The sequence below is a fragment of the Meles meles genome, chromosome 3 (genome assembly GCF_922984935.1).
Source record: "Meles meles chromosome 3, mMelMel3.1 paternal haplotype, whole genome shotgun sequence".
NCBI classification, from domain to species: Eukaryota; Metazoa; Chordata; class Mammalia; order Carnivora; family Mustelidae; genus Meles; species Meles meles.
Window position 1 is genome coordinate 44,640,976 of NC_060068.1, and position 253,888 is coordinate 44,894,863.

A 253,888-nucleotide genomic window follows, 5' to 3' on the forward strand; every position below is an offset into this window, starting at 1 on the left:
ATTGAAAAAAGACTTTGAAAAGAACCACCATTCCCTTCCTTATCCGGAATCTAGAGTCTGATTAAGTATCATTGCTAACTTTCACAGTGAAGGATTTGGTTTCAAGTAATAATGAAGGTAAATGGTTGACCAGACAATTAGCAAGAAGTGGGGAATTATGAGAGTGATGTAAATACGAGCTAACTCCTCTTTTTTTTACAATCAGGGCTATGAAGAGAGGTCACAGTCATCTGTAGATGAGGTCCATAAGAGTTGAGACCAAAAAAAATGGGATGTGAGCCACATAAGTAATTCTGAGTTTTCTTTATCCAAATTTGAACAAGAAAAAAAAAAGTTAAATATTTAAATGCAGTAGCTCCAGAATACTATTTCAGCATGTAATCTGGTATATCGAGGATTACTGTGATACTTTACCTTCTGGTTTTCATGTTAAATCTTCGATATCCAAAAGTATTTTAGCCTTTCATTACCTCTCCATGCACACTAGCCAGATTTTAAGTGATGAGTTGTCACACGTGGCTAGTGGCTAGAATACTGGACAGTACAGGTTTGAACAACGCCTGTGGAGATGGGGGCTAAGTCCCAACAGCTGGTTTATTTACAATCTCACAGTCAGTGAAGAATTTGAAGTGAGATAAAAGGTACTAGTAGCTGTTGCTCTCAGGTATGATCTAGGTGCAAGACTTTGCAGCTTAGTTCTTTGCAGATACTGGATACTTGGTATCCACTGTGCATAAATTGTAGCACTGTGTTGCCAGAAGCCACTAAAGACAACAACTTCCTCTTACTGATGAGCAGATCCAGAGCTTGAATCCTTAGGATTGAACTGATTTTTCCTGTTTTCCCTCTGTTAACCATCTGTGAACGTTCATTCTTGAAAATGTGTGATAAGCTTTTCAAGATTCCTGTTCTAATCATTAACATATATAATTCAGGGAAGTCCTCTGGCATACAGAGAAGTCATTTCTTCAAACTATTAATTCAGAAGTGGCTAAGAATAGAAGATTGTACAAAACAGGAAAGTTGTGGCTTGTCTAATCTTTTAACACATGTGAAGAAATTAAAACTGCTCACCTTCCTTTCTCTTGTCACATTAAAAAAAATTCTTTAAGGATTGAATAATTAAAAGTATTTTTTTTAACTAACTGGGTCAAGTGGAAACTTTGTAATTAAAGCCAATTAAGGTGAAGCTGCCTGTTAATACACAGGAAGTTATTTTTTTTTTAATTAAGGCCAGTTAATGGGATAAACTGCTTTAAGAGAGTACTTTGAGAAAAAAGAAGATTCTATTTTAAATTTATATATTATACCTATGTAACTGTTTAATAAAAACTAAAATCAGACAAAATTTAACAAAACTAAACAATAAATTGCCTTATTGCTTCCATAGTCAAGTCTCGAGTTATCTCTTGATTTTAACTTACATTTTCCAGATTTTTATTTCAGATGTTTTCACTATATGTGTGTGTGTGGATTGTATGTGTACATAAATATTTGTGTACATGCATCACAGTAGGCTTTTCTTTTTTTTTTTTTAAAGATTTTTTTTTATTTATTTGACAGAGAGAGATCACAAGTAGGCAGAGAGGCAGGCAGAGAGAGTGAGAGGGAAGCAGGCTCCCTGCCGAGCAGAGAGCCCGATGCGGGACTCGATCCCAGGACCCTGAGATCATGACCTGAGCCGAAGGCAGCGGCTTAAACCACTGAGCCACCCAGGCGCCCCCACAGTAGGCTTTTCAAACAACTTAGGTTCTAAATTTCAGTTAAAAATGTTTCCCTGCCTCCTGTAGTTGAGACATAAAACAAACTTTTTATGCTGTCATTTACATTGCTTGGTACCATTATTTTACCAAGACCAACTGAGTTGATTCTGTTTCTGAAATGTATTCCCTTCTCCTTACTTTTTCTCTCCCAGAGTCCAGATCTTGTGACCAGATACCAGAACTGTCTTAAGTCTCCTAAGAAATACACATTCTTTCACTCCCTGTATACTGTCAGTCCTGCAATCTGCTACTAAAATTACCTTTCTAAAGAATTCTTGCCACAGTACCGTTCACAGAATTCCTCAGTAGAGCCCCCTTACAGACCACAGATACAGCTCCAAATGATAAAAAATCTGGTCTCAAACTACTGCCTGTCCTGGCCTTATTACTCTTTGCTTTAATCACACAATGCTGCTGTCTTGTGTGCATGCTCTAAACTTTCTGGGTCCTTGCTGTTGTTGATGTTACCTTGTCTGAGTTAACCTTTCTCTACCAGCAATCATTTAAATCCTACCCATTCTTTAGACTAAGGCCAAATTTTAAAAGTCCACATCTTCCATATATCCTTTTTAGACTCCTAAGTAGAAGGACTCTAGTAACACCTTGTGCCTTTGAGACTGTACTAAACTGATGGCTCTGTTGCATTATAGCTGACGGTTGTCAGGTCTGTCTGCTTTGATTAGTCTGTGTGCCCCTTGAGGAATGACTATGCCCTTGTTAGTTCTCATTGAACCTACAATGGTACAGTCACAAGATGTGTATAGTGCCGCATCTAGCCCATGAGTTTAAACCCTGGCTCTAGAATCTACGTGATGGACTTTGAGCTCATTTTTCTATAAAAACGTAGTTTCCATCGTCTGTAAGTGGAGAGTACTGATAATACTTGTTCAGGTGCTCCTTAACGGGATTAAGATCATTGATGCGACTTTCTCAGCAGTAGCAAGTGCTTAATAAATACTAGCTATTTCTCCAGTAAGTGTTTACTTAGTATCTCCATCTGAATGAAGTACCTGCATTTTGGTTATTTAGGGCTTCTATAATAAAATGGGTGTGCACTTGACTAGATAAATGGGTTTACCAGAAGGATTTCCTCAAAGAACATTGCCCTTGAGATCTGCTCTTGGAGCCCCGGGGCTGAGAGTTTAGCATGGGGTGGGGGTGGGGGGCGCTCCTAGTTAAAATCAGTTTGTATTCAGCCAAAGTTCAGAACTACAAACGGGTCTTGTCAAGAAATGAGCTAGAGGACTTTAAAGGAGCCTGGGGACAAAGAAGGGTGACAGAAATGTGGGACTTGCTTAGGGAAAGAAGTTTATTTCCACCCACAAGAACTTTGTGGAGAACTTTGTAAGAACTTTGAATATGTTGCAGAATAAAGGAAGTCATAAACAATGAAGAAAAATTATGGAGAATACAAATGTGATCGTAGTTGATGGAACAGGAGTCAGCCAGCCAGGCGTCGGTGAGGGTTTGACCACTCAGTGGAAGAAAGGGGATAGATAGTCCAAGCAAATGGGAGATATAAGTAGGTAAGTTTCATTCAATAAATATTTGTTTAGTCTCTACTTTGTGTCAGGCCCTGAAGCAATGGATTGAGATCAGGAAAATACAAGAAAATTGCCTACAATGATGCCCAGAGTTTGGACTTTGATGACTTCAGATACTGCTGCTTTGTTTAACCGAGATCTTAGATGAGATGTAGGTTTGGGGAAAGTGAAATTCTTTGGGGTGTGTTGTCTTTGAGGTACTTTTGGACATCCAACATGAAAATATGAAAGCAAGTCAGAACTAGATCTTGTATCATCAATATAGAAATGCAAACATGCTGTCCCTTCAAACCATGATTGTTCATGAAAGCAGCGTCAGAGAACAAACAGATTAGTTTGTGAAGGACAAGTCCCGGGTAAAACTAATCTCTCAGGTGAAAATGAAGAAGTCTGGTAGATGGAAAGAGTCTCAGTAAGAAGTAAAGATGTTTATGAACGAAAAGGAAGGGAAGGTTGCATGTATTTGGAAATAAAGACCGAAAGCTCTTTTCTTGGAGAAGTAGGAAATTCAGCCCCCGGGATGCTATCAACAGGAAAGTCAAAGATTGCTGGTCAAGGAAATGGTACTTGTTTGGAAAACAAACGCAGATGAGTAAGAGGGGTAATAACTCAGAGTTGGAGATGATGGATTTACAGGGAAGCCAACCAAAGAAAGTATCCATTTTTTCAACCATGAGGACCTCACACAGATGGTTGGATTCGTTCAGAACTAGGGATTGTTGATGGGGGTGAGAGAAAGTCAAGGGGAAGGGGATTTCAGTATCAGTTTAAAGGACTAGTGAGACAGGCACAAATTGGGAGATACAGATGCGATGATAATGCTAAAAGGAGAAAGAAGGAAACCTAAGTTTCAAAAATGATATCAACTGTTAGTATATTGTCATTAAAGATTTTATTTCTTTATTTGACAGAGATCACAAGTAGGCAGAGAAGCAGGCAAAGAGAGAGGGGGAAGCAGGCTCCCCGCTGAGCAGAGAGCCCAACTCAGGGCTTGATTCCAGGACCCTGAGATGACCTGAGCCAAAGGCAGAGGCTTAACCCACCGAGCCACCCAGGCACCCCGTCTGCTATTTATTTCTAAGTAAATTGCATGTCCTATTTTTTTTTTATTTTATTTATTTGACAGAAATTACAACTAGGCAGAGAGGCAGGCAGAGAGAGAGGAGGAAGCAGGCTCCCTGCGGAGCAGAGAGCCTGATGCAGGACTCAATCCCAGGACTCTGGGATCATGACCTGAGCCAAAGGCAGAGGCTTTAACCCACTGAGCCACCCAGGCGCCCCCCCAGTGGTAATTCTGAGGATTCCCTTTGCTTCTCCCTAGGTTTTACCTCCTGTTCTCAATAGCCCATGCCTTCCTCTTTCTTGATTCAGCCCTCATTTTGGTGGATATACAGAGTATCATGGAAATGGATACGTAGAAACCATACTTCGAGACTTTATTTTAACCTTAATTTTTCAACGATAATTTAACTGAGTATATGTTGAAAATCATTTTCTCTAAAATTTTGAAGACACTGCCTCATTGTCTTCTAGATTCCAGTGTTGCCGTTGAGAATTCCAAAGCCATTCTGTTTTTTTGCGTATAAGCTGTTTCCCACCCCCACACTGCCCACCCCTCTGGAATCTGTAGGATCTTTTATCACCAGTGTTCTGAAATCTTACAGCGACTTGCTGTTGTGTATGTCTGTTTTCATCCAGTGTGGGTGCTTTCAATCTGGAAACATGACATTCAGTTCTGGAAATTTGCTTGAGCTGTTTTGCTCATGATGTCTTCCCTTCTGTATTGATCTTCTCCTTCTGGAAGACCCATCGTGGATATTGGATGTCCTGGACTAGGGCCATTGTTTTTCTTATATTCTGTCCCTGTCATTTTTTCCTACTCTCTGATTGTACTTTTTTGATTTCTGACCATTCCTATTTTTAAGTCCTCTATCGCTCTGAGGATATTAGTGACAGTTTACTTTTAAAATTATTTTCTTTTCTGTGTTTCTGTTTCCTCAAACTTATTTTCCTATTTTGGTCTCTCTTCCATGTTAGGTGGCTTCCTCAGACATCTGTTGATTCTTGGATGTCTCTTCCTGGTTAGCAGTGGGAATTGAAAGCTAATTAGATGGTCTGGGCATAGTCATGGGACCTGTGAAATTTGAGTGTCACTGAAGAGTGATATCATTGGGCTCCTTGTAGGAAACTTCAAATGTGGGTGTCTCCAGATTTTTCCTCGTGGGCTGCTCAGATTGCCCAGAGAATACTTTTCCTGTGTCCTGCCTGGAAGGTAAAGGTACACAGCTGCAAGCCTCTCTACGCTTTCAGCATTCATCATTCCGTATGTGTATCATCATCAAAGCCCAGACCCCAGCTATTTTTGGGTAAAAGTTTTCATGCCCTCATCCAGGCTCTCAACTTCCAGTGCAAAGACTCTCTTTTACCCTCTCTTGAGGACATACCCTCCAGAACAGTGTGGAGCTGGGGAGAGGATTAGGGGATCTTTTGATTCTAGCTTTCCCTCCATCTTCCTTATTTTAGCCAGCTCCCTCCCATTCTAGAGATACCTGTTCTTCCCTGTTCCCCGTTGCTGGGCCTTTTGACTTGTGCTGTGTGAATGAGGTTGGTTTTCAGCTTCCCCATTTAAATTTGGCTTTTTCTTGTTTGCTAAAACAGTTACTTCTCATCCATCTGCTTTCTAGCTTACAAAAATCTTGTTGCTGTTCCCTCTCTTCCTGTTTTCCCTGTTTTAATGGGTTTAAAAAAAAAAAGGAAAAGTTCCTTGTCTTATATTGAGGCTGGAGGAAGAAGTGAAATTAGTCATGGATGTTCAACTTGCTCTCCTAACTCAGAAATCTCTACATGAGGATTTTTAACAGCAACATTATATTCATAGTATAGATACACTAACATTTTTAAATCCATAACATGATAGAATTTGTTTCCAAATTTCTGCCATCAACTTCTTGTAGATACCTTTCCTAACCTGCACATAAAGAACTACTTTTAGAAGTGAAATTTCTTTTTTCTTTCTTTTCTTTTTTTTCTTTCTTTTGTGTTGTCATCGTCATCAACGTCGTCATGGTCATGTTAAATGCTAAAATAATGCAGGACACCTTGTGGCTCAGTCAGTTAAGCATCTGACTTGGTTTCAGCTTAGGTCCGGATCTCCAGGTTGTGAGATGGAGCCCCAGGGCAGTCTACACACTCAGCAGGGAGTCTGAGATGCTTTCCTTTTCCCTCTCAGTCTGCCCTTCTCCTGGCTCATGCGTACTCTCTCTCTGTCTCTAAATATAAACAAATAAAACCTTTACATAAATATTTAAATAAGTTTGTTTTATTTTTTAATTTTTTTTAAGTTTTTACTTAAATTTTTGTTTGTTAACATAGAAGTGAGATTTCTAGACTGACTGTGTGCCTTTGGAACTGTAATAGCTACTGTCAGCTTGTCGTCGTTCTGAGATGGTCCCAGTGTATGGACTTACCAATAGTACTTACTTCCCCACATCCTTCCCAATATTGGAATAACCTTTGAAATTTTGCCAATCTGGAAGTTGCAAAGTGATACCTCATTACTCAATCTGCATTGCCTTACCACCGGATTTGAGCATCTCTGGTGGCTAGCCTCCAGGATAGCTCCATTCAATTCCTGCCTCCTGAGACTTAAGTCACTGTGTAGTCTCTTCCCTCATGGAATGAAGCCAACCTGAGTAACCAGTAGCATGTTACAGAAAAAATGGAGTATGACTTCTGAGGGTAAGCAATAGAAAGTCATGGTGGTCTCTCCCTCGAGCTCGTGCAGATTTCTTGCCTTTGGGGGAAGCCACTCTCCCTGTCTTCAGGACATTTAGAGAGACTGATGGGGAGGTCCAAGTTGCCAGGGATAGGTCTCCCACCAATGACCAACAGTAACTTGACAGGCATGTGAGTGAACCAACTTGAGGCCTAGTAAGTAGAGTCTGAAGATGACTGAGCCTTGGTGGACATTTTGACAACAGCCTAAGCTATTCCCAGATTCCTGACCCACAGAAACTGTGGGAGAGAATAAGTATGTATTGCTTTAAGAAGCTAAATTTGGGGGTAATTTGTTATGTGTTCGTAGATAATTCATGCAGACTTTTGGATTCATTTGCATTCTTCTGGGAAATACCTATTCAAACTGTGTCCATTTCTTATTCTTCCCTTAAAAAAATATGTATTCTTTTATATAAAATACACATTAATCCTTTGTTATACATGTTGAAGTATTTTTCTCATTTTATTAAATGTTTTTTAAACTTAGTGGTCTGTGGTTTACACTGCAGTTGACCTTCGAACAACGTGGGTTTGAACTGTACGGGTCCACTACCATGTGGTTTTTTTTTTTTATATAAATGCAGTACAGTACTGTATGTATATTTTATTTTATGATTGTAACAATATTTTCTCTTCTGTAACTTACTTTATTGTAGGAATACAGTGCATAATACATCTAACATAGAAAGTACGAGTTAGTTGAAGGTTTGTGTACTGGGTAATGCTTCTGGTCAGTTGTAAGCTATTAATAGTAAAGTTTTGGGGGAGTCAAAAGTTATACATGGATTTTCAACTACAAGGCGGAGGGGGTCAGTGCCCAGACCCCACTTTTATTCAAGGGTCAAGTGTAATTTTAAATCCTTATATAGTCTAAAATATCTTTCCATTAATGCCTTTGACATTTTGTATATTGCAATTAGAAGACTTTGTCCACATTAAGGTTTTATAGCTTTAGTTTTTCAGAGATTTTTTACTATATATGGAATTCATTTTTAAAACCTATTTTATTTTTCTTTCAAATGGATAGCCAGTTATCCATAAACTATATATTATACCTTTTATTTAAACACCATTTATTTTTAACATATAATAAAATTTTACAATTTAAACATTTATGAAAACTATGTAAACACCATATATTGAATACTTTTTTTTTTTTTTTTTACCCCCATGAGTTTGAAATAACACAGTTGTTCCATACTATGTTGCCATATATTCAGGTTTATGCTTCTGGACTATTTGGTTCCCTTGGTCATTTGTCTCATTCTGTTCGAGGATCACACCGATTTCATTATAGACTGTCCCTGACTTACAGTGGTTTAACTTGAGATTTTTGGACCTTACAATGCTGCAAAAGCAATTCCCACTGAGTAGAAACTATTCTTTAAGTTTTGAATTTGCCTCTTCTTTCCAGGCTAGTGATATGCCTGCCATCCGGTAGCCTGGGTGACGCCAGACAGCTGCAGGCAATCAGAAGGGTAAACAACTGAAACACTTACAATCATCTTTTTTTTTTTTTTTTTTTTTTACATTCAGTACAATATTCAATAAATTACATGAGATACTCAACACTTGTTTCATAAAACAGGCTTTGTGTTTCATGATTTTGCTCTAATGGTGACTAACAGGAGTGTTCTGAGCATATCTGAGGTTGGCTAAGGTAAGCCATGATGTTCAGTAGGTTGGGCTTATTAAGTCCATTTAAAAAAAATATTTTTAATTGTATTTATTTGACAGAGAGAGAGATCACAAGTAGGCAGAGAGGCAGGCGGGGGGAAGCAGGCTCCCTGCCAAGCAGAGAGCCCGATGCGGGGCTCGATTCCAGGACCCTGGGATCATCACCTGAGCCGAAGGCAGAGGCTTTAACCCACTGAGCCACCTAGGCACCCCTATTAAGTACATTTTTTACTTCATGTTATTTTCAACTTACAATGGGTTTATCGGGACAAAACCCCATCATAAGCCAAGGAAGATCTGTATTATGGCTTTATATATTTTGATGTCATATAAATTATCGCCTCATTCATTTTTCTTCTTGTTCAAACTTGCCCTGACTATTCATTCTTCAAATGAATTTTAGAATCTACTTGTCACTTTTCTTAACCTGATGGGGTTGTAATTGTATTCACTTAATAAATCATGTTGGTGAAAACCCCTACCTTTAAAATATTGATTCTTGAGGTGCCTGGGTGGCTCAGTGGGTTAAGCTTCTGCCTTCGGCTCAGGTGATGATCTCAGGGTCCTGGGATCGAGCCCCACATCGGGCTCTCTGTTCGGCAGGGAGCCTGCTTCCTCCTCTCTCTCTCTGCCTGCCTCTCTGCCTACTTGTGATCTCTCTCTCTCTCTCTGTCAAATAAATAAATAAAATCTTTAAAAAAAAATACTGATTCTTCCCATCCAGGAATGTGATATAGCTATTTTCAGATCTTCTTTTATGTTCCTTAATAAAGTTTTCTAGGTTTCTTCAGAAGGTCTTGAATGTTTGTTGTAAAGTTTATCCTTAGACATTATGAGGTTTAAATGTTAATGAAATCTTTCGGTTTTCCCTGTTATTTTTTAACTGATGAATGTTGGTGTGCAAGAAGCCTGTTTTATAGAAAATATATTGAGTAGTATACATCAATTTAGTATATGACACCTTACAAAACTCTTTTATTAATTCTAATCAATTTTTAGTTGACTCAGTTCTATGTAGATCATTTCATCTACAAACAGCTTTAGTTTTCTGTCTTCCTACCCAGTATCTGTACCTCTTCGGTCTTTTGCTTGTCCTATTTCACAGGTGAGGGGCTCCAGCAAAATGTGAAAGAATAGTTGTGGTAAAGAGGTGCCTGGGTGGCTCAGTTGGTTAAGCATCAGACTCTTGGTTTTGGCTCAGGTCATAATCTCAGGGTGGTGAGATGGAGCCCCGCATTGGGCTCAGTGCAGAGTCTGCTTGAGATTCTGTCCCTCTCCCTCTTCCCCTGTCCCCTGCTCATGCTCAGTCTCTCTCTAGGAAATAAATAAATAAAATATTTTTAAAAAATAGTTGTAATAAAATTATTGGCACTATTATGATCCTTCCTTAGAGGACACTGAGTAGGATATTTGCTTTGGGATTATGGTAGCTAAACTTTATTAAAAGTGTTTCTTGCTATTTCTAGCCTGCTAAGGATTGCTAGGAAGAGGTATACTGATGTACTAATGGTTTTTTAGGATTCACTGAGATATTTATTTTTCTAATGGGGCAATGTTGAGAAATACATGAACAGATGTCCTAATGTTTGGCCATCTTTATGTTCTGGGGATGAATTTATTTGGTCATGATGTATTAGTCTTACAATTGAATGTTGAATATGTAATATACATTCCTGACAGATTTTGCTCTAAACTTCTAATATAGGGGCACCTAGCTGGCTTAGTCATAGAGCATGCAACTTTTGGTCTTGGGGTTGAAAACCAATATAAGTTGGTATTTAGAGCCATTTACCATTAAATTTGCTGAAGTATGTTTGTACCCAATATTAGGTAAATGTGGCATTTTTAGTATAAGGATTTTATACCCAGATTCTAGCAGAATTTTATTATTTTGCTGATGTAAATTTTTTGCTTCTATTAGCAGATACTAACTGTTCAGTGTCTTACAGATGTATTCACCATGTATTTTTATTAAGGTTCTGAGTAGAAATCTAGCTAGCTTGTCGCAGATGGTAGATTCAGTCTAAAAGTTGTATAGGAACAACACGATAATGCATTTGCCACGGTCTCTGTAGCACTGTTCTTTTCTCCCCTTCTTAGGGGTTACTCACAGAACTTGGATAGAAATTTAGCTCTTCTAACTATTAGCTAGCAATTTCATAGTATTTATTTCCTCTGAGCCTCAATGATGCCTCTGTAATCACTGAAATAATAACAGTCCCACTTACGGCTGAGCTGATAGACCCCCCCAGAGCACACCCATACACTGAGAGCTTACAGAGATTTTCAGCAAGGCAAAATTAAAGTACACACTGCTATTCGTAGAATACAACAAATATTGTTATTAATAGTCACATTAATGCATTTAATTATTTATTATGTGATAATAGTAATTTTATGATAATGTAATTAATATTAGTAGAATCCAAAAATTAGTAGAATGCAACAAATAGGCTTCACTTGGACCATCTGTCAAATCTTCATGGATCCACACATTGCTGCCTTTTAAGTTCAAATAGGTGAGCCACGCCAGACAAAAAGATATATGCCAAGCTATCAGCAGGCTTTGGGGAAAGGAAGGTATAGAAAGCATTTTAAAAGCTCAGTTGGGGCAGCTGGGTGGCTCAGTCAGTGAAGCACCTGCCTTCAGCTCAGGTCATGATCCCAGGGTCCTGGGATGGAGCCCTATATCGGGCTCCGGGCTCAGAGGGGAGTCTGCTTCTCCCTTTCCCCTGCCCCTGCTCTCTCCCTGTCTGTCTCTCTCGATCACTCTCTCTAATAAATGAAATCTTTTTAAAAAATTAAAAATAGAAGCTAATCAGCAATGACTAGTGAGAGGACTTTATGATTACATAGTCCTGTGTTACATTACCCACTGAGACTTTTTTTTAAAGACTTTATTTTTAATCTCTGTACACAACATGGGGCTCCAATCCCAAGGTCAAGAGTCATATGCTCCACCTACAGAGCCAGCCAGGCATGCCTAACCACTGAGACTTTAACGAGTTGTTTCAACCAATCTGGAAATTGTTTTTGGCTTCTGCCATCAGCAGCCATTATTATTTTATTTTATTTTTTTAAACTTTAAGACTCACCATTTTTTTATTTAACTTTTTTTTAAAAGTAATCTCTGGGGGCATCTGGGTGGCTCAGTGGGTTAATGCCTCTGCCTTCGGCTCTGGTCATGATGACCATCGAGCCCCGCATTGGGCTCTCTTCTCAGCAGGGAGCCTGCTTCCCTTCCTGTCTCTCTGCCTACTTGTGATCTCTGTCTGGCAAATAAATAAATAAAATCTTAAAAAAAAAAAGTACTCTCTGCACCTAGTGTGGGGCTCAAACTGATGACACTGAGATCGAGAGTTGTGCACTCTTCTGACCAAGCCGGCAGGGAACCTCACCATTAATATTCTAACAATAAAATACAGGAGCACTCCCTCAGTCCTTTTGAGTCCTACTGCAGGTAACACTTCCTCGTGGGGTTATTAGAAAGCTTAGTACTGAAACATGCTTGTAACAGTATCTGCTATAGTAACTGCTGCATTCTACTGTTTGTAAAGATGGAATATTCTAATGCTTCTATAAAGCTTTCAAGAAAAATGTGCAGGCAACAGGCCAAGCAGGGGATTAAAAAAAAATTTTTTTTAAGCTACACGCGGAGCAGAAGAAAAGAGGAAGGGGGGGGTCTGGTCACAGAGCACACAGCTCTCTGCTGAGGCAGGGAGTTCTGAGTGGCAGATCCTGGAGTTGCAAGTGTGTGGGCAAGGAAGATGGGTCTTCAAACAAGGCTAAGGTAAGAAGGCTCTGCAGCTCTGCATCAGGCAAGTTCTTAAAGCAAAGGACGCGATTCCTCCTCTTCTCCAGGACTTAGGGGCTCAGCGTCAACTTTAGAGTTGACCAAGTTGCAATGTCCCCTGGCTCAAGAGCAAACTGAGTTGAAAGGAGCTGTGCGCCTGCAGCCCCAAAGCTCACTGGCCCACAAGTCACCTCCAAGTTTCTGTTCTGCTCCAAGCTCCGACCTAAGGAAGAAACTCAGAAGAGCTTCCAAAGATAACCTCATCAGGTTTCCTCAATTGGGACACTTCATTTTTAGGTTAACTTTCAGGTTATTTGGTCCTGGCCTGACATTTGAAAAGATAAAGAAAAATGGGTCTTAAAAATGAATTCCATAGATAGTGAAAATCTCTGTGAACAACTAAAGCTATAAAACCTTCATGTGGACAAAGTCTTCTAATTACAGTATACAGTTAACAGTTAAAACACGCAGCTAGTCAGAGGCAGCATTTTAAAACTGGAGCCAGAAGCCAGAGTGTGCGTCTCCGGGACCCGCTGACGTTCGGCTTCTGTATTGCAAACACCATGCCCAGCGCCGTCGCCAACTGAGAACGAGACGCCGACCTTGGACTCAAAGGGAAATAGAAAAGTCTTAGTACAAGTTGGAGGGTTCGCTGCTGTTAATGCCAGCCCAGAGTTAAAAGACGAAAATCCTAACCTCGGCAAGAGAATCAAGGCGCTCCATGCTTTTCAGCTCCCCGCCGTCCTGCAAATCGCTCAGGGTAGCTTCTGGCGAAATGCAAACGCAGCGCCCGCCGGCGCCCGAAGGCCAGGGAGCGCCCGGGTGCGGCCCGACCCCGGCGCCTGGCGCGGAGGCGCGCACACCCCTTTTCTGCAGACTCACAGGTTTTCAGGCCCCGCCTCCTCCGGGCCCAGCGCCGCTCCGCCACCCTTGGGCCCCGACCCCCGGGTCCGCAGCCCCGCGCCCTCCGCCGCCGCGCCCCCCGCACCCGCCCCGAGCCCCCCCGGAGCGCGACGCGCGGCGGGGGCGGCGGCGGCGCCTCCGGTCCGCGCGGCGCAGCGCCTGGGTCCCGGGGGCGCAGGGCAGGGAGGCGGGGCGCACGGCCGGGGGCGGAGCTGCGGCCGCGAGCCCGCCCCCCGCTCGCCCTCCGCCGGCCGGCTGGAGCGGCCATGGAGGTCTACATCCCGTCCTTTCGCTACGAGGAGAGCGACCTGGAGCGGGGATACACGGTAGGCGCGAGCCGCGGCCGGACAGGGCCCCCGAGGCGGGACCGCGGCTGCTGAGCGCGGAGGTGCCCCCGGCCGCCGCCGGCCCTGCGCGGGGTGTCCCCTGGCTGCCCTCCCTTCCGCGGGGCCTGAGGCTGGGCTGCGCCCCGGCGCGGTTGTCAGGGAGACGCCCCCCACCCCCCATCTGCCCCTTGCCCGAGCTCGGCGGCCGCGGGCGCCCGGGGCTCCTCCGGTTCGCTCCCTTCCCCCTCCCGGCCCCGCTCCCGGCCTCGGGGCAGCAGCGGCGGGACTCAAGCCCCGGCTCGCCACGCTCGCGGTTCTCCCCGCCGCCCGCCCTCTGCAGCCCGGGGTGGGCTGCGTCCGCGTCTGGCCCAGCTGCCCCCGCTGCCCAGGCAGGAGTGGCCGCGCGGCGCATTGATGTTGGCTTCCAAGTTCTGTGGGCTTCATTCAGATGGAAAACATGCTAATCCAAAAAAATAATAATAATAAAAAATAAAAAAATAAATCATTTGCAGCCCTTTATTAGCCAGAGTGAACACATACGTTGCTTTGAGATGGCTTCCAAAGTTTTTTTTTGTTTTGTTTTGTTTTTTTGTTTTTCCTAGTTCTGGTGGGCCATGAAAGGGCATAATCAGCTACTTACTGCGCACCTGTTCCATACCTATGCCGGATCCCTGAGAACTGAGAAACAGGGCCCCTGATCTCCAGAGTGGAAGACGGGGTCGGGAGGGTGAAGAACAGGGCCTGGGACCTTTGCACGAGTTAGCAAGTAAACTGTAGGCGGTTGGTTTCCCAGTGAACTTAGACACCTTCATCTAGGCAGTTATTGCCAGAGGGAGAAGTGCCTCACCTGGGCTCGACCTCGGAAGAATCGGTTTCCAGTTGTTAAAGACCAGGTAGGCGGAGAAGATTGCAGACGCCAGTCTGGAAGGACTGATGGAACGTTCGCTACGAACTCACGCACTTGCTCAACAGCCGTTCTACTAATTTGGCGGAGTGTTTTAACCTTTCTTTTCTCTAACTATTCGCGGGTTTTGGTGACAGCCTATTTGGAACCTTCTGTGTCTTCATAGGGAGGATTAAATCCCCCTCTCAAGGGAGTTTTTAGAATTAAGAGTGGTGATTGGAAAAAAAAAAAAAAAAACATCCAGGGAGTATGTGGATTTTTAGGATTAAGTAGACCTCTGGGTTCAAGTGTTCAAGTGTCCTAAGAGAAGTACTGAATGCCTTCCTTTGGGGTGGAGACTGGGGCGGGGGGGGGGGCGGGCAGCCGAGCTCTGTTTGGCCATTATTTATATAAGTTTTATATAAATAACTCTTCCCGATGAATTAATAGTTGGTTAAATATTCTGCATCTTCCTTAAACACGGGGGCGGGGGGATTGAACTTAAATTTGAACCTGTGCGAGGCCTTTTCCTTAAAGCCTTGAAACCTTGCTTGTCTTTCACTCGTCCAGGTGTTTCAGTTCCACCCCTCCCCACCCCCAGCAGCAGCAGCCCAGGAGGGCCTGCGGTCTTTGGCGCATTCTTTAGGATCTGAAGATGACAGCCTGCTTGTTTAGTCTTTTGATGGGTTTAGATGAAGGTGGTCTCAGTAGTCCAAACTAAAAGTTACTTACCTCCTCAAATAAGGACTTTGAAGTAGATCAGAATTAAGGCGTTTTGGTCATTACTGGTTATCCTTTTCTTTTTTTTTTTTTTAAAGATTTTATTTATTTATTTGACAGAGAGAGATCACAAGTAGACAGAGAGGCAGGGAGAGAGAGAGAGAGGGAAGCAGGCTCGCCGCTGAGCAGAGAGCCCGATGTGGGACTCGATCCCAGGACCCTGAGATCATGACCTGAGCCGAAGGCAGCGGCTTAACCCACTGAGCCACCCAGGTGCCCTGGTTATCCTTTTCTTACAAGATCTGTGTTTTCCCACACTGTTTTCCAGTATCTTTTGATTACTCGTATTACGACCAGGCGTGTGCCGGCTTGTGACTTAAATTGATTTGGAAGGAGTCCTTTTCTTGGCAACCATGGCAGTCTGGAGATTGCTTATATGATGAAAGTCTGTATGCTTTGTAAAAGCTTATTTTAAAAAAAAAATCCTAAACTCATTTATTTTTTATTTTTTTAAATATTTTTTATTTATTTGACAGAGAGAAATCACAACTAGGAAGAGAGGCAGGCAGAGAGAGAGGAGGAAGCAGGCTCCCTGCGGAGCAGAGAGCCTAATGCGGGGCTCGATCCCAGGACCCTGGGATCATGACCTGAGCCGAAGGCAGAGGCTTAACCCACTGAGCCACCCAGGCGCCCCCCTAAACTCATTTAGATTGGTAACCGTATTATCGAGATACCTCTGCAAGTGATTTTTTTTCCTATGTTAGTCAATGAAGCAGCTGTTGGATACCTTGTTCCCTTTGGGCAGCTGTTTTATAATTGCAGAGCAGAAGACTATACTTTGGGGGATCATTTTTTTGGGGGATCATTACTATAGTTTGTTATAATTGCACAGCAGTTATTCATTTAGTAAATATTAATGAGTGCCTGCTTGGTGTCTGTATTCTAGGTCCTAGGAATTTAATCCTAGGTCCTAGAAATTAAAATAACATTTAATCTTTTTAAAAAACCCTTAGAACTTACAAATATAATCTCAGTTTTCTGAACAAGAAACTTGTGAAATAATGTATACTTCAGAGTAAAAAGCATCTTTTTTCTAAGGTGATTATGTGTATTTAAGAATATGTAAGGAATATTGCCTTAGAGCAAATTCAGTGATTGGAGGCTTATCGTAAAGTGTGGATCTTCCTTGCTTCTAGTCCCATGCCCTCGAAACATAAAACATGGGGTTGCATTCTTAGAGACTTTTCTGTATGCCATGAAAACATATGGGTTTCTTTCTTAGAATAAATTGTAAGATTTGACTATAACTGTCATCCTGCAACATGAATATCTTTCTGTACTGATATGGATAGGTCTGTCTCCTAGCTACTAGCAAGGGGATCTTCCTCATAAGGAACACGCCATCATTTGTTTACCCGGATCTTGTTGCTGGCCACTAACACTTCTAATTTTTAGCAACTGTGTCACATGTTGAAACGAGACATCCCTGTACATGGCCTTTTTTTTTTTTTTTTTTTTAATGCCTACTGCTAGGATTTTTGTAGAGCCTTAACTAGAATTGGTACTTCTGGGCTTTTTAAAGTTTTCATAGGTAATGCTCAGTTGCTACTCAAGAAGTTTATACAAAGTAATGCCCAATGTACAAGGTAATTTACCTTTAAAGAGTGAATTTTTGCCTTTTGAACCCTTAAACATGGACTGTGGGCTTGTGGGATGTCAGGTGTGGGATTGAAAGGTAAAGGGATGTTGCTCCTGTTCTTAGAATTCTCAGCCAGCAGAGGCAAGGGAGGGACAGGCTAGGGTGCCCTGGTGTTATCTGGCAATCTTGAGGAAGAAGAGGGCATTTCTGCACTGCCTTGAGGTCATGTGTGGTGTGGGGTTGGGGGTTGCTTAGGAATGCTGACTTTTGAAATCTGGCTAGGTTTTTGCTGGCACTGTGACTTCTAGAAGGAGGAAGTGTAACACAAAATCTCATCTCAGGGGAAAGGCGTTTTAAACTCATCCCAGATTCATCAGAACTAAAAAAGAAAGAAAGGTAAGGGGGGAATCCTTCTAAATCATCTTAATTTATAAAGAACCAGGAAAGGATCTGCTACTGAAATTCACATGAACTCAGATGTACTTCATGGGAAGGTTATTCTCTACCTGCCCTCTGTCCCCATAGCTTAGATGTTTACCTGTTTTCCAGCTACGCTCTAAACTCCTTGAGACTAGCACAGTGGTGGTTTCTATGGCTGTACTCCAGCACAAGGGTCTATCGCATAGTAAGAATTCAGCACTTGTGTGATGAATAAATAGTGAATGCATGAGTCTTCTAATAGGAGAAGGAAACCCAAAGAGCAGTGATTATGAAGCATGAAGCAGCTCGGTGGGTGGAAAGGGGTCAGGGTGCGGACTGGAGTTTCCAGTATTAGAAAGGATTGTGCAGGGGACACTTGACAGAGGGAGGTGGAGAGAGATCAGCTCGCCAGCCTGAAGAGCTGGAAGGGAGTATGGACTTCAGCCCCAGACACTGGGTTTGAGGAAGGAAGTAACATGATGAGCTTTGTATTTAGAAAGATGACCCTGGAGTTTTAATCATTTAAGGGATGGTAGCAGAAGGAGAGAGAAGGTGTGAGCTGGAACTAAGGCAACTCTGAAAGGAAGATGACAAGAATCTCCAGGAATGTGACTCCCTTGGGTGCAGGTGCCCTTGGCTGACACAGAGCTGAAGCAAGGGGGAGATTTCATGTGGGGACCTGTTGTGTTTTTCGTGATTGGTAAGACTGTTTGATTTTGAAGCTCAGGATAGAGGTCTGGGCTAGGAATATGGCTCTAGAGGGTCATTCAGCACAGAGGATGAGAAAAGCATAGCAGTTAATGCTATTCCCAGGAGGAGAATGTAGAGTGGAGAAAGATGATGGACTTAAGGTAAAATCCCACAATTTGCCTGAGCAAAGAATTCTCAGCACTGCGTCCTGAGAGAGAGGAGAGAAGGATGAAGGACGAAGGACGGGCAGGGATGAAAAGTGGGAAGACAGAGAATGGTAGATGCTTTACAGGAAGGGACGGGCTGGATGTAGCTGAGTGGTCTTGTAAGGTGACGATGGAGAACAGTCCATTGGATGTGAGAGTAAGCAGGTCTGGGGTGTGAATATAGGCTAGTATTTTCTACCTAGGTTGCAACAGAAAAGTTTGAATGTATTAGATTTCATTATTTTATAGCTGTAAAAATCAAGGCATTGAATTAGATGGTTTTTCAAGTTCATTTTAACTGTCTATGGCTGTGTTACGGTTATACTTTTTTCTTGTATTCCGGTCTCTCTGATTTGCTTGATGTATTGTGCTTTTCACTATGTAGGGCAGCTTCATATTTACATGATCATAATACTGAGACATATGCAGAGATCATTGTTTTAATGTTATGGATTAAAATACAAAAATAGAACAATACAAGGAACCATTTACCAATTCCTCATCTTCAGTCTTTCAAATTATTACTTCATTTATCACCCCTTATTCTTCCATTCTTTAGGAATAGTTTGGGGCGCCTGGATGGCTCAGTGGGTAAAAGCCTCTGCCTTCAGCTCAGACCATGATCCTAGAGTCCTGGGATCCAGCCCCACGTCCAGCTCTCTGCTCAGTGGGGAGCCTGCTTCCCCCTCTCTCTCTGCCTGCCTCTCCGCCTACTTGTGATCTCTGTCAAATAAATAAATAAAATCTTTAGAAAAAAAAATTCTGGAATATTTTGAAACAAACCCAGGACATAATTTCACCTGTCACTGTTTCACTTTGAATACTTGACAGGTACAGACTTTTAAAAATATATATAACCAAAATGTCACAAAACTAGCCATACCTTCAGACCATCCCAATTCTCACTTGTTTTTTATTGTTGTTAGCATGACCACAATGTCGACATTTCCTTGGAATTAACAGTGATCTGCAGGAAGTATTTTTACTGCCATTTTGTATTTGTGAGAATGAGAAGTTGAGTAAGGGCACTTGTCTGCCCAGAGTAGCCCTCCTCTGTGCTTTCATTCTCAGAGTGCTCCCATCTGGAGCAAGTTGCAATGAAAAAATTTGTGTATGTGTGTGCTACAGCTAACAGAGGAAGAGAGGGCATTTCTTCAGAGTACCGACCGTTTTCCCCCAGAAGCTCTGAACAAATCCATGCCCTTTCATATCTTGTTGTCCCCAATGGGTTTTTCAACCAATCCTGTTGCCAGGGGAATTCTTTGTCCTGATTGGCTGAGGCTGAGCCGTCTGAACCAATCACCGTGGCATGGACACATTAATTAGATGGGGTTAAAATAATGGGCCTTTCTGGAGCCTGGAGTGAGGTCAGCCTCTTCCTGCCACCTAACCCTGCAGGCACGACAGTGAGACCACAATGTCTGCCACGATATCTTCAAGTCACCCATTATAAGCATCTGTGATGAAGGAGGCCTTTGTGTGACAAGGACATGGCTGCCCCAGGGCTCACTCACGGTAAACTGAGAGCATAAGCAAACATTAAATGTGTGTCGCATAATGAAATCAAGCACGGTTAGTGTATGTTCCTTACCCTTAAGGACAGGAAATACAAGTGTGGAAATATTCTTTTTTTTTTTTTTTTTTAATTTTTATTTATTTATTTGAGAGAGAGACAGAGTGAGAGAGGATGAGAGGGGAGAAGGTCAGAGGGAGAAGCAGACTCCCCATGGAGCTGGCACCCCAATGTGGGACTCGATCCCAGGACTCCGGGATCATGACCTGAGCTGAAGGCAGTTGCTTAACCAACTGAGCCACCCAGGGGCCCCACAAGTGTGGAAATATTCTGAAAATCCTTCTTACTTCATTTATTTGAGAGAGGGGATGAGAAAATGCATGCGTGGGGGCTGTGGCCCCGTGCAAGTAGGGGGAGGGGCAGAGGGAGAGAATCTCAAGCGGACTCCCTACTGAGCTCAGAGCCCCACTAGGGGCTCTCTCTCAGGCCGCATGAGATTAGGACCTGAGCCAAAACCAAGAGTCCCAGGCTTAGCCCACCCAGCCACCCAGGCTCCCGAAGTGTGAAAGTATTCTTGAATATTAGCCAATAGAATGCTCCCTTCACTTAAGAATCAAAATAGGTACAAGAGGATTGAATTTTGCAAGCTCCTTGCTTAGAAATTTAGAGTCAGAAGTAAGTTTGTTTTCACCGAGCAAGAAATACATTGTAATCTTTTTTTAGTAGTTTGCACTTTGCAATTTATGTTTTTTGAAATAAACTTTTAATCGTGCAGTAATTTTAGATTTGCAGTAAAGTTACAAACTTAGTAACTGAGAATTCCTGTATACCCCCCAGCCAGTTTCCCCTGTTGTTTTAACATCATATATTACCATGGAAATGTCAAAACAAGGAAACTAGCATTGGTGCATTACTGTTGACTAAGCTCCAGACTTTATTTGGATTCCACTAATGTCCAATCCAGGATATTGTGTTGCATTTAGTTTTGTCTGTCCTGATGTGAAACTAAGTAGTCCAAATTACAGCACAATGTCTCAAAAATGAGGCAGGAATGGCATTAGAAATAATAAAATTAGAAATAAATGGCATTAGAAATAAATACAGATCAAACCATATTTTGCCTATTTTAGATACTTTATATGTAGCTTTTGCCATTTGACAAAAGCCCCTTAGACTGTTCCACCCATTTATGACAGAGGCTGGCACAGTCTAAGGGCAGAAGCTCAGGTTATAGATTCCTGCTGTCTGTGTTCAAATTGTGCCTCCAACATTTAGCTTGAAGTCTGACTTTGGACAAGCTACTCAATCTCCTATATTTTTTTTTCCTCTCTCAACTGTGAAAAAGGAGAATACTAGTACCTACCTTGTAGAGTGGTTTGGGCATTAAATGACATAATTTTTGCAAAGTGTTAGGAAAGAGGTTTGTGATTTTTTTTTTTTTAAGATTTTATTTATTTATTTGACAGGGAGAGACACAGCAAGAGAGGGGAAACTTGCGGGGGGAGTGGGAGAGGGAGAAGCAGGCTTCCTGTTGACCAGGGAGCCCAATGCGGGGCTCTATCCCTGGACCCTGAGATCATGACCTGAGCTGAAGGCAGACACTTAACGATTGAACCACCCAGGTGTCCCGCGATTTATTCTTATAATTTTGAATAGGACTGCCTTCAAGTTCTTTTTTTTTTTTTTAATATTATTTATTTATTTATTTGACAGATCACAAGTAGGCAGAGAGAGAGGAGAAAGCAGGCTCCGAGCAGAGAGCCTAATGCGGGGCTCAATCCCAGGACCCTGAGATCATGAGATCATGACCTGAGCCTGAAGGCAGAGGCTTTAACCCACTGAGCCCCCCAGGCGCCCCCCCTTTTTAAGCTTTTTAAGTCAGTAATGTAAACAAAGGTCCAGGAGAAATATTCATGCTATACAAAAAAAATTCTTTGCAAATACTTTGAAGTATTTCAGAAGTAATTCACATGGAATCAACTGGTACCCTTATAACAACTTTCATTCAGTTCAGGTTTAGTTTTGTAGCATTATTTACTACCTGTGTGTGTTTTCTTTTTCCTTCAGGATGCTGAAGGCTACTATATTTACGTAAGTGAGTGGTATATATTACAGAGAGCACCGAGACACCTGCTTTTCACCTCCTGCCTTCTCTTCCATCCCCCAGCATCCGTCTAAAACACAGGGCCCATCAGGCTCATACCTTGCATTCTTATGATAGCTTTCCAGGTGTATGTTCAGATTTTTTAAAATAATTTTTGAATAGATTTTATTTATTTGAGAAAGAGAGCATGAGTGGGATGGAGGGGCAGAGGGAGAGGGAGAAGTAGACTGCCCACCAAGCCGGGAGCCCAACATGGGGCTCCATCCCAGGACCCTGAGATCATGACCCAAGATGAAGGCAGAGGCTTCACCGACTGAGTCACCCAGGTGCCCCCACATACTCAGATTTTTAATGGAATTTTCTGTTATTTTGCTTCATATGTGTCTTTATGTTTCAATTTTCTGTTCTCTTGCTCCCCTTCCCTTTTGAAAGTACGTGTTTTTTTACGAAAAAGTCAACATATGGAGAAGTGGAGAGACTGACCCCTTTACTCAGCTTTTAAAATGATGAGCTCTTGGGGCACCTGGGTGGCCCAGTCAGTTGAGCATCTGACTCCTGATTTGGGCTCAGGTCATGGTCTCAATGGAAACCGAATAAGCCACCCAGGCATCCCTCTCTATGTCATTATTAACACCTTTTTCAAGTTCCTTACATTGTATAAAGGTAGAGGCTTGATCATTTTCAGATTTGATTTGCGGTGCTAGCGGCCATTGAAGAACACTGCCTAGATCTTTTCATTCCTTAGTGGTTGCTAAGTATTGATAGTTTAATTTTATCATTCTTTCTTCATTTATTGGCTTGGATACATGTATACAAAGCAACTTGACCTCATAAATTAGTTACTGTGAGGTGTAGTTTTTAATAGGAAAAGCAGAAGGGCCTGATTCTTTCTTTGGTTATTTACTTTTCAAAACAGTGAGTTGGCTTCCTCCAAAGATAATCACAGAAGCTCTTAAAAAAAAAAAAAAAATCAGTAGGGGCACCTGGGTGGCTCAGTGGGTTAAGCCTCTGCCTTTGGCTCAGGTCATGATCCCAGGGTCCTGGGATCAAGTCCCGCATCGGGCTCTCTGCTCCGCAGGGAGCCTGCTTCCTCCTTTCTCTCTCTCTCTCTCTCTCTCTCTCTCTCTCTCTCTGCCTACATGTGATCTCTCTATGTCAAATAAACAAATGAAATCTTAAAAAAAAAATCAGTATTGGGGCACATGGGTGGCTCAGTGGGTTAAGCCTCTGCCTTTGGCTCAGGTCTTGGTCTCAGGGTCCTGGGATCAAGTGCCGCATCAGGCTCTCTGCTCGGCGGGGAGTCTGCTTCCCTTCTCTCTCTGCCTGCTTGTGATCTCTCTCTCTGTTGAATAAATAAATTAAAATCTTTTTTAAAAATCAGTATTGTTAAGGATCTATGGATGTTGGCATAGTTCATGTAGTTGGGGCCCTTGCATTTATTATTCTTAGATAGTTTCTATCCTTCTTCGGCCATTTTCGTATTTGGCATTTTCAAGTTGGGTGCTGTGTCCTTAACATAACCTTAGTTATGCTTGCTTCCCGGCATAACAAGGTACATCTTTTACCTTTTCCACCCCAGATCTGGAATTAGGTTTTTCTCTAAAGATCCCTAGTTGCTTTTAGTGGGAAATGAGAGAGACTCTGATCTACAGACGAGGTACTTGTGAAGATTTTGAGATCTTTTCCATGCTCGGAGTGGAGGAATGTTTCTCTTCAGACCAAATACACGGGTATGTTGAAGACAGCAGGAATTTTTGTCTTGGTCTTTTATTTTCAGCTGTGTCTGTCTCCTGCCTTGAAAATCTCAATACTTTAGATACTGAGATTGATGGAACATTGTCTGATTAGCAGTTTACTTTATCTCCCACCATACCCATCAGTGTGTCTCCATGAGAATACCAGTACTTCCGTCAACAACACGACTACTGAATACAGATTAAAACTTTTTTTTTTTAAAGATTTTATTTATTTATTTGACAGAGAGAAATCACAAGAGAGGCAGGCAGAGAGAGAGGAAGGGAAGCAGGCTCTCCGCTAAGCAGAGAGCCAGATGTGGGACTTGATCCCAGGACCCTGAGATCATGACCTGAGCTGAAGGCAGCGGCTTAACCCACTGAGCCACCCAGGCACCCCAAGATTAAAACTTTTTTTAAGAAGTTCTTTTGTTCTTGGATCCATCCCTCTAGGAGTGGCCAAATGACTTTCAAAATCACTTGGTTTGGTTCTTCCCTGCTTACAACTCCAACGAGCTACCCAGTGTCGTTTTCTTTTGTGTACTTAGGGATTTTTCTAGAAGTTGATTTTGTTTTATATTGTGTGAAGTATATACTGCATTAGGTTTATTTGCTGAAATCTAGCTGCTTTTCATATTCCCTTCATTCTGTTTTCTTCCCTTTCTCTTGATGACCATTAAAAAAAAAAAGTTGTAGTTTATCTTTCTATTAAAAAAATAGAAACAAGGTGCACCTGCCTGCTCAGTCAGAGGAGCGTGCAGTCTTGATCTTGGGGTTGTGAGTTTGAACCCCACCCCACGTTGGGTGTAGTGATTATTTAAATGAAAACTTAAAACAAAAAGAAACAAATACAGGTACATTTGTGCCCTTAGATTAAACAGTAATCTAAAATTAAACAGTAGTATATGAAAATATTTTCTTCGACCTGTTTTTTTTTTTGTTTTGTTTTGTTTTTTTTTTTGGATTTTTTTGACTTTACAGTGCATTATCCTGTGGTTCACTCCCAGGGGCATATATCAAGATTCAGACTCCTTTCCTATAACTTAATTCTTCTGCATTGTTGTCTGCAGTCACTAGGCTTGTGCAACTGGTTCTTGCATTTTTAAAAAAATTTATTTATTTGACAGACAGAGATCACAAGTAGGCAGAGAGGCAGGCAGAGAAGAGGAAGCAGGCTCCCTGCTGAGCAGAGAGCCCGTGGGGCTGGATCCCAGGACCCTGAGATCATGACCTGAGCCAAAGGCAGAGGCTTTAACCCACTGAGCCACCCAGGTGCCCCTGATTCTTGCATTTTTGTCAAGGGTATCTTTAGATTCTTAGCCGTGGGTTAGTGGATCAAAAGGTACATGCATACATGCTTAATTTTGCCAGATATTGTCAGATCCCCTTCCTTTGGGATTGTGCTACTTTGCATTCCCATAGCAGTTTATGAGAGTGTGTATTTCCTCACAAGCTCGCCAACTGAGCATGTTGTCAGGCCTTTGGGTTTGTGCCATTATGATGAGGGGAGCAGTGGTGTCTCCTTGTAGATCCACTGTAATTTGCTAGCTCAGTTCTGATGACTAGCTTTGACATTTTTGAAACATGCTAGTGTCCCTTGTAGTTGTGTTGCGTTGCTTTGCTTTTCTTTTTCCTTTTCTTCTCTTCCCTCCTCCTCCTCCTCCTCCTCCTTTTTCTCCTCCTTCTTTTTTTGAAGTAGGTAGTGGGTATGTGGGTATTTGAAATAAGCGAGTGTCCTCTTGTTGATTTTTATTAAAAAGGCAAATGATGGGGGGGAGGGAGTCAAGATGGTGGAGGAACAGGAGGCTGAGACGACTTCAGGTCGCAGGAGATCAGCTAGACAGTTATCCAACCATTCCGAACACCTACAGATCCAACAGGAGATCGAAGAGAAGAAGAGCGGCAGTTCTAGAAACAGAAAATCGACCACTTTCTGAAAGGAAACAACTGAACTGGAGAATAGTCCTGGAGACCTTGGATACACTATGCCATTCATGGAATAACATTGCTTCCTGATCTTTAAGAGTATGAAAGTATTTTGTAAATTTTGAAACTTCATATTTTTTTTTTCTGCTGACGGAACATCCCCACTGTGCACACCCTGCCCAGGTGACCAAGTGCACCAGTGTGATAAGGATGACCTTTACCTGCCCCGAATTCCCCTTCCTGCCATGCCCTAACTATGACCTAGTACAGTCAAACACACCATTGAAATCTCCTCTTGCCTTTCTCTTGTACTCCACCTGGACCTCCAATAAAGGCACGATGTGGGGGGGGGGGAGGCAAATGACATCGGTTTTCACCTTACAATTCTTTTTTTTTTTTTTTAAGATTTTATTGATTTATTTGACAGGCAGAGATCACAAGTAGGCAGAGAGGCAGGCAGAGAGAGAGGAAGGGAAGCAGGCTGCCCGCTGAGCAGAGAGCCCGATGCAGAGTTCGATCCCAAGACCCTGGGATCATGACCTGAGCTGAAGGCAGAGGCTTTAACCCACTGAGCCACCCAGGCGCCCCTCACCTTACAATTCTTACTCGAAGGAAGAACCAATATGTGAGTGGAGTCCTACCGGCCACCTTTCCTAAATTCTTTGAGTTTAGATGAATTTAGGAGTTTAGAAATCATTTTAGAAACTATTAGCTTCTCTCATTCTTCATCCTCACCCTTCTCTCCACCTTGCTGGTGGATATTCCTCTTACAGTCAAGATTATCTAAGGCAGGTAAAGCAAGCATTCATTCGTGTGATTAAGTCTTACGGGCTTACCTCTCCCAGTCACTATATTGGTATTGTGGGCTCCAGGCTGGCTGACAAGGAGGCTTGCTCTGGAAGGATGAATGGAAGTTGGCCAGTTTGCAAAAGGGAAGAATATTTCATTGATAGCCTACAACTTCAATACTATGATATAAACATTAACAATACTTAAATTCTATGACAGAAAGGCATTACCTCTTATGTTACATGATAAGGTAGAAAGAAAAAGAAAGAAAAAGATATGTCGTGTGTGTGTGTATATATATATGGGGACGCCTGGGTGGCTCAGTGGGTTAAGCCTCTGCCTTCGGCTCGGGTCATGATCTCGGGGTCCTGGGATCGAGCCCCGCATTGGGCTCTCTGCTCAGCGGGGAGCCTGCTTCCTCCTCTCTCTCTGCCTGCCTCTCTGCCTACTTGTGATCGCTCTCTCTGTGTCCCATAAATAAATAAAATCTTTTAAAAAATCATATATATGTTAATAGAGATGCACATAAACATACTAGAGACCAAATAAGGGAATACTTGGGACAATTACAGTCCTCACTTCTGTAACTCGTCACATGGTCAAGGCTGGTATTTATACCTTCCTTCTTTCACTACTTACTGTGTATTCCCTTTGTCTTCAGCAAGTACTTCACCTGGTTCTGGATCTTTTGCCATGTAGGGTGACTCGAGCCATTAGAATCTTTTTTTTTTTTTTAATTTATTTGACAGAGAGAGATCACAAGTAGACAGAGAGGCAAGCAGAGAGAGAGAGAGGGAAGCAGGCTCCCCACTGAACAGAGAGCCCGATGTGGGGCTCGATCCCAGGACCCCGAGATCATGACCTGAGCCGAAGGCAGCGGCTTAACCCACTGAGCCACCCAGGCGCCCCCCATTAGAATCTTTGAATTGGGCTCTGGGAGCTTTCCGTTGACTTTAATCCCAGGGCATCTTACACTAAGAGACACCGTCAGGGGTCTCCTGTGGTGTAGACGATCTTCCTTGCTCCTTCTGTGCTTTGCAGTCCACTTTACCCTTGCTAGTCAGGATCCATCACGCCAGCCAGCATGCTCATTCCCTTTCTAGCTGTGTGGATTCAGAGACACGAGGAGCTGAAAGTGGCCAGGTGACAGTCTTAACTTTGAGTTCAGTGGAATTCCTGCTGTGTCTCCTGGTGGAAGCGTTCATCCTTTTGGAACTAAGACCTTTAGACCAACAGAGCATCAAGTCACAGAGACTGGAAGCAAAAAATTACGCCGGTGGGCCACTAGGGGTAATAGTGAATGATGTCGCTCCCATTTCCACCCCTTGATTACTTGGTCTATGAATTCTGGGTATGGGGACACAGGATCCCCAGCAGCATCAGATCCCCCCAGCAGGTCATGTACCTAGAGTCTACAGAAGGCAGTTTCACCGTTCTGTCAATCCAGCTGCTGGAGGATGGTGGGAAGCTTGGTGAGACCAGGGAATTCCATGTTTGTGGACCCACTGCATCATTTCATTTACCGTGAAGTATCAGAATCAGTGCTGTGTGGAATACCGTGGCAGTGGGAAGGGATTCAGTAAGTCGATGAATGGTCGTTGTAGGGATGTGCATGCAGGGAAGGCAAATCTCTATCCAGAGTACGTGTCTATTCTAGTAACAACAAAACACTGTCCCTTCCACGATGGAAATGGTCCAGTGTAATCCACCTGCTACCAGGTAGCTGGCTAATCACTTCACAGAATGGTGCCATATTGGGGGTTTGGAATCGGTCTCTGCTGTTGGCCGACCGAGCCAACAATCAATGGTGGTCATAGCCAGATGGGCCTCGGTAAGTGGAAATCTGTGTTGTTGAACACCGGCATTACCTACATCCCTCTCACTGTGGTCACTTTGTGAGCCTGCTGGGCGATGACAGGAGTGGCTGGGAAAGAGGCTGACTAGCATCTGCAGAGCAGGTCATCCTATCCACTTGATTAGTGAAATCGCCCTTAACTGCAATCCCTCTTTGATGAGCATTCACATGAGACACAAAGAGCTTCACTTTCTTCTCTTTCTCCTCCTCCTCCTCCTTTTGCCTATTCAGAGAGGTCTACTTACATACCTCATTTTCACCTTTCCCCAGAGCCAATTTTCCAACCATGTTCTTTTCCATTTCCCCAACCATCCACCCAAACCATGGACCATAGCTGGTGCCTTGGTATCTAATCTCATATCTGGCCACTTCTCCTTTTAAGCAAAGTGAACAAGGTACATCGTTTGAAATCTGACCTCAGAGAAGATTTCCATTGACTGTTGTCTTTCACAGCTGTCCCAGAGAGAGAATAGCATGGTACAGGTGCACCCTCACAGTCGATCCAGGTGCGCCCTCACGGGCGGTGCTTGCTTATGTTGCAGACTCATCTGCAAACCAGGTCCAAGTCTTCCCTTCCTCTGTCAGCTAATGCTAGGGAACGCCTCATGAGACCACAGGCACAAGCTGGAGAGAGTAAGTAGTATAGCAGGAGTGGGGACCATAAGCATTTGGGCCACGTCTTTTTTTTTAAAAAATGTAACTTTTTTTTAAAATTTAAGTTCCGTTTTTGCGTATAACACCCGGTTCTCATCATATCACATGCCCTCCTTGATTGGGCCACTTCTTCATGCAACTTACTTGTGCCTTCAGGGCCGGCTTGGGCCCAATCACATGTACAGCAATTCCATTTGGTAACCAAGTGTTGCTGTACCCAGCTGTGTAGTTTGGTGGGTCAGGTCACACCTGGTTCATGATGGGCAGCTCAGGTCACATGATAACTTGATAGTCTCTGGTCAAGTCTCCAGCCCTGCTCAGGTGCAGTAGCCAGCCAAGAACTCTTTCTCAAAAGGAAAGTAGCCGTCCACGGAGGATGGTGGGGCTTTGCTCTGAGGTCCTAAGGACCTGTACTGCCCTGCACCTGTGGAGGCCTGCCAAAGCTTCAGACAATATCGCTATGTGTTTCTGCCACTTCATGCATTATTGGATCTGGTGGATCATAACCCAAGTGGCAAGGCAGCTTGGACCTGTTGAGAGTCTTCTCTTGGTCTGGACCCCACTCGAAAGTCGTAGCTTTTTAGGTCCTTTGGTAAAAAGGTTGGAATAACATACCTGGACCATTTGCCTCCAGAATCAAGAGAACCGCCACATTATGGAGGGCAGTCTGCTTTGCTCCGTCGATAGGTTTAAATATTAATCTCACCCAAAACCACTTCACAGAAACACCCAGAACAACATTTGACCAAATATCTGGCCACCCCACTGTAAAATTCACCATCATACTTCCTTCTAAAATTGCAATCCACACTTCATTCGTCAATAAACCTTGTGGTGTTTTTCTCCCTTTTGTTTTAGTTCAGATGTAGATAACATGAGAAAATATGTTTTTCTATTTTAGTATCCACTGTTTATTGTAAACGAGGTTTAGTCCTCCTTGCAGTTCGAAGTGTTTGTTTTTTTCCTTCAGATGCATGCCCATGGATCTCCGTTTTGCATCTCCATTTTGCAAACGTGATCATAGTGCAGGGAATAAAAGTTTACAGAAAAGGTCTGTTTTCCTTGTTTATTATTAGTGGACAATTAGATCTCGTTGTCAGTAAAAATTGATGGCTGCAGCTTCCAAATTATTGAGCCTGTGCTAATAAATGCAACAGTTGTTCATAATTTGGTGGTAAATGACCTTTAAATGTAGATGTTTACGGAGGCAGTCCTTGGGGAACAATTTAACTTCCAAATGACACCCATGAGTCCTTGTTATCATTTAAATATGCTTCCTTTTGTCAATAACAGAATAACAAATACTGGTTAGATTTCTAATGTTGATTCAGATACCAGGGAACCTGCTGAATAAATTAGTGTACATTTGATTCATATTGACCAAAATTTTTTACATTGCTGTGTTACAGGTCAGGGTGACATGCATTTAAATGCATTGTAGCGCCGAGGTCATGCTTGACTGACAAGAATGCTTACACGGTTTTTAATTAACTTTTAAATATTATCCTAAAATTCCTTCTCAAATACCAACTAAATGATTGGGACCAGGACTGAAATTAACTTAGTAGAGAGAAACCTTATTTTGAAAGTCAATAATCTTGATCTTTCCCATAAAAATTATTCAGTAAATCATTGCTACATTTTTATCTTATGATTTGTGAGGAAATCAGATCTGCTTTTTCCATCGTAGACTCTGAATTCATTATCTGTGCGTTTTCCATGGATAATTTAGCAGAAATAACCCGAGATAGTACTGAAACAAATTTGTGAAATACTCAGCAGTCTTACCTAGTGCAGGAAGTACTTTATCAAAGGAATGCATTTTCTTAGCGCTATGAACTTTTTCACTGATATTGTTATGTATGTGGAAGGAGGATGCTTTGCAGGGCGAAGATGTGAATTAATTTTGTCAGCCACTCATTAGTAGTCCAAAGTAGTATATGTTTTAGGGAAGCTTTAATCAACACCTCATTTGCCCTTTGAGAGAATATCTTCACAATCAATGTTGCTTCTTTTGCACAAAATATTATTGGCTAAAAAGCATTTTGCTATCAGTGTAAAATTTATTTCATGTGTGACCCATGCAGGAAGGTTTACCTAGTTAAAAAGTTTTGAACCAAAATGCACAAAGGTTTTTGTTCTTTTTTTTTTTTTTTTTTAATCATGAAGATCTTTGTAGTTAATCAAAAAGTGTGTTTTGGGAATTTAAGATAACCTTCTGAGCTTCGTTTCTGGGGGAACTGTGTGTAATCAAAAGGCAGCACAGAGCTTCTCTCCCTTAAAACTTTGCATCCATCTGAACTTTTTCATGTAAAGAGAGCTCCCCTCCATGGGCTCCTGGGTGGCTCAGTGGGTTAAGCCTCTGCCTTCAGCTCAGGTCATGATCTCAGGGTCCTGCGATCAAGCCTGCATCGGGCTCTCTGCTTGGCAGAAGGCATGCTTCCCCTTCTGTCTCTCTGCCTGCCTCTCTGCCTACTTGTGATTTCTCTGTCAAGTAAATAGATAAAAATCTTTTAAAAAAGAGAGAGAGAGAGGGAGAGCTCCCATCCAAAGCCAGAAAGGACGTCGTCCCAGCCTGCCTGCAGCTAATGGCATCCGTCCAGCCACAATGTGGTTCCTTAGCCTGGAGCTTTGTCCCTCAGTTTCTTGTACCCAGAACAGCATTAATCCCAGCTTGTCCAGAATGGCAAAAGCAGTAACAGTGTGGAAAATACTAATAAGAGAGACAAAGAAGTGGACATTAGAAAATTGAAAGTGGTGAGAGAATGACAAATGTTGCTTGTGCACAGGGAATGAATCATTTATTGAGTAGTAGGAATGCTTCTGAATGACAGAGGGAGAGAGTCCTGTAACATTCCTCTTAAGTGGGCATGCACTGGGGGCACCTGGGAGGCTCGCTGGGTTAAAGCCTCTGCTCGGGTTGTGATCCCAGGGTCCTGGGATCGAGCCCCACATCAGGCTCTCTGCTCAGCAGGGAGCCTGCTTCCCCTTCTCTCTCTGCCTGCCTCTCTGCCTACTTGTGATCTCTGTGTCAAATAAATAAATTAATTAAATCTTTTTTTTTAAAAAAGTGCGCATGCACTGAAGAAGTGATTGGCGAACGGAAAGGCTTCTGGGTGTCAGCCTGATGCTGAGAGAGGAGGCACGGAGTTGGAGAAAACAGGCTATCAACGTGATAATGCCATTGGTAGATGGTGCTCCTGGTGGATGGGATGTTGGAACTCCATCCAGAAGAGGAGTGGCTTCTGATGCAAATACCCAGCTGCCAAGGCTCTGGTGCTCAGCCCCTGCTGCACGCTAGGGATCATCACAAAGTGCCAGAGTCTGGGTCCCACCCTTGGGGAGTCTGATGGTTCTGGATTATGCATTGAGCATGAGAATTTTGAAAAGGTCCCTCGGTGAGTCTAATGAGCAGGAGCAATAGAGCCCTGCCCTGAAAATGTCCCCAAGATGGTTGTTCAGCTCATTAAGACAGGTTACTTGCCCCAATACATCTTAATCAGATAAGTCATTGGTTCTTGGGAGTGATCAAATATACACATTTTCAGGCTCTGTGCCCAAAGATTCTCATGTCATTGGGGCTTATGTTCTGGGATGGTTTGAAAGCTCTCACGTTGATTTTACTTTGTAGCCCAGCCTGCAAATTATGGAGTAGATGACTTACCCTGTTTTGAAAAAGGCACCGTACAGAGTGCACAGTTAGCATGAGGGAGAATGTCAGTGTTGTTTTAAAGCTTTAAAGGACGAGTTAGTTCACATTCTCATTCAGCAGAAGAGCATTGAGGACCTTGGACCTGAACCATGAACCGCTCTTGAGTCTTTGGAGTCATAAACCAAATGAACTGAGGCTTTTCTTTTTTTTTTTCCAAAGATTTTTTTTTAAGCTGTCTCTACATCCAATGTGGGGCTCAAACCCTGAGATTAGAGTCACATCCTCTACGAACTGAGCTAGCCTCATGTCTAACTTTCCTGACCTCAACTAGTTTGAGCAACTTCTAAAGAGAACAACATTCTAAAGATGGCTTTGGAGCCAGGCAGACCTGGTTCCACATTCTGGGTTTGTTATTCACTAGTGAAGGCACTTGTGCAAGCCATAAACTTCCCTCAGTCTCATTTCCCTAAAATGCTTACTTCATTTTTCTCTCAAGCCTCCCCTGTTCCAGGCACATGGTAGGAAGTCGCCACGTGGACAGCTCTCGTGATTGCTAGTACTTGTAATTAAGTTTTTGCCAGTACAGACTAATACATCGTGATGTATTTTACCTTCCTTTCATCTAATAGGAGAATTTTCCTTTCTCACTTTTGAATAAACTGCACATTGAATTTGCCGCTTTAAATGCATTCTTTTTAAAAGAGTAATATTAAAAAAAATATAAAAAGTAATATCAGCAGATCCTTGCAATGCTTTCACGTTAGGGAGAGATATCTGAAGTGTCCCGTTCACCTCGTCTAGAAGAACACATGAAGGACGCTGATTATGTGATGAAACGACCAATTGTTGAAAACCGCTGTTTCTCCATCACAGAACCTAGGTGACATTCCAGCCTCTCTTCTTTGCTTTAAATGCTTAACAGTGTTCTCAGGTAAAACTTTGAAGTGGTTTTCTACATTCTTCAAATATAAAGTCTTCTCTTAGAAGAGGCCAGACAATCAAACTTCTGTTGGTAAGTGTTTGAGTGTCTGGCGTCAGCTTGGTAATGGAAGTGAGGTCAGTCCCTACCCAGATCCATTCTTGGTGCTTTGCTCTGAGCAGGAAGTAGAACTTTTTCTTTTAAGATTTTACTTATTCATGAGAAAGAGAGAGGGAGAGGGAGAAGCAGACCTCCCACCAAGCAGGGAGCCCCTTGAGGGACTCGGTCTCAGGACTCCAGGATCATGACCTGAGCCAAAGGCAGAAGCTTAGCTGACTGAGCCCCCCAGGCGCCCCAGCAAACAGAACTTTTGTCTTCTCACTCATCCGAGTTTGGCTTGAGGCAGATTCAGGTAAGGCCAGTTTTAACCTGGAGTTTTGTTTTTGAAGTTATGTTTTGGAGTTAGGATTTGCTTCTTGGGTGAGCTCTGGGTCTAGGAAAGTTCTGTGGTGCCCACTGTCTGTGGCCCAGAGTATTCTGAAACGTGCAGCAGGGCAGGTTAGCAGTCTCTTTAACGGGAAGTCGAGTTCTAGTCAATGTGAACTGCCGGGAGCACATTTGAGCACTGGGTACTGTGTGTGGTCTGAAGATGGAACTGCCCAGGAGAGAGCACATTTGAGCACTGGGTACTGTGTGTGGTCTGAAGATGGAACTGCCCAGGAGAGCCAGGCAGAAAGGCCAACGAGGAGCTGTTACGAGGTGGCGGTGGGTGAGGACTGGGGAGAGGCAGTGATGGGGTGTGGGACACAATTTTATCAGTCCTAGTATTTACTTACATTCATTTATCCAGCCAGTGGCTCTTGAAGACGTACAGTCCCCCAAGCCCTGCGGTGGGCCCTAGGGAAGCCATCATCTCCCTCATTTTCTCTCCAAGACCCTCAGGACATTCTGAAACTCTTTCCCAAAGGGATTCTTCCCATTTCTGAACACAGGATACGCAAAAGCTGGAGTAAATGAATCCTCTATTCCTCCATGAGGAGCTGAATGTGTGAATACAGTTCTGTTAATAGGAACACACGGTCAACCTTCGTTTCCTTGTCTTCAGAATGGGCTAACAGGACTGCCTAACCCCGTGGTCACTGCCGAGTGCCCGCAGGGTCATAGCCAAGGTGACATGAAGCGACCCGTGTGAGATGCCCGGCAAGGGGTCCGCCTCCAACGACAGGTAGCTTTTTTTCCTGCAGGCCAGGCACTAACTTACAGTCTGGAAACCTATGTGAAAGACTGGAGGGCGTCTGGGAGAGGGGTCTCTGGACAGCTGTGTGGTACTGGGAGAGCAGGGCTGGAGCTGTAAGTTGGAGAGCTTGTTCAGCCTCAGCGGGTTTTGCTGCATCTGCTGCTGATGCGTACGGCCTCGGAGCCAGCTCTGGTGAACCAGGCAGGAGCTGAGGTGGCCTCTTGGGGAAGCTGTTCTCTGGGAAGGGAAGTGGCATTGTGGTTGAAAAGTGCACCTCAGAGCTGATCACCCCTGATCCCTCCCTAACCCTGTGTTTAATGTCACCGTTGCTCAAATGCTGAGCCTCGACTCCTTAAATAGTACCTGCTTCGTAACCAATAGGGGATGTTGAAGCAAGTGAAATAATAGATGTAAAGCCCTTAACGCGTAGGGTTAGTACTGTAGTACTTCTTGTTGGCATTTATTTCTGAAAACTGAAATCCTTATGTTGGGTTTCTATAGAGAGTTGCCCCAGTGAGGGTTGTGTGGGATTTCTGACTTGAGTACCGCTGAAACTGTCAATTCATCTCCCGTTCCTTTGCTTTTCCACCAAAGCGAAACAGAAACACCAAAAAAATCTGGTAGAAATTTCAGTATGGCAAAGGGATTTGGGATTCATGAATTTGAGTTAGAGTTTGGCCCGTGTTGATTTTTTTTTTTTTTAAGATTTTATTTATTTATTTGCCAGAGAGAGAAAAAGGGAGAGAGCAAGCAGGGGGAGAAGCATGCTCTCCACCGAGCAAGGAGTCTGACTCGGGGCTCGAACCTAGGACCCTGGGATCATTGACGTGAGCTGAAGGCAGATGCTGAACCGACTGATCCACCCAGGCATGCCATGGCCCATGTTGATTTTTTTTTTTTTGCCCATGTTGATTTTATCCATAAAGTGTGTAGAACTGTTTCTTGTGTCCAGTAGACACACTTTATCAAAATTAATTAATGATAGAGTCATAACAGATGAAATATACAGTACATAGAGATGACAGAGGACACCAGGGAGCTCACATATTAAGATTTCATTTTTATTGGGGGAAAAGTACACACCTCTTTTGGCTTGCCCAGGCAAAGAAGTTTTCTCTTTGAATTTTTGCCATCCCTTCCTTGAGGCTTATGCCATCTTCTGGGAGAACCGCAGAGCAGAAGGTGCCTGGGCTTGACCTGACTTCTCACCTTGGCTCCCCTTCTCATGCTTCATTCTCCTTTTCCGTGAGATGGGGGAGTGCTAGCATGGAGAGCCCCGGGGATAAAAGAGGAATGCAGATAATAAATGACAAGCTCCTCGTACAGGGTGAGGCACGGATGGAAAGGTCATTGCTGTTACTGTCCCGGACCTGCAACAGATAGGAGAATGGTGGTTTCTCCTTACAGCAAGCAGAGCATGAGACCGGTCATTTCCTTTTCTCTGGTGGCAGCTCCGTCTCCGGCCTGGGCATCCCTGCTCTACTCCCTGCCACCTGCTCCGGGGCTCGCAAGTCTCATGGGTTTATGCTGCGTGGCGGGGGGAGCTATTGAGCCTGCCAGACCGATTGCACGTGGTGGACTGTGTGCTCTGGAGATTGCTGTGATTCTGGGGCTGTGCAGGGTTTCTCTGGACTGAAGAGCTGGCAGCCCGAGACCGGGATCCCACTGGAGCTGTCTGGGTCCGGAGGGCTCTGGTGTTGCTGGTGCCTGAGTGGTTCTGAGGGGAAGGTCATGCCAGTGCCTGATGGAGGGTGTCCCTAGGTAGCCCAGAAACCAATTCGGGGGTCAGATTTGAAACATCCACCCGGTTCAGTAAGAGTTAACTTAGACGATCAAAGAGAGTTTTCCAGCCTTGTCGTTAAGCTCTAGAGAGGACCTTAACCCAGAAACTCAGTCCGAAGGCTGACCCATGGTACGGTGGATTTGGGAAATTTGACAAAGTGTTCTGCAACCTGAAACCAAAAAGGATTTTATGTTGAAATGGACTTTAGCACTTCTCTTGTTTGATTTGCCCCGTTTTTGCTTCCTTCGGCTGCCCTGGGTCTGTTCAAGAGCAGCTCCGTGTATGACGGAGCCATGTGGGACTGCGAACTTGCCTCTAAACTTCCTGTGTACTGTTTTGTATTGAAGCCTTCATACACAGTTCCACTGGTCTTCTTCAAGTGATGTACAGACTGTTATTAAATGAGTGTGGGTGGACACTGGGTTCTTAAGTTGACTATAGTGCTTCGTCATCATTGCCTTCTTCCTCTGCCTCTTCCTCCTCCTCTTCCTTTTTCTCTTCGGTTTTAAAGCGAGGCTCCATGTGCAATGTGGAGCCCAATGCAGGGCTTGAACTCATGACCCTGAGATCTATACCTGAACAGAGATCAGGAGAGTCAGACACTCAACCACCTGAGCCACCCAGGCGTCCCTGAAAGTATATATTTATTTTACATGTGTGTTTTTTGTGGTTTTTTTTTTTTTTAGGCTTGGAGGTTTTTTTTTTTTTTCTTTTTTTGAAGCAACATTTGCTTTATGTTACAGATGCATTCATTTTTGTTGGCCACTGATAACAGCATCAGGTTATAAAAATGAAGAAATACTCGTCTTTGAAAGCACCATAATGTATTTTGAACTGAACATTTCCTTAATTAATATATTTATCATGTTGTATGATAGTAAATTTTAAGGAAGAGTTCCCTAAGAGATGGATGGGGAATTAGGGATGATCAGTGCCTCATAACCTCTACGCTGTTAGTGTCAACATACAGTGGAAGCAGAGCCTTTCTCTGTTACAAAGAAGGATAATTAACAATGTAACTTACCAGATCAAGTATCTGAATGCCTACTTGGTGCCGGCCACCTGTATGTGGACAAGCTTAGGGCCTGATTCTAGCCCATCAAAGCCTTTGCAGTTAGACACTCGCACCCAAAGACACAGTGTTTATGAGGCAGGAGTGAATGCTTTTTGGTAGCAAATACCAAATAGTAAACTGCGTTGAATGGAGATTTTCAGAATGAGATCAGAGGAGTAAACACCTTCAAGAAATGCTTAAGCTGCATTGTGAAGGTTGAGTAGGACTGAGATAAGCAGCTGGAAAGGATAGGGCTTGAAGGAGCACCACCCCCTTCCACCTGCCCAGTGGGAGAATATAAATGAACATTATATGATGGGGGTTGGGAAGGGAGCCGTGTCCTGTGTGCAGGGGGCGGTTGTGGGAAGAGAATGAACGTCTTTTGGACACATGGGACAGAGCCACATGCAGAAGTCCCCGTGGGTGATTGTTTTTTTCTTCATGCTCCTGGAGGCTAGGCATTGACCAGGGTGGAGGGTGTCCAGATCCCTTCTGCTTCTGATAAGAAGTGGGGAGAAGAGGGAGCATTCTAATCGGAGAAGTATCTGTGTTGTTCTGAAGGGAGAGGTGCAGAGGAGAGAATGTCCATCCCTGGCATCAGACGAGGGTGGGGTCAGAAACTCTGAAATCTGTGCACTTTGTGCAGAAATAAGCAGGACTGCATGGCGCGTTTCTGAAGAGCCAAGCCAGATGGAAGTGAGGCCATCAGGCTGAGCACACTTAGCTTGGAGTGCAGACTGTTTCTAAGGGGGGTTGTTGATGTCCCCTGAGGGGACTGTTGCTGTGGCCTAGGCTAGGCTTGGGGATTGGAGGGAGGGTGGGTGCAGATGACCAGGATGGAGGGCTGGCCTGGGCCAGTGGCGCAGGTTGGACCTGAAGGATTTTGAATAGCATGCCAGTGGGCTTGGGAAACTGTCTGGAACTGGCAGCTAAAAGAAAAGGATAAATGAAAAATAAAATGTAGTGGCCTCTGTCCCACCTCTTCACTCCCCACCCACGCACGCAGCTGAACTGCTCCCCCCTCCCCTCAGTTCCTGGAGGTCCAGGCCATTCCTGTCCCCTGAGGGCCAGAAGCCTCTCCTACTGCCCCTGTCCTGCCCTTGATGAGCTGTGTTTTCCCTTCCAGAACCAGTTCTGGTTTCTCTTACTTCCCCCAGGCAGTGCTGCAATTTTCACTTTTGCCCAGAACCTTTCTTCTTACTTCCTTGTCTTCAAGCCTATAAACCAATGAGCCATGATTCTCAGGGAGAGTCCCCCGGCTTGAGCGTCCTTCTAAGTCCGCCTTTTCCTAGCCGGGAAGGGAGGCGGGACGGAGAGCACACGCAGAAGCAGGGCTGAGCAGGGAGGGTCTGACCAGCACAGCTGCAGTGAGCCACATCTGCCTGGAGCAGGAATTCCCAGATAATGAGAGAACGTCTGCTCTGGAGCAGGGATGGGAGAATGGGGTGGGGAAATGGGTGTCCCTTGGGGATGCCTGGGTGATACTCGTGCATGGAGGCACAGGGTAGGTGAGACCCCTGTGTGCTCAGGGGGTTCCTGAGAGGGCAGAGCACTGGAACCAGGTGGAGAAGGAACCTGTGGGGGTGATGGGGGACCTTGGAGGAGCAGCAGGAACGGAATCCGTCAGGTGAAGGCTTTTTCTCAGAAGAATGCAGTTGGTGTTTCAAGGTCATAAAGAGAGGCAGGGGTATGAGAAAGGAGAAAGGAGAGGGAGGGAGTGGGAACGTCGCTGAGGAGGAGGGGGCAGCTTGTGGAGTTGCTTTTCCTGTCCCGGTACAGATTTTGTGTTGAGGATTCTGCCCATGTCAAGTTTGGGTTTCAGGGATGAGTTTAGAGCAGCATTGTCCAGAAATACGATGTGAGCCACACAAGGGTTGTATATTTTCTCGTAGACGTGTTTTATTTTTTTTTTCTTTTGAAGATTTTATTTGAGAGAGAGAGTGAGCAGGAACAGGGGGAGGGGCAGAGGGAGAGGGAGAAGCAGACTCCCTGCTGAGCAAGGAGCCCTACCTGATGTGGGGGGCCTGATCCCAGGAACCTGGGATCACAACCTGAGCCAAAGACCTTCGCAGCCTCCCAGGCGCCCCCTGGTAGACGTATTTTAAAAAGTAAAAAGAAACAGGTGAAATGAACTGTAGTTCATTTCCAGCAAATCCAAAGTATTATTTCTACATGTCAGCAATATAAAAATTACTGATGAGATATTTTACATTATTTTTTTGTAGTAATTAATTAAATGTGACATGTCTTTTACACGTACCAGAACACCTCTTTGGGACCAGGCACATTTCAGATGCCCAAGGAGAGTGTGTCCCTGCCAGCATATTGGACAAGACAGATTGAGGGACAAAGAGGGTCCAGCTCTCAGCAAAACCTCTAGTGAAGCTGGAATAAAGCTGTCCACTCTGGGGAACTGAAATCTCAAGTTTTAGCTTCTTTAGCTGCTGGTGAGAATTTTTTTTTTTTTTTAATTTTAAGAAAAATGTTGAGCTTGAACTTAAAACCCTAAAATCAAGAGTCGCCTGTTTTATCCACTGAGCCAGCAGGGGCCCCCCTCCCCGCTATCGGTGAGCATGTAATCTCACTGTGATTTGTATGTCCAGTCAACCTGAGTACACTCAAGGCTCTTGATCTCAGCTCAGATGAGGTATATTGTGCCTGTGTTTGACCCGCACACAAGTAGGTGCGCTGTGGAATTGGGAAGCAGTACTGAAGGGGCTTCAATTCCCAGTCCCGGTATTTTCCAGCCATGAGTCACTGCACACCTTAGGTACTTTTCTGTGCTCAGTTCCTGGTCTCTAAAAGTAATAACACAGTAATAACATACCTTATCGGAAATTCTATACCTACGCTAGGGTAGTTGCAAGAATTATATGTGGAGGGCTGACCCAGTTAAGGCTTAACAAATAAATTTCAGAAGAAGAAGTTCAGATTACTTTATCTGAGTCTGTGTTCCTCATCATTATAGATCAAAACCAAAACCAAAAAAAAAAAAAACCCCAAAAAACCCAAAACAAAAATCTTGTGTAGGGACTATAACTTTATGAAGTGTTATTTGAGTTTGGATTTTATTTTATTTTATTTATTTTTAAATGAGCCATTTATTTTTTCATATGATATGAAAAATATGAAAAAATATGATAAAAAAGCTATATTTTTCATATGATACACTTTTTTTTAAAGAGTCCATTCACTTATTATGGAGAGAGAGAGAGCACAAGAAGGAGGCAAGGCAGAGGGAAAGGGAGAAGCAGGCTCCCCGCTGAGCAGGGAGCCCTTTGGGGGACTCTGTCCCAGGACCCTGGGATCACGACCTGAGCCGAAGGAAGAGGCTTTAACCCACTGAGCCACCCAGGTGCCCCTGGGTGATAGGTTCTTTACAGTCTTTCACAAATGGAGTAGCGCTCTTGAATCTGAGACTCTGGGGTTTCGGAGAAGCGTGCCATGGAAACAACGCGGCTTGGTTCTCAGGGCATCCCAGGTTGGAAAAACGTTTTCATTAAGAATATCTGATGGGGGCGCCTAGGTGGCTCAGTGGGTTAAAGCCTCTGCCTTCAGCTCGGGTCGTGATGCCAGGGTCCTGGGATCGAGCCCCACATCAGGCTGTCTGCTCAGGGGGAACCTGCTTCCCCCTCTCTCTCTGCCTGCCTCTCTGCCTACTTGTGATCTCTGTCTGCCAAATAAATGAATAAAATCTTAAAAAAAAGAGAGAGAGAGAGAGAGAGAATATCTGATGGAAAAGGCTGGCAGAATGGAGTTGAGGACGAGGGGAAAGGGAGCGGAGGAATTACTGCAGAAACCTACAGGGCCACGCCACGTGTGCCCTTTATCTGTCAGTCAATGTCCCATTTTTCAGATGAGCTTTTCCAGTAACCGCAGGGCTGGACCACATCCCTACGCGAGGAGGCAGGAGTCTGCCTGCCTGCTTCTGTCCAGCTCAAGCCTTCCACCTGAGCCCACAACTGACTTTTTGCCTCTAAAAAAGTGGAAAATGGGCCTGACAAAAATGTTGAGTCTGCAGAGCCTCGGTTTATTTATCATATCAGGAAAGAACAATGTTTTGTTGTGTTGTGGTCAACATGGAAGCCGACCTTGCTTGTTCACACAAGCTCCACTCCTGGAGATAAGGGGGGCAAAATAATAGAGTACAATGGAAAGAGTGGAGTGCAATTATTTGTAGCTTGTCAAGTGAAGCCCTTTCAAGGCCCGAGTGATTCAGATCTGGGAACTCTGCACAATTCTGCAAGCGAAGCGGCCGGCATCAGAGAGATCTCCCCCGGCCCGCGGACAGCCCTGAAATTGCTTCAGTTTGTCAGCCTCACACAATATCATTTGGTTGCAAATGGGCCTGCCCCCAAAGCCCCGGAACACATTCTTTGGTATCTGACTCTTGGCCTGTGATTCGTCATGTCCCGGCTGCTATCAGTGTCCCGTAATTTTAATAGATTCTGATGGTTTCCTTGTCGAAGGACAAGGTGCGTCTGGTTTGGGCCTCGGATGTGGGAGAGACTCCCGCTGGCTGAAGACTACAGGGGTGTGCACAGAACTGGAGATGCATTTTCTTTCGTTAAGAACTGGTTTTAGGGTGGTGTGATTGGAATTAAAAAAAAAAAAATGATTTCCCCACCCAGTTCAATAGCTGTAAGACCATACTGCATTTTTTTTAAGATTTTATTTTTTTTAAGATTTTATTTATTTATTTGACAGGCAGAGATCACAAGTAGGCAGAGAGAGAGGGGGAAGCAGGCTCCCTGCTGAGCAGAGAGCCCGATGCGGGGCTCGATCCCAAGACCCTGAGATCATGACCTGAGCCGAAGGCAGAGGCTTTAACCCACTGAGCCACCCAGGCGCTCCCATACTGCATGTTTTTATCCATAAAGCGGTTCCCTCGTTAGGAATGGGCAGCCGGCATCCGTCTCGGCATTCAGAAGTCACAGTGTACCTGTGGAAGCCTTTGTACACCATGGTTGCCGGAGCCCCTTGTTCTTCAGAGCGAGGTCCAAGGATGAGCAGGCGGTATCGGGAGCCTGTTGGAAGGCAGGCTCACAGGCCCCCAGGTCAGACCTACCGGAATCTGCGTTCTCATGAGATCCCCGGGGCATGCACATTAAAGTGTGAGAAGATGAGAAATTCAGGCGCAGAGCACAGGCTTTGGAGTCTGAGAGATCTGTGTTTAAAGCCCATCTTTCTGACTTCGTTATATTTGTTTGACTTTCTGTCCATTGTTGGTTCTCATCTGAGAGGGGATTGCATGACCACATGGAGATACATGGAGATAGAAAGATCTTTTCCTATACCTCTCTCATTTTTTTTTTAAGATTTTATTTACTTATTTGAGAGAGAGAGAGCATGAGAGAGAGCACAAGCAGAGGGAGGGAAAAAGGGGAAACAGGCTTCCTGCCGACCAAGGAGCCGGATGCTGGGCTCGATCCCAGGGCCCTGGGATCATGACCTGAGCTGAAGGCAGAGGCTTAACCCACTGAGCCACCCAGGCGTCCACATCTACCTGTTTGTGTATACACAGAGCTTGACATGGGGAAAGTATTCAATAAAGGGAAACAGGTATGATGCTACCTCCCAGAACTTCACCTTAAGAACATGAAACTTTGTCCACTTGTGAAATAATTCACCTGCAGATAGTTTCCACAGTACAGGGATGGTGAATTTTATAGACAAACTGTAGCTGAGTATTGATACATTCGGTGGCCCTCCACACATCATCACGTAACTCGTTAACTTTTGTCCCACAGCCTCATCCCATCGCGATCAGAGTATTTAATAGAGCCATGGACAGTGCCTGCTGCCTGGAGACGGGTAACATGCACCTGCCAGCTCTTGGAGGCTGGGCTCGGTACCATCGCAGCATCCGTGGGTTCTGGTTTTAGAGCCCTCCCCTGGCCATGGAAGAAATTCCTGCCCTTGTCCCCGTGGGCAGTGTTGTGGTCCCACACTGTGTGCTCAGGACTCTCTCTGTTCCCGAAACCCCCTGATTGCCACAGGCACTTTTTCCTAGTTTTGACCTCAGGGGAGAAATACAGAGACAAAAATTAACAGATTTCACGGGACTTTTTTTTTCTTAAAAAACACTCTTTTTCCCTTCTTTCCTCTCTGTTTTTTTTTTCTCATCATAAATCTCTTTTTTAAGATTTTATTTATTTATGCAAGAGAGCGGATGAACAGGGAGAAGGGGAAGAAGCAGGCTCTCTGCTGAGCAGGGAGCCAGATGCGAGGCCGATCCCAGGACCCCAGGATCATGACCTGAGCCTAAGGCAGATGCTTAACCTACTGAGACCCCCAGGCACCCTTTCATGATAAATCTCTTAATATCTGTCTGTAGATGTAAAATTTTCAGCTCACCGACGTATAAAATTAGGAATAACAACATGGAAATTCAATTTGTTGAGCCACTCAAAAATAGGATTTATTTCCATATCTGGAGCAGTTAAGGAATTGGAAGTGGGAGAGTATCTACAGAGAAACGGGGGTGGGCCAGGAACTGGGAAAAGCAGGGCTGAGCAACAGAGGGACGGGAAGTAGGAATAGATGTTGCAGATCAAGGTCAAGGGGAACAGGACAAGGTGAAATGGAGTCCAGAGCCTGGGGATGTATGGGCTGAGAAGAGGAATCAACTCAGCTACTAAGGTTTGTTGGTAAGAATCAACTAGCTCATCAGTTTTTGAAAGATAGGAGGTCACTCCTTCAACACAGGTTCCTCATCTCGCGATTGCATGGGAAGTCTTTTTTTTTTTAATTTTTAATTTTTAAAAAGATTTTATTTATTTATTCATAAGAGACACAGAGAGAAGCAGAGGCAGAGGAAGAAGCAAGCTCCCCGTGGAGCAGAGAGCCCAATATGGGGCTCGATCCCAGGACCCTGGGATCATGACCTGAGCTGAAGGCAGATGCTTTACCGACTGAGCCATCCAGGCGCCCTGCATGGGAAATCTTGCGTGAATGTATGTTTCCACAGAGATCCCAGATTATCAGATCTGTAACGCCAGCTGTAACGCCAAGAAGGTTGAGAGTTTGTCCAAATCACAGGTGCAAATGACCTTCCTGTTAAAGATGTAACTGTTCTCTGAGTTGTATTTCTGTGTATTTAAGGATTTCCTTATTTGATAAGCACTGTTACTAATGTAGTAACACCTTTCTGTATTTGCTCATCGGTTAGTATCTGGCAAAATCTCTGATGTGTCTGAAAATGAACAAGGGGCATATATTCCTGAATATTACATTTTTTTCTTTAGAGATTTTAAGCTATCGTGATTAATGGGTTGCTTTAGTGATGGTTTGCTTCTGCCATTACTCTGTGAACTTCTATTAATGTTTATGCATTGCATTAAAGTGTTAATGCATCCAGTAAGCTTTCAGAACTGTCAGAAATGTATTACTCAGAAATGTCACAGCATTGATTCTTAACGTTCGGACTTCGCTTGGATGGATTGATAAATATTTTCTGTGGTAATGTCATTGGTTCTGGAGAAGAAGCAAATTTAGTGTCAGAGCGTTAATGAACAGTACTTGATTTATTCAGCTGAATATATAAATGTCCGTTTTAACTTATGAAATTAGAGTTCGGATGTGTTAGATAGGAAACACATTTTCTAACTTTTCCTTGGGTTCTTATAGGAATAAGTTGGTGCGGAATGAATTATGGATCGTCTCTCTACTTATTATTGCTCTATCGAATTACCCTCGGTTTTTTCTTTATCTGACAAAACGTATGTCAGACAGTTCCTCTCTCTCCGTCAAGTCTGTATTCAGTAATTACAGCCCCAAGGGCCCTCGACTCACCTTAAACTTAAATAATAAAGGATATGCAGTGGAGACAGTAGAGGTTGTCAGGTGAGGGTTAAAAAGCGGGTTCTGACCGAAAGGGGGTAGGGGAGGTATGAGGTTGAAGAACCCATGTCAAGGAGTTAGGGAGCTGCGTGACTACCAGGAGCCAAGAGCATCTCCCTGCTGAGGGGTCTGTGTTCGAATGGAAGGCCCGGAGTCTCTCTGAATGGAGAGCTTAAGATTTACACCCAGCCTCTCAGAAAAATACATCCACTGCAAAGTGAAATCGGTTTTGCTCTGACCCTTCTGCTACGGACAATGGTAGCAGGTGAGCACACATCTTCTTACAACTGCATTGGTCATTGCAGAAGCATTTCTGCTTGCTCCCTCCGCCCTGGAAAAGGACATATTTGAAATGGGAGTCATATAAACAGTTTAGAAGTGAACAGGTCAAAGAGTTCAGTTTTAAAATAGTTTATTTATTTATTTATTTATTTGACAGAGAGAGAGATCACAAGTAGGCAGAGAGGCAGGCAGAGAGAGAGGAGGAAGCAGGCTCCTTGCTGAGCAGAGAGCCCGATGCGGGGCTTGATCCCAGGACCCTGAGATCTGACCTGAGCTGAAGGCAGAGGCTTTAACCCACTGAGCCACCCAGGCGCCCCGAGTTCAGTTTTTAAAAGGCACAAGCAAAGGGCTGGCTTTGAATAGTGGGAGGATCTCCCTTTGCGAGGAGAAAGAGAAAAGATAAAAGATGCTCCATGGCTGGATGGGGTATGCCAATAGCCAACCCACTGTATTGTGGGGGCTCCCCGTTTTTCTTGGGTGTCACTGCCTTCCTGACTGTCCCCTGCCTCCTCTTCTCAGGCTTATTCTCTGTGTGCCCGCTGGGGCAGACACCTGTTGCTCACAGCCTGGCCCAAGAGTCCACAGCCCCAGACCCCCTCCTGTTCCAGGGTCTTCTGCCTCTGGCCTTTGAGTCCCTTGCCATCTCTCTCCAGTTTTATATCCTTCTGTTTCGTGCATGCTCTGAGAATCATGGTTTTCTCCTTCCCTTCTTTGTAATGCTATTATCTGTGACAGATGTTGGCCTGTTGAGAGTACCCGTTCTTGTTTTCTTTTTTTTTAATTAATTAATTATTTATTTATTTTTAAAAAGATTTTATTTATCCATTTGACAGAGAGAGATCACAAGTAGGCAGAGAGGCAGGCAGAGAGAGTGAGAGGGAAGCAGGCTCCCTGCCGAGCCCGCATCGGGCTCTCTGCTCGACTCGATCCCAGGACCCCGAGACCATGACCCGAGCCAAAGGCAGAGGCCTAAAGCACTGAGCCACCCAGGCGCCCCACCCGTTCTTGTTTTCTACCGTGGGTATGGATTTGTCATTCTAAAATCCATCTCTAATGTCATTTCCAGGAATTCAGGGCAGAGGCGGAGCCCACAGCCTATACGCTCTGAGCCCACCCCTGTAACCCTGTACCAAGCAGGTCCTCCTTCACTTGGTGCCATGACGTTCATGGATGAGCAGGCAGTTGAGGAATCCGTGGCATTTAAGGACGGAGTGTTTGGAGGATTCTGGGTTTGAGCAAAGTAAGAGCAAAGGCGCTGCAGTAGAACTGGGTGTAGGGTGTGCCAGAGGACGGGAAGGGAGGTACTGAGCGAGGGCAGACCACAGAAGTGACAGGAGCGTGGCTGTAGGTAGGAAGAGTACAAGGGGCTGCTGGCCGTTCATAGTGGGTAGCTTAGATTTGATTTAGAGTAGACTGAAGATAGTTAATTGATGACTGACAAGGGGATAGCACTGCTTTTTAATAATAAATTTGCCAACGCCTTTGTAGAAGAAAATCAACGTTGAGTTGATTTCAGTCGACTTATACAGTTCTCCCTTTACTTTGATCACTAACACATTTCCATCTTTTTAATTTGTGTTTTCTGCTCATTAAGCTTCATTCCTGCCCCTTTCGCTCGTCTCCCGTCTCTTACTGGATGGGTAGTTTTCTTTTTCTCTCCTTTACGTGCACCTCCCAGATATTTTGCAAACTATAGGTTTTAGAATATTTAATATTAACAAGTTAACATTTATCCTTTGTCTTATATATTTCCAATAAAATTAAACATTTCCTATTATCGGGGCACCTGGGTGGCTCATTCGGTTGATTTCAGCCCAGGTCGTGATCTGGGGGTCCTGGGATCAAGCCTGCATTGGGCTCCTTGCTCAGCCTGAAGATTCTGTTTCCCTTTGCCCCTACACGCTTCTTTGCTCTCTAAAAGAAATAAATCTTCAAAAGACAAATACCTTATTTTTCTCCTGAGCAAGGGAAGAAACTTCAGCATCCTTAACACCTGCACCCCCCATCCTATTTCCCTTTATATTGCAGGGGGGAGGAGGGAATCTAGAATTTTTGTTCCAATTTTTTTTATGTCTTTCTTTCTCTCTCTTTCTTTCCTTCTCTCTCTCCCTCTCCCTCCTTCCCTTTCTTTCTTTCTTTCTTTCTAGAATTTTATGTATTTGAGAGAGAGAAAGAGAAAAAAAAAAAGTATGAGCTGGGGAGAGGGGCAGAAGGAGAGGGAGAAGCAGGCTCCCCACTGAGCAGAGAGCCCAATGCAGGGTCGAGTGCCCAATGCAGGACTCGACCCCAGGACCCTGAGATCATGACTTGGACTGAAGGCAGAGGCTTAACCGACTGAGCCACCCAGACACCTGTCTGTTCCAATTTTTAAACAAAATTATTTTAACATTTTATCAGTCTCTGTACTCAGTCTTTTTTCTTGCATCCTAGTTTTTCCCTCTGAGTTTACGTTTTATTTGCTGTGAAGTGTAGTTCATTTAATTTTATTTCTGGATGATGCACATTAATAAAACTAAAATAATAAAAAGATGTCTTAATTTTGCTTGTACTCTTGGATGACAGTTTAGTTCCATTCACAAGTCTATTTTATCTGCACCTGGGATATATTCCTTGGTTATCTTTTGCATTTTTGTTGCTGATAAATTCTGCAGTCAGCCTAATTGTCATTTAGCTATAAATCTGATTTTCTCTCTAATGGTGTGTGAGACTTGCTCTTTATCTTTGCCACTCAGCATTTTCCTACAGTATGTCCTAGACAGAATTTATTTTTATATATTCTTCTGAGACTTTGCACTTTTTTCATTCTGAGCATTCATATCTTCATTGAATTCTGGAAAATTTTTTGCCCAGGGGACAACTTTTAGATGTCCATGAGGGCTTCTCAATCTCTCCGTTATGCCCTTTCGTTACTCTCTCAAACTTTTATGTCATTATCTTCCTGGCTGGGATCCGATTTCTCTACGAGGTCTCCCATTCTCTTTTCATTGTTCCCTAATGTGCTGTTAAGCTGATGCACTGAGTTCTTAATTTCAGTGACTACATTTTTCATATCTGGAATTCACATTTGGTCCTTTTTCTTGCTCACCTGTGTATGTTTGGTTTGATGTGCTTTTATTTTTTAATTCCATTGTGCTTTTGTGTCAAAACTTTTTTATCTTTTCTAATGGATATTGTTCCTCCATTTCTTCATTTATCCCGTTAAGCATATTAAGTGTTGTTTAAATTTGGGGGGTTGTTCTTTTATTTGCATTTCCCCCCAGTCATGGTTTGTTGGTTTTCCGCACATGTTTTAGAGTTCAGTCTGCAAACTTACTTGGAGAGAGGGCCCACCTTCCCTTGTACCATCCATGTGTCATGGTTTGGGGGACTCCTGTCCCCTCTGCCCTGCCCTATCATCTTGGTTTCCAGTTCACTCCAGGCTGCTATCATTTAGTGAGAAACAGCGTAGCACAAAAACACGCTAGAGCTTCATTTGTCTGGAGACTGACATTCTGAGTTCAAATCCTGGTACTGGTGATTACTTGTGTATTATCTTAGGGGATATTATTCAACATTTCTGCACCTCAGTTCCTCATCTGTCAAATGAGGGTAATGCTAGTATCCATGTAAAACGGTCCTCTTGAGAGGAGCATCTGACACATAGTATATGCTCACTAAATGGTCTCATGTATTGGAAATATTGGTTATCCAGAGAAAGCCAACAGGATTTTTCCCAGTGGTTTGCTTGACTGCCCCTGTTATCTCCTGCTACCTTAGAGAGCTTTGTTCAAGCTGTAGCTCTGGGTGGTGGTAGTAATTATCTTCAGTTTCAAGCAGTGAGTGATCCTCGTTCCCCTCTTTTCTCATTATGGGCTTTTGATCCCCATTACATCACAGGAAAGGAGCCATCAGCCCCGTGTGCCTTCCTCTGCTCTCGGCATTCAACAAGTCGTAGATCTGAGGGGATCAGTCAGAAAACACTTTTAACTGTATTCTGAAATAATTTCAAGTGTACAAAAAAAGTTGCTGCATAATACAAAGAATGCTTATTTCTGTGTAACCGGATTCATCAGTTTTTTTTTTTTTAAAGATTTTATTTATTTGACAGACAGAAATCACAAGTAAGCAGAGAGGCAGGCACAGAGAGAGGGGGAGGCAGGCTCCCTGCCGAGCAGAGAGCCCGATGCGGGGCCCGATCCCAGGACCCTGGGATCATGACCTGAGCCGAAGGCAGAGGCTTTAACCCACTGAGCCACCCAGGCGCCCCCGGATTCATCAGTTTTTAACGTTCTGCTGCTTTTGCTTTTTCCTTCTTCCCTCTGCCCTCTGCCGTGTGTATGTAATTTATTTTCTGAGCCATTTGAGAGTAGGTTTTGTACATGGTACTTCTTTACCCCCTCCTTATTTTAGTCTGTGTGAGACAAGAATCTTCTCACCACAGTAAAATGGTCAAAACAGGAAATTTAACATTTTGTAGTTTATATCCCAGATTAGTCAGTTGTCCCAATAATGTTCTTTATGGCATTTTTCCCCCTCCTGGTATAGGACCCAGGTGCACATTGCATGTAGTTTGTGAGGTCGTTTAGTACCCTTGAATCTGAGCTGTCATTCTTTCTTTGCCTTCCGTGACACTGGGATTTGGTGTAAAAGATAGGGCACTTATTTCAGACTGTCCTTCAATTTGGCTTTTTCCTGTGGTTCCTGATAGGTAGATTCAGGTCATGGTTTTGGGGCTGGGAAACTCCATTCAGGTTACTGTGTTCTCCTAGGGAATCTCATCCAGAGGTTATCTGCTTGCCTGTAATTTGTGACACTAATTTTGACCCCTTGGTTAGGTTTGGGTGGTTTTCATTGTTGTATATCTACTATTTTTTTCCTTTTGTAATTCGTAAGTTACATTTGGAGAGACACTGTAGGATGATGTAAATACTCTCTTCCTCATTAAATGTTTCCTCCCTGATTCAGCATCCCCTGATGATTCTTGCTAACTTTTTACTGTGAGGCTGGCCAAGTGGATTTTTGAACTCTATCACTCCTTTTCTGTTAAGTTTCACTTCAGAGAGGGCGTTCCCCTCCCCCCCCAGAGAGGATTTTAAAAGCCTGAGTTTACAGCGGGGTCTTGACCATTGAGCCCCCAAGGTGACCCTTTCTTTGACTGTCATTGCTTACTTTTAAGGAAATGAGCCTTAGATTTAATCTTGTTCCTTTTTGTACCTATCAGAGACATTCATTATCAGTTGAAACCTTTATCCCTTCAATAACTTTCTGTAAAAATGAGAAAATAAAATTTAAATAATATAGAAGTTTGTGAAATAAAAACTAAAAGCCTCTTTTCTTCCCCTTCTCTTATTTCTCTGGGGTAATAGTTGGGTATATGCCCTTCCAGATAAACATAGTCATGACATCATCACTATTCTGCAAATTGTTGTGTTTTTTTAAATTAAAAAATTTTTTGAAAGAGTATGAGTGAGAGTGTGAGAATGCAAGGGGGGGGGGGGCATTGGGGAAGGGACTGCAGAGGGACTGATCAGGGAGCCTGATGTGGGGCTCTATCCCAGGACCCTGAGAGCATGGCCTCAGCCGAACGAAGGCAGATGCTTAATAGACTGAACCACCCAGGCACCCCATAAACCGTTTTTTAAATGGAGAATTGATGTATCATGTATCTTGACTTAGATATTATTTCCTGGTTAAAATTGTTCTAGAGTGTTGACTTGAAGAGCTTATTTTTATTTGTTCTAATATTAATATTTTTGTCAAAATACTGATTGGTAGGTAACTTCAAAAACTCTCCAACGCGGGGTACCTGGGTGACTCAGTCGGTTAAGCAACTGCCTTTCATTCAGGTCATGATCTCAGCGTCCTGGGATCTAGTCCTGAGTCGAGCTCCCTGCTGAGTCAGGAGCCTGCTTGCGCCCCCTGCTTGTGCTATTCCCCCCTTCTCTCTCTGCTGCTCCCCCTGCTTGTGCTTCCCCACCCCCTTTCTCTCAAGTAAATAAAAAAAAAAATCTTAAAACAAAACAACTGTCTAAAGCAAAGTGTTAAATTAAAAAAAAAAAAAAAAGGCAAGTTACCAAATGCTGTGCACTGTGCGAGTCTAGTCGTGGGGAAAAGTACTGAATCAGCTTTCTCTCTGCGGGTGCACACACACCAAGTTGACAGTCAGGTTTGCCTCTAGGGAACATATTCTTTTAGGGGAAGGAAAATGTGGGCATTTGAAGGTAGTTTTGTTTGCAGTTTTTGTAGTGGTTATTTATCCATATTTAAAAAAAAAATACAGGGGCATCTGGGTGGCTCAGTTGATTGAGCATCTGACTCTTGGTCTCAGCTCAGGTCATGATCTCGGGGTCGTGATACAGAGCCCCGTGTTGGGCTCCGCGCTCAGCAGAGTCCGCTTGAGAGTCTCTCCTTCTCCCTCCACCCCTCCCCCATTGGTGCGAATGTGCTCTGTCTCTGAAATAAATAAACCTTTAAAAATGTACAGTCCATTTTTTGCAAGTGTAAGTTTGGGATTATTACGTGAAGTTTTCGGTTGTCTCCTCCCACACTTACTGGTATTCCAGCAACAATGCATCTCCCCCAAAAATGCCTCTCATTATTCTGGAAGAGCATTGCACCATACTCAAGTTTGATCACATTACACAGGGTCTGAGTCATCTCTGTATCAACTGATTTTTTTTTTTTTTTTAACACGTGTTGCTTCGTTCGGCAGTGTTATTCTTTGAGTAGCCTTTTTGGGCCAGCCTGGAAAATTGATTCTGTGCCGAAGTGTGTGCTGGGTGTTACATATTGACTTCGGAGCAGACTTGTGCAAGGCAGAGACCGTCCGGTGAGCAAAATGGCCCTTCTGTCGGTGAGATAGGAATGGTAAGTGTCGGAACAGAAGTGGGTCATGAGGTCAGAGGTGTAAGTCCGTGTGCCGTAGTTAGCTAGTTCTTCCAGCAGGCTTCTCTCTGTTTCCCCCCCCAGTGATCAGTTTTGAAAAAACTTCGATTTACAGGACTGTTGAAAGCCAAATACAAGGGGTCCATAGAGTCACTCAAGGTCACCACTTGTCACATTTTGTCACTTGTGTTTTAGGTTTTCTCTGTGCCTCTTTGTCCCTTTTTCCACACACACCCTTTATTTTTCTTGGATGAATCCTTTGAAAGTACTTTCACCCTTAAATTACAACATTTCACTCCTTTGACTTCGCTGGTTACCCCGAGTGATGATCATTGCCGAAGAAGCTACTGTGTTGTTAGTTGCAAAATGGTGGTTTTCTAATTTTATCATTTTTTCCCACATCTGTTATTTGACATTCTTTTGTCAGGAAGAGCTTCTTCTCTTTCTGCTTCCTCACTTGTAACTCTGTAGACTCATGGCTTTTCTTTTTTTTAATTAAAAGTTTTTTCTGGTAATGTTATTACTTTTCTTAATGCTCAAATTGTCGCACATTTGTCCCATGGAAACTCCTTCAGTTTGATTCTTTTTTTTTTTAAGATTTTATTTATTTATTTGATACACAGAGATCACAAGTAGGCAGAGGGGCAGGCAGGGGGGTGAAGAGGGTCCCTGCTGAGCAGAGTCCGATGTGGGCCTCGATTCCAGGACCCTGGGATCATGACCTGAGCCGAAGGCAGAGGCTTTAACCCACTGAGCCACCCAGGCACCCTCTTCAGTTTGATTCTTAATGTCCTTTTGACATGACCCTGTTTGTCTTTGATCAACATTTCTTTCTGTCCAATGAGACATGCAGGTTCAGTACCTACTTTCCCAATTCTGGACTTTTCCAAGAACCCTGCTTCCTTTTAGTAGGGAATGGTATTTAGAACCAAGATCTGGATGCTAAGTGTGCTGTGGTTTATCATTGCTGCTGGATCCTTCCAGTAGGTAGAAATGGGAAAGAGATACATTAAAGTGTGAGTGTATACACATTTTAAATTAGGACTGCATTTTATATATGATTCTTCTTCATATCTAAAAATTGTGGCTTCTTAAGACCAACATTTTTCTAACAGTAAACTTAATAAAATGTAAGGCTTTGATGCAAGTCTTTGTGTCTTATAGACTATTTCCCTTTATGTTTGTGTTGGTACTATTTTTATTAGGTATTTATTATACGTCCTGTGTTTCTCTTTTGTACACGCTCACACATATCCCTAAATCTCTCCACCTCTTGTTATATCTCTGTTCCTTACTTTCCCTTTCATAACAGCTAGTATCATGCTAAGAATGATCTTTCTTCCATGATTATTCAGTCAGTATATCCTGGAAAATACTCCATCTATGTTTGTAAGAAACCTTCTTTATCATGGCTGCATGGTACTTCCTTGTGTGGGGGTACCATATTTGATCCACTCGGTCTCCTATGGTTACGGATTTGGGTTTTGCTCAGTGTTTTGCTCTTACAGATAATGCTTTCATAGCAAATGTGTTAGGAACAACTACTGTGGACAAGGCATTGTCTGAGTACTACTTGGTGACTTTAGTGAAGAGTGGGGTGTGTATTTTCTGCCCTTGAAGTGCTCACAGTCTTAGGGAAGTTGTCCTAAGCGTGCGAGCCAGAGGAATGGGTCATATTTAATAGCTGAATATGACTTAAATGTTCTCAGTAATTTGGAGTCTCTGCCTGCCCATGCTCATAGAAGCAGGATGAAACAGATACATGGGAGTATATCCTATGCTGGAATCCGGCTTCCAAGGAAAAAATAAAAAGAAGCCTTTTTTAAGTAGGCCCCATGGCCAGGGTGGAGCCCAGCATGGGGCTTGAACTCATGACCCTGAAGTCAAGACCTGAGCTGAGATCAAGAGTTGGATGCTTAACTGACTGAGCCACCCAGGCAGTCCTTATAAAGCAGACTTAAAAAAATTTTTTTAAATCTTTTATTAACATATAATGTATTATTAGCCCCAGGGGTAAAGGTCTGTGTTTATATCATTCACTTCTGCAAAATAAAAACAAATATGGTTCCACAACCCATTCATGGTTCTGGGACACTTAGTTACCCTGGGTTTTCAGACGGTTTGTTTGATTGTGTTTTAGAGTCCCCACGTTTAATGCGACCTCCATCAGGATTCCTTTTTCATTCCATTCATTTATTCTATGGTATTGTAGAATATTTAATGTAGGTGTAGAAACCTGTAATGAATATGTTGGCATTGTTATATTCATTGCAAATTATGTACAGTGTGTTATCCGTGTATGATGATTACCATTTTCGGGTTTTGGTATGTGGTTATACCTGAACTATATACATCTGGGTTCAGGACCTTAAAATTGAGCACAGGGATTCATGTGGACTTGATGACCGTTTTCTAGCAGACTTGAGCAGCATTTGGCCTCTCTCTTTTTAAATTCCCCTGCCTTGTTGTGTAGGTTTGTTCTGCCTTGGAAATGCCCATTGACAATATTCCCACCTTGACGTTCATTCTGCAGTGGTCAGCCCCCTAAAACCTGTAGGTAGTCATTTTCCGAGAAAGTTTCCGATGAATACTTACTATATCTAAAGGACAGTTTTGTAAATTTTTAAAATTTGTCTCAAGGATAGCTTACATTTTATTCTAAGTAAGCCCCCCAAAATATCCCGCAAACCCCCCAAGTCCCATATTATGACAAAGCTGAGAGTTTATACAGTTTTTAATAATTGTGCAAGAAATGGTCATCTTTTGTTTCATTGCGTATTAATATGTTTTCCCTGCACTGCTTTCTTGTAATTCTTTTCATAATACTGCCTTGCCTTTATGGTATTTAATCTTTTAAATGGTTTGTGTAATCCTAAATAGGGTATGCTACTCTGCTTTCCATATATCTCCTTTCAAAACATTGCAGACCGTGCTGATTGGTTTTCAGCTTTTAGAATCACTGTAGGGATGAATGCAGACTTGCTGGTGGTGGTAAAATATCAATGTTAAGAATTTCTGAGACGATGAGACAGTAGCTGTGGGTGACAGAGATAAGGAGAAGTACAGGGGCAAGTTTGAAAGTGCTGATGAGTACGTCAGAGTTATTTAAAGTTACAAAAGTAACCATCAGAAGAACTGGAAATAAAATAACTTTCTGATACTGGGGAGGGATAAGCAAAGTGGGAGTAATGTCATGTCATGTCACGTCCTCATCGTTCATATAGGGGTCATTAGATGCTTTTTAAGGTTAACAAATCCAAAAGGAGAACCAGATGCCTCTTGCTCCACCTCCAGAGGTAACTACCAGGGGACCTAAAAGTAGAAACATTTAAAAGTTGCCTCTTGCTGGGGTAAGGAGCTTTTGCTTTCCCTCATGGTGCCCGGTCTACACGCTACACATTTGGTGTGCTACTATGTATACCAATTACTTTACTAAAAAAAAAAACCTAGATATTTATAATAGAAAGGCTCTAAGACAGAAATATACAGACGAGAAAATAACCTAGAGGACAGGTTTAGCTACTAACTTCTCCATGATTAACTTAGTCCATTTTCATTAATTTTAAGTAAAACACGTTTTCCTTGTAACGTGACGTCATCTCTAACTCATGGGATATTTTGCACGCAGGCTTAGAGGCCAAAGAATGTGCTGGTGGCGAGTTCATTGCCATTGAGATCTAGGACTCCGTACTGCTGAGGCAGCTTTTGGCCATCTCATGTCCTGCGCCAGGGTGCAGGCGTCTTTGCGTCCTGGTGACCAGGCACAAAGCCTCGCCTGTGCTGTGTGTTGCGTTAAATGCCCTCACGGAGACACCACCTGTCACTCTGGTAGAGGACACTTCTGTGGAGTGTGTCTCATGAGCACCCCCCAGGTCCTCCCTCTCCTGGTTAGTGTGCTCACGTTGTCGCTGCCACCCTCCCTGTGTCTCTCCAGCCAGCCGAGGACAATCTCCCCTGCCGATTTCAGCCCAGGTGGGGGCTGTTTTCACAATCAATTTCCCTGAGAAACAAAGGGAAAGGCCAAATGCACAAGCAAGAAATGCAGCAGGGTGGAAATGGCTGAGGTTATGAAACACAGCTCTTTGTTTTTAATCTTAGGATAATGAGGTTTTAGGGCTTTGGCACGCATGGTGTCCTTTCCCCTCTCCCTACCCACGACAGATGTGGCTGATTGATCCCAGCACTCATTCTGGTGACTCAGCCTTGGAAAACTTAGCAGTACTGTGGACCGGGTCTAAGTCAATCAGATTTGGCATGGGGGGTGTGTCTCCTGTTGTTAAGATGGTTACATTCTGTCAGCAAGTCGACTTCATGGATCTTCGCCGGCACAAATCCATGGCATTCTGTCTGGTTCCACCGGGTCTACCCTCATATCTTGGTGTCTTTGGGACAGCCACCTGTCCTGTATTCTTGGCAACCTCCTGTCCTGTCCCAAACCCTTCTCTTTCTAAAGATTTTTTTTTAGGATGTTATTTATTTATTTGACAGAGAGAGACATCACAAGTAGGCAGAGAGGCAGGCAGAGAGAGAGGAGGAAGCAGGCGTCCCACCAAGCAGAGAGCCCGATGCGGGGCTCGATCCCAGGACCCTGAGATCACGACCCAAGCCAAAGGCAGAGGCCCAATCCACTGAACCACCCAGGCGCCCCCAAACCCTTCTCTTTCTGTTTTAAAGTTGGACCACCCATAGTTTACCAGATAGTTGATGGGCACTCTACTAACTTGTCCATATTTTTTCTACCTGATTTCTCTTGAGCTTTCCTTATAACCAACACTTCTATAGTCCGGGGGGGGGGGTCTTATAAGTCTGGTCTTGTTTCTGTGATAGACTACAGCTTATTTATAAAAGGACACCGTTTATTTATCATGGACCCCACCTTGTTTATACAGCAGCTAATGCCTCCCAGCTACGACTTTCTTGGTTTATATGATTTTTAAAAAATTATCACGTTATGTGACTGCTCTCAACCAAACATACCGACTTTAGTGAGGTCTGAGGTTTAACTCCAACCACCAAAAATAACTGCTTATGGCTTTTGGAAAATGTGAACTTAATGCTGAAAGAAAGCCTCCAAGTCCTGTGTGTGTCTTTTTCCCGTGGTGCTCAGCAGCCTGAAACCGAACACCAGGAGTGTGGGCTTTCCTGTAGCTTACGTCCATCTTAGTTCGATACAGTGTTTCAGAATACTGTACTTAACTCAGTGTCATTTAATGGGAGACATGTCAACATAGTATCTCGGGGCTCCCTGCGTGTGTGTGACTTTGCAGATCCTGTCTGCCTTGCCTCATCATTATGCCAGTAGGTGTCACTGTGTACATTAAATGGAAATCGAAGATGTCATTGGTGAGAAGTTTCCAAAAGTATCATTACAGGTCTTTCAGAGAGCGCTCAATGCTAAGCAAGAATATATTTTTCCCCTTCCTATTTTTATGTTTGAAAATTGCCCTCTTAGGCTATTTTAAGAAAATATGACCGTGTTCTTTCTTTGCCCCATCCTGCTACCTTACTACCTTGCATACAGGTAAAAAATACCTGTTTGGGATGAATTTGTAAGACTCAGATGACAGTAGATAGCCATATTAATGGAAAAAGTGAAATGTTTTGTACATGTGTGTGTCACTCTTAGAGCTCTATTGCTAAGAACTCTTTTGGCAGGGAAGGGGCCGGATTTCTTCCCTCCAAATATTTGGTCATCACCATATAAGAGTATCCTGTAAATAACTGTGGTGATAAATCTTGTTTGCCACCTGAAGATTTTCTTACCAAGTTATTTTTAATACCGTGCAGATTAATTGGGGTTCTCTTCAGATTTCTTAATTTTTCCATAGCAACAACAACATAAAAAACCTGTTCCCTGATGATGTATCATATAATATTAGTTGAACTTAATTATGTAAACGTTTGAGGCTCTCTTGTTCTTCTACTTATCCCTTCAAAAAAAGAGAAAGTATTTGACTTTGTGTCTTCTGTTGATTTGGAGGGAAAAAAGAAAGATGCTCGTTATTCATTTATAAGTCTTTGATGTTAAGATCAGCAGTATCATAGAATACATTCATTTCAGTCCTACAAATTGAGACTGTACAAGTGTTCTAGAAAGTTCTGCGTGTGAGTGGGGGGGTACGTGGGGGTGTGTGCGTGTATATGCACATGCATGTGTGAATTTACTGGGGTCCGTTGTCAGAAATATTTCACTGTGACTTTTGCATTCTGAAGAAAGTTGGTGTTATGTTCAGGCAGTGCCTTAGAGAAGATTTATGGTGACTCAGGGTACCTGTGTGAAACGTGAAGGCATAGGCGTGTTGCTGGAGTGTCAGTCATAAATTATCTTCAGCCTGATTTCCCCCCTTGTACGTACGACAAATAGAAGTGTGTTCTGTCTGGGAAACAACATGTGTTGGAGAGGTTGTGGAGAAAGGGGAACCCTCTTACACTGTTGGTGGGAATGCAAGTTGGTGCAGCCACTTTGGAGAACAGTGTGGAGATTCCTGAAGAAATTAAAAATAGAGCTTCCCTATGACCCTGCAATTGCACTGCTGGGTATTTACCCCAAAGATACAGATGTAGTGAAAAGAAGAGCCATCTGTACCCCAATGTTTATAGCAGCAATGGCCACGGTCGCCAAACTGTGGAAAGAACCAAGATGCCCTTCAACGGATGAATGGATAAGGAAGATGTGGTCCATATACACGATGGAGTATTATGCCTCCATCAGAAAGGATGAATACCCAACTTTTGTAGCAACATGGACGGGACTGGAAGAGATTATGCTGAGCGAAATAAGTCAAGCAGAGAGAATCAAGTATCATATGGTTTTACTTACTTGTGGAGCATAACAAATAACATGGAGGACATGGGGTGATGGAGAGGAGAAGGGAGTTGTGGGAAATTGGAAGGGGAGATGAACCATGAGAGACTATGGACTCTGAAAGACAACCTGAGGGTTTTGAAGGGGCGGGGGGTGGGAGGTTGGGGAACCAGGTGGAGGGTAATAGGGAGGGCACGTACTGCATGGAGCACTGGGTGTGATGCCAAAACAATGAGTACTGTTACGCTGAAAATAAATAAATAAAAATAAATAAATTAAAAAAAAACAAAATACAAAAAAAAAGTGTGTTCTGTCTGAACGCAAGGGGGAGATTGACTGCTAGACATGATATATATGCATTTAAAAAACAGTGTGGCTTATTCAAGACTCCTGTTCATTTCTAATTTTATAAATTAATAATTAAAGTCCGAGTCTCTGTAGGCAGTGTGGTGCTGGGCAGGGAGCTGTGTCCTGGGGGCAGGGGAGTGGAGCTCAGGCCAGTCTATCAGCGCTCCCCGTTGTCTGTTGATGGGCAGAAAAGGGGAACAAGTGTTGTGAAGGTTAAATGTGGGTTGTGGGACACCTGGGTGGCTCAGTCGGTTAAGCGTCTGCCTTCGGCTCAGGTCATGATCCCAGGGTCCTGGGATGGAGCCACATGTCTGGCTCCTGCTCAGCAGGGAGCCTGCTTCTTCCTCTGACTTTGATACCCCCTGCTTGTTTGCTCTGTCCCTCTCTCTGATAAATAAATGAATAAAATCTTTTAAAAAAAAATGTGGGTTGTAGCTGAATCAATGTTACATCATTTCTTAAAAGACAAAGTGAAATCAAAGTAAATATGAAAAAATATAAACATCTGTTACATCTTGATACTGGGTAGATGTATCTCTTTGTACTGCTTTCTACCCACAGACTGATCTAATCGGTCTGGTTGGGGATGTGGACATTGATCTCTTCCAACCATTCTGCCGGTAACCATTGTGCAGTCAGGAGGGGAAGTGGTTGGTGTCCAGAGCTTCATGTTATTAAGTGGGTAGGCCAGACGTGGTTGACAGGGCCGTTCCCACATCACAGTCCACGATCTGGAGTCGAAGAACCTGTGTTTCCCATCCTTTGGTGAACATCACATATTCTTTGTTGGCGAGAGGCTTGCCATGTATGTACACTGGTGGGGGGCTGTCGGGGCCATTTTTTGAGAGCTTCTTTCTCCTGATGCTCTTGCCCTTGACTTGAAAGCTTTGCTCTTTGCCATTTGCACTGGAATAGCTTTCGCTGCCTGCTGCCAGCCCTCGCCTGGACATCTCTGCCCCACCAGAAGGAGCACAGGCTTCTCTGCTCTCCTGCTGCTAGTGTTCACAACCACCTGGCTGGGAGTCGTGTCACTTTAGAGCTAGGGGAGTAAATCCTTTGCCATCCCTGGCAGCAGAGGTTCTAAGCGGAGGGTGGGTACTAGTTGTACCAGCAGTACCTTGAGGGACCTTGTTTTTGTAGCTGTCATAAAGCGAATGGAAATTTACCATTTGCACCGGAAAAAATGTGTCTGTCCATGATGCTTCTGTTGAATAGTATAAAGTTCCTTCAACACTTACTTGGGCATTGACTCTGCTAGGCGCTTCCTACAGTGATGAAGGAATTCAGTGAGATCTCAGTTTTAAGGACAGCATATTCTCATGGCCGTGTGGGGGTTTCTTACTACCAGTGATTCACTTACAGGTAGAAAAACCATTGGCCTTAGTAGAAGCAGTTTTTAAGTTATGAAATATAAGAACTTTTTCTTTTAAGATTTTTATGTATTTATTTGACACACAGAGAGAGAGATCACAAGCAGGCAGAGCAGCAGGCAGAGAGACAGGGGGAAGCAGGCTCCCCGCTGAGCAGAGAACCCCGATGTGGGGCTCCATCCCAGGACCCTGAGATCATGATCCAAGCTGAAGGCAGAGGCTCAACCCACTGAGCCACCCAGGGACCCCAAAGACCTTCTTTAAAAAATTAAGAGCATGGGGTGCCTGGGTGGCTCAGTCAATTAAGCATCCTACTTGGTTTTGACTCAGGTCATGATCTCAGGGTCATGAGGTTGAGCCCTCATTGGGAATCCATGCTCAGTGGGGAGGAGTCTGGTTGAGACTCTCTTTCTCTGCCCCTCCCCCCTCACATGCACTCTCTCTCTTTCGGGAGATAAATAAATCCATCTTTTAAAAAATTAAGAGTTGAGAACATGCAAATATATGCATTAGAAAGTATGTTCAAATTTCAGTTCTGTGTGGCCATATCGAAATGGGTATTGTGTGGTATTAGAAAATGTAACTGGAGAAAGATAAAATCTTACCTGTCAAAGACCTGAGAGCCATGATTTTATTCCTTTACTAATAAAAGTATTGCTCCTTTATTTTTTTAAAAGATTTTGTTTATTTACTTCTCAGAAAGAGAGAGAGAGAGAGCACGCACATGCTGGGGGGAGGGGGCGGCAAGCCCAGGGAGAAGCAGGCTCCCTGAGCAGGGAGCTGGACATGGGACCCCATCTTAGGACCCCAGGATCATGACTTGAGCTGAAGGCAGACACATAACCAACAGGTATCCCATATTGCTCTTTATTTTGGGGGAAACGATCTAGATATTTTACAAAGACAAAATACTGCTAATATATTTTATGAGGGGTTATACCATGCTACCTAAGTTTTGGGTTGCTTGAAATTGGGCTTGTTTTCTTTTCATTGAGCGAGATTCTCTTAGGTCCTCACTGTGTGCTGTGTACTGTGGGTGACCCTGAGGGGGATGTCAAAGATACATAAAATGCAGTTTCTTTCCCACAGGAATATAGGCGGTTTGAAGAGATTATAGTTGCAACATTGAAAACTAGCGTATGGTTGGGACTAAAATACAAAGAGATAATACACATGGTCTTGGAATTTAGGGAAGACCAGCCTGAGGCAGAGGGGCTGGCGTGGAGTAAGTCGGTGTTTTGGCATTCCGGCCCCATTACCGCCCAAGTCCTGGGCCTCGTCCCTCCTGCTGTGTCTTTCCCATAGTCTTAATCCAAACTCAAGGTTTCCCTGACCTCTGACTCTTTTGACTTGGTCTCCTGTCATTGCTCTTTGGAGTTCATCAATTTATCTTCCAGAATCTTGACCCTCCACCCTTTCCCTTGGAGCGTCTTGGGCTCCTGTTCTATCTGGCCTCAGCCGCTGGAGGTAATGCCAAAGGCCAGCTGAGGCCTGATCCCAGGACCCTGCCCTGTAGTGGCTCATTTGGAATCATCCTGTCCTGTCTTCCTCTCACTCACTGCCTGCCTCTGGATATCTTTTAAGTCTCCCTTCAGGATGTCCTCCATGCATTTCATTATGTCCATTCTCTCTTTATCTCTTCCAAAAACAAACAAACAAAAAATGTTCTTTTGCTTTCTATATCTCTGAGTCTAGGCACCATCATCTGCCTGCTCGGGTGCCGGGTGCCGCATGAAACCGGAGGATAATCATTGTCTCTCCCTCATTTGGGCATTCGGCTGTTGACCAGAAATGTCGATGGCCTCTGGCCCCTGCTTCAGTGTCCTCTGTGCTCTCTCAGAGACAGTGTCTCCTCCGCCTTCTGTAGGGGGCTCTCCTTTGCTTGGTCCCCCCGCTCAATGGTGAAGTTTGAATGTGCCTTTCTGAGTATTTCTGCTGCCTTCTGGCCATCTCCAGTCTGAAGGTCAGACTTGCAGGTCGGGTGAAGAAAAGCCCCTTCCCAGTCTCGTCCCAATCTGACTCTTCCCCCTCCTCTGCCCCAGTCTCCCTCCTTCCGTTCCCTCTCCTAAGACTGTGCCAAGATCCAACTCCTATCAGCTTGTTGATGTCACACAGATAGATCATGTCAGTTCTGGTTCTCCATCTTTGTGCATGTTCCCTAGTCCTGCACTGTCCCTCAACCGCTCCATGGGCCACCTATAGGGCCCATGTGAGCCCTGTATATGGAGAACCATTGTCCAGCTCACAGACTTGCTCCTCTGAATCTCCTGCCTCCCTCCCCCAGGTGGAGTTGGTTGCACTCGCCTCTGTGCTTTTCATGTACCCTGCTTATGTCTCTCTCGTACCAACTCTCGCACTGTTGTGACAATCACTGAACAAGCCTGTCCGCCGCCGGTCTGGGAGCTGGGACCTGCAGACTGCGCTTTATGATCAGTGTACTGGACACCTGCACAGTTCATCCTTGTGGGTTAAGACAAGAGCCACACTGAATGGAATTTTCTTTCTTTGTTTTTGTTTTTGTTTTTAACTATTTTTATTAGCATGTAATGTATTATTAGCCTCAGGGGTACAGGTCTGTGAATCGCCAGGTTTACACACTTCACAGCACTAACCATAGCACGTACCCTCCCCAGTGTCCATAACCCAGCCACCCTCTCCCTAACCCCCTCCCCCCAGCAACCCTCAGTTTGTTTTGTGAGATTAAGAGTCTCTTATGGTTTGTCTCCCTCCCAATCCCATCTTGTTTCATTTATTCCTTTCTTACCCCCCAAACGCCCCACGTTGCCTCTCCACTTCCTCATATCAGGGAGATCATATGATAATTGCCTTTCTCTGATTGACTTATTTTGCTCAGCATAATACCCTCTAGTTCCATCCATATCGCTGCAAATGGCAAGATTTCATTTCTTTTGATGGCTGCATAGTATTCCATTGTGTATATATACCACCTCTTCTTTATCCTGAATAGAATTTTCAAACCCGGGAAATTTTTGTCCATATGTTTAATGTTGAATTTTATTTCTTAATGATCCTTAAATTTTGGTGCACCATAGTGTGTCTGTCCCATGCTCTATAATTAAAAACATAATTTTTCTATGAATCTGTTTAAAGAAAGAATGTTTCTAAATTTTCATACTTTTGATAACCTCCTGCATTTGTGGCATCAGTCGTTTTGGTGGACTATTGTTTATAATTAAAATGCTCCATTTTCTCTACAGGTATGTTCTGGTTTTCTTCTTTTCCTAGGTATACAGTACTTTCCAGTAACTGCATTAAAAGATGTATAAATATAATATATATTAAAATTAAAAACAAGAATTTACTAATATTATATCTAGTTGGTCCTAGAGTTAAATGGTATAGTAGGGACAGGAAATACTATGTTTGGTTTTTGCATCCTTCGTAAATTCTTGAGTTACATGGGTTAAATCTAAAATAGTTTTAACTTTTTAAAAAAAATTTATTTAAGGGGGCGCCTGGGTGGTTCAGTGGTTTAAGCCGCTGCCTTCGGCTCAGGTCATGATCTCAGGGTCCTGGGATCGAGCCCCACATCGGGCTCTCTGCTCGGCAGGGAGCCTGCTTCCCTCTCACTCTCTCTGCCTGCCTCTCTGCCTACTTGTGATCTCTCTCTGTCAAATAAATAAATAAAATCTTTTAAAAAAAATTTAATTAAGTAAGTTTTGTTTCCAGTGTGGGGCTTGAACTCACTCCTCTCAGATCAAGAGTCATATGCTCCTTATGGAGTTAGTCAGATGTCCCAAGTGTAACGAAGTTTTAAAAACTAGAACAAGAAAAGCTTGAGAATGATAGGTTGTGAAAGCACACAATTACCAAATGGAATCATTAAATTCTATCCAATCATTAAAAAAATACGTGTCTGTTTCTTAATTATTTAAGGTTATTACATGTTTTTAAAGGTTTATTTATTTGAGAGAAAGAGAGGGTGCACACTTGAGTCGGGGGAGGGACAGATGGAGAGAAGCTGAAACAGATTGGGTGCTGAGCAAGGAGCTGACCGAGGGCTCAATCCCATGACCCTGAGATCGTGACCTGAGCCAAAATCAAGAGTCTGATGCTTAACTGACTGAGACACGCAGGTGCTCCTTTACTTCTTTGTTTGAGAGAGAGAGAGGGAGGGAGAGCTCAGGGTTGGAGGGTAGGCAGAAGGAGAGAATCTCAGATAGCCTCCCTGCTGAGCACAGAGCCCCACATACAGTTCCCTCCCGCGACCCTGAGATCACAACCTGAGCGGAAACCAAGGATCCAATGCTCAACCAACTGAGCCACCCAGGTGCCCAGGTTATAAAATGTTTACATGCCTTTTTATAAATCTAAAATTATATGCTTCTTGGTTTAAAAAAATGATCTTAAAGTTATACTTTTGTCTCTGTTTTATAGACTCTTAAATTATTAGTGATTTACATAGTCATCAGATAACCCAGCTTCATGTATTTAACCCAGTTCAACATGCTGTTTAAAATGAACTCTGGGGGCACCTGGCTGGCTCAGTGGGTTAAAGCCTCTGCCTTCGGCTTGGGTCATGATCTCAGGGTCTTGGGATCAAGCCCCACATCAGGCTCTCTGCTCAACAGGGAGCCTGCTTCCTTCTCTCTCTCTCTGCCTGCCTCTCTGCCTACTTGTGATCTCTGTCTGTCAAATAAATAAATACATCTTTATTAAAAAAAAATAAATAAATGAACTCTGTAGGGTGCCTGGCTGGCTCCCTTGGAATATCATGCAACTCTTGCCCTCACAGTTATGAGTTCGAGCCCCACGTTGATCATAGAGCTTACTTTAAAAAAAAAAAAAAGAAATGAAATGATATGGAAAACAATACAATACTTTGTGGTCAAGGGAACATAAAAATGCTAAATGTTTTTTCATCGATAGTAAATCTGAGGTTTGTTTTTTGTTTGACTTTGACTTAAACTGCCTGGAGTTTAATTGGAAAAATGCCTCTGCTTTAGCGCTGTGCATATGTTGAAGACATTCCAGTGCCCTGGGCACACTCCCAGTGGCCATCAGCATCTACATCACATCCCCCACCCCTGACTCTCACCAGTCACACAGTCAGCTCCTAGAGGCCTGGGGAAGGTGTTAGCTCCCAGGAGGCATTTTAAGAAAGTGTGGAAGGACAGGGATGTTTCAGTTCAGAAAACTTCTTCCAAGTCCTGAATGTCCTCTGTGGAACTGTATGCTAGGACACACAGTGTATTTATAGCCCCCTTCCAGCCGTATGGGTGTAAAACAGGACAACCGTAGGTGAGTCCAATTTCAGGATTGGTTGGTTTGTTTTAATAGGTAAGAATCCTGACTTTGTCTTGAGGGCATCTGCAAGGACTGGAAAATGGAGGGAGGTGGGGGACTGGCAGGTCGATGCCTTAGTTCCTAATGTTTGGGTTCATGGTGCCAGAAGCCTGTGATTCTAGATCTTCACTGTGTTGGTTAGGGTTTGCCCTGAATCAGCTACTCATTCGGGAGTTTGGTAAATACAGGTACTTCTGGTTAACTGCATCCAAAAATCTTTATAATAGAACATCACAGCTTGGCCCTGGAAACACCTGTTTGGAGATCTGCTCAGGTTTTCTGAGCACAAGTTTACTGTTCTCACTTTCCAGCTCAGATGTTACTCCTGTCTATATGATTATGTGTGTAATTATGGTTTTCAGTTCTGGGACATTCCTTCAGATTTCAAATGTAGATGAATTTCACCTGACCATTCTTTTTTCCTTTTTTTTTTTTAAAAGATTTTATTTATTTATTTGACAGTCAGAGATCACAAGTAGGCAGAGAGGTAGGCAGAGAGAGAGAGGAAGGGAAGCAGGCTCCCCGCTGAGCAGAGAGCCCGACGTGGGGCTCGATCCCAGGACCCTGAGATCATGACCTGAACCGAAGGCAGAGGCTTTAACCCACTGAGCCACTCAGGCACCCCCTCTTTTTTCCTTGTTAAACTCAGACCCGTCATCTGGTCCACGGAGTTGTGGATGTCTCAGGATTAATCATTCAGCCACAATTAAGTAGCTACTCTGTGGGAAGGCCTCTGTTATGCCCTGGCGAGAGAATTGGAGTAACGGTTAAGTGCCAGGGAGTGGACGTGTATATAAAGTCAAGTGCATGTAAGTCAGGGAGTCCCAAAGACAGCATGTATCTATGAAGAGCTCTAAGACCACAGAATGTGCATGGGGTGGCGTTCTTCTGTGTGGTTAGGTGACCACATAACTTACCATCTAAACTGACATACTTTCGGAAGTCAAAAGTGGCAGCATGGATCATTGTGCTGGGTTGGTAGTGGTAAATCTGGGGGGCAGTTGGGATACATGGTCACTCTGCCCACTTATCACCCCACGCCCGGCTTTCCCTGCCTTCCACCATGCTTGCTGTGTCTATAGTCTGTCATCATGCCCCTTACACGGTTATATCCTCCAGTTGTTTTGTACCGTAGTCATTGTGAGTACAGTGAAGCAGATTTGATTTGAGTCCGTTTTTTGTTTCCATTCAGGCTTAGGGCTCAGTGTGCGTGAGGCGAGAGTGTTTGGAAAATAACACGTGGTCTGTGGCTCGGAAGCCCTGAGTTTACACGTGCCCTAAGGCATAAGCTTTGGCGTGGGTGATTGAGAAGGAAGATTTTCTTCTCGTGATCTCACTGTACAGAAAAATGCAGCTGAAGCATTTTATATGGTGTGATTTATGAAATGGCAAAGCTTAGACTATTTCTTGAAAAATCTAGCATGTTTGAAATAAACACACTTAACCCTTTTCTGCTTTTCTGTTGAGTGTTTCTCCTGATGGAAGCTGATACTCTAAGTACAAAGTCAGCTACAGTGGAAAGTCCCTTGTCCAGACCCCTGTAACTTCCCTGCTGGAGGCCTGGCCAGTGCTGGCATTGGTTTGGGCCAGGGATTGGTCGGTGTGTGATCACCCAGCCAGCTCTGCTCTGTGCATGCTGGCCGGGCACTGTGTCTCCAGCCAGGCCTCAGGTCTGAGGGGGGAGGCCCCTGCACAAAGCAGGTCACAGCTTGAATGGAGTGTTACTGGAGCCCAGAGGAGAGCAGTGGCCTTTGTCTGAAAGAAAAAAGAGAAAAGGAAGGGGAGACGGAAAAGAAGAAGGAAGGGAGGGGAAGGAAGAAAGGAAGGAGGAGGAAGGAAGGAAGAAAAAGAAAGGAAAAGAAAAGAAAAGGAAAAAAAAGGGAGAAAGGACGAGAAGGAAGGGAGAGGGGAAAGAAGAGAGAAAGGGAGAAAGGAAAGAGGATGGAAGAAAAAAAAGAGAAAAAGAAAGGAAAGAGGGAGGAAAGAAGAAAGAAAGGGAGAAAGAAAGAGAGAGAAAGGGGAAAGAGAAAGGCCAGAGGGAGGGAGCGTGGTAAAGGGACAACAGGAAGCTGACGCAATGGGTCTGAAGACCCTCCTGTTGCTCAGACTCCATTTTTTTTGTTAGTCTATGGGGTTTTCTGTGCTTTTCTCTTCACTTCTTTCTTTTCTTCCTGTGCTCTATTTCTTGAGTTTCTTCTGCTCTGTATCCTAAGGGGGAAAAAATTTTTTTTTTTTTTTAGAGATTTTATTTATCTGTCAGAGAGAGAGGGAGAGAGCACAAGCCAGGAGAGTGGCAGGCTGAGGGACAAGCAGGCTTTCTGCTGAGCAAGAAGCCCAATTGTGGGACTGCATCCCAGGACCCTGAGATCATGACCTGAGCCAAAGGCAGAGGCTTAACAGACTGAGCCACCCAGGCGCCCCTAAGAAAGTGTTTTTAACTGAAAGTCTCTGAAAGGAGATAGGAAGAGATAGACCATAGTGATTTAACATTTATTAACCACTTTCTTAGGGTCGGATAAGATGGGAGGTACTTTATGTACATGATCTCATTTACTTCTAAAAGCAATTCTCAAAGGTTCATCTGCTCTCAGCATCTCCTTTTATAGAGGAGAGATGAGTGCGGCAGTCCTTGGTGGTTAAACAACTTGGCTAGGGTCACAGAGTTAGTGGGACGGACAGGATTCGAACCTACAGCCAGCCGTGGGCACCTGCCCATTCTTTGTCCTACAGCTGCCTTCCCAGCATTTGGATGCTGCAGGCAGAGAAAAACTGACGCACGGTGAGCTTAAATAATTTACGGTGGACACATGGCCAATAAATGGGAAAGGTGGGATTTGAACCCACGTCTTTGGTCACCAGATCTGTGTTTTAAATCATACTGATTCGTAAGCAAGAAAGTTACTCCTTCTCATGTAACTTTTAATCCTATACCATGTCCTCTAGTCCCCCCCAAAATTCTCCAGAAGCTTTAACTTGGCTTCACTTTCAGCCAGTCTCTCTGTAAGGAAGAGAGTTGGCTTCAGCCTCAGAACGTTCAGCAAGAAACACACTTTAAAAATGAATATTTCTTGGGGCACCTGGGTGGCTCAGTGGATTAAGCCGCTGCCTTCAGCTCAGGTCATGATCTCAGGGTCCTGGGATCGAGCCCCGCATCGGGCTCTCTGCTCCGCGGGGAGCCTGCTTCCTCCTCTCTCTCTGCCTGCCTCTCTGCCTACTTGTGATCTCTCTCTCTGTCAAATAAATAAAATGAAATCTTTAAAAAACAAATGAATATTTCTTGGGGCGCCTGGGTGGCTTAATGGGTTAAAGCCTCTGCCTTTGGCTCAGGTCATGATCCCAGGGTCCTGGGATCGAACCCCACATCTGGCTCTCTGCTCAGCGGGGAGCCTGCTCCCCACCCCCCTCCATCTGCCTCTCTGCCTACTTATGATCTCTGCCTGTCAAATACATAAATATAATCTTAAAGAGTAAAAAAAGAATATTTCTTTTCATACTCACCTTAAAGTTATCTTTATATTTGACTGAACTAGAAAAGCTATTTAAGGAAAAATATTAAGTCCAAAGAGGATACAGATGTGTCCAGGTTGGGAGGTGCGTGGTGTCTGGGAATTCATAATTTGGGAGACCACTCCCAACTCAAAGGAGGAATTAAAAAGGAAAGATAAAGGCCAGACAACTCTCAGGGTGAAATTTTCATTTTTTTCCCCCCTAGAAGTTCGGGAAGACTGGTAATTTTGTCCCTTGTGGTGTTTTCCTTTTTCTGTGTGTATGACAAAATATTGGGAGTTTGGCTTAATGTCCCCTATTCCAGACATGTCCTGATTTAAATGTCACACTCATCTGTCTTCAATGCCAGTAGAAATAGCAGGTAGTTAAAACTGCTCTCTTCAGAACTGAAAGGAAAAATGTGTATGCAGAGGGCCTTAATCGGGTATTTTAATTCTTAGAAATTCCTATATTCTCCGATTTATAAGTTTTAAGTGTTTTTCAAGTTACCCATTTTTGCCCCCAACAGTGTAGCAAGCATCAAAGAAATGCCCATTTAAAAGTTCTTTACCCAGTGGCATAAACGTTTTCAACCAAGCAGTTACAGCTCACTAAGTGGTAATTCCATTTTTCTTTTGGAAAGGACGGCACAATTAGATTTTAGTAAGACTGAGATTTCAGTGTCTCTTGGTGCATTTGTCAGGACAGGTTCACAAGTAGTTTGCAAGTGTTCACGGACAAATCAGCTTAGGAATCCGTTGATACCAGCACAAATAGATTGTCCTCATCACCACGTAGACAAAACAGTCAGGAGATGGGGCTGGGGCCGTAAGTACTAGTGGCAGGATATAATGAAGTTGTATTCCATTAAGCGCTTGTGTACGGGGGGCAAAATGTCATCACCTGAATGTGGCTGCATTTCTGTGATACAACCTCATCTGTTCCGTCAACTAGTTTTGCTCTGATCAATAAGCAGTTTTCTGTGGCCTTTCACTGCTGTCAGATGTCATTGAGTGATGTAAATGCACGTCAGAAACTAGAAACTTGACAGCTCACCCGGAGTGGGAAGGGAGAGAGAAGAGGGAAATTGCTGCGCGAGACGTGGTTGACAGCTGACATCTCGGGGTAACTGATTGGACGCCAGCAGCCAGCCCTTTTCCCATATAAACACGAAGGAAAATGATCCTGGGACGTGTAAAATACAGAACAGATGTTTTAAAATAATTGAAGGGAGAAATTATTATTGTAAACTATAGCATAGTGCTTGTGTACATTGTTTATATGAGTTCTACCAAGAATAATTAGTTGCTGTTAGTTTTTGACTAAGAACAATGAAGTCAAGTGAAAATACGGTATTTCTGTCCATGTTCTCCATCACCGACTGCCAAAACGATAATTAGGAAACTTTGTGTCAGTCCAGGAAGAGATGTAGCCAAAAAGACATTTATTGTAACAGTACCCATGCAATAGTATATTACGGCGCAGGAGAAAGAGGGAAAAGACAGCGTATGTCCTCATAAGGAGAGACTGCCAAGGACCACTGCTAAGTTAAAAAGCAAGAGATAGATGAATGTGGAATGTGGGGCTTTTGTGTAGAAGGGAAGCACGTTAAGACTGACTCAGTTCACAAACACACATAGCTGGGCTGGAAGGACTGTGCGCGGTCGGTTCCCAGAGATCGAGTGACACGTGTCATTTGGTCGAAGCGTGATCCGGGTTTCAAGGGACACGTCACTGTTTATCGTTTCATATCTTTTTTTTTTTTAAGCTTTTAAAATCAAAAGAATGTATTACCTGTGTGAGATACTGAATTACTAGGACATTTATTTATTTCACGTTGAAAATTGTCTTCAATACTCCAGAAGAAACGCTGTCATTATCCTATGAACCAAGCACTTCAAGAGCACCCTGGGTGCGTTCTTTATTAACAAAGCTAGAGAAAGGCATTCGGGTATATTAGAATGAGAGGTTGTTAAATACTAGTTTATATCATTTTAGTATAATTGACTAAAACTCAGGGACGCTCTGGTGATGAAAGTCATGACCTATTATTTGCTGAGTACTTACCATGTGCTAGACACGGTACTAAGTACTTTATAAACATTATCTTACTCAAATCCTCACAAGGAAAATGCTCTCTCTATTTAACAGGTGGAAAAACTGATGCACGGTGAGCTTAAATAATTTACGGTGGACACATGGCCAATAAGTGGGAAAGGTGGGATTTGAACCCACGTCTTTGGTCTCCTCCTGAGATAAGTGTGGCATGAGTATCGGAGTGGAGAGAGCCATAAACCACAGGGCTGTGTGTATCCTATGGGGATGGTTGCCTTAAGCTCATGCCTGCCCACAATGGTAGAGTGCAGTGTGAAATCTCTGGGTGTCCTTCACTGTCCCCAACTGGCTGGTTTCCCTGTTAAGATGACTTTGACATGGGGCACATTCCTTCCAGCTCCCACTTCCTCCATAGTCTTGTACTTGCCATGGCTTAATCTCTTTCTTTGCTCTGAATTCCATGGTGGAGAGACCAGGCCTCTTTCGCTGCCCCCTGTGTTCCAGCTCAGAGTCTGGCTCATAAAAATATTTAATAAATATAGTTGAGTCTTGAACACCACAGGAGTTCGGGATGCCGGCTTCCCCCACACAGTTGAAAAGCCACCTATAACTTTTGACTCCCCAGAACTGAACTCCTAATTGCCTGTTGAAGACAAAGCCTTACCGATAACAGTCAGCTAACATATTTTGTCTGCTCTCTGTATGACATAGTATATTATTACAATGAAGGAAGCTAGAGAAGACTTTAAGGACAATCATAAGGAAGAGCAAATAAATTTATTGTACTATATTTGAAAAAAATCCACAGGTAGGTGGACGTGTGCAGACCAAACCCGTGTTGTTCCAAGGTCAACTGTACTTGCCGGAGGAATGACTAATATTCAGAGGCAGACCCTGTAGTAGTGACGAGATTACATTGGGGTGGTTATCTTGTGCAAACTACCTAATGGAATAATTCTTTCTAGGGCATGCCTTTTTCCCTAATGAGGAATGCAGTATTGAGGCCAGAATGGATTGAGAGCTTGTAGGTTCAAGGCTAAAAGATACCAGTTTATCCTATAAATAGTCGACCATCACTTCACTCTCAGGAGTAACTGCTGTAAAGACAGAAGATTAGGAAGTTAAGAAAATCACCAGAGATAAGGTTTACTTTGACTATGGGAAACTTAATTGAAAAAATCCAGCAGAACAAAGTTGCTTTAAGACATTAATCCTTCCATTGTGATGTTCAGGATTTGAGATACTCTGCCTAGTGTCTGAGTGCCTTGAGACCTTCCCCTTCTGGGCTACAGGCCAGGCTGTTCTGTTCGAGGCCACTCCATTTCTCCTCCTGTTTATTTTCGTTTTTACTTTTGAGATTCTTTTCCTCTTAATTTCAAGACCAAGGTTGTAAGAATGTGGGAAGAGATTCAAAATTAGGGCCATCCCTACTACTTCTCCGTCCTGGAATACAACAGGCTTTGATGAGTAACAGGGCGGGGGGTGAGGGGTTTAGGTAGGGGCAGCTCTAGTGAGGATAGAGACAGGTGGGCAGTCCTGACCATGCCCCCCTTCAATCAGTTTTCAGTGGAAGTTGGGGGCGGAGGGGGAAGCCGCTAACACATACATGGGAAACTGCTTTGGTTATATTCAGTCTGCTCCCTGCCAGTCCCCTTTCCTAAGACTGGCCTCCAGAACCTTCTCCGTGCTCGAGGCAGTTTCTAAAATGCACGAATAGGCTACAGATACATTTGCTGAATCTTCACACCCACGTCACCTTCTCCCAGCGTAGGAACCGGTCCCTTGGTTGGAACTCCCCTCTTAGGCACCGGGGTCCTGGCACCAACCTCGTCATTACAAAGTTTTGACTGGAACCCAAAGTTGAACACTGTAACGTGTAATGCCTGTCACTAATAGATTACATTGCTTTAGCCTGATGAGCCCTAACTTGGAGATTAGAGATTATGGCCCATCTCTATATAGAGCCCTATTATTAGATTAGGCTGTGGAGTTAATCTAGGGACATCACTATTCTCCTGCACAATATCTTTCATGGGACAACTCAGATAGTCCCCCTCATTCACAATTCGGCTCCCTCAGTGGGTTAACCTCGCTGGTGATTCTGGCATTGCTGTGTCCATTTGCTTCGATGAGGCCACCCTTTATCGTCCCTCTGCCTTTCCTCTGCCTTGTTCCCACTCTCGTACCCCTACGTTTTCTTTTTTTTTTTTTTTTAAGATTTTTTATTTATTTATTTGAGAGAGAGAGAGATCACAAGTAGGCAGAGAGGCAGGCAGAGAGAGAGAGAGGGAAGCAGGCTCCCTGCTGAGCAGAGAGCCCGATGTGGGACTCGATCCCAGGACCCTGAGATCATGACCTGAGCCGAAGGCAGCGGCTTAACCCACTGAGCCACCCAGGCGCCCACCCCTACGTTTTCTTGATGTTTCCTCTGTGAACACCTGCGGGCTGCTGAGTCGTTGCATTGCCTTCGTCGCCCGGGAGGGGGCTCCACACCTAGTGGGTGAGCTGGAGGACCCCTAGCTCCCTCGCCTCCCCTCCTCAGACAGGGGCCCACAGACCTAGAGTGGTTTGCTCTGTCCTCTCCTTACAACTGCAGAGCAGCCTTCTCTTACATGGGTCAGGAAGGGAGAGAAGCCTTTGACGAGAAGGCTCTTAAAACATCCTACTGACGTCATTATTAAACTGTCTAGCTATCTAGTTTCTTTTCAAACTTTTTTTTTTTAAAGATTTTATTTATTTATTTGACAGAGAGATCACAAGTAGGCAGAGAGGCAGGCAGAGAGAGAGAGAGGGAAGCAGGCTCCCTGCCGAGCAGAGAGCCCGATGCGGGACTCGATCCCAGGACCCTGAGATCATGACCTGAGCCGAAGGCAGCGGCTTAAACCACTGAGCCACCCAGGCGCCCTCTTTTCAAACTTTTAAAAGCCCAGGGTATTTTTTTTTTAAGATTTATTTATTTATTTGAGTGAGCGAGCATAAGCAGGGGGAGCTGCAGGCAGTGGGAGAAGCAGACTCCCCACGGAGTAGGGAGCCTGATGCGGGGCTCGATTCCAGGACCCTGAGATCATGACCTGAGCCGAAGGCAGATGCTTAACCGACTGAGCCACCCAGGTGCCCTCAGGGCCCAGTTTTAAACTTGTATGGCTGAGTCCATTTTTAAGTCAACATGGTGTAATTACTACATGCTTACATGAACAAGTTAAGAAACATGAACTTTTTGATGGGGACCTTTGGAAAAGACATCAACACCTTCATACTCTATCTTCCCCATCTTCTCCGAACTTCTTAGAATCCATTATTTTGCAGTCAGAGGGACTCTTCTGGCCGTCTCATCCAGGCAGCTCCTGTGTACAGTCATTGAGGGCCCTCTCCCTGCCTCATTTGGTAAAGGCCAGGGGGTCCTTAGTGTGGCTCAAGAGGCCCAGCATGATCTGGCCCCTGCCTCCCTACGGACTGCTCTCGATCCTTCCTTCCCCTTAACTGCAGTGTCCGGGTCCCGGTCGCTCAAGTGCATCTGCTTGGCTTTTGTTAAACGAACCTGCCCCTCAGACTCAGCTCCCCCTTAGGTCCCCGGTCTTCATGAGAAAGCTCAGAAACTGAGCCCTATCTGGCTGTGCTGTTGGACACTCTCTTGGCCATCTATCTGCCCTTGCCTTCGGAGCATTTGGAAGATTGTGTGTTGTGCTGTTAGTTCTGTGTCCCCAGCATCTAGCCCATGGTGACACACAGAAGTGATCCATACATTCTTACTGAGTAAGTAAACTGTAACCAGAAGTGAAGGCAAGTGACAGATCTCTTATCTATGGCTACTTAATATCAGAATTAAGACAAAACTCACAGCACTTTCCACTGTCTGGTTTTTGTTTCTTTATTAGTAGTCTGCGTCCACGCATGTGACTTGCTCATTCTGATTGCCTGAGGAAAATGTGCTCCTGACATTCTTTCCAGGGAGACCTGGATCTCTGTGTTCTGTCTCCTGCTCCTCTGTGGGATTGGTTCCTTCTGGCACATTCCTCGTGCCCTTTTTTAGGGATCATCCAAAGCCCTTCTTTGCTGTCTTGGTGTTTTAAGGGTAGAAGTTAATGTTGACCCATTTGTCTTCATTCTCTCAAGCGACTCTTTCAGGTTCCGTGTTTATAATTGTTAGTGCTTTTATATCTTAGGGGCTTTTACGCTGAGTCCCATTCTCGGCGCTTCCTTGTAAAATGCTTTTGTTTTGAATAATAGATCTGGGGCCTTGACTTTATCCATCTCAGATTCTATGTTGGGCATTCCTATGGCTTAATGACATGCCTGCCCTGGTTGACTCACTTTAAAGAAAGAAGCTGTTTACTTAACAGTGGCATGTCGTCTGTTTTCCCAAAATACAATCTCTGGCCAGAAACTGGGTTGAATTGTAATCCCTCCTCACATAAGCTGCCTGGAAACTGTCAGTTGAGTCTTATCTGGTGGGTGATTTGGGATGCTGGGTCGTTATGCTTGCATGGAAAACTCCAAGTCATGATTCTTTTTCTCGGCCCTAGACTGTACAGAAAATTTACTGGCTGGTCTTAATTTTGTTATTGGGATCGACAAAACTTCACAGCAATCCCTTCTCATTTGCTCTACAAATACTTCCAGACCGCTCCCCTGGGGTAAACATCTCTCCTTGCTCCTCAGATGCCATAGGGATAGACCTCAGGTCTTGTGGTGGCTTCTCCACAGAAAAGACTGTCTCATGTGACAGTGACATTATGAAAATGTGGCATCCAGACCCAGCACAGTACACCTTTAGACGGGTGATTCAGTACAGACCTGGTATACAGGTTTTCAATTTCATTATAGAATTAAGGAAGAAGCATATTGTTGCCTTGCTTGCTTCTGTCTTTAGTTTTTTCCAGTGGCTCCACACTTTCTTTCTTTCTTTTTTAAAAGATTTTATTTATTTATTTGACAGAGGGAGAGATCACAAGTAGAGGGAGGGGCAGGCAGAGAGAGAGGAGGAAGCAGGTTCCATGCTGAGCAGAGAGCCCGATGTGGGGCTCGATCCCAGGACCCTGAGACCATGACCGGAGCCAAAGGCAGAGGCTTTAACCCACTGAGCTACCCAGACGCCCAACTCGGCACTTTCTTGTCCCACCTTAATGGAGGAGGATTTGAAGAAACCACTGCAGGGTGGTCTTCAGTTTGCGGGTAATGGTGGTAGTGAGAACATTCATCATCACTTTCCAGTCCATGATGTAAGGACTCTGTCCAAAACCTATCAGCCTATATTCTAGAAATCATGAAGTTAAGTTCTTTGCATATCATCGAAATTGATCTAAGATTTAGAATGGTTGCTGCTGCTGTATGGATTTCCAGGTAAATATCAGCACTATTTTGAATGATGCGGACAAACCAAAATGTTAAGAACAATGAAGATTTTTCCAGAAAGTGGAAAAAGTCACAGGGACAAGGACTCCTATGGCTTTATTCAATAATTAATTTTGCAGAAAGGCTGCCCATAATCGTATTGTGGAGGGCAGACTGCTGCACGGTTATGAGGCTTTTGAAAAGTCTTTATTTTTCTGATCCTTAGTCTTTTTTCTGCAAAATGATGATATTCACCTGCTCCTTGTGCCACTCATGAATTATTAAATAATATCACTATACTGAGATAAGGACAACTAACTGATTGGTACGTGACTGTTCAATGTCTCAGAGGCATTTTGGCTTGGGGACGGTGGTACCATTCACAGAATTTGTTGTTTGCCCAAGACCAGTGTTAACTGACCCCATAGCGAAAGCTCCACTATTTGCTGATAAATGGAAAGCCAAAGTCTGTAATTTGGATGACTCCCAAAGAAGTTGTATCCCCCATTTTTATCTATAGCTATTGCTTAAGGCATTTTGGAAAATTTGGTTTATATCATTGGGTTAACACTTCGGCATATTGGTTTGTATTAATTATGTCTTTCTTCTTGACTCAGTTTTAAGCCTTGGAAGTCCTGTCCTGTGTGTGTTACTGAACTTAGCAGAAATTAAGAATTTAATAAATATTATAATAATTAAATTAATAAATTTAATAAATATTTCATAGAGCTGAAAGAATACTTGTTGGCCATCTAGTTTAACATACTCACATATTTACAGATGGAGGGAAAAAGGAAATCTGGGAAATGAAGTGGTTTACCAAAGTCACAGAGTCCTGAAGAAAGAGCAGAGGGACATTTCGGAAATGTCATTTCCTCCTCTTTAGAACTCACAGAGCTACTTTTGAATAAAGTTTAAACGAGGATGAAGATGTGAGTTTTAAGAGAGCATACTTTATATGCTATTTTAAATAGGTCTCTCCACATGGAAATCCAAGGGTGTGTATGTCTAATCTGTAGAAAAATTTATTTTATGCTCTAGGTGCAGTTACAACTTTTTGCTACTTATTAAGACTTCAGAGATACAAACCAGTAGCTCAGTAATTGCTTTCTTGAATCTGCCTGTAATAATTACATTTAGTAAAGCTGTATTGAAAATTAGAAAGGCAGAGACTAATGGAAAACTAGATTTTTCACTGAATTAGAAAGCAAGACAATCCATATATTGACAACACTTCAAGTTGAAACAGATCAGGAAAACTGTTTTGGACTGTTTGTGCAAAGCGGCAAACCCGGCCCTGATGGGCAGAGGCATCCACATTTTATGGAAGCAGAGAAACTCCAAGAGATCTCATGTAAATCAGCATGTTGCAAGGAGAGAGTGCAGATCTGATTTAGATACAAGTCTTTTGAATCTTTTAAAGCCTGGAATTTCCCCTTGGTACTAACAAAGAAGTAAAAAATGAAGAATTGTGTTAATGAAGTAAGAATACCTTCAAATTAAAAACAAAACTCACTTGGGGGTCCTATCTTGCAATCAGGAAGATTACCTGGACAGGGAAATGGTGGACGGGCTTCCCGTGGCTTGCTTTTGTGGTGGTTGGTGTCGTGTTTTTACTTCGTGGCCAGAAAAACCAGTCATTTTAGTTTTACTGCATTTGAGAAACCATATTAAAGATTGTATTTATTTATTTGACAGAGATCACAAGTAGACAGAGAGGCAGGCAGAGAGATAGAGAGGAGGAAGCAGGCTCCCCACAGAGCAGAGAGCCAGATGTGGGGCTGGATCCCAGGACCCTGGGATCATGACCTGAGCTGAAGGCAGATGCTTTAACCCACTGAGCCACCCAGGCGCCCCTGAGAAACCATATTAAAGAGATCCCAACAGGATATTAACTCAGAGTGGTTTAGATATCAGGGAAAAAATTACAGCTGAGATACAATATGTTAACTAAAAAAAGCAAAACAAAATCGATACCTCTTCAGCTGTGAGGCGGACAGTACGTTTTTGCACAGTAGCCAAGACAGGGTCCCAGTGGCCTCGGATGCTACAGCTCCCCTCCTGGCACCAGAATGGCCACACACTTCACGGGCAGCAAGTCATTGAGCCCCTGTACTGTGGAGGTACAAGGTTATGAGAGCCTTAGAAAAATGCCTTTAAAAGGGCTTGATGCTACATGCCACACTTTCATGGATATCCTAGGTGAGTCCTTCTGATAATGAACTGATGGCTACGTCCGTCCCGTCCTGAGAATGAATGCACGTGTTTGTTTGCTCACAACCTGTGGCAGTGGGTTGTGTCCCAATAGAATAAGAGGAAACCTCTAGAAACTAGGGAATTCAGCAAATAGTCATATACAGATTATAGCCTTTGTTTTCAGGCCAAGGAAGAGAGACGGGTAAGCATTTTGTAGAAGGAAAGGTAGCCAGTGGAACCTGAAACTGACTAGAAGGCATGTCGTCTAGTCTCTGTGAAAACCGCAGTCTGGTCCAGATCAACCGGGAGCTTCGGTTTCGTAGAGTTCCCTGATTTCAGAGCCAGAAACTGTGCACAAGGTGGAGGAGGAGTAGGGGAGGAGCAGGGTTGTCTGCTTTGAGAACTGATTTGCTGTTTGGTAAAGGGAGAGGTCATGGAAGGCAATTCACTGAACAGAATCTGATCCTGAAGATAGTGGTTTGAACAGCAAGGTGAGCATGCCCGGTGAGTTGCAGATAAGTTACCATTTGTGGGCCCTCATCAGTGTGTAAAGCATGGCACGGAAATGTGCACATCGCACAGGCTCTGCCTCAGAGCAGACTTGGAGAAAAACCCCTCTGCAAGCAATACGCAGGGGCCCTGCGTAAGAAAAATAGTGAGGTGTCCTAACCGATGTACGGGATTGAGCTGAGAAGTGACTTTCCTGTCCCTTTGGCTAATCAATGCCAAAGAAGGACTTGGAAACCCAAGACATCTGTTTTGCAATCTCTTGTTTTTCATTTCAAACATTTCCACTCAATTTTAGAGAAGGCTATGAGATACCCATCTTCAGTGAGGAAAAATTGCTGGGGAGAAAAACCCTGAAAAGTGAAGGAAAAAACCTTGTCTGTTCCTGGAAAACATTTGGGTATTTTTTTCTCCCATCTTTTTCTGGTACATATGTACATACACTGTTATGATCATGTATTTTCTTTTTTTTTTTTTTAGTTTTTTTTTGTTTTTAATTTAAGTGATCCCTACACCCAGTGTGGGGCTTGAACTCACAACCCTTAGTTCAAGTCACATGCTCCTCTGACTGGGCCAGCCAGGTGCCCCTTTCAAAATGCAAAACACTGTACTCTTTTATAGGCAACTCATGAATCACTGAACTCTCTCTCTGAAACTGATAATACATGCTATGTTAATTAATTGAATTTAAATAAAATAAAATTTTTTTAAAGTGTACTCTTTATGTAGCCTACGCTTGTTTAAAAATTTTAACAAGGTTAACAATACCATTTTGTGTTAATAAATCTGAGACATGATATGAATGTGCTGTCATGTATCATCCTTTTAAATACTAGGTCATTACAGTTGTTTTTAATTATATATATGCGTTTTTCACTTTTTTTTTTTAAGTAATCTCTGTACCCAATGTGGGGTTCAAACTCACCACCCTGAGATCGAGAGTCACATGCTCTATCCACTGAGCCAGCCAGGCACCCCTTACTTTTTCACTTTTAAAAGTCATATTTTGGGGCACCTGGGTGGCTCAGTCATTAAGTACCGGCTTTCAGCTCAGGTTATAATCCCAGGGTCCTGGGATCGAGTCCTGCATCAGGCTCCTTGCTCACTGGGGAGCCTGCTTCTCCCTCTGCCTGCCTCTCCCCCTACTTGTGCCCTCTTTCTCTCTTTTTCTCTCTGCCAAATAAAATCTTTTAAAAAATAATAAATAAAAGTCATATTCCAATTTCAGTTTGGTGCTGGTATGTTGAGCAAATAATTCATATCGGTATGTGTTCATATATTTGTTGAGAAATAATCTTCTTCGTGCATTTTTTATCCTCTTTCCATTCTCCGCGTGTATCTTTTCAGATCAGTTTACTTTTGCAGTAGAGCTCATGAAAAGTTACTTAATGGAATTAAAATAACTCCTTTCCTCCTGCCGAGAATATTTAAGTTGGGTGTACTATTTATCTCTGATGGCCAAGCAGCTCACCTGTCTGGAAATGTTTTCACGTGCTCAGATTTCACTGCTTTCATGAATTTTAGTCTGTAAATGTGTAACCTCGGCAGAGCCATGGCAAGGAATAACGGAGACTTCGTGAATATTTGCTTTGTAGCAAGTGAATATTTGCTTTCCGAAATGAAGCTAATGAACTAATTATGTTTGGAGGTATTAGTTCCCTATCTTGTGTACTTTTTTTTTTTTTTTCCCGTCCAACATCCGAAAGTTGTCTTTAAATCTGTGTGTTGTGCCGTGTAGGAAATGCCAGGCAGAAGGTTTGGGGTTGCGCTGGCTCTGTGTGTGTGCGAACTAGGACTGAGGAGAGAGAAAAATTGCTCGTGTCTAGGTGATGTGGGTGATTTCATGATGCATGTCTAATACACTAAACCTTGGAGAGGTAAAGTATGCAGAAAAGCATTATCCTTGCTACTCTGGGGAGGAGTGTTACGAGTCTTAAGGTGTAGGTTTAGCACAGGCTGTTGGGAACAGCAGGAATTAAGAGTTAACCTTTTTCATTCTCCACAGAGACCACATAGGTGGTATTACTAAGGGAAAATGACCCATACCAGCCACAGAAAACCTACAAAATGATTATATTTTTGGCAAGTCAACACTTTTTCTTCAATTCATTGTTTGTTCTTTCTTTCTTTCTTTTAAAGATTCTGTTTATGTATTTGACAGAGAGAGACACAGTGAGAGAGGGAATACAAGCAGGGGGAGTGGGAGAGGGAGAAGCAGGCTTCCCACCAAGCAGGAAGCCCAATGCGGGGCTTGATCCGAGGACCCTGGGATCATGACCTGAGCTGAAGGCAGAGACTTAAGGACTGAGCCACCCAAGTGCCCCACTGTTCCATCTTTAAAGGACTCGGACAAATTAAGTGATTATGATATATCCTGTAACTAGAAGAATCTCTTTGTTACGGGTAAACGAAATCAATAGGAGAAGCTCTTGGAATGGCCTTCCCCCACCCCCCTTCCTCTTCAGCAGCTCCTTATGTATGGGCTTAGAAAGGCTGATTCTTCATGAAGAATGTCCATGATGATACATGCAGAGGCCCAGACTCGTTAGACTCCAGACTTCTCCTGGAGTGTCTTTGGCACTGGTGTGTGTTCTATAGATTTAGAAAAGATGGCTATTGGTTAAATACGGAAATTTCGCTGTACATTTTCGTGAGATAGACTTAGTTTGTAAACATTGGTGTGCCAGTACATTTTAAAAAGTAGGTTGACTTAAATTTAAGATAAACAAGAAATTAAAAAAAAAAAGATAAACAACTTTGATACAACTTCAACGTCTGGATTTCCATCTTCTCAGTGATGCCAAGTCTGACCATATTATTTAACATTGCAACTTTCTTTTTTTTTTTTTAAGATTTTATTTATTTATTTGACAGACGGAGATCACAAGTAGGCAGAGAGGCAGGCAGAGAAAGAGGAGGAAGCAGGCTCCCTGCTGGGCAGAGAGCCCTATATGGGGCTTGATTCCAGGACCCTGGGATCATGACCTGAGCCGGAGGCAGAGGCTTTAACCCACTGAGCCACCCAGGCGCCCCAGCATTGCAACTTTCATGCAGCATTCCCAGTGCTTTTTCCTGGGTCTGCCCACCTCCCCCTTACCAGATAATCACTTTCTAAAACACACTGTATCTGTTGTTTGTTTTTTTATTTTTTATTTTTTTATTTTTATTTATTTATTTGACAGAGAGAGATCACAAGTAGATAGAGAGGCAGGCAGAGAGAGAGAGAGAGGGAAGCAGGCTCCCTGCTGAGCAGAGAGCCCGACGTGGGACTCGATCCCAGGACCCTGAGATCATGACCCGAGCCGAAGGCAGAGGCTTTAACCCACTGAGCCACCCAGGCGCCCCAGCATTGCAACTTTCATGCAGCATTCCCAGTGCTTTTTCCTGGGTCTGCCCACCTCCCCCTTACCAGATAATCACTTTCTAAAACACACTGTATCTGTTGTTTGTTTTTTTATTTTTTATTTTTTTATTTTTATTTATTTTTATTTATTTGACAGAGAGAGATCACAAGTAGATAGAGAGGCAGGCAGAGAGAGAGAGAGAGGGAAGCAGGCTTCCTGCTGAGCAGAGAGCCCGACGTGGGACTCGATCCCAGGACCCTGAGATCATGACCCGAGCCGAAGGCAGAGGCTTTAACCCACTGAGCCACCCAGGCGCCCCTGTATCTGTTGTTTGTATCTTTTGTTATCCATCTCCCCAGCTGGAACGTATGTTTCCTGAGGGCAGAGCTCTTTGTCTCTTTACTTCACTGATAGACTTCAGACCCCTTGAACAGGGCTTAGCACACACTAAGTCCTCAATAAATACTTGGATGAAGAAGACCATCATCATCATCTTTACAGTATGACAGCTTTATTTTTTAAGCTTTATTTATTTCAGAGAGAGAGAGAGAGAGCACAAATGGGGTCAGGGAGAGGAGGAAGCAGGCTCCCCACTGAACAAGGAGCCTGACACAGGGCTTTCCCAGGACCCTGGGATCATGAATTAAGCTGATGGCAGATGCGTAACCGACTGAGCCACCCAGGCACCCCAAGTGTGACAGTTTTAAACCAAGCTTATATTGGGACAATAAAACACTTGATAAATATTTTTTCTTAAGAAGGACTGAAATTCTGAGCTTGGAACGAAGGCTGAGAGTTCTAAAATCTTTAAGAGCTTGCTTTCCTCTTGTAGGAAATATGGACAGATCCTCTCTAACACCTGCTGGTAGAACAGAAGCCTCTTTGCCCTCAAGAGGAACAACAGGGTGTCTTTTTAGGATCTTCAGTTGTAGAGTTGACAAACTGGTCTGCACCCTTTCATGGCCATAGAGCTCGTCCGTCTCCACCTGCTCTCCGCCCATATTTCAGTGCCAAGCAGCAGAGCTTTGAGGCTGACACATTTGCAGACTGCCTATGGCCAAGCAGCCTTCCCTTTCTGAGGTCTAATAAATACGTTCAGTATTGCGAGAACACAGGAGAATCTTTTTCTTGGTGCCTATAAAAATATGGAACCCCACTCATCATGAATGAGACCAGTAATTCTCAACCACTCGAGCTTACTCTTTACACCTTTTTTGGTTAAAAAATTCTCTCTCTCTCTCTATATATATAGAATGCTTTAAAGTTTTTGATCTTTTGAATCACATAGTTTCTTTTTTAAAGAATATGTTTTTTAAGAAATAAGCCTAAGGGGTGCCTGGGTGGCTCAGTGGGTTAAAGCCTCTGCCTTGGGCTCAGGTCAGACCTTCTCAGGGTCCTGGGATCGAGCCCCGCATCAGGTTCTCTGCTCAGCGGGGAGCCTGCTTCCCCCTCTCTGCCTGCCTTTCTGCCTACTTGTGATCTCTGTCAAATAAATAGATAAAATCTTTAAAAGAAAGAAAGAAGCCTAGTGCATCATGGTACTTCACGGTGTGTTGGAGAAATAAAGGCAATTAATAGGCTCAAATTCCATTTAGATTTGTAAGAAACCCAATGATATACAGGAAGATACTAGAATGTATGGGGTACCAACCATATGCCAGGCTGGGTGCTAAGTGCTTTATATGCTTTGTCTTATTTATTGACTCCATCACCAGCCCCAAGCAGTAGGTATTATCTTCTTTATATTACAGATGAGGAGATTAAGGCTCGAAGTAGATAAGCAACATCTATAAGGAAACACAGCTAGCACGTGAATATTTGCTTTCCCAAATGAAAATTTGCTTTCCCTCCCACGTCCCTGCAAGTGACAGGTCTGGATGTCAGGTGTGTCTGACTCCGGATTGTTCTATCTGCCATATCGTGTCGCTTCTACAAATGGTAGTAATTATTAAGACTCAGAGTTTCTTAGAAAGTGAAATACAAACTAGAAAAAAAAAAGGCTACCAGTTTCTTGTAATAAAAGAGCTCTATTTGAAAACTATTTTCATCGCTTTCAGGTCCTCATGAACAGTATTCTTTTGACCATCTATAACAAATTTTCTGTAAGAAACCATCTTATTCTGCATCGTCTGACTCTGTCATGTCTAACTTACTGATTGTTCTTCCTAGCAAAAGTAACCCATCTTACTTTTTTTGCAATAAGACTGCTGAGCGGGCCTAAGGTGTAGTCATGTCCATCCCAGTGTGTTGTTCTCCTGTGAGTGACTTGCTCCCTTTTTCTTTCTCTCTTTCCTTCCTCATTTACATCGTAGACTCAGCCTGTTCTGTTGCCAGGTGCTATTGAAGGCAGTGGGGCTCTAACAGTGAACAAAACAGGTGAGGCACCTGTCCTTATGGAGCTTGTGATTGTTGTGGAAGAACAGACAGTAAACCAACCCCAACATTGTGTGTGTGTGCGTGCGCTAACCCATCATATGTGCAGAGTGGAAAAATGAGGCCAGGTCTGAGGATCAAGAATGGGGAGGGACAGGACTAGAGTCCCTGATTTAGATGGAGTCGTTAGATAAGACAGACCCCTCAAAGAAGATGAGCGGGAACAGCAGTTGACCAAAGTGAGGGGTCATCTTTTAGGTAGAAGCACTTCAGATCCTAGAGTTGGGAACGTGCTCCATACATCTGATAGTCAACAAGGAGGCTGCCACAGCCGGACCAGGGGGAGGAAGAGGGCTTGTGCTAGAGAAATGGAGGAGAGGGACAGGCTCTGGAGTTGGGTGGTGTGGAGTCTGGCAGTGCGAAGTTAAGGACCTGAATTCTGTTCTAGAAGTGATGGACGTCCACCGGAAAGATGTCAGCAGGGGAGTAGTGTGGTCTGATGGAGGATTGCCAAGAGCCGCTTTGGCTGCTCTGAAACACAGATTGTTAGAGGGCAAGCGTGAAGCAGAGAGAGCCGCTGGCAGGTTGGGAGGTGAGGTCTCGGGCCGGGAGGGAGGAAAACACTTCATATTTGCAGATGACCCAAAGCTTCGTGAAGACCCAAAGCTTCGTGAATTCATGATTTGGATGACAGAATCGGTTTTCAGAAAAATTATGCCATCCTCGGACCGTGGGTTCTCAGTGAGCATTGACAAAGGTGGGCGAAGCCCACCACGTGTATATACCGCAGGGTGAACCAGCTCTGGTGAAGGAGAAGAGAGCACCTCTTACCTGTAGAGACGGACGGATATGGTCAGCGAGGTAATCTCACGTAGGACCATCTTTTCCCCCTTTCCGTCCTGCAAGAAGTCTTCCCTTCCCCGTGCAGGTAGAGAAACACTTGTAGCCGTGACTAGCTGTTGACATTGACTTCAGTAGGTGACATTCTTGTTTGGATTCCTGCTGAATGCTAGACAGTGGGGCAAATTATTTTCATGGATCATCACATTTCATCCTTACAGTAAGCCTGTCTGAAAGGTACCTTTGGAAGCTCTGTGTTGTAACTGAGGAACTTGAGATTGGGACATGTTAAGTAACTTTCCCCAAATCATGGAGTGTTTGTAGAGCCCAGAGGAGAGCAAGAGAAAACAGAGGATTCAAACCCAGGCAGTTTGACTAAAGACGTAGAACCTTTAACCACTGTGTTATACTGAGAATCTGATGAGCGAAATAATAATAATGTTAGTATTGTAATTTATGCAAATTATGGGCTACCTATGTGTTTTTTTTTTTTTCAATGGGTTGGAGTTTTTTAGACTTATTCTATAAGAAAAACCCTGCTGAGTTTTATACCACTTCAACTATGGACTTTGGAGATGCAAATCCATTCATTAATTGGGGAATACCTGTATTTCCTTACATCCTGGATTGAACATTTTAGAAGGAGCAATGCCAAACGGTGTTTTGTCCGAAAGGTGTTCATGGTGCCAGACCTGAGCAGCAGGTCATCTGAAGAGCAACTCCATGAGCTGGAGAAGTTTAATTTGAAAGAGGAAGGCTTTTAAAATGCACCAGAGGCTTCTCTTTGCTAAAATGGTAAAACCATAAACCCCATTATGATCTCGACACCCCTAAATAAACATCCTACGTGTTCAGATCAGGTCTTGCCGCTTTAAATTGCATTCACAGGGGCGCCTGGGTGGCTCAGTGGGTTAAAGCCTCTGCCTTTGGCTCAGGTCATGATCCGAGGGTCCTGGGATCGAGCCTCACGTCGGGCTCTCTGCTCAGTAGGGAGCCTGCTCCCCCCACCCCCGCCGCCTGCTTCTCTGCCTACTTGTGATCTCTGTCTGTCAAATAAATAAAATCTTAAAAATAAATAAATAAATTGCATTCACACTCTGATGACTTCCAAATTTATATCTCTGACACAGACCCAGGCTCTACATTCATCGCTGCTCCGCATCTTCCCTTGGTGTCTCACAGGCATCTCGAATTGACCATGGCCAGTACTGAGCTCCCTTCTGCTGCCATAGACTGGCTGATGCCCAGTCTTCCCAGCTCAGGATGGCACCACTGTCCGTCCACTTGCTCAGACCCTAGACCTCCCTGTTATATTTGATTCCTCATTTGGTAAACAGACTCCAGTTGGGTTATCAGTCTGTCCTCCTGTGTCTGCTTTCACTCACTGCTCCGCCCCACCACTCAGACCTCTCTAACTCTCCTTCCTCCTGGTCGCTCTAGGCATGCAGACATGTCGGGTATTTACAGGGACCCCCTCTGCCCACCCCAGAGAGTCTCACTTCCTTCGGACCTATGGTAAAGGGAATAACGGACCTCTAAGAATGTCTGCACCCTGGTCCCCAGACCCGTGAATCTGTCACCTTCTGTGCAGAAGGGACGTCATAGATGTGGTTAAGGTTAAGGACCTTGAGTCACAGAGCCTATTTTGGATGATCTGGCTGAGCCCAGCATCATCACGGGAGTCCTTCAAAGTGGAAGAAGACTCACACAAGCAGATCAGAGAACACCTAGAAGGATTGCTGCTGCTGGCTTTGAAGATGGAGAAAGGGGGCCCCAAGACAAAGAACGCAGGCACCTTCTAAAAGCTGGGAGCTATGTACTCACCTAACAACCAGCAAAGAAATGGGGCCCCAGTCCTGTAACCACAAGGAAATAGAAACCTTTTCTCCCAACAAACCCCCAAAGGGAACACAGCCCATCAATACCTTGATTTTAGCCCCATGAGACTTGAAGCAGAGAAGCCAGCCAAGCACACTGGACTCCTCACCCCGACAAATGTGAGAGAAGAAATGGAGCGTTGTGTTTGTACAGCAGGAAGAGAAAACTAATACAAGGTCTCTGCTCAGATAGGACTTGATCTGTAAGACCTTGCCTGACCACCCCACATGACAGCCATACCCACTTTCATCCAGGCCCTCTCTGTCCTCATTACCCAGTTCTGTTTTCCTTGGTAGCACTTAACCAGCTAACCTGCATTTACCTGTGTGATTGTCTGTGTCCCTCTTCAGTGTTTTAAATGGAATCTTATGGTCCATCACTCTTGTGTCTCCAAGGACTAGAACAAAGGCTGGCTTGTGGTTGGTAATTATCCTTGTTGAGACACTGAATGGAGCTCGCTATTTGTCTGCCATCTAGTGTCTTACAGAGATGCTGTCTTTCTAGGCTGGCTGCACTTACACTCAGCAGCTCCCTCCTGTATCTGCTACCTCAGGCCCTTTGCACTTGCTCTGCCTAGTGCATGCCCTTCGTCTTTGCCTACCTACACTCTAGGTCTGTTCAGAAACATCGGCTCTTGAAAGAAAGCTTCCTAGATTCCGGAGAGCAAATTCTATTTTCCCTTAGTGCACACAGATTTTTAAAAATATGTGTTTTATATTGAATATAGCTCAGTTAGCTTTTTATTACCTTTATGATTTGTATCATACACCAGAATTATACATTGTTTTGGCTACATTATTGACTGCTTTCTTTCTAGTGTGTAGGCACCATAAAGGCTAGGATAATGGGTTTGCTCACCACTGTTTCTGTAGTAGTTGTTGGGTGACTGTGGAACCAGACTGAGTTTATAAATCCACTCCTAGTTCTGTGTCTAGGTTATGGGCCTCTGTATGGTTTGATTTCCTCACATTTTGAGTGGGAATAATAGTAGTACCTACCTCATAGGGTCTCATGTGGGTCAAGCCATTTAATAAATGAAAGTGCCTTGAACACTGCCTAGTACATAGGAAGCACTCAAAGAGCATCTCAGAAAGCACCAACACATTAATTATCCCACAAACTGAAACCGTGTGACATGCTTTTATCATTCTTATTTTAGTAATGGAGATACTATGGCTCTGAGATGTTTAGAGATTCGCCCAAGTTAGTAAGTAGTGCAGATAAAAATTTATCTCTTCTCCTTCTTTCAAAGCAGGATATAAAAGAGAATAATAAAGCTCATTAAGCATCTGTCTTTCAGAATGCCTCATTGTTTAGCATACTGTTTGACGTATTGTCACCACAGTTCAGGTAAGCAAAGAACCACCACTATTCACTTTCTACAGAAAGTCTAAATCAAAGTTATATGATATTGAAACTAATGAAAAACTGTGTTAGCCCATCAACATGTATGACCTGATGTATTTGAGTGCGTTTTTTCCCCTCACCCTGAATTGATTGATTGAATTTGTGTCAAATAGATGCGGCTTAAGAGGGAAAGAAAAATGAAGACTTCATAATCAAATAATCAGTCAGAGAGCTGCAGCTAAAATTAGTCAGTACTACGGTTTAAACTGAAAACCTGTAATTCTATAAATGTCACTGAACTCAGGAAAATTTTCCCTTTATAACCAGAGAGATTTAAAACTAAAACAATTAGCAGAGACAATGCCATTATTAGGATATCTGAAAATTATATGTGTGTGTGTGTGTGTGTGTGTATGGGAAATTTTCCAATACTACATAAACATGTAAAAGGGAAAACAAAATATATCTAACACCTTCTAGAATCATAAGTGAGTTGAAACATTGCTAATTTAAGCACCCAGACTCTAAATAGTACATCCAAAGCTCTGTTTCTTGATGTCTGAATCTTGGAAAACCCTTAGTGTCCCTCGACTTTGAATTAGAAACTGAGGGTTTCTGTATTACCCCTGCCCTGTATTACCTCCCTTCCGTACTTGGTTCCCACTATGCATATGATTTCAGTTTCACCATTAAAAATGAACATCATGGCTTTATATTTAGTACACTGTCACTTGAAGCACTTTCCTGACCAATTTTTAGCAGCATCCTTTGCCTTCCAGTTCTATAAGATGAAAACAATTTGTACCGTTTGCTTCCTTTCCCCATTCACCTCCTGTTTTCTGCGGGTTACTTCGTTACCTTTTATACCGACAAAAAAATGTTTACAATCTGTTCTGTGAAAAGAATTGTCTTAGGTTGTGTAGATTGATTCTAAAAACCGAGTACAATAGTTGGTGTTCCCAATATTATAATTATAGGTCTGTGTCTGTATGTTTATGTATATTTTCACTGTGTAATCAAGTGTTTGGAAATGTGGAGGATGAAATGTCTTCTTATAAATTATGAAATCTGCTCAGTGGAAACTGTTCCCAGCATTATCTCAAACAGCCACTCTGTTTTTCCTCTCTGGATTGTACCAAATATTGTTACATTTATTTTGCTTTGTATTTGGAACTGTATCCATTTTGTTTGGTTGGTTTTCCTGGACTCTTTAAGCAGTTTTTTTTTTTTTTTTTTGCCTTCACAGACCATCACTAATGGCTTATTTTCTGTAATTCTTATTTCTATTAATTTCTATAATTCTATTAATTTCTATAATTGATATTAATCATATCAATTCTCTTCAGCATACTTCTTGGAACCCTCTGGCTTCTTATTCTAGTTTGAATACTGTTCAGGCTACCAAGCTGCCATTTTGGGATTTTTCTAGCATTTTCATTCTAGGTTAGGGGCACAGCTTTTTGGCTTCCTCTTTACATTCTTTTTTTTTTTTTTAAAGATTTTATTTGTGTATTTGACAGACAGCAATCACAAGTAGGCAGAGAGGCAGGCGGGGGGTGGGGGGCGGGGGAAGCAGGCTCCCCACTGAGCAGAGAGCCGGATGTGGGGCCCTATCCCAGGACCCTGAGATCATGACCCGAGCTGAAGGCAGAGGCCTTAACCCACTGAGCCACCCAGGCGCCTCTTACATTCCATTTTTAAGAAGTAACTTCAGAGAATATTTCATCACAGTCTACATAATCCATAAAATGCTCCTGCGTATCTGGAAAGAGCCCTTTACCTTCTTGGTTTGCCTGGGTGTGGAATTATGAACAGGTTTTCTATGGATTTCTGGAGACTTATATTTGTCTGCGTACCCAGTACTTTAACCACAAGCCGTTTTCTTTGTCTGTGTGTTGTGTGTGTGTATGTGTGTGTGTGTTTTATTAAATTTTTATTAACATAAAACATATGATTTGTTTCAGGGGTACAGGTCTGTAATTCATCATCTTATACAATTCACAGCACTCACCATAGCAATACCCTTCCCAGTGTCCATCACCCAGCTACCCCATTCCCCGAACCCCACCCCACCCCCCGCAGCCCTCAGTTTGCACACATGAGCAACAGAGTGGCCTGTGAGGAAGCTGTGTCCATGTGACCATGAAACCCCTGTGTGCTTCCTGCTGGGAATTGCCTCAGCTGCCTCCTAATAACAGCCACTGGATAATGTCGCCTTCCTCTGTATTCATTTACGGTGTCCCAGCATCATAGTCTTTGATGATGACAACAACAATGGCTGGACTTCTGTGTTATTGTTAAATATACTTTTTGGTAGATACTTTGGTATATATTTTAATATATTTATTATTTTATTGTATATTATATATCTTATATATTAAATATAAATTATACATTTAAAATAAAATATATTTAATATATTTAAAACTATATAAGCAAATATGTAAAAATGAGTATATCAAATATATAAAAACATATTACTTTTATATATATATATTTTTTTTTTTAAAGATTTTATTTATTTATTTACAGAGAGAGATCACAGAGAGGCAGAGAGGCAGGCACAGAGAGAGGGAGAGGAGGAAGCAGTCTCCCCGATGAGCAGAGAGCCTGATGCGGGGCTCGATTCCAGGACCCTGAGATCATGACCTGAGCCAAAGGCAGAGGCTTAACCCACTGAGCCACCCAGGCGCCCACTTTTATATATTTTTGAGTTCTTCTAGCCATTGACAATTCTACATCTTCAGTAATTTTTTGCAAAAAGCATGTGGGGGTTTGGGAACACTTGGGTGGCTCAGCTAGTTAAGCAGCCAACTCTTGGATTCAGAGCAGGTCATGATCTCAGGGTCCTGGGATTAAGACCCACTTTGGGATCAAGGATTCTCCCTCTTCTTCTGCCCCTCTCCCCACTTGAGTGTATCATGTGCACATGCGTGCTCTTTCTCAAATAAGTACATTAAAAATCTTTTTTAAAAAATGTATGTATGAGATATTCATTTTCTGAGTTTGCCCACAGCTGAAATGGCCTTTTTGTGCCTTTCTATGTGAGTAATAATTTAGATGATTATGAAATAATAGTCTAGTAAAACTTTGCTGATATTGTTCTACATTTTGTAGGGGAGGCATTTAGTGTGTCAAAGAAAAAGTTTGGGGTCATCTTAATATCTTTGTTCCTGCTTTTTTTCATCTGTATTTTGCCAGTTTTTTTTTTCTTCATTACTGTAATTAAAAAAAAAAAAATTCCAGAGTAGGTAGAACACCTTATTTTTCCCTGTGATATGGTAAATACTTTTGATCTTCCTAGCTTAGGAAACTTAGATTTCTTTTTTGTCCTTAGTATTTCCTCTTGCTCTAAGTTTGTTTTTCTTAATTAGTTTTTGTTCTTTTGTCAGAGATTTTTCTTATTTGGGCAGGGGGAGGGTCCTTTTGGTGTCATGAATTTTCTTTGCAAAGAGGCATTGGTTTTTTTTTTTTGTTTTTTTTTTTTAAGATTTTATTTATTTATTTGACAGAGAGAGATCACAAGTAGATGGAGAGGCAGGCAGAGAGAGAGAGAGAGGGAAGCAGGCTCCCTGCTGAGCAGAGAGCCCGAAGCGGGACTCGATCCCAGGACCCTGAGATCATGACCTGAGCCGAAGGCAGCGGCTTAACCCACTGAGCCACCCAGGCGCCCAAGAGGCATTGTTTAAAAAAAAAAAAAACCACATGTATTAGTGCCCAGTTCTTATGGAGCTGTTCTCTAGTGGTGATTACTTATAGAACTGTCTTTTTTTCCTTAAGCAGTGGTTTATTTGAAACAGTCTTCTTCTTAAAAATATTTTAAAATTTATGAAATTTACATGTTTTCTAAGGCATGAAGAAAGCTATTAGCAGTTTCTCTGCAACCAAATATAATAAAATTAATAATGCCTCTCAGTTGACCAGTGTGGCATCTTGGATTAGAAGAAATATGATTTAAGCCTCAGAATAAGGACAAATTAAATTTTTACACTAGTTTTATTGCACTGTATACCTAGTCATTTAATATCATAATAATTTATAGTTAGAGGATTTCTTACCATGTTTCCCTCATAAAAGAACTGTCCTATGAATTCATACATGTTAAGAGCCTGGCTCCCTTGGGGATGCCTGGGTGGCTCAGTTGATTAAGTGACTGCCTGGTTCAGGTTGTGATCCTGGAGTCCCAGGATAAGAGTCCCACATCAGGCTCCCTGCTCGGCAGGGAGTCTGCTTCTCACTCTGACCCTTCCCCTTCTCATGCTCTCTCTTTCTTTCATTCTCTCTCTCTCCCTCTCAAATAAATAAATGAAATCTAAAAAAAAGAAAAAAGAAAAAAAAAGCCTGGCTCCCAACAGGCACACAGTAAATGGCCCTTTTAGCGGTGTAGCTTTTTGTAAGTGAAATAACAGTCTTTTTTTTTTTTAGATTTTATTTTATTTATTTGACAGAGAGAGATCACAAGTAGGCAGAGAGGCAGGCAGAGAGAGAGGAGGAAGCAGGCTCCCCGTGGAGCAGAGAACCCGACGCGGGGCTCGATCCCAGGACCCCGAGATCATGACCTGAGCTGAAGGCAGCGGCTTAATCCACTGAGCCACCCAGGCGCCCCGAAATAAGTCTTTTAAATTTTGTTTTATCTTCCTTGTTTGTTCTGAGTCAAGAAAGAGAGTATTTCAAGCCCAGAGTTGATTTCAAGCCTAGAGTTAATATTTGGGGCATGTTGTTCTAATTGAGCGAGTATTAAAACATAAATAAGAAAAGTCATATTTGAAGCTGGTCGTTGTCCTTTGTGGGTATCTCATGTTATCAGCATAACAGTTTTGTGACCCAAAGCACTTGGAGCTCTGGACTTTATTTGTTATTTGTTTTGTGTGTGTGTGTGTGTGTGTGTGTGCTTTTAAAGAAGATTTTATTTATTTATTAGAGAGAGAGAAAGAGAGGGAGAGAGCGAGCATAACATGGGGGAGTGGCAGGGAGAGGGGAAAGCAGACTCCCCACTGAGCAAGAAGCTTGGCATGGGACTTGATCCCAGGACCCCAGGATCATGACCTGAGCTAAAGGCAGATGCTTAACTGACTGAGCCACCCAGGCACCCCAAGTTTTATTTGTATATAGAGTCCCCACCTATAGTTGAAAGGCATTTAAATTATTTATTAGATATTTTTGCCTGTTACAGGAAAAAAAATTGTTTTTGCTTTGCTTAGAAGTGAATAACTTTGTAAAGTATGAGCTTCTTTTTTTTTTAATTTGACAGAGATCACAAGGAGGCAGAGAGGCAGGCAGAGAGAGAGAGGGAAGCAGGCTCCCCGCTGAGCAGAGAGCCCGATGCGGGGCTTGATCCCAGGACCCTGAGATCATGACCTGAGCCCAAGGCAGAGGCCCAACCCACTGAGCCACTCAGGCACCCCAAAGTATGAGCTTCTGAAGTCAGGAGGCCATTCTGCTGGAATATGAGTTAAATTCTTCCTTAGCTTAAGTTTATTTTATTTCTTAAAACACATTCCTAGAAAATTAGGTGTAGACCCAAATTTTGAAATATTTTATCATGGGCTTCCAGATTGCAGAGATACTATCACAAAGGAAAAAAACTGGCTCTAACATGTAATGAAAACTACAATTAGGAATGGAAATCTTGTCTTTAACGTATCTATTTTCCTTTTCAACTAAAATGTAATGACTTAATAATGTTCCCAAGCGTGTGGCTAGAATTTAGTCACATGAACAATATAATTTGTGTATGTGTTGTTTTTTTTTTTTTAAGCAAACCTAAATGGAAATCTTAATATGTTTTTTTAGTTACATGAAGCCTTCCTTGCTTTATCTAGAGGAATTTCTGGAAATCTTTGAGAACAAGGATATCTCCAAGAATAGAGGGTTAGACAGGGAGGTGGGACCTCTGTGTGATTTTATGTGAGATCGTTGGAATGGAAACTTATGCCACTATACACACTGGTTAAAATACATCCAATTAATTCTCATTTCATTCGCCAGCTTGCCAAAGTGACCAATAGCCAGTGTTGGTTAGGACGGGCCAGACATTCCATAGCCTGTTAGCTGTTGTGTAACTTTGTGGGGTGGGGAGGGTGGTAAATTGGTGAAGTTTTTGGTAATTTATCCTGTGTGTGTGTGTGTGTGTGTGTGTGTGTGTGTGTATACATATATATGTAAGTATATATACAGAAACAAGGATTATGTCTATATTTATATATAAATAAAATACATAAACATATACAGTTGGCATTGAGCAGTCTGGGTTTGAACTGTGTGGGTCTACTTTTATGTGGATTTTTTTTTCCAGTAAGTATAGTACAGTACTGTAAATGTATTTTTTTTTTTTTAAAGATTTATTAATTTTGACAGAGAGAGATCACAAGTAGGCAGAGAGGCAGGCAGAGAGAGTGAGAGGGAAGCAGGCTCCCTTCAGTGCAGAGAGCCCGACGTGGGACTCGATCCCAGGACCCTGAGATCATGACCTGAGCTGAAGGCAGCGGCTTAAACCACTGAGCCACCCAGGCGCCCTGTAAATGTATTTTTTATGATTTTCTTAACATATTCTTTTCTCTAGCTTACTTTATTGTAAGAATACAGTATACAATACATGTAACATATAAATAATGTTAATCAACTGTTTGTGTTAACAACTGTAGGCTATTGGTAGCCAAGTTTTGGGGGGATCAAAAGTTATACATGGGTTTTCGATTGCATGGGGGGTTGGTGCCCCTAACCTCCATGTTCATGCATCTACTATATAAACATACATATATACTTGAGTGTGTATGGTACAAAATAGTACAGTGACTTCATATCTACCTTAGGGTCCTAATTAATTAAAGTTTGATAACAAGTATACATAGGAGTACTAGGTAGCCATTAAAGAATTAGGCATTGCAAAATGTGCTGGTAAGATGTTCAACATGTACTAAATAAATAAAATAAGGTAAAAAATAAAATTCGTAGAAGTGAGGTAGTAGGACCCTATGATATGGCTACAGTTAGTGTAAGAAAGTAACAACTTCTGTATACATGTGTACATACAGAGCTTATATGTCTGGGGACAATTTGTGAAAGAATTCTTAAGATCCCTCTTGAGTTGGCACGGACTACACAAGTCTTTTAAGTAAGAAACTTAAACTTTTAAATTTACAGTCTTTGGAGTTTTTGAAACTTTTTTTTTATAAGTACATACTAATTGTTTTTAAGTGAAAGCCATACGAGCTAACATTTGGAACCACATTATAAGGAGATTGAGGGGACAGTGTGGGCACAGATCCTGACAGGAGGAGGTAATATAAAAAAGTATCCTTCTACTCTACAGAGTTGTATGCTTTTTATAAAGATTATTGGTCTGGTTCCATTGAAAGGGGCCCAACCTCCAAAGATTTGAGAATAAAGACCTCGTGACACCATGAGCCCTGTCCCTGCCAGGTGTCTGTGCTCCTCAGAAGCCCATCTAGGGGACAGAACCTCCAGAGAGGAATGAATGGAAGGTGTTGTCCTTATCCAGAACATTTCGTCCAAGAAATGGGGCTGTCTAAACTCTGCTCATTGAGAGTTTTACGCAGTGGTTAGAAGGGCAGGTTCAGGAACCAGATTGCTGTGTTCAAAAGGCAACTCTACTATGGTCAAGTTACTTAATCCTTACCTCGGTTTCCTGACATGTAAAATGGGGATAATACTACCTATTTCATTTGGAGTGGTGAGAACTAAATGAGTGATTATTATGAGTAAAGAGCTCAGAGCTGTGCCTGCACATAAGTACTAGAAAAATCCTTGTTGTTCTTGTTCCCTTGTTATTGCTATTTGACTGGGGAGAAGTACTGGAATGCTCTAAAAATATGATTAAAAATTTGGCCTTAACTTGTACATTTTATTTTACACATGCTACTTTTTTTAAAAAAGATTTTATTTATTTATTTGACAGACAGAAATTACAAGTAGGCAGAGAGGCAGGCAGAGAGAAAGAGGGGGAAGCAGGCTCCCTGCTGAGCAGAGAGCCCGACGCGGGGCTTGATCCCAGGACCCTGAGATCATGACCTGAGCCGAAGGCAGAGGCTTTAACCCACTGAGCCACCCAGGCGCCCACATGCTACTTTACACAGAACATACTGCTGTGACAGTAAAGCGTAAGTGGAATATATATGCATTGAGTCACTCTTGTATACACTTATTTATGGAAGTATTGAAGAAATGTGGTATCCAACTTACCTTTCTTTCTTTTCTCCTAATGTCTCTTTTTTCCCTGGCTGCTTTTCAGATTTTTCTCTTTCTTACTGGTTTTAAAGAATTTGGTTGTGATTTGCCTAGAATTATGGGTTTTTCCCCCACCATGTCTCTTGTATTTGGATCCATTGGGATTTTTTTTAGATTTGTGGTGTTATAGTTTTCATCAAATTTGGAAAAATTTTGGTCATAATTTCTTTAAATATATTTGTCTTTTCCGCTAGCCCCAGTCTCCTGTCTCTGCTCTCCTGTGGGGACTCCAATTATACATATATTCTTCTCTTTCAATTTGTCCCATAGTTTACCAATGCTCTGTGTAGCTATTTTTTAGTTTTTGTTCCCTTTTTTTTTCATTTGGGACAGTTTCTGTTTCTGCATCTTTAAGCTCCCTTAGCTTTTCTTCTGCAGTGTCTAGTCTGTTTAAATCCCATCCAGTGTATTTGTTTTAATTATTGATGTTGTTGATTTCATCAGTGGGACCCAGACTTGCTGTGTGTCTTTTTAGTATCTCCCATCGTCATGGTCACGCTTTCCTCTGGATTTCTATATAGAAGAAATTGCCTTGTAATAGTGATTTTAATGCTTTTATCTACTGATTTGATCATCTGTGTGATTTCTGGATCAGTTTCTATTGACTGGTTTTTCTTCTTATTGTGAGTTGTATTTTCCTGCCTCTTTTTTTTTCTTTAATTTTAGGATTGTCTTTATTTATTTATTTTTTATTAACGTATTTTTATTAACATATTCTTTGTTTCAGGGGTACATGTCTGTGAATCATCAGTCTTACACAATTCATAGCACTTACCATAGCACATACCCTCCCCCATCCCCCAGCCACCCCATCTCTCCCACTGCCCCCCTTTCCTTCTTCTTTTTGATGGGATGCCAGACCCTGTGAACTTTATCTTGTTAGGTACTAGATATTTTTATATTCCTAAAAATATTCTTGAACTTTGTCCTGGCATGTGGTTAAGTTACTTGGAAAGAGTTTATATTCTTTAGGTCTTGTTTTAAGCTTTTTTTTTAAAATATACTGGACTAAAAGAGCTGTTAATCTACTGTTAATTTTGTCCTACTACTAAAGCAAGACGTTTTTGAGAACTCTAACTAATGTTTCATGAATGATGAGGTTTTCTACCCTGGCATTTGGTAACAGGCTATATGCCCAGTTCTCTGTGAGCTCTGAACACTCTTCTTGCTAAGTCTTCTTATCCTTGGGTAAGTTTCCCCAATCCTACGTGTTGACAAGGGTTCAGCTAAATGCTGGAGGGAGACCTCTGGCAGGTCGCTGGAGTCCTCTCTGTGCGCAGCTCACTCTGTCGCAGTACTCTGTCCATGGAACTGGCTTCCCCTCACTTCCCCTCAGGGCTCTGACTGGGTAACCACAGGGCTCAACTTTGTTTCTTTTGTCTCTCACTCTTCTTCATTTCCTCATGTCTGATGTCTTGAGAGCCATATCTTTCCCACATATTTTGAGTTGTTTCTGGTGGGGGAGTAAATCTGCTCCCTGTAACACCATCTTGACCAGACTTGGAAATCACCCTGCTCTAGGCTTTAATTTTTTAAAAAAATCTGTAAACAGAAATTTAAAAAAAAAAAAAAAAAAAGTCCTTGTCCACCCACTCCCAGTCTGAAATTCCAGAGGAAGCTACATTCAACTTTTCTGGGCATTTGTGTCCAGATATTGTACCTCTCACTGCCACTCTGCCTGGGGAGACCTTCTCTGACAGTATGCTGTCTGAAACAACACCCTCGTTCAGCTCTGTGTCATTACCCTGCTGCCTTGTTCTCCACAGGGCTTTTCATTTCCTGACTTCATTGTATTCATTCATATATTTATAGTCGACCTCCCTCGCCGGTTCGGATAGATGCGCCTGGAAGCCTGAGCTCTTGCCTCTTTTGTTCACTGCTGAATCCCCAGAGCCTAGAGCAACCCCTGAGTGCATTGCAGCCCCTCAGCAAATATCTGCTAAATAAATGAACGAATGAATGAATGAATGAATACCAGACACTGTGCTGCAGGCTTTCCCAGCATTCCTTGTGCTGTCCCTACCTTAGAGGTAGGTAATCGCTACTCTGAGTTTGCCAAAAGAACAAAGCAGGAGAAAGATTTTCCAGGGAGCAGAGACACCATGTATCAGAAACTTACTAAAAAAACAAAAACAAAAAAAACCAAAAACAAAACCCAACAACAACAACAAAAAGAAACTACAGCTGTGGAATTCAGGAAAATAAGATTTATTACATTGGTTCCATTTCTTCCTTCACTTTGCCCTGGAAATTCTGATTAACCAGCTTCCTTCCCAAGATATGAAATTTAAAAGAAGTCTGAACAATATAAGGTATAGGGTACATTTTTGAAGTAGCAACAAAAGAAAAATATGAGCATGAAAATGTACCATGCAGGTACATGTGTGGTGTGTGTGTGTGTGCGTGTGCGTGTGTGTCCAAACTACCCCCCCCACCCCCCCATAAACTGAGTGACTGAAGAGTAACTGTGGAACTTGGAAATGGAGCCGTCTGGTCGATAGAAGGGATGACGTTCCATGAGGCAGCTGCTGTGTAATGTGTCTCATCCCCGGCCTTCAAGAGGATGATCCGGTAGGTTGAGCCTTTCCGAGTCTTCAGCTTTCTGCTTCTGTGGCTTCTGCAGCAAACGTACCAATTAAAGTGGTGGGTTTTATGATGACGCCCCCCCCCCCTTAACTGGACTCGGAGCATGACTTCATTTCTTTCCTGCCGTTCTGCAGATGGAAAGGACTTCTCCTGCTCCCACATTGTCCTGATTTAACTCTGGGGCCCGACGCTAAAAAGGCACTCTGTGTCCTATTAACCAAGCCCGTGTGTTGAAGCTGAGCTTCTCGTGTTCGTGTTTCTCAGGGTGTTTCCCTCCTCCTCTTCCTGGCAGCGTCTTTGAAGGAGGGGAGATTTCTTTGGTGAATTAGTGAACAGAATATTTTTCTTAAAAATAGTAGACACACATCTGAGACTTGGAAGCATATGGATCTGGTTTTAGAAGAGAGTATTTTCACAAATTGACCAAAGGAAAGCATTTTTTAAGGAGGTTTCTTGAAAAACCAAATGTTAGTATAAGATATTGATTGAACTGGTAAATATTTACCAACTGCTTTAATAAAAGCAGGTTTCTTCAGCTGAGTCATATGACACAAGATTTTGTTTCTGATTCTAAAAAGTACAAATCTACAAACACATTATGCGTGTGACATAATTTTGTCTTTTCAAGAAAAGTCATACTTACGAGTTAGAGGGAGCAAGGTAGAGCCATACGGAATGTGTTTTCATAATGACAGTGTGCGCCCTTGTGTTTCATGAGCTAACGTAAGTTTTCTTTAGAATTAAAGTCAGCATGCTTCTAATACGTTCTGGTGTCCTGTGACCTCAACTCTGGTTTTTTCCAGAAGAGCAACTGAAACAAGAAATTAGGCTTACGAACTCATTGAACAATATCCATCTTCTTGGCGTCGTCCACAACTTGCTCAGCAAAACAGGAGTCAGAGACACCCTTTTGAAAATAACAGATCACCTTCTCTTCCGTTCTCACCAAGCGTCCTGCCCTCACCCCGTCTGAACATTGTGTTTCCATCAGCATTTCACAATCTTTCTCATCCCTTGCTCCCAGTCTTGACCCGCTGACCTAAGAATCAAGAGAATGTCATGTTAGCGCCTACTAATTAGCGCACTCAGAGAGCCTTTTCTTCTGGCCTTTCAACCTCCTGGAGGTGGGAGCACAGGCTGTCACTGGCATCATGCCGGGAAAATGAGCCTTTACTACATTTTCCCTGTTTTGCAAACAGCAGAATAAGGCCCAGCGGAGACTAGAGATGAATATGCAGGTTAGGAAGAAATTAACCTAAAATGCACTGCCATTTGCCTGATTGTCTTAGAGATGACACAGCACGGCCGTCATCGTCCTCATACCCGTAATGGGATTCTGGGGCCCGTCCCTTCTCCCAGGCTCTCATTCTTGTCCAAATGCTTTATTTCGATACCATCAAACCCGTTTGGTGAAACAATCTTAAGGGAGGAATGTGCTCTGATTAGAAAGTTAAGGAGCCTGTGAACGCGTTTCAGTTTCTGTTAGACACGTTAAGGGGATACTTCAGTTTGTACTAACTAAAGCATTTGGCCTGAGCACTCATTAATCAGTGCTGTTGGCCCAGGGTCTCCTGAGCCTTCTGGGTTTTGGGGGATCAGCTACTGTAATTAAAGGGATGAAATATATCACGGTCACAAACTTACCACATCAGACAATTGAGGGTTTTGAACTGGTGGAATTAATCTTTTTAATTTTTTTTTTCCTTAGGTGTTTAAGATAGAAGTGTTAATGAATGGAAGAAAACACTTTGTTGAAAAAAGGTACAGCGAATTTCACGCCTTGCACAAAAAGGTAAATTTTTCTTCCCCTTTTTCCTTATACGGTAGATGCTCTAAGGTTGAAACTGCTTTCTGTGTTTTCTGAGAGCACGAGTAGTTCTTGGCACAGTAGGATTTCTTTGATCATAGATTAAGTTTTCTTTTCAATTATTTAGTCCCCTGAAAGTGCACTTCCTGAGGAGGTGGGTTTTCTGTTCAGATCTTTTACCTAAATAGATGGGAGTTGCAAGCTTTTGCAGGAATTTGAGAGGTTCACAGAGAATCAGACTCAGACCTGACTCTTTCCATGAAGTAGACCTCACGTGCTTCACAAGGAGAGAAGGAAGCAGATGGTGATCGTGTGGGGAGAAATTTATTAAAAGCGGTGGACACTTACACGTTCCTGGAAAAGATAACACGTGGCGCGTGTATTCAAGGACTCTTTGGTGAACGTGTGTAAGGGGAACACGTATCATTCTTTTGCATTGTAAAGGCCACCGGACAAGTTTGAGTTCTTGGATTCATAACGTTACAAGTCTTAGAGAAAAGACACAAGAATACAGGAAGAGTGGCTGAGTTTGGGGAGAAAGAGTAAAGAATAGAAGGGTGAATATTTTTTTGTTTTCTGCCAAAATTTAATGTTTTGCAGGTTAGGAATTATTACTGAGGGGTTAACATTACCTTGATAACGGGACCTAGCTTGTGAATGTATATACAAGTGTATGTGTTTGCACGTACGTGTAAATGTGTGCCCTGATTCATTTTCTTCACTTCTGTCACTTTATTAGGTAAGAAGTTAGACGGGAAGATACTAAGTAAATACGTTAAGAAAGATAGTCTATTCTTTTAATTTCATTGAAGACCTCTTAAAGTTTCTGGGAACTGTTAGCATATAAATAACATGACAATGTGCTTATTCTGTATTAAAAGTTTCTTAGTGTTCCTTTAAAAATTAGATTTCTCACTTCTTTTTTTCCTTTAAGTCGGGAGAGTGGAATATTGAGTATAAACTTTAACAGGATATTACAGAGAAATTAGTGAAACTCTTTCCCTCTGTATACTTTTCTCTTATGATGGCAAGGGATAATATACATGTCATTCTTCTGTTAAAATTTTGTTAAATCCAGCTTTGCTTCCAAAAGAAACAGTGCAGGTGGATATGGATTTAGACCAGATGTTGCCGTTAGCCTTTATAAAACTCCTACCCGGGGGTCTTAAAGAGGAACAAACTTGGAATCTGGGTCTCCATGCCTTCTTGAGGGATTGTTTTGGCTTGCTTGTGTTTCAAGGAAACAGATTCTGGGGAGATTTCTGCAGGGTACTGCATGAAATAAATTCCTACACTAAGATTAAAACCAGAACCCCAACCCCTGCTCAGCCTTTCAAGAGCCAAGAATGGACCAAGGGGCCTGTCAAAGGCAGGCTCCCTTCCTCACCTCCCAGCTCACCGTGACCTTGACACAACCTTGCCGTCCCCACCAGATACTCCTGGACCAACTCCACACCCGGCACAGCAGATGACTGCCAATTAGGCCCACCCTGCCCCAGAGGCTCCCATGCCACTCACCCCTGCAGGGTCCTTCCTCCTGTTCTCTAACGGGATTTTATTTTCTGCCCAAGATTGATAGGCAGTTCTCAGAAAATCAGAGTCAGAAAAAATTTCTAGGTTGTCTCAGACTCTTCCCTCAAATTCTGCAGTTCCTGTTAATAATTTTAGCTATTCCTGTAATCATATCAGTAGGCCTACCAGAGTTGAGAGTAGAAATTCTCAATTTTCTCAGTTTTGCATGTCTAAAACATCCTGACAGCCTGGTGGGGGGTATTCAGGAGGGCACATATTGCATGGAGCGCGGAGTGTGGTGCATTAACAATGAGTCCTGGAACCCTGAAAAGATAAGAGGAAGTTAAAACATAAAAAATAAAAATAAAAATAAAGCATCCCGACAAAGATGTAGAGATAAAAATAGCTTCATAAGGCAGAGCTGTAGTTATATGCTTACTTACTTCTACATTGCAGCACAGAAAGCAGCTGCCGGATGTCTCCTTTCCTTGCCCAGTGCAATTGTATGTGATCTGGCTTAAAGGTGACTATAGAGGATAGCTAAGTATAGATCATGGTAGGATGTGAAAAAAGCAGAAATCTGTCGCCTTGACTGGAAAACTGTGTTACGGATGAAAATCAGCAAAAAATTTGCTCAGAATACACAGGTTTTATTGCTTGCTACCATGATGTTGTATAGTTTCACTGTTTTATGACCGTTTGGATACCCCTGTTTACATATTTGAATTTTGTGATGTGTTTTAAGTGTTATATTTTTATATGTTTATGTTATATTTTTATATATTTGTATTTTCCTTTTATATTCAGTCAAATCTCTTATTTAATCTTCCGGAAATACTCACCCTTTTCGGCAGTCTGTGCAATTTGCTGTGTGGTCAGTGTCCTGGTCTTTCTGACATTTTACATTGTATTTCTTACTTGGTAAGCGTGTTTGCCTGTGTCCCCATGTTAATTCTAAAATGATGCATGAGTTCTTTACCAAGCTCTTTGCGTCTTTAGAATAATGGGCACATAGATCTTCTCCATACTCTAGAGGCAGACAAGTGTGCCTCCTGGCTTATTGTCAGACTAATTTTGAGGCAGAAACTAAGACCGTTAACCCATTTCACAGTTCGTGTGGTCATCTAAGGAAAGTTCTAAATGATTATTACTCCCCCCCAATTTTTATAATTGTTGATATTAAAATATGAAGATAATATCCCAGTTGTTCACACATTTCTTAGGATTTCTTTCTATTTGTTGAAAACATTCAGGAGGTGGTTTTTTGTTTTTTTTGTTTTTCCTTTCCAATAAATTTTAGACTATAAACCTAAACTTTGCAAAAAGTTTGGGGTCAGGGAAATTATCTGTTGTTACCGACACATATTTCTACTATCATACTATAATTCCTCTTTTCCTTTGTTTCTTGAAAAATTTTTTAAAGATTTTATTTTTAAGGCTAAAATTAAGAAGTCAGGGAATGACAGATGCTGGCGAGGATGTGGAGAAAGGGAAACCCTCCTACACTGTTGGTGGGAATGCAAGCTGGTGCAACCACCCTGGAAAACAGCATGGAGGTTCCTCAAAAAGTTGAAAATAGAACTACCCTACAACCCAGCAATTGCACTACTGGGTATTTACCCTAAAGATACAAAAGTAGTGATCCGAAGGGGCATGTGCACCCGAATATTTATAACAGCAATGTCCACAATAGCCAAACTATGGAAAGAACCTAGATGTCCATCAACAGATGAATGGATAAAGAAGATGTGGTATATACATACAATGGAATACTATGCAGCCATCAAAAGAAATGAAATCTTGCCATTTGCAACGACGTGGATAGAACTAGAGGGTATTATGCTTAGCCAAATAAGTCAATCGGAGAAAGACAACTATCATATGATCTCCCTGATATGAGGAAGTGGAGATGCAGCAAGAGGGGCTTGGGGGGAGGAAAAGAATAAATGAAACAAGATGGGATCAGGAGGGAGACAAACCATAAGAGACTCGTAATCTCACCAAACAAACTGAGGGTTGCTGAGGGGAGGGGGGTAGAGAGAGGGTGGTGGGGTTATGGACATTGGGGAGGGTATTTGCTATGGTGAGTGCTGTGAAGTGTGTAAACCTGACGATTCACAGACCTGTACCCCTGGGGCTAATAATACATTGTATGTTTATAAAAAAAACAAAAGAAAATCATCACAAGGAAAAAAAAAGATTTTATTTTTAAGCAATCTCTACACCCAACCTAAGGCTCGAAATTGCAACCCTGAGATTAAGAGTCATTTACTCTGCTGACAGCCAGAAGCCCCTCTTTTCTTGAACCTTTTTTAGTAAAGCAAATGCTTCTGTGCTAACCGTGTTCCAGCGTGGTGACAATTCTAGTGCAGAAGTTCAGTGTGTAGTTCTTTAGAGCCAGAATGTCCCTGAGCCTGCCTTTACCTCTTCCTGGATCTTAAGTCCTTGGAGCAAATTGCATGGTCTTCCTAAGTCTCAGGTTCTCCATGTGTAGGATAGGAATAATGACAGTACTAACTTCCTAGGGTTACTTTATGAACTAAAGGAGATTGTATGCATCACATGGTTCATTTCCAATCATTTTTTAAAGGTATTTGTTTGAGAGAGTGAGGGTAAGAGAGCACAAGCAGGGGAGCGGCAGAGGGAAGCAGGCGTCCCACTAAGCAGGGAGCCTGATGCAGGGCTCTATCCCAGGACCCTGAGATGATGACCTGAGCCGAAGGCAGACGCTTAACCAACTGAGCCACTCAGGCTCCCTGGTAAATTTCCAATTATTGATAGCTTTCATGAGATCTAATCTTTTCTGTACTCGAGATGGTTTCCTTACACTCGATGATAAAAAGAAGCCTGCTCTATCAAAGGGTTTGCATGTTTTTATAGCCCCTGATGTATATTGCCAAATGATGCTTCAAAATGGTTATAGCAGATTTTAAAACGCAACTGGCATATTTGAAAGTATCACAAAATCTTAACAGGTTTGAATATCCCCCCCCCCCCGAAATTATATTTATGTATGTGGCCTTGCTGCTGTTTTCCTTGGTAGGCCTTCAGTTTGTTTATTAGACATTGTAGTCCCTCTTTTGTCTCTCTGCAGTGGTCTCATTTGTTCTTGCCCATTAGTTTGCGTGGCTTGGTAATAATAACACATTCGCCATTGGCTGGATGTATTTTTCACGCAGGACCTCATGGCTATGACATTTATTTTAATTTACAAAAGCTTTAAATTGGTATGCTCTCTGTTAGGTCAGTTCTCCCTCTTTGCAATTTTGGGTCACATCAGTCATTTCTTCCAGAGCTATGAGGAGTATTTGATTCCTTTTTCTTTTAGCTTTTCCTGGTGGGTGTGTTTCACAGTGAGCACTTTGAACCCCCAGAATCAGCACAGCATTGACTGAAGTGCTGATTCTGGGTATTACCCAGCCAAGCCCAGTCATCTGCCTGTTCAACCAGCATCCCACATGATGAGGCATCCCAGTGCCTCTTGAAGTCTGACAGGTCCTATTGTGTGGTTCTATGTTTAGTCACTTCTCTTCAACAACCCTCCTCACCCACCCTCTCCCATCACAGGCGCTGAGGCCACAAGGTCCGAAACCCTGAGGTGACTCTCACGCCTTTCTCTTACCTCCCGTATTCACAGGGTCATCAAGTACCATTGATTGAGTCCCCTGAGTCCTCAAAATTTTACACTATGCACCGTTTAACTTACCCCTTTCTCCTCTGCCCTCTCAAGCCAATGTCTTACCATTTTATAAGCATTGCTTTGTTTCTGATCCTTGTCTTCTGATTCACACTTTGCTACAGATCAGTTTCCCTAAAGCACCATTTCATTCCATTCTTCATTCTTTCCTTCTTCATTCGTTCTTCATTCATCCTTCTCCATTCCCAAATACATTGCAATGTCTCTGTGTTGTCAACCATATCGTGGACCTTGACCCTCAAGGCCAGTAATCTTAGACTCTCTATAGTTTCCTAAGTAGTTCCTCCTGGGAGGCTCTGGAAGAGAATCGTTTCCCTGCCTTTCCCAGCATCTAGAAGCTGCTCACAGTCTGTGGTTTGTGGCCTCTTCCATCTCGAACGCCAGCAGTAAGTCCCCTGCAGATTCTGTTTCTGTCTTCATCTGTCCGGTCCTCGCATCTCCCCTCTCTGACGGGGACACTTCGGCCTCTCCATTGAGATTACATTGGTGGTAACTGCATAATCCCGGATAATGTCTCGATCTCAAGAGGCTTGATTTAATCCCACCCTTCAGCCATGTACTGTGACACGGTGTCAGGTTCCGAGGACCCGGAGTGGACATCTTTGGGGAGAACCATTATTGTGTCAACCACAATCCTGTTTTCTGGTTGACCTTATTTCTCACTTTCTCGTAAGGAGACAGCAATGGCCACCAAGCCAGTCTCCCCATTCACTCCAGTGTATGAAAATCACTTTTTCTGTCTTTGCTATGCCGTGTGGCAAAGAGGTCCTTAAAATTTGGTTGTCCCTAAGTCTTGTCCAACTAGAAGATGCATTTTTTATAAAAGGGACCATATCTTATCTTTTGTATCTTCCTTACTGCCTGCTAGTGTTGGGCTCTTATTGGGCGGTAAATATTTGGCAAATGGGATGTTTGGAGGATAGTATGCATATTTATGGATTACCGGAGGAATAATTGGGGTGAAAAAAATGGGGTTTGAGCTCACTGTAATTTCCATCCCATGTTACACTTGGGAAGTCTGTTGGAGCTCTCCCATTCCTAGATGGGAAACCCATAACCTGCACCACACTGAAACCCAGGCAGGGCCCGATGTTGTTCGCTGTTCACTTTTCACATAGTATCCTTTTTAAAAATGAAGTGACACAGTTCTCTCCACACCACTCAGGCCCAGACCATGGTGACAGAGAGAGCCTTCAGCTTGCATGTGCTTCTCCTGGGCCCCTGCGACACCTGCCCACATCCCCTAGAGACAGGCAGTTTACCACTTGGAGTGGCGATCCTTGAGAACATCTCAACCTCCTTTAGCTCCCTAAGCCTGCGATCACGGGAGTGGGGAGACCAGCCTCGCCGGCCGGGCCAGCTGCCCAGTCTGTGCCTCCCCGGCTGTTGGCTCTCAGCTCCAGCCCGGAGGTCTCATGGACATAGGGAGCTGGTTCATCACTAAATAAACTGCCCTCATTCTTGTTACTCCCTCCTTTTGGCTTGAATAAAATACTACATTCTTGTATTTGAATTAACGAAGTACACATTTCAGAGGAACCCCAGAGCTGCCTTATGGGGTTAAACCGGACTATGACACATGGCTTGTGTTTCTAGAGGGAACTCTAGGGACGGAGGGAGGCCAAGGTGGAGTGAAAGATTGAATTTTACCCTAAAGGCTCCCCACTCTTCCCTTAACTTTTTTGTTCCATTTTCATCTTTTTATTCATGTGCTCTGGAAAGTATCTGTGTTCCTTTCTGGAAAATGGTCACTATTGCTACGCCTGGGTGGCCCAGTCCATTGAGCATCCCACTCTTGGTTTTGGCTCAGATCATGATCTCAGGGTCCTGGGATCCAGCCGCACGACCGGCTTGGAGCCCAGCAAGGAGTCTGCTTGAGATTCCTTCCCCCACCCCGTTCTTCTGCTCCTTCCCAACACTCATGCACACCCTCTCTCTTTCTCTCTCAAATAAGTAAATAAAATCTTTAAAAAAAATTAAAAAGAAAGAAAGAAAATGGTCCCTGTCACCACTGTATAAATGGCACATTTGCATGAAGTAAGTTCTGAGTATACTCTTCTCATGGTATAAAAAAGAAATAGACGGGCACCTGGCTGGCTGGCTCGGTCTGTGGAGCCTACAGCTCTTGATCCCCGGGTTGTGAGGAACAGTAAATCATCGGAGGGAATGGCAGACGAGTATTTATCTTGTGAGCAGCTGAGCCCTGCTGGAAACATATTGTCTTGGGTTTGTCTCTCCTCATCTAAAGCCATTCATTACTCACCTACAAATGCTGTCACAGGTCCCCGCAGCTACGATGATCGGCTTCCTGCACACTCCTGACGTAAATAAAAAGGAAAAGTGTTTTCAGGACTGTATCTTCAAGATTTAAAAAAGAGAGAAAGTGAGAGACAGATAATGGAGTTGATTTTCTATTTTACAATGTAAGAAATGTCATGATTCAGTAGTTCTAAAGGCAGTTTCTTTTAGCCTTAAACTGGAATTGAATAAGCTTATTACCACAGAATAATTGAGCATTTTGGGCTTTGTTCCTGTTTGAGAAATACCTCAAATGGTGTAGAGGTGAGATAAGTTATTTATTCCCTTACAGACAGTCATAAGTTGTTTCTCTCTCCTTCTCTGTCCCTCCTTCTCCCTCCCTTCCCCTCTTACCTCAATATTGGATCAGTCTCATCAGTAAATGAACATGGCATAGCATTTCCCATTTAACACAATAACACCCACCTTTGAGGGGCGCCTGGGTGGCTCAGTGCATTAAAGCCTCTGCCTTCAGCTCGGATCATGATCTCAGGGATCGAGCCCCGCATCGGGCTCTCTGCTCAGCAGGGAGCCTGCTTCCCTCTCTCTCTCTGCCTGCCTCTCTGCCTACTTGTGATCTCTCTCTGTCAAATAAATAAATAAAATCTTTAAAAAAAAAAAAAATAAAAAACCCCACCTTTGACTCCACACTTCTCTCCCATGTTGCCCCTATTACTCTCCTTTCTTGGCAGAATTCCTTGACAGAGGAGGCTCTCGTTTCCCACTTCTTACTCACCCTTTACCCTTGCTGGGCGCAGTCTGACCGTGCCCACTTCTTGGAACACTTTGCTGCCCAAACGTGTGGTTTCCGCCCCTGCTCAGTGAGGGACTGCCTGCTTTTCCACCCTGCCCCTCGGCGTTGGGGGTTCTCAGCCCCCATTGGAGTGGAACAGATCACCACACACTCAGCAGTATAAAACAAGATGACTGTATCCGCTCAGAGTTTCTTTGGGTCAGGATTCTGCACGTAGGTTTGCTGGGTTCTCTGCTTAGGGTCTCATCATGCCGACATCTGGTGTTGCCGAGTCTGTGGTCCCGTCTGGACTCAGGGTCCTCTCCCAAGCTCATTTTGGGGAGACTCTGTTTCTTACTGTTGTGGGACTGAGGTCCCTTTTTGCTCGCTGACTATTGGCCAGGGGTAGCTCTCAGCTCTTTGAGGCGACCCCCAAGTCGAAGCCATGGGGCTATCACATGGCAAAGCCTGTGGTCTGCTATAGGACCGCATCTCATAAAAGGTGACCTCAAGGGAGTGACTATCCCCTGCCATGTTCACAGATTCTGTCCGTACCCAAGGGAAGGGATACCATAGCACATGGACCAAGAGACGGGGTCTTGGGAGCTGTTCTAGGATTCTGCCATCACCGTAATTTTTTTTCCTGTCTGTGCCGACGGAGAAACTCCCACTGTCATATAGTTCCATGGCTCTGGATTCCACTTAGGTATCTAATGCCCAGATCTACGACCCCTATCGACCTGCCTACTGGTTATCTCTATTTGAGTGCCCGGTGGGCCTCCTGTTAAAATCACCAGAAGCAAACAATGGATTCCTTTATGCCAGGATTATTTTTGGTTGGATGTAACAGAAAGTTGACTAGGTTTCTTAAACAAGTGAGAGATGATTCTCACACAGCAACAAAACTAAAAGCAGGCAGTCCAAGCTGATGTAGTAATTCCACAGTATCGGGGGCACCTGGGTGGCTCAGTGGGTTAAGCCTCTGCCTCCGGCTCAGGTCATGATCTCAGGGTCCTGTAATCGAGTCCCGCATCGGGCTCTCTGCTCAGCAGGGAGCCTGCTTCCCCCCTCTTTCTGCTTGCCTCTCTGCCTACTTGTGATCTCTGTCCGTCAAATAAATAAGTAATTCCACAGTATCCATGTTCCAAGCTCCTTTTTTTTTTAATTTTATTTTAACCTTTGCACCTGCCTTGCATCCTTCTGGTTATATGTAGTCGCTGTCCCTCCAGCCTTGTTTCTGCATTTCTTTCAGGATGAAGGGCCATTTTCTTTTTTCTTTTCTTTTCTTTTTTTTTTTCTCTTCCTCTTCTTTTTTCTTTTCTTTGTTCTAAGCATCTCTTCTTTCTCCATATCCCCACAGCCTCTACTTGTCCTGTTTCCACTGTCAGGACCATAGATAGCCTAAATCACCCTGGTCTTTTGCCTGGATTTCTTCTGCAGAAGCTTCTGACCAGTCTCCCCACATTGACTCCCACCCTCTTACAGTGCATCTCGCTTATGAAATCTAGCATGACCTCCTTAAAGTAAATTTCTATGAGGTCATTCCCTTGCTGAAGACATTCACGAAGCTTCCCATATAAAATGAACACAACTTCCTGCGTAACCTCCAAGGCCCTACAGTGTGCAGTGCCGCCTCCCTGAACCCGTCTCCTCCTGGCTGTGTCCCGAACACCAGGCTCGGCCCCTGCTCCCCATTGGTCCATCTGCTGTCACGTTCCTTCGCCAGCTCCTTCCCTGGCTCCCCACCTGCATGATTCCCACCGCTCCTCAGACATTCCCATCTCACACAGTCCTTCAGCTCCCACCCTTTTCTGTTACTATCTGCGCCCACCCTGTTTTATTACCTCGTGTATTGTTTCTTGTCTTTTCCTGGTATGTGAGCCCCACACGCACCAGGAGTGTCTCTAGCCCTGGACTGACATGGAGGAGAAGCTCAGTGTCTTCTGCTCCACCACTGCCTTCAGGGGCTCTTGCTCCCTCCAGAACTGATCTTTTCTAATAGCGGATTATCTCCTTGATTATTCATCTTCCCGTATTATTTACTGCATGGAAGCAACCTTCTCCCAGAAAGTCCCCTCTCCAAATCTGCTGTCCTGCGATTCCCTTCCTCAGACGGATGGGGCAGAGCTTTGAGTCCTGATCCTCTTTTTCTTCTTTGCTTTAAGCCATTTTCTGGAGTTACAGCCTTAGCTTCCTTTGTATAGAAGAAGCCATAGAAGGTCAAGGTGCCCAGTGTGTTCTTAATCTGAAGATCTGTATGAAGTCACATAATTCTTCCATCATTTCTTTGAGAATTTCTTTTCTCCTTTATGGAATGCTTATTGATTTTTTTTATTAACCTTCCTGGATTAATCCTCATGGTATTTTTCTTTTCACCTAACTTTGCCCTCTCTCTCTTTGTTGTACAGTCTGAGAGACGTCTATGACTGTATGTTCTACCTCTTTTAATTTTTTACTTCCATCTCATGTTTTTTTTATTTTCTAAAAAAAACTCATTCTTTTTTTTAAATAGCAACTCTTCTTGTTTTATAGAAGCAATATCTTCTCAAATCTCCCTGTAGGTACTAAGTAGGTATCAAAGATCTCCTCTGTTACTTGTTTTCTTTGCAGTTCATTGTTCCACTTGTTTTTCTTGTTCTTTCTTCTTCATAGTGCTGTCTTTGCTGACATAGCTAGCCTCAGTTGCCCATCCAACTAGAGGAATTATTCTTAGTGTTTGTCACTGGTACCTCTGCCTTGGGCACGCATGCCTGGTCCCTCTGTAGGGTGTATCAGCTGGAGGGGCTTCGTCATAGGGAGTGAGAGGAGAGAGCCAGCTGTTAGAGTGGGATCCCCACAACAGGATGAGTAGAATGGGATGCCATCATTCTGCCCAAATCTTTCATTCATTTTCCTGAGGGACACTGACCCTTTTTTATGGCGTAGGTGTATGAGTGCTAGAGATGCGGCCTGATTGCTAGCCCCTTGCTTATGGAGGGTAAGGGTAGAGTGTCCATTGGCATGAACCATGATGTTGTGCACGAACCATGTGTCATCCCTCTTCTTGGTTCTGCCCTCCTCTTACACCAGTTCCGAGCACAAATCTCTCAAGTCTGCTGAGAAGACGTGGGTCTCCACTCTTTGTGATTCCTTTCTTTCTTTCTTATTTATTTATTTATTTATTTGACAGAGAGAGATCACAAATAGGCAGAGAGGCAGGCAGAGGGAGAGGGGGAAGCAGGCTCGCTGCTGAGCAGAGAGCCCAATGTGGGGCTCGATCCCAGGACCCTGGGATCATGACCTGAGCTGAAGGCAGAGGCTTTAACCCACTGAGCCACCCAGGCGCCCCTATGATTCCTTTCTTGAGGTGGCCTGGCCAGGGGCTTTCTCCTCTGTTTTCTTCATTGACATACCCCTGCTTTCTGTCTTGTAGAAAGTTCTTGATCTCCTGGTAATTACTTCTTCTCTGCCCCTTTGGTTTCATTCTTCTATGTCCCATTACCTTTGGCTTTTTGCCTTTTTTTTTTTTTTCTTTCTTTTCTGGAAGTCTATCAAAATTAAATTCAGGTACATAAAACAGAAAGTCCAAATACCAGTACCCCTCCCTTGCTTCTGGGACCTGTAATAAATCTTGTGACTCTATGTCCTTTCCGTGGGTATAATGAAACCGTACCTTTAGTCAAAACAAGCCTGTGGGGTTCATTTCCCCAGTGTGGGAGCTCAGATGCCCAGGGCTTGTGCCCCTCCCTCAGCAGGTCATAAGCTATATATTCTTTTTTTTTTTTTTAAGATTTTCTTTTCTTTTTAAATAAGATTTTATTTATTTATGCGTGTGTGAGAGAGAGAGAGCAAGCACAAGCAGGCAGAAAGGCAGGCAGAGGCAAAGAGAGAAGCCGGCTCCCTGCTGAGCAGAGAGCCTGATATGGGACTCCATCGCAGAACTCTGGGATCATGACCTGAGCTGAAGGCAATGGCTTAACTGACTGAGCCACTCAGGCACCCCTAATCTGTATATTCTTAATCAGCTCTGGCTTCTCACTACAGTCTCAGTAGGTTTTCCAAGTTTTTAATTAGAACATTAAACTTCATTCTGCTTTAGTCAGTGTATCAGTTTCAATATTGCTGCGGTAACATATTAACGCAAACTTAGTGGCTTAAAACAAGACAGATTTACTTTTCTACCCTTCTTTTTTTTTTCATTTTTAATTTTTAAAATTTCCTTTCAGTGCATCAGAATTCATTGTTTATGCACCACTCCCAGTGCTCCATGCAATACGTGCCCTCCTTAATACCCACCACCAGGCTCACCCAAGCTCCCACCCCCCCCCCCTCGCCCCTTCAAAACCCTCAGATTGTTTTTCTGAGTCCATAGTCTTTCATGGTTCATCTCCCCCTCCAATTTCCCTCAGCTCCCTTCTCCTCTCCATCTCCCAGTGTCCTCCATGTTATTCCTTATGCTCCACAAATAAGTGAAACCATATGATGATTGACTCTCTCTGCTTGACTTATTTCACTCAGCATAATCTCCTCCAGTCCCGTCCATGTTGATACAAGAGTTAGGATGTTTACCCTTCTTGAGGTCAGAAGTCTGAAATGAGTTTCACTGGGCTAAAATCAAGGCATCACGAGACTGAAGGGAAGCATCCGTCCCCTTCCTTTCCAGCTTCTAGAGATCACCTGGGCTCTGGACCATTCCTCTGGGGTGGAAGCCAGCCATGTAGCATCTTCCAGACTCCCCCTGACTCTGACCCTCCTGCTTCCCCTTTACAAGGAATTTTACTATTACACTGAGCCCACCTGAATCATCTAGGAGAGTCACTCCGTTTTAAGACCCCTAATTTAATCACCTCTGCGAAGTCGCTGGCCGTGTAAAATAAAGTAACATTCACAGGTTAGGGTGTCAATGTCGTAGACAGGCTGAGCCTACCACAGGCAGCTCTAACTCAAGTTCCAAAAGGATTTTCCTTTTTTATGTGGTTCCTTCAGACTGCTGCCCAGAAAGGCTTAGCGGAGTACCATGATTTTTCTTGAACAGATTTTGGACCTAATTCTTAGGAGCATTGGAAGCATCAGTCTTTCTCTTTTAAAAAGCTAAAGTTCATTCTGTTCCAGACTTTTGAGAAACTTTCCAAATGGTGTGGTCTAATTTGCATGGCATTTCCAGCGGGATGGTTATAAACATTGCATTTTATTTGACTTTTTATGTGAACTAATATGTAGAAAGTCTTTTAATCAGAAACGTACTTCTTCTGAGCAAAATTTCCTTCTATTAATTGATTTTGGAAATTCTGAACTACTTTACCTCCATAATGATGCATTCACTAAACTTTTTTTTTTTTTTGCATTTACTGAACATACAGTTTTTCAGAAAAAAATAATTCTAGTGCGAAATACTAGATGATACCCAACCATAACAACTACCAGAAACCCAAAACTCTTATTCTGAAACCAGAACATTTAGGATAGCTAAACAATTTTTTAAAGATTTATTTTATTTTATTTATTTGAGAGAGAGAAAGAAAGAACAAACAGTGGGGGAGAGAGACTCTCCAGCAGGCTCTGCTGAGCAGGGAGCATGACACAGAGCTTGATCCCTGGATTCTGAGATCAAGACCTGAGCTGAAACCAGGAGTCAGACCCTCAACCAACTGAGCCACCCAGGTGCTGCTAAGAGCTTTTTAACAGAATTTAAATATAATTACATTTTCTTCTGTCTTTTTATTGGAGATAGTAGTGGTTCATTTTCTTTTATTGGCTTTCCCTCCTCAAAGAATGTGTTTATAACTGAGACATTTTTTTTTCCTGTTTCTGTCTTTATAGCTGAAGAAATGTATAAAAACTCCAGAAATCCCTTCTAAACATGTTAGGAACTGGGTCCCAAAGGTCTTGGAACAACGGCGACAAGGTTTGGAAACATATTTACAGGTAAGACATGTTTAGATCTTCAGTTAATATAATGTAACTTAAATAAACTTGTATCTCAGTATTTTATTCTCACAACTTATGGTGAGATGCAAAGTACATCAAGCAAACATTAATTCTTGATTAAAATAAAAAAGGTTTAAAATTATAAATATGTTGTTGGTTCTTTTAGCTTTAATCAGCTTCTATTTGTAATAATGTGAATGGAGGAAGTGAAAATTGCGTGTCACCCTAAAAACCAATGGAGAGAGGGTCTTTCCATTTCTCAGTTCAACTCTACACATTACTGTGTCTTTGGGTTTTTGTTTTGTTTTGTTTTCTCTCCAAGATTTTGAGAGATGCTTTCTCCTAGCATTTGCTATGGGGCTAGCTATGGGGTTTAGGTTGCTGGGGACATAGAGAAACTGAATTTTTGTTGGCTCTGGCTAGTCCATCTGTGGAATCATATTGAGAATTGGAGTATAAAAATTGCCTCTGATGAGGGACCGACCTTTAAAATTAGAATGTGTGCTTTTAAACGAATGCATTCACATGCTCTTTTCTGCCACTGAGAGGAGCAAGCAGAACTATGGAAGTTGGAGGATAAGACAACACTTGTCTGGAGTGAAAAGGAAAAGCAAAAGGAACGTTAGAACAATGTCATCTTCTCTGTTTTCTGTTTTAAGATTTTATTTCATTATTCGACAGAAAGAGGGAAAGAGCAAGCACAAGGGGAACAGAGGCAGGGGAGAGGCAGGCAGAGGGAGAGAAGCAGGCCCCCCGCTGAGCAGGGAGCCCGATGCGGGGCTCGATCCCAGGACCCTGGGATCATGACCTGAGCTGAGGGCAGAGCTGAGGGCAGAGGCTTAACCGATGGAGCCACCCAGGCATGCCTGTTAGTTTCTCGGCTTTAAAATACAAAGGGCAGAGGCTTAGTATGAATATTCTATATCCTAGTTGATCCACAGAGCACCACAGAGGGCAGATGCAGGGACAGCTCTGGCCAGGTACTCAGCCACGACACTGATCCCCTGAGAGAGATGCATGGGAATGACCCAGTGAGTATGGCCGAGAGGATGAGGAAGAGAAGAGCTGGACCTCACCCAGGGGTTATGGCTTCGCCATGACGATCTCTCCCTCTGAGACATGTGATGTCGCAGAAACAGCAGCTCGTACCGTGCTTTCCTCGAATAATACCGCACGACCCCTTTCAGCTTTCACGCCAGAATAGATGCTGTGTAGACGAGTCGCTGGCGGCTCTGGGAAGCCAGCACACGGTGTGCGTGTCAGACTTTCTGGGTGATTGTGCCTGAATCGCTCTCGGTTAGAAGTTGTGGGGAAGCTGTCCCCGCAGGCTTGTACTCGGTGGTAAATTCAGACGACTCTCTCCCAGTACAAAGATGCCAGGAGTCTCCTGGTGGCCTTGTCTAGTCTTCCTGTCTTGACAGCGTTCAGCAAGGAAAGCTGACGTGCTGAAGGCCTGGCGAGCATCTGAGGAGGGCTCTCTGTACTGTTCTTGTGCTGCTTTGGGGCGCTGCGGACAGACCCTTCCCTGCGTCTCTCTGGAAGTGGGAGATGGAAGGAGACGGGGCCACAGATGACAGGAACGTGTGTGGCGGCGTTTTTGAGGCTGTGTATACGGGCCTGGGAGACTTCCAGAGATCCTGGCAACACTGTCGGGCAAAATCAAACCAAAAAAAACCACGAGACTTTAGACGTTGTATGCGAAGGGTAAGAATTCATGTTCTCTGTAATTAAACGAAATAGGTAAACAATGCATTCTTATAGGCCGCATTTTCCACAGATATTGTATATCTTCAGGCTTTCGCTGTGAAACGTGTTCCTCTTTCTCCTCCCGCTGAATTTGACACATGACTTCCATTACTCCTCAGTGTAAACAGTTTAAGTTTGTACTTGGGATGTAAATATGCCGATAAAATCATCTGGCACAGAGAGGAGTTTACAATGACTCTCAAATTGAGCTTAGAATTTTCTATTCTCAGAAATAGGGCTTGAAAGATGTGGTTAGGGACCGAGAGGGCTTGCTTCCTGCCGTGCATTTAATACTCATTTTCTTGTCGCTCGGGTCCCCAAGGAGGTCCAAGGAGCTCTCTCGTCTCCCTTCTCTTCCTGATTCTGTTTGAGGGCAGTGGGAGTTAGATGGAAGTTGCAAAGATGAGTGGGAATGTTTTATCAATGTCAAATGAAATGAAAACCCTGGCTCGCATGTCAGTTTTGGATATCTTTTGATGTTCAAGTCTCTGTAGGAGTAAGACAGTCTCGGCGTGCGCTGGACAGGATGGCCCTGTTCTGGCCCGTAAAACTGAGAAGGTGTTCACACCCCACCTCCGTAGCACCTAAAGCTCCCAGTGACATTAGAATGTTTTCCAGTCCAGCCCGCCTCTTGCCCCTCAGTTATGCTCAGGATTATCCTTCTGGCCTCAGTTTCCCAACAATAGAACAGGCAGATTAGCACTTGAGAGGGCCACAGAAAACAACTGTGCCCCTTGTCCAAAGATTGGCCAGTACCTTCAGGACCATGAGGGAGTGTGACAGCATTCCTAAGGTTGCCCCCACTGATCTTCTATTTTAGAGATGGAGAAACTGAGCCCTGGTGTGGTTACAAAACCTGCCTCGCTCCCTGGAGTTCATCAGTCAAAAACCTGGACTGAAATTTTAGTTTCTTAACTCCCTGGAGGCTCTTTCCATTCTGCATTGTGGATTTCCTAATGTCTCAGCCTTGACATAGTTTCACGTAAGGATATTATTTATTAATAATCATAAAAGAAAAGGCCGTATAATCATAAACGGTCACAATTTAATTAACTGAACCTCGACTCCCTTGATAGATTGGTGATTTTTTTTATTTTGTTTTTGTTTCTGTTTTGTTTTGTTTTTATTTTGATTGGTTATTTTTAAAATCTGTAACTTGAATATGTAGAATCCTGTGAAAACTGTCAGCATACATCTGTTTTCCCTGTTAAGTCATCTGCAGAGAAACCCACATCTTAAGAAGAGTGTATTACATTGGGGGGGGGGGTCCCAAAGTGATTTGGCCCTTGGACAAGATTTATAGAATACATCCTGCTTTTTTTTTTTTTATTTTATTTATTTGACACAGAGAGAGAGCACAAGCAGGGGGAGTGGCAGGCAGAGGGAAAGAGAGAAGCAAGCTTCCTGCCGAGCAAGGAGTCCATTGCAGGGCTCAATCCCAGGACCCCTGGGATCGTGACGTGAGGCAGATTCCTAACCAGCTGAGCCATCCCAGAATACATCCTGCTTTGAGATGACTTCCTGTTTTTACTGAGACCCCCTTTGAAATAAAAGTACAAAAACTCCACAAGGAATGAACCTCCACGGGTCCATGCATGGATAGGCAGGGGTAAAAGGGATCATCAGAGGACGAAAAATTTTCAACAACTTTCGAGAAGATGGAATGTTCTGCTAATGCATGAATGGATACAGCAGAGAGCAGAAAGCAGCAGCCCCGAAGGCCTGTGGTAGAGGCAGGAGGCTACCTGCCCGTGGCTTTGCTGGAGAATTTCTGGATTCAAAATCGGCAGGTGCAACTGAGAATCAGTGGGGCCATTCAGAGTGCACACATGGGACAGGTGGCCTGGCCACTTGTTCTCTATAGAATATAGGCAGCTTGATGTTTGTGACTGGGCCAAAATTATTTTCAGAGACTTCTCTGTGCAAAACAAAACAATACACCGAGATATTAAGTAGAATGACCCTATGGAGAGCTAAGGCTTCTCGTGTAGATAGTAGGGCCCCCAGTTCACAACCCTGTCCCTGCCAACTGAGCCCCGAGGACAGCTGACCACATTGCACGCTCCGCCCACACTGTCTTTCCACGTGGAAGGAGGTCCGACAGAGCCACAGAGGAAAACCCACACGCGCTCCGCCCCCGCCCCCGCCCCCCTGCTTGCTTCAGTGAGATCTGATGATAACCAGGGATCACCAGGCCTTTGAAGAACAAAAAAAGACCAAGATGAACTGAAACACTGGCTTGTCAGCATAGAGATACTTCACAACACAAAACATGTCCCCAGAATTGGTTTAATAAATCTAGAGAGCTGCCCCAAAGCGTAACATCCAAAAGATGACACTAGGAAATTATAAGTCGAGTGGTCGGGGACACAGAGGAGTTCTTGGGTTTTGTTGTGTCCTCCCACTGGAAGTATTATGTAGCTGCTCTCCATTTGGGAAACCATTCCCAAAAGTACAGATACAAAATCTCTCCACCAAAAGACAAGACACTGCAGATCTATCCGGGTCTAACATCCTGGAGTCCTAGAAAGAAAGAAGAGGGGAAACTACCAAAGTAGAGGAGGAGATAATCAAAGGAAAATAGTTGACCATTTCCCCAAGCTGGGGGCTGGGAGCCTGTAACGGAGATAAGGTGCAGAGCATCAAAAATGATGGAAACCCACCAAGGCTTAGACACAGTGGCAGAATATCAGTATGTCGGAGATGAAGATCCATCCATACTCTCCCAGAAAAGAAAAACAAATGGTGAGCAAGGTTGAGGTTCATTGGTGGCTTCATTTCCTTATCTGAGGCTGGCTTCCTAGGCGGGTCCCTCTCTCTTCTTCAGTAGCAACGTGAAATTAAAAGCTGGCTTGGTTTTTAGACAGCCATCATCCGTGGGAAGTTTGCATTCAGACCTTGTTGCGTCTGTTGCAATACTGAGAGATTTACGTTTCTGAGAAAGGGACCCACGTCTTAGGTCACTTCCTTAAGAACAGCAGAGGCTTATGTTTTCCTCTTTTTCATAAGGAGGGAACCACAGTTAAACATACAGGGAGGGGCAGCTGGGCGGTTCAGTCAGTTAAGCGTCTGACTTCGGCTCAAGTCCTGGCATCGAGCTCTATGTCTGGACTCGCTCCTCAGCGAGAATTCTGCTTCTCCCTCACGCTCCCCCTCTTCCCCCACTCATGCTCGCTCTCTCAAATAAATAAAGTCTTTAAAATCTATATATATACAGGAAGTGTTGGGAGGTAGGGTGAAGTGGCTCATAGAAATCATGATTAAGGATGATCTAAGCTAAAAAAAAGAAAAGCCTTAAAATTCACTGGAAGAAGATATTTGCCCAGCTGGTGTGGGGCGTGTTATCTAGTACACACAGACTGCTGTCTTCAGAAGACTCGATTACCTAGCTAGACTGCCTCTCATGTGTTTTTATTTTTTTTATTTATTTATTTTTTTAAAGATTTTATTTATTTATTTATTTGACAGCGAGAGAGAGAGAGATCACAGGTAGGCAGAGAGGCAGGCAGAGAGAGAGAGAGAGAGAGAGGGAAGTAGGCTCCCTGCCGAGCAGAGAGCCCGATGTGGGACTCGATCCCAGGACCCTGAGATCATGACCTGAGCCAAAGGCAGCGGCTTAACCCACTGAGCCACCCAGGCGCCCCTCTCATGTGTTTTTAAAATCATGCAAGACAGTGTACTGTTCTGTTGAGCCAGGAGTCTGCCATGGACCAGAGTTGTTTTGTTTTTTTTAACTCGGCCAGTAGTACACGGAGCATTTATTAAAATTGACGCTGTGGGCTTGACAGTGTGTCCTTACCAATTCTTGAGGCAGTGAGCTATAAGTTCTATATAAGTGAGCTATATGAAGTTTGCTAAGCACGCTAATCAATCAGACTTGGCTTGCTGATCTCTAAGAAGAAAGGTGTGTTAAAATGTCCCACTTACATTTCTGTGATTGCTCCTATGATAGAGCTAAGGGCGACCATCCCTGCTTTCTCCTGGCCCCTCTCTTCCTGAGTTTTTGCTTTTCTTGCCTGCTATTGGATTGGTGGCAGATTCCACCCCCCTCCCACCGCCTTTTTTCTCTTTCCATTTTCTCTCCTCTGTTAGTTTGTATCTGTTCTTGTCGAAGTTACCTGTTTTCTTTAGTCTCCTCCTGAACATGACAAGGACCTTGGGATGTTTCAAGTCTGATCACTCAAGATACGGGATGCTGGGTTGACAGCCTTTTTTTTTTTTTTTTTTTTTTTTTTTTTTTTTTTTTAGCACTTGGAAAATATTGTGCTGCTCCATTCTGGCTTCTGTGCCTTCTAAAAAAAAATCCACGGTCATATTATTGTTTCTCCTCTCTATGTAAGATGCTGTTTTAAGATGTTTCTTTTCAAGATTTTGTCTTTGTTATTGGAAGCTTAATTATGGTGTGTCTCAGTGCATATTGCTTTGGGTTTTTCTTGTTTGGAGTTCTCTTCTTTCTCTTCCCTTCCTGCTTTCTCCTCTCCCTCCAGGACTGTGATAATAGGAATACATGGATTTTTGCTCTGGTCCCACAGAGACCTGGGTCTTCTCTGTGGTTTTGTTTCAGACTTTTTCTCTCCATTGGTCAGATAAGGTCATTGCTGTTTTTCTATCTTTCCATTTGCTGTCTTTTTCCTCCGGTCCTTCCATCCTGCTATTGAACCTGGTCCACGGAGCTTTTTATTTTGGTCACTGTATTTTTCAGTTCTAAAATTCCCACTGATTCTTCTTTATAGCTTTTATTTCTGTGCTGACCCTCTATATTTCTTTTTTTTTTTTTTTTAAGATTTAATTTTTTATTTGACAGCATGCACAGGCAGTGGGCGGGGCAGAGGGAGGGTGAGAATTGGACTGCCAGTTGAGCAGGGAGCCCAACACGGGGCTTGACCCCAGACCCCTGGGATCATGACCTGAGCTGAAGGCAGACGCTTAATGATTGAGCCACCCAGGCGCTCCCCTTTATGTTTCTTTGTTGAGTTTTCATATTGTTTCTTTTGTTTCAGACGTGTTCATAATTACACACTGAAACATTGTTACCAAAGCTTCTCTACAGTCACTATCAGATAGTTCTAACATCTTTGTCTTCTCAGTGTTGGCATCTATTGATTGTCTTTTTCATTCAGTTTGAGATATTCCTGGATTTGATATGATAAATGGTTTCACTTGATTCCTGGACATTTTTGCATGATGTTATGAACTCTGGCTCTTATTTAAACCTCCTGTCTTGGGGCTCCTGGGTGGCTCAGTTGGTTAAGCATCTGTCTTTGGCTCAGGTTATGATCTCAGCAACCTGGGATGGAGTCCCACAATGGGCTTCCCTGCTCATCGGGGAGCCTGCTTCTCCCTCTTCCTCTGCTCCTCCCCCTTCTTGTGCTCTCTCTCCCTCTCTCTCTGACAAATAAATAACATCTTAAAAAAACATATTTAAACCTCCTGTGTTAGCTGTCCTTTTAATATGACACTGTTCAGTCCAGAGAAGGTGGGGTATGGAGGACTCTGGCTTTTTTCTGCCAGGTAAATGTAGAAGACCAGATTCCCCATTTGGCCTTCGTTGACTTCTGGGCTGGGAGCGGTGTCCTTCATGACTGCTAAGAGGACGGGAGTTCTGGCTCCCCACTATGTATCCACTGACCCTTGGATAGAGCACATTCCCGGCTTGGACAAGGGATGAGAGTCCTGGCTTCTTGGCTCCCTACTTGACATCTCTGATACCACCCTAGGATTGAGTGCCTTGTTGCAGCTTCATGAGGGTGGAAAGCTGGGCTTCCCACTGGGATTCCGCTTCCGGCTGAACCACCCCAGAACCCCCCGGCTTGAGTGGAAGTGGACCACCAGTCTTTTCTTTAGTGCTTGTGTTGAGTAGAGTGGTCAGTGTCTTAAGGTTTTCTGTCTTGCTAGGCTGTCTCTTTTCCAGTCTTTTCGCTAGAGGAAACAGACTCTTATCGGGGCTTGACTTGTCTGCCTCTCTTGGTATTGCCTGGCTTCTGGCTTTTTCTGCTCCAAGTCGAGATACATGAGGCAAAAGGAAAACCCAGGAAAGAGAAAAACTCACCATTGTGTCATTCATTAGATGCTGCAGATTTCATTTCTTCCCTCGACCTTAGATATAATGTTCACTGTAATGTGTGAGTTGTATTTGGCAGGAAGAAGAGTGAAAAGTGTATCTCTTCCATCCTAATAGAACTGGAAGTCTATCCTTTGACTTTAACGTTCTTTTTTTTTTCTATAGGGGTGCCTGGGTGGCTCAGTGGGTTAAAGCCTCTGCCTTTGGCTCAGGTCATGATCCCAGGGTCCTGGGATCGAGGCCCGTATCAGGCTCTCTGCTCAGCGGGGAGCCTGCTTCCCCCTCTCTCTCTGCCTGCCTTTCTGCCTACTTGTGATCTCTGTCTGTCAAATAAATAAATCTTTTTTAAAAAATAAATAAATAAGGATTTATTTATTTGACAGAGACAGAGATCACAAGTAGGCAGAGAGGCAGACTGAGAGAGAGGGGGAAGCAGGCTCCCTACTGAGCTGGGAGCCTGATGTGGAACTCGATCCCAGGACCCTGAGATCATGACCTGAGCCGAAGGCAGAGGCTTAACCCACTGAGGCACCCAGGCGCCCCAACTTTTAAGTTTTAATATTGTGTTTTTTTGTTTGAGAAATTCTCTTTGCTTTTTTTCCCCCTCCTAATCTGCTGGATGTTTGTGTGGGGGTCAGTCTGATCTTTTTGAGCACATTGTCTCAATTTTTCCTGAGAAAAATGGTAATCACCATTTACTATTTGAATCCAGTAGTCCATTTTTAGTGTTTTTATAATTTTAAGATTTTTTTAAATGAATAATTTACAGAAATTTAAATAAGGAGAAAAGTGGAAGACAACTTCACTAGAATTTTGATTGGAATTTCAACACAGCAAACCCAAAGTCAAAGTCTTAGTCTTTGTTTCCTCTGTTATAAAAGGGCAGCAGCATCCTTCAAACAGTATACTTAGCTGATGAATGGGTCATGAATTGTTACACATGAACCTGAAATATAAATCATCTTGTAAGCACTATAAAATCTTCAGATTAGATATATCTCTAATTAATATATACACGTTATGTGTGTGTGTGTGTGTGTGTGTGTGTGTATAAAATATGTTCCAGTTTATCATTTCTTCTGGTTCTTTTTCTTAGTCATGATTGTTGAAATCCGTATCTTTGGAAACCTTGGTGATCAGTAGATTTATTGAAGAGACAGTGACATATCTTTGCTGCATTATTGCAAAATACTTTCCTTTTTCGTTTCACAGTCACAACTAAAACGACTAAACTGTTTTTTAAAAATTCTTCACTGCTGTTTCCTTCCATCCACCTTTGTATATGCTTTTGTCAAATAAAAAAGCATTTGTTAAATAAATCTTGGTACACAAACATCCCAAAAAGTGGAAAAAATAGTGTTCCACATACTTTTAGCAAAATGAAATGGTCCAGGTTCTTGATGCAAAATAATGTATGGTAAGGTTCTTCCTTTTGAATGAACAGCTCCAAGAGAATACTGGATTTCCTTTTTCATCATTGATCCCTAAGTATGAGAAAATTCGTCTGTGATGGCGTCTGAAGTCTCACGATCTGTGATTTTCCCTATGCAAGGGATTTTGCTATATATCGTGGAAACCACTAGTCATATGTGGCTAAAGAACATTTGAACATTTGAAATGTGGCTGGTCTGAATCAAGATGTTCTACACAATAAACACAGATTACAAAAACTTAGTACAAAAAAGAATGTAAGATATCTCAATAGTTTTTATTTTTGAAGTCATATTTTGAAGTCACATTTGAAGTAATATTTTGTATTTATTGGTGAAACAAAATATATTTACTTGTTTCTTTTTACTTTTTTCTTGTGGCTACCAGAAAACTTAAATATTAAATATATATTTTAAATTTTTATAAGGTATATATGTGGTTTATAGTGTACTACTTATGTACACTGTGGTGCTCTCGAGTATTCCTGTCTCTGTTGTCATTGTCTGAGTCACCTAACAATTGGAAAACACTTTCCTCTGTCCATTTTTTTCTCTTTCCTATTTTGAGTATAAAAATTAAAATTTGAATATTTAACTGTGCTCATTGAAAACTTTGCAAGTAACTTCAAAGATGATGTCTCCAGGACACCTGGGTGTCTCAGTCAGGTAAGCGTCTGCCTTCGGTTCAGGTCATGATCCCAGGGGCCTTGGGATTGAATCCCACATGAGGTGGGGTGTGTGTGGGGGTGGGGGGGGTACCTGCTCAGCAGGGAGCCTGCTTCTCCGTCTCCCTTTGTCTTCCACCCTGCTCATGCTCTCTTCTGTCAAATAAATAAAATCTTAGGGCAAAAAAAAAAAGGTGATTTCCAGACATTGAAAGATGGTAAGTACTTTGGCAACATAGTAAGAAAGCTAAAGTGTGTCATAATGTTTCAATCACTCTATGAGAAGGGTAGGATAGGCAGAATTGAGCTAAGAACAACAGAGTAAGTGAAACTGAACTGAGATTCAACTCTCATGTTTTCAATGTTCACTTATCAGAGAGGGGCTCCCTCTTGCTTTATCTCAGCAAAATTGCAAAGCACTACAAATCATAACCTACTGGGATTGTGAGTGGTCAGAACTGGAAAGGTGAAGTTTAGAACAGGTTTCTGTTGAAGATCTTAGCATTATCTTTAAGTCAGTTTTACTTCGTAAAGCAGTTTTCTTGTCATTTTTCTCATTTATATAATCACCGATATTTACAAAGATGAAAATTTTCTTCTGTAAAATATTTTTTTAAAGATCTTATTCATTTATTTATTTGTCAGAGAGAGAGAGAGAGCACAAGCAGGCAGAGTGGCAGGCAGAGGCAGAGAGAGAAGCAGGCTCCCGGCTGAGCAAGGAGCCCAGTGCGGGACTCCGTCCCAGGACCCTGGAATTATGACCTGAGCCGACAGCAGCTTAACCAACCGAGCCATGCAGATGTCCCAACTTCTGTAAAATATTTTCATCCTTTCTTATTCCCCACCTTCCACTTTGGTGCTTTTCTCCCCCCCCCTTTTTTTTTAAGATTTTATTTATGTATTTGAGAGGGAGAGAGAGAGAGAGTGAGAGAGAACATGAGTGGGGAGAGGAACAGAGAGGGAGGGAGAAGGAGACTCCCCGCCCGCCAAGCAGGAGCTTGATCCCGGGTACCTGATACAGGGCTCGATCCTGGGACTCCAGAATCATCACCTGAGCGGAAGGCAGACGCTTAACCGACTGAACCACCCAGGCTCCCCCACTTTGGTGCTTTTAAGTTATTCACATGTATCTCTTACTTGCCATCCAGCTCTGAGGAGTAATTGAAAATTTCTGTTTTCATCCACCCGTGACAACAGGTTAATGTTTTGACGAAGGTGTGTAACGGAAGCCCTATGCTGTGCCCACAGTTACCCCACATCCTAGAGCTTATTAGGGCCTTAGAGCTTTGTGTTTCATTCACAAATGAAGAAGTGGTATAATGGCAGTTTGGGTTCTTACAAAGGCGTTCCTTTAAAATGCAACTGAAGTAAAGAACAAGATCTTACGTCTTGGGGGTGTGGAGGAGGGGTGCACTCGTGAAAGAGGGATGTACAGTTGGACTTTGGCAAAATCACCGGAAAAGCCTATAGAAGTAACAGTATCTATGAAGGTCCTGCTTATAACATGAGACACACTGTCCTTTGTTCTCATTAAAGATTGTGAGCGGTGTGTTAAATAATATTAATGGCTGGGATTGTCAGTACTTAACAGTACTTTCCCTGTACAAGTGATTTTATTGATCGATACCGACTCAATGTAACGGGAGCAGATTATTTTTACTGATTTTATCGAAACCTTAACCAAGTTTGTTAGTGCGCCACATATCTTTAAATAGATCTAGATGATGATGTAGATTAAGAAAAGCAAACCACCATCCATCTCTTTTTGATCTGTTAATAACTGAAATCCATCATTGCTAGCGAGTGTTTCTAGATTCTCTTGCGCGTACGTTTCTGTGGTGCCTGCTTAGAAATCCTGGAACCCTGTTTCAGCGGTTGGTTGTTTGTACAGGAAAACCCTAACCAGAATGTGGCAGACAGGTTTGTCCTCATAATTGGTGAAATAAAAGACAAAACAGGGAGAAGAAAAAACTTCGCAAGTCTGTTTCCTAAATTTCGTTTTTGTCGACAGTGACCTATAGGTTCTTAGGCTTTGTGATAGTTCTTTAAGACTTTTTTTTTGTGTTAAACTGAAGAAACTGTGAAAGCTGTAAATACTTAGCAGAGTATATGGTATTTCTTCTCATATGATTTAAAGATTTGTATTTTAGAGAGTTCTGGTACTTATTCTCAAATGTGTTTTATTTTTCTCCGTGATTTGCTTGCTTCCCCTGATCTCAAAATGACATGGACCCCATTTAAAATAATTCTTAGTACAGAGAAATTTTTTAAATTTTTGAAAGTAGCTATATATATTAATTCTTTAAAGAAAGCAGTACCCTTTACTTTTGATGGAATAAATTAAACTACTATTTTTAAATTTTTTATTAATTTTTAACAAATATTTTTAATTAATTAAATATTTAAAATTTTTTATTTATTTGAGATAAGACATTCTTGCTTCCTTTGGGTGGGTAAGCTTGCAGAAAAACCTGACCTACAGAGGATATCTATGGATAATGAGCCTTCAGAGATAATATAGGTCAGTGGACGTAAGGTCAGTAATGACAATTTGAGACGCTCTTGGAACCTCAAAAACATCCATGTTTCATGAAGAGGAATCTGTGTAGAAGGGAATGGACTGGAAATATGCACTCCAGTGCACTGAGACCCAAAGCTTGATCAGGCTTAAAACTTAAAACTTTGGGAAGTTTAAAACTATGAATTATTAAATATTGAATTATTAAATATTGATTAAATATTGCATTAAATATTATTAAATTGTATTATTAAAATATATTGTTTAATATTTAATAAATATTAATATTAATAATATTAATAAATTTAATATTAAATATGATACAATACAAAGATGATATAATTTATAATTATTAAATATTTTTAAAAATTCAACTTCTCAATAGTTTTAAGGTTAGGTTTAGTGCCCTAACCTAGAGCCTCGGGTTAACAAGGTGACTATTTGCAGCTCAGTCTGTCTGGGCTTCTTGGCAGGTTTGTTGTTTCTAGAAAGGGGCAGGGGAGATTTGGGGGTATTATCACACAGACTTGGAATGATTTCTGGAAAGCCAGCTCAAAGCACCTTCTACAAACACATAGTCACTGATGTCATTTCCTATATATGGACACAAAGCCATATACTGCTTTTTCTTCACATCCAAACTTCCATGAAAGTGCGCATGCTTTTTTTCTGATAAAAAAATAACACCCTGAGCTAACATTCTGTTTCTGTGAGTATTAGTTCTTTTAAGATGGCTGCAGTGGGCTTGAATCCCTCTTCGGTACTACAGTTTTCCATTCGGAGAAGGTTTTGGGAAGGCTCACGTTATTTTTGAGACTTTCCTCGTTTGTATTTTATCAAATGTGTGTGTGATGGACTCCTGAGTTTTAAAAGAACTGGCTTTCTTCGTGAGGTTCACTTTTAGCTTGAGGACCCCACCTTAATCAAAGGAAGATCACTACCTATCTGTTCCACAGTAATTTATTTTCTGATATCAATCATCTTTTTCTTCACAGACATCAAGAGTTCTCTCCTTGCAGATGAATATACAAAAATATGCATTTTTGTTATTGTTTTGATTTATACATGTGTGCCTATTCAAAAGCTTGGAAAAATGTAGAGAATAAAAATAAAAATAGGGATGCCTGCGTGGCACGGTAGGCTAAGTGTCTGCCTTCTGCTCAGGTCGTGATCCCAGGGACCTGGGATTGGGCTCCCTGCTTGGTGGACAGCTTGCTTCTCCCTCTCCCTCTCCTTTTCCCCCAGCTTGTGCTCTCTCTCTCTCTGTCTGTCAAATAAATAAATAAAATCTTTAAAAATAAAGAAATAAAAATAGAAATAATTGTCTGTAGTTCTTCTCCTCAGACCACTGTTAAGGAACCGGGGGCAGTTTTTCCTGACAGAGGACATTCGATGATATGTACAGGTAATTTTGGTTGTCAGAATTTGAGGATGGGGTGTTCATAGCTTCTAGAGGGTAGAGTCGGGGATGCTGCTAGAAATCTTACAATGCAAAAGACAGCCCTCAACAAATAGTCATTTGGTCCAGAACATTCATAGTGGCATGGCTGAGAAGCCCTGATAGAAACATCTCAAAATCAGAATGTGCTTCCTTTGCCTTATTTCTGTGTGTATTTGTAATCCTGTATTTTAGTATATTTGGTATGTCACCTCTAATGCTTGATAAGTTCTTCTTTTAAAAACCTGTCACAATCTGCATTGAGAAAAAAACAGAAACATAAAACCATATCATAGGCATTTACCATAACTGTGTTAAGTATTCCCCCAAGACAAGGTTTTTAAAAACATCTTAACTTTTTTTATTGCTGAAATTCTCGACATATAAAAAAATAGAATAATATAATAAAATTCCAGGTACCCATCATCTGTCCTTAATAATTATCAACTCAGGGACAGTCTTACATATATTCCCAAACATACCCCACCTTCCCATATTATTTTGGAAAAAAAAAAAAAAACTCACAGATGTCTTTTATCTATAAATATTTCAGTATGTATCTCTAATGGATAAAGGTTCTTTTTAAAAAACTATTTTAATAAAGGCTCCATAATATTCCGTCCTATGGATGCATTATAATTTAAGAGTCAGCTCTTAAATTTTTAAATTGTCTTTAATTTTCAAACTGGAGTGTTTGGGGTTTGTTGTTGTTGTTGTTGTAGATCTCCATATGGCGTATTCTCCTTGCGCTACAGGTGAGGTAGAAAGTGTGCAGAATAAGCAAGGGAAGAATGAGCACGAGACCCTTAATTTCATTAAACACTGTGTAACTGGTAAAGATTAATGTCCATATCTCTTGCTAATTCTTTCCAATTACTTAGTTCATATAAATTCCCAGGCCTGGTTAATTATGCTGAAGTCAGGTAGTAATTTTGAACAGTGTTCCAACAACAAGGGAATTTTCCTGGTCTAACCTTGCCCTCTCCCACAGACTCTCAGCAGATTAGGCCCTCAGCCCAGAGTCCATTCATTTTCTGCTCAGGCCTAATTGCGGCCGACTGGCTGCCACAGGTTCCTGGATATCCGCGTGTAAGCAGGCAGGGACTTCGGAGAACAAATAAGGAAAGATTAATTGTTTGTTTTGGTTCCTCCCAAGAGAAATGTGGGTGCTTAATCAAGAAAAATAATTTCTTCTGTTGATTTGGCTTATTTGGAGAAAAGATAATTGTGTAAAGGTAGGTGCAAAATGATGCCTTTTCTAAGAGGTATTACCACTTACCTACACAAGAGACAAGGGTACAGGGGAATAAATGCAAGACACGGACAAAATGGATAAGGATGGCCCACATTTCTCATAGTAAGTAATCTGGCTGTTGGGGTTTCATTTGGACCAATAGTGCTCGCTAGAATTGTCATTTGTTTTCTCTGGATCTTTGGAAAACTAATCAGGGAGACAATAGTGGGGGGAAAAAAATCAACAACCCTTTTCCAAATTGTTCTTAATTGCCGGAGTACAAAGTGAGCTAAATGCTGTGATGTTTCTAATTAAGGAACCTGTTTCAAGCAAGCACTATTAAATCTATCTTTCCTAGTCTGATAAATAAGCGATCAAAGAGGGGAGGAGATTAATTGAGAGCAATTAGTTCCGGATTCCTTAAAACAGGGGATGGGAACCAGCGTTAGTAATGGTTTTTGACAATTCTGGGTATGATAACAGTGTCACGCCTTCCAGCCAATCAAAAAAGGAAATCGATGAAATGTTATCATATTGCTTACTGTTTTTAGTGTCAAAAACCATTCACTTTCCCAATCCTCAAATGATGTGAGAAAGACTTTTGATACGTTCTAAATCAAAATTGACCCTTCAATTTAGTGAATGCATTGAAAGAGAAATGTATATTGTCCCTCTGACAGGAAGAAGTAGAGTTGTAAACACCAGAGGGTCTACACTAGGCGGGAGTCAACATAATTCTCTGAAAGACCGGCTGGTAAATATTTTAAGTTATTCAGGCCGTACAATCTTTGTCCCAGCTACCCACCTCTGTCGTTGTAGAGTAAAGGCCTCCCTAAGATGTTACTAGAGGGTACTTAACAAAGGAGAGGGCCTATGTTCTAATAAAATTTTAACTAGAAAAGCATGCAGCCCATCACATTTGGCCCTTGGGCTGTAGTTGATCCTTATCCTTAGAGGCCAGTGCAGATCGGGGCACATGGCGAACAGGAGAGGGCTGGAATGGCAGAGCAAGGCCTGGCATCAGGGGGGGTGTGGGTTCAGAGTCCTAAATTGCCGCTCACTCCTGTCTCATCTAGGATTGTAACTGAACCTCTCTGGACATGGGTCACCTAAAAAGGCAGACTTGTAGAGTTGTTCAAGAGGACCACATGAACTAATAGACACACATAGCACCATCCTTAGGATGACGCGGTGTTGCACTCGGAAGTTCTAGTGGAGGTCTTTTATCCATTCACTCACTCACTCCTCAATTCATAAAATAAACAGCTTTGAAGGACCTGTCCTTGGCCACATACTCTACATGGCGCTTTGCATGCATCCCTTCCACGTCCTCACCACCAACCTAGCTCAACAGCATCCTCTGATATTGAAGTCATTCTGCCTAAATATGGACCGTTTTGTACATGCTGACATGCACTAAGCCTGCGTATAAAGCACCTCTGATTTCCTCCGTAGACCAAGTAGTAGCAAGTCAATCAGGTAAATCGGTTTGAACCTTTTTCAGAACCTGCTGGTCAGAGGAGATAATTTGAAGAGTGCCTGTGTAGGGGTCTCATCCCCGAGGGCCAGTGTGTACAGCCCTCTTCCCAGCAAGTGTCCAAGGCCATGTGTGCATATGGTCACCCTTGCTTGAATGTGGAAGCGGTCGTGAAACTTGCAATTCTTCTTATTTTTTATATGGCAGGGAAGTGAAGCAGGCTTTATTAATATTGCTGTTTGTACAACTTCCTGCCCTTTCACGAGCCCGGGGCTCAGACAGCTTGGAGTCCAGCACCAGGGGCCTCACTTGGGTGCCCTAGCGTGAGTGTTCACGATAGCCTCTTGTACTCCGAGGTGCCTGATGAGGTGATATTAGCTGATTTCCACTAAACCCAGTGGGTTGCATGACCTGCTTCCAACGAGACCCTCAGAAGGTGCGAGTCACTTAAAAAGATGCCTTGCAAAGGAACTGTGGACTGAAGACAAAACCAGAACGTGCTTGCCCAAATGTACAGAGCACGGCAGGAAGGGGGCAGCCGTGGTGTCCATGCCCCCCCTCCACTCCGGACTCCCCCCAGCTGGCCTGGCCCACCCCCTCCCCTGCCCACTGAAGGCCCTGAGAACCCCAAGTGAGAAAGTCAGTGGCTTTTGAGCGAACACAAGATGGGGAGAGAACATTCTGAAAGTGGATATTTGACAAAGTTTCATTATGGGATTTGGTTGCCAGGATTAATGTGTGTAACCTAAAATACTCTCTACTTCCCTGAAAACTTGGAAACAGAATTTTCTAGCCTGTTCAAAAACCTTTCACAAGAAGACTTTCAGTCGGTCTTGGGTCCAGATTTTTCTAAATGCAACATTTTCCACTTGTTCTCCAAGAACAACTGTGTGACATCAGGAAAGAAGGGAATTTCGTGGCCAAACCTCGTTAAAATGTCTTTGTGTTACTGGAGGTTGGAATTGGAAAATTTGGTGTTATAACTTCGTAAGTGCAGCTGCTGGATCTACCTGTCTTTGTGAGATGACTGTTTTTGACAAAGGCAGTTCTTGACACCAAATATTTGTGAAATAAACTTCTCAGTCACTCCTGAATGCCGTGGAGAACGTCACTGTGTCCCACCCTTAGGCAGCATACTCAGTCACACTGCTCTCCTGTTAAAGTGTCATTATTCATAATTTTATATAAAAAACATTCTATTGTGGATAAACACAATAATATAAAATTTGTTTTAAATCTTATTTCATCTTTATATTACTTTAAATTTTCCTTTCGGATACGTTTTATATAGCACTTTTTTTTTTTTTTTTTTTTTAGTAGGCTCCATACCCAGCTTGGAGCCCAACATGGGACTTGAACTCATGACCCTGAGATCAACACCTGAGCTGAGATCAAGAGTCGGACACTTAACACTTAAGTGACTGAGCTTCCCAGGCACCCCTACATAGCACATAATTAAAGCAGTGATAGCTTTATGTGGTGTGTGATTAAGTAAACACGTGTATTTCAGGGTAAGGGCTGAACTCTTTTTCATTTGAGAGGCGTATGGTGAAAAATGTTTGGGAGACACTGCTCCCTCTTTAGCACATCCTCTGTTCCATTCATGCCAAACTGTTTTAAGTAAGTAAACGCGTGTCATTACAGTGTGTCTAGAACTTTCAAAATATATGTATAGTCTTTCTGTAGGACTTACTTGTAATTTATTAAACAAAGTGCTCTGTTTCCCACAATAAAATTTTTTTTAAAGGCCTTTCCCAATTCAGAGCTTGGCCAACTCCCATCTTACTTTTGGACTATGAGCGGTGGGTTATTTTCAGGCTAGATGAAGAGCCTTGCCGCCACATCCCTGCATCCTGAATTCTAGTCATAGCAATATCTTCAAGTCTAAAGAATGTCTAATACTTTCAAAATCATTCCCTGGCTTTGCCTTCTCTTGTCCTCGTTTACAGAAGGGGCAGTGTCTTGTTTTGTTCTTAATTTTACTTGTTCCACAGGGGATGTTTGCTTCTTTGGTGGGGATGGTGGCTTTTATCCCGTTTTCTGTATTCCCCGACCCTCATAGTGGTTGGAGAGAACTTGTCATTGTCTCTTGCCCCGGAGTGCCTTTCATGTAGCAGATACAAAAATAAATTGATTTTTCTCCCTCATCCACCTGGGCAGGAAGGTAGGGCAGTGGCATCTGAGTGGAGGATATGTTGTTGGAACTCTCCCTCTCTGTCTCTGTCGCTGTTCCCAACCATTCACTGTAGGAGACTCACTGTGGATGCATCATACCCTACTGAGACCTTTTTCCTACTCCAGATCCACAGCCGAATGCAGCATCATCATACCCAGGATTATCTGGCTTATTTCCAATATTACTCATCATTGCCTTGTCACCTCCTTGGTGGAGACTTTCTCTACGGAGCCTCTCTCGTCCTGTTATGGAGAAATCTGGGCCATTCATAGGTTCCTTTGTAAAAATCATTCTTTTCATTAGTAATAGTCCCAGGACTATGTCCTGCAGGCTCTTCAGAATTAGAGAAGTACTTTCCTCGGTTGTCACTGCCAAGCCGTTGTCGCGGTTCACAGGTCTGTTCCCTTTCTCCAAGATCGTCATGGTAGTTTCCACATTAGCCTGAGCTCCTTGAGTTCACCCCGAGGTAGGTATTCCTACTCAAGTTCATCTCTGGCCATGATGCCTGCCTGCCAAACTATAGTTCCAGGGTTCCTGGTCAGGGACCAGACTGTGCTGTTCCTGGGCCAGGTGCCCAGAATTCTAGACTTACTCTGCCTGTCTCTAATGTGCCAGCCACGCTGGCTTACTTGCCTGACTCCTCGTCTTGACCCTCATGTTTTTCATACCCCTGTCACATCCCTTTTTCTTGTGTCTGTTTACCAGAATGCCCCAAAAAGCTCATTCACAGCACCCCCTCTTTCATGAGACCTTTCTCAATTCTCTATCCAGATGTGATCTTCTAAAGCCCTCGGGTACCTTAGCTGACCGAGATGCCAGCATATCGTCCTTCTATTACAGCTCCTAGGGTACTGGTCTTACTACCTCCCTCCCCAGATTTCCAGGCTGGTCTGCCCCCCAATGGGGCTCCCCCCAGCATCTTCCAGCTTCAGCTCAGTCCACCCTGGCTGCTGTCTAAGCCTGCTGGAGGGATAGTTTGTTTTAATGATACCTGATACTATTCTGACCCTTTCTTTTGTTTTGGGGGTCTTTTGTTTTTGTTTTTGTTTTTTTCTTTCTCTGATAGGAAGTAATCTTATATTGAAATAGAACTAGTCCCCACTTTCTTCATGCAATATTATATTGCATTATGTTCTCTGGGTTGATAGTGGTATTTCTCTGTAATTGGGTATGTGCAACATTTAAAATTGGGCTGTGTGGAAATTTTAAATTGTATACAGCAAAGAAGTCACCACGAATTCAAATTATAAGACAAAAAACGACCGAAAAAATAGGCACAGTACATAAGACAAAAGTCCAATTTCCACGGTATGCAAAGAGCTTTTACAAATCACTAAAAGGAAGATAATCTGCTAGGACAATGGACAGAATTCATTCATTTTAAAAGATTGTAAATGCTCAGGAAACAAGAGAAAAGGATACCTCATTATGAGTTACAGAGTAGTAAATTAAAATGAGATATTTACTTACGGAACCATGAAGATTAAAACAAAACATTTGTAGTCAGCGTTGGTAAGGAATAAACGTTTCCATGTCCCTTTAAGGAGACTGCCAGCTGTGGCAGCCTTTTGGAAAAGCAGTTTGGCAGTTCCCTCTCTATGACTTGATACTACGGTATTCCTGCCTAACTGGGCTACGCTGTATATAAGACATGTGTTTCACTGCAACATAGTTATAAAAATTGCCCAGCAAGGTGGGAATTGTTTAAAAACCTATTGGTATATCCATACATTAGAAAGCTAGACAAAATACTTCATAACTGTTCAAAAGCGTGTCGTAACTGTCTGTATATAGTGACAGGGAAAGATGTCTAAGACTTACTGATAAGAAATAAGGAAGGTTTTCCAGAGACAGGAATTTTTTAATGCTTTATCTTAAGATTGGTCATATTCACCCTTTAAAGCTCTGTGAAGACCAAAACACAGGGAGATCTTGTCGTCGCTGGGAGTTAGAGAAAACAGACAAGGGGAAGATCTTATCCTCTTATGGTGGAAGTTTTTAAAAGCCTTCGTTAAGTGTAAGAAATCGTGATACTTAATTTATTCTTAGAACCACCAGTTTCTCTTACTATTCTTACCGGCAAGACAGATCGCGTGAGCTTCGCATCCTGTCATAATACACCAGCCGAAAAGGAAAATTTGCTGTAGGCGTGCGAGGCTGGCAGTCAGCCTTCCGGATGGATGCTATTTATTTTTCATTGGCACAGAAGAGGTGGCTGAGCATGCCCTGGTCAGCTTCTGCCAGGCCTCTGCGGCTGTAATTGCATTGTTCCACGTCTTTATCAAGGCATCCCTTGCCAGTAAGTTTTTGGGAGGGACGAGTGTCAAGAATGAGAAGCCACAATGAAGTCCTCGAGACGGAGCAAAGATAACACTGCTCAGGTCATTCTACAGAGCTTGTCAGTTTGCTGCCCAAATAAATGTGTAGAGTGCGTAGAACATGGAGCGGAGTGACCCCAGGAAGAAAAATCAATTGCAATTCATAGTTGATACATCTGTAATTGCTTGTGAAGGCATGGCACTGGTTTGTGTGCAAGGCAGCTTTGCCTCTCCTGTTGTTTCTTTCCTCATCTAATGGACAGGTCTCTCCCATGCTCTGATTTTCAGTGAAGCAAAATTGGGGGCCCATTTTTTTTTTTTTTCCCTCAGCCACATTACCATCCTTATTACCGGCGCCCAGCCCTGCATTTGATCCGTGCACTGAACTGTAGACAGACAGAGACCGTGCACTAGACATGGCTCTTTTGATGGGAGGTTGTTGAAGGTTTGGGTGCTTTTATTATTTGTGGATTCATTTTGCCTGGAGGTACGGGGTAGGGGGGTGGTGTGGGATGGGGAGCTGCTGTTAAAGAAATCATCTTTCGTTAGGAGACGTGTTCATCTGTTAGGATTTTAAACATCACAATTGAATTTTTGGGTGTGTGCTTTGTTATCAGGGCAGGGGTCCCAGAATACTTGCTAATTTTGAAAATCACCCAGTCTGTCCCGTCAACCCGCTCCTGCTCCCGTCTCCCCGCAGCCCAAGTCCTTCTCGTGGGCTGCTCCTTTTGGATTCGTAGCCCTTCTGTGGACTGAGATGTCATAGGCATGGAGAAAATGCTGCTCACTTTATGGATTACTGTTAGGTCAACAAAACTTTGGCAGCATTGATTAACTTGACAGTGAGTAGAGCAGTACATTTATCACTTATGGCCGTGCTGTAGAAAATCTAATAAGAGGCAAACAATTCCCTTTAGAGCAGTAACAGGTTCACTGTGGCCAACGGTGCATGCACTGGAAATTTCTGCCTCTAAATTATACCCTTGCCGCTGGTTGGGTCATTGACTCGAGCTACTACACTTCTACAGTCATGCTGTTGTTATTAATTGCATCACTGTGATCTGACTTAAATAAATATTTAAATGGTTCTGTATACGTGGTGTTGGGAAAATGAGTGGATGCATTCAATACAGTTCTAGAATGATGATTTTTAAAGTAATGGCTAGAAACAGTTCTGGGGTATGAAACAAGGGGCATGACAAGGAGCATTGCTTCCCGCCTTCGGTGCCGCGTAACTTAGTTTGTCTCATAATGGAGAACTTTGGGGACAGGTTAGCCTCACCTAAATACTTCGTCAAGAAAAGTCTTTGTGAACTAGTAGTCTGCAGTGTGGGTCTACAACAAACCCATACTGACAGAAATCTGGTGGGATTTTTCTTTGTTCTTTTCCTCGTGAGAAAGATAAGCCATTAAGTCTTTTCGTATGTATCTTCCTTCCTTCTACCTATTAAGCAGCGTTAGTCATTTCCCTCATATGTCACTTAGATTTTTAATGGTGTGCTTCGGTGTACATGGGAAAAATAGGACACGATTATGTATATTGGGTCGCGCACATTCTCTCCAGTGATGAGAGTGCTGTGTGTAAAGTGTGATGAGTTCAGTAGATCACAGTAAGAAAAGGGTTAGGTATTTAAACTATTGCCGTAGTTATCTGGACGACATCATTTGACTGATGGGTAGCTTGTCACTTTCATGGCACAGTATACAGAAAATCCAAAAACATGGTGAAAACAGAGCCACCTTCTCAGGGCATTTCTTATTCACATGACGGTGCTTTTCTGTCTCTTAAACTGCTTTTTTGGGCTCTCTGGAAAGCTGTCTAATTTATCTTCATTTTTTTCTTCTTCCCCATGCTATGCGGAAATTCACAATTCAGCTGGAGAGCCCTGGTGGAAATGGCAAAAAAGCAAATCCAGTTTTTTGTTTTGTTTTGTTTTAGTGCTTTGTGTTTTGCGAGCAAACCGTCTTGAATGGAGGGCTTTTACACGGTAGCATCTGTGAGATGATATAGTTTTCTTTGTTGGGAGAAAAGTCTTCTGCCTGAATCAATTGTCAAGAGGTTTAATATAATAAGGCAGCTCGTGGTATGACTAAAAGAAATACCGCACACAAGAAATTCCCACGGCAGTTTGTTTTTAGAAGAAAAACTGAGCTCCGGGGAAACATGAATACATTGAAAAGCAAGACTTAATAAGACAGACCTGAAGAAGGAGTGGAAAGGGTTGCTGTCCAAAGGTCCGTGTCAGTGATCTCATCCAATATTTGTCTCTGAGATCCTGAAAGACATACAAACCCACATCACTTTTTCTTGAGCTTTGAGAAGGCCTGGCTTTGAATCAGTAACATTCAAGCCTGTTGATGTTAGTGTTTTGACTTAATTCCACGAGGCTGCGTTCTCCTGCTTAATCTATAGGGTAAATGTAACGTATCTCCCTTCCGAAAACCATCTTCTCAGGAAGAGTCCCGTCTACCGCTGTGGATTTCACAGGTTACAATAGGCGTCCCCCCGCTGCTTGCCCTAGTGAACAGAGGCCGGGTATTGATTAACTATCACGCTGGCATCAGAACTACTCTTAGGATTCAATTTTTTTGTTGTTTTGCATATTTTATTGATCACGGTGGTAAATGAGCATCAAGCGTGCAAGAAGACGATGAATTGTTTACTTGCATAAAATAACCTTTCAATAAGGGAAGATGCATGGCTTACGCTTTGGTTCTGTTCTGCGGCCCGAAGCAGATGGCATTCAGCTGTTATTGATCTGCTCCCATAGTTAAGGAGCAGCCTGCAACCCTGCATGCCCACCGCATCGTGAAAAGGGGTGTCGATTCCGGGACCAGGATGGAAGCCAAGAAGGACTGACTTGCCCTCCCTAAAAACCTACAGAAGGAAAAAAAAAATCGTATTTGAAAAAGCACGAATAGCCACTTAGAGGGAAACTTGAATTAACGTAATCCGATGTGTGCCGGTGTCCTTAGAGAAAGAACATTTGCGGTCATCACTTACGCAGATGTCCGCAGCGGATAACAAATTGGGGAATAATCAGGGAGTACTCATTGTAAGCAGCTTGTATCTCAAGAAAACTGAGTAACATCTCTCCTCCTGCCTTTGGGGTAGAATGAGGTGATCTTCAGATCACGTCGTGTCACGTCCACGGCTGCACGTCACGTAAGTTGTGCCGGCCGGCCATGCCTTCTTGACCAGTTGTGCTTGTCTCTCCTTAAGCCAGAGTCCACCCAGAGCCTGGGTCAGCCTCACATTTGCTTTTGAAATGTCTTTCTGTAATAGGTAGTTAACAGATGTTGAATTTCTAAATATGCTCCTTCCAGCTGCATCCAACAATGCCTTTATGTCTCAAAAACTAAGGATAGGCGAACCTACCCAGGGTGGCATTTTTTCCCCCCTTCCAGACTTACAAAATACTGAAAACCACTTGTCAAAAACAATATGAGCAATAGCAAATATGTTTACAGAATAAAACATGTATGTGTTATTCGTCAGACGACTGACGAGCTAAATCACTTAATTTTTTTTTGCAATTTATAATTTTAAAAATAAGTGAAATACCCACAACAAAAATTTATAACGAAGCTACTCGCCCATAAAAGCAGAATATTGCAGATTTATTTACTGGGTTCTTTCTCATAAATAAACTGTTATTACAAATGACAGTTCTGAAAGCATTCCCATAAGTGTTGTTCTGTATCATGGAAACCTTTGATTATGGGCTGTTTGTGGGGAGAAGGGCAAGTTTGTTTAGTTTGTGGGGAGAGGGGAAGTTCACCTCGATGGTCCCAGGGGAGTCTTGAGTGAGCACGAGCTCCCTCCTCCAGCCTCTCCTCTGCCTTGGGCATGCAGGTTTGGGGAGGTGGATTTTATTTGCTTCTGTAACAAAGAGCATTTATTCTTTACATTTCTTTCTCTTCTCTTTTTCTCCTGTGAGAAGCGCCACCCTGAAGAATCGGAGAGTTTAGGGGGAGAGAGGTGTTTGGGCCATGCTGGTGTGTTGACTAGGTCGTGTGTCCTGATGCACCGTCTGCACATTTTACTTACTCCGAGTCCCTTCCACTGTGCAGCGTGAGGCAGACAATACCTCCTCGGTGCTTCTTCTGTGAAAAATATGCCATAGTCATGATCTCAGGTCATGAGATTGTGTCCCATGCCTTTGGGCTCCATGTTCAGCTGGGAGTCTGCCTGAGATTCTCTCTCTCCCTCTCCCCGTGCCCCTCCCTCCTGCACATACTCTCTCTAAAATAAATACATGAATCTTAAAAAAAAAAAAAAAAGAGGGCGCCTGGGTGGCTCAGTGATTAAAGCCTCTGCCTTCGGCTCAGGTCATGATCTCAGGGTCCTGGGATCGAGTCCCGCATCGGGCTCTCTGCTCAGTGGGGTGCCTGCTTCTTCCTCTCTCTCTGCCTGCCTCTATGCCTACTTGTGATCTCTGTCAGATAAATAAATAAAATCTTAAAAAAAATTTTTTTTAAAAAGGATTGCGAAGCTTAGGATTGATAGACTCTCTTACGCAGTTAGACAGTAAGTTATTAAAATCCGCGACAAGTTTCTCGTTTTGGACTTGTCCTAATTTGAGGAAAACCTGTAATGTGGACCAATTTAGTATATTTGTATTAGGTAAGTCCTCTTTCTATCAGACATAGAGTTATGTATACAAAAAGTGATGTGTTTGATTCTTCTTTTTCGTTCAAGAAAGAACTGCTTCCCTATTCTCTCCGCAACATCTGACAACTGCTATCTGCCATATTTAATCTTTCTGCTGACCCAAGAAAAACTTGGTTAGCATACAGTACTTTTTTAGCCAAATCAACTGACAGGCACACTCTTGAATATCACCTGCAAGAGAGTGAAAAGACAGAAAACGTGCACTTTCTAATGACTTTACTGAGGGGAGATATCCACTGCATACTATGAAACACACATAATTTATGTGAACAGTCATTTTTCAGTTAACTGACTGAATGGTGTGACCGCTAGCACAATCCATTTCTTAGGACACTTTTCTCACCCCCCAGATTTCCTCCATGCCCACAGAATCTTTATTGTTTCCTCCACAACTCGAGCAACTTTTATTATAAATTTGGAAAATTCGAATGCATGCTAACAGTTGGTGCTGCCCGCCTCTTCTCATTCAGTCCTCCAGCTCTCCCCTCGGTGGTCTGCTTCAAGTTCAGAATGTGACTTGTCTTCTCAGTGGAGGAGGGAAGGTTGTAGCTGCATCTTGAAATGCAGCCGTTGGAACTTGTACTCTGGAGACAGAAGGTAGGAAGTAGGGAAAAGGGAAGACAGGACGAAAACAGTAGAGCTTTTCTTTTATTTGTGTCTTGGTCATTTCCTGTGGCACACACGTGTGTTTTCCAGGGAAGAATGGCTGGTAGGTAGTAGAGACCTCTTCCATGTTTATTTCGTCCCTGATTCCGACTCCCCCAAGTCCCCCCACCACACCCAGTCCCAACCTAGTGGTTGCAGCAGGAAAGGGAAGGGGAACTTAAAATGGGTGAGCCTCTGCTGTGTTTCAAGGACTCCGGTAGCTTCCTACATGTGGGATTGACCTGAAGGAGCCCTTGTGTCCTACCCCCCAACTGCTCCTAACCCCTGTGGTGAAGATTGCTGTTCCCTTCCTTTTGAGCTATTCTTTTAGCTCCTCTTTGACCATCTTTAGCGTGCTTAATGTCGTGTTCGGCAAGTTAAACTGGTTTAGGTATGACAGATCTTTAGAATTATAGGCAACTTAATTATTTGTGCTTCTGAAAAGAAAGAAGACCTAGGGTCATCTAAAATAGAACTGATAACAGAAATGTTGCTCATGGCATGAATTTTATAGTTATCAGACTAGGTAGTACATGGTCAACGACTGGGAAGAAGTTGCTAGTATCAGTAGATACTTATTGAGCGCCTATTGTGGGAGCTGCCTGGCACAGAGCACATTATTAGCACAAAATCCTTGTCTTCGAGAAGTTTGGCTTGGCCATTCGGATAGCTAACAGGGAGCACGATGTAATATGTGTGTTTGCAGGAAATGTGTATGGTACTACACAGATACTACAAGGAGATCGTTTTGGTTTCTTTTGTGGGTGGTTCAGAGAAGTTACTTGGCTTTCAACAAAGCATCTTAGTAGGCAGAAACTGGTATTAGATTTAAAAGTAATATTAAGGGGCGCCTGGGTGACTCAGTGGGTTAAAGCCTCTGCCTTCGGTTCAGGTCATGATCCCAGGGTCCTGGGGTCGAGCCTTACATGGGGCTCTCTGCTCGGCGGGGAGCCTGCTTCCTCCTCTCTTTCTCTCTGCCTGCCTCTCTGCCTACATGTGATCTCTCTCTGTCAAATAAGTAAATAAAATCTTGAAAAAAAAATAAATAAAAAATAAAAAATAAAAGTAAGGTTAAAAAGATTTAGTCTATCCACAGGACATTTTCTTACATTACCCACAATGGGTAATATATTAAGTGTTTGCCTCCTCACTAGATGTGTCAACTTGGAAAACTGTTAACTTTTTTTAAAAGCTATTTCAGTAATAACAGTAGTATCGATGATGATGTTACAGGGTATCACTCGTTACTCATCTGCTTCCTCAAATAAAATTTTCATTGTTTACGTCTAAAATTTGCCCATCAGCTTCACTTAGAAATTGAAGAAATCAGACTAAAGGAAGGATGTATTTTTCTTTTTTTTTTTTTGAAAGATTTTATTTATTTATTTGAAACAGAGAGATCACAAGTAGGCAGAGAGGCAGGCAGAGAGAGAGGAGGAAGCAGGCTCCCCGCTGAGCAGAGAGCCTGATGCGGGGCTCAATCCCAGGACCCTGGGATCATGACCTGAGCGAAAGGCAGAGGCTTTAACCCACTGAGCCACCCAGGCGCCCTGGAAGGATATATTTTCAATAAGTAATATTTTCCTCCTTAAAAGAGTGTCAGAGACGGAAGTAAAAGAAACTCCTATCCGTTCTCAATAAGGAGCTCAAGTGAACATTGGTTGCGTTATTGTTTACAAGTGCAACAATTTAGGTTGTATTTTGATCATTCTTTCTCTTCCCCTCCCTGTTTCCTCTTAAATGGAATAGTATTTATTTATCTGAGGAAGAGAAAGAGAGAGAGAATGGAGGGTGGGGAGAGGCAGAGAGAGAATCCTCCATGCCCAGTGCAGAGCCCACTCAGGGCTCCATCTCACAACCCTGAGATCAAGACCCGAGCCAAAATCCGGAGTTGGACACTTAACCAAATGAGCCACCCAGGAGCTCCTTAAATAGAATAGTAATTAAATTTTGCCTCTCCTCTTGACTTTTGCGTAACTAAAAGGCATCTTATAGTTAATCTTCTCTTCTTTGACTCCCTTCGGGCAACTGAAACCTGTGACTTTCTAGCATTCTTGAATGTTTCGCTCTACCATATACCATATACATAAAATATAAATGATATTCTTTAGATTCTGTTTGTTTCAGTCAAATCCATTTAAGTCACTGATCAGGGCAAACTGTCAAGCTGAGACCAGGAATTAGCTTATAGCTAATTATAATTATATAATTATATATATATATAATTATATATATATATAAAAATATATAATTATAGCGTTAGCATGACTGGCTACTCAGATTTAAATCCATCAAGAGCTTTCAAATACAAGCCAACAAAATAACAAGCAATTACATGACAACTATTTTCATATCGCTTGTGTTTTTATGTTTAGTGAGGTTGATATATTTGAAAGGGGTACTTTTGGGTACATATTTCTAATATGAACAATATTCATATGAATTGTGGTAGTCATTCATCATATTAATAACAGAAGGCCACTGAAAAATCATTGAGATCCATTGGTTTACAATGGCATCAGCATCATTGGTTTTTGTTGTTGTTGTTGTTTTTTCCAGAGTAATCCCTGTCTGCATTAATTAGTGAAGAAATGCCTGTTGTATCAAAACTGGGTTTACTTGTGGAGACTTTACACACAGGTGTAGGTCTGTCACCCTTCTCTGTCACCCTTCCCCTATGACGTCTGTAGGATCATCACGGCAATCTGTTGAAAGACTTTAACTTGAAAGGTAGTTTTTTTTTTCCCCCTGAAAATATAATTAGCCCATTTGTTTTGACGCCCTTAAACCTATCAGAGTGTATTTTAAGAGCAGCTACTGCACACACCCCCAAAATTGCATTTTATCATTTTTTAATTTCAGTGTATCAGATTGATCCTTCTTTGCTCTCTACACAGTTAGTGGAATTGGGGATATCTAAGTTTAAAGAGAATCCTAAAAAATGAGAGCATTAACCCCGAGTGCACTGAATTCCCTGAACGTCTCGCATTCTCCTGCTCACACTTGAAGTGGGCACCTGCTGTTTAATGTAATTAGTTTCAGAGGGAATATGTCAGATCAGTCCTCCGGAGTTTACTCTGACCCGAAAACCGTCGTAAGAAAATATCAGTGAGACAAAACAAGAAAAGTTAGCACAGTTGGGAAGCTGCTTCTCACCACGTCATTCGTTATTTGAGGGCATGTTTTAAAAGATTCCTATTTGCTGTCTGGCTCCGTTATTTTCTGGTTGCAAAATCGTGCTCAAGATTGCTGTAGCAAGGAGCTGTTTTCCTTCTCTCAAAATGAGGACATGGTTGGCTGTGTTGAAAGAAAGAAAGAAGAAAATTAGAAAATATTAGGAATTGCGATGATAGTTTTTTTGCACTTGTCTGCTAGATTAAAAAATTAAAGACAAATTAAGCTTGTTCATTTTCAACCTGCCCTTTCCCATTAAAACATGTACTGAACAAGACTGTTTCCCATTTCCCTTTTTATCCCTGTTGATGTTTGACTTATAATGAGCTGCAATAAAGGGGTCAAAAAGGTCTCATTTGAGTAGGGGGTAAATCTAAAACATCCCATGGCAGCATCCTTGGTCTGTTTGGCTTCTTTTTCATAGGTGAGCAGTTGCTTATTTTGTTGGTAGTTTGTAAAGCATCTCATCCAGTCTTGAGAACATCCTTTGTTTTGTTTTGTTTTTCCCCTCTGTCATTCTCCTGGGTTGAATATTGCTTATCTATTCAGCCGCACTGTGGCTGCGCTCCAGCGCTTAAGGGAGGGGCTCTGGGCCCACCTCTAGCCAGAGGGCAAAGGGGGAGCCGCTGACCCCGGCAGGATCAGACAATTGTGGAAGAACTCCAAGAACCCTTAAAAGAGAACGCAGCCGCCAGGAGTTAGCGCAAGACCTGGATCCTCGGCTCTCCAGCCCCCCGGGGTGGGGGCGGGGGGCACTGTCCGCCTTGGAGGATCTGGGCGGGTGCTGCTGAGAAGGGAAGCAAGTCGTTTAACATCTCGGTTAGCTTTCTCATCCACAAATACTTGCAATCTGTCGACCTCAGATGTGGCAGTGAGGATTAAGTGACCTGGATACGTGGAGCCACTTGGCAAGCCGTAAAACCTTATGCAAATATTAGCTATTGCTGTTTTTTCTTGGCAAGTGCCTTATTTCATTCCCTACGTATTGATAGATCCTCACTGCAGCCTTCTACAGCAAGTGGACCTCCAGCGGCTCTCGGTGACAGAGCAGCTGCCGAGGTGCTGGTTACCTCCAGCAGGCTCAGTTCCCGGCTGGTTTTAGCTGCAGAGCTTTTCTTTATATTAAGCCAAAGTTTGCCGTCTCCGTATCTACCTTTGCTGACTCGCACTGGGCATGTGGAATGACCCTCATGCAGCCAAAGCCGGGTCCTGGATGGAGAGGTAGAAGGTGGATGAATGAGGTGGACCCAGTCTGCCCCTTTGGAGCTGGAGTGGATTGGACAAAAGCCAAGTAAACCTTTAAATGAAATCCTTGGGAGTGCTATGCATGGAAGGAGCCAGAGGAAAGCTATCAGAGACTGAGAGGGAGTGCTTGGCCCCGGGAGCACCCCTCCAGGGGGGCTTCAAGCTGAGGAGTGTTGGGACCCCTGGGTGGCACTGTCGCTCAAGCAAGCCCTGGTGATTTCAGAGTGGTGGGATCGAGCCCCACGTTGTGCACAGTCTGCTTGAGACTCTCTCCCTCTGCCTCTCCCCTCAAAAACAAAGAAACAAATCTTTTTAAAAAGAAAAGAAAAAAGACGAGACTGAGGCACATTCATCTTGTTGAGCATGCGGAGAAGGCCAAGGGACCAGCGCAGGGAGGGGCAGTGGGAGGAAGGGGCAGAGGCACATTTGTGGCTCTGGTGACCCGGTGGCTGCAGCTTTATGAGTGAGTGGCACAGGAGCTCCGGAGAGTGCTAATGAAAGGCTGAACGTGGAGCTGAGGGAAAGGAAGCTTTCAGCTTCGGCAGCCGGGTAGATGGTGCTGTCACGTGCTGAGATGAGGGAGGGGATGGAGGAGAGGGTGGCAGCTGGGGGTGGGGTTTTGGGGGGGGGCGTCTTGTGTTTTCGTTTTTTATTTTATTTTATTTTTTTAAGGAAATACCAACTTCTGCTTTGGACCTTTTGAGCTGAGGATGTCTGTTAAGAAATTCAAGCAGAAATGTTAAGAAGGTATTTAGTTCCAGAAGAGAGGGCCAGCCTGGAGCAGTGAATTTGCACCTCACCACCATAATGGTCGAAAAATCCGTGGCAGCTGGGACTGCTCGGTTCGTGGGAGAGTGTGAGGAAAACAGAGCCTGCTGGCTAAGCTCTGAAACATCCCAGCATTTCAAGGTCAGGTAGAAAAGGAAGAGGCAACAAAAGAGGGTAAAAATAAGATAGGAGAAACAGCGGAGGAGTTGCAGAAACAAAGAAAAGTGGGTGAGTGGTTGTCTGGTGGAGAGCTGGCTGCCCAGAAGTTGAGTGGGGTTGGGATAAAAGTGGCTGTTGGATTTAGCAACAGGGAAGAGATCTGTGATCTTGACAAGTGGAGAGTGGTGGCAGCCAAGGCCAGTTTGTAGAGGGTGGAGTCATGGATGGACTGAGATAAGAAAGGGAAGCAACATCTGCAGAACATTCTTGAGAACTTTGGCCACGAAAAGAAGCAGAGAAATAAGCTATAATCTCTGAAGGGGAATTTGTGGTTTGTTTTGTTCTGTTGTTTCAAAATGAGATACTAGAGTATGTTTATCTTCAGATAGCAATGGTTCAGTAGAGATGATCGAAGGATGGATGGATTCATGGATGGATGGATGGATAGATGGATGGGTGGATGGATGGATGGATGTTTGGTTGGATGGATGGATGGAATTAGGTCCTGAATACGCAGAGGAGAGAAGGGCTGTAATTAAAGAAGCAAATGCTTGAGAAAACCAAGAAGTGGATTGAGAGCCAGAGCATAAGTAGAGGAATTGACCTCTGATTTAAGAAGGGGCACTTTTCCCACAAACACAGGGGGAGAAGGAGAGTTTGGTGGAAGAGGAATGTAGGTGGGGTGAAGGTAAGACACATCAACTCTTCACACAAGCTTTGATGGGAATTCAGAAGCCATCAGAGTTGATGGCAGAGTTTAACTCTACCTCTGAGAGGGAGGGTGGAGGACGGGCTCAGGGAGATTCAAAGAGAAGAGAAGGTATGAAATGAGTAAAGGTGATTCGTCTAGAGCAGTGGTTCTCAAAGTCCTGTTTCTGGCTGGCAGCGTCCACATCACCCGGAAATATGGAAGCTTTTTTGAAATTCCGATTCTGAGTGCTCACCCCCAAACCCACTGGATCAGACAGTCTAGAAGTGGGACCCAGCAATCCGTGTTTTAACAAGCCTTTGAGGGGATTCTGCTGCTGGCTGAAATTTGGGAACAACTGTTTTAGTGAAAGGTAGCAAGATCATATTCTGTGGGTTAGAGCTTGAATTTAGAGTGAAAACAACTTGTTGGTATTGCATGGCTTTTCTTGCAGTGTTTAGCACCTGGGTTGAGGGATGGGTAAGAGGAGCTAGGATTCAGCCACAACTGTGGTGTCCCGAGTACAACAGAAGGAAGGGGAGTCCTGGGGTTAGAGGTGTTTTAGGGAACTGATTATGATGGTGGATCATGGGATCCTAAGCTGGACGAGGAGGGCAGAAAAGTCAAAGGGGTCTGATGGAAGTGAGAAAGCCCCAGATCCATGCATTAGAGGTCTCATACATAGTAGAGGGGCGACGCCATTGCCAGGAAGGGCTCTGCACAGCAGCTCAAGGTCATGTGTGAGCTTCCTGGCCCATGGAGGTAATACTTTGAAGATCTGACTAAATGAGTTCTGCATAGAAATCATAGAAATTCCTTAGAACAAAACTTGGCCCTTGTGCGTGCTTGCATTAAGAGGCCAGGAAATTACGACATAGCTGGATTACATACAAAGCAAAAGCTTTTTAAAATAATAACACAACTAAAACCATGTAAGAAAATGTTTCCTTTCTTTAAATCCACGATTTCAATTATTTAGCTTCTGCAAGGGTCTTTTAGTGTTCCCAGGTCGAGTTCTAACATGGGGGTGGGGGTTCTTGCCACACACAACACCGAGGAATTCTCAGATACCAGCAGGGCGCCCTGCAGTTCAGCTCGGTCCTGACACTACCTCTGCAGGGATACTGTCAGATCCCACAGGGTAAGGATTCCGTCCTACAAGATGGCTCCCCACCCCATACTTCAGACATCAGTTAAAGCTTCAGGCTCTTACCTGTACTTCAGAGTGACTGGCTATGGATTGGAGGTTCCAGCGACCTCCAGTGGTTCAGAGAACTCAGGGAAAGACTTACAGTTCCTGGCTTATTGAAGGGTATGATAAAGTCTACCCATCAGCAGTCAGATGAAGAGGGATATAGGGTGAGGTCTCAAAGAAGCTTCTGTCCTCTTGGGTTTTTATGGGGGCTTCATGACATAGTCATAATGGACTAAGTCATTGGCTGTTGGCTGATTCAGCCTCCAGCCTTTCTTCCCACCCTAGAGGTTGGGGAGGTGGGACTGAAAGTGCCAACCCTCTGATCATAAGGTTGGTCTTCCCGCAACCAGCCCCTGACCTTGGGTGGATCAAAATTCACCTTCATTAATAACAAGACACCCATTTCAACTTTATGTTTATGGCTCTGAAGCATTTTCAGGAACTATGAATAAAAACCAAATACTATCTAAGAAATATATATTTGGTCTTCTGAAGTAGAAGTATGAGATGAATGTAGATATAATATATATATTAAATCTATATTTCTTATAAGTCATTATAGCACCAATTGGTTTTGCTCATCTTATATTCCTACTACTACTAAGGAAAATAATAATAAATATTAATTTTTATTTATTATGGTATATCAGGTACTGTAGCAGTTTCTTTATGGGCATGAGTCTTATTTCATCATGACTACAAGGTCTGAGACAGATGGGTTTTTTGTTTTGTTTTGTTTTAGTTTCCAAACCTGTTTTATTTATTTTATTGACATATAAGGTATTATTTGTTTTAGGGATATAAGCCTGTGATTCTTCAGTCTTACACAATTCACGGCACTCCCCATAGCACATGCCTTCCCCAGTGTCCATCACCCAACCACTCCATCCCTCCCGTCCCTCTTCCCCTCCAGCAACCCTCAGTTTGTCTCCTGAGATTAAGAGTCTCTTAATGGTTTGTCTCCCTCTCTGGTTTCATCTTGTTTCATTTTTCCCTCCCTTCCCCTGTGATCCTCTGTCTTATTTCTCAAATTCCTTGTGTCAGTGAGATCATACAATAATTATCTTTCTCTGATTGACTTATTTCACTTAGCATAATACCCTATAGTTCCATCCAAATGGTTGCAAATGGCAAGATTTCATTTCTTTTGATGGCTGCATAGTATTCCATTGTGTATATATACCACATTTTCTTTATCTATTCATCTGTTGATGGACATCTAGGTTCTTTCCATAGTTTGGCTATTGTGGACATTGCTGCTATAAATATTCGGGTGCATGTGCCCCTTCAGATCACTGCATTTGTATCTTTAGGGTAAATACCCAGTAGTGCAGTTGCTGCGTCGTAGGGCAGCTCTATTTTCAAATTTTGAGGAACCTCCATGCTGTTTCCCAGAATGATTGCACCAGCTTGCATGCCCACCAACAGTGTAGGAGGGTTCCCTTTTCTCCGCATCCTTGCCAGCATCTGTCATTTCCCGACTTGTTAATTTTAGCCATTCTGACCGGTTTGAGGTGGTATCTCACTATGGTTTTGATTTGTATTTCCCTGATGGCGAGTGATGTGGAGCACTTTTTCATGTTGGCCATCTGGATGTCTTTGTAGAAATGTCTGTTCATGTCCTCTGCCCATTTCTTGATTGGATTATTTGTTCTTTGGGTGTTGAGTTTGATAAATTCTTCATAGCTTTTGGATACAAGCCCTTTATCTGATAGGTCATTTGCAAATATCTTCTCCCATTCTGTTAGTTGTCTTTTGGTTTTGTTAACTGTTTCCTTTGCTGTGCAAAAGATTTTGATCTTGATAAAATCCCAGGAGTTCATTTTTGCCCTTGCTTCCCTTGCCTTTGCCGATGTTCCTAGGAAGATGTTGCTGCGGCTGAGGTCAAAGAGATTAATGCCTGTGTTGAGACAGATACTGTTATTAACCCTCTTGAAGCACAGAGAACCCAAGAAACTTGCCTAATCTGAATTGTAAACAATTTAGAGAGATACATGTTTAGAAGTGCATACAGTCCTCGTAAACTGAAACTACCTCGTTCTCACTTCTCAGGAGCATCTGTTAAATCATGGGTGTAGTTTTCCCTTCCTCCTCGGCTGTCCCCAGGTGATCACACCTAGCCGAACCTTGTGGAAACACACGCAAAGATTTTTTTACAGAAAAATGGGAGCTTTCCTGTCAGCTGCTCCCAGATACCTCCCTGGCTCCTTTTTCGGGGCACCTATGGGACATTCTGGGGGTGAGGGTTGTGGAGTAGACCACAACCTGGGATGGCTGGTCTGCTTGGCTAGTGTGCTTAGTGCATAGGACAGAGAAGGTATCTAGGTCGTCTCCATCGATCCCTCTGTTCTATTTGCCACCCCCCATCCCACATTGCATTTCTCCTCCTGCACTTCATCTACCCCACTGATGTCTGCCTCCTTCCTCAGGCACGTCTGTATCAGGGACAAGCCATGGGCAGTGAGAAGAAACGAATGCAAAAGTGTTATCTTTGGACACCAGAGCAATAACTGTCAGCTTCTTCTTCCTCAAACTTAGCTAAGATCTGGAAGATACCAACTGCTTGAAGATGTATATGGTCATTTCAACCTGCTAGAGTATTAGTGTAAATCATTACTATCTCTCCCTTTAATTGCTCTTAATAGAAAGCTGTTAAAAGATCATAAAATTTGTGATTAGAAGGACTGTTTAAGCAGAATTGTATTTTCTTCCACCAGCCGATGATAAATTATTCCCTGTGGCTCATTCTACAGTGATTTGGACAGTCCTTTGTAAAATAAGTTTAATGAAACACTTTCCATTTCCACAGGGATGGTGCCTATGATTTGTTTAATAGACCCAATTTAGTGGGATATTCTTCTGGATAATCAGCTTACGTTTTTCTTTGTTTAGTTTCATCTCGTTAGATATATGCTTGATTTCTTCCCTGTTCCGTAATATGTGTACTCGGCACCTGCTGTGTTAGGCAGACAAGTTTTTCATATATTGGTCCATTTCTTGCATTTTATAGATTGTGCAATATACGTGTGAGCCTATTGCTTTCTACCTTTCACTAGAGCCTATTGTGAGCCTATGAAATTGCTTTTTCATTTTTCGTAGGCTGTTCTTTTTGGTGTGGACTTCTCTAAAGTCATAAGTTAAAAATAGAATATCGGGGTCACTTGGCTGTTTCTCCTCCCTTTTGTCTTCCCTTCCTTTTCTACTCAGTACTAAAGTAATAAATTAAAGGTAGCATAGCAGAGTTGGGTTTTTTTTTCTTTTCTTCTGTCTTCCCTTTAAAGTAGTCTTCCCAGGACTCTGTTCTCTGGGCCAAAAATAGGACTTTATGATCTGTAGAAGCAAGAGGTTTTTATATCAGCAAGAGCTTGTATTCTACCGCAGATACCAGCCCAAATAAAAGGGCCGAACTAAAAGTGGGGTTTATCTTTCTCAAGCATATTATTTCTCAAGCCCTACCCATGGTAGATAATTGTGGGTTTGGGTTTGGTGGCTCAAGATTATCAGGGGTTGGATCTCTTTGATTCTTTTGGCGTCTCCCTCACGATAATCAGAGGGCAGCTGAGCTCAGAGCTCATGCTCATGTTTCAGGAGAAGAAGAGGGAGAAAGCGGGTGGAGAGATGAGCAGAAAGCTGAGGGAGAGCCAGCAGGGCCTGACCATTCACTTTTGGGCAACTTTTTGGATCTTTCCCAACCAGCAACTTCCACTGGCATCTTCCTGGCTCTGGCTTTGTCTCATGCCAAGGGACTTTGGAAAATGTTGGGGGGCAGGGTTGCTGTGATGGTTTTTTGTTCTTGTTGTCGGCTTTTTTAACCTTGGCTAATTTTCACCCCACACCCCCCCCCGCCCGCTCCAAAACGGACATTGCATTAATAAGGAAGAAGGGAAGAGTGGATCTTCTTGGGTAGCAACTGGCAGTCTGAACCACGGCCTCCAGGGGCAGAAGACTGAGCAGAGATTTCGTGTTTCGGCCTAAGTGTCGAGGAGCTTTCCATGCAATCATTCTGTTCCTGCTTCCTGGGGATACCTGGGAGTTTATCAGAAAACGCCTGCTGTAAGGTGAAAATCTACAGGAAAGGGTCCGTGTTTGTTGTGGAGTGTGAGTCCCTGAATACACATCTGTAATTCAGTTCCAAGATATGGGAACATTTCTCTCGGTGTCAGATTTGGGAGCAGGGCTAGAATAGAGAAGTTCTTTCCATGGACGCTGAGACCGGGGTCTGTCTTGGATGTCCTGTGAATGGTTAACAGCCGGGTACACAGAGGCCTCCCTTCTCCTCCTCTTGCTATTGTATTCCGTCTTCCTTGGTGTGGTCCCCCTGGGCTTCTGTTACCCCACCAGTGTGTTTTAGGTGAACAGTTTTATTGACTGCATTTTTGTTGTTGTAGCCAAGAGGTCAAGGGCTTCTTTCCCCCTGTCTTTATTATTTGCTGCCTAGATGTGTTTTTAACTTTGGACCTTGGAGCTGTGTCCAGGAGGGCCACTTTCTATTGTTGGTGTGGGTTCTCTGAGGACTCGTTCCTGCATCTCAGAGCGGTCTCTGCTCGAGCTCTCGCCGCCTCCACGCAGGCTTCCCACTCAGTCCCGTGCACCATGCGCTCTGCTGTCCACGGGTCTGAAATTCCTATAGAACACTAAGTGTAACACTAACTGTAGCATGTAAGCGGAAGATTCAATGCAATCTACTATTTGACAGATATGTAATCAGATTAGGAGTCTTCATGTAGACATACAAACCAAAAAAGAAGGTATTTTCCCGGTACCCTATGTCTGAGCTACTGTGCCGTAGGAACGTGGAGACCTAGGAATCCCTCATCGATCTGACTCCACCACCTGAAAACCCCAGTGCCGGAGCGGCTCAAAGTGTACAGTACATGACCAAGGAGAATGCTGAATAAATCAGAGGGATAAACCAGGTGGTGGGAGGAACATTGAAGAGATTTGAGAGAGCAGATTGTTTTCAAGCTCTTTAAAAACTGTAAAAACATCAATTCATCAACATGCAGAGGCTATGCTAATTGTAAATCTTTCATTAAAAACCAGTCTCCTGAGGCTGTCTGCAGCCGACATCTTACAAGCCCAGTTCTGATTACTACTTCTTCCTTAAAGTAGTAAGATCACCTTTCCATAAGCATATCCTCTGATTTGTATTGAAATAAGTGTTGTACCTACCCCGCACCCCCATTTTTTGAATTGCTAAATCCGTTTTGGTTTGCTTTGTAATACGCTGTTTTGTTCAAATGTGTTCATAACTGGGGTGCCTGGGTGGCTCAGTGGGTTAAAGCCTCTGCCTTCGGCTCAGGTCATGATCCCAGGGTCCTGGGATCGAGCCCCGCATCGGGCTCTCTGCTCCGCAGGGAGCCTGCTTCCTCCTCTCTCTCTGCCTGCTTCTCTGCCTAGTTGTGATTTCTCTCTGTCAGATAAATAAAATATTAAAAAAAAATGTGTTCATAACTTCTATGGTCTTAACTTTGGCCTTAGAGGTAAAAAGTTAGTTTATAATGGCTTTTAGAATTTGTTTTATTTGTTTGTTATGTTTTGTTTTTATTGGATCATCAGGGAAATGCCTGATAATATTCTGGTGTTATCTGTAATCTATTATTGAGTCACATTATTATTCAACATATAACTAGGTAGTTGGATCAGAAGTACATAAAATGTGGCTTTAAAGTCTTTTAACAGTCAAAAAAATGGAGTTGGTCAGAGATTGTCAAATAGATTTGGAAGTGTTATGAGGCCAGATGCTTTTGAAGTATGCTTTTGTTTTTTTTTTTTTTTCAGGTTTTGTTTTTGTTGTTGTTGTTTAAATATAGGGAAGAGATTTGATGGAATCTATTGCCTTTCTTCGAGTCTTTGTATACTTGTAAGACTTAGTTGAGATGTTAAGATACATGTAAAATCCAAGGAAAATCAGGAATGTATTTCAAGGGAGTCGATTTCATTGGCTCCTTTAAATTTATCTGTGGGATAAATTAAATTTATAAATACAGTGGGAAAATATATATTGGGAAAAGCTAGGATTCTAGTTGAATTCACTAAAGGAAAAAAATCACTAGGAAAAGAACAGCACAGTGCTGTTATGTATGCTGTAAATATCAGTAAATTCTAATGGAATGAATGAATGAATGAATGAATGAATGAATGGAGACATCAGTTGAGCAGTAGTTTTGGAGCTAGAGAGCTAATCCTGACGGCCCCCTGCCCTCTGAGAAAATTTGCACAGGTGTTATGCTCCCATATATGCACATTTAATAATGACTTATATACCCATGCTCCTTTAAGAATCCATATGTCAAAAATTAGAAAAGATAGATCTCTTTATTTTTTAAGTGAATATAAATAGAAAGTCTGATACGTGTTTTCCTGGATCATAGTTGATGATCTTCCTTAATTTCACACGTGCCTCTAACCTACTTTAGAGACCGCTGGCCTAAGAATATACTGAGCATTGGCACAAGTTTTCCTCATGCTTCCCAATCGTGTTTTATGAGAGTTTAAGGTTTATGTTTTCAGTATCTGCTGGGTCTCATAACTTCCATTCTAAAAAGTTAACATAATCATTGGCTCCCTGCTTGAGTATATCCCAGGGATCCCAGTTGGCGATCTGTTTCCTCGGAGCAGAAACAGAACTACTCAGAAAGGATATACCTTGAACCTGGACTGACCTGTCCCACAGATGAGCTCATGAACCAAAACTACAGAACACAGAAGGAAATCCACAGCTGTGACTGCGAGTCAGCGCACACATAACAGCAGGATTAAACCCCAAGAATTTGAAGGAAAGGACAGTTTGATGAAAACCAGAAATAAAAATGGTGATATTAATTGAAGGCATAGGGAAAGAGCTAGCATCAAAGGAAAACAGACCAGGCGGACATGGAAAAGAACCAGTAGAAATGAAAACAGTCATTGACATTACCTCCACGGCTTGACTAAGAAGTGGTTTAGACACAGCCGGAGAGCAGATTTAATACGTGGTCACTGGTCATGGGGGGCGGGGCACTATTGCTACTTCAGTCATGGTCAACATACCATTCAGATCATGTCACCTATACCCAGATTCCCCCACCTACCGCTTACCACTAACACCACTCACTGACCCTAAATCCATGGAGGACCAACAGCCAAATCCTTGACAGGACCCAGAAGCCCCGCCCAAACTCTCCAGCCCCGCCTCCTTGTCTTCTCAGGCATGGCCACACTGGCGGTGGGATTTTTGATACCACCAATGGTTCCACCATTCAGCTTCCTGGGCTTTGCGTCTGAACTATGCCATTCCCTCTATGTATCAGCTCGCTCATCCTCCAGTTCCAGGGTCACCTTGCCAGGGAAGCGTTCCTTCTCCCAAGGGGTTCTTGCAGTGCATCCTTACGAACGTTTAAAATAGCTAGCTACGTCCCCACAAAGTCCTGGTTTCAGTTTGTAATCCCACATTCATGACTGTGATTATTTGAACACCGTTCATTTTCTTCACTGGACCGCATGTCCTGAGTGGGCAGAACCATGTTTCTTTGGCCAACCATCGCGCCAGTGGTTGGACCTAGGAGGTGTTAGATAAATGTTCCAGAAATACACAGAACATAAATTTTGATATTAAAATAGCTCAAAAGATGGTTGATGTTTCCATTTCTCTTGTTCCACAATTAGTTTTGTCTTTTTAGCTACATTATCAGAAACAGTATTTCTTCTTTCAAATCTGTCTTGAGCCTTATTACAGTATTTCTTTGCACAGACTTTTTTTTTTTTTTTTGGCCATTTTAAAATAGGCCCTTGTCAGCATTCAGCTTTTAGTGCAGGTCCTCAGATTCCTTGCAAGATAGACCATAAAGCTCTAAGAAACCACAGCAGCTGAATTCGTTGAATAGTGCAGCTTTTTTTCCAGGCACAGAATTGGGTGCATCTTAACAATGGTGTCACCTACACACAGAGGGAAAGCACGGGGCATTCTTCAGATCCACCTACGATTTGGGTGTTTTAGGTGGCCATCTGACTTTTAAAAAGTGTTCCTTTGATAACCTTACTGTGGCTCCTTTGGTAAGATTGTGAGTGAGGGCTGGGGCGGGGAGTGAGCAGAAGCCTTCGGACTGTGAAGGCTTTGTGCACCGGGAAGCGTCCGTCCCCGAGGACGGGGACACCATCGCCCACTTACTTCGGTGAGGAGGCATTGATTTTCTCACTCTCTGTTCTTTGCTGCACCTCTGAAGCAGGTGTGCTAGGAAGCAGCTTTCCTGGTGGGCAGAGGGAAAACCGTCATGAACTTTGTAATCCCCACCATCGGGCATTTCAACCCCACCTAGGTGGAAGAGGAACAGGGCTTTAAAGACTCCTGAAAAACCTCCCAACTTGGTTCAGCATTCTGAGCCATTGTGACAGAGAGGTTCCCCACAGTTTGCAACAATCCTTGATAGACAATGGGGCAGAAATGTGCGGGTTTTTTTCTTCTTCTTTCTTGTTTTGAGGAGAGAATAAAAGGATCAAATCAGTGAAAACAATGCAGCTTTGTGCAGCAATCTGGGAAGGTTAGCAAAGTGGTCTTGTCCAAGTTTCCAACAAGATGTTCCGTTCCTGTTATAATTGGCTGCTGGGTAGGTTTGGACCTAACTAGAATGCCAGCGTTCGATTTCACCGTGTCCTCGGTGGACACGTGTCACCGTTTATGCTCGCCTTAGTGACAATTTTCTAAAATGGAAACTCGTGGGAAATCATTACAGTGTTTATATGTCTCCCTTGTCGGACGGCGTTATCCTGTGATATTTTACCAGTGTTTTCCACTGCATGATGGCATCTAGCGAAGGTTAAGGCAGAACAGGTTCCTCTGTAATTTTGTGACTGCATTTTACTTACTGAAGAAGAAAAGATAACTGACAATTAAGTATTTGGGATGTCACAGAAAGAACATGTGCAACTAATCAATGGTATCCTTTGGGAACATGATTTTATAAAGCTGATAAGGTAGAAAAATCGGGATTTTGTGATTTGTGTTACATGATGATAATTGCACCTTTTCAATAAAAAAGACATTTCTCCTCGAGTAAACATTGAGCTTGCAGGGGATGCCGGTAGAAATGCTCTTGTTTTTCTGCCCCCATCCAGGCAATTTTTTTGGAAATGTTGTTGTAGACCAGGAGATTTTTTCTGCATTCTTTTAGAGTGATGTTTCTGAAGGAATATCTGGTGTGTTTTTAAGGAAAGTCATTTATTATCTTGAAAGCAAGTAACACTATGAAGAGTAATAATTATTTTTGCTCAGTACAAGGTACGGTTTCCTAGTTTTAATGTTTATCAGAGTTGGATACAGTAATAACAGTCTGTTATATAGTATATCACACACTTGTTACAGCTCTTCATTTAACCCCATTTCTCATGTGCATCTTAATAATAACCTGGTTTTTAGTCTGCATTACTCCCAAGGGATAAACGGCATAGAAATTTCTTTGATGCATTCTTCCATTCATTCTCTCGCTTCTCCCATGTGCACGTGTATCAAAGAGCAACTAAAAGACATTTAGAACCCAGGCTTTTCTTTTTTCTTTTTTAAGATTTTATGTATTTATTTGACAGAGAGAAACAACAGCAAGAGAGGAAACACAAGCAGGGGGAGTGGGAGAAGGAGAAGCAGGCTTCCAGCTGAGCAGAGAGCCTGATGCGGGGCTCCATCCCAGGAGCCTGAGATCATGACCTGAGCTGAAGGCAGATGCTTAACGACTGAGCCACTCAGGCACCCCGGAACCCAGGCTTTTCTAGAAGCTCTTGCAATGCAGTCTTTTCCCATACATGGGCGACTTTCTCTTGTTTTTTTTGGCACTGGCTTCAGTTAGAGATAGACATCTTCTTTGCTGGCTAGAACAGTCCTTTCTTACTGTCCCAACAGTTTGGAAAATCTCCACCCTCCTTAAAAAACATTAGTTAACTAAAAGACCACGCTCCTGGGCCCTGGAACACCTCATTCCATGCTCAGTACCTGCTGTTGGGGTGACCTCTTCTAACAGAAACCATTTTGAATCTTCTTTTCATTTTCATTGCTCCCCTGTAGGCCTTTCTGCATTTATTCTTATTTCTCTTGCTTTGGGGGCCAGACAATATTGCATTAAGTGGAGCAAGAGGATTGCTCAGCTCATTTTCCTATACCTTCTGGAAGCAACACTTCTTGCTGACCTACCGCTTGAGACCAACAACACTTGTATATAAACGGCTCCTTTTCATCTCACGTCTGGGTACTTAATTCTGCCTCATGTAGTATTTGATTGAGGAATTACACCTGTACAATTTAATTTAATGGGATTTTTTCCGATATATTTTTTTCTCGGATTGGTCATATTCATTTTGAATTCTGATGTTTTAGTATATAAATTCATTGCCCAGCCGTGGTCCAAAGTTGGATCTAGTGTCGGAACTCTACCATTAGTTAATTGATTACACAGTCTGGGACCCATCACTGCCCTGTGTTTCAGAATGCTCTTCTCCTCATAAATGTAGGGTACTCGCGCCTCCTTGGCTGGACTCTGACCTGGCAGGGATAGAGTTTATTTATTCTTTAAAAAGATTTTCTTTATTTTAGAGAGAGAGAGAGAATGAGAGGGTGAAGGTCAGAGGGAGAAGCAGACGCCCCGCTGAGCAGGGATCCTGATGTGGGACTCGATCCCGGGACTCCAGGATCATGACCTGAGCCGAAGGCAGTTGCTCAAGCACCTGAGCCACCCAGGGGCCCCCTGGCAGTGATAGAGTTTAAATAATATTTTCTCCGTGTTTTGCTAACTTTGGAACCATCAACCCTACAGACTGTTAAATTCTAGAATTTCATGTGGAAGGCACAGCAGCCATGAATATGATTGACATTCAATGTAGTATACAATGTATATTGTGGTATACAATATGCACTACATTGAATGTAGTGTACATTCAATGCAGTAGTAGATTTTCGACCTACCAGAAAGAATCCTGCAGCCGGGTACCCTCCGGCCAGACGCATATTTCAACCACAGCCGGGGGCTGAAAACACTAATGAATTCCAGTCACGAGGCACCGCACACTCCAGGGGGGTTGTAATTGACAGAGAGGTAGAAAACTACAAGGGGAAGACCAGCGCGTGCTTTGGGGGGCTGGCATCCAGCACAGGCCTGGCAGCGAGGGCTTCAGGCACCAGGCCAAGTGAAGAGGCGCCCAGCACTGTTGCTGCCGCACTGGAGCTGGAAGCAGGTGTCCTTGGCGGGGCTGTCAGGGCTCTTGAACCCTCTGCCACCATCAGCACAATTACGTATGGATGCATATTCTTCAGCCAGCGAGATCCTCAGCTTGTATCCATTTTTCAAAGGGATCCATGAATCATAGAGGATTAGGAAGCCCTGTTTGCTGGATGGACAATAATCCAAACTTCCAAAACCGATAAAATAGGCTGTTGAGGATTGATAGAACGAAGAGATTGTAAGGAAACAGTGAACATTTATTGACTGCTAAGTGTGCACCAGAGACTCTTGAGGACATTGTCTTACCCTCACACTGACCCCATGAGGTAGCCGGGGGTGTGGGAACCCAGCTCTGGCTCTAAAGCCCTGTACTTCCTACCACACCATCTTGCCTCTAAGAAATGGGAATGACTAATGAGTGAAGGTTAATAAAAAATCATGGTACGCTGGACGGGACTGGAAGAGATTATGCTGAGCAAAATAAGTCAAGCAGAGATTGTCAAGCATCATATGGTCTCACTTATTTGTGGAGCATAACAAAGAACATGGAGGACATGGGGAGATGGAGAGGAGAGGGAATTGAAGGAAATTGGAAGGGGAGATGAACCATGAGAGACTATGGACTCTGAAAAACAACCAGAGGGTTTTGAAGGGGCGGGGATGGGAGGTTGAGGAACCAGGTGGTGGGTAATAGGGAGGGCACGTACTGCACGGAGCACCGGGTGTGATGCCAAAACAATGAACACTGTTATGCTGTAAATAAACAAATAAACAAATAAAAAAAATCATGGTACGCAAGCTAAGACAAAGGGGAAATAGGATTTGATATTCAAAATATAATTTATATATATGTATTTATTATAATTATTTATATAAATTTTAATTTGTTTATTATATGTTTATATTTATTTACCTGTTGGATAAAGTTGGGCAGTTAGACCAGACTGGAGTCCCAAGAAGGTGGAGTGGACCAGGGTGCAGCTTTAAGAGGGATGGATCTTCCTGAGGGAAAGCTTCTCAAGAAACAAGAGAAGATATGGCGCCTGGGTGGCTCAGTCAGTTAAGCTTCTGCCATCAGCTCAGGTCATGATCCCAGGTTCCTGGGATCGAGCCCCAGGGCAGGCTCCCTGCTCAGTGGGAATCTTGCTTCTCCCCTCTCCACCCCACTTGTGCTCTCTCACTCTCTCTGTCTCTCTCCCTCTCAAATAAATAAATAAATAAATACAATCGAACTGTAAATCCCGAAATCCATATTGGTGACTCTCTTATGAAAAATATTTGAGAATTTTCAGGGAATATTTAATGAAAATGCTCACTAATTTCTGGAGTTTTCTATATTCTTTTTTTTTTTTTTTTTTTTTTTTTTTTGCCAGTATGTCTTACCTAAAAAAATGTGATCATCTCTTTGGAGTGTTCTATTCAGGGAGGCTGGACAGGATTAATTCCCGTCCTGGTGTTGCAGTGTAAACAGCTTTTGCCTGTCTTTTGTCATTAATGATCATGCTGTAGATGTAGCCAGTGCATTGTAAGCCAATCTGTCAAGGCAAATAAACAATTCACCTTGTTAAAATTCCCTAAATCTTGCATTAATAAAACCAAACTAACCCCCTGAACACTCAAGAGATGTCTTCCTCTATACTGCAGTGATGGATGACATGTCTAAGGATCCTGGAAATTAAGTAGTTCAGGTCATTAAAAGTGTCCCACACTTGTTATTGATTTAATTTATTTTAAAAGGTGGGGGTGGAGATAAGAGTGTTACCCCCCCATTTTTTTTTTTTTTTAATCTGAAAAAGATTTAAGCTGCCCCTTGTACACATAATTAAAACTATTGCCTGGGTGAACAGCTCTGGTTTTGTTAGGACATTAAGCTTTATTATTCAAATAGGTGTTGTGTCATTCTCGTAAACTGATGTCCAGAAACATGGAGATAATCATTACAACTTACTTTATGGCAAAAATCCCCTGGAGCTTCATATATACAGTGATTCTTACAATCCTTGAGTTGTGGGCACTGAAATGATGACCTTATGGGCACCCCGCAAATTTCCCTGAGTAGGTGAAAATGCAGAAGGTCAGTGAAAATCGTAATGAAAGCATGCCTCTGGGAAGAAGAGCTTTTTTCTATTTTATGCATTTTTTTGTTTTGTTTTGTTTTCCTACCTTCTATTGCCTTTCCTTAAGCCTCAGTGGGTACAATCAGCTAGGTCAGGAGTAGGAAGAGACTGAGACAGAGCTGGGTTTCCGGATGCCTCCTCTCCAGAAACTGAACAGCAGGAGGCTTGAGCGCTGGTGTAGCTTGGGGCTCAGCCTGCCTCCCTCATTCCATTCACATGTCCCGAACTGGGTAACTATTTTAAAACTCCACTAGAAATGGGACCACTCAGTATGTAAATTATGACAGAAAGCAATAGGTTATATAGAATCACATATTTCAGAATATACCTAATTTGACCTTTTGTCCTTGGTGCCTCATACATCACATTGCATAGCTGTGCCTGATCACAGTTTGGGTGATGCCTCAGCATCCCTTCTCATCGTTCTTTCAACAACATGTGGGAGGAGGACCCTGGTAAATGATAGAAATGACCTTTGAAAATAATTCCCTTACTTTCAGAGACTATCATGAAATCTTTGATGTTTTTTCCATGGTCTTCGTAAAAATAATTTAAAAAAAAAAAAGGTGGGGGAGAGTGGTGGGATGAGAGGGGCAACTGTTTAATCAGATCATACACTGTGGCTCCCTTTTTTTAAAACAGATGCCCATGAAAATGCACTTGCACTTGCGTGACTCGAAAAACCAAGAGCAGGCATGGTTATGCCATTGTCCCAGCTCTTTAACAGAGCTTTAACAGAGCTCCCTAAATGGAAGAACCGTATAGATTTTGGTTTTTTTTTTTACTATATACGCTGATTTACACTTAAGGGTAGAGTTATCACTAACCCTTTAAGTGGAGCTGTCCAAATGGCCATAAATGTCACTTGATCCAAATGCCAAAAGCGGTGATAGCCGAGGGATCTTGGCTAAATCTTCCAGTTAAAAAAGTCATGTGTAGTATTTTCTAAACAGTGTGGTGTCTTGTAGGCACACACATACCCCAGACCACTTGATCACCCAGTAAGGAAAATTTGATGCACGTTTCTTAGCAGTATTATTGATGCTCCCAGGTTTCTAAAATCCTCTCATCAGAATCTCCATGAAGGCAAGAATTCTGTCTACCTGGTGGCCAGCTGTCTTTCCTCCTAGTCAGCATCTGATGTGTGCTAGATGATCCATAAATGCTGGTTGGGTGAGAGGATAGGTAAAATAGAGTATTGGGGAACACTGAAGAGCGTGCCTGTCTCCTGAATTCTTGGTGGGTGAGATGGGGACCACCCCCCACCAACCCTTACAGATTGTGATAATGATGCTGGTAAGAACTGAGGTGGGCGGTCATGACTTTTGACGTAGTTCATTTGATTATTGATTGCTTAGTAAATTTCACTTTCTAGCTTCTCTTTTCTCCTTTCACAGGCTGTCATTTTGGAAAATGAAGAGCTTCCCAAACTGTTCCTTGATTTCCTAAATGTGCGACACTTGCCCTCGCTACCAAAGGCAGAGAGTTGTGGGTAAGAAGCGTTGTTCCCCTATCGGACACGTATCTGAAACTACAGTCGCTAGTTGGCCTAACCAATAACCACCGCCCCCCACCCTTGGGTGGTGCTGGAAGGGCCAGCCTGGTCACACCCGTTCTCTCCCCTGGGACAGCACTCACTCGCCCCCTGCCTGTGGTCAAAGGAATTCCTCTGTGGTCTTCACCACTATATTGCAGCCAAATGGCAGGCTCAGTAACTCAGGTTTAGACTTAAGGAATTGACTTATTAAAATATGCTGCTTCCTGGAGTGATGTTACATGGTGGGAATTTTGAATCTAGATAGCCTGTGGAGGGACTAATATATTTATCTGTGGGTACTCGAGCGAAGTCTACATGCCCATGCATGTGTAGTCACATCATCTAAGAGCTGTGAATGACCTTGGAGATGATGTTAGCCGACTCCCTTATTGTTGACCTGAGCAAGCTGAGACACAGGAATTAAGTGTCTTTCCCCAAATCTCTCATCTTGTAGCTGGCAGAGCCCAGGCTTTCCCACGTAGGCTCTCTTCCGTGCTGTCTTGCTGCCTCTCCCACAGGACCTTCTCATGCGGGGCTGTAGATCCCAGTCCCTGTGTCCCAGGAACCAGACGTTTGCTATCACCATCAGTTGGGAAGTGTTCTTCCGAAGAATGAACTCTAAAACAAGCTCCTTGCCCAGCTCTGGGCACCTGGCTCAGGCTGAGCTGGCCTCTGAAGGCCATCAGCATCACCCCTGTCATATCAAATCCATTTACAGGGAAACACATCATTACAAAGACCCTGCAAACCCACGTAGGGGAGGGGGTTTTGTTCATCCTCCTGCCGCCTCCAGGGCCCCCGGAAGGATGCACACTAACTACAAGACGGTCATGGGGACCACACCCAACGTTGGGTTAAACCCCGACCCTCTGCAGGAGGAAAGGCTGCAGACCCACAGCCCCCCACCCCGCCCCCCGCCCTGACAGTGTCGCTCAAGGCCACTTTCCACTCACCCCACAGCGAGCATTATATACTGAGCTTACCAAGTAAAAGGCATTGTCCGCGTGGCCTGTTCTGACCTGAGTGCATTTGCTAGGAGCTTGGGGAATGTTTTTAAGAAGAGATTGTAGCAATGACAGAGTGAACTCTTATCTCCATTATAGAAGCCCGAAAGTAAAACCATAGGGTTTGTAAGTGATCCTCAAGAAAACTGAAGTTCAAGAAAATGGCGGTCTTAGATTCTTTAGAATGAGGCATCAGTCATGCTGTGACTTTGTCAAGATGCCTCTCTTTTCCCAATGTTTCCCATTTAGAGCTTTAAGAATACTGACTCTTTTTTCCCTGGTTTGCAACAACATTTACCCAACTGACATGGTCTTCCTCTTCTTCTTTTAAAAAAAATTCTAGATCTTTTGATGAGACGGAATCTGAAGAATCAAGGTAAGAACTAATACTAGTCAATCAAGAGTTACATAAAACCAGAAACAGGACCGTGGTTTTGTTAAGTGTTGAATTACTGTGGCGTAAGTGTATCACGTCACGATCTTCTTGATAATATCTGTTAGGCAGTTGATTTACAAATATGTGATAGAAAGTGAGAGGAGTAACCAGTTATATCGAACCTACATTGTTTTATGCCAGTCCTAAGAATACTATTTTATCAGTAATTGTGCTCTGAGATGGTGCACTTTTCATCAGTGATTTGTCAAGTAGATGGTATGCCCGTTTCAGATTCCACAAAGAGATGTTGAGAAGGTGAACGCAGGGCTGGTGTGTTCTCTGTAACTCTGCTCACTATTATTCACCCACGCGGTGAGATACATAGACCTTGAGATGTCCCCACACAGCAGTTTGATCCCCTCAAAGCTAGTTTGTAGTGTTTTCTGTTTACCGTCGTCCCCTGATGCTGACATGCCTGTTCTTGACCTTTCCAGCAAACTGTCCCACCAGCCGGTGCTGCTGTTCCTCAGGGATCCATACGTCTTGCCTGCAGCCAGCGGTAATCAAACCTGTCATCTGCTAACAGCTCTTTACTGATCTGACCCTGCACCACATAAACCATGTTTTTAATACAGGTCTAACAGAGTGACATTGGTCCAGGGCTTAATAATCTGCCAATAAACCAGCGCTCTTGGTGTAGGAGACATTCAGAATTTTAATTGGGGCAGGCCTTTCGGCACGAAATGTGATTTTTCTTTCTACCTTACCAGGCAGTTTTGAATTAGAGTAATAAAGAGGAAAGATATTTATTTGCTTTTCTTTTATTTTTGTTTTTGGTGGTGTTATATTTTGGTCTCTGCTTGTTTTTATCCAGATGATAAGGATTGAGTCTAAGGCTCTGGTTCTTTTTTTTTTTTTTAAATGCTTTTTCCCCAAAGTGGTGTATCTATATTACATGTATATCTTTACTTCTGTTTAGGTTATAGCATCTTAGATGGTCAGCTGTGTATTTTTAGAAGTATATACTTAAATATAATGAATTTATGCACGCATGTAATCAATATTTTATGTTTAAAGATTTTATTTATTTATTTGACAGAGGTCACAGGCAGGCAGAGAGAGAGAGAGAGAGGAGGAAGCAGGCTCCCCGCTGAGCAGAGAGCCCGATGCGGGGCTCGATTCCAGAACCCCGGGATCATGACCTGAGCGGAAGGCAGAGGCTTTAATCCCCTGAGCCACCCAGGTGCCCCTGTAATCAATATTTTAGCCTGGGTCCTCTCGTTATGCCAAGAAATTTGAATTCTTCAGAGTCCCTCTCAAAAAGTCCTGCTCTACACCTCTTCATGAGTGCCTTCTCAGACGTTACTCCTTTAATTTTTTAACAGCCTCATAAAATAGGCAAGGTGGCTATCCTCATTGGCTAATAAGAGAGTTGGAACTGCAGGAGGTCCCCAACTTGCCCGGTGTCACATGGCTGATGAGCAGACCCCTTGGAGCTTAATTTCTTTACGTTGATGGAACATTCAGCCCTTATTCGTGGGAGTAACTAAATAGCAGAGCAACTCAATGGCAGTAGATAAATGATTTGTTGAAACCATTCCTACATTCTGACAATAAAACCCTATCACCAGCAAGAAAGAGGGGACCATTCTGTGGCAACGGCGCATGCATGGACATCAGTGACTTAGCTGGCAGCGTGAAGAAGGCTGGCCAGGACCCAGCACAGCTCCGTGGAGGGACCATTCCTAGCGAGAGTTGACATTCCTTTGCAACATGGGAATATGTTCTCAGAGTATTTTTCCCTGCACAGTCCTTTCCGTAAGACATAATTGCCTTTCTCTAGCATTTGCTTCCCATATTTAAAAAAAAAAAAGCATATTATATCAGTTGACTTTAGGTCAACAAAATGTCACTTCACATAAGCTAGGCTAGATGAAATGGGCGATGTTCTGTAAAGCATTCTATTTCTCTTCAGAGCATGGTTCTACCAGGGCTCTGTACGGTACAGTCTCTGTGCAGGTATTACGGATGGTCAGAAGTTTCCGGCATTGGCCCGATGCTCCTGTGGAGGTGAGGGGCATGGAACGATCGTTGTGAAACATAGTGGCCAGGGTGCTCAGGGGACAAGGGAAGGCGTTTTATGATCCTTGAGTCCGCATCGTCCCACTGACTGAGCTGCGTGTGCTGTGCCCCTGGTGGGCAACAAAGAACGGTAGGCACTTAGGGGAGAAAGAACTCGGGGGCCAGATATCTGGAGCTAGAAAGGGCAAAAGTAGGGATCGTTGGTAGAACGTTGGCGCAGACAGAGGACTTGTGCAAATGGGGGATAGACACGGGAATCACGGGTTTTATGGACAGGATGGCCCCAGGTGGGGGAGGGCCGGGCACCAGATCTGGTTTTGGCGCAGTTTGGCTAACCCACCTTCCTGAGTCGGACTCCCGTTGTCTTACGGGCGTGACGAGGCTGATAGGCTCTTGCAGATCTTAAGCATTTAATCGAGACATCAGTTTTACTGGTATTGCATTTCTGGGTTATTTAGGCCTCTTAACAAAATGTGGGGGTACTCTTCCAGAGGATTCTGATTGTGGACATACCATCGTAGGTGAACTGACAGTCAGACGCTATCCTCCTATAAAATGTTAATAATCAGTCTTCTCTGAACATAGGCTTTTTGGCCTGAGTTTTAATTTCTCAGGGGAATTCGGAACAGCTCTCGCGCTGGTCCCCAGCATCATCTCTGGCATGGCTACACTCCGGATACTTTTCCATCAGCTTTCATCAGACCTCCCGTCATCTTTGGCCACCGATGACCGCTCTCTCCTTTGGGCTCTCCCACTCTCCTGCTTTTCTGCCCATCCCGGGCAGCCTACCGGTGGGCCATCATAGACCCTCCTGTCTTCTCCTTGGCTTTCTTTCGGATTGATTCCTTGTTTGTTGTCTTGATGGCCTTGTGTGCGTAGCTGGGACACTGTCTGGGTTTCCAGCCCCACTTTCTCTCTGAGTTTGACTCTATCAGGCTCTCACGGCCCTTCTAAGAGAACTCCCTCCTCTGCCGACTTCTTTCTAGGTCTCAGAGGTGTGCACTCCATTCCCCCTCAGGGCACTGCTATTTCCCCCACCACCTCCTTGAGACCTCTTCTCGTCCCCACATGGGCACTGCCTCCACACCTTCCAGGAGCAGCTTGAGAGAGCCTTTGCCTGCTCAGCTCTCAGGGGGCTCTCAGGAGTCCCCCCGCCCCAATCCCATTGCCTTTTTTTTTTTTAAAGGTCCACATAAGTGTTTACCAGCATAAATGAGAACCAACAAAAGACGACAAGTAAATCTTTCCTAAATCACATTCCTTGTCATCTTCTTTCAATGGGAAACAAAGGCCAGGGCCGTTTTCAAGTAACAGTGGACACAGAATTAAAATCATACATATGGGGGAAGCTGGGTGGCTTAGTGGGTTAAAGCCTCTGTCTTCGGCTCAGGTCATGATCCCAGGGTCCTGGGATTGAGCCCTACATCGGGCCCTCTGCTCAGTGGGCAGCCTGCTTCCTCCTCTCTCTGCCTGCTTCTCTGCCTACTTGTGATCTCTGTCTGTTAAGTAAATAAATGAAAATTTAAAAAATCTTTTAAAAAAAATCATACATATGACGAAGCCCAAATCCAAAGTGTAGAACGGAGTGGAACAGATGAGGGAGAAAATGACCTCTGATAATCTCCTTGTTGGCCCCCAGTCGGTGGACCTTGTCATAAAACACCTCTGTTCCATTCACATGGATCATTTCCTTCCTTTACTGTCATGATGACCCACACGGTTCCCTTTTTCTCTCTCTGTCATGTTCACCTTCTGAATCTCCGGCCTCTGCTAGTTGCTCAGCACTTGCTGGACCATAAACACAGCGCCTTGGCCGGCCATCTTCCCTCTGCCGGGAATGCCCCTCTCCCGGACACCCTCGCGCGTGGCCACTGCACCCTCCTTCCCGTGGTATCTGCCCACAGAGGTCTTTCCTCACCTTCCCCTCTCACTCTCAAGCCTTGCGCCCTGCTTCTGTTTTCCCCTTTATTTAGCCTTCTGAAGATTTATTTCTTTATTTGGGAGACAGAGGAAAAGAGAGCAGGCTCAAGCAGGGGGAGGGGCAGAGAGAGAATCTCAAGCAGAGTCCGTGCGGAGTGTAGACCCCGATGCAGGGCTCCATATCACGACCTCAGGATGGCGACCTGAACCGACATCAAGAGTCGGACGCTTAGCCGCCGGAGCCACCCCGGCACCCCTCCCCTTGCGCTTAAACCACTGCTTGACCTATTCAGGTGGTATAGCATTACTCGGAGTAATTAATGGTATTTTTCCCTTTTCGGCCTTTTCCCCCAAACTTACTTAAATTCCTTTAAGCTGAGCATGCCGATGATGTCATCACACTAACCTTCAAACAAACTGTTATGTTTTGGGTGGCAGAGAATAAATACCCACCTGCTAACGCACGTCGATGGGTTCTCTTTGGGCATCTAATTGAAAACTGATCAATATCTCCATTGACAGCTCTTGGTTTCAGCACACCTCTGTGGGGGAGGAATTCTTTCAAAATTAAAATGAACTTCACAAAATCATTGCTCTTGATTGGGTTAAAAAAAATATAGGTTTAAGTCCTACTACAGATTATTAAAGATATGTTGTATGGAAAATTATGTTGTTTCATGCTGGATTAAAGCAAACACTGAGAAATCCAGTGTCCTCACCCAGAAGTCACTGAGCTGCTTGTGTACTGAAGATATGTTTTAGGCATATCTTGTGGGTGTGTTCATTTGCTTGTCTCCCTCCTAGCGTGGAAATTTCATGGTATGGGCGGGGACTGTTACTTACTTCTCTTCCCAGTAATTAGACCATACTTGGTACCTGATGGTAGCAAGTACTAACCATGTGCCCAGCACAGGTTTTTAGTGCTTTGCTTCACCCTCCAATTTGTACAATAACCTTTCAGGCAGGTACTGTTAGGAAACTTCTCTTTACTCCCCACAGGGAACCCGCGACCACTTTGAACTTGTCCCCGGGTATTCTGAATGGCAGCCAGAGCCATCTTTGACAAACAGGATTCAGTTCTGTGTCACTTTGCTTAAAATCCTTGCGGGGAGGAGGTGACTGTTCTCCCTGCTTTTCAGACAAAGCCAAAATTTCTGGGCTTGCATGCCCTCAGGCTTCCTCCCTCACTCTCTTATCAACACTAACCTCCATTCAGGTCTTTGAACTTTCCTGGCTCCCTCCTCCCTCAGACTGGCCACCTGGCTTGCTCCCCAGAGAAACTTTATGCCCTCCCTTTGCACGTGGCTTTATGTAGTAGGTACTATACAGAGGTCGGGTTCATAAGTGAGCGTCCTAGTTTCTGTCTGCAAGTATTGGACCAACTCATTTCCTTGCATAATAACGATATTTATTGAAAGTGGTGGGTTTTCATGTAAACCTAGATATAATTAATTACCTGCAGAATTGAAGTTGAGAAATTGAACCTCTGGGTTATGTGATTGTTGGGGTCCCTCGTGGAAAGTATCTGTTCATATTGTACCTGCCCTGATAACTGGAACGTGCCCCATCGGACACGCGCCTCCTCTAAAAACGTGGCTCGTTTTTCCTGACCCTGACGGGATGGCTTTCTTCAGAAGTGTGCCCTTTTCAGTTAGGAAGACCACCCCCGTTCCTCCTGCTCCCTGGAAGCGCGCAACCGAATGACCGTCCTCAGGACAGCCTGGACTGAACGCTGCTGTAAACCACAATGGAAAAACTGCAGCCAAGTATTCCCAGTAGAAATCTTGGAATTCCTTCAAGTATATTGAGATTTTGTTAGAAATTGAATTGCCAGTGTAATCCATCTTCCTTGTGAGAAAACATTCAGATAAAGAGCTGGGACCTAGCAGCATTAACCATTAGAACATCCCCTAAATCAATAAGCTACAAATCTGGCCGTGCATTCCTGCAAAGCCTGGTCGTGCACCCAAGCGGCTTTCGGCCGCTGCGACATGACAGATAGCGCGTCCTCAGCGAGAGCAGGCTGCAGAGTGACGTGGGTCCCTGAGTTGCTGGGGGCCTCGCCTTGCTGGGGGCCTCGCCTTGTACGGGTCTGCAGAATGCGGTCGTTGGGTTTTTACTGCTGTGCCTAAGAAAAGCCGTTTTCCTTTTGTTTTTCAGATTTTCCAAACGTGGTTATTGAAGGGGTCCTCCATGGGGTATTCTACCCCCATCTCCAGCCCAGGTAGAAATCCTCCATGGCTGGAAGAAGCTGAAGCGGGTTTCACGGAAATCGATATCTGCCAAATTAACCTAAACTCTATGACATAACAGCTCTAGCTCCAGTCAAATTCACAGCCCCAGCTTAAGGCAGGGCAGGGACATTTCCATTAGAATGGTGCTTTTAAAAATAGAACCTGGACCTGGGCGGTGCTGAGGTTAAGGCTAAGTGGCTGAGACCTAGAAGGTAGCTGCCAGTTTTGTAAGCGATGGCAGGGAGGGGCAAGTGCAACGAAACAGAAGTTCCTCTCGGCTTTAGTTGCACGGTTCGCTGATTGAACATCTTATCTGGAAGCATGGCTGAGACCGATCTGCTTTGGTAGCTTTTGTGGTGGTTGTTCAGATTTTAGGACGCCGGTCTTTTCCATGAGATTTTCTCGGTCAGTGATAGGTACATTCCATGGGAGGATCACAGAAACAGCCTGTGCTCCATGTGAGGACGGAACTAAACTGGAAATTAAACTATGCTGACCATGGTAGGGCATTTTTAAGACTCTTGTCATTGCGATTCATACGGCTTCATACCTGGCGCTTAGCTTCTAGGGTCAGGACCTAAGAGGAAATGGAACGTGGAGAGCGCCTCCTTGACAGCCGCTTCAAAAGGCGCCGTCCTGGAAATCTGCACGTCCAACACAACCAGGTTTTCCTCCAGTATTGGAAGAAAGGACAGTTCCTTCCGTGGAAGACCATTTGACATTGTCGGTGTTCGTTAAATAGGGCAATGTTGCATAGAACCACATACCTTTCAACACTAGAATCAGTCACCCGGCGCCCTCCAGGATGCTTGTCTTCTGAGAGACCGATGTGAACCGACTTTCCCTGAGGAGACGCCACAGTGGTAGCGCTTGGTTTCCTCAAGGTTCTTCAGCCCTCATCAGGGTTTATTTACTCTTTCATTCAATTGGTGAGATTTTCATAGGATTCATTGTTATTTTCCTTGTTGTTTCCTTTTCGCTGACCTCCTATGTGGAATTGATGTAAGTGCAACGAATGAGCTGCCTCCACTGTACATCGCACCGACATTCATATTTTGGGTAGTAAAGGACAAAAGCATATATACAGACTTCATGTGTGTGCTGTATGGGGGCATTTCGTCGAAAACTGATTAATAGCTAGCCTATTTATGGCTATCCATTTTACTAAGCATCTGTGTGGGAGAAAAAATGTTTGGGTTCAAAATGAATAACTAAATCATGGTTTTTGGTTGGGATCTAAATATACGGGTTTCAAGCCTGCTGCGGACTTTGAGAGATAACGTTTATGATAGATGTGTTACTTCATGGTAGAAACAGGCAAGGACTCTGTAATCTAGTATCATGAACCAAAAATAACTGAATACTCTTGTGTGGGAGATATTTTTTAAATGTTTTGTTGTTAGCTATTTTGAGTTAAATAAAAACAAAGAACAAGAAGTATTTGAGTTTGTCTAATAGGATTTTACTGGAAACACAAATTGTGTCTTGTCTTTTTATACATACACACACACACACACACACACAACTTCTCACATACTCATAGGTGCTTCTTTCTTTCTTTTTTTTTTTTTTGAAATTTAGGATGTTTTATTTTACAATAGTCCAACAATAAAATAAAAACTCATGATTAGTTTTGTGAAGATACGTGAAATGGATAAATTGTGTTTTCTTTCGATCAGTCTTACAAGAGATTTAACAAATGTATTGATCGTTCAAAAACCTGCTACTTTGCTGGCTATTATATGCTTACTTTCTATTTCATATATATATATATATATATAGTGCTCTTATACTTGTTATTATCTTCTATTTTCTATGGGTTTAATTTGGTGTTTTTCTTAATTCAAATATTACCTCCATTCATCCTCTCATAGTAGAACTCTTAATACATGCACATTAGACATTTTCATTTTACTCCAGAGATCTCTTATATGCTTTTTATTTATGCATAGGTATGTACCTTGCTGTAGACTTGTCTTCCAGTTCACTAGTCCTTTGCACTGCTGTTTTTTTTGTTTTTGTTTTTGTTTTTTAAAGATTTTATTTATTTATTTGACAGAGAGAGCGATCACAAGTAGGCAGAGAGACAGGCAGAGAGAGAGAGGGAAGCAGGCTCCCTGTGGAGCAGAGAGCCCCATGCGGGGCTTGATCCCAGGACCCTGAGATCATGACCTGAGCCGAAGGCAGAGGCTTAATCCACTGAGCCACCCAAGTGCCCCTGTACTGCTGTTTTTGATCCATTATTACGGCATAGGCGCTTATTTCTAATCTAAGTATTAAGTCACCTCATCTTTAAGCCAATAGGTACTCATTAAATAGGTGATGACTTACAAAGAGGGCAGGATTTTTTTTTTTAAGATTTTATTTATTTATTTGACAGAGAGGGAGAGAAAGAGCACAAACAGGGAGAGCAGTAGGCAGAGGGAGAAGCAGGTTCCCCGCTGAGCAGAAGCCTGACACGGAATTCGATCCCAGGACCCAGGGATCTTGACCGGAGCCCAAGGCAGATGCTTTACCAACTGAGCCACCCAAGGCACCCCAGGAATTTCTTTAAATATAAAAACCAAGCATTTTTGGTGGCACGCTGCTCAGGAAATCTCTTCTGAGGACTTTTTTTTTTTTTTTTAGTGATGACTTATTTATTATTTAATAGTTTTTAATATGTAATTTCATATTCCATTTCAATTCCATTATAGGAAATAGGCCACAGTAGGTATTTCAAGCAGAATGGACTAATAAGAAACTGGATGCTTGTGGAATCTTTTGGAAGGATGAGGAGAGTGAACTCCTAGGAGGTAATCCAGGAGTGACTTCTGGAATCCTCCAGCAAAATCTGGTACTTTGCCTTAAGCAGGAATTCAGGGAGGCTGAATTCAGGAGGAATTGGGAGGCTGCTCCTGGAGCTGCTGAGGTAAAGAAAAAAACCACCACGGCACCTATGATCCAGCTACCAACAAGTCAGTTCAGGAAGTCACTGGGACCACCTTAAATGCCTCATAGCAGTACCCAGGAAGCTGGGGCCTGGGCCTGGAACAGTGTCCAACTGATTCTACCTACACCACCATTGCCTCTGAACCCCCATGGCCTTGCTTGCCCACAACTACAGCCCCACACAGCGGGAAGATGGTGTTCACCCACTTGCATCTTCTACTCTTACCTCATGCACGCACGTCCATTAGACTCTTATGTCGATGCCCAGCTTCAAGGGAGTCTGGAAGGGGCTGGAACTTCCTGGTCACTGAAGTTCAGGAATGGACATTGGAAAGACAACGGACTATATTTCCACAGTTGAACATGGAGTAGCGTATGAAAGGACCTATAGAAAAGGAAAATCTCCCACCCTGTCTCCTGTATTCCCGCCCCCACTCCCGCCACAAGCAGCCGCTGTGCTTAGTTGAGGTGTGCGTTTGTAGAGAGAGTTCATCCACATGTAAACAAATAATGGACATTTAGTGTACGTGTTCCAACCCCCTCACCCCTTTTTCAATAGAACGTGGATTTTTCCAAAGCACGGATTCATAGGCAATAGAGCAGTAAAGGGGTAGAGAGACACAAACAGAATAAAGAGAAGGAATAGAAACCCCATTGCCACCGAAGGCAGGATGTGGGGACAGCATGTCTGCTGGGTTCCTCCTTAGTGCATTTGGTGGTGTGCCTGGGCTTGGTCTCGGATTCCCCCAGGGCTTCATGCAGAGCATCTCTCTGGCCTCGTCTCCACCACACGGCCATTTCCGGGCCAGCACCCCTGGTGTCCTTCCTCCCCCACCCCAATGTTTCAAACCACCAGCCATCTCTCCAACCCCGATCATGCTGACCATCCCAACCTGGTCAGTCCGCGGTCTCATTTCACTTCGAAAAGCATGGAAATCTCATGATCACAGCTGAGAAAGAACAAATGCCTTTCATCTGGTTTGTCACTTTTGATGAAATGGTAATGGCTATCCAACGTGTTCGGCCGAGGATGCCGGCACAGCCATTAGGGTGGTGACTCTCAAAAGCAGCCAATGACAAGTGTCGGCAAGGATGCAGTCACCGTGAAACCCTCATCGCTGGCGAAAGTGTAAAATGGTGCGTCCCCTGCAGAACGGTCTAGCAGTTCTTCCAAAGATGACCGTGTGAGCCAGCAGGTCCCCCTTCTGGGTGTATCAGCGAAGGGAGCCAAGTCAAGGGACTTGAACAGATTATTTGCACACCCCAGTTCTTAGCATTGTTCACAAACACCAACAGGTGGAAACAACGCAAGTGTCCTTCCGTGGATGAACGGCCAGACAGAATGTGTGGTCTGTGCGTGGAATGGGATGTTATTCAGTGCTCAAAAGGAAGGAAGTTCTCACCCATGCTATAGCTTGGGTGAAAGTGAAAGGACCACTCCTGTGTGATTCTACTACTATGAGGTACCTACAATAGTCTAGCTCCTAGAAACAGAAAGTAGAACGGTGGTTGTCAGTGGCTGGGGGAGGGGAAAATGAGGAATCAATGTGTATTGGGTTTCAGCAGGGGAAGATAAGAAGGTTCTGGAGATGGGGGGATGGTGATGCTTGGATGATAGTGTGACTGTCCTTTACTCCACTGAACTGTACTCTCTGTAACGGTTAAAATGGTAAATGTCGTGTCATGCATGTTTACCAAAAAGCTTTTCAACTTTTACTTTTTAAAGGATTTTAAGTGAGTACGGATATAATGCACTAACCAATTACTGATATCTGCCGGGGAGCAGGAGGGATTTGGGCACGCATCCTGGGTGCCATGCTCCTCTCCCCGACAGCCTCTAGAATAGCAGCTCTCCCTCGGGGCCACGTCCTCATCGGGATCACCAGGTCTCTGAATCACTAAACCTGGGCTGGGTAGGGGCCTTTCTTTGGGTACTTTGAAAAACCGCCGAGTTGATGCCGATAACACACATATGTTAGGAACCCCTGTTGGATGTGAGGAGGTAAGATGCTTTATGAACAACTCTTCTTTCATGGCTGCTGACTTTCCTACCTCCTGCAGGACCTGCTATGAAGAGAACATCCCTCTGACTCCCGCAGGTGGCCACAGGGAGGTACGGGCTCCTCATAGTCCTTCAGGGTGTGTAACACACGTACCACAGACTGGGTGGCTTGTGAACAGCCTGATCCATTTCTCATGGTTCTGGAGGCAAGTCCAAGCTAGGGCCCTGGCACATTGGGGGTCTGGTGTGGGGTGATCTTTCCTGTGTCCTCATGTGGTGGGAAAGGGGTAAGGAGTTCTCTGGAGCCTCTTAGAAGGGCACCCATCCCTAATTACCTTCTAAAGGTCCTACCTCCAAACACCACCACACTGAGGATTAGGTTTCAACGTACAAGTTTGGGGCTGGTTGGTGGGACACCCACATTCAGACAGCAGGACTCTGCAGAAGCAGCAAGAACGACAGACACCTGTGAGTCGTGGTCTCACTGATGCCCTTGTTGAACATGTACTCAGTTCCTCATCCATGCCTCCAAGCTCCCTCACCAGATTAAGGCACTGTGTCAGGCATCTAAAGAACAGAGACAGAATCGTTGCTTTTTTGGAATTTGGGGCCGTTTACTAGAGAGTGTATTTCCGTTTAATTGAATTGGTTATGAAGTTCAGGGAGTAAGGCTGTCCTCTCCAGCCTCTCTATATACACAACTTTGAAGTAGTCCTTTTCATCTGGACTTTGTTGTGGTTTTCATCCTTGATGGTAATTACAGATTTTGAATTCCGCAGCGGAAACCCCGGGAAGAAGCAGACACTAACTCAAAACTGATATTTCTGCAACGTTTATGTTTCCTGCCCCGGGAGCATGCGTAGTGAAAGTCTGGGCTCTGGTGAGGATGAAGAGACATTCATTTTTGTGTGATGGAGAGCAAGGTACATTAAAATGGTAAACCTCTGAAGTCCCTAGAATTATATAGAGAAGAATTTGGTTTTATATCCTAGGAGTAGAACTGTAAGTCTGACCTCTAGAATGTGAAACGTTTTCTGTCTTCAGGACTCTCCTGTCATCAGTCAGAGAGACCGCCACAGTGTCTCCAGCTTCGACACTCTATTTGGATACTCCTGTGTACTGAGCTTCTACTCAGTGCTACACAGTGTTGGATAGGATTTTTTTCAGACCTCATCCCAGTATAACTTCACAAACTTTTTATGAGCTTTTACTGAAAAAGAAAGTGAAGTTCAGAGGGATTGGTAAGTAGCTAACACGTCTGAGTGCCAATTTGGGTGCCGAGAGGTACTAGGCTAAATTCTTTCCACAGACTGTCCCACTAAAGACTCGCGACATCTTTATGAGGTCTGTATTCTTACCATCCCACTTTTGCAGAGAGAAATGAAAGCTAGAAAGACAAAAGACCTTGGCCAAGGCTACCAGTTAAGAAAGGAGATCAGATTTTGAAACTTTTATCCTCCGAATTTAGGCTCATGCACTCCCCCATCAGTTTCCCCGTACAATGGTTTGTATTTCTGCGCATATTTGAGCCACAGGCGAGTACTCCAGCGGGAAAGAGCCGGGCGTGTAACGGTTGCTGATCCTTCTACGGCACATTGCAAATTACCAGGCGCTGTCCCCTCCCGCGTGATGAGGCCAGGCTCTGTGTGCCCGGCTGCAGCCTCCTCCCGCATCTCCCCGCGTCCACTGTCACTGCAGGCTGATCGGCACACCAGAGCCACAGGTGTCTTTTCCAAGTGTCCATCAGATCGTGTCACCTGCTCCCGATCTTCCAGGAGCTTCCATTCCCATGTAAAGCTGAAATTCCCGCCACCCTGTCCAAGTTCCTCCTTCAGGTATTCATCCAATGGTGATGGCGTTTCCGTCCCCAGGACTTGCCAACCCTGGTCCTTCCTCGGGACCTGCTGGTCTGTGGCCGAAATCGCCGTTCTCCCTCGGGAAAACGCTCATTCTCAAACCTGCAGGTCTCCGCTTGCACATCCCCTCCACAAAGAACCCCTCTTTGGTCACGCCAGTCTGCACCATGATTTTTAAACATCCCTAGCATTGAAGTAGAGTTGACACACACTAGTTTCCAGTGTGCACCATGATTGAACAATTCTGTACATCACCCAGTCCTCACCATAAGTGCAGTCCCCATCTGCCACCATACAACCTTATTACAACATTGTTGACTCTATGCCCTGTCCTGCCCTGACTTACTTATTGTGTAACTGGAAGTTTGTATCTCTGAATCCCCCTCACCTACTTAGCCCATCTCCCCACCCCCTCCCCTCTGGCAACCGCCAATTTGTATCTGTGAGTCTGCTTGTGTGTCCGTTCATTTGTTTTTTGGTTGCACATGTAAGTGAAATCATGCGGTGTTTGTCTCTCTCTGACTCCTTGTGCATCAGAGCAAACTGTTACTTCATAGCAGTTTTCACCATCTGTAATTATCCTGTTTGTTTATTTGTTGACTGTCTTTCCCCTGCAAAGAACTTGAACTCCGTGAGAGCAGGGGCATCTCCTGACTTGTTTCTGCTCCTCCTTCCGTGCGGGGCCAGGAGTAGATCTCAGGAGATACTGTTGAAGGAGTAGATGCCCGGTGTCCTTGTTCCCAGCGCCCAGCTCAAGGGCAGCAGAAACTTCATAAATGCATGTGGAGTCAGCGACCTTGAATGAGGATTTGCTAACATCTTCCCCAGTGTCTGCAACGTTTCATTACATCCTGATCTGAAAACAACGATTTCTACAATTGCTCACTAATTTGATTGGGTTGGGTAACTACACACTTGGGTGATTTCTTAACCTACCCTACTTAACAAATGATGAAGCTAATTCAGTGGTTAGAAGCCATGTTTGGGAGATGCCCTAGGGCAGTGATTTTCAAAGTTTGGACCTGGAACAAGCAGCACTGGCATCACCCAAGAACTTGTTGGAGTATAATTTCTTAGATCCTGCCCCAGATATATGGATTCCAGTCACTGCTCTGAGTGTGGGCCCTGGAGATCTGGTAAGCCCTTCAGGTGATTCTCCAGCACAAGGAAGTCTGAGAACCACACTAGGACATTTCAAATTATTTTCATAATTTTTTTTGTTGCCTTCTATTTTTTTAGATATTTTATTTTTAAATGTTTTTTAAATGTTTAAACTTAAAAAAAATTTTTTTAAATAAAAAAAATAGCCTCACTATTTCTAGGGGGAGCAGACACAGAGTCAAACATTGTCAGGATGACTACAACAGAAGGTTGATGATACTTTTAGGACAAGAGTCAACCCAATAGCATCTCCACAAAACTGATAAGGTATTTTAAATGTAGTAAAAGATAAGAGCTCTCACACTTCGAAATTATCTTCTATCATATGAACTTTTATATCTGTCATTATGGTAATTTTTCTTCATAGAAGGCAACAAAATGTTTTTCTAAATCCTTGGTATCTTTCTAAATTTGAATCTGAATTTCAATGTGACTTCATGGAACTTATAGAATATTGTGCTGTTGGATGGATAAAAATCCCTGAAATTTGTCATTATGAAGTGTGTTCCTTGCTATGAGGAAAAATGAAAATTGCCTTAAATTGCAAGGAAGATACCTATTTTAGATCAGGGCAGGGCAGAAAACTTCTCTGAGGAAGTGGCATTGAACTTGAGACCTAAAGAGGACTGGAGGAATTAGGCAAAGAAAGGGGGAGGGGAGAGTGTATTGCAGAGAGTTGAGTAGGTTCCCTGATCAGGAGAGAACTGTATCAAGTCTTCACAGAAAGCCAGTGAGTGTGGAGGACAATGAGGGGCTGATGCCATATTCCACAGCACTCCCCTCAAGAGGTGGCGTTCAAGACTTTGACTCATAGCCTATGTGTGATCAGAAGCCATTGACGGGTTTTACACAGAAGAAATATGATCTATTTTATCTTTCTTTATTCAGCTTTACTGAGGTATAATTGACAATCTTATTTTTTACATTCATTTAATTTTTGATCAGTCATGAGACATTTTAAATTTTTTTTCAAGTTTTTTTTATTAGTTAGTTTGTCTCTACTCCCCATGTGGAACTTGAACTCATGACCCAGAGATCGAGAGTCTCACTCTTCTCCCACTGAGCCAGCCAGCTGCCCCAGCATGAGACATTCTAAGCCATGAACTTAAAAAAAAAAAAATCCCTCAGACAGCTTGGAAACATCAACAAACAGTATATCACTTAGGGTAATGCCCATGATGAATCACACTTGAGCCAATTTATTTTTAAAAGATCCCTCTGGGGAGCACCCGGGGGGCTCAGTGGGTTAAAGCCGCTGCCTTCAGCTCAGGTCATGATCTCAGGGTCCTGGGATCGAGCCCTGCATTGGGCTCCCTGCTCAGCGGGAAGCCTGCTTCCCCCTCTCTCTCTGCCTGCCTCTCTGTCTGCCTTGCTGCCTACTTGTGATCTCTCTCTCTGCCAAGTAAATAAACAAAAATCTTTAAAAGATCCCTCTGGCTGCTGATGGGGAATGGACTGGCCAGGTGCAGGATCTGAAGCAGAGAGACTGTTAGGGAACCCCTTGAATAATCTGGGTGAGAGAGGACCCTTTGTGGGAGGGTGGTAGCTGTGAAGAGGATGAGATATGGATATCAAGATTTATCGCACAGCTTACCAATGACCGTAACGATGAACTTGGATGGAGTGTGTAAAAGGATGGGAGAACGAAGTCAAGGATGGGTTTTGGGCTTGCAGAGTGGTGGGATGGTGGTGCCATTCGTTGACTGGGTTGGGAGTGGGAGGTTGGGACCTGCTTTATAGAAATGTTCGCCTCCCCTCGCCCACATTCATTTGTTGAGAACTACTCCCCTGTGTGATGGTATTTGGAAGTGGGCTTTTAGGAGGTGGTTAGGTCATGCAAACAGGGAATTCCCTTGCTCTGTCATGCAAGGACACCACAAAAAGATGTCAGTCCACGGAACAGGAAGAGGACCCTCACCAGTACCCACTTCGGCCACCAGCCTCCAAAAGGGTGGTTACAAACCTCTCAGTCTGTGGTACTTTGCTGTAGCAGCCTGAATGAGAACAGAACCCCTATCCCCAGGGAGCTCCAGGTTTTGGGATAAACCCTTTCCATCTTGGTCTCTTCTCCCGTGCATACCCAGTGACCCCTCCTTCATGAGTTACAGCTGCAGCAGCATGAAAAGGAGACTAGGTGCATCACTGAGCCACCAGCAGAAGGAAACTAATCTGGATTGTTCGCATTGTGGTGATAGCTGGGTGCTGAATCCTTCCCCACTTTTTGCACTAGGGTCTGTAAGATGCTGTGTACCCAGGAGCAGAGTAGAGCCCTGAGAGCAAACCTGTGACGCTAATGGCCAAGGGCATGATATCGATACCTGCCTGAGTTTCCAGGTGGTGTGTGGTGGGATCATACCCACTTTTCTCATTGGCCACCCCCACCCCCTGCACCAGGCAGGCCGCAGGTATCCCCCAACAGATGAGGATTCAAACGTGAGCCTTTCTAGGGTGGATGACCTGACTTCCATAGTATTTATGACTAGAGAGAGTAGTTTCTCATTGCCTCTCATTGCCAAATAGCTCGGCTCAAGGCTGAGCCGCCACCAGCTGCCAGCAGTCGGCCAAGCTCTCAACCGAGGAATGACATGGAAGTCAGCTACCATCCACCACAGACAATGCCGCTTAAATCTTAGCACCCCCTGGATCTTCCCTTTGACTGCTGGACGCCCACCTCATCTTTGTCGATCTACTTCCACCCTACCCTTCAAACCTCAACTCAGAAGATACGTACTTTTTTTAAAGGCAACAGTCTTTGAAAAAGCAGAATGAGTCGAAAGATGAATGCCAATGTTGGATGATCTTTATAGTCCTGGGAGATTTTAAATACCTCATGGTGTAAATGTAGACATATAGTTTTTGGTTACTGGTTCTGAACACACTTATTTAAGCATCAATTATGTGTAAAACACCAGGGGTGGGTGTTATAGTGAAGATCTAATCCTTGCCTTCGAGGAGCTTCCAGTCCAGGAGAGGATGGGAGACAACTAGAAGTAAGCAGTTCGAACCCCGGCTGAGGAAGTTTCCCGTGAAGGCTCACAGACGGAGCCTCATACCGAGTCCTGAAGAGTCACGGGGAGCTGACGCAGTGAGGGAGGCTTGCATGGCAGAGCGAACAGCTTGTACAAAGTTTGGAAGCACCTCAGAAGTTCTGAGCTCTTTGTAAGAGAGCTATCCTTCCCAGCTGGTGGGGATAAATGAAGTCTTGAGTCTCTCTGCTCCACGCTGGTTGGTTCTCATTCCTGTCCTCATGGTATCCTGTCACAGTGTGGCTCCCGGTGCTCAGAAGAGGCTCAGGGTGCAGACCCGTCTCCGTGTCCAGGTTGGAAGAAAAGATTGAGGTTTTCAGATGGAAGGATCTATCCAAATTACAGGCCCTGCTACTTAGCACCTGGGACAGAAGGGGACCAGAGTTTTCACAGCACTTTACGTGCCCAGTGTGCTTTGGGAAGAAAGTCCTTCCCACCCTCTGAAAACGTGATGGATGTGGGAACAGATGACTCCGAAGAAAACCTCAGAAGTGGGCGTCGAGGGGATATTGGCATGTTGGGTTCTCTCCCTATGCTCCAAATCCTGATTCCTGAGCATTCTGTGGGAACTAGTGATGGGATGAAAATTCCATGTATGGATTTTGTGATGCATGCGGTCTTGGCTTGAGTTATTTGTCAGATGGACCTTGTTTTCCCTCTCTCTCTTCCAGACAGGACTCCTGTGACTCGTCACTGTTGTTCTGTGTTAGCGCCAGGTGCTTTTCCGTCGTCACTCAAGAATATCAGTAACACCAGCAAACCTTCAGGCAGGTGATGTTATATTACACCTAAAAATCTATGCTTGGCCGAAATGGCAAGTCCGCAAGATGAATGACAGACTTAAGTAAAAGCCGTTATGTATTCAACAGCACAAAAATTTTCCATTACAAATACTGTTTTTACTCTTTCTTAATTAAAAAAAAAAAATGCCTTGGGGGGCTTTGAATTTCCAAGCCTTCCAGATCAAAGATTTCTTCAGCTGTCTGAATTATAGGAATGTTGAAAAACAAAAACAAATCCTTTTCCTGCTATAAAATCCTTGCCATGTTTTTGTCTTTAGGTAACTCAAAACGGCTGAACTTTTCAAAAAAAGGAGTTTGGTGAGTTGTGCTCAAAACCCCAAAGCTCATCGGAAATGAAGTAATTAATATTTTTTCAAGTATTATCAGCCTGTCCCAGGAATAAATGTTACTAAAGTTCATCTTGTTTGACGATCCCCAGAATTGCTAAACAGCACTTGGAATCAAACAACTCAGGACTCAGGATACCAAAATATTTTCAATTGCTTATTGAAGGGATTCAGGACCAAATTTTAATAATAGGGGCACGGTGGTGGCGGCCAGGATACGTTTCCTCTGCTGCTGCTCATGCCCTGCGCTACTACGTGTCCTTCTCACAGCACGATTGCCCAAAAAGCGAACTGTTGGCTTCAAAAGCTTTTGCAGAAAGCATAGTCTTTTTGCAGAGCAGTAGTTGATAGTTGTGAGTTTGCGGATACTTTTGGTCTAAGGCGTGACCCTCTATGTTTGAGACACAAACAGCTCTGAGCAGGAGGTGTGTCGTTGAGGTCATTGGCTATCCGCTAGAACACACAGCCTGGCCGTTTTACTCCCTGGCACGCAGTGCTCTCAGAGTTTCCACACTTTGAAAATGAACCCCTTTTTGCTTTGTCACTAGGGGAAGGTCATTATGCTCGTACTAATTAAAAAAAAAAAAAAAGAAAAAAAAGCCTACATGGCCAAAGCCCGTGTCCCCATGCCCACGGGGAGCAGGGCTCAAGTGCCCGCCTTCTGACACTGAGACTCGTGGCACTTTGTTGCGTCTCACACGTTTTTGTTTCCAAGTTCCTCCCATGTTACCTTAAAAACATTTTAAAATACTTTTCTTCTAATTATTAATAAGAAATGCACCTTAGAGGAAAATTGGAAGACCAAAACAAGCAAAAATATATATGTGTGTGTGTATTTATATATAAACTTAAGAGCTTAAAAATCCCACCATTTGCATTTGCTTTATGATAATTTATATTTTGCTGCATTTGCCTTGTGAGAATTCATCTATGCGCTTGAGATCATGCCGCCCACAGAATTCCTACTTTTTTCTTGAAAAGGGCCATTTTCTCATGTTGCTCTAAGTTTTATATCATTCATCTTAATGAATGCATGCTAGTCTATTATGGGATGTATGACTTATAACCATTTGGGAGACATTCAAGTTGCTTCAGTATTTTGTTAGCATAAATAATTCTGCAATTCACATCTTTTCTTTTTTTTTTTTTTTTTTTAAGTTAACTCTACCCCCAACTTGATCCTGAGATCAAGAGTCACGTGCTTTTACCAACGGAACCAGCCAGGTGTCCCTGCAATTCCCATTTTTGTACATAAAACTTTTCAGTATTGCTCTGTTAAACAAAGACCTTAAGTTCCAAGTCACAAACATTCAATTTGCCCTGGCTTAAGCGAAAAAAAGGGAATATATTAGCTTGCAGAGCTAAAGAACTCAGGGTAGAGACGTGCTTCAGGCATGGCTGGACTCGGGAGCTCATTGGAGTCTTCGGGAATACAGCTTTCTGTTCATGGATCGGCTTCCCTTTGTGACGGTTTCATTCTCAGGCTTGCTCCTTTACAGCCTTTGAGAAGCAAGATAGCAATTCTTTCCCAATATTTCCACTGAAAGTCCCACAATTAAGACTCATTACCATGATTCAGGTCAAAAGCCTTTCCCTGAGCCAGTCACCAGACTTAGGACGTCCTTCAGGACATTCCTCTTCCACTTCACTTCCCCACCACCCTTGCTCTGCACACCTGGACCCTGATCTTTCTTGAAACCACCAGCCCGACCATCACCCGGGGCCACGGCCTCACATACCCTTCGCTCCATGTCCCCATGGCTAACTGCCCCCTCACTTCCTTCAGCCTACACTCAGGACTTCCCAGATCACCTCTTGACTCTCTCTCCTCTCTCCCTGCTGTTTCTCTTCGGAGACTATTACTACCTGATGTCCTGTTACATATTAATGCGGTAGATGTTTGAACCATTTGTCTTCCTTCACGGGGACCACAATGGCTGCGCCCGTTAGCAGCTCTACCCAGCACTCAATAATTATCAAGTAAGCTAATGAGTTTTCCAGGCCCCGTATGTACCCATCCATAGGGTCTGCCTCCCCTACCGATAAGAAGAACTTGAGGGAATGCTCTGATTCCCTGAAGAAAATGGGTGGCCATCCCCAGGCCATGGGGACTGGATGCTGGACTGACCAAAGAGCGATGCCCATGACAATTTGACATCACTTTCCAGAGCAAAGTCCTAGGAATAGGATTTCAAAGAATGTGAATGTTTTGAGTTTCTGGATGTGTATGCTAGCTCCCCTATAAAAATCCTCCTTGTGGAAGAAGCAGTCTTTCTTTCTTTCCTTTTTTTTTTAAGATTTTATTTATTTCTTTGACAGAGGGAGAGATCACAAGTAGGCAGAGGCAGGCAGAGAGAGAGGGAAGCAGGCTCCCTGCTGAGCAGAGAGCCCCATGTGGGACTGGATCCCAGGACCCTGAGATCATAACCTGAGCTAAGCGCAGAGGCTTAACCCATTGAGCCACCCAGGCATCCCCAAAGCAGTCTTTCTTAAATGAGGACCGACTCTTGTCCTTCCCCAGCTTAACACTAATAGCTTCCCACTGTACCGTGCTTCAAGGAAGAACTCAAACCTGGCACCTAGGCCCAGAACAGTCCAATCTCAGCCTGGGCCCTCTGACCTCTCAGGCGCCAGCAGGCCCTGGAACCTACTCCTTCTCACCTCAGGACCCTCATGACTTCAGCCTCCCTCTGTGCCTGTGCCAGGAAGGCCCACAGTGCTGCCCTCCTGCTCTCTAATCTCTCAGCCCCTCAGGAGGCCTGCCTAGACCCCTCACCCAGCATTCCCTTCCCAGCCACCCCGGCACACGTGGGCATGCCTGCTTCATATCATCGGCACGCTTTTTGTCCCCTTATTTATTCTGTCTCTGCATCTAGAATGTAGGTTCCCTCAGGTCTTCTTCTCACTGTCCCCTGCCATATTCCAAAAGTCAAAACTGGTACCCGGCGTATCTAAGGCCTTCAGTAAATTTTTATTAGAAACAAAAATTGCTAAGAAGGTTGTAGTGATTAACTGAGACTGCCCATTTCATCTCATCTCCTGCTAACAGTTTTCTTAGAATACAGCTCAAGAGATGGCATTTTTCTTTCAAGATTTGAAAGAGTAAGAGAGAGAGAGAGAGAGTGCGCTCGTGAGTGGGGGAGGGGGCAAAGGGAGAAACAGACTCTCTGCTGAGCAGAGAGCCCAATGTGGGGCTCGATGCTAGGGCCCTGGGATCATGATCTGAGCCAAAGACTCAACTGACTGAGCCGCCCAGGTACCCCATGGAGATGGAATTTTTTCTTTTTTTTTTTAAAGGTAGTCCTCAAAATTTATTTACTTCTTATTTCTTTTTTTATTGATGAGATGGAATTCTGGGGGTCCTCACTCACTCCACGGGTCCTAGAGGAGAAGCAACGGGACTGTTTTCAAAGATATCACTCCCAGTGAACAGAGATCAGGCACTCTGTTCCGGGCAGGTACATTATAGCAAGGCCCCAGTGGGGTTCCACTTTCCCATCTAGTTTAAGTACAGTCCAAGTCTTCATGCTCCTTGTGGAAAAAAAAAAAAAAAAAATGCCCTTTTGTTGCAACTCGACTCAAGGGAACTTTGTAAAAATGTTAGTGAGTAAAAATTAGCAAATTAATCTGCTCAGGTATTTGGAATGTGGTCAGGCATCATTTCTGTGCCTTCCTATCCCAAATTATCCAGTTATGTTAGCATTCTGATTTACAGAACCCTCTCTAATCTGTTCATTGTTAGCATTACAGTACATATATTTTTGTCATCAATTTTTTTAAGAACTTTAAGTAAAAAAAAAAAAAGACGTGCAAAAAGAGTTGACCTATATAAAAAGCATTTAATAGGACACAAAAGCACCTTTTCTCAGGTAAAAGTCCCTATGACATATCTCAGATTACACTCATCAAATCTCCCTCTACCTGCAAAGAACTTGTTTGAGTACAAAATCACAAACTTCATGTCCCCACCTTCTTCAGACAATCTTCAGTGTTGCTCAACTTGGGAATTACAATTAATTCAGCAAGATAATGATTGTGTTCTCCAAACAAAAACAGACAATACAAAGTTTTCTAGTTTAAAAAGAGCACCATTGGAGGAAGGGGCGAGGTCTTTGAAGTGCCAAGTCCCTAAACAAGTGATTTACCAAAATTCATGCAAACTAATCACGGAGTGGTTGATGTTTTGAACTTGCTGTGATTGGAAGTGAAACACAGAGGTAAGAAAACAGAGCAAAACAGTAACTTTGGAAACTCAAAAAACACACATGTGCATGAACACACACATACACTCACACATCCCTGCCACAGTGTGTTTCTTGATTTCCGCCCGTTGTATCACCAGTCAGAGACCTCAACCACAAAGGGGGTCTTCACGTCTATCTTGCCGCTGTTGACGATGGAGCAGTCGGTGAGCGGACGGTCATGCCCATCAGTTGCCTGAAGTTCTATGGAGTGGACGACGGTCTGGTGAGAGAAAAGCAGATTCTGGGTTCACATCTCGCCAGCAACTATGGCAATCGCAGGTGAAATTAGTGCCTAGTCTGAAAGCCCAGGTAGAAAACTGGGTTTGTGGCTGTTGTTGTTGTTGTTGGTATGGTACAAAAATCATGCAAAGCCAACTATGGAAAACTTAAAATATTCAGGAAATGTATATATAACAGAACAAAATGTACCCACTACCTGGCTACTGAAAGAACATACTTGTGTATTTCCTCACTTCTTTTAATTGACATTTTATATTCTGGGGCACCTGGGTGGCTCAGTAGGTTAAAGCCTCTGCCTTCAGCTCAGGTCATGATCCCAGGATCCTGGGATCGAGCCCCACATCGGACGCTCTGCTCAGTGGGGAGCCTGCTACCTCCTCTTTCTCTCTGCCTGCCTCTCCGCCTACTTGTGATCTCTGTCAAATAAATAAAATCTTTTTTAAAAATTAGCATTTTATATTCTAAAAATAATATTTTCATAAACACAGAGCTCTAGTTAAGTGTATTTCTACCCACTTTCTACCCCAGTGTAACAGTCAACATGGAATGAGTCAGTTTCAACAATACCCTGTAAATGGTGTGGGCATAAGAAACTGGGTCAGAAGGCAGATTTAGAAGTGGACGTAGTTCTGCATTTGCTCATTTTATTTTATTTTTTTAAAGATTTTATTTAGTTGTTTGACAGAAAGAGATCACAAGTAGACAGAGAGGCAGGCAGAGAGAGAGGGGGAAGCAGGCTCCCCATGGAGCAGACAGTCCGATGCGGGGCTCGATTCCAGGACCCTGGGATCATGACCTGAGCCAAAGGCAGATGCTTTAATCCACTGAGCCACCCAGGTGCCCCTGGGTTTGCCCATTTTAAAGTTGACCCACGCCCAACAGGTGGAGTGAGAGACCCCAACCCCACAGTGATGTGAAGGCCCGTTCTCTACCCTGGAGGAGTACACATCCGAGGAAACCTTGAGTTTCACACAGAAGGAGGGAGGACTGGTCCAGGACTAGGAACGGTGGCTTCTGACCAGTTTCCCAAATGGGGCTGAGACAAAAATAGCAACAAAGCAACTCATTGCCTTGGACACCGTGCTACCTAACCCAGTCGCTGGCCAATTTAGGTTAACTTAAGATAAAAGACCAGCATTCTTCTAATAATTATTATATATATTTCTAAACATTGTGTCTATGCAAACATGTGTACACATGTCTGCCTCAAGCAGTGGCTTCCCATCTGATGACTTGTGGAACATTTAAAAAAATGCTCATTTAGAGTTAAAATGGAAATTTCTATGTATATTTTCCCACGGTTTTTAAAAATGCTTATTTGTGGGGCCATCTGTGGACACTGTGATTCTGTGAGTCTGAGGGGAGCTCAAGAAAAGTGTAGCATTCACAAAGCAAGCCAGATGATCTCTGGGTTAGAATTCAGGAGATTCTGAAAATTCCTTGGAATGGTATAAAACACACACATACACACACTGAATTTTTTTTCCACCTGGGGAGAAAACCTATAGTTTTCATTACTATCTCAAAGAAGTCTAGGACTCATAACTTAGTTCCTCTAAGACCAGGCAGCGGGTCTCCCAGGACGCACCCCAGTGGGTGGAAGAAGTTGGTACAGTCGGGTAGGGCGTTAAAGACAGAAGATCTAGAGAGCGAGAAGAAAAACCATGACCGGAAGACAACATAACACTTGCACTCTTCATTTCTCTTACACGTTAGCATGATATATTCAAATATATGCATATATGCAAATACACGCATGGATATTTGAACTTCATTACATTTAAGATTTTTAAACCCTGGTGAGTCCCACCGGTCAAAAACGCAAACTGGTGGGGCGCCTGTGTGGCTCAGTGGGTTAAAGCCTCTGCCTTCAGCTCAGGTCATGATCCCGGGGTCCTAGGATGGAGCCCCGAATCGGGCTCTCTGCTCAGCGGGGACCCTGCTTCCCTTCCTCTCTCTCTGCCTGCCTCTCTGCCTAGTTGTGAACTCTGTCTGTCAAATAAATAAATAAAATCTTAAAAAAAAAACAAAACCGCAAACTGGTGGAGCACAGGCATACGGACGTTTAGCTCATTTCAAGGGCATCATTCTGTGTGAGACTCGAGGGGTGCTGGCATTCGTTACTGTGTGAGAATAGATGCCTTGAGGGGCACCTGGGTGGCTCAGTCTGTTAACCATCTGCCTTCAGCTCAGGTCATGATCGCAGGGTCCTGGGATCAAGCCCCACGTCAGGCTCCCTGCCCAGTGAGGAGTCTGCTTCTCTGTCTCCCTCTGCCTGCTGCTCCCCTACTTGTGTGCTCTGTCAAATACATAAATGAAATCTTTAATAAATAAATAAATAAATAAATAGATGCCTCAAAGGAAGTTATGGCTCGTGAGAATATAGGTCTGTCCTTTATTGTGATAGGATGGGAAGTGGTCTATGAAGTGATACGTGTCTGCCCTCTTTCTCTCTCGTCCCACTTGCCAGTGAGAACCCTATCTTTGGCGGCTCAGGCTGAACACTTCCTTGCCTTGTGAGAGAGGCTCTGAGTGGGTCAGCTCGGTTCCTGGCCTTTCGATGGGTAGAATCAGGATGAGGGTAGAAGCTGTGGAAGAATTGTCACAGTGAGCTTGGTTCACTTGCAGTTGGATGGAACAGACAGAACAGCTCACGTGAAAATGATACAAAATCGGGGTGCCTGGATGGCTCAGTTGGTTAACCGTCTGCCTTCAGCTCAGGTCGTGATCTCAGGGTCCTGGGATCGAGCCCCACATCGGGCTCCTTGCTCAGCAGGAAGCCTGCTTCTCCCTCGCCCTCTGCTCATACTCACTCATTCTCTGTTTCTCTCTGCCTCTCTCTCCCTCAAATAAATAAATAAAACCATTTAAAAAAAAAAGAAAAGAAAATGAAACCAAATCAAATACGGAAGAGGATCGGGGGTGGTCAGGAGTGGTCCAGGGTTGGGTTGGGCAGACCTTCCACCTTGTAGTTTAGGAGCTGGGAGAGCTTCTGTGGGCAGCTGCTAAGGAGGAAAAATGTTGGGAGTGGAGGAGAATGAGGATTTTTTTTTAAAGATTTTATTTATTTATTTGACAGAGAAAGATCACAAGTAGGCAGAGGGGCAGGCAGAGAGAGTGAGGGAGAAGCAGGCTCCCCGCCAAGCAGAGAGCCCGATGCGGGGTTCGATCCCAGGACCCTGAGATCATGACCTGGGCCGAAGGCAGCGGCTTAACCCACTGAGCCACCCAGGCGCCCCGAGGAGAATGAGGATTTTAGAAAGTGTTTCTCTGGGTTATGAACTGGACCCCTGAGATACTCTTTGAGACAAAACCTGCCGGAATCTGAATTCCCTCTAGTAATTGTCATTGTTCTATTGACTGTGTCTTTGGAGGGGACTTGTTTCTGCACAGAACCACGTGGTGTTCAAGGGATTTTTAAAAATATTTTATTTTCAACCATGGTAAGAAACCTAACATAAAATGCACCACCTTATCTATTTCGAAGTGTACGGTGCCATAGTCTTAAGTATATTCCCGTTACCGTGCGACTCATCTGCAGAACTTTTTTCTCTTGCAGAAGTGCAGCTCTGCACCCACTGAACACTCCCCATTTCTTCCTCCCTGCCAGCCCCTGGAAACCACCATTCTACTTCATTTTACATGTATCTGACTACTTTAGATACCTTTTAAACGTGGAATTGTATGGTCTTCTGTGACTGGCTTATTTTACTCAACATATTCAAGTTCATCCATGTTATACCATGTGATGGGATTTCCTTCCTTTTTAAGGTGGTATAAAACCTAATATATGCACATATGGGACCCGGGTTTTACTTGGTTATGTTAAAAAAGGAGTTTCCATATCTATCAAGTATCAAGATAAATGAAGCCCTCAATTTTTCCACGTCAAGCCTCCATCTTCTGCCCCGGTACTCCTCACAATTAAAACACCACAAACAATTCACCTTTAAAGAGGCAAGTCAGCATGGAATGATGGATCTCTAACAAGCACATTTTAAGATTAAAATAAATCACTGAAAGTACTTTCGCTGTAAATGTAAAGCTTTGAATGGGGCATAACATATCACATTACCATTCCATCAATGACTTTTCCAAATACCACATGTTTGCCATCCAGCCAGGTGGGCTTGGTCAAGGTGATGAAGAACTGAGAGCCGTTGGTATCAGGCCCAGCATTGGCCATGCTCACCCACCCAATGCCATAATGCTTCAGCTTGAAGTTCTCATCTGGAAATGTCTCACCATAAATGCTTATACCTGGGTGAGACAAAATTAAAAAAAAAAAAAAAAAAAAGAGGAGAATCACCAGATGTTATATGAAAGCAAATTCTTCAAAGGGAACCATAAGGTTTTAATAGAACTGGGGACATGGGGATGGGGAAAAGATGGTCAAACATAAGGAGAAATAAAGGAAGTGATAGAAGTCACTCCTTTGGGAATCAGGGCACCAGAGACTCAGATAAACACACAAAAACCTTAAAGATGGCACCATCCTCTGACCTCAAAGCAAGACCCCAAACAAGCAAGTCAACAATTTCGCTCTGAAATGAGAAGGAAGGGCAGGATGACACTATTAAGCCATGTGGGAAGCTGGGCCATCTTACTGGCGCCATGTCTGTCCTGAGCTTCACGTGGTCGCTCTGGCTTCAGCACCCAACCCTGGTACCATCAGCACTTAATATACACCCTCCGCTAATCCTCACGACCCTACAGACCAGGTCTTCTCAATCCCACTTGAAATGAAGAAACAGAGGTCATAGAGCTTGAAAACTGCATAGCAGAACCCAGCGCTCACGTGACCTCCTGACCCTCCAGCGGCGGCTCTTGCCCGCCCCCTTGCTGGAACAATGGCATCCAGCCTGCACGTAATGAGGCCCAACACCTTCCAGGCTCACCAGGCTACAGAAGGGGTGGCAATGGGAGCACCCAGTGATCCGACCTTGAGTGGATGCAGCCATGGGGATTGAGCTCCAGCCCAGCAGCAAGGAGGGCAGAACCCGTTTGTCCCCTAAGAGAAGAGTACAGACCATGAGAAGTGTCCGATCTATCCTCCAACACCTTGAATGCATGTCATGCCCACCTCCTTCCTTTCTACAGGGCTCTACATCCATTGGCTGCCAACCTCGAGATCCTGGCTTGGCTGCATGGACCAGAAGGGGCTATCCAAGGCAGGCAATTTAGAGCTGATTGGTCAGTGGCCTGGAAGGAAAGCTCTGCTCACAGAGAGGTCTAGGCCAAATGTAAGTGATCCAAAGGTCCTTCCTCCAAAACTCAAGAGAATTTCAACTCAAGACCCATGGCTGCACACTTCCACACGGGTGCGTGCGCACGCACACGCATGGCAGGGACGACAAAGAGAGAGAGATAAGCAGGAAAGAGGACACAGTAAAGCCCAGCCGCTGTTCCTGCTGGGCTCCAGGATGGGAGAGTGGGACACCAATGTCAAGGGCATCACTACAGGGAGCTGCACACTCTTCCAGGGAGACCCAGCTCTGCACCAGTGAGGGAGGGAGGGTTGCTCTCCTGCGCATCACCCCAACCACCCCACTGACCCAAGGAACCTGAACGTGTTTCTCTGCTCCATTCTCCATCCCTGTACCCTGCAGCATTTTTGTAAGGACTAAAAGTAATGCTCCCGAAGACCCTGGCAAATCCAAGGGTTTAATGGTAGCCATTTTCTTATAAAGAAATCATTGTAATCAACATAAAATTAGCAGTAGTGCATGAAAATGGGTCCAAGGGTTTCTCCAAAAAGTTAGCCATTTCATACCGATCAGAACACGTATTTGCTGAATTGAAAATCTTAAACCTAGGGGCACCTGGGTGGCTCAGTGGGTTAAAGCCTCTGCCTTCAGCTCAGGTCATGATCCCAGGGTGCTGGGATCGAGCCCCATATCTGGTTCTCTGCTCAGCAGGGAGCCTGCTTCCTCCTCTCTCTCTGTCTGCCTCTCTGCCTACTTGTGATCTCTGTCTGTCAAATAAATAAATAAAAAAAATCTTAAAAAAAAAAAAAAAAAGAAAATCTTAAACCTAAAGTAAATTTACATTCTAATGTAGCTAGCTCTATTATGTGTGTTCAGGAAAAGAAAAATGACATTTCTGAGCCCAGAGAGCTTGGGTACATGCAGTCCCCAGGGAGGAACAATCAGTTCAGGTGTATGCGACAGTCCGTAAATTTAATTATTTGTGCTTCACGGCCCTCTACTTTGGCTTATAAAAACATATAATAGGGGGCGCCTGGGTGGCTCAGTGGGTTAAGCCTCTGCCTCTGGCTCAGGTCATGGTCTCAGGGTCCTGGGATGGAGCCCTGCATTGGGCTCTCTGCTCTGCAGGGAGCCTGCTTCCCCGTCTCTCTCTGCCTGCCTCTCTGCCTACTTGTGATCTCTCTCTGTGTCAAATAAATAAAATCTTAAAAAAGAAACATGTAATATGGACAACTCGTTGATTACTTATTATTATTGGAAAAGCCGACAACAAAGTGAAAGAATTTGAAAAAAAAAAAAGGGGGGGGGCATAAATCCCCCTGCAATCCTGCCACCTCAACCCCGGTCTCTCCCTTCAGGTGTGCTGCCCCAGCCCTTCTGTACCACATCCGTGTCTGGGGCCGGCTGCTCCCCTCCCCCATACCAGCGTGTGCACGCTTTCTCATTCGACCTTTCCTTCCCTTGTGGGCCTCTTTCTCGACCACTGCCTACCGGGAGTCTAGCATGTTAGTAACTGCGAGCCGTCTCCTGGATGAATGTATCTCCGCTCTGGAAAGATAAACAGCCAGAGCACTACTGTTTCCCATGAGGGGGCCTCACTCGTTTGTACCTGTGACTAGATTTGAGGAGCTGAGGCACCCCCCCACCCCCCGTCAAACCCTGTCCTTCTAAAGCATTAGTTTGGTGGTCATGAGTAGCTCATTTCTTACGTCTGGGAATTCAGTTCAGGGGGGTGAATGCACGGACTTGATCTTGGGTTTCAGCGTGGTAAGCAGGAAGGGAGAAATACAAAAGACATATTACCGCCGGTGCCGTCCCCACTCGTGAAGTCTCCTCCTTGAATCATGAAATCTTTGATGACGCGATGAAATTTGCTGCCTTTATAGCCGTATCCTTTCTAAAGAGATGACGTCTGTTGAATATACAAGTAGATAGAACCCATACTGCAAGGTGAACCCCACCGTTTTTAGTATACGTGCGGCCGTAGTGAGCACCGAACCCCACTGCTTATCGGGACATGACCCAATGAGAAAATGACACAAACTCTCTATAGAATTGGGTCCCTGCAATGATTTACTGGTAGAAACACATCGATGGACCCAAAACAAAGAACGAAACCAATTGTGGAAGTACGTATTAATGTGATAAGTCAGAAGAGTGCCATCTGCATTCTCACCTGGTAACTGCTTCCCCTCGCTTTCTAGGACCCCAAGGACACTGAGCACCAGGAGAGTAAGATTTTGTACGAAAGTAAAGTAAAATATTGTAAGGATGTCTCGGGTTCATCGGACCTGCTCAATCCACGCTCATTTTCCCAGCAGACACCTTTATGCTGGGCTTAAAAGAAGGAAGACCCCCTCCTGGGCACATTTTAGGGAACCCAGACTGTGACTGACCTCCCCTGTTGCGAGCGCGACAAAATTTTCCACAGTCTTGGGCACAATCTTTCCGAAGAGGCCAATCACGATTCTGCCAACATCTTTGTCTCCAATCCTCACGTCAAAGAAGACCTGTGTGTGAGAGCAGAGGGTTACCATGGAAGTGAAAGGTACAATCTGAGAATGCGTCTCCATGTGAAAGCCTTTCCCCCGCAGCAGCGGACAAAGAAGCTCTAGAACCATCTCCAATCACCGGTATGGCTGCATTCCACCTGCAAAAAAAAGCACGTTCATCCCGACAACATTTCATGAGCACCCCCTCTGGGCCAAGCACCGCAGGAGGCGCTGGGTTTGCAGCCTGACTCAGCACTGTCCCCAGTCCGCCCCACCAGGTGAGGTCTCTGAGAACCCCAGGGTCCCGGCAGCCCTGCGGTCCCCTCCCCTTTCCCAGCCTTGCGCTCTTCTGATGAGTGATGCTCTGGATCTTGGCAGAAGAGAACAACAGGTAAGAAGAGAAATAGTCTAACCATCCAGATTTATTTTTGTGTAACCTCGACCAGAGCCCGATTCCCAGGGAGTGCTCAGCAGACACCTGCCGTCAAGGGAACTGCAAGACATCAAAACGCAGGGCCAGTCCTCCAAAAGGCCTGCCACTCACTTGGGACTCTGTCAGGCTCCAGGTCCCCAGTCTTGTCCAGAGCCCCAACAGGCCCGGCACACTCAGACACCCAGCTTAGTCCTCATGCCCCCCAAAGTCCCACGGGGACGCTGGGTTCTCTCTGTGGCACAACATGTCAGGACAGATGAAAGAAAGCAACGTCCCCAGAAGGGAGCATGAGTCACGTTGCATGCACGTGACCCCCGCCGGTTCCCTTCCCTGAAACAAATTTTGAAAACCTGTTTCATCCAAATGAAATGATACCCATTTTGCTTCACAAATCACCGTGTTAGGATGACGCCAGCGGAATGCTTGAAAAGGTACAGAGTCGAAGGGCATTCTATTAGCGGGTTTAGATTATATGAAGCAATTTACTGTTCGAATGCATTAAAAAAAAAAAGAGAGAGAGACCTTCGAGAGATGGCTCTAAAAAATATAAGAAGGGTTGTCAAAGAAAAAAGATGTCTCGCAGTTTAGAAAAATCGTGAAGTAAAGACTGTCAAGCTTTGGTGCAAGACAAGGGCTTCTGCCAATACGTCAGCACGTCTGTCACGGGCTGATGTGATATTTAGTGCTCCGTGTGGCATTTTAGAATTTTCCCGTGGCCACAGCAGCCGCAACTGTATTATTATTTATACAGGAGGACTTTATAGACTGTATCAAAGACCATGACATGCCTGTGCACTTGAGGACGACAGTTAGGCATGTCTCCGGGACTGGCCCCAGCCCTGACACGCCGGGACCCGGGTCGCCAGGGCTGGTATCAAAGAGAAGCAGCTTCTCCAAAGGGATTTCCAAGCTCAGGAGTAAACTCAGGCACAGGCAATGACGAGGCAGCCCCGGAAGAAGAATTACGGACTTCATCTTAAAGGAATGCCATACAAGACCCTAGAAAGGCCTGCCAGACTTCTAACGTATAGAAGAGAAAATAAAGCCTGTGGGTGTTTGGACAGCAAGGAGCATACAATGCAGGAGAGCAAGCCGGAGAAGGTGAAGGAAAAGGGCCTGTCACCCCACAAAACTCTTCAATAAAAATCTGCTGTTCTGGGGCGCCTGGGTGGCTCAGTGGGTTAAGCCGCTGCCTTCGGCTCAGGTCATGCTCTCGGGGTCCTGGGATCGAGTCCCGCGTCAGGCTCTCTGCTCAGCAGGGAGCCTGCTTCCCTCTCTCTCTCTCTCTCCCTGCCTCTCCATCTACTTGTGATCTCTCTCTGTCAAAAAAAAAAAAAAAAATCTGCTGTTCTGACGTGCAGCCTTGCACACTTACTAATAAGATTTTTCTCCAAACTGCAGGGTCCTTCCACTTTGTGACTGGCAGCAAGAAAATACAGTAGGGTTTTCCCGAGTCCGGTGGAAATGATAAAATCACATCTTCTCTGTAACCAAGTACACAAGAACGTTGGCTCCTGGGCCCAGAGGGATGCTGGGGGCTGAGGGAAGGTGTCCTGGAGAAGGTGTGATGGGAGGCCGGCCTGGAGGGAGGGGAACAGCCTCCAGGGACAAGAACGGGCCTGAGCCCCAAAGGGCAGAGTTCCTTCTAGAGACAAAACACCAGGGCAGAAAATGGGCTCTTTGTGCAGGGAAGCAACGCTACCCTTTTCACTGCAACTGATGTGGAAGGGAGACTCTCACCAGTTCCAGAAGGCAGAGGAAGGCTGCTGGCTAGGAGACCTGGGTTTTGCTGGGCAGCAGAAAGAGGGGAAAGAACAGGGCCCCGGAAGACTTGGGGAATATTACTCGTGCTGGGGGAAGGAGAATCTGGGAGCCCTGAGACCAGTTCAAGGAGGAGGTCCTATGGCCTGTGGTGGGATGGTGGCTGAGGGGATCTAAGGACAGGGGAGGGGCACTGGGATAAAGGAGAAGAAATTGGAGGAGGAGGAAGAGAAAGGAAAGGAACAGGACCTAGTCCGAGGGATCTCAGGGAGCTTTGCCTAAGCTGGGAGAGTAAAAGCCGACCGTGCAGTCCTGTCATTTATCCTGAATATGGCGCTCGCAGTCCAGGCAGGGAACCCCCTAAGGATTAGAAATGGTGTTTTTAGATCTCCGGTGCCTGGCATAGCATTGTTCAAGCAGATACTCAAAAAATGGTGAGTACTTCAATGCCCTGTAAGGGGGGACGTGAGGAGCAGGGCAAACTACCTAAGTAGAGGGTGCAGGGGACCCAAGGCGGCTGACAGGCAAACACTCTTCCTCTGCACCGTGTCACCCTGAGATCATCTCTGACTGCTTGCATGCCCTAGGGGACAGGCCCTGTTCTGGACACGGGTTGAGGCTGCAAAGCCCCTGGCCGCATGGACATTATAGTCCCCCAGAAAACACATATGTAAGTAGCTGTAACATAATGGACAATCTGATTTTATAACAAGATAAGTACTGATGAAATGTCATGGGTAGAGGTGATAATTATCTGTGGAGATCAGGGTGGGCTTCCTGGCAGAGGTGGTAACTGGATTTCACACTGTACTTCAGGAGCAAGCTCAAGTCATTTCTCAAGTCATTTTCCCCCTGAGGGCTGCCTTTGAAAGTCCTTTGAAAATGATGGGCCACTGGAGGTAGAGAAAAGAGGGAAGAGGAAAGAGGCACTCACACAGCCTGATCCTAACCCCTGAAGGGTTAATCCTGCTTCCACTTCCAGAGCAACTAGGGTAGATGCCAAGGACAAGAGCCAACCGTTCTCACCCTGCTCCACTGCTAACTGGCCATGGGTCCTTGGGCAACCCAATTCAGCTCTGAGCTTCTGTTCCTCACCTGTTTCAGGGCCGCATTAATAAGGTCACATAAATAATACCAACAATGGACCTCAGAAATCTCAGCTAAGCACTTTACCTGCTTTATCACATCTAATATGCAAAACAAACACACAAAAACCCCAGTAGGTAGATATTATCTCTGTTTCCACTAACAGAAGGAAATGGAGCTTCACACATTAAATCACCTGCCTCCGGGGCACCAGGGGCACCAGGCCATGCTCTAGAAAAGTGCCAGCAAGTTGGGCCAGGCATGAGTGCAGCTGGAAAGACAGCAGCATTATTCTCTCTCATCTAGGTGCCTGACCTTGCGCAGAACCCCGGCGTCTGCTCAGAAGTACGGGGTGGCAGATGCCTGTTCCGGGGCGAGCTGGAGCGTGGGAGCGTGGACCCGAGCTCCAGGGCTGGGCAGGCAGCAGAGGCGGGTGCTGGTGAGTGCCACTGAAGGCCTCGTGGGGGGCAGTGCCTCACGCCTCTCTTATTCCAGATTCCTAGTTTTTAAATGAAGTCAGAGGGAAAGCAAAGGACTGCTGGGGAGAACACTAGAGCGATGGCCAGTTTATCTACTTTTCCGAACTCAGGGAAATAATTTTTTTTTGGGGGGGAAATAATTTTTTAAATTTTAAATAAAATTTTATTTACTTATTTGACAGAAAGAGAGGAAGCACAAGCAAAGGGAGTGGCCGGCAGAAGCAGAGGGAGAATGGAGCTTCCTCGCTGAGCAGGGAGTCCAATGTAGGGCTCCATCCCAGAGTCCTGGGATCCTGATGTGAGCCGAAGAAGACATTTAACCAACTGAGCCACCCAGGCACCCCTCGGGGAAATAATTTTTAACGTTTCTCTTTTCCCATATATTGAGTTGTTTTAAAAAGTCCACTGAAAAAGTCACTTTGACAGGGCCAAATCTGTAGAAGACTCGTCTACACGATTAGCTTTTAGAACTTCATGATAGGGGCGCCTGGGTGGCTCAGTTGGTTAAGCGTCTGCCTTCAGCTCAGGTCATGATCTTGGGGTCCCCAGATCCAGCCCAGCATCTGACTCCCTGCTCAGCGCAGAGTTTGCTTCTCCCTCTGCCTATATCCCTGTTTGTGCTCTCTTTGTCAAATAAATAAATGAAAATTAAAAAAAAAAAAACAAAAAACAAAACGGAACGGAGATACATTACTAATTCTGAGAGCAGAGTACAGGAAAACTTGCTGAATGACAGCACCCTAGCCGAGGGGCAGAGATGCTCCAACTTCCCCTCCAGCAGCCACCAGCTTCCTCTTGGCACCCCTCCTAGACATTCCCAGCCTGAGTGACTCACAGATCGTGACTGACTTGATCTAGGCTGGGTCTCTGCACTAGGTAGGTTTAAAAGCTTCCCTGGTGAAGTCTGTTCCCAAACCCCGCAGATGACAGACTCACGGTAAGAAATGATTCATGTTTATCTGAAATTCACACCTCACTGGAAACCTTACATTTTATCTGGCAATTCTACTTCATTTCCCCTACCCCCCATCTAAACCATCAGCAAGTCCTATAGTTGTATTTCAAAACATCTATTTCACGTCCCTCCCCCTTGCTCCCCATTTCCATGGTTAGCACCCAAATCCACGCCACGACCATGTGGACTCCAACACGGAGCCTGAATGACCTCCCACTTCACTGTCCGCGGAGCGACCACAGTCACTGTTTAAAAGCATGAATGAGATGATGTCAATCCCATGCTTAAAACCCCAGGGTCTAACTGCACTTAGACTAAGACCTCAAATCAGAAGATTAAACTGCCTCAAAACCCGCTCCTAACTGTGGCCTCCAAGACCCTACACGATTTTGCTGCTGCTGACCCTTCCTGCCTTGTCTCAAGACATTCCACTCACCCCTGGGTGGGAGCCTGTCTCCTCTCTCTGTCCTCTGAACGCTGACGGCTTTCCTGGCATGGGGCCTTTGCACATACAACTCCCTTTGCCTCCCAAGTGCTTGCCAGGCTGATTAAAGGGTCTATTAAAGGGTTTACAATAGTCCCCGCCCCCTTATTCGTGGTTTCCATTTTCCCCAAGGTTCGGTTATTCCCCTCAACCCTGTGAGCTGTGGTCAGAAGATGAGGAGGAGCAGAACAGCTCAGCAAGCCTACCACGGTCAGGTCACCTTACTTCGTCTCATCAGGTAGACACTTTATCATCTCCCGGCATCGCAAGAGGAAAGGTGAGTGCCGTTAAGATATTTCGAGAAAGACATTTGCATAACTTCTTACCGTATATTGTTATAACTGTCCTATTTATTACAAGTTATGATTGTTAATCTCTTTCTGTGCCTAATTTATATATTAAACATTCCCTTCGTTTAATATTTATGTATGTTTAATATATATGTTATGTATAGGACAAAATATAGTGTATGGGTTTCAGTATCCACTGGGGGTCTTGGAACTTGGCCCCTGCAGATAGGAGGGGACTACTATATTTTCTTCCTCATCTTATGAACATTACCTTACCGTTGAATCCCAAAAGACCCAAATTCTATCTGCAGACTGAAAGACTCCCTCTCCCCTACTCTTTCAGTTCTATGGCCTTGGACAAGACATTTCTCAAAAATAGATACACCTCAAATATCAAGGGGCAGGGCTGAGAATCAGTGCTCACAACAGTGGGGCTAAGTCCCCCCCCCCCCCCCACACACACAGACTGCAGCATGGCATGGCCTTTCTGTCCATTCTTAGGCTACATCAGATGTTGGGGTGACCTCCCTCTCCCCACGTCCCTCATTCTCCCCTATCCCCACCCCAGGTGGGATCTGTGGGAGAGGACTTAAGCAGTCTACTACTTGTTCAACAGTATCATTCCCACTGGCAAACACCCGACTTACTCTTAAAACAACTTGCAGCTGCCCCTCCTCCCAGATTCCAATACACTGCTGCTGCCCGTGGTTTTTTCTAGAAGTAGTAATCAAGGGCACCAAATCATTCCCTTCCCTCCCTCCCTGGCTCGGTCTCTCCGCACACCCTCCATTATTTTCTAGCCTGGGTAAATATGCTGAAAAAGGCAGGATGGTGCTTGGAGAGACAGTCCAAGGCAGATCCCCGCCCCCATCAAACACCCCCACCCCGCCCAATCCCCTATAGAGATTAAAAGGTTGGCGCTAGCAGTTTCCCAAGCTCGGGGTGCAAACTCTGAAACACTCAAAGGCTAAAGGCGCACCTCTCCCCGCCCTCGCGGGGCGGCGGGGGCGGGGGACACACAACAGCCCCTCGCGACAGAAAGGCTCCTAATTTGCCCGGATGCCCCGCACCGCATCGGGCTCCTCCAGGCTGCGTGACAGCGGTGGCGGCCTCCCACTGCACCCCCGCGGCTCAGAGCTCGTCTCTTCGCCACCACCCCCCCGCCCCGCCTGCATTCTTCCTGCTTCTATTCCCGAGTCCTCGCCACGCTGAAGGAAGTACTCGGGCCGCCTCCTTCCTGGAGAAAGAGCCCAGTGGTTCCGGAAGCTTCCCGCAGCTCCCAGGGCAGGTCACGTCGGACTAAGTTCAAACTGCTGGGCCTTGCGCCCGCAAGTCGCCCCGGACAGCGCGGTCCCCGAGCCCTCGCACTGAGCCCCGCGGCCACCTCGCGTCCCCGGCGCCCGGGAAGCCCCCTCCTCGCCGCCGCGGACACCGAGGACCCAGTCCCCAAAGCTCCCCCGTCCCCCTGGCCCGCGCGAGGGCAGTTTGCTGCCCGCCAATCAGTTACCTTGGCTGTCACGGTGGGGCCTCGCCTGCTGACGCCCGAGGCCCCCGCAGAAGTCACAAGCAAGCCGAGCCCCACGCAAAGCGCGAGAGGTAGCAGCAGCTGGGGACCCGGGCCCATGGCGAGCGCCGGCAGCGGCTGCAGCGGCTCCCGCGCCACCGCAGCCTCCCGGACCGGTGGCTGGACTTCCCCGGCCGCTGCGCCTGCGCGCTCCGGGTTTGGGGAGGTGGAGGAGCTGGGATGAGGCGGTCCGGGCAGGGCCGGAACCTGGGGCGCGCTCCTCCCAAATTCAGCCCCGGGAGCCGCTAGGGACTGCGCGCGACGCGCTGCGGAGGGTCGCTCCGGCGGTCGGGGCGCAGCGAGCCAGCTCTGCTCCCGCGCGGTGCCCCAGAGAGGCGCGGACCCTAGGCGTAGTGGAGCTGCGGGGTGCGCGCGGGGCATCTCCCGCAATGTACCGCGTAGGCGCGTGTTAAACCTGGCCGAAAGTTCAGGACTCTCCGCGCTCCTAGTCCGCCTGGCAACTTGCGCGCTGCGGAGCCAGAGGCTCTGCAGACCGGTTGGTGCCCATGACCACAGCTCCCTTGGAGGAGCCCCCGCCGCACCTGTCAGGTTCTTGGGAGGTGTTAGTTAGCGTATCAAAGACTTCAGCCTAAAGTTTTCGATGCCTCTCAGTGCCTTGGGACCCCTGGATGGGTTGACTCGATTACATGTGATGAATGACCCATGAGATGATTCAAGTTGGAGATACAGTTTTTACAAACTTATGAACTGGGTTTAGGAAGACTAGTGATATGGGGAAAGCTCGTACTTTTTAATGGAAAACTAAGGCTGCAAAATCATATAGAAATTCTGATCTCAACTGTGAAGAAGTATATATAAAGCCTTTTTTTAAATGGAGAGAAACGTACCAAAACATTCACAGTAGCTGTCGTGATAGAATTACGGGTTTTTGCTTTCTTTGTAATTTTCTGATTTCCCAGGTTGTTCTATATTGAACATGTAAGTATTTTATAATCAGGGAAGCGTTATTTTAAAACTCAGTGCTTTCCGAATTTGGACTTAAAACTTTTTAACTTTAGAGTCATAGCTCCGAAATTAACTACAAATTAATAATAGTATTCTCTTGGTTTTCTGAGTGGCTGCCATGACCTTCAAGCCAAGATTTAACTTGGGTAAGCAGATAGGATTCCTACGTGTAAGTGTAGATCTAAGAATTACACTGGAACCCCCACCCTTTTTTTAAAGGATTTTATTTATTTGAGAGAGCGAGAGACAGAGAGAATGAGTGGGGGGAGGGGCAGAGAACAGGGAGAAGCAGACTCCTTGCTGAGCAGGGAACGCCAGGCAGGGCTCAGTCCCAGGACCCCAAGATCATGATGTGAGCCAAAGGAACTTGCCCAACTGACTAAGCCACCCAGGCGCCCCAGAACCATTTCTTATATATAAAAGGCATGACTGCCACTTTGGAGGAATGGGTAGAACACACCCAAACTACTTTGATAGTTCTGTGAGAGATCTAAAGGCTTTCTTTATAACCTACCATTCCCAATAAAGAAAGAGTCTTCTCTATTACATATATATATATAGTTATAGTTATCCTTTTGTAGCAATCCAAGGGTATCAAAGCACTTATCCCACTAAGTGATTGTATATATTTTACTGTAATCATTACTGTAATTGTTTTTGTCTGCCTGTGTTACCAGAATGTAAGCACCACCAGAGCAGGGTGCATACCCGTTTGTATGCCTGCTGATGAGCCAGATCTAGTATAAAGTCTGTTATGTAGCGATTTCTCAGTAAATATTTGTTCAGTGAATGAATGGGTCTGTCTACGTACTTTTAAAAATCACTTTATTGGGAAGATTAATACAAGTAACAGTGCACAGAATGTAAATCAATGAATTATCACAAAGCAAACACAACTAAAACCACACCCCCAAAGAAATGAATATTCAAGAATTCCCTGAAAAGTCCTCTTGTACCCACTCCCAATTACTAACATCTTCTTTTCCCCCAAATAAACCATAATCCTGACTTCTCACATTGTGGTTTAGTTTTTTAACTTCCTAGAGATGGAATTTTGCAGACTATATTCTTTTGCTCAAATGTATGCTCGTGTAGTGCGTCTATGTTTTTGCACATAGCTGTTTTGGTCAATATCAGAAGGTAGGGGTCAAATTCAACTTTTAGGAGGATAGCCATTTATCCCAGCACAATTTATTGGGAAATCTGTTCTTCACTGATGGTCCCGTAATGACATTTCTGTCATGGAACAAGGGCCCCTACATGCCTGGATCTGTTTGTGGGCTGTCTCTTCTGCCCCACTGACATCTTTGTCATCATACTTTGTGCCAGTCCCACATTGTCTTAATGAAAATAGCTTGATAATAAGTCTTCATATTTAGTAATGCAAGTACTGTCACTTTGTTCAGCAGATTCTGGCTCTTCTTGACACTTTCCTTGTCCATATAATCTTGAGAATCAGCGTGTCAGTTTCTATAAGCTGGGATTTTGATGAGGATTGCATTGTATCCATAGATCATTTTGAAAACACTTAGCACATTTGTACTATTCCAGTTCATGAGCATGACATATTTCTCCATTTACTTAGGTCTTCTTTAATTTCTCTTAATAAGATTTTATCCTTGTCTTCCTAAATGTCTTATACATACTTTGCTAGATTGACTTCAAGGTATTTAGGTGGGGTTTGTGTGTGTGTGTGTGTGTGTGTGTGTGCGCGCGCACGCTATTGTAAATTACAGCTTAAAAAAAATAGATTTTATTTATTTATTTGACAGAGAGACCACAAGTAGGCAGAGAGAAGGGGAAGCCTTCTCCCTGCTGAGCAGAGAGCCTGATGCGGGGCTCGATCCCAGGACTCCGGGATCATGACCTGAGCCAAAGGCAGAGGCTTAACCCACTGAGCCACCCAGGCACCCTGTAAATTATACCTTTTTAAACATTTATTTTCTTGTTTGTTGCTATTGTGGTAAAATTAATTTTGTACATTGATTTTGAATACACCAACTTTGTTAAACTTATAAATTCAAGTCATTTATCTGTGAATTATTTAGGATTTTCTGTATAAACAACTATCATCCATGAGAGTTTTATTTCTTCCTTTCTCTTCTTTATATTTTTCATTTCTTTTTCTTGTTTAATTGCATTGGCTAAGACCCTCAGTACCAAAGGAGGTAACAGTGGGGGGAGTCATTGTTTTGTGGGTTAAGTTGTGTTCCCCAACAAGATTTGCTGAAGTCTTAACCCCCAGGGTCTGTGAATGTGATTATAGTTGGAAATAAGTTCTTTGCAGATGTAACAAGTTATGATGAGGTCATATCAGAGCATGGTATACCCTAGTCCAAGATGACTGTGACTGGTGTTCTCATAAAAAGAGGTGAGATAAAGACACACACAGAGAGAATCACCATGTGAAGGCAGAGACAGAAATTGGAGGGATGCATCTATAAGCCAAGGGATCCCAAGGATCATTGGCAGCCACCAGAAGCTAGGAAGAGGTAAGGAAGGATTCACCCCTAAGCCCTTCAGAGAGAATGGAGCCCTGCTGATGCCTTGATTTCACCCTTGTAGCCTCCAGAATCGTGAGGTAATAAATTTCTGTTTTGAGCTGTCTAGTTTGTGGCACTTTGTTATAGGAGCCCTGGGCAGCAAGTAAACATGTCTTGGTCCCAATTCCAGGGAGAAAGCTTTCAATATTTCACCAGTAAGTCTGATATTTGCTGAGGTTCTTTTGGGAAAGGATATCATTTTTCAGCTTATGAAAATTCCTTTCTAGTCCTAGTTTGTTAGGACTTTTTGTGATGAATTTGATCAACATCTTTTATTGAAATCAACTGAAATAATGTTCCCCCTCAGTCTCTGAATGTGGTGAATTGCATTGCTTTTTAAATCTTAACCCAGAGTTGCATTCTGGAACATGTCCACATGTATTGGACTTTTTATGTATGGCTAGATATGGTGTGCTTTTTTTATTTTTTTACAAACTTACTGAAAACTGGGGAAAATGGCATTTCTCCTGAGGTTTGGGGAAAAAACAGATGGTAAAGTGACTCTAGCTTTCAAGCTGATATCAAGCTGATATTTAACATTCCATCTTTATGTTAATGAGGAAGTTCGCTAATCTTATTTTCAGGATATCTATGTCTGTATTCATAAGTCAGACCAGCCTGAAATTTTTTTTTTTTGAAATTTCCTGCCAGTTTTTATATCAGAGTTATTCTGGACCTCTTAACAGGAGCTGGCAAATGGAAGCTGTTTTTCCTGTGCTCTGAGTAAGTTTGGGAAAGATTGCCTTCATTTCTTCCGTGAACGTTTCTTAGAATCCCTCAGTGCCTGGAGTTTTCTATATTGAAAAGTTTTAAATTATAGGTTTGATTTGTTTTAAATAGTTGAAGGATTTTTAAAATTTTCTCTTCTTCCATTAGTTTTTACATTTAGTATATTTTGAGGAAACTATTTCATTTATATCTTAAAATGTACTTACGTAAAGTTGTTTAATACATCTTTTTACAACTTCATAGATCTGCAAGACTTAGAGTCATGTCTTCTTTTTCACTCCTGACATTGTTTATCTCTTTTTTCTTTGAACAGCTTCACCAAGGGAGCTGGTAATTATATTTATTTTCATTTCATTAGCTAATGTTCTGAAATTTATTATTTCCTTCCTTCTACTTTTTTTTTTAAATTGAATTTACTGTTATTTTTTCTGTCTCCTTGAGATGGACTTTCCTGTCTTTCTTTCTTTCTTTTTTTTTTCTTTACTCAGTAATATGCATTTACATTTCCTCCATGTCTTTTCACGACTTGATAACTCATTTCTTTTTATTGCTGAGTAATACTCCATTGTATGGTACACCATTGCTTGTCCATTCACCCAAGCAAAGGAAATTTCTTTGTTGCTTCCAAGTTTTTGACAGTTATGAATAAAGCTGTGTGCAGGTTTTTCGTGTGAACATAAGTTTTCATCTGCTTTAGGTGAATATCTAAGAGAGTAATTACTGGATCGTATGATGAGAGTATGTTCAATTTTGATTGAATCTCACATCCTGTCTTCCAAAGTAGCTGCTCCAATTTGCATTCCTCCTTTGAAATAAATGGCAACTCTCATTGTTTCGTATCCTTAGGAGCATTTGTTATTGTTGGTGTTTTGGATTTTAGCCATTCTAATAAGCGTGTGGGGGTAGTATGTTACCTTTTAATGTTGTATAAGCTAAATTCTCTTATTTATTTCTAAAGATTTTATTTATTTGAGAGAGAGCACACTAGAGACAGAGTACGAGAGTGCACTCAAACATGAGTATGTGGAAGGGGCAGAGGGAGAGGGGGAAGTAGACTCTTTCAGAGAAGGGAGCCCGATGCGGGTCCCAGGACCCTGGGATCATGACCTGAGCCAAAGGCAGAGGCTTTAACCCACTGAGCTACCCAGGTGACCCCCAAATTCTCTTTTTTAAATCCATGAATATCACAGCATCTCTAAAAAGAAAAAAAAAATATTAAGACACAAGGAAGTTAGGCTTTTTAAAATTTATTTGAACTAAGAAAAAATAAAAGTTTACTCATTTCTCCCCTGACTGCAACTACCAATCTGTTCCCTGTATCTAGGAACTTAATTTTTTTAAATGTATTTTTTAGATTCCACATGTAAGAGCGACCATACAGTGTGTGTTCTCTGACTTATCTCACTTAGTTCATCAATTTTTTTTATCCTTTTTTCTTCTATATTGTTCTGTGCACCATTACAATGATAAAATTTCGCTTATTAAGCAGAGCTTTAAATGTTTCCTACAAGTTTTGATATGTTGTATTTTCTTTAAATATTTATTTATTTATTATTAGAAAGAAGGCATATAAGCAGGGGAGGGGCAGAGGGAGAGAGAGAATCTCAAGCTGACTCCCTGCTGATCTTGGACCCCAAAGGGGTGGGACTCAATCTCATGACCTGAGCCCAAACCAGGATCGAAGGCTCAACCAACTGATCCACCCAGGTACCCAGGTGCCCCTGATATGTAATATTTTCGTTATTAAAAATATTTTGTAATTTACACTTTAAAAAAAAAGATTTTATTTATTTGACACAGAGAGAGAGATCACAAGTAGGCAGAGAGGCAGGCAGGGGTGGGAGGGGGCAGAGTGGGAAGCAGGCTCCCTGCTGAGCAGGAGCCCGATGCAGGGCTTGATCCCAGGACCCTGAGATCGGGACCTGAGCTGAAGGCAGAGGCTTTAACCCACTTAGCCCCACAGACACTCTGTAATTTATACTTTTTAAAAAGCTATGTGTTACTTAAAAGTACAGTTATTTATTTCCAAAATATGGCTTAAAAAATCTTTTGGTTAGTGACTCCCAGCTTACCTCTATTCTTTTGAAATATGTGGACACTTGCTTAATGACGTAGGACTGGTCAAATTTTTCTAAACTGTTCTCTGTGTATTCGGGGGTATTATCCTACCCTTGTTAGATTCTCTAGTGTCTATCTGTGCATTGGATCGAGTTTGTCAATACTGGATTTTATATCTCTCTCTTTACTTGACTCTTTATCTGCTTGTTATGGGTTACTGAGAAAAGTGTATTAAAATCTCTCATTATGACTGTACATAGTCTATTTCTCCTTGTAGGTTTGTAAGCTTTTTCTTTATTTTTTTTCTTTGTACGTTTTAAGGCAATTTTATTGAGTGCCAACAAATCTAATATCATCTTTTGATGAATTGAATTTTTTGTCATTTTGAAGTTCATTCTTGATTGCCAGTAATGCTTTTTGCCTTAAAGTCTGATAACCATCCTTTTGGTTACTGAACGCATGGCTTGTCTTTTCTGATGATTGTACTTTCGGTCCTTCTGTCCTTATGTTTTAATATATCTCTTGTAAATAGCATAATTTTTAAAATACAGTTTGGTTATCTTTATCTTAAATAGAATGTAACCTGCTTACATTTAATGTATTCACTTATATATTTGGATTTAAGTCTAACATCCTAATGCTTCCTTTTTCTTAGTGCCCTGTTTTATGTTCCTTTCCCTCTTCTCTTACCTTATCCTGATTTGATGGGAAATATTTTGATATTCTGTATTCTTTCTCTACCAGTATAGTAGTTACACATTCCTTTTAGTACTCTTTCAGTAGTTACAGTAATAATTATAATGTTCATTCTTGATTTTCCAAAGCTTAATATTTACCTGTTACTTTTACTCTCTTTCTGACTAATCTGAAACCTCAGCACACTTTTCCTTCATTTGTCCTTTCTGAAATTTTACACAATTGTTGTCATTTATTGTATTATTTTATTTACATCCCATAGAACATAATCACTATTCCCTAGTAAAGTCATATATACTTAGATTTGGCCAGAAATTTACATAATCATTACTCTTTTTTACTTCTGTATCTCTGACTTCACACATTGGTCAATTTCCTTCTGCCTGAAAAACTCCATCTGGTATTTCCTTAAGTGCTAGTTTGCTTGTGAGAAATTATCTTTTGTTTCTCTGAAATTGTCATTCTTTTTTTAAAGACTTTTATTCATTCATTTGAGAGAGAGAGAGAGAGAGAGAGCACAAGCAGGGGAGGGGCAGAGGGGGAAGCAGACTCCCTACTGAGCAAGGAGCCTACCACGGAGCTCGATCCCAGGGCCCTGAGATCATGACCTGAGCTGAAGGCAGCCGCTTAACCGACTAAGCCACCCAGGAGCCCCCTGCAAATGTCATTGGGAAATGACATTTTGGGCCAGTGTAAAATTAGCTTTTTCTTTTTTTCAAAAATATGAATGTGTCATTTCTTTTAACTTAGAGCTTCCATTATATCTAATGAGAAACATACTCTTATTCTAATTATTACCCCTTTAAAGATAATGTGTGTTTCTTTTCTAAGATTTTATTTTTAAGTAATCTCTATACCCAGTGGGAACTCAAATTCATGACCCTGAAGTCAAGAGGCAGATGCTCTACTGACTGACCAACCAGGTGCCCCTCATCTGTGTTTTTTAAACCCTGGTGATATTAGTAATCTTCTCTCCATATTTGTTTTTTTAAGCAGTTTTACTAGAATTTGCTTAGGTGTAGATTTCTTTTTATTTATCCTGCTTGGGATTCATAGGACTTCGTAAGTCTTGTGACTTGATGTCTTTTACCAATTTGGGAAAATTCTGTCATTAACTCTCAACAATCACCTATAATCAATCTCACTACCTAATACAGTTACTTTCATTGTGTACATTCCTTTGTAGTCTCTTCCACATGTTTCAAAAGACATTTGAAGCAATTGTAGTGTAAATTATATAATTAAAATTATAAGAAATTATATTAAAATATAAGATTAATATTAAATTCATGCAAATATATTACCTGTAGGAATTATGAGAGGGAGTAGCTAATCTGTTGACAGTTATCTTCTATAATACCCAAATAAACCATGGAAGAATAATCCTGTGATAGCCCACCACTTTTGTTCTGGTTTTCATTCAGTACTGAGAAGGACTGCTTGTGTTCCATTTAGTAATGATTTGTGAGTATGAGAGAGTACAGTTTTATCGTAGGTAGCTTCTGTCCTGGTATATAAGAAGCAAATTTTAGATTTCTGCCAGTTTTAAAATAAATGTGGCTCTCAAACCTACATTTCATTGTCTTCAAAAACCCTTTGTTTTTTGTGCACTGTTAATTTTTTCCTCATTTATATGAATAACATCTTAGTTGAGTCAGATGTTATTCTACCTTCAAACTATAATGATACTGGTCAAATACCTTTCTTAAATTCAGTTTGTGCTTAGCAAATAAATGCCTAAGACTTTTGTCAATAGCTAGCTATATGAATGGTGAGTTTTTGCCTGGACATTTCTTTCAAGTGTTACGATGAGGACGGGAAGAGTCACCTTAGCTCATCAGAAGGCAGTAGGGTCTACTGGCTGGAACTCAGGACTGGGGTGAAGTTCCTGGGACTCTCCTACTATTCTTGTCTTTGTGTGCACAGCATATCTTTCTGGAGCTAGTCACTTTCCCAAGCGTTTTCCCCTTTGGGGACTGCCCTGCCAAACTTACCGTGACAAAGTCTCCAAGGAATTAAAAAGTAATCTTGCTTTTATTTGCTAACCTGAACAAAAGTGACTGACATATTTTTTTTTAGTTTTTATTTAAATTCCAGTTTGTTAAAGTACAGTATAATATTAGTTTCAGGTTTACAATATAGCGATTCAACACTTCATACGTCATCTTGGGCTCATCACAATGGATGCCTTCCTTCCTCCCCATCACCTATTTCACCCATCCTCCCACCCACCTCCTTTCGCCCGACCAATACTCTTTTTTTTTTTAAGATTTTATTTTTTATTTATTTGACAGAGAGAGATCACAAGTAGGCAGAGAGGCAGGCAGAGAGGGAGAGGAAGGGAAGCAGGCTCCCCGCTGAGCAGAAAGCCCGATGCGGGGTTCCATCCCAGGACCCTGGGACCATGACCCAAGCCGAGGGCAGAAGCTTTAACAGACTGAACCACCCAGGCGCCCCTGACCAATACTCTTAATAACAGGTATGTCCCCCTTTTCTCCCTCCCTGAGCTCCTTCACCAACCAGAGAAGAAGCAGTACCACTGACATTTGTTGGGATCTCCCCATGGTCAGCACTGGGGTACAACGGTGAAGACGCATGGATGCCTGGTTCCTGCCCACAAGGAGCTTCAGGTAAGATGTGGACACAGGAAGGGCTTACATGATCTAAAGTCACATTTGTTGCAGGTCAGTCAATGGGCCAGGGGTATGAAGTGGGACATTCTGCCCCGTGAGAAAGATTGCAGAAGGGAAATCTCATGGTCACTCAGTTCCTCCTGTGGACAAGTCACCTTGGACACACTACCCCTTTTAAGCCTGTGAGGCAGATGGTGTTAAATAAAACTGAGGAGCTGAACTGGACCTGGAACTTCAACAGTCCTGCTTCTGTGAATTTCAAACGTGACGGGGACCTCACAATTCTCTCACTTCAAGTCAGCGGTCAGAAGTGCTTAGTGAAGGGGACACAGAAGCCCGGTTGGCTTTGGGTATGAGAATTGGGAAGCCGTGAGGAGTGGTGAGCCAGTGAATTATAGTGCTTGCAACTTAGAGTGATGTCAGAGATTGATTAAACATTGATTGTATTCCCAAAATTAGGGAGAGTCCTTTGTGAGAGGGCACTACAATCAGCTCAGATGATTCCTCCTTCGTGCTGCATTGATCTGAGTGCTGGGTGGGTCTACCCTGGCGGTTCAGACAACCTTTTGCAAAATTCTCCGGAGACCATCTGTTATTGGGTTGATCTGTAGATTTGTGTTCTCTCCCCTTCTCTGTTACTTACTTTTCACCAAGGCTCCAACTTTTAAACAGTCCTGGTATAAATGTGTGTTCCTACACCTTTGTTGATAGATGTGTTTTATGCAACAGTTACAAAGTCCATTAACACCCAGCACTAAAACACAAAAAGAAACCGAAGAGGTTTCTAAGCATACAAATGCCCTCACCAGATCCAATTGAAATAATAAATCCAAAGTCAAGGAGATGTTTACGAAGTTATTATGAGCATATTTATGTACTTCAAAACATGTTCTGTGGAACTGAGTCATGTTATATATGAGACTTAATTCAAAGAGGAAAATACAAATTAACTCATTTACTGGTAATGAGTTACTGTGTTTAAGGAAACCACACTATTGTAGAAGAGAGAAATCCCCCTTCAAATACATTTACGTCAGTTGCATTCCTGGAGACAGAAATTGCCTGAATGATTTTTCTTTAAAAACTGGAAATTTGGGGGGGAACAGGTGGTGGGTAATAGGGAGGGCACGTTTTGCATGGAGCACTGGGTGTTGTGCAAAAGCAATAAATACTGTTACGCTGAAAAAATAAATAAATTTAAAAAAAAACCAAACTGGAAATTTGGGAAAGCTCAAATGATTTGTATTTTTTAAAGAGGCATGAAAAGACTTCCAGCCTGACTGTTTTACAAAAAACACCCAATCCCTGGTAGCAGCAGGAGCCTAAAGGCCAATTTTTCCTTGGGTGCCATCTGAGATATAACTGGTGTCCTCAGACACATCCCCCACCCCCACCAAAAAAAAAAAAAAAGAAAAGAAAAGTTGGCAAAGTAAAAATGGCAGCATCTATCTCCTCGTTAAAACATCAGATTGACAAAATCCATGTCCTCCTCCGTTTCAAAAAGTTCCAGCTCTTTTAAACACTGGCATTCTTATCATTTTGTGCGCTCAGTGCCGGCCACTGGCTACCAACATCTGTGTGGATTCCTCCTCCAGTATCTTTCTCCATCAGCTGATAAGCCAGTCCCTGCGAGGACTGAGGATTCCTGGTCAAGAGCACTGATCAAGAAAGCAAGCCGATGGTACATATTTGAAATTGTTACGGAAAATGTTCTTCTCCTCTTGCTCTGTTTGTTTGCTTGCTCCTGTTGGAAGGTAGGTCTGAAGGGCAGACAGCTTTCAGGGTGACGAGGTCCCGGGTACTGGAGTGGCAGTTTAATGTGCTTTCCTGGGAGAGAAAAGACACCAATATTGTAATCTGGCCTGTACTCACTGTCATAGGGCTAATCCGTGGCCATAAAATTAGAGTCAAATAGAAGATAAACTGCAGTCCACTGTTTTCATGTCCATCCAAACAAACATGCTCATGCATTATCTTAGGAGTGAAAACAAAATTCTTAATTACTCCTTAAACATGGGGCTCTCAGTATGGGCCGACTCTAACAAATAATTTTGAGCAAATTAATTTTTCTTGTATGTCAAAAAATATAAAAGGTTATTACGGTTCAGGAAAATGAAAGAAAAAAAGATTTTTCAAAAATCCCAATCCCCCTAGTATAAATACTTTTAATATATTGGTGTTTTTCCTTTCTGCTTTTGGTTCCTCTGCTCATCTAACTTTGCCCCCCCCCCCTTTTTTTTCCATTGAATTCAGTTAACACAATGTCCTGGGATGTCTTTTCTGATATATAAGTTATATGTTCAAAACGTTTTTTGAAAATGTGAGATGGGTTGCAGAAATGAAAAAGCAGTAAGTATCGTCTCTCCTGAAATATAAGAAAAAAAAAATTTTTTTTTCCAAAAGACAAGATGTTCAAATCTTGTCAACATCGCACTGTAGTTTCCAAATGTAGCAACTGAAAATGGTTTGGAGAAGGGAGCAGGGGAGCAGGAAGAAGAACCGGGGAGTCTCTGGAGCCTCACCCATGTCTCAGGTGAACCCTCTGGGCCCCCACCTGCTCGCAGGGCCACACCAGCCCCTGGCCAGCCTTCTGTGCCTCCTGTGGTGCCACTGCCAGCCAGGCCTGGGGTGGAATGTAGCCTGGGGCTGGCGGAAACGCCCTGTCCCATCTGCCTGGCTCCTAGAGTCTTCCCATATCACAGCAGGAAAGCCTTTCATCTCTGCCTGGGCTTTGACAGATAAGAGTGTGAGTCTGGACTAGGACATCAGTGCTGGGTGTCCCCACCCCCCTCCACAGCTGCTCCGAGTCCCTGGCTGACCCCATCGATGATGTCCCAGCACTTGGGGCCACAGTCAGCCTGCCTGCTGGAGTCAGCCCAGATGAAAAGTTTGGAATCTGGGAGAAGGAGGCTCTTTAACTCTCTTTCTACCAAGGGCACATGGGAAGCTGTTGGGAATGATTCTGAAGAGCCTCTCGAGTTTCCATTCACCGAGGGAACATGCCAGAGAAACTTGGACATGATGACATTTTCAATAACAGGACCCAATAAAGTGCCTCAGGGCTTGATGTAGGTGCTCGAGTTCTAGACTCTCGTGGCTTGGAGGGGCTTTTTTCCGTGACTTTCTTGATAGGAGTGGATGACTTCTAAGCTCCAGTTCACAAGAAACCAAGGAGGTGGTTAATTCCATCCTCAGAGGTCACTAATATTCCTATCTTCCACGGCAATTATTACAAAAATAGTACTTCCAGTCTTCTGAACTCCTTAACAACCAGTGGGACATCAGCAATCATACTGATGGGTGTGTTTGCCTTGGTAGGAGGAGGGTGGAATTTCTGTACTGGCACTGAATGCTGAAACAGGTCAGTGTAACTTACCCACGTGTGGCAGATGGTTTAATGACCACAAATCCCAGCCCCCATCCCGGTCGGTAATGGCCCTCAGCTGCTCATCTCCTCCAGGCACGGGGTCGTTTCTGCATCTCTTGAAGGCAGGCTGGCCTTGTTTGCTTTCTCCAGCGGAATGTGCTGGAAGTGAGGTGGTCCCCCGAGGCTTGGGCTCAAGTGGCCTTGCACGTCTGCCCTTCTGTCTGGGGGCACCGAGAGACACTGCCACAGGACACTGAGCGGCCACGTGGGGCAGAAACAGGCACTACCACCAGAACCAAGGGCTGGGTGGGGGCGGGGCGGGGAGGGGGCGGAGCCAGCGGAGAGCTCCAGCCCCTCCCCCCAGCCTAGCTCGGCACCCGTAGCTTGTGCGCAGGCGCAGCGCAAACCCGCCACGGAGCAGCCCAGCTGGCGGTGTGAGACCGTGGTGAGTTCTTGTTTGAAGACGCCAAGTTTTGGGGGGTCATGTGTCCTGTAGCAATTGATAACAGCAACACTCTGTCACAGCCTTGGATCTGTGATGATCACATCAGAGCTGATTGGCTTCAAAGAATCCTGTGCCATTTCTGCGCCGGCTTCCATTATTCCTCAGGCGGAGAGATAGACTCTGTAAGGAAACCTGTTCAACTTTCTTGCTTTTTTAAAAAGATTTTATTTATTTGAGAGAGAGAACGAGAGAGCACGGGCATGGGGAGGAAGTGGGGGCGGGAAGCGGCAGACTCCCGGCTGATCAGGGAGCCCCATGGCGGGCTCCATTCCAGGACCCCAGGCTCATGACCCCCAGCCGAGGGTGGATGCTTAACCCGTAGCCCCCTCAGGTGCCTCTGTTCACTTCTTACAAAAGAATACGCCAGCCTTCCCAGGTTAAGTAGTAGGGAGGGACTGTCTTATAGGAAGGGCTGTTCCTGTTCTCTGGTCTCAGTGTCACCAGCCTGGCGTGGACACAGACCCTTCCTCAGGGGAAACTGGACACCAACACCCGCCCCCCACCCCCCAACAACACTATGCTCCACGGCGGCAAGGGGTCCTGTGCGGTGGCTCCTAGATGTGGCAGTCTCGGCTTTCTCGGGTGCTCTGGGGTGCACACCACCCACTTTAGTGAATTTCCTGCTGTACTAGCTCCTTAGCTATGCCCCCGCCTGCCTGCCTGGCCAGACACTGCCCTCCACCGCCTAGGAGCACCCCTCCTGCTGCAGCCCAGGTCCCAGGGTCCGAGTGTCTTCATCCCAGCTGAGTGATGTTGGGAATTCCCAGCCTTCAGGGCAGGATAATCTAAATGCCTCACTCTCTTCCTTGCTAGCATCCCTCTCATTTTTCCTTCTGGTGCTGTGAAGGCTGGAATGCTGAAACTGCATTCCCCAAGAATTCCTTGTGGCGAGTGTCCACATGTGACCTAGCGTTTGCCGACAAGACATGCCTTTTAGGATTAAGGGCAGAGATGACAAACATGAGTTGTAGTCCCTGCAGAGAGAGCTCAGATCTGGCAAGCGCCAGGAATAAGACTCCTGGATTTTCTGGTTCACCTGTGCTGGAGTCCGTCCTCGGAGGCTGTCCCTGGTGTCTGGGGTGTGGTTGATGGCAGTGGTAGGGAAGTTTCACTAGAACAATCCAGTAGAGCGGTTGGCCATTTCCCCTGAGCCACCAGCAAGCCCAGTTCTCTAACCTTTCTAGAAATTCTATAAACTACTTTATACCTCTTAATAAACTCTTCTCTGCTTAAACTAACATAAATTCTGTTGCCTGCAATCAAAAGATCTGACCAATATAAGGTTATACAGCACCCCCAACCACAGGAATATGCCCTACAAACAAAGCCTGCTGGAATGCAGTAGCCCAGTGTCCATATAAGTAATTTCAAGGCCATTTCCTTTTGAGTCCAATTTCTACCGCCAGGTCCACTGTAATGGTGGAAATTCAGAGGTCATACTGAGGGGAACAAGAATGGGACCACAAAATCTGATTCAAGTCGCAAGTGTTGGGTTGGGGATAGGCTGAAGCGATGAGGTCAAACCCAGAGAGACCTCAGGTCTTAGCAAAAATGAACAAGAGAATGAGCAAGATCATGTTGGTTGAAGAAGTCAAGCCAGGATACCAGGTCTACATCAAGTTTCATGGGCAGCACTTGACTGAGTCAGGAACCCTTTATGAAGAACACTAGCCCCCTACTACAGGTTTGCATGTACTAATCTTAGTGGCATAAGAGATAGGATACATCTTGAAATGGAATTAGTGACCATTTTCCCTGTGGCATAAGGGAAAGAGGAAATGATATCTCCCACCCAGACATCAGAGAGATTTTTTTTTTTTTTAGAGATTATTCTTTGGATGAATGAAGGAAATTTCATACTGATTAAGCTAACATCAGATGGTGAATATATTTTGGTTTAAGATGTCAAATGAATCAGAAGTGATTTTTCTCAGTCAGCCAGAGTGTCATCAAAAAAATGTTTTCCAGTGTTCTTTAGTTCGTCTTTGTAAGATCAAGTATAGTCCATGGGAAGAAACAAAAGCAAACCAAAGTGAAGATATTGCTTCCGATGAGGCCAACCACGTCCAGAGGAAGTGTGAAGAACCAGCCCTTCCTCTGACTGACAGGTGGTGGGGGGGGGCTTTTAGAGGGGAGGAAGCCTTATGAGGGGAAGGAGGGTAGTGCTGCAGAACACAGCTTGCTTGTCTAGGTGGCGCTTTGAGCCCCAACTGCAGTCTCCATGTCATCCACCTTGGGACAAGCCCAGGCAGCTGACCAGCAGGGAAGGATCTCTCCATCATGCCTGGCATCGGCTTCATCTCTCTGAAGGGAGAAATGTCATTCCCTAGGGCTTCCCCTTTATCCTCTTTGCCCCAGCAATGCACTGAATACATTGAGGTTGTTTTCCTTCCTTCCTTTCTTTTTAAAGATTTATTTATTTATTTGAGAGAGAGACCGAAAGTAGAGGGAGGGGCAGAGGAAGAGGGAGAGAGAATCCCAAGCAGACTCGCCGCTGTGGGCAGAGTCTGACGTGGGGCTCCATCCCTTGATCCCAAGACCATGACCTGAACTGAAATCAAGACTCTGACCCATAACTGACTGAGCTGCCCAGGTGCCCCAAGGGTTTTTTTTTTTTTTTTCCTTAAATTTTGAGTATTAAAACCATTATATTTGACTGACAATTTTTCATATACTCTTTCCACTTGCCCAAATTCTTCTAGAGATTCCATTTGGCAGGCCCTGTGGCCCAGGTGTCTGACACTGACTTTCTAGCAGGTGTCTTTGCCAAACTTAGGGGGAGACATGAGAGGAAATGTGACCTATCACAGGAGATACGAGTTGTTTGGTGCTTCCAACACAAATTCCTACTATTTTAATGAACACGTACTGAAAAAGTCGTTGCTTTGATGGCCCATCTTCCTTCAGTTGTCCTCATGAGGAGACATCCGTGCTAACCACAGGGCTATAGATTTCAATATTATAATAGTGACTTTATTTCAATATTGCAATTTTATAATATTCCAATATTGTAATAAAGACTTTTTTTTAATTTAATTTTTTATTTTTTTATAAACATATAATGTATTTTTATCCCCAGGAGTACAGATCTGTGAATCGCCAGGTTGACTTTCGTTTTTTACCGTAAAATACATGAATGGGGACTGATTAGGGCTTGTTTATATCAAATACTCAATAAGGTAACATTGATTGTTGTCAGGTTTTTTCCTGGAGCTTCCTCTTTCCTTAGTGGTTAAGGGGGATTTAGTCTACATTTATCTTTTATTTAGCTAGTCATTTCTATTTTCCCCGTTCGAAGTTGGAACTTGAAACATCATGTGTAATACATTAAAATTCTTTCTCTTCCTTCCTCCTTTTCAACCATTGCTTGCTTTTAAAACTCACAACCTCTGGTCCTTCCTTCATGGTTTTATCTGATACTGTTACTCTAGCTCGTGAAGATGGTTATTCATACAAGAATCACAGTTATCTTTATCATATAATCTTGGATTACACACTTTACACAGTTAGCACAAATATTTATAATGGAGTAGGAAAAAAAAGTAACAGAGCTTTCTAGATGACATGAGAGATTGAACACACTTGTCTAATTTTGCTGCCTCCTGAAGCCCTATGAAAACTATAGTAAAGAGATTTAAAATAAAAGATAAACTTGCCAGGGGCAGGGTTGCTGCAAGGAGATAATAACATTGTGTAAACTGCAAAACAGATGGACAGAAGGCATCTTAGCAAATGCAGGAAATCAGACTCTCAACCTGGAGCCGGGCAGGCTAAGACACAAGCTCCCTTCTCTGCACAATGCTCAGAGGCTAAGAACTGGCAGCCCAGGAGGCTTCTGGAACCAGAGGGGGAGAACTGGGATGCAGAGCAAAATCAGGAGGCCTGATGAGTTGTTATGGCAGTGAGCAGACCTCTTGTCGCTGCCCTGTTCATGCTGGGCGTCAGCCCCTTTCCAGCCTGGCAGAGCCCTGGAAGTATAGTCCCTGTGAAGTCTGGACTGGGAGATGCCAGGTGGTGCTAAGCAAGAGGGCAGGGAAGGGGGCTACCATATGAAAACAGCAAAATTAAGCAAATGTTTGTGCACTTCCTCTTGGCCTTTTCTGCTCTTTAACTCTCTGAAAGCAGGAAGCCAGACTTTTATGTTCTAGGAGGGAGAGAAAGAAAAGTATTCCAGCTGGAAACTGACTGGCCCTAGAGGAAACACCTACAGCTATGGAAATCAGGAGTCCCCCCAACACGGAGTAAACCAGATCATTCAACAGTGAAGCTCAGCATGGATAAGCCCAAACCAAACATCACAAAACTTCCAATCAGCTTTTGGGTTCCCCGTGTTAAACATAAGCAGACAGCCAAGGATTGCCAAACATCCGAGGGATGTTGCTAACTCAGAAGACAGAAGCTAAAATCAATCCACGGGGAGAAAAGCAGCTTGGAGACATTAGGAGCAGTGCAGAGGGAAGAAAATGGCAACAAAGCATGCCCCAAATCATGACTATCCTCAGAGACTTAAGGGAAGGTGCTGCATTTAGGGAACAAATGCCAAAGAGCAATTGATCAAAAGAATAAAACAAAAAGTGAAACAAACAAACAAAACAATAAAATGAAAACCCAAGGACTTACAAAGAACAAGGAATAATTTTCAGAAACTAAAAGCATAGTAGCAAGAGATAACAGGGTTGGGATTAGAAACATTGAAAAAGAAAGTTGAATAAATTTTCCAGGAAACAGAGAAAAAAAAGGTAAATGGAGGCTAAAAGATTAAAGAGAGTAAAATTAGGCAACAAGTATAGACGTTTCAGTAAAAGGAGAGAAAATGTAGAAAAAGAAAGGGGAAAAAATCAGCAAAACCATTTTTTTTTAAGTTTTAAAAAGTTTCCCAGAACTGAAGAACATACGTCCCAGCTGAAGGAGCCGGCAGATATCCAGCACCATGAACCCGGGTGATCCACAGCAAAGTGTGTCATTTTAAAATGTCCAAATAGGAGGAAGAGTCTTCAAGTTAAAAAAAAAAAAAACCAAGGGAAAAAAGAGTCATATACAAAGGTGCAGGAATCAGAATTCACATTTCTCAACTGTGTCACAGGAAGCCAGAAGGCAATAGAGGAAAGCCTCCAAATTCTGAAGCGAAGTTATTTCCAGCCTAGAATGCGTTGCCAGCTGAAATATCAATCAAGTGTAGAATAAAAACATTTTCAGACCTGAACGCTCGAAAAATCTTTACCTTCTGGGCACCCTTTCTCAGGAAGCTCCTGGAGATTGTGCCCTCCCAAGGCAAGGGAGTAGTAAATAAACCATGAAAGAGGAAGACACAGAACACAGTGTGCGGAGCTGGAACACAGGAGCACGGTGACAGCAATCCTAGCGTAACTGGGAACAGAATGCCAGATGACAGCTGCACAACAGGTGAGGAGGGAAACCAGTCCCGACTGGAACAGCATGAGTCAAGAGATAGACGTAGTCCCTTCTGCTCCCTTTGCTCCTCTTGAACCTATTAGAGGCAGCATTCTGCCAAAACAAGGGTGTGTACCAAGCATGAGAATCAGGAGACAAGGAATCTAAATCTGGAGATAGGCAAAGGCAGTTCAAGGATGGCAGCCAAGGGGAGAGTTTTCTATGATATATAGATAGATACTCCTCTGCCTTTGATCTCAGGGTCCTGGGATCGAGCCCCACAACGGGCTCTCTGCTCAGCAGGGAGCCTGCTTCCTCCCTCTCTCGGCCTGCCTCTCTGCTTACTTGTGATCTCACTGTGTCAAATAAATAATAAAATCTTAATAGATAGATACCTATAGGTAGATAGGTATCTATCTATATATATATCTCCTATATATATTTTTTTTTCTGGGATATATATAGTTTTCTAGGATACACACACACACACGTATGTATATATACATAGGTTTCTTTAATATATACACTTACATGTATATATCATTGGAGTTGGTCTGTTTGAAGTGTTTTAAAAGGCTGCTGATGGTATGGGAAGAATTAATAAAAAACCAAGCAAAGGCAGTAAGCAAATGAAAAACATCAAGGCAATTATGAATTTCAATAAAAACAAAGAGTATACAACATTGAATACATTTAACCAAAAATTGTACTATAATGATACTGGGAGGAGGAGGGAAGTGAAACAGATGGTTGGTGATATAAAGCAAAACAAAACAAAACAAAACACCTCAATCCTCAATTCCCTTAAACATAAAGATGCATGATAATGTCTAAAAGAGAAAGGAAAGATAGCATAATTTACATATAGTATTTAGGACCAAGGCATCATGATGGTTTTAACTTGTTAAAGAATTCATCAAAAATATGAGTGTAACTACATGGAGATATATATACAGAGAGAGATATATAGATATATATATACATACAGAATTTTATATACTTTTATATGCATATATACATATACTTTTTATAATTTTTCATAATAAAAATTTACAAATAAAAATATATGATATAGAAAAAGATGTATAAATGCTGGAAGTAATGACTTAATGTGGTGGTCTCTGAAGACAGAGACCAGAGGTGTGGTGAAGGGGTAAGTTAGGGACCAATAGGGTTTTTCTGTGAGAACCCTTTTCGTTATTACTTTCTGATCTTGTGAACGATGAGCATGCTTCTCTTAGATAAAAATAAGAATTTTAAAGGAAAAAAGGACTCACAGTCCAATTACATTCTACCACTACTAGTTTTATGACTGGGCAAGTCCTTAACCGCAGAAGACGGCAGCGTTTTGAACTGTTCTGTGAAGTTCAACTAGCCTCTTAACTTCAAGTCAGAACCGCCCCTACTCTCATCAGATACAGCTTGTTTGTTTATTTAAATGTTGTCTTTCTTCATTACTTCAAATTTTGTATTTCTAGAGGTCCAAACTCTTTCCCAATTATCTCATTCTCATTGAAAAGTAATTCTCAATAGTGATGACTTAAGCTGTTCATCACAAAAATTGGCACTTGAACCTGTTGATCATCTTTACCGTCAACAAGAAAACCTGGTCTTCCTAGATTCCCAGTGTTTAACGTGGAAAAAAACATGAAGCATGTGGAACAAAAATAGCTCAAATGTAGAAGCACTCGGGGAATAATTTGGACTTACATAGTTAAATGAAAAATCTCCAAAGTCATATTCACCAGAATTACATCCAAGAACAACGTTTTATTTAGCAACTAACTGAGATGAATAGCAGCTTCAGTAGCTCTAAGCAAAGGCTCTATTCATCAAATTTAAGGACACAGGCAAAGGAAATTGATTCATTTCTGGACCTGATTGAGTTTCCACAGTTGGATGCATTGGAGGGAGACACGACCTGAATGCTTCAATTCTCTGGTCACTGCCTGCATGTCATATGTTCTGGAACGCCCTGCCCTTGCATCCTCGGGTTTGACCAGTTTCCCCACATGGAAGAGACTCTTAGCACCATACCACTTTTATGATAATCAATGAGATCTTAAAGAAGTGCTGGTGATCTTTCACTGGAAGCACAGCCTTCTCTGCAGAGATGCCTGTAGGTGGGAAACCAGAGATGCGTGAAATTTTGGAATACCTCGTGAAAAGGAAGGCTTAGCTTGGTGCCTTGGACTCCATTGGGTGTTCCAGCAAATGCTTGTTAAATCAATGAAGGTCTCATGTTAGACTGACTACATTTGACACAGTTACAAGATTTCTTTCTTTTCACTTCCTCCCCCTCATCCTGTGAGTCTGCTTGGGAACCAGAAGGTCCTTCTCCTGTGTCTTGTTATCATGGCCACTTATGTAGTTCTTTTGAGTCACTGAGTCACACTGGCTCTAGAGGTTGCTTACCTCATCTCTAGAGTACAAAGGCAGGGACCATGTCTGCTAATTCACTCTTCACAAGGCACCTAGCAGGTACTGAAAAAATACTTGTTAGAGGAACAGGCTTGGATCTGGCTTTGTATTCCTGTCACCCAGGAGGCTTGTTGGTTGTCAGGATCCTAGGTTCCTTAGTTAACTCATTAACTTGGGTTTGGAAGCCTTGCCCCTGGAGTGAAAAGTCCTTGGGTTTGAGCCCTAGCTCGACCCATTAATTCTGGGACCTCAGACCATTTCCTTAAACTCTCTCAGCTTCAGTGTCTTCAAGCTCTAAAAAGGAGGTGATAACCTTCCCAATATTTTGATGAGAGTTTAGTGAAATTATATATCTAGGATGGTCTAGGATAGAATCTAGTACGTCATAAGTACTCAGTAATGCTAGATCTTTTCTGTTCACAGATCAGGTTACCTACCGATCAGTAGAACTTACAAGTAGTAAGATGGGGCTGCAGACTTTTTAATAGCTCAGAAAGACTTACAGAATCGTTACAATGACTTATGATATTAACAAAAATGTTACACTTTTTAGGGAAATGTATCAGCTTACTGTCTCAGGAAAATCTTTCTTGGTACATAGATGTCTGAGATTAATTACAAATGAACTATTCATAGATGTAACTTAGTATGTAAAAGCTCAAAATTGGGACGTCTGGGTGGCTCAGCCAGTTGAGTGTCTGACTCTTGATTTCAGCTCAGGTTATGATCTCAGTCAGGGTCATGAGATCCAGCCCCACATCTGGCTCCACACACAGCAGAGTCTGCTTGAGATTCTCGCCCCTTCCTTCATCCTCTCTCCCCACCCACTTGCATGGATGGGGACGTACATGCTCTGTCTCTAAAATAAACAAATAGATAAAATCTTTAAAGGAATAAAAACTCAAAATTTATGAAATATCCTTGGTTCTTGGAATTTGGACCTTTGGTTATTCAGAACCACCTGTTTTTTTGGCCTGGCTCTCAACTCTGTAATTATAATGGGCTTACAGAATTTGGGGGACTAAGTGTTCACTTTGAAAGTATTTAGTCATAAAACCAAGCCAGTTTTACAAAAATAAATCATATTCTGACTAGATGAAGCGAGTATAATTTTGCCCCAAACTCATAACAACTGCATAGGTCTAATTTTTGTTAGAGGATTTTATCCCAAATCACTAATAGTGGATGATGAATCATTTTACCACAGGCTTTTATTATCAGATGGCCCGAATCTCTCAGCGGAATGAAATGACTATGGCATTCTAAAGAAAAATAGAGTTATATTTTAAATAGTCCAGATTATTTGTGCAATCCTGGAAAACCCTCAACTCTCTTGCATCTTATTCTTTAAAATGTTTTTATAAATTACCAGCAAGAATACTTGGGGGGAAGATAGCATAAAGATATAAAATCAAAGAAGAGTAACTATTTACCGGCCTCCTGAATATGCTATAAAAACCCTAATGATTTCATCAGACTTCACCTGTTTACTTGTTTATTACCAAATTCCAATGGGACTGTTTATGGCCTGGGGAAAAAAAGCAAAAGAGGGAGGAAGAGATTTTTTTTTTTAAAAAAAGATTTTGTTTATTTGAAAGAGAGAGAGAGAAAGAGAGCAGGAACATGAGCAGGGGATGGGGCAGAAGGAGAGGGAGAAGCAGGCTCCCCACTGAGCAGGAGCCCAACATGGGGCTCCATCCCAGGACTCTGAGATCATGACTTGAGCTGAATGAAGGCACTGCCCCTCACCTCTTTTTTTTTTTTTTTTTTTTTCCTAAAGAGGATAAAGAAATACAAAAGGAGGAGTAAGAGGACCAGAGCCTGACTTGGGATTTACTACCTACTGGTCATTTCACTACTGGCATGTAACTTAAATCCCTTTGAGCATTGGTTTCTTCATCTGTAATGTGACACTCATCATATTTGTACCACCTACACCATGGGGTTATTGTGAGAATAAAACAAGATATTATTTATGACATACGAATATCTTGGAGCAGTATTATGAGGTGCTAGATATTATTACTGAAATACTAGCCATTAAAATGTACACTGGTAAGAAAATCGAGAGCTTCCGTTCATACTTTTGCAAGATCCAAGTTGTGGTAATTGTATTCACAATATGCTATTTTTAATTATTTTTTATCCTGTGAGCAAAAGATTAAAAGAGACAATTTTTATCCAAATAAGCAGGCAACATCTTCAAGATTTACTCTGGGATATCAAGCCTCATCATGGAATTGACCCTCGATGGGGAAGGTAAAACACACACAGCACACATTCTTTTGGGGCAGGTGACAGAAATGTGAGTCACTTTATATGCCCAACAGGCACAAACAACACATGGTCTTCCTTGGGGCAGGTTTTCATTGTATCAGCAAAGTAGCGATAAAAATATGGGAGGGAGACAGTAAATGCATCTTTGGTTTAAGAAAACATATATAAGGATTTATCTCATGGTTGCAGTGGCTTAATTTTTATTTCCAAAAAAAAAAGTCCTCCCCCAATTTCATTCTGGCTTCAGTCATTTCAAACCAGGATCATGGGAAATTTAACTTAAAAATACAAAATAGTATAAAAAATTATCCACCTATTAGAGAAGTCAGGAAATACTATCCAGGGTCCTGGGATCAAGTCCTGTGTTGGGCTCCCTGCTTAGTGGGAAGCCTGCGTCTCCCTCTCCCTTTCCCCCTGTTTGTGCTCTCTCTCTCTCTCTCTCTCTCTCTGACAAATAAATAAAATCTTTTTTAAAAATGAGGTGAAATTCAAATAGCATGAAATTAACACTTTTAAAGAGTACAGTTGGGTAGCATTTAGTACATTCATAATAATCAATCAGTACTTCTATCTGGTTTCAAAACATTTTCATCATCCCCTAAGAAAACTCTGTACCCATTAAGCAGTCATGCTCAGCCTCTTCCAATCACCCACCTGCCTTCTGTCTCTGTGGGTTTACCTCTTCTGGATATTTCATATAAATGAAATCATATAGTATGTGACCTTTTGTGTCTGGCTTTCATTGAGCATGTTCCCAAGGTTTGGTCACGTTGCAGCACGCATCAGTAGTCCATTCCTTTTGAGGGGTGAGTAATGTTCCATGTGATGCTTATTCTAGTTTCTTTAGTCGCTGATGCATGTTTGGATTGTTTTGATTTTTTAGTTTTTTTTTCTTTTAAAGATTTTATTTATTTATTTGAGAGAGTGAGCAAGCAAAAGAGAGTGAGCACAAGGCGGGAGAGGGGCAGAGAAAGAGGGAGAAGCAAACTCCCTGCTGAGCACGGAGCCTGATGTGGGACTCAGTCCTAGGATGCTGGGATTATGACCTGAGCCAAAGGCAGACACTTAACTGATCTAGCCACCCAGGTGCCGCCCTACTTTTTAGTTTTTGTCCCTAGGGCTAAGAACATTTGGACATTTGTTCAAATTATGCTAACTGTTACTAATGGCTGTTTGGATTGTTTCCAAGTTTTGACCATTATGAATAATGCTATGAACGTTTGTGGGCAGATTTTTGTGTGGGCATATATTTTCACGTCTTTTGTGTGCATACCTCGGAGTGGAAATGCTGTGATCGTTCTATGTTTAACTTTTTGAGCAGCTGCCAAACCGTATTCTTTGGTTGCTGTACCATTTTACATGTCTACCAGAACCGTGGGAAGATTTGAATTTATCCACATTCTCACTAGCACTTGTTACTCTGTGTGTGTGTGTTTTAATTATACCTGTCCTAGCAGGTCTGAGTGAGGACCTAGTAGTATCTCATTGTATTTTTGATTCACATTTTCCTTGACTAATAATGTGGAGCATCTTTTCACGTGCTCATTGGCCATTTGCCTATCTTTTGTGGGGAAAAGTTTATCAAGTCCTTTGCCCATTTTTGAATTGGGTTACTTCTGTATCTCTCTTTTAAAAAGTATTCTTTGGGGCGCCTGGGTGGCTCAGTGGGTTAAAGCCTCTGCCTTCAGCTCAGGTCATGATCCCAGGGTCCTGGGATCGAGCCCCACATCGGGCTCTCTGCTCAGCAGGGAGCCTGCTTCCTCCTCTCTCTCCTGCCTGCCTCTCTGACTAGTTGCAATCTCTGTCTATCAAATAAATAAATAAAATTTAAAAAAAAAAGTATTCTTTCTCCCTTAAAATTCCATACTCGCTCCCTTGGAAAGTCTACCTTCCTGTTCACATAGAGGAAATAAATCACACATTCCTGAGATGTGCTTACATGTGTATGTTGGTGTTAGGGGGTCATCCTTACCTGTGCAACGCATCTGTCGTTGTCCACAGGTGGGGCTCATAACCCAAGACTCGAAGGCTGAGATCATTCTTGGACTCATGGTTCTCATTCCTGGTCCTTTGCCATTCTCCAGGCTGCTGTGCTCAGGAACAGCCCCAAGGAACCAGGGCTGAGTGGTATGCTGGATGGCAGATGTGGGGACGTGGGCTTCCATTTAACCGGAACCAGAAAGAAGAGTTGCCTGGTTTGCTGTCTTGTGTCAGACAATAATGTGACACCTGCGTTAGAGTGAAAGGTAAGGCTGGGGGTAAGTGACAGTGGGGATGGCAGTAGAGAGAGAAAGCCAGACTCTCCTTAGCTGGCTCTAACTGCCTCTTGGGCCAGAGGGTATGACCACAGTCAGACACTTGCTAGGAGTCACGATCATGATTCTGTTGTTTGTATTTTGCGTACCCGTTGCCTTTTGTCTGTTGTGGTGCTGAGCGCAGCTTTGTGAACATACCAGCCTGTCTTCGGTGTCCTAACGGAAGCATAGGCGAAGGTTCGGCACAGATTAGGGCCACTCTTTTGAAGGGGAGGCAGGGTGCTTTCAGAGCCACGTAAGCTGGTGGCTGCGGTGGAAAGAAGGGTGAGAAGTCACCAGCTGGAGAGGTGGTGTGGGGAGATCCAGACTTCACGCCTATTTCCTTTGGGACCCGTCCCTGACACGGCTCTGTGTATATCCCTCACATGGGTCTATACTCTTTTTTTTTAAATTTTTTTAAATTTTTTTTTATTTGACAGAGAGAGATCACAAGTAGGCAGAGAGGCAGGCAGAGAGCCTGATGCGGGACTCCATCCCAGTACCCTGAGATCATGACCTGAGCCGAAGGCAGAGGCTTAACCCACTGAGCCACCCAGGCACCACGGTCTTTACTCTTTTGCAAATGTGACTGGGTGAGACTTGGAGGTATTAATTTACAGACTTTTTTCATATTCTCTCCTTCACCTCCCTTCTTTTTTTTTTTTTTATAGATTTTATTTATTTATTTGACAAAGAGAGATAGATCACAAGTATGCAGAGAGGCAGGCAGAGCAAGAGGGAGAAGAAGGCTCCCCGCTAAGCAGGGTGCCCCATTTAGGCTCGATCCCAGGACACTGAAATAATGACCTGAGCCAAAGGCAGAGGCTTAATGCACTGAGTCACCAGGTGCCTCCACACCTCCCTTTTAATCAGATGCTTGATTCATGTTCATCATCTTGGGAAAAGGAGGTAACTGGCCACAGTGCAGAAATACCCTATAAATGACTTATTTTTGTGTTCCCAGAGCCCACCTGTTGGTGGGGAGAAGCTTAGAAGATTCTGGATCTGAACAAAATGTCTGGGTGGGGGTTGGGCATGTGTTCCTCTCACCTCCAAACTTGAATAAAAGATTCTCCTGGGCTGCGTTGGGGAGGACGAGAGCTAAGGTGGGTCCTAGACATGAACAGGGAGAGGGGTGGGGGTTCTCCGAGCTGACGGGGCAGTACCATGCTTTCCGGGAGAGTCTGGATGGCAGCGAGGCCCCAGGGAGGGAAGAACTCAGCGGGGTGTGCGAGGCTAAATGACTGCCCCTCCTGAAATGTCCCCATGCTAACTCCAGAATCTGTGCACGTATGTTACCTTCCACAGCAGAGGGGACTTCAAGGGTGGGCTGAAGTGCCGGATCCTGAGATGGGGAAAATGAGCCTGGAGTAACCAGGTGGGTTCAGTGGAACCACCGGAGGTTCGCAAGAGGGAGGCAGGTGAGCTAGATCACTGGCGGTGTGATGATGTCATGCTGCTGGCTTGGAAGCTGGAGGAAAGTGCCGGGGGGTCCAGGCATGTAGCTGGCTTCCAGAGGTGGCTGAAGCATGAAAACGGGTTCTCCCATTGTGCTTCTAGAAGGAACTAGCCCTGCTGATATGTTCCATTTTAGCTCCTCAGACCTAGTTTGTCCTGCTGACGTCCAGAACTGTAAGGTAACCCGTTCATGTTGTTGGTGATGATTTTGTTACAGCAGCACTTGGAGACTGGGACAGGGGGGTGGACGCAGGGGTGCTCCGCGGCTGGGAGGGGTATCTCCTGCACCCCAAGTGGGGCCCAGCAACAGTAGGGAGCCAGCAGGATGGTTTAAGCAACCCCATGCAGGGGCCAAGGGAAGCCCTGGACCTGACTTCGTGGATTGGCAACTGAGGACTCAGTCCCCTGGCAGGCCAGTAGCACCCTGCAATTTCCTGTCACAGTTGGAGGGAAGGCTCACTCCCTCCATGCGAGATCAAACGTGTGCCACCCAGCCTAAATGAGAACTGAAAACGAAATAAAGTAGGTGAGCATTCTCGTACATCGCAGGGTGGCCTGAAAGTTGTCCTCTCTCCATAACGTTTTCATTTCGAGGGGAGGGATGTGGTCTACTTAGTTGTCACAGCCCAGTGCGGTCAGTATCCCTCATTGTCAATTACTTTGCTCCTGAAAATGTGCCTGAGAGAGGACTTGTGAAATGAGACTCTGTCATTATTTTAAATATAAAACATTAGTGTGAGCTCCCGTCTTATCCAAAAATTACAGTCACCTTGCTCCAAATATCACTGAATATTTTAAGTATCAATACGTTCATCACAGATTTCTGTATTATATAAAGCATTCAGAACACCAATTCGTCTAATTCCTAAACGCAGTGGGTATTTTGTGCTTGATACACAATACTATGCAGTATTACATACCAACTACCTTTTCCTTCTACACTGAAAATAAACAGTAAGCAGATATGTTCAAGATACACAATGACTGCCAGTAATATTAAGGGACTAAGGGCGCAGGTCTGAGATGATCGTGGTTTTCTCTACAGTGTCTCGGCCGGGGGCAGGTGTGCACCGTCGCTTGGCCTCTGCCACGTCCGTGAGAGGTCCTTGAAACCTGAACCATAGAACGCATGACCAAGTTGGGACAGTTGTCCTGAGGGAAAGGGGGTCTGTTGATAATCATATTGGGATAATAGCAAGAACTGGAACTCTTTGGAGCGAAGCGGCATTTGTGATCATTTGTGGTTTAGAGCAGCTCTGCCCTTTGGAGAATGGCTCTTGCATTTTATGGTAAACATGTGGATGGTGAGAGTTCAGGGTGTTCTTATTCCTCCTTTTCAAGTGAGAGAAAGCAGGACTAAAAGTGAGTAAGCACTGGTCCAGGGTCCCACAGGGTAGAAATTCAAACCGTCTGTATGCTTTATGCTGTGGTTTTTGTGAGTGGTTTCAAAGACTTTAAACTTGGACCTCTTTTCTGAGACTCCAGAGAGCTTGTTCCAGCCCCACAAGAGGCATGGGGAGGCCGGCGGGTGCTCCTCCTTCCCGTCCCTGGCTTACAAACTCCGGGTTCGATGGGAAGGGGCCAGTCTGAATGGTCCTTCAACTTGACTGCATGGGTCTATGTCAGGGGCTTCTCTAGAGCAGGGGAGATGGGACTCAGCCGTTCCCCTGATGCATAGCCATTAATCCAGCCATCTGTTCTTTCACCTGAGGTGTATTGCCTTTTGCTTCTAACCACGATTCCTTTCATGATCCCTCTGTTGGTTCACTGGCGCTGCCATAACCAAGTTGTCCAAGTTGGGTGGCTTCAAAGGAGAGAAACATATTGCCTCACAGCTCTGGGGCTAGAAATCTGAAATCAAGGTGTTGGTAGGCAGGGCCATGCTTCCTTCAAAGGCTCTAGATGGGAAGCCTTCCCTGCCTCTGCCATCTTCTGGTGGTTCCTGGTGTTTGGTGGCTCTTAGCAGCCTGACTCCCTTCTGTGCCTCCATCATCATATGACCATCTTCCCTGTGTATCTGTGGCTCCAGTGACCTTCTTAGGAGGATATCAGCTATTGGATTTAGGACCCACCGTGATCCAATAGGACCTTATCTTAAATACTTTCATTTGCCAAGATCCTTTCCGAATATGATCACATTCTGAGGTTTCCAGCAGGCACTCACTTGGGGACCTGGGGGTCACTCTTCAACCCAGCAACACCCTCTTTTACTTCTCACAAAGTCTCTACCTCTGTGCTTTTGCCAAGACATGATCGAGTGTTCACCCTCGCTAGAATATCCATACAGGAAGAGTCCCAGATGCCACAGTGTGCTGGCAAAAGATGGTGTGGGGGCTGGGCTGGGGGACTGTCTGGAAATTGTGTTGGCATGGCCCTTTTTACGAGATTGGGGAAAAGTCCATTCCTTTACATGAAAAGGGGTTAAGGGGCCAGAGTTTCTCATAGAAATTCAGGGACCTTAAAACTATCCGGAGCTGAGGCACTTGGCTGGCTCAGTCACTACAGTGTGCAACTTTTGATTTCATGGTTGTGAGATCCAATGTGGTCCAAGCCCCACATTGGACCAGAGTGTACTGAACAACACAAACAAAACACAACTCTTCAGAGCTGTGTCTTGCCATCACCGCTATTAGGATTGCTCTTTAGAAAGAAGAAATTCTTCTCTACCTTATCTTTTTAAAAAAACAATCTTTAAAAAATTAATTTTAAAAATGAATCTTTACATATCCCCCTATACAGAAGGGTTAAGTTGAATCCATCATACTTGCGTGATTTGATTTTTGGACTTAAGGAAGTTGGAAAAAATACTTTCTGCATTTTCCTTTTGACTTCTTGGGGTCAGACCCTCACCTGCGGAGTCTCATCTTACACCGTCTCCTACATGTATTTTGAAATTTTATGTTTTCTTATATGTGGTATATTCTTGCCCCATACGGCTCTCACGGTGTCATGAGCCAAATGCCTTGTATATCGCTTAGTTTTCCTGATTTGCTTCGATGACTCTGAAGGAATGTGCCAGACCCCTTGGCGGCATGTACCCTGGGCTTTGGTAAACTGTGCATATCTCACACACCTGTACTGTCCCTATTCATCTTGGCATCCCCTGTAGCGTACAACATAGCGTGCCTGGCACAGGGGTGGGACTCAGCCGCATGCTTGTTGAATGAGGGAATACCCCATGTGAGAAAGACAGATTTCACCCCCTCTGCTCATTGGATGAGCTCCTCTCCTTCCCACAGTGTCCCTCCTTTCTCGAGGCTGCCCCGTGGAATGCCACCTCTGTCCTTCTCACCACCTAGCAGCCTCTGCTGGTACCTCTGCTCCTATATTACCTGTGTGTTTCATGCCTCCAGCCAGCAGCCATTCCTGCTCTGTGGACCTTGCAACAAAGAGAGCGGGAGCTGCGAGTTAGTGGTGATCGGAAACTTTGAGGTCCCAGGTGAATGTTTTCAGAGGTAAAGCCCCTCATGAATGTACAGAGGAGATGGCTTGACACACGGCGGGTGAGATGACTGCTCAGATTCCATGTCTTTTTTTTTTTAAGATTTTATTTATTTATTTGACAGAGATCACAAGTAGGCGGGGGGGGGGGGCAGGGAAGCAGGCTCCCTGCTGAGCAGAGAGCCCCATGCGGGTCTCGATCCCAGGACCCTGAGATCATGACCTGAGCCAAAGGCAGAGGCTTAACCCACTGAGCCACCCAGGTACCCCAGATTCCATGTCTTTTAAAACTCCATGGGTTTTTATAGTTAAGAAAATAGCCAACTGAAGCTCATGCCTCACAATGAGTACCATAGATGCTCCATGAAGAGAGATGGTGGGTCATTCATGACCCAGTTCTAGAACCAAGTACGGACCCTTCAAACCAGTGTGCCTCGATCTAAGCTTTCAACGCTTACCACTTTGGAATCACAGATCTTTGGTCGTCCTGATTTTCAGGCAGGCATGCTTCTAGCATTTCAAACTCTAGTTCCTTGGGGGAAGTGTTCACAGTAAAACCCTCTCCTAACCGTGCTAGGTGTCTAGAGAAACACTAAGGATTATTCTCCTTTCTCACATTGCTGCCATATTACCAAGCATTCATTTAGTTTTGAGGGTCCACGTGTATCCTGAACACTACATCACATATATCATGGTTCAATCCAGACAAAGAGTTGAAGATAAAGACACCAACCCGTAACTCAAATGAGTCATCCAACTTCCTCCTTTCCTTGTGCTCAGGATAAGCTCTCTGGCAACATTCCTATGGTGGGGGGGAATGGTGGATCTTTATCTAGATTCCCTCTTTGATCTTATGTAATGACCATGTGAAGAGACTTCACTAGGATTCCAACACCCACGTCATTGCCACCCTTGACCTCTGTGCCACAAGATCCACAGAGGACTATATGTCTGAGACTTTAGGACACAGCTGATCACTTCACCTAAGTGGACAAACTCTGCATTCAGCTTTCATCTCGTTTCATTGCTCCAAATGCAGTCACTTGTACTGGGCCACTCACGTGCAGGCGCATGGCCGTTCATACTGGCCAGCCATCGTGGGGTCACTTGGTGGCATGCATCTGTTCCCACCTGGCAGGAGCCACATGGCCCCTGAGTTCAGAGCTGGTCACTGGAAGCGCAGCAGGGCACAATGGGAGGCGAGGCTCTAGAACTTCTGCACCTCACCCCATCACATAGTCATTCAAAATGCAACACATGCTCATCGAGAGGAGGCACTACTCTCGGCACTGGGAAAGAGCAGGAAACCAAACAGGCCCAGATTCTGGCCCTCCAGGAGCTTACCTTCTCTTTAGGGAGGCAGACATTAAAGAAGGTACATAACAAAAACATGCACTATATACAACAATGATACATGTGGAGAAAAATAAAGCAATGAAGGCGGATAAGCAAGGGAGGAGAAATCAAGGCAGGCCTCACTAGGAAGGTGACATTTCCATAAAGCCTAAAAGGGAAGAGAGACTGAATCATGAGGATATCAAGGGGGGAAAAGCGTTCCAACCAGAGGAAAGAGCAAATGCAAAGGTCCTGGGGTGAGAACATGCCCGTGTGTCCTGAAGAATAGTGAAGACACCAGTGTGGATAGAGTAGGGTTGACAAGGAGGAAAGTAGAAGGAGATAAAGCTTTTCAAAGACTTCAACAGTAATGGATTTAGCAGTACCAAGGAAAAATTTCAATTTTAGCATTAAAAAGAAGAAGAAGAAATATAAAGTATATGGTGGAGAGGAGAATAGACGTAACTGTCTTTGAGGAGGTCCAGTTGCATTTTTGTAGCTCAAGAGTGACAATGGTGGGAGAAGGAGGGGAGGAGGCAAGAGGAGAGGGGAGTAGAGAGAGGAAAGGAAGGAAAAGGATGTTCTCACCCAGCCCAGCCTGGCTTGGTCCAGTCTCCCCACTACACCCCAGATCTCTGTATCTATCCCCTCTGCCCACAGTGGCAGCACAGGACATCCAGAAACCACACGGAGCTGATCTGTCCTGGGAGGAGCTCAGCAACCACTCTGAGATGTACCTCCTGTCTGCCCTGCCCGAGAACTCACCTTTGACAACCACCAGAAAGTTCCTAGTCAGAAGGCAGAAGGGGGTCGTATTTTCCTGACCCTAATGGAGAGGAAAAGATTGCAGGGGGCACGGTTGATTTATCCAGCGTTTCTTCACTAGGCAAATATCTCTTGAAGTCCTACTGTGTGCCAGGCACTGCTACTTGGAATCAGACAGTCTTGCTCCTGTGCCCAAGGAACTTACAGACCTGCCATAAGTACAGGACACACTTTGCAGGTGTTGGGGCTACATTTTTTTTTCCATCTGAGTGAAATGGACTGAAATGAGCACAGGAAATGTTTGAACAGCCTCTGTGCACCCCCGAAGACCTACGTGTTGGAACTTCAGATGGAAAAGAAGGAGATTTCACTCAGAAAGCCTTAAAGAGTCCAGCCCGACCAAGGCTGTGCTAGCCTTCAAGAAACAACACAACTTCGGAGGATGGGTCAATATGTTCCTCAACGGCCAGCATCCTTTTGTTTCTTGCCTTTCTACTCTGCTACTATGGCAAGACTCAGTTTCTTGCTCTCTACCTCCAAAGAGCCTGCTCTTTTTTAAAAAAAAATTATATTTTTTTTATTTATTTATTTTAGAGAGAAAGAATGTGAGTGCAGGCAGGAGAAGGGCCAGAGGGAGTGAGGGAGTCACAAGCAGACTCCACGCTGAGTGCAGAGCCCAGTGAGACTCAGACTGATGACCCTGAGATCATGACCTGAGCTAAAACCAAGAGTCAGACGCTTACCTGACTGAGCCAGCCAGGGCCCCAAACCCCGCCAAGGGAACCTGCTCTTAAAGACCCAAAGACTTTGTCCCAAATTCACACTCTGTGAGAGAAGAGATCTCATTGGCCAACCATTCCATCTCCAGCACAGCATGCCTCTGGGCCAAGATCATGGACAAGGCTACTGAGGCTTGGATAGAGAGCTATGGGGTCAGGCTCTCAATCCTGGCTGGATTAGCTGTGGCCAGGGCACTGATTTCATGCAATACACCTAGATGTTACCTTTATCCATAATGAACCCCTCACGTAGCAAGTGGTGGAAATGATGGGCACGATGAGGTTTCCCTATCAAAACTCCAGTGGCTTTTTTTTTTTTTTTAAAGATTCCATTAATTTACTTGACAGACAGAGATCACAAGTAGGAAGAGCAGTAGGCACAGAGAGGGGGGGAAGCAGGCTCCCTGCTGAGCAGAGAGCCCAGAGCAGCAGGCACAGAGAGAGGGGGAAGCAGGCTCCCTGTTGAGCAGAGAGCCTGATGCGGGGCTTGATCCCAGGCCCTGAGATCATGACCTGAGCTGAAGGCAGAGACTTTAAACTCACTGAGCCACCCAGGTGTCCCCTCCAGCGCCTTTTTTTTTTTTTTTTTTTTTTTTTTTTTGCAGAATTTGATAAGCTGATCCTAAAACTCCTGTGAGAATCCAAAGGACCTGGAATAATAAAGAGAAAAAAGTCTTGCAAAAGAAGAGCAAAGTTGGAAGACTTAGACATCCCAGTTTCAAACCTCGCTGCACATTTGTAGTAATCAAGACAGTGTGACACTGGCATAGGGATAGCCATACACATCAGTGGAACAAAATTGAGAATCCAGAAAGATACCTCACCTTTATGGTCAGCTGACTTTCCACAAGGATGCCCAGACCACTCGATAATTAAATAATAGTCTTTCCAACAGAGCGTGCTCAACCAGCTGGCTTTCCACATGTGGAACAATGAGGCAGGTTGACCCCTACCTCACATCATATTAAAAAACTAATTCAAAAGGGATTATAGACTTAAGTGTAAGAATTAAACTATAAAACTCTTAAGAGAAAACAGAAGAGTAAATCTTTGTGGCTTAGATCATAAAATGACACCAAAAGCCCCATGACAAAAGAAAAAAGAGATAAAATGTACTTCATTAAAATTAAAAATGTTTGTGCTTCAAAGGACACCACCAAGAAAGTGAAAAGACAGAATAAGAGAAAAGATTTGCGTGTTACAGATCTGAGACATGTATCCAGAATACATAAAAAAAAATAAAGTTTGAAGTCAATAAGAATGCAAACAACCTAATGTTAAAATGGGGAAAGGATTTTTTTTAAAGATTTTATTTATTTATTTGACAGAGAGAGAGATCACAAGTAGGCAGAGAGGCAGGCGGAGAGAGAGGGGAAAGCAGGCTCCCCGCTGAGCAGAGAGCCCCATGCGGGGCTCGATCCCAGGACCCTGAGATCATGACCTGAGCTGAAGGCAGCGGCTTAATCCACTGAGCCACCCAGGCGCCCCTGGGGAAAGGATTTTAAAGATATTTGCTCCAAAGAAAATATACAACTGCTTCATAAGCACATGAAAAGATGCTTCACATCCCTAGCATCAAGAGAAAATCTTGATGCATTTAGTTACATAAAAATGGTTTTGAATAAATCTGCATTGCACACACCACCATAACAAACTGAAATAGCAACCAGTATTCTGGAGAAAAGATATAAGCAGTTCATATCCCAGAACAAGGGCTAATCTTAACCTATTAGGAGCTTTTACAAGTAATCATTATAATAACAATCCCCACATTTTAAAGGGGGAAAACAGCTGAAGGAATGAATAGAGGTTTTTTATAAGAAGAAATTTTGTTTTCTTAAGAGAAAGGGAATATGCCCATGTAGGCAGGGGTGAGGGGAGAGGGGCAGAGGGAGAGGGAGAGAGAAAATCTTAAGCAGCCTCCACCCAGCATGGAGCCCAACTCAGGGCTCCGTCTCATGACCCTGAGATCTTGACTGGAGCCGAAATCAAGAGTCCCGATGCTTAACCAACTGAGACACTCAGGTGCCCCTTTAGAAAGAAACTGTAAAAGTACATATAAAAAGATGTTTATTTTCAATAGTAAGTGGTATAGGTATTACAACCTCATTGAGAAACCAATTTCCCTGATCAAATTGGCAAAGATCAATAATTTTCATAACACTGTTAGTGAGAATTCAGGAATAACTTTTATACATTGCTAGTAGAAATCCACGAAGGGTAATTTGTCTACATATATCAAGATTACAAGTGCTACATACCCTTTGAATCAGCAGTTCCACTATTGGAAATGTGTTTAATAGAAGCTGTATGTACTTAACAACCAACTGTCCCCCCAAATAAGGGAATGGACCTTTTATCTATAGACATTGCCAGTTGTTTTTTTTTTTTAAGACTTTATTTATTTGATAGAGAGACAGCAAGAGAGGAAATATAAGCAGGGGGAGTGGGAGAGAGAGAAGCAGGTTTCCTGTGGAGTAGGGAGCCCGATGCAGGGCTCCATCCCAGGACCCTGGGATCATGACTTGAGCCGAAGGCAGATGCTTAACCGACTGAATCACCCAGGCACCCCAAGGTTGCCAGTTTTACTGGAACAAATACTTCTTCATGGTTAATTTCAAGCTATTCTCCTAACATCAACCAGTGCTCACAGTTCCTGAAATTTTAACAAATGGCTCTCAAAAGCCTAAGTGAGCCTGTAACACCACACTATTAAATATTCATCAGAATATGCAAAAGAACGTATGCAAAATTGTGCCATTATGTGTACTAACAAAGATTTGAAAGAGTCTAAATGGCCATCAGTAGAGAACTGCTTAAATTAATGATTAGATCAAACAGATACTAAAAAAATTTGAGAAACCTCTTTTATTTATAGACTGGAACAATCCCAAAGCTATATTTCTTAAGTTAAAAAGAAAACCAAGGTACAAAGCAGTGTGTGTCATCTAGCATTTGATACAAAGTGGGGAATACAATCCATAGAATGTTTCAGGAAGGGTATTTAAGAAACTAGATGCATTGATTTCCTTAGGAGAGGGGAAATCGGTGTCTGTCTCTCTCTTTCTCTTTCTCTCTCTCTCTCTCTCACACACACACACGCACACACGTTGGTTGGCACTCTGCTGAACTTTCTAGAGGGCTCTCTGCAGATCTCTGGAGATCCTTATCTATATCTTCTGAGTCCTCTGTTCTGCAGATTCTAGCTGCCTTGGGCTCCCCCAAATCTTGGCTCTGTCTCCTCAACTCAGCAAGTCAGCTGGTCTCCACCTGATTTCCTCCTGTCTCAAGGCAGTAGGCTGGGGCAGGTGGAGAGCTCATCTTCTTCGCTGTCCCTTTCTCAGAGATCACTGTCTTTCACTGTCTGATGTTCAGTGTTTTGACAACTGTTGTTTTACATATTTTGTTGAGTTTCTTAGTTGTGTTGGATGGAAGGGTAAATTCAGTCCCTGTTATTCCATCTTGGCTGGAAATAGAAGTCCAATAACGTTTAAAAAATAAATATATAGTAGAATATATTTGTGACTTCAGGATAGGGAAATATTTCTTTAAAAAAAAAAAAGATTTTTAGGGGCGCCTGGGTGGCTCAGTGGGTTAAAGCCTCTGCCTTCAGCTCAGGTTATGATCTCAGGGTCCCGGGATCAAGCCCCATGTTGGACTCTCTGCTCAGCAGGGAGCCTGCTTCCCCCTCTCTCTCTGCCTGCCTCCCCCTCTCTCTCTGCCTGCCTCTCTGCCTATATGTGATCTCTCTCTCTTTCTGTCAAATAAATACATAAAATCTTTTTTAAAAAGATTTTCATTTATTCGAGAGAGAGAGCATGAGTGGAGAGAGGGAGAAGCACAGCCCCTGCTGAACAGGAACCTGACATAGGACTCCATCCGAGGACCCTGAGGTCATGACCTGAGCCAAAGGCAGATGCTTAACTGGCAGAACTACCCGGGTGCCCCTAGGGAAAGATTTCTTAATGAATCATTAACTGTAGATCATACAAAAATATATCAAAATAAGGCCCTATCAAAGTGAAAATATGTCACAGAAGGGGAGAAGATTGATCTGAAGTGCATACAATAAATGAATGACTCATAAGGGGAAAAAAAGTTGCAAATCAAGATCTTAAAAATCAGACAACCCAAGATAAAATGTTGCAAAAGTCATTAATAGGCGCCACTCAAAAGAGCGATAGCCAGTGATCTTATGAAGTGGTGCTCAACTCATCCATAATCAAGGAAATGCAAGTTAATGTTGAAATGTCAAAATTTGCCAAGATAGACCAAGAAAATGTAAAAACTAACAACTCCAGGAGTTAACAAAGTATGACACAGCATGAACTCTCTTCCCTTACTTGTGGGAGTATAAACTAATGTAACTGTTTTAGAAAACAGTTTGGTACTTTCTAGCAAAGTTTAAGATATACAAACGTCATTGATCCAGCCAATCTACTGATGGGTCTCTACCATTCAGAACCTCATGCATACATGTAACAAGATAAAGTTTGGGAATGTTTATAGCAGCATCTTTCATAATAACCAAATAATGAAAACCATTCAAATGTCCATCAACTTAAAATGGATGAATTATGGTTTGTATTCTTATGATATGTAACCTCAAAAGTCGGTGAGCTAAGTCATATACAACAATGTAAATAGAGCTTAACTTTATAATTTTGTGTAAAAGGAGGCCATATTCCCCAAAAAAGCATTTAGCATTATTCTATTCATAAAATTCAGAAGCAGGTGAAATGAAAGATATTATTTAGAGTGCTCTTAAGTAGTAAAATTTTAAGTAAAATAATGTAAATGTTTCCCTTAAAAGGTAACTCATATCAAAATGAAAATTCCATGAAATGATACATGAAAAGCATTTAACCTATTACTTGGTGTACAATCTGTGCTCAATAAATTTTAGCTAGAAGTGTTTACCTTTGTCCTAAAACCCAGTCCTTTTCCTAGCAAACAGCATGTAGTTGAGCCGGGGGTAAGGAGGTGGTTAAGATAGCCGATTTATTCCAAGAGGAGCGTCCTAATGATCAGGACAGTGACCTACCACTTAGCCTACTTATTATAGACTCTAAAATGGCATGTATTTCTCCTGAGGCATTTCTTTTTGTGTGAAATATACATGTTCTCAATCATAATTATTGATTTCATATCCAGCCTTTTCTTACAGTCAATGAGAAAATATATTCAGCCAAGGCAAGTAAATGTACATTTAAGAGATTGGCCCAAACATTGGAATAAATTTTCTTGAAAGTGACTGGAATCGAGTCAGAAGAGAAAAGATGAGGTCTGTGGTCAAGGGGAACTTGGTGATGACACAGACTGTCTTAACAACACTGTGTGTGGATAGGGGTGTGACTCATACAAAATTAGAGGCAAAAACATAATCAGCCTTGGTTTTCAGCTATAGCTGAATAAGGACATATTGGTGGCATAATTTTGGAAGTGCTCTATGGAGGCAGAAGGGGAGACAAGATGGTGAGGAAGTAGGAGGAGGCTCCTTTTCAACCTGTACCCTAAAGTGAGCTGATTACCTACCAAAGAACTCCGATCACCCACGAAATCAGCCTGAGATCAGAATTATACACGTCTGGATCTCTAGGGAGGCAGAAGGGGGAAAACAAGAGGGCAAGGAGCTGGAACAATTAACCACCAATGTCTTCATTCCATGTGCTTGTTGCTGAGCCGTACGTGTTGCCTGGAATTATCTCTAGAATACCAACGACGTAGGAGTTGTAGAATTTTAAGCCCATTTTTAAAAGGCAATATACACAATAAGCTATAACCTATGGAGAACACTTTATGTGCTGTAAATATTTTTCCAGGACTAGCACATTGGATGCTCATGACACTATAAAATTACAGATGAGGTCCTTGAGGCAAAGAAAACTTCGAAGAATTATCAGAGGTCACGCAATTACCAGTTATAGTGTTGGAGCTAGATTTGAATCCAAATGCTCTGACTTCGACTTTGAGCCACTAACTGTACTGTCCAGCTATACTGCCTGTGTAGACAGTGGATGTCTTCGTAAAACATGAAGATCATGAGCTCAGTGCCTAGAGAGCAAGAATAATTGATAAAAATCAAGTCACCAGCTATGCCTCATTAATAAAACCCTTCTGGGGGCGCCTGGGTGGCTCAGTGGGTTAAAGCCTCTGCCTTCGGCTCAGGTCATGATCTCAGGGTCCTGGGATCGAGCCCCGCATCGGGCTCTCTGCTCAGCGGGGAGCCTGCTTCCTCCTCTCTCTCTGCCTGCCTCTCTGCCTACTTGCAGTCTCTGTCAAATAAATGAGTAAAATATTTTTAAAAAATAAAATAGGGGCGCCTGGGTGGCTCAGTGGATTAAGCCGCTGCCTTCGGCTCAGGTCATGATCTCAGGGTTCTGGGATCGAGCCCCGCATCCGGCTCTCTGCTCTGCAGGCAGCCTGCTTCCTCCTCTCTCTCTGCCTGCCTCTCTGCCTACTTGTGATCTCTCTCTCTGTCAAATAAATAAATAAAATCTTTAAAAAAAAAAAAAAAAATAAAATAAAATAAAACCCTTCTGTAAACCACATCATGAGTTACACAGATGGTTCGGAGGTTTGTGTATTAGTTAAGATTGCATTCGGCCGTCATCAGGTGATTTCTTTGTCTTGCTTATCAAGAAGGTTAGGGGCAGACCGTCCGAGGCTAGGATTATAGCTCACTGATTCCACACTGGACCCGGGCTCCTTCTCCATTCTCCTTCATCCCTGAGTGACTTGTAGCTTTCTTCCTCAGCAGTGCAAAATGACTTCTGTACCTCTGCTCGTGATGTGTGTGTTCCAGGATGGAAGAAATGGGGAAGAGCATGAGGCAAAGCCTGAAGTCTAACGGGCATGGCAACTAAAATGCTCTTCTTAAAAGCTTTCTTAGAAGTTGCACCCCAGGATTGCTGCTTACATGCCCTTGGCTGCTTCTCAGTCAATCTTCAAAAGTGAATAGGGAAACAGGGGGTGCAAAAGGGACATGGTTTGGTCAAGGACTGGGGTGGGTCACAGGATGACTTGCTCTCAGAGCCAAACTTGATAGTTATAGCTCTGCTCCTAGGAGATGGTTTTGGTGGTTCTAGGACAGAGGGCCAAGCACTTCTGCCTGTTACCCAAGGAATGAATACAGATTTGCCACCACCTGCCTGGCTTGTCCTTGGCAATGTTCCCTATAAAAAGGGACCTGGAGCGATTAGCAGGCAAAACCATCCTAGAGGAGGGCTATTGACTTTTAGTTGTTCATTATTCATTCCCCAATCTTCTGGTAATGCACTCGGGTTTTCTTTGGTGTCCCAAATCTCAGTCTCTGGATTTGGTTAGGGCTAATATCCAGCCTTGGCAGTCAGTATACTCCATTTCCTTTGTTGGAAAGATTATTAGTTCAGGGATAGCCGGGTGACTCAAATTAGCTCATTAGGACTCAACAGCAGAACTTTTTTTTTTTTTAAGATTTTATTTATTTATTTGAGAGAGAGAGAGAGAGAGAGAGAGGAAGTGAGAGGAAGAAAGCACAGAGAGGTGGGGGAAGGGCAGAGGGAGAATCAGACTCCCTGCTAATCCTGGGACTCCAGGATCATGACCTCAGCCAAAGGCAGATGCTTAGCCAACTGAGCCACCCAGGTGTCCCTCAACACAGAACTTTCATTGAAACAATTGGAATGAATGAAATCTTCCCCTCGGATTGCTATTGAGAAGAAATAAAGTGAGCTTGGAGCTGCTGGGAGCAACCACATGGCAGATGCTGCATGAAAATAAAGTCAGAAGGAGGTGTGTGGATGGCTCAGGTCGTGATCTCAGGGTCATTAGATGGAGCCCCACGTTGGCTGTGGGCTGAGTGTGGAACCTGCTTAAGATTCTCTCTCTCTCCCCCTCTCTGCCCCTCCCTGCCTCGTGCCCACATTTCTCTCTCTTTCTCTCTCTCTCTTTCTCAAAATAAAATAAAATAGAGCAGAGGAAGACAGAACCAAGAGATCAAGAGAAATGCTGAGACTTTATATTTTTGTTGGAAATCCTGAATCCATCTACACGTGAGACCCCATAAACTGGTTTTTCATATGTAAGCCATAAAATCCTTAAAAAAAATATTAAAAAGCTATTGCTAGTTGAATTTAATTTCTGTTATCTGCACTTGAAAGAGTACGGCCAGATTACCTCATCACTGACTCTTCAAATCCCAGTGGTCCTCTGTCTTCACACACATCATACACAATTACTCAGAGACTCGCATGGGCTTGAGCCTCTCCTTTTTGTCAGAGAGAAGGGAGCAGAGGGACCCAGGCCATCTGCTATCACAACTCTGTATCTGGAAGTGAGTAGACAAATAGTACTAATAATCCTATCACAAGAAAAATGGCATCTATGCAGAGGAAGCATTGTTAAGCGTGCATGTATTTCCACTCCTTTTCTACCAAGAAAAAAAAAATCATCTTGAAAATGCTTGCACTTGTCTTACAAAGTATTTTGGGGACTAGCCTTGCAAAGCGACCCATGAAAATCTGTGAGAGAATGTGACCAGTAGAAACTCTCAAAGGTGACGAAATCATCATGATGAACGTCTTGAAGAGATTTACTGGAATGCTTGGCCTTCTCTGCTGGCTCCAAGATAAACATTTGTATGAGGAAACAATTGTGAGAAATGCTTCTGTTTGAAAAACATTTGCTTATGGAGCAAACATTTGATGTTGAAATCTATACTTAAACTATTAGGTTGCTGCCAAATAAAATACTTGTCCACCCAAACATATGTTTCAATGGAAAAATGCTTGCCAATGTAGACAGACAAGAAGGAAATGCCCGAAACTCGGTCACACTTAATAATATATTCAAAAGTCAGGCTGTTAATCACTGGATTTTCAAAATGTTCATTTTCCAACCAATGTCGCAGTGTCCCTTATCAATTACTGCTATTATAAAGATGGAATAAGAATGTGTTACATGAGCATGGTGAGCTTTTTTAAAGTTTCATTTAAGAATCTGGCAGTCTTGCCAATGTAAAAAATGATATTTTTCTTTGAGTCTCAAGAATCTTATCATTGTTCTGTAACTTCTTTCTTTTTTTTTCGTTTGAGGCGGGGATTAACACTTACTAGTCTGTAAGGATCCTTGGGAAATCTGTCTGCCGATTCTGAAACATTTTCCTGAATGGTTTTTCCTTCAGAAGGATCTTTGAAACTTCTCTCAGGCCTAATATATGCAATATATATATTTAATTAAAATGTTGTTTATATTAAATTAATAATATATAAAATATAATATGGATAAAGTATATTTACATTAAATAGGAGTACCTGGGCGGCTCAGTCGGTTAAGCATCTGACAGTTGGTTTTGGCTCAGGTCGTGATCTTGGGGTCATGAGATGGAGCCTGGCGTCCGGCTTCATGCTCAGCAGGGGGTCTGCTTGAGATTCTCTCTCCCTCTGCCTCTCCCTGCTCATGCTCGCTCTCTTTAAAATAAATCTTTTTAAAAAATTATATAACCATAACAATAATAATAATAAATATATATGTTAAACATAGTTCTTTATAAAAGCAGGTCAGAGAGTTTAGCTTGTACCATCCAGAGCCAGGAAGTGGCGTTGCTGAGCTTGCCAGATCTAATCCAGTATATTTCTGCTGTGCTGCTGGCTTTATACTGGAGCTTTCAGACTTAAACTTGAGCATATCAGTTCAGGACATTCTCATAAAACAACTGTTCTGAGTCTATGGAATAGAAGTTCAGGCCCCCAGTGCAGGAGTGGGGAGTGGTACTCGCTCTGCCTTGAGAGAGCAATGCCAGCCATCCCACTGGTATTCCCGTGAACGGACTTAGAGAAGTCCCCTGAGCCTCCCGGTTTATCGGGTTCGGGTGCTCTCTCGGGTCTCTGCTCAGGCAGTGCCCCCTGCCCTGTAATGCCTTTCCTCACTTCCTCACCACCTGCCTGAATGTGGGCGATCCTTAGAGCCCATCTCCTTTGTGAAGCTTTGCCTCGTCATCTCCTTGCCTACAGTGACGATGTCTCCTCTCCAGAACTCTTATGTCACTGACTGGCTCCAGATCCTGGGAAGTGGGCAGAGAAGGCTGGGAATCCATCAGATTTCCCCAGACCATGGAAGTCAGGGGCACTGTGATTTATCTTCTTCTGCTTTTGCCCCCAGCATTCCGCACAGGGTCTTCATTTGGCTCTAAAGACAAGTTTTCTGGTTCCAAAAAGGAAACCAAGAGTAGGTTCTATTTGTTTATTTGTTTGTTTATTTCCTGGGAGGCTCTTACGCAGAGAACAGAGACCCACCAAAAATCATACAATGGGGGGCCTGGGTGGCTCAGTCAGGTAAGACTCTGCTTTCGGTTCAGGTCATGATCCCAGGGTCCTGGGACCAAGTCTCGATGCCGCAGGCTCCCTGCTCAGTGGGGAGACTGCTTCCTCCTCCCCCTCTGCCCCTGCACTCATGCTCTCTCTCTCTCAAATAATTCTTTTAAAAATTAAAAAAAAAAGAAATCAAAGAATAAAAACACGTTTCAGGGTCGTCCTTTGACCCCCGAAGTCAGAGGAGGGTGACAGCCCGACTCCAGCCAACAGAGCATATGATGATGGGGCAGATAGGTTTTTCAGGGCTCCCACAAGTATGTCTGAAGAGCCCCTGTGGGAGCTGGGGGGCCTATTTCCACCAGCCACCCTGGGGTGAAGCCCTCAGGGCCCCCTCATTCGTGGGGCTCCCTGGAAGCCATGCCGGTTCTCAGATCATTGCCAGGCACTCGGGGGAACCCACCAGGCAGTAGGAACCACCACGCCTCCGAACACGAATCAACTGTAGCATATGTTCCTAATTTTAAACAGATGCCCTGCAATATGCTTGCCTTATCCTGATCAGAACGTAAGGCCTACGGGCTTCGCCTAATTCAGGCAACACTCTGGTGACCAAAAGCAGACTCTGTTCGAACCAGGTGGCATTTGCTAGAAGAACGTCAAAGGATGTTGTCCCAGAGATGCCCCCCCCCCCATAGTCGCTTGCACACAGTAGATGTCCCTTAGCTGTTAGGTATAGCTGTTAATTTGCAGCTGACTCCTCTTGGTCTCCTCTGTTCTTACAGAATCTGGGGAAAATGGAAGAGTGATGTAGGGGAAATGGCGAGGGGAGTAGAAAGAGATTGTGAAGGAACTACCTGAGTTTCTGAAGGGACAGTTCTCCATGTTTAATTATTTCTCTTTTCTTTGACTTGTCAAGATGAAAAAAGAGCAGCTGGCTTTCGCTCCACGGCTGTTCGTGAAATCTTTATGGGACGGAACTTCCTTGATACGTTTCAAAGCTATGAAGTCTTTCCAAATCATAATAGCTGATTTCCCTGAGCTTCGGAAGGGCTATATTTAAAAGCTTTCCTGGGGGAATGAACCGGCCCCAGGGATCCATTGGTAATGGACTGGAGAGCCTTTCGCCTCGAGGTCAGCCGGTCAAATCCAAATCCAAAGCAGTCCCCCCCCCCCCCCCCCCGCCCCCGGGTGGCGGCGGAGAGGTATTGTTTGAGTGACAGCTGTTGGGGGACCGCGTGAAAGGTGCTGGTGGGTTCGGCTGCATTTCAAGTGAAGTGAACAGGTGCTGTGTACGGTGATGCTGGCAGAGGATGAAAGAGGGCAGTCAGAAATAGGCCAAGCTTGGGCTCCTGGCCTCAGAGGCCATCTCTGACCTGGGAAAGTGTGGCACTTGCCTTCCCAATCCAGTTGTGACAGGAGGCAGGCAGAGGAGGTGCGGGGTCTGAACTGCCAAGGCCTCAGAACTGAGAGCCTCCTGCTGCAGCCTCTGAGGACAGAGCTTTCCAGCAACTTCTATTCCCCCCACCCCTGGTGGCCTTTCTTTCCCACACACTGCTTTTTGTCACTGAGTGAGGATGAAGCGGGGAAGATGTCAAGGGTCATTGACAGCGATTAGCGTAAGTGGTATGGGTTTCCTTGTTTTGGGCTTCTCAGTACACGTTGCACACCACACATTGTAGACTCTCTGAGGTTGGGTATAAAATCGATCATGGAGATGGAGGTCAGAATTTGGTAACTCCTTCATAAAAACCTGAGGATGGAAAGCTGCATTCGTCCCATCCTTCCATTTGAACGTTGGAGAAACAGAGGCCTTAAGTTGGGGGCGGGAAGGCTCTAAGTCACCAGCAACAGAGCGGACTTCTGCTGATGTCAACATTGCCTTTGCAAGGACATGGAGGAGCTCACAGCATCTTTCCGGAGCTGGAGGGAACCGGTGGGAGCAGAGGGAGCCCAGTGCCTGGAAGCTGACAAGGCAGACTCCTCCCCAGGATCTTGGGGCCTTGAGAGGAGACCCCTTTTATTAAGGGAGCCCCAGGGCCAGGAGGGTGGTATAGCGAATTCCGCATGCCAGGCACAGGACAGTCCTCCTCTTGCTTTGAGTCTCTATTCCAGTTAGAAGAGGAGCCTCCCCTGACCACTGTATTTCAGTTACTAACACCTACTGGCCCACTGCATGTTCTTATCCCCTCGCCCTTCCTCAATTGCTCCCCAGAGCACTTTGAGTATCTGACAACTCCTTGCTCATTGTTTCTTTTCTTCCTACAGCCCTCTGGCCCTGCCCAGGACAGACTTCTTGTGGATCTGGGCTTGGTGGTTTGTTTTGGTTTGCATGCCTCCATAGTGCCTTTCTGAGGGGACACTGTCCACCAGAATCCATCTGTGCCCTTTGATGTGGGTGCAAGTTGCAAAGCTCCTCCTTTGGGAACTTCGTAGGAGGGGGGGTGGGGGGTGTGTAAGGGGATAGGATCATCTCTTTCTGGAGATTTCCCCCTTTTGCCTGCATTCCAGGGTCCTTGGATGGCTCTTCCAGATCTTCAAGCTGGAGGAAGGGGGCTTGGTGAATAAGGCAATGTCTACAGAGGCAGGAGGACTGCTGGAGGCCAGAGCCCTTGGGCTGTTTGGATACCAAATTTTCTACCAAGTTTTTGTCAGCAGGCTGGAGGGATCTGTCCATGAATCTGGCTAAATAAAGATTCCTCCTAGCTGGGTCCAGCTCTCCCTTCATTTCCCTTTTTCTCCTTCTCCCTCCTTTCACCTGCAGCCCAACACCCCCCCTCCCCTCCATTTCCCAGGAAAATAAATCTCTGGGAGGAGGCAGGAGAGCAGGTCTCAGAGAACCCTTCTGAATAAATGTCTATATTAATGAATTATTAACTCAGCCATCCATGACCTTAAACCTAGAAGCCGGAGCGCCGAGGGCAGACAGGAGAGCTGCTGAATCCTTTATTGGAGTCCTGTCAAAGGCAGTGGACCATTTGTTCCCCTCCTCCATCAGGAAAAAAAATAATATGAAAGGCAAACTTTAAAATTGTATGTCAAACGAAATCAGATAGAGGGTCTCCCTGACTGAATCCTCTTCTTGTTTTCCTGCCCTTTCCTGCCACTCCCGCCTGCTTCCCCCTCGAGCTCCCTTCTTCCCCTCCCAACTCAGGGTGCAACGGGTTTCCCAAGAATAATTTTCAGGGAAAAAAAAAATTGCTCGAGAAAATGATGAATTTGGGTAGTTAATTTATCGATCCCGACTCCTCTTCCCACTTGTTTTATTTTAGAGGTCATTAATCAATGAAGAAAAACACCACCGTGTCCCCCCGTTTGCATTTAATACACTCACGCTCCTTATTTATTCCTCTGGAACAAATTCCCAGCAAATATTCGTCCATCGATTTGGGAGCGATGGATTTTTATAAAGGTTTGATCGCTTCCTAAGTGGTGCAAGTGATTTGTTTCCACGGTCGTCTTCTAAATAATGAAGAGGAGGGGAGCAGATTTGAGGGGCGCCTGTCCTTGCGGCCGGTGGGCTCGCTTTCTAAGACCCCGGGAGGAGACTTGCCAGGGAGGCGGCGAGCCCGAGAGGCCCGGACTCAGCTGGGTAGGTGGGCGGCGGCCTCCGCAGGCACTGAGCACCCCGGGACCGCGGGCGGGCAGGCCGACGCAGCTCTGCGCCGGAGGGTGGTGGGACCACGCTGACCTCGGCCCCAGCCCAGCCCCTCTGGCCTCTTCTGGGTGCCAGCAGCGCCCTGACCCCGCGTCGTGGGCACCCTGGGGAAGCGCTGGGGAATCCTCAGACTCCCGAAGCACTCCGCTCCAAACCTGGTCTTGCGCCCCTGGACTCCCCCGCCTTCTGAGCGCCCGCTCTTTTAACCGCCTCCTTCACGTATGTTCTCTAAGGCCTTTGCACCCGACGGCCCCGTCGAACCTGATGAGTCAGGGACACCACATTCGGGCATAGGGACAGATCAAGGCTCCGCTGCAGTCTTCTCTTCTCCCCTTGACCCCCCACAAGGCAAGGGGAGCCAGATCTCCCTTGAGGTACCAGACACCCCTCTGGCGTCAGTCTGGAAGGTGAGGGGAGAGGTTGGACTAGGGTGGGCAGGAGAGTACACGTGGTGCCTCATTGCCCCGGTTTCCAGCACTCAGCAATGGTGTGACATGAGGCAACCTAGTTTCTGAGCCTCAGTGTCCCCATCTGTAACATAGGGTTAATGGTAATGCTCTCTCCGTGGGGCTGCTGGGCGGAATAAACATATTGGAAACTCCTACCCGTGCCTGGCCAATCCCTGGCTTTCGTGAACCGATCCCCTAATCTTCCTAGAAAGGCAAACCCCTGGCTTCCCAGGGTATGGGCGCCAGGCCTTGGGAGAAGTTCCTGCAACTGGCGTCTGAAAATCTCGAGAATTTCCACTGTGTTTGGGGGTGGCGGTATGGGGAGGAGTTCTCTGAGAAGGCCAGTCCCGGGTACCAAACGCCCGTAAGCAGCCGGCTTGGCTCTAAACAAGAAGGCGGCGGGGCCGCTGCCCCCGGCGTCCGCGCTCCCTTCCCCGGTGCCCCCAGTCTCTCCCAGAGATCCAGCAAGAAACTAGTAGAGTGTGAGAGAGAGAGCTTGCTTGCCCCTTTTCCCGAGGCCCTACCGCTTCTCTCCGGCAGTTCTTCCAGCAAATGGATTGAAACGGGCCTGGAACTTCCTACTCTCCTCCCGATGGAGTTGTTCAAAGCCGGCGCAGACTGCTCGGTTAGCCTCGGGGCCCACAGCACGTGGGTTTTCCCTCGTGGTGTTGGCCTTAAACTTGGGTACTATCAATCTATCCAAGAATGACTGATGACCTTGTCACAACGACGCCAGTCAAAACATTGTCGGTCCAACTCTGTTCCAACCAGAGTCGAAGCAATCTTGCGTGAGACCCGGACAAAGTCTAAACAGCGTGGTTCCCAGGCTCAGACGAAATGAGTGGTGGGAAGAACAAAAAGAAACAAGCAGAAATCAGGAAAGAGTGGCTATCAATTGTTCAGAGTGGCGGGTGCTAAGTAAGTTGGCTTGTTTGGGGAAAGAAAAATGTCATTTCTTCTCTTTGAGTGTGGACCGAACTCCGGCGTGGGGAAAGCGCCGGAGCCGGTCAATTTCACAACCCCCCTCCCACCGCGCCCGTCTGTGCCCTACCCCCACGGAGCTCTGCAGGTTCCTGGAGGAGCTGGGGGCCTGTGCCCAATTCATGGATGTGAGACCGCGCAGGGAAGGGCAGCCTCGCGGCCCAAGGCACCCGGAGCGGTGAGGGTGGAGGTGGGCCTGCTCTCCCAGCCTGCACCCCGGATACCAAGATTGGGGCAAGAACCTCCTACAAGACACCCACCCCCAACCCCGCCGCCGGGGGCAGCCCCTAGCAGTCAAGGGCAAACAAGCTTCGCCGGCGTCCGAGAGCAGTTTAACACCGTGTAAGAGAGCTGGGGATACTTGCCTCCGATGCCCACACGGAGAAGCGTCCCCAGGGAGACAACTGGAGAGTGGGTGGGCTTAGCGCTAAGCCCAGTGAGACTCCGCTGCGGCCGCCTTCTCCGCTCCGCGGCCAGACTTGAGTCCCGCCAGCACTAGGCGCCCACTAGAGACCCTCGGTCTCACGCCTCCCAGCTCACCAAAGCCTGTCTCCTCGTCTGCAGCCCGAGGCTTTCATACCAGTGCGCAACCCGCCCTGCCCCCGCCTCTCCACGCCAGGATTTCTGTGGGAAGTTGCGTGGCAGGCTAGTAGACTCTGGCACCTAGCAGTACTCCTGCAAACACTGAGCGGGGTAAAAGCGCAAACCCGGTAATGGGACTTGGTCCCCTCGCGGTTTGGGCGCGCCTGCTCCAATGCGGATACCCGAGTGCGTGCGGAGATGCATTCCGGTTTCCGCTGCTTGCAAGATGAGGGCCGTGAGCTGGCACCTCGAAAAGACTTATCATGGGCAGAAAGAGACAACAAGCGAGAGCGAGACGTCACGCCAAAAACGGGCGGGGGCCGAAGTGGCTGGGTGGGAGGGCC

The 253,888-nt window shown here is 43.9% G+C and overlaps 2 protein-coding genes across 5 annotated transcripts; one reads left to right on the forward strand and one right to left on the reverse strand.

Annotated features, from left to right (window-relative positions):
- Positions 1-13,612: 13,612 nt before the first annotated feature.
- On the forward strand, positions 13,613-174,027 carry SNX24 (sorting nexin 24). Of its 4 annotated transcripts, XM_046000976.1 has the most exons (9): positions 97,722-97,855; positions 99,795-100,012; positions 102,277-102,360; positions 116,415-116,519; positions 164,832-164,926; positions 166,319-166,351; positions 166,846-166,910; positions 172,514-172,577; positions 173,149-174,027. In XM_046000976.1, exons 2-9 carry the CDS (start codon positions 99,950-99,952, stop codon positions 173,153-173,155), a joined length of 516 nt encoding a protein of 171 aa, XP_045856932.1. In that variant the 5' UTR covers positions 97,722-97,855; positions 99,795-99,949; the 3' UTR covers positions 173,156-174,027. The 4 variants fall into 4 exon arrangements, with proteins under 4 accessions (XP_045856933.1, XP_045856934.1, XP_045856935.1 ...); XM_046000977.1 differs by lacking the exons at positions 97,722-97,855; positions 99,795-100,012 and adding an exon at positions 13,613-13,783; XM_046000979.1 differs by lacking the exons at positions 97,722-97,855; positions 99,795-100,012 and adding an exon at positions 52,367-52,530.
- Positions 174,028-188,511: 14,484 nt separating this feature from the next.
- On the reverse strand, positions 188,512-204,080 carry PPIC (peptidylprolyl isomerase C). The gene is made up of 5 exons (XM_046000894.1): positions 203,871-204,080; positions 196,780-196,893; positions 196,187-196,280; positions 193,252-193,436; positions 188,512-189,156 (listed from the first exon to the last, which is right to left on the reverse strand). The coding sequence occupies exons 1-5, from the start codon at positions 203,985-203,987 to the stop codon at positions 189,028-189,030; spliced, it is 639 nt and encodes a 212-aa protein (XP_045856850.1). The 5' UTR covers positions 203,988-204,080; the 3' UTR covers positions 188,512-189,027.
- Between the last annotated feature and the right edge of the window lie 49,808 nt (positions 204,081-253,888).

Bases quoted from the DNA above. Each gene is read 5' to 3' on its own strand.
- SNX24 (XM_046000976.1), top strand. From the start codon at position 99,950: ATGAATACCAGACACTGTGCTGCAGGCTTTCCCAGCATTCCTTGTGCT. The intron at 164,927-166,318 runs GTAAGAAGCGTT...AAAAAATTCTAG, and splicing joins CCAAAGGCAGAGAGTTGTGG to ATCTTTTGATGAGACGGAAT. The intron at 166,352-166,845 runs GTAAGAACTAAT...TGACCTTTCCAG, and splicing joins ACGGAATCTGAAGAATCAAG to CAAACTGTCCCACCAGCCGG.
- PPIC (XM_046000894.1), bottom strand. From the start codon at position 203,987: ATGGGCCCGGGTCCCCAGCTGCTGCTACCTCTCGCGCTTTGCGTGGGG. The intron at 196,894-203,870 runs GTAACTGATTGG...TCTCACACACAG, and splicing joins GCCCCACCGTGACAGCCAAG to GTCTTCTTTGACGTGAGGAT. The intron at 196,281-196,779 runs GTCAGTCACAGT...TCATCTCTTTAG, and splicing joins TCGCGCTCGCAACAGGGGAG to AAAGGATACGGCTATAAAGG.